The 288,358-nt window shown below is 42.8% G+C and overlaps 2 protein-coding genes across 2 annotated transcripts in view; one reads left to right on the forward strand and one right to left on the reverse strand.

The window, feature by feature from the left end:
• Window positions 1-60,505, forward strand: part of LOC124715651 — a 622,306-nt gene extending 561,801 nt beyond the window's left edge. The window contains exons 12-18 of the mRNA XM_047243112.1: window positions 20,263-20,397; window positions 28,692-28,724; window positions 29,579-29,614; window positions 36,529-36,630; window positions 42,338-42,487; window positions 43,919-43,992; window positions 57,710-60,505. Coding sequence (XP_047099068.1) covers window positions 20,263-20,397; window positions 28,692-28,724; window positions 29,579-29,614; window positions 36,529-36,630; window positions 42,338-42,487; window positions 43,919-43,992; window positions 57,710-57,917 — 738 coding nt within the window. The 3' untranslated portion in view covers window positions 57,918-60,505. The remainder of the gene's footprint in view (window positions 1-20,262; window positions 20,398-28,691; window positions 28,725-29,578; window positions 29,615-36,528; window positions 36,631-42,337; window positions 42,488-43,918; window positions 43,993-57,709) is intronic.
• Window positions 60,506-66,869: 6,364 nt separating this feature from the next.
• Window positions 66,870-218,149, reverse strand: LOC124792889 (cytochrome P450 6k1-like). The gene is made up of 9 exons (XM_047257977.1): window positions 217,999-218,149; window positions 165,712-165,961; window positions 144,783-144,918; window positions 126,970-127,131; window positions 120,712-120,849; window positions 111,314-111,611; window positions 103,633-103,854; window positions 100,044-100,292; window positions 66,870-67,138 (listed from the first exon to the last, which is right to left on the reverse strand). The coding sequence occupies exons 2-9, from the start codon at window positions 165,942-165,944 to the stop codon at window positions 66,948-66,950; spliced, it is 1,629 nt and encodes a 542-aa protein (XP_047113933.1). The 5' UTR covers window positions 165,945-165,961; window positions 217,999-218,149; the 3' UTR covers window positions 66,870-66,947.
• Between the last annotated feature and the right edge of the window lie 70,209 nt (window positions 218,150-288,358).

A 288,358-nucleotide genomic window follows, 5' to 3' on the forward strand; every position in this document is an offset into this window, starting at 1 on the left:
TTTAGTGTTCACTTCTTGTCAACTTTACTGCCTACTGAGCTATTCCTTATTGTTGCATCTATAGCCTTAGATAATTTCAAACATATCTGAACATTACTTAGTACTTCTGTATTCCACTTCTTTGCATATTGATTTTTCCTGACTAATCCCTTAAACTTAAACCTGCTCTTAATCACTACTATATTGTGGTCTTAGTCTATATCTGCTTCTGGGTACACCTTACAATCCAGTATCTGATTTTGGAATATCTGCCCGACCATGATAATCTGAGATCTTCCCGTATCACCTGGCCTTTTCCAAGCATACCACCTCCACTTGTGGATCTTGAACAACATATTCACAATTACTTGCTGAAATTTATTACAGAACTCAGTCTTTCTACTCTCTCATACCTTGTCCAAAGTCCATGTTCTTCTGTAACCCTTTCTTCTACTCCTTCCCCTACAACTGCATTCCAGTCCCCCATGACTATTAGATCTTAATCTTCCTTTACATAGTGTAATCCCCCTACGGGTTTGGGGGTTAGAATAGGTCCACGGTATTCCTGCCTGTTGTAAGGGGCGACTAAAAGGAGTCTCAAACGTTTCGGCTTATAAGTGATGGTCCCCTCTTGAGTTTGACCTCCATATTTCCAAATTCTTCTGAAGAGCGAGCCAATTGGGGAAGGGCGCCTTACATGGTGCGTGGTGTCCATCGTGCATTGAGACCTTTAGCCAACTTTCTCGTCGTCGCATTGCCGTCCCGCTTGTTTTCCATCTCTTGGGCGAGGATACATTCCTGGGTGCGATTTCCAACATGCACTATGCAGTGTTGTTTTTATGGAGACGATGACCATGGACTTCCTTGCACCTAATATCCAGCACAGTAGCCAGTCCGTTGTGGTGGTGCTGCCATGTACCCTGTTGGTTGTAGCCCCTGACAACACAGTGATCGGTCTGCTTGATGCCTGCGCCGTTAAATCCCCACGTATGCCAAGGAGTAGATGCCTATTTCCCTGGGGCATCAGGACTTCCGGCAATGGCCATCCTGCCAGGTGGCCCTAGGTGAAGCTACGTGCTGCCCGTGGGGAGTGTCCTTTGTCGGAGTGGGTGGCATCAGAGCAGATGACACGCAATGAAGCGTGGTGCATCATCTCTTGCTGGTGGCCAGCCGCCAGCAGTCTCTTAAGTGTTCTCGGGCTCAATTCAGCGCTCAGAAATAAGATCCCAAATTGCTCTCATTCCTGGCGACACCGTGGGAGGAGCGTAAGGTTCAGGATGGCAGTGACACTTATTAACCTCGGTTCCTGGTTTATAAGAGAGCTGATGGGGAGTCTTTCATGTCAACAAAGCCTCAATTCTTTGTAGAACATTTAGAGGACAAGTTTGCGGAGGTGGAGGGCTTGTCCAAAATTCGCTCTGGGTCAGTATTGATAAAAACGGCATCCTCTACCCAGCCACGAAGTTACCTGCTTGTGACAAGTTGGGGGTGTTTGTTACCATCACACCCCATAAGAGTTTAAATATGGTCCAGGGTGGTATTTTTCATAGGGACCTTCTTTTGCAGTCCGATTATGAGCTGCGCGCCAATTTAGAGCGTCGAAATGTTCATTTTGTCCGGCACATTCATTGTGGTCCAAAGGATAATCAGATTGATACCAGTGCCGTCATCTTGGCCTTTGAGGGTGATAATTTACTGGAGAAGGTCAAGGTGATGGTCTACTGCTGTGATATTAAGCCCTATATCCCTCCCCTGATGTGGTGCTTTATGTGCTGGAACTTCAGCCGTATGTCTTCCCGCTGTACTTCCAGCCTCACATGTCGAGATTGTGGTTGCCCATCAGATCCCAATACTCCCTGTGCCCTGCCTCCCGTCTGTGTCAACTGCGGAGAGCATCATTCACCTTGCTTGCCAGACTACAGGATATTACAGAAAGAGCAGAAAATCATGGAATATAAGACCCTGGACTGACTGACCTGAGGCTAAGAGGAAATATGAATGACTCCATCCTGTGCGAATGACTTCCTCATATGCCGCCGCTATGACAATTGTGATAGCCCCTTCAGTTCAGTGAATTCCAGTCATCTCACCGAGCCATACAACTCCACATGCTTCCTTGCCCATGGGGGGTACTACCCACCTTGTTGCTCCTGCACCACCTATCTCGGGAGCAACACCCACCCACCCATCAGGGACACCAGTCCCGGCTTCTAAGCCAGAGAAGCATCCAACTTCTTTGGCTCCTCTTGCTCGCAAGGGGTCCGTTAGGTCCCTTCTTTCCCAGGTTTTCACAGGTGGGAAGGATGACGCCTGGCATTGGCATAAGTGCCCACAAGCACCTGGTCGTAGGGTTTCACGATTGTTCTCCGTCCCGGAGACTGAATCGGTGAAGCCCTCCCAGCCAGTGAAACCCAAGGAGCAGTGAGAAAAGTCTGAGAAGAAGACCTCTAAGACGAAGGAACTTGTGGTGGCACCCAAGCTCTGCGTCTGAGGGTGAGGTAGAGATCCTGGCTTCCGCTGAGGACCTAGATCTCGCCGGACTCTTGGACACAATGGATGTCACACATACAGGTACAGCGGTTTTTTCCACCATCTTGCTGAACTCTGACAACTTCTCAGCCTTCACACTTTCCTCTGCACTGCTCTTCAGGAGACTTGGTTTCTGGCGCTGCGAACCCCTGCTCTCCGTGGCTGTCGGGGTTATTATAGGAACTGGGCAGCTTATGGGAGGGTATCTGGTGGCGTCTGCATCTAAGTCCTTCACTCCCTTTACAGCGAGTCTGTCCCTCTACAAACACTTTTAGAGGCTGTCGCTGTTCGGGTGTGGACACCTCAGGCTGTTACTGTCTGCAGTCTCTATCTTCCACTGGATGGTGATGTCCCACAGCATGTCCTGGCCGCGCTGATAGCCCAATTGCCGCTACCTTTTCTGTTACTGGGCGACTTCAACGCCCATAACCTACTGCGGGGTGGCTTGGCGACAACAGGCCGAGTCAGCATTGTTGATGAAGTATTGGCACAGCTCGACTTTTCTCTTTTAAATAATGGTGCCTTCACACATTTCAGTGTGGCGCATGGCACGTACTCAGCCATCGACCTTTCGATCTGCAGCCCTAGCCTATTGCTGTCTGTCCAGTGGAGTGTGCATGACGACTTGTGCGGTAGTGACCACTTTCCAATCTTTTTGTTACTGCCACAGCGTTACTCTTCTGGGCGCCCCTGCAGATGGGCTATGAATAATGCTGACTGGGACTTGTTCACCTCCATTGCCACTATTGAGCCTCTTTTCAATGATTCCATTGATGCAGTGGTTCACTCGGCCACCACCGGCATCGTTACTGCCGCAGAATCTGCCATTCTCTGTTCTTCTGGGTCCCCTCGTCGGAGGACTGTGCCTTGGTGGTCACCTGAGATCGCTGATGTGATTAAAGATCGCAGTCGTGCACTCCAGCATCACAAGTGGCATCCCTCATTGGAACACATCATTGCCTTTAAACGGCTCCGTGTGCGAGCCAGCTGCCTCGTTCACCAATGCAAGCAGGAGTGCTGGGAAAGGTACGTCTCCACCATTGGTCTCCGTACCTCTTCATCGCAGGTTTGGGCCAAAGTTCGGCAACTCTATGGCTACCAGAAACCCCCGTCAGCGTACCTACGCTTTCACCTAATGGAGAAGTCTGTACTGACTCTGAACAAAATGCTCCGCTAAGCAGTTTGCAATTGTCTGAGTTCCATTTCTACGAATTACCCACTGGCCTTCTGCTCCCTGAAAGAGCAGTTGGAACGTTGGAGCCTTTCATTTCATGCTCGCCACCCTGAATCATACAGTGCTCTGTTCAGTGAGTGGGAATTCCAAAGTACCCTAGCCGCTTGCCCTGATATGGCTCCTGGGCCAGATCGCATCCATTGTCAGATGCTCAAATACCTCATCGTGGGCTGCCAGCGACGCTTCCTAGACCTTTTCAACTGTATCTGGGTTGAGGATGAGTTCCTGTTGCCAGGTTTCAACATGGGGATTACGATGCTTTCCTGCCATTGAAAGAACCCACTGGAGGTGGACAGCTACCTTCCCATTAGCCTCACCAATGTTCTTTGCAAGTTGCTCGAACGCATGGTGAGCCGGAGGTTGAGTTGGCTACTTGAGTCTCGGGGCCTTCTGGCTCTGTCTCAGTGTGGGTTCCGTAAGGGCCGCTCTGCCGCCGATAATGTGGTGTGCCTGGAGTCTGCCAACCGTATGGCTTTTCCCACCGTCAGCATCTGGTTGCCGTCTTTTTTGACATGCGGAAGGCATACTAAACGACAATGGCGACATCACATCCTCTCTACGCTTCATGGTTGGGGTCTTTGGGGTCCATTCCCAATTTTCATACAAAATTTTCTGTCTCTTTGTTTCTTCTGCGTGCAAGTTGCAACCTCCCGTAGTTCCTCCCGAGTTCAGGAGAATGGGATACCGCAAGGATCTGTCTTCAGTGTCTGCCTCTTTTTAATTGCAATTAATGGGCTCACTGTAGCGGTGGAAACATCTGTCTCAGCTTCCTCGTATGCTGATGACTTCTGCCTATACTATAGCTCCACTGGCATTGCAGTTGCTGAGCAGCAGCTGCAGGGCGCTGTCCGAAAGGCGCAATCTTGGGTTGCTGCTAATGGTTTCCAGTTTTTGTCTGCCAAGACCTGTGTTATGCATTTCTGCCGGCGATTCACTGTTCACCTTGAGCCACGGCTTTATCTTCACAGCGAACCTCTTGCTGTGGTGGAGACGCATCGGTTTTTGGGATTGGTTTCCGATACCCGGGATGACTTGGCTGCCTCATATTCGGCAGCTGAAACAATTGTACTGGCGGCATCTTAACGCTCTTCATTGCTTGAGTCACACTAGCTGGGGTGCCGATCGGTCTACCCTTCTACGGCTGTACCAGGCATTAATTCAATCCCGTCTAGATTATGGGAGCCTGGCTTATGGTTTGATATCCCCTTCCGCATTGTGGTTGCTGGACCCCGTCCTTCACAGCGGAATCCGACTCGCCACTGGAGCTTTCCGGGCAAGCCCTGTTACCAGCATACTTGTGGAGGCAGCTGTCCCTCCATTGCAGTTCCGGCACCGACGATTACTGGCCGCTTATGCTACACACATTTTTAGCTTGCTTGCTTGCCTGGGCATCCCAATTATCATCTCCTGTTCCCTCAGTCAGTCGTCCATCTTCCGGAACGGCGGTCCCGGTCAGGGTGTACGATCGTGGTTCACGTCAGAGCTCCTTTCAATCTGGGCTTGAGGTTTTCCGTCTTCCAACTCTTTTCCAGGCCCCTCTGCATATACCCAGTGGTGTGTGCCCTGCCCGTGCCTTCGGCTAGATTTGGCACAGGGCCCGAAGGACTCAGTCCCTCCTGAGGCCCTTTGCTGCCGCCTTCTTTCAATCCTCTGACGTTGTCTATACTGATGGGTCAATGGTTGCTGGTCGTGTCAGTTATGCTGTTACTCTCGGGTATCATTATGAGCAACACGCATTGCTAGCTGGCTGCAGTGTTTTCACTGTCAAGCTAGTCGCCATCTTTCGCGCCCTAGAATATATCCGCTTCTGCTCAGATGAGTCCTTCGTTATCTGTAGTGACTCCCTGAGTGGTTTACGAGCTATCGACCAGTGTTTCTCTCGCTCTCATCTGGTGGTGGCTATACAGAAGTCCCTCCATACTCCTGCCCATTGCGGCTGCTCTGTGGTCTTTGTGTGGACCACGGGTCATGTAGGCATCCTGGGAAACGAACGTGTTGACACGCTGGCCAAACAGGCTGTTGGTCTTCCAGCCTTGGAGATAGGCCTTTTGGAGAGTGACCTCGGGTCAGTTTTGTGGCAGAAGCGGGGTGTATAGGACCCGGGACAACAGGGAGATCCGTGAAAAACCCGGGAATCTTTTCATCCGGGAGAAAACCGGGAAAAACCCGGGAATTGTTTAGAATTCCGGGAATTTTTCATTGTTTTAGTTTTCAGTTAAATTTTTGGGATTTTGGTAAGAACCAATACTGTAGCAAGGGATATTACTATATCCCGCTACTGCAGAATAATACTGCAGCAACAAAACATGAACGAGAGAAAAAAGAAAACGAAAATAAATCTTAAGTTGCAAAGGAAATGCACCGTATACAGCAACAAAACAGTGCTCATACGAAGACTATGCAATGCTTTATAACAACAAAATGCCTCTGATGAGGGTGATGTGACAACTGTTTAAATTAGATTCGTTTGAGCTGTTACGGGCAGGCTCCTGAGCATGCGCAGTTGAGTCTTGTATGAGTAGTACCTTCTTCCGCTTCTGGTTACAGAAGTCTGGCTGGGCGCCACTACTTAATATTGCCTCGGTTCGGAAATATAGTAAATCTGGGGCTGATGCACAGAGCAGTCTGAGTTGAGGTGGGGAGTGTCCACGTGACCTGTGTTTACGTTCAGTGATTTTGTTGTTTCCTCTTCATTTATTGCTCTCACATTAAATGATGACAAAATGGATTTTTGTGGCCGGGAGCTATCAAATGAATTAAAATACGTTCGCATAACTACGGAAGGCCAAAAATGTTATTACTTTCAGATTTTATTTCCACTTTTCTGACAGAACAATGAAGTTATTTTTGCCGGTTTGGTAAAGAGATTTGGCTTGAAGTTAATCTTTTCTACTGAGGCAGTCAATTTATTTGAAACAAAGTGTTTAATTTCACACTATTGGCTAGTTTCAACTGTTTGCTGCATTTCAAATGCACGTATGGCATTATGCCATAATAAAGAACCAAACATGAGGTAATACAGTACTGGTACTCTCCAAGAAAATTTACTTACGAATGTGCATTTTAAGCCGAATTATGCGTTTTAGTATGGTTCACGAAATTCCGACACTATTGAAGTATCATCTGATGTCTTGTTTCTTTTATGCCATACATAAGCTCTTTTAATGTTTTACACGTACGAACATATGGGCTTCCTGTGTCATCGTAGCTGCACAAGTGCGGTGACGCCTGTTTTTGGCGTTTTCTTGCAACTGCTGAAACGAACCTATCTCTAACAGGTCGTGGGAAAATATTGCGAATGGTGGTTTGAAAAGCGTTACATTCAAAGCAGATTTCCTTTTACGCAAGATGAATTATGTGCGAGAATGTACGATGAATTTCTTAAATCACAAAGCGTTTGATTCTCATTTAAAAATCAACTCTTTGAGGATGACCATTTAGAAGAATTTCGAGCCCAAAACAGCAGACATTTACATCATTTTACTGGTACATTTGTGTGATGTATCTTAAAGTGTAACACGTGCAAAAAAGATGAACATTGTATGTGGAAGCTTAGCTTCTCTTCCAGCTTATTAATCTTAGAGACCAATATTATATGTGAATGCTGTGTATATTAATTTAAACCATTAACTTTTCTTATTTGCCTGTTCGTGCTACTTAAGAGTGATCTTGCTATTGGCTCACTACATCATGTGTCCTATGCTGCCATCAGCTGGCGAGATCATGTGACAAGGGCTATGACTGTCTTACAAAAGCGCATCGCAATCTTGATTTCAATGTTTCGGAAAGTAACACGCGGTATTTGGTGGAATTCAAATTTATACCTTCATAATACGAAAATATGCAGCATACATGTTGCTGCACATCAAAAGTCTTTCGAAACGTGTCTTCCTCCCTCCTAGTTTCGTTTACTAAAGTGCCGGGAAATTCTACTCCCACATATAAAACCATAGGACTGATGAGTTTTACAGTGCCGAGGAAGAGTGTACTGTCACTAACACGGAAATGTGTATTTTCATCCAGGAGAAAGTGTATTTTTAACTGGAAAATCCGGGAATTTTTTTCCTTGTCCACGTATACACCCTGAGAAGGTACTTCGCACCTGGGCTGAAGAATGGTGCGCCCTGCCTTCACTCAACAAACTTCGGGCCATCAAGGAGGCTACCGGGGCGTGGCACTCCTCCTGGTCTCTCGCAAGGACTGTTGTGTCCTCTTCCAGCTGTGGCATGCGACAGCAATACACAAGTATACAAATGTTGGTAGTATTGAATACACGAGGAGGAGGAGGAGGAGGAGGAGGATTAGTGCTCAATGTCCTGTTGACAATGAAGTCGTTAGAGACGGAGCACAAGCTTTGAATACTGAAGGATGGAGAAGGAAAACAGCTGTGCCCTCTTGAAGGATTTATACCGGCATTTGCTCTAGGCAATTTAGGAAAATCATGGAAAACTTAAATCAGGATGGCTAGATGCAGGTTTGAACTGTAATCCTTCCAAACGGGAATCCAGTGTACTAACCCCTGCACTACCCCACTTAGTCGTACACGTTATAAAAGGGCAGAGTATTGGTGGAGCAGTTGTTCGTACTAATGTGCTACGTGTGAAAATATTTCAGGCACGATTATGTTCACACAGTGCAAATTAACTATGTTTGCACAGTGCAAATTAAGACTTTGAACACAAAATGGTGTTTGTAGCTAGACATGTGGGACATCCCATTTTGGAAATTGTTATGGAATTCAATATTCCAAGATCCATAATATGAAGAATGTGCCGAGAGTTTCACACACAGTTTCATCACTCAGTCGGTCAGCTGGTGTATTTCTTTTTGTTACTGCTTGTTAGTAATGTCCAGAGTTTAGTAATATTTCTTTCCTTATGAGCTACAGTTATGCTGCAAGTAAAATATCGAATATCCCAGGCATAGAAATATTGGAACCCCCTGACCACTGGGGTGGTAATGTGCCAGGATGACTTAGAGATATTGTTTGGGAGAGAGGGTTGAATCACACCACATTGTGCACAGTATCTCTGCTGATCTAGAGGACGGCAGAGTGGCTTGTGTACAAGTCAGCGCAAAGGCCAGCTCCTGTCCTTGCCCGGGCAGTATGGCCAATAGCAGTGACAGCCAAGCCAGCAGCCCCACACCTACCCCTGGAGCACGGCTGGCTATTCCCTCAAGTTCTACTCTTGGTCACCATTTAGAGGGCCAAAGGGTAACAGCCAGCAGCCGTCACTGCATCAACAGCTCCAGTCACCTGCCTAGGATGGCTTGGTCAGTGACTGAGGATAGCCTTTCACTTGGGAGACTGAAAGATCATGCCTCAGTCCTACCCTTGCAGACAGCAGCTTGCAGGCTATCAGATGATTTCGCCCAGAGGGCAGAAGCTGGCCGCCCCGTGCTCTCTGCGCCTGTGCACTTTTGAGTTTTGGACCTGCCTTGTCATGGCTGCAGCACATCTACACAGCGGAGCTTGGCAGTTGATTCAGTGGGACAGCTGGCTGCCGAAATTCATCACCATGTGCTCATTGTGGTTGGCTTGCAGACTTAAACAATCATCATTCTCTCTGGTTCCAGACATGGACAGAATGGCACATAATTGCTTGCCTGCCAATGACATAGTTTATCTGGAGGGATGCATGGAGTGTACCAGAATAACTGTTGGCTTTTGCTAGTCCCTCTTTGATCCCTACGTACAAATTGCTAGATGCCACATCAGTCTTCACACTTGTTGATAATCCCCCCCCCACTCTTTAGTGAGTTAGTGTGTGGCTATCATGGGACCCCAGCCTTTGCAGCACCTTTCATGCTGCATGTCTGTCCTCCTGCTGTTCTTCTTCCCCTCTGTTGCGGAATATGTCTGGGATATTTTTGGGGATGTATTCTGAATTTTCAGTAGCCTGACATCAGAACAGACCCTTCACTGTTTATTTTTCTTTCTTTTTCATTTTACTATCCTTCCTCGGTTTCAACGTTTGAGGTTTCTCTTTGTTTTTTTCTTCCCTATGTGATGCTAAAGGCCAGCCTCTGAATGTGATGTGTAACAGGTGCTGGGTAACGTGTAACGCCCAGCTCTGGGTTGAAAGGTGGTGTTCGCACGTTCCCCCTTCTACAGGCTAAGCCCAGGAGTGGTGATTGCCTGATGTGTTACCTTCCCAACCTGCCAATTGGTCTCTCTATCAGGTATGACCTGAGGTGTGAACAGTCAGCTTAAGGCTGGTGAGCCCCTACCTGAGGTGAGCCCCCCATTAGAAGGAGCAAGCTGTTGCAGATACTGACAACCATAGGATTTTCTCACAATGTGCCAGCCATCATCTCAGTATACGTCTACTAAACATATATGGAATGAGGCTAAAGATTCAAATTTTGTACCAGCTGCACCTCAGTTCCTTGTGGTTTCATGTACTGAAGATGGTCAGACCTTTGCTACGGTTAATCTATTTGTTAATCAGAGAGGTGGTGATGCAGTTATAGGCCCTGTGAAATCCTGCTTTTGTTCACACTATGGCACTTTGCTTTTGGAGACTAATTGTGATTCTCAAGCACAACTGCTTGCAGCTTCGCACCTAGACTGCTGTCATGTTTGTGTCATGGCCCATCGAATTCTGAATTCTTCACATGGTGTTATTTACACTAGACTGCTTGATGGTCTGATCGAGGGAGAAATCCAAACTTACTTCTCGGATCAGGGCGTTACTGCAGTCCTTTGGTGATGAAAAAGGTTGATGCATCCTTAGTGCCTACACGCATTCTTATTCTCACTTTTGATACAGTATTGCTTCCATCAAAGATCAAAGTAAGCTATGAAGTCATCACGGTCTGACCTTACATTCCAAACCTGATGCGCTGCTACCAGTGTTGCGACGATACTCGAATGTCCTATTGAAACACGGCCTGATGTGCTACTTGTGGCAGGGATGCTCACAAGGGCGGTTGCTCCCATCCTCTTTGCAATGTATCAATTCCAGTGGCAACCATGGAGCCTCATCCCAAGAATGTCCCATGTATCTTGATTAGTAGACCGTCCAGGAGATCTGGGTGAAAGAAAAAGTGCTTTACCCAGTCGCTCGCAAGTTGTTGGCTAGTTGAAAGCTCTGTGTTTTGCCTTCTGGCAACTTTAGTACTGTTCTTGCTACACCTCACTCCACAAGGGACTTGACCACACAGACTTGTGACCTCAAGTTCAGCACCACAGTTGAAAAATCACTGAGTGCCATGGGAGCATCCCTGTCTCCTCCTCCTCCAGCTGTGCCACAAGCCACCAAATCTTCGCCTCCAGTGGCAAAATCACCTGCTACACAATCAGCAGCCCAGAAAGGACAGAAGGAATACTCCTGCAAAGACTTTTTACATCCCTCATCCAACAGACATTAGAATCTTCTTCTCTCAACCGCAAAGGCTCCAAGGACTCAAACAAAGGCAAACGGTCCTCTCCTCCACTGACTTAGATCCTCTTCAACAGTGTTTCCACATGCTATCCTCATATAGCTGACCTCCGTTTCACCAGTGCACTCCACCAACTGTTTTTCTGCCCTGGAATCGACAGACTGGCCAAGGGAGAATGCTGATGCCTCTGTAGGTCTCATGGTTCAGGATCCTCCAGCCTATGCACTCTGTAGCAGTGAGCCTTTGAAGGCTGGCACTTGTCAGCCACTGGGGTGACAAACCTTCATTTCTCTCTCCTCCCCTTCCCCCATCATGAATGTTTGTGGCATTAGATGCAACAAGGAGTAGTTACAGCTGTTCATGGAATTGCAGCATCCACATTTTCTCTGCTTCCAAGAAACAAAATTGCATCCTCAAGACTACATTCACCTCTCGCATTTCTTTTGAGGGAAAGTCGTGCTGCTCATTGGGGACGACTTTCATAGTCAGCTCATCGCCCTGACTACCCGGCTTCAAGCTGTTGCAGTTCACATTTTCCTTCCTCGCTTTATTTTCCCTCCATCAGTCGGTGTCACCAGGGCGGACTTTCTCCAGCTTATTGGGCAACTCCCTCGTCCCTTTTTCCTGCTCGGTGACTAATGCGTTCCACACCTTTGGGGCTCTCCTGAAACCTGTCAAACGTAGCCCTCTTGGCTGACATTCTCAATCAATTCAACCTCATCTGCATTAACACTTGAGCATGCACATTCTTTTCAGACTCCATGCATGCCTATTCCCATTTGGACCGCTCGTTCTGCACTCCCAGTTCACTAGTCGTCTCGAGTGGTCCGTTCTCTTCAACATGTACTCAAGCTACCATTTCCCATGTACTACCCATTTGATACTCCTACCCCACCTACGTGTAGACCCAATTGGCAGCTTTCTAAGGCCAACTGGAGGCTTTAATCCTTCCTGGTGACCTTCGATGAACACTATTTCCCCAGTTGTGATGACAAGGTAGAATACCTTGCAAATGTTATCCTTACCACCTTAGAACATTGCGATCCTTGCATTTCGTCTTTACGGTGCCATGTCTCAATCCCTTGGTGGACTGAGGTGTGCCACGACGCGCACAAATCGTGGAGACATGCTCTCCGCTTGTTGAACACTCATACAATGATGAACTGCCTTCATTATAAATGGTTGCATGTGCAGTGTTGCATTCTTTGGGATACCAAAAAGCTAGCTGGATTTCATTTAGTAGTTCTTTTAACACTTCCATTCCCTCTTCTGATGTGTGAGCCAACCTCTAAGAGCTCTCTGGGACCAAGGACCATTACTCAACTTTCCGACCTGACCCTAGCAGATACTGTCATTGTGGACCCTATTGCCATCTCCAACACTGTGGGCCGCTATTTTTTGGAGATTTTGAGATCCTCCCACTATCACTCCACCTTCCCCCATAGGAAATGAAGATACGTGGTTCAGGTGATACCCTTCTCCTCTCAGAATCATGAATGCTACAACGCTGCCTTTACTACGCACGAGCTAGATCATGGCCTTGTGCCCCAGAGCTGGACGATGTTAACATTCAGACATTGCAGCACCTTTCTCTTGCAGGCAAACACTTTCTCCTTCACATGTACAATCGTATCTGGGCAGGTGGCACATTTCCCAGATGCTGGCGCGTCATACCCATACCTAAGCCCGGTAAGGACAAACACCTTCCTTCTGGCTACTGCCACATTTTCCTCACCAGCTATGTTTGCAATGTGATGGAATGTATGATACATGCCTGATGGGTCTGATGGCTTGAGCCTTGTTATTTATAACCACAGCACAGTGTGGATTTATAGCATGCCGTTCTGCAGTTGATCATCTTGTCACTTCGTCAATCCATGTCGTGAACAATTTTCTGTGGAAATACTGGACTGTGACCATGTTGTTTGATTTGGAGAAAGCCTACGACACCTTCTGGAGGACTGGTATCCTCTGTACACTCTTCACATGGGGCAGCCAAGACTGCGTGCCCCATTTCCTTCCAGAATTTTTAAAAGATAGTTTTCAAGGTACGTGTGGGTTCTGCTTCATTGGACACTTTTATCCAGGTAAATGGGTTGCCTCAAGGCTTTGTCCTGAGCATCATTCTCTTCGCAGTAGCCATGAACCCTATTGTGGCCTGTGTCTCACCAGGCATCTCTGGCTCCGTTTTCATTGACAAATCTGTGGTCTGCGATCTACTGGAGTTCTCTATGGACTTGGCTCCTTGCATGGCGTCTTCAGCGATTTCTCGATCATCTTTACACGTGGCGCATTGACCGTGACTTTCACTTTTCCACTGACAAAACAGTTTGTATAAATTTCTGATGGCGTGATGGATTTCTTCCACGATCTTTACATCTTACGCCTGTTGCTCTTCTGTTCACTTGAACAACAAAATTCCTGGGGTTCATGCTTGATAGAAAACTTTCTTGGTCCCACAATGGGTATCACCTGTTTGCCTGCTGTGCCTGGCACGCCAGTGTTCCACATGTCCTCAGCAGTACTTACTGGGGAGCAGATTGGGCCACCCACCTTCGTTTGTACAGATCCCGTCCTTGTTCCAAATCAGAATTTGTGTGTTTTGTTTATGCATCTGCGTGTCCGTCCATCTTGTGCCGTCCAAGTACAATCCATCATTGTGACATCAGTTTGGCCACTGGCACCTTTCGCTAGCCCTGTTTAGTGTCTCTACGCAGAATCTGTGGAACTACAAATGTTATACCAATGTGTGTTATTCTCAGTGGATACGCATGCTGTTCATCTGCCATGTGTTTCGACCCGTCATATTGCCTCCTCCTTCGATAACTTCTTTGACTGCCAGTGTGGGGCACTTCCCTCTATTGTTACCGCCTTGAGTTTGCTTTTGGCTATTGCTCTGGTTGATAAACATCAAGCTATGTACCACTCTCCCAGCGGATGTGAATCCTTCACCACCTTGGCTTCGTGTGGCAGCCTGTATTCACCTCAGACTTCATTTGCTTCCTAAGGACACTACTCCATATTCAATCCGTCACTGTAAGTATCTTGACTCTCACGTGGAAATTAGTGTACACTGATGGCTCTCGGACTGACGATGGTATCAGCTTCTGGAACACTGCCCAGTATTTACAGCATAGCTTTTCGCCATGCATCAGGCTATGCAGTACATTCGGCAACACAGGCTTTTGAATTGTCATCTGCTCAGACTGTGTGCCCTTCAGAGCCTGTGTGTCTTGTACACAGTCTATCCCTTAGCACAACGGGTCCAAGAAAGACTCCACTTGCTCACTCTTGAGGGAGCCAATGTGATATTTATGTGGGTCTCTGGTCATGTTGGTCTGATGGGGAACAAGTATGCTGATGCTGCTGCCAAGGCTGCAGTCCTCCTACATTGGCCCTCTAGTTCTTCCATTCCTTTCAATGATCTCAGTGTTGCTGTCTGTCAGCAGTTGTTGTGGAGGATTGATTGGTTGGTTCAGAACAGGCTGTGAGAGGACGGGTATTGTGCAACAAGCACACTCCTCTTCTTGGCAGTCTGCTTTTGTTTTGAATGCTCTCTCTCTCTCTCTCTCTCTCTCTCCCTCCCTCCCTCCCCCTCCCCCTCCCCCTCCCTCTACCTCTCCTTGCAATATCCTTGTGTGCCGATGATCTCCTCCTTAGGCATAAATTCGGCCAAAATGATACCTTTTTGTTCCCAAGACACTGATGCCGTGATATTTTGCCCAAAATTGTGGTTTTGAATCTTTCTTTCTTTTGGCAGATGGGAAATTGGTGTGATATCACTGATGACTCTCTTTGTCTCAGGTGTGTAATGAACAACCCACATTTCATCTCCGGTCACAATTGAGCTTGGAAAATCATTGTCATCAAAGTCAAGTCACACAAGAAACTTGTGGACACTATTGATTCAATTTTTCTTGTGATACTCTGTCAGCTTTCTTGGGACTCATCTTGCACACAGTTTCTGGTATTCCAGCGTTTCCTTGAATGTCTCATAAGATTATTCTTGAGAACTATAGAAACATGGTAGAAATTTTGTGCTCTGTCAGTTGACTATCTCCATGAACAGTTTCCTTGACCTTTTTTTTTTCCCCACCAATGCAACAGTCATCCACTCCTTTGTTCATCATGAACATTTGTTCGGCCTTCACCAAAGTCCCAAAATCACCAGTTGCAGCAGCTGTCCTGTTAGGTATATGGGGCAGACTGGCAGAGGATGTGGTGTTAGGTTCTGAGAACATTTGAGTCTGAGGAATTTGACGTATACTTCAGTAGCCTCTAATGTGGTACTCGCTATTCCGTACCAGGTGTAGCTAATAATTTAAAAGTCTTACACAGAGAAGTAAAGGGGGCAAGGGGTGGATCCTAAACATTCTGGAAGAGATTGAAATTATGCAGATCTGAGGCTATGGAGTTAAGAAATTCAGATATATTGTCAAACTTTGGTTGCCTTTCAAGGACATAATGTTACAGTTGTTCAACTGCTTCGTTATTGATCCCAGGATTGTTGTTATATGGTCTTGCACCTGGTCTCTTTGGTTTAAACTAAGTATTTTATAGTTTACACGGTTGTGCTGTGTAATTGAGGCCTGAGTCATTCCCATGATATTCAGATATGCGCAAAAATGTTCGTAACTTTCCCTCTATGTGTGTGGTGGCGCTAGTGCCCTCCACGACACTCGAGCTTGATTAGCAGTGTGGTGACCCTGCACAGCAAGGCAGTTGGGGGGGTTGCTGACAGCTGCTTCCTGGTGTGAAGTAAGTTTTTTAACTATGGGCTTTCAATGTTGCTAACTGGGACTTTTTACCTTTTCTTATTTTGCCCTTTTCGTGGTAGCTAAATGCACTTTTAATGACAGTTTTTAAACTGGTCGTTTTGAACTACGTCATGTTTTTGCATTCTATTTTGAGAAGGTTGAGTCTGCTTCCTCCCCGTATCAGGACTTAAATGTTTTACTGATGTGAGAGTATTTCATATTGGTTGCACAGAGCATAGGTTATTAGGTTAAGTACCTGTTGTTTTATCATAATGTCAGTTGTCCCTTTCCTGTCCTGTAAATGTACACCAGAACATGTGATTTGACATGAAACATGTCATGTTCCTGTTAAAATTAATATACAACTGAAAGTGGCTTATTTCAGAAACCACTTACTCACACGATTTTGATTCATGGAAAAAAAATTTCTGGCTGTTGTTCCTTCCACAAGTAGGAAGCGGATCACAGCATGTGGCTCTCACTTGGCAGGATTTCTTTCTGGTATCTTTCATACAACCGGACACTTTGTGAGTTTATATACTACCATCTTGCCAAGTTGCTTGCCCTGGTCAGGGATGCCCCTCTACCACTCAGTGTTGCCAATCCCCAAAAAGCAAGAAACCACAGACCATTATGGCCACAGTACACTTAACTGTCTGATCATGCTTCGTAATGTGTGGTCTAAATCTTAGTCGTGGTTGATAACTTCATAGGAGATGCTTCTAGACAATGTAGTTTGTTAAGGACTAGTACCCTTTAGACTACATGAGTGATAAATTGACATGACTGTATTGACTAAGACTTGAGGATCCTGCTAGTAACTGATCAGTGTGCAAACTGGCCATTTTGAGTTCAGCTTTGCTGAGGTTCATCTCTGTTCGCATCTCTTGCCAAACATTTTTGGATTCTGCCAGGCTAGGGGTGTTGGAGACTGCAATGGCTTTTGCCATCAGCCATGCCATGTTACCTCCTTGCTCATACTTTGCTGTTTGAAGTTTGGGTTGCTAGACAATAACAAGGATCATACAATCATGACTGTTTCTGCTTTCTATTGGGGGGACAATAAATTGCAGAACTTTTGGATATGAAATAGTTGAGTAGAGTTGAAAAAGTAATTAAAGATGAAATGAAATGTCATGTGGCTAGGGCCACCAATCAGGTAGACTGGTCACCTGGTACAAGTCTTTTTAATTGACACCAGTTGATCTGATCAGATATATATAATGGAAGGAAACATTCCACGTGGGAAAAATTATATATAAAACAAAGATGAGGTGACTTACCGAACAAAAGCGCTGGCAGGTCGATAGACACACAAACAAACACAAACATACACACAAAATTCAAGCTTTCGCAACAAACTGTTGCCTCATCAGGAAAGAGGGAAGGAGAGGGGAAGACGAAAGGAAGAGGGTTTTAAGGGAGAGGGTAAGGAGTCATTCCAATCCCGGGAGCGGAAAGACTTACCTTAGGGGGAAAAAAGGACAGGTATACACTCGCACACACGCACATATCCATCCACACATACAGACACAAGCAGACATATTTAAAGGCAAAGAGTTTGGGCAGAGATGTCAGTCGAGGCAGAAGTGTAAAGGCCTACTACACTTCTGCCTCGACTGACATCTCTGCCCAAACTCTTTGCCTTTAAATATGTCTGCTTGTGTCTGTATGTGTGGATGGATATGTGCGTGTGTGCGAGTGTATACCTGTCCTTTTTTCCCCCTAAGGTAAGTCTTTCCGCTCCCGGGATTGGAATGACTCCTTACCCTCTCCCTTAAAACCCTCTTCCTTTCGTCTTCCCCTCTCCTTCCCTCTTTCCTGATGAGGCAACAGTTTGTTGCGAAAGCTTGAATTTTGTGTGTATGTTTGTGTTTGTTTGTGTGTCTATCGACCTGCCAGCGCTTTTGTTCGGTAAGTCACCTCATCTTTGTTTTATATATGATCAGATATATATGTATACGGTTATTGATAGTGTAGCAAAATAAAGAAAACTAAAGTCAGTTAAAATCTGGCCATTGTTTACTGCAGACAAAAAGGGCTGGGAGAAAATTTATATTAAATACAAAAATTAAAAACTGTCTCGGAGATATTGAAGGAATCCACAGAACAAAGGGCCAGACGTCCCTTAAAAACAAAAGAACAGTAGTACATGGAAATCATTGAAGTCTGTGTACGTACTTGCCCATACTCTCAAAAGGGAAAATAAGGCATCTACATCTACACACAGACTCCACAAGCCACTGTAGAGTGTAGGGCGGAGGCTACCCTCTACTACTACTACTACTACTACTACTACTAAGGCTCCAGTAACTGACAAACAGTAATACCACTTCAAGATGATGGGATTTTAATGTGAAAGTTGGTTGAGTGTTAACAAATGATTCTTCAGTGGATAACTTGAGTATGATAACAGCAGTGAAAAAGTTACATGTTAAAGTGAAACAAGATAAACATTGCAAAGAATGAAATTGCATATTGATTTGAAAAAAGTATGTTAAAATTTGCCAAAACAAATGATACATTTATCTTTAATATATACATTCTTTCAGAAGTGAAACAGCATACGGACATTGCTAGTATCATATAGAATTAAAATTGAAGTTAGCTATATTCTTACTAATAAGAAAGGTGTGGTGGATGTTATGGTTCTAAACAACTTTAAAATTATAAGTGATCAGAAACTTGCACAATGTGAAGCAAAAGTAGATATTAAGCTAAAAAGAAACTGTTCCAGACAGGAAGTAAATTATGGAAATTTATTTAAGGACAGGCAGGAGATGAAACAGCATTGTCTTCCATCATGTAGCAGGAAACATGTTTTCCAAGTGGTTTACATGGAAAAGATCACAAGAACATACCTGTGGTCCCATTCTATGTGAGAAGGCAGTTCAGCTTAATGAGATTCTTGGAAGACTGTTAAATTTCCAATCAAGAACAAACTAGTTACAATACTTTGTCATGACAAAGCATTTGTGAGCTTGAAGTGCAAGGAGAAAAACTTGTCTGCTGATTCTTTCAAAATCAAACTAAGGACATATTGTTAGAGGATTACTATGCTCTGGCAAACATTAAAATCTCTCATGAAACTGGGCTCAACTGGAAAGCTTTGCCAAGAAAAATTCTTGCTTCACATTGTAAATTAGCAGTGCTGGATCCTAAAATAAGAAACGAATGTATCACTGTTTTAGCTTCTGCTAATGCTGTTGGTAGCTACAGATATACTTGTTGTTGTTAAAAGAAACAAACAGCAGTCTGTAAAATATGGTAATATGTCTGCGATGCCTGTTGCATAAATCTCACAAAAGAGCACCTGGATAGGTAGTATGATTATCAAGGAATAGTTTGTAGAAGTTTTTGTACCCTCTGTAAAAGCTCATCAGTGAAATAATGGGATAAGGGAGAAAATGTTACTGCTCCTTGACAACACATCATCTCGTCCATCATGTGATGTCTTAAACGAAAAGGAAGAGTTCATAAAAGTGGATGTTTGTTCCACCTAATTAACTACTTCATTACAGTCAGTGAAGTAAGGTGTTTTTAAGTCCTTCGAATGGTATCACAGAGAAGAGGAAGAGAGGTGGTCTGTTAAGAAATCATGAAAATACTGAATTGAAAGATGCCATGCATGGTACTGTAAAGGAACAGAATTTGAAAAAGCCTGGAATAAAATTGTCGATATGGCAGAAAATTTTCGAAGTACAATTGAAAATGACAAGCCAAACGATATGTCTGAAATGCTCAATAATAGAACTAAGTTGCCATGAATGTAATGAAGAAGACATTAAAGAATGGGCAAGTGTTGATGATGCAGATCCAGGGCACCAAAGATGCAAGGTAACGAAATTTTAAACCTAGTCACTGATGAAGTTGATGTTGCCAGTGTTTCACCAACTAATGGTCCAGAAAAGATGATTAAAATGTACCAGCTGCTTCTGAAACATTTGTGTGTATAGGTAATGTCTTGCAATTGTTTGAACCTGTAGATGAAGGCAACCAGCATCAGATATCTGTTCTGAAAAAATGTGTGACTTACCAAAATTAGAATTTCTTAGAGTGTTAATTCTATACTTATATATTCTACAAGCAAAGTGCAAATGTACGAAATGTTTTTCATTGACTAGGCTGTACTACACAACTTCCTATTGGACTTACCTTTGTAATAATAAGAGTCATGTTGTTATAAGTATATGTAGTTTACTAACGTAAATAGAAGTGTGCAGTTAGATTATCCGAATAAACCTGTTTTCTGAACACCCATGTCCCCCAATTAGTTCAGATCATTTCTTTTGCATAATTCAGTATTTACACATGCACTACATAGATAACAATGTTTGATACAATACTGTTACATGTCAAATGAAATATTTGTTGTAGTCTTCTGCTTCGGCATCAGGATCGGACTGTGAAGATGGTGGACTATGGTTGGACAGACATACGTACCATTCAATCTGCCAAGATATTGTCAATCATAAAACAATGCTTTTGAAGTTGCTTCGACACCTGCAAAAGGTAAATTTTTATTAATTCAGTTTGTGGTTAAAAATCTAAAATGAATGAAGTTTTACTTTCTGCGATGGAGAGAGAAGGGCTAGACGTGATGCGAAGAAAGGGTGGTGTTGTTTTCACTGTGACTCTAACATTATAGATATGCATAACTGCAACAGTATGGTTATAAAAGATGGTGTTATTCCGGTTATGGGTGATGAATCTTTATTACAGTTCTATAGTTTTTGTGCTTATTTTAGTGAAGTTAAAAGTTAGTACTTAATTTTTCAAACATACCAGTCAAAAATTGAATAAGTTTGAATTTTAAGAGATTTCGTCTCTGGTGGAGAGAAGCTTCTAGTACACACAGCGTAGGACTCTTGAGTTGGAGAAAAGATATACACAAACTGTAATCATATTCTAAAATATGCAGCCTTTGTGTAGGTATTGTAAAGTATAATATTGAATGGTTCTGTTTCTCGTGCATGTGTGTGTGCGTGCGCATCTCCCTTTATATTTCTCTTTCTGGATGTCACTTCCATGCATGCAGTTTACCTTTTCTGTATATCTGGGTTTTATCCTAGTTATTCTTCCCTAAGTGATTGCCAGCTGCACCCAGCTTATTTAGCAGGCACTCAATTTATTTTCTTGATTATGTTCAGTAATCCTTCACTTTCCTGTTTCTTTCTAGTCAATACCTATGTCTTAACTGATAAATTTAGTCATGGTGCTGCATGGATTTTCACTGCACTACATTAAATTTATATATCACAATAAACAAATTAGTACATTGGTTACTCTCCAAAAATTTGCTTTCATCAGTTTTCATGAGCTACAGTAATAACAAATATCTGAGCTAATACAATCAATGAGAATCCATTTATAATGGTGTAGTATATAATTACAGTGAAATTACAATGACTGAGGATGAACTGGGAGGGAAATACATAAACAACTGTTTGAAAGTAATTATAAAAGCGAGTTAGACTGCTCACTGTGAAATAGTGCCTAATGGATTAGACACACTGGTTTTATGGATTTAGTGTACTCAGCACCCATGGTCATTCATGATAGAGGCATCTCAGATAGTCTGTAAATGTGTAATTAGTCCAGCTGTGTGCAATGCGTTGCTTTATTCCTGGGAATAAATATACAGTGATGTATTCTGTTAAGAGCACAAGTGCATTACAATAAATGACTTGAACAAATGCTTTGTAAAACTTAGTTTTGTGTGTGAAAGATCGAAGCCACATTTAACAATTCAGCATTACATTGGATAGTTGTCTTCATGCCCATTGATGCCCTTGTATCATAGAGTACATAATGTTACCCAATTTACTGGACAGAATCTCAATGTCAGCATCACCCTTGACTATTCACACCAGTAATCAACCCGTGGATGGTTTTCTTGAGCAAGGCAAACATTGAGAACTCTAATTGCCTTGCGGGGACATTAGACTTACATTCCATACAGAATTTATGGGCCAAGGTGAACTTGCTGGTAAAACAGCTGTGATTCGCAAGGGCTGCATATACTCCGGTGCCCTATGCTCCCTGCTCAGAAGGAAAAAATTAACTAAAGCACACAGTACAGTGTTAGAATAATTTATAGACTTATTGTGCAATAAGTTACACTTGTGTGCTGAAGAGATTTTACGTCAGTTGATTTCCACATCAGCCATTATTGTTGCAGTCTTGGCACTCCCTTCAATTCATTACGTATTATATACTCAGGCCTGTAAGGTGGTGAAGTAAGGTATGCATGCCACCTTAAAATACAATTCACATCCACCACATATTACTGTTATTAACAAATGCACTGTATTTCTATCATCAGTATAGCAAATGGGAGGGAAACTAAACCCTTTAGTGTGTAGCCTTCTGCAGCAATAGTACAGGCCATGTAGCTTATTTTTGGCATTGAATTCAATGAAGAAATGAAAGATGGCATACAGATTTTCCTCCTGATGACTTTAATGCTGACACTACTACTCCTCTTTGGTGAACTATGTTGGTTCCTAAACATCCATTCACTACTTTTTGGGGTATATTTATGGCTGTTGTGGACAAGGTTTCTTCCGTCAATGAACTAAAGCATGAGGGGTTATTGCTCCCTTACTTGGGATCTTACAAAACCACGTTCCAATTTTTTTTTCTGTTAATTGTATGTCTGTCAGATGGGGACTGAAATGACCTGATGATCTGTTTCCTTGAATTGCCACATTTGTATTTGTACTGAATCATTTTGTTTGTCTCAAGATGTATTGTCATTTTTCATTTGTGTTTGTTTTAAACGTTTTAAAAAAGTTCTATCAACTGTCTGTAATATTGTGTTAGTATTCTTTTTTAACTTAAATTTTTATTACCTGTCTGTGTAGTAGAAATGTAATACTTACTCACTCTGGAAGTCCAAACTCGGGCCTCATTAAATACTCCAGCAATCACTATCACTGTGATACTATTTTTTGTCTGGTTTAGTGTCACCCCGCTTCCCTCCCAACTTGAACCCCCCCCCCCCCCCCCCCCCCCAAGAAAGAAGGAAAAATCATCTGTAATGTGAAATGTACTTCTCCACTTCTGATTAACTTCTGAGTGTGCCCAAAAATCTGTAATGCACAGCGTTATTGCTAGGTGTAAGCTGCTGTTGCCAATGCAAGGTATCCAACTTTCATACTGTGCACCTCTGAGACACTTCCTGAAATTATTGGTCGGGAGGTAGCCTGGATTCATTTTTGTCATTATGTAATGACTGCAAAAATCACTTGGAACATTGTTTCCAGATTCATAAAGGCCTTAAAGTTACCTGTTACTTCTGAATGTTTGGATGTTGGTCTGAGGAAGTGTAAGTTTCAGTGAGATATTTCTTAGAATGAAGTTTGCTAAGCTGAAAGAATTTGATAGATATGTGAAATGTTCAAATTGCAAATAAGTGTAGCCACAGCGTGTGTGTGTGTTTGTGTGTGTGTGTGTGTGTGTGTGTGTGTGTGTGTGTGTGCTTGCGGGTGGTGTGTGGTTTAAGATTTCCACCATTCATAAAAATAGCCATATATTCAATGCTGCGGAAACCTCTCTCTGTTAACATTGGAGTCAGCTGGCAACAGTAGTGCACTGATGCAACGATTGTGCATTGCGGCGATTCACAAGCTTGATAACATTGTTTCCCTCCTGTCCCGCCATCACAAATCCAGAACATTGATAGCTTATGATCGATCATAGCAGTCTGCAGTCCAGTGAACTTTAATTGAAAGTTATTTGTGTTATCGGTAACAGTAAAACATTTTTGTTAGTAACTAATTTCATTATGACAGAACAGAAAAGGTATTAGTATGATGCAAGCTATAAATTGAAAGTAGTAACACATGCAGAACAACATTGAAACAGATCAGCTGAGTGGCATTTCGGCCCTCCACTAACAGAAAAAACCTTTTGCAATTGGTGGACTAGTAAAGAACAACTGAAAAAAAATCAGGAAGATTAATGGTGCAAATAGAGGACTTACAAGGGGAGGCCGCCAATTGTGGAATTCAGATTCGATTCATACTGCGCATAATAAAAGCTCATGGCCAGAGGTGTAATGTGGCAAAGCACCAAGATGCACTTCTCAGCCGTTGTCGAGAAAATCGACAGTTAAAAGAAACCGTTGCAGTGAAATACTCTCTACGATTAATGATTTTCTACAGCATCATAGCGCAGCGGTAAGCGGTGGGGTCCGTAATCCGAAGGTCGCCGGTTGAATCTCGCGACATGCAATATTTTTTTATTATTAGTTTTTTGCAATTCAAATATATATATATATATATATATATATATATATATATATATATATATAAAAACTATTAATGAATTGCTTATGCATGTTGGTGAAGGCGGATCGCTCTCCAATTGTACCGCCTCCATTTTTCCGTTTGTTTAACAGGGTGTACCAAAGCTGTCCCGTCCGCACTGATTTTCGACGATGTTATAAGTTGCGCTAGGGACCGCATCTACCTTCTTTCAAAGTTAGCAGGCAACTACGCTGTTATGGGGCGGCTCGTTTCGGCCCATTCAACATCTGTCCTTCAAGTGTAATGAGCGAGTAACGGAGTTTATATTTCATACCTGCCACAGCAAATTTGTGTTCGTGGGGTCTCTATTCTAATTCGAACGTTTGACTTACGCTATACGTATTCGTTTCTACGTCTTCCGTTAACTATACGTGGTTAGCATTATGAAGACAATTGATAACATTTGTGAAATACAACTTTGTTTGCGGAAAACATACTGATGTTCGAAGTCGCCTGTTTTCCCACGACAAACGACTTTCAACAACTTATTATATGCATAATTGTTGCAACTGATTGCCGGGAAAAAAAAAAAAATATATATATATATATATATATATATATATATATATATATATATATATATATATATATATATATATATATATATATATATAACAAATACTTAAAAATAAAGTTGCATGGAGCGAGATTCGATCCAGCGACCTTCGGATTACGAACCCCACCGCTTACCGCTGCACCACCACGCTGTAGAAAATTACTAATCGTAGAGAGTATTTCACCGCAATGGTTTCTTTTAACTGTCGATTTTCTCGAGAACGGCTGAGAAGTACCTCTTGGTGCTTTGCCACATTACACCTATGGCCATGAGCTTTTATTATGCGCAGTATGAATAGGATCTGAATTTCACAATTGGCGGCCTCCCCTTGTTAGTGCAAAATGTCCAAAACTAGATTATGTATTGAAATTGTTTCATAGATACCAAGAAAATAGCCTTGGAGTCAATACAAGAGTCAATACAAAAATGATTTAAATATACATTCGTAAGCTAGCACTACTGTGGAATTTAACAGACTTCAATGGTGGAGTTGGTTGGTGCTACAGATTTATGAAGTGTCATAGACTTAGCATGCAAACCAAAGTATCTCAGAAAATGTCCCTTATCTTTCCATCACTTCATTATTCAGCATAAAAAAAGTGTGAAACTAAACCAAACAGTGGGCAAAGCTTCTCTGACAGTGGGCAAAGCTTCTCTGACAGTGGGCAAAGCTTCTCTGACAGTGGGCAAAGCTTCTCTGACAGTGGGCAAAGCTTCTCTGACAGTGGGCAAAGCTTCTCTGACAGTGGGCAAAGCTTCTCTGACAGTGGGCAAAGCTTCTCTGACAGTGGGCAAAGCTTCTCTGACAGTGGGCAAAGCTTCTCTGACAGTGGGCAAAGCTTCTCTGACAGTGGGCAAAGCTTCTCTGACAGTGGGCAAAGCTTCTCTGACAGTGGGCAAAGCTTCTCTGACAGTGGGCAAAGCTTCTCTGACAGTGGGCAAAGCTTCTCTGACAGTGGGCAAAGCTTCTCTGACAGTGGGCAAAGCTTCTCTGACAGTGGGCAAAGCTTCTCTGACAGTGGGCAAAGCTTCTCTGACAGTGGGCAAAGCTTCTCTGACAGTGGACAAAGCTTCTCTGACAGTGGACAAAGCTTCTCTGACAGTGGACAAAGCTTCTCTGACAGTGGACAAAGCTTCTCTGACAGTGGACAAAGCTTCTCTGACAGTGGACAAAGCTTCTCTGACATTTGGTGTGCTGAGAAACAGAACTGTTGCCATGAAAGGTGTTAAAACTAACTGTAAAAAGAAGTAGGCATGAAAAAATGCATTACACTGTTACCCTTCAATGTCCTGCTGACGGTACTAAACTAAAACCAGTGATTATTTTCAAGTGAAAAATAGTGCCAAAACCTTCTGGTGTTCATGTACATGACAAGGGTCGGATGGACAAGACTGGTGCTTTGTTGAAGATTATTTGACTTCTTGTGGTAGATCAGTTTAGTAATAATTTGACAAACTCTGTGAAAGAGCAGCTGAGGCAGGGAAATGGAGAACTTGCTATTATTCAGGGAAGACTTATTTCACTTTTGCAACTTCTTTATATCTCGATAAAAAAACCATTTCAAGTGTATATGAGAAAGGAATGGAACCCAACATTAATTCATGCTGAAGGAAATTTTGAAACAACCTACAATCAAACAAGTGTGTCAGTGGATAAGAGAGCCATGGTCTACAGTAAGAGAAAACATTGCTGTTAAATCTTACAAGGAGTGTGGCAAAAGTACACTCCTGATGGCAATGAAGACCATCTTATATATGAAATGGACAGTGACGAAGAGGAGTAGGAGGAGGAGGAGGAGAAGTAGTAATTTTATGCCTGATCAGTGTATGGACACTGAGTAACTGTTCCTACTGCTCTGACACACACACATGAAACAGAGGTAACAATGAGCTGGAGAAGAAGACTGAGTAAAAGTGGACTTCATCACAATGACCAGAGGATGTTAAAAAACTAATGCATGGTTCATATTTCTACCACATAGTGACAGTGCTTCATGTATAATAAAGATGGAAGCTACACCCCGTTCGGTTTCCACATAAAAATGTAGGCCAAAAGGTTTTCGAAAGTAGTACTAGATAGGTTAGGCAAATTTGTTGAAATCTGTTGTGATGTATAAACATTGACTGCATGTTTACAGTTTCTATTTCTTTTCCAATAATGAACCAGAGGGAGTTGTTGAGGAAGACATAGATTGGAATACATCCAGCAAAAGGATTGCAATTGCTACTTTGAGGTAAAAAGGTTGGCACAGGAGAGGAATTTCTGGCAGCGCATCAAACTAGTCGGAAGACTCATGAAGAAAAAAAAAAAAAAGTCAAACTACAAAGTCTTGTCAACTGGCAGATTTGTTACAGGCATGTTTACCGAAAGCCTAACACCATGTGTTACGAACTCTCCCAAGACCATCACAAGCCCTGATGTGCATGTGTGCAGCTGCATGAGACCGAAAACAAAGGATGAGTCAGGTACAAGTCTGTAAGTAATTGGATGATGGATTTAGGACCCTTTGATAATGAACAATCTGCCGGTTTATTCATTATTTATGTATTTATTTTATTTTGAAGTAATTGAAAATTTTATCACAAACCATTAAACAAATTTGACAGAAGAAAGAAGCTTTATAATAATACGAATTCCTGATGGCGTATTGGGAATGTGAATCTGGAATTGAGTTTGGGTTGCCGAAATTTTAATAGAGGTTAATAATTTACTAAAATTCAAGTTTGAAAGGAACAGCATCATGTTCATGGAATACAGGAAAACCTGCCATTCTGACACTTGAGTCTGTGTCATTGTAGGTAATCCCCGGGGGCAAACAGTCGGCAGTTTCTGTGTCCCAGCAGATGAGCCACAGCTGCTGCTCATCCCATGAGGTTGGCACTGGCACAACTTTTTTTTTAAGTCATTGCCTTACCAGGATGTAGTGCCAGTGGACCTTTAAAAACTCTGGCAACCACCATGCTCGATGCCATTCTGTTGTTTCTTCAAAGACCAACCAGCGGCTATCGCCTTGTAAGAGTCTGAGAGTGCATTTTGTTATAGGCACTCACTAGCAAGCATTAGTACAGTTAACAGTTCATTATTTTGAACACAGCATAGCAATGTTGCTCAGCTTCAATAACCATTTCATTCGCTTGGTGATGGGGAGTATTTCGCAATGCGATGGGGGAGTACTGGCACCAGCACTGTGATAAGATTCATCAAAAGCCTCCCCCTGCCCACTTGCAACGACTTTGATCTGTGTATCATAGTTCAAAGGCCAACATTGTAGTTGAGCCCATAGTTTGGTACAAGTTAGACACCGATAAAGTTCAGTTATACAGTTATAGCTGTTCATGCATCACAGAGAATTTCAACAAAATTTTTATAAACTGATGTGTGTCTAGGGAGCTGATTCACAAGTTATGTAAGGTAAGGAACATTACCTATGTTTGGATTATGGTTGGTGAGGGGCTCAAGTGTTGAAAAGTAAATGGTGACCTCTCCTATAGTTTGTTCCTGAAATATTCTGTGAAAATGGATTGTAAGAGTTCAATAACATCCTTAAACTTAATGCTAAAAATGTTCCTCATGGTGTCATGTCAGAGAAGGTGCATTGTTCAGTGAAATGAATTTCTGATTATATAAATCTATTAATAGATTATAGATTTTCATTTGGGGACTTCAAATTAGACAAGTTAATACAATCTGCTTTTGCTAATACAGCCAACTTCTGTTTTTTGTTGTTGTCGTTGTTTGCAATGTTGCAAGTCAAATCATTCTACTGCATGATTATTGTGTGATGTAATAGCTTACAGTAATATTTTCCTTATTTTCTTGTGTTATAATTGTTGCAGTTGTTTACTTTTGCATGTGACAGCTTGTTTTTGCCACTTGATGTAATGTAGTTTTTGTTCTTTTTATTTTTTAAATTCCTGCTCGTGATGTGATGCGACAGCCAATTCAGAATGAAGAGAACGGTTTGATGAGGGTAAGCATGTGTCTATAAATTTCTTCATTAAACTTCAAAGTTCTATTTGATACTGAAGTACTATGGATAATATACTAAAAAGTAAAACTTGCACATTTACCAATTGTGGAGTTGGTGCTTCCATTTCAGTTCTGCTTTTCTAAATGTCTTCACCAATTAACATAATATGTAACCTTATTATTTCTTGGAACAGTAATTTCCTGTATCCAAATTCATAGCTAAATGTCAAACTGATGGACTGTTAAGCTGTTAAGGTTGGAAATAACAAATTTCATACTCAAACGATGGAAAATTCAGGATGGAATAATGACAGTATTACGAAAATCGTAGAATGCTACTCAAGATGTAGCAGAGATGATATAACCTTTTAGCAATATTGTCCAATTTCATACTTACTGGTCCTGTGTTAAGATTCCTCAGCTGTTTAAAACTGTGCACCAGAAATATGCATCCACCCAAACACTACTCTTTACCTGCAGTCCTTTTACTACTACTACTTATCTGTACACACTCCATGTACAGTCTACCAGCCAATAGGTACTTCTTACTTTCCACACTATTCAGAGGTCTTACTGCAAACAGTGGGGTAACTGGGCTGCTCACTGGAAGAGGGCATTACATGTAAAATGAGAGAGAACATGTTCAACCAAAGAGCTCGGTTCTAATGTCAGGCAATTTTATAACAGCTTATGCTCAGATGCATAGTAAAAGATTAAGGAAGGTAAAGGGTATTACTTGCTGTTTCATTTCCCCCATTTATCAGTGTGTGAGGTTTCCATTTTAATAATTTCTGTTTTAATCTCCTCTGACCCTTTGTTTGCTAATGAGTAACCAGATTTGTTTGGTTATTTCAGGCTGAAACTCTCAACCCATTCGACACTCAATTGAAGGTAACTATATTTTTTACTTGTCAACATTTTTTTTAATGTACTGGAATTGTTAGAATGTGTGCAATCATACGCATATGTTTACAGAAATATGTATAGATCATTAATAACTATTTCTAATACTTTAAAGAGCATATGACTCAAATATTGAATATAATGTTGTATTTGCCTTCCTTCAGTCAGTAGTCCATGGTCATATGATCTTTTATTTATTTATTCCCGATGAAGCACTAAACATTCTTACTGGAATGGTAGGGAAGACATTTTTTTTTTTGTTTGCTTTACATATAAAAGTGTGGCCTTGCAGTTCTAGTAAACTTAAACAATTAATATGTTAAGATTAGGTTTTGAGGTTGCATAGATTTTTTTCGTAACTATTTCAGATATGTAACAAACTTTCAGATTTGTCCGTGAACTTAACATTAATTAGTGTTACAAAAAGATTACTGTTGCAAATTACATGATTGTTGTTGTGGTCATCAGTCCAGAGACTGGATTGATTCAGCTCCCCATGCTAACATATCCTGTGCAAGCTTCTACGTCTCAAAGTACCTACTGCAACCTACATTCTTCCGAATCTGCTTAGTGTATTCATCTCTTGGTCTCCCTCTATGATTTTTACCCTCCACACTGTCCTCCAATACTAATTGGTGATTCCTTGATGCCTCAGAACATGTCCTACCAACGGATCCCTTCTTGTAGTAAAGTTGTGCCACAAATTCCTCTTCTCTCCAATTATGTTCAGTACTGCCCCATTAATTATCTGATCTATCCATCTAATTTTCAACAATCTTCTGTAGCATCACATTTTGAAAGCCTCTATTCTCTTCTTCTGTAAACTATTTGTTGTCGATGTTTCACTTCCATGCATGGCTACACTCCATACAAATACTTTCAGAAGAGACTTCCTGACACTTAAATCTATACTTGACGTTAACAAATTTCTCTTCTTCAGAAATGCTTTCCTTGCCATTGCCTGTCTACATTTTATATCCTCCCTATTTCGACCATCATCAGTTATTTTGCTCCCCAGATTTAATTCATCTACATTCCATTACCTTCGTTTCGCTTTTTTTTATGTTCATCTTGCACCCTCCTTTAAACACTCTGTCCATTCTGTTCAACTGCTCTTCCAGATCCTTTGCTGTCTGACAGAATTACAATGTCATCGGCAAACCTCAAAGTTTTTATTTCTTCTCCATGGATTTTAATTTCTACTCCAAATTTTTCTTTTGTTTCCTTTACTGCTTGCTCAATATATAGATTGAATAACATTGACGATAGGGTACAACCCTGTCTCTCACCCTTACCAACCACTGCTTCCCTTTATGCCCCTTGACTCTTTATAACTGCCATCTGGTTTCTGTACAAATTGTAAATAGCCTTTCGCTCCATGTATTTGACCCCTGCCATCTTCAGAGTTTGAAAGTGTATTCCAGTTAACTTTGTCAAAAGCTTTATCTAAGTCTACAAATGCCAGAAACGTAGGTTTGCCTTTCTTTAATCTATATCCTAAGTTAAGTTGTATGGTCAGTATTGCCTCATGTGTTCCAACACTTCTACGGAATTCAAACTGATCTTACCTGAGGTAGGCTTCTACCAGTTTTTTCCATTTGTCTTCTTCTTCTTCTTCTTCTTCTTCTTCTTCTTCTTCTGCTTTTACGGCCTCATTGGACCACTTCAGTCGATCATTTCTGGTCCTCTTCTTTGGTATTTTCCCCTTCCGAGTGGCCCAGTATCTCTTCATTCGTTCCGATGCTTTTCGTCGTTCCTTATCTGTAAATACCCTTTTCATTGTATGTCATTTGTCAATTTTTGATTTAAATCTTATTTCTGTGTCCCTCAACTTCTTTAAATTTGGCGTTTTGTTCTGCAAATCATCCAGAGTTATTTCCAGTTCTTCCATATCCTCTCTTATTTCCTTAAGCCATCCTCCTTGTTGTTTCAAATTCCAGAGTTTCTCAATAATTTTCCTTGATAATCTGGTTTCTGGTGTCCTCAGAATGTGACCACAAAAAGAGATCCTTTTCTTTCATATAGTATCAGTGATGGGCTCCAGTTCTCTCTATACCATTTCATTTGGAACTATCCGCCATTGCCCAGCTTTTTGGTATTTCTTATTTATGCATGTTCTAGCAATTCTTCTCTCTACTTTTAAAATTTTGTCAATTCTGTTTTTCTGGGTGACTTTAAAGAGTGTTTCACTTCCGTATGTAACCTCTGGTTGAACCACCGTCTTGTAATGTTTTAATTTTGTTTTAATTGATAGAAATTTTTTATTGTACGTAGACCATGTTAGTTTTTGAGCTTTTATCATTTTATTAGTTCTTGCTCGCCATGCAGGTTTCTCGTCCAATTTATGTGTTATAATTTCACCCAGGTATTTAAAGTGTTTCACTATTTTAATTTCCCTATTGTTCACTGTGATGTGATCTATTACAAGTGGATCCGTTACCATTATTTCAGTCTTTTCAAATGATATCTGGAGTCCTAATTTTTGTGCTATATTTTGTAAGCTTGTTATTTGTTTCGTGGCTTCCTGAATATTATTAGCTAGTAATGCTAGGTCATCAGCAAATCCCAAGCAATTTAGGTTTATTTTATCTTTCTTAGTTCCAATTTTAATATTCATAGGATTTTCCTTGTACCATTCTCTCATTACATATCAAAGAGCACAATTGAATAGCAATGGTGATAAACAATCTCCCTGTCTCAACCCTGTTTTAATCATAAATGGTTCAGATATTTCTCCTCTAAATTTTACTTTGGATTTGGTGTTTGTTAAGGTTAACTGTATCATTTTTATTAATTTAGGATGAAGTCCAAAATTCCTTAATATTTTCATCATTGAAGATCTATGGATGCAATCATACGCCTTTTTGAAATCTACAAAGGTTATGACTAGTTGTTTTTGCCTTCTTTTGTAGACATCCATAACTAACTTCAAGGTGATTATCTGTTCTGGGCAGCTTCTCCAGGATCTAAATCCTCCTTGATATTCTCCCAGATCCAGTTCTAGTTGATCTTTACAGCGGTTGTATAGTATTCTTGACATGATCTTATACGTGCAGTCCAAAAGGGAAATTCCTCTATAGTTGTCTGGATTTGATTTTTCTCCTTTCTTATGTAATGGATGTATTATAGCAGTAGTCCAATTTTCTGGTAATTTCTCTTCATTCCAGATTTTTACTATGCATTGGTGTAATGCTATCTTTACTGGTTCTGCTGTATATTTCCAAAGTTCAGCAAACGTTTGATCTTCTCCACTTGCTTTGTAGTTTTTGAGTTCTTTCAAAGCTCTGTAGACCTCATTAATTGTAGGTGGATTTATATTTTCTGCTGGTGTTTTAATTGGGGTTTCTGTGTTTACCTGAAGTTCTGGGGGATCTTCACAATTTAGTAACTTGTTAAATGTTTCTGCTAGAATTTCTGTATTTATTATCTTTATCTTTTAACATTAATGTTGGAGGATCATATCTTTGTAATTGTCTGCCAAATATTTTGTAATAGTCTCTTGAGTTTGTTTTTTCACTATTTGTTTCTATCATTAGAAGTATATCTTTTTGGTACTTACGTTTAACTCTCCTTATTATTTTTTGTGTTGTCTTCCTTTGTTTTGTGAGTTCCAAATATGATTTTTCTGTTTTTTCATTTTGATGCCTTAACCAGGCTTGGTGTCGATCCAACACTGCTTCATCACATTCATCGTTCCACCACTGGTGTTTTTTCCTTGGATTTATAGGGGCAACTTGTTCAGCTATTTGTTTCAATTTGGGAATTATTTCTTCCAGATCATGTTATTTTTATATCCCTGGTTTGTGCTTCATAATCCTCATTTTGTATCAGTTTATGAGGGTCATAGGTTCTCTTCTTCTTCTGGTGGGATTTTTTCTTTGCTAATGGGGTTAATTTAATTTTAATTTTTATCATGTAATGATCTGATCCGGTATCTGTCCCTCTCAGTACTTTCACATTGTAAATTTCCTTGTGGTAATTCTTATCCATGCAGACATGGTCCAGTTGCCATTCTCCTTTTTTCCAGTCTGGATGTTTCCAAGTTTTTAGTTTACTTGGTCTTCTCTTAAAATACGTCGACTTTGAGATCATGTCATGGTTTCTGCAAAATTCCACTAGTCTTGTGCCATTTTTGTTTGTTCTTCTTTGTGCTGTCCATTTCCCTATTATGTCTCTATATCTCTTTTCCCTTCCTAACTGGGCATTGAAGTCTCCAATTAAAATTTTGATGTGATTTTTATTAATGTTATTCGTCGTTTGATCTAAAAGCTCCCAAAATTTTTCTACCTCTTCTCTGTGTTCTTTTTTATTATTTTTATCATTTGTTGGGGCATGGGCATTTATTATTGTGTACATTTTATTTGCAGCTTTTAGAGTTAATGTTGAGAGCCTGGGAGATTGTGCTTTAAATTCTATTATGGACTCTATTATTTTCAGACTCACCACGAATCCTGTTCCAAATTGTGGACACTGTTTCATTACTCTTTTCCCTGGTATTCCCTTATAAATCCTATATCCTTGTGATTCTATCGGCTCCTGATCAGTATTTCTCATTTCTTGAAGTCCGGTTATGAGAATCCCCTTGCGATCCATTTCATCCGTCAGAATTTTGAGTTTGCCTGGTTGTATGAGGGAATTTATATTGTGTGTCGCAATGTAGTTTATTTGTCCTGTCTTGAGTTTTGGTCGTCTGTCCGTTTTGGGTATTTTCAGATGCTCCGATTCATCCAAGTTATCTTTCAGGTGACTGCCCACCGTATCCGAGTGCAGTCTTCCTTGGTTATTGCCAAGCAGTGGATTATTCCTTGAAAGATTTCCTTCCATGTTTGACTTTCAAAGGTAGTCAACCTTGTATGGAGCAAGCTCCGAGTTACAACTACGGTTGTTAGCCATAGAGGTTGTTTAGTGTTTGGTTCGCGAGAGCTATTTTATTTTGCTCAGGTCCGCCGGTAAACCGGTGAGGACCCCCCTATCCGCCACCTGGGACGCGCCACGTCGGAGTATCACCTCTCCGCCTGCTACGACACCGTAGTAGGTCTATAAAGAATTCATGTTAGTATTTTGCAGCCGTGACCTTTTAAACTGATAGTTCAGTAATTTTCACACCTATCAACACTTGGTTTCCATAGGATTGGAATTATTATTATATTCTTCTTGAAGTCTGAGGGTATTTCACCTCTCATACATCTTGCTCACCAGATGGTAGAGTTTTGTCGTGGTTGGCTCTCCCAAGGTTACTGAGTTCTGATGGAATGTTGTCTACTCCCGAGGCCTTGTTTCAACTCGGGTCTTTCAGTGCTCTGTCAAGCTCTTCACGCAGTATCATTTCTCCCATTTCATCTTCATCTACATCCTCTTCCATTTCCATAATGTTGTCCTCAAGTACATCACCCTTGTATAGACCCTCTATATACTTCTTCCACCTTTCTGCTTTCCCTTCATTGCTTAGTACTGGTTTCCCATCTGAGCTCTTGATATTCACACAAGTGGTTCTCTTTTCTCCAAAGGTCTCTTTAATTTTCCTGTAGGCAGTATCTATTTTAATCCTAGAGATATACGTCCCTACATTTATCCTCTAGCCATCCCTGCTTAGCCATTTCCATTATGTGTTTACTATGTGAAAAGTGCATTTTCTAAAAAATCAATTTTGTCAGTGCAATTAGCTGTAATGAGCAGTAAGATATAAAAAATGTTTTTCTTGGGATGTCATTTAGCATTAATAACTTGATTTCTGTGTTGTAATTATAGGGTGACAATTATGAACTGAATAAAATGAAATTGTCACAACTTCTGAATGGTTTGTGTTAGGATGTTCAAACTGCACGGTTGGCCACAGAGCATGATTGGAATCAGTATGCGCAGTATGGTTTGGTTTAGTGATGAAGCACACTTTCATCTGGATGTGTTTGTCAGTAAGCAAAATTTGTGCATAAAGGGGACTGAGAATCTGCATTTCGCGATAGAGAAGTCTCCTTCACTTTCAGTGGGTGGCTGTGTGTTACGCAGTGTCCAGTCAAGGAATAATTATTGTGATATTCCTTGATGGCACGGTGACTACCTTGCAGCACGTGAAGGTTTAGGAAGATGATTTCATCCCCATTATCCAAAGTGACTCTGATTTTGACAAGACGTGGTTCATGCAATAGCTCGATACCATCAAAGCAGGAGTGTTTGATGTCCTGGAGGAGCACTTTGGGGACTGCATTCTGGCTCTGGGTACCTAGAGACCATTGGCATGGGCCTCGATTGGCCGCCAGATTCTCTGGATCTGAACACATGCACCTCCTTTCGTGGAGCTATATTAAAGACAAGGTGTACAGCAGTAACATCAAAACCACTACTGAGCTGAAAACAGCCATTCAGGAGGTCATCGACAGCATCGATATTCCAACACTTTAGCGGGTCATGCAGAATTTCAGTATTCGCCTGTGCCACATCGTCACCAACGATGGCAGACTTATTGAACATGTCATAAACTAAATCCTAATATCTGTAGTGACGTTTACATGTTGATTAAAGTGTGTTTACACCGTAGTTTGTTACTAACAATACCAGAGAAGGAAAGTTGCTACTCACCATATAGCAGAGATGCTGAGTCGCGATAGGCACAAAGATTTATTGTGCCTATCGCGACTCAGCGTCTCCGCTATATGGTGAGTAGCAACTTTCCTTCTCTGGTATTGTTACATTCCATCCTGGATTTTCCATTGTAGTGTGTTACTAATTTATGTTTATCATATAAGTCAATAATTGTCACCCTGTAAATGCATCCAGTAGATAGTTACTTGTTTGTTACATACCAGTAGCCTGTCTAAAGTTCCAAATTGTGCTGCTTGTATATAAATTTTAACAAATAGTTGTTGCTGGTTCAGTGAATTTTATTTCCTTGTTGATTGTTACAGAATGGTCTCTTCTATAATTTGGCAAGCACTGATGGTCCTGTTGGTGAGACTGATGAAACAAATCGATCTCCCCAAGAGGAACTGGCTGATTTGAGGCGGCAGGTCAGTCTGTATGTGCTATGAGGGTGGAGTTGAGATGCAGGGGTGAATGAAATAATTGGTACAATAGTTTAGCATTTGCACCACAGTTCGTATAAATTCAGCATCAGTGTAAAAGCATCATAGTTCAGTGTGAGCAAAAGTGAAGTAAATTAGGAAACTGCCAAGGGAATGGTCTAACCAGACATGTCGAAACCTACCTGGGAATTTTGTACACAGGAAGAATACACAGATAGAAGTACAAAGTCAAAATTTTAGCAGCTAAGACACAGTGCAAGTGCAATTGTTGCTTTTTTTCTTCTCCTTCTTCTTCTCCTTCTTCTTCTTCGTCTTCTTCCTTTTTTTTTAAGAATTGGAAGTTACTCCTTTTTGCCACAAACTAACTGCTGTTAAGAGCAGTTTGTACAGCTCATACTGCCTAATGTGCCACATAACGAAGAGCTGATGCAGTCTTCATAAGAGAGTGGAGTGGAGCGTAGCGTGCAAAATTCCTGCATGCACACTTGCTAATTTTAAATGCACAAACCATACCAAAAATATCACATACCATAAATTTCTTGAACTTCCAGTTTGTATCGATAGTTAGACTGCTTCAGATGCAGTACTTACCAAGGTGACCATCAGAGGAAAAAAAAATCAGGGCTGTGTTTGATGTTGCATTGCAGACAACTTTCAACAGTTGAGCTTTTAATTTGTGGAAATGTGATATTTCTTACGCAAGCCGGGTGGTTGTAATTAAACTTTCTGTAGTTAACACATTATAACATGGAAACTAATTACCATATGAGTACCAAACTTGGTAGCATTAATGTCCAGATTATGGGATGCGTGATTTCCATGCGTCACAGCACCACCGACCAGTTCTGGCTATGCCCAGTAGGTGCTGTGATCAGTCATGGTGATTCATAGTCTGACACACCTAACCAGGCGCAGTGTGTTGATGTGTCAACATGAAATTGGAAAAAAGGAGCACGGCATTATTGGTGAAGCTCTCTTATTGAAACAATGGTAATGCTGCATCTGCACTTCAAGAATATCGCCAGCTGACAGGATCACGGAAGGGTCCTCTTTCTCCACCTGCTGTGGAGAGCATGTAGTAGTAGTTTGAATCAACTAGAGAACTGGGCGTCGCTCCGGGAAGAGGCCGACGGCTTGTTGCACCACAGGTTCTTGAGGAAATCGCTGTTGCTATGGTAGACAACACTGTGCGCAATTCCCGATCATCAGGTAGTGCATGTGCTGTGTCATGACAATTGAATATCCTGTGGTCCACTGTATGGAAGGTGCTTCAAACCATTCTCAAACACTGTCTGCACAAGATATGTATTGTACAGCAGCTTGTGCACCACAGGACCCACAACGACGTGTTGATTTCACTCTACACTTTCTCGCAAGGATTGAAGTTGACGAGGGCTGGCCCTGGACAATCCCATGGACAGGTGAATCTCACTTTCTCTGATGGGTGAGAGGAACATGCAGAATTGCGACCTGCAGTCGCTTTGCATGAAATTTCTCTGTATGGTGAATGTGTCACCATATGATGTGGCTTTATAGCTATGTTCGTCATTGGCACTTTTCTTTTAACAGGTTGGCGCTCAAGTACCAAAGACACAGTGTGACTGATCAGTGTTGCTGTGATACGCTTCGCCAGCATGTCATACCCGCCCTACAGGAGAGAGATGCGTTGAACTAATCAGTTTTCATGCAAGATGGAGCCACACCTGCTTCTCCGAAACACATTTGGAAATGATTAAATTATCAGCCGGTAGTTTCCAATTGCTTGGTCGGCACGAATAATTGATCTCACTCCCTGTTATTTCTGGTTGTGGGGCTATCTGAAGAACAGGGTTTACCGGAGGAACATTCACACACATGCTGATCTGATGAGCAGCACATCAAGAGAGATAGCCAGCATACCTACAGACATGCTTTGATCTTCTTTGCAGAACACAATCCTTCCCTTTCAGACACTTCTGGACACTGATGTGTGTCATATTGAGTCCATTTTGTAGTAGTAATGGTACCAGGATGTAATGGTAATAGCAGCACATTAAAAGTGTTAAAATTGGATTGATTCTGCATTCTCTCTTCCCCACATCCTTGAAATTAATACTACCAAGTTTTGTACTCATACGCTAATTAGTTTCCATGTTATAGTGCTTTAAATAGGGAAAGTTTAATTATAACCACCCAATACATCATTTTATAACAGGTCCTGTGACATGTTACAATAATTTTTAAAAAGTTTCCTATAGTTTCCACAAAGAATTCAGGGTGTCTATTGAATAATTGTTAAAAAATATCCTTATGCCATGCGCATCAGATAAAAGAAAAATTAATGCATTTAGGCACTTCACAGAAATTACTGGTTTTGATTTACATGGATTGGGGATGGATGCCATTGTTCTGTGTATTGCACTGTGTATCAGGCATAGTTGATCAGATTTGTAAAACATAGTGATGTAAACTGATAATGCACAAAGGACTGAAGTTTGAGCATTGTTTTGATGATAAACCTGAAATGACTGAGCTATTTTATGTTATATTGACTGGTATTTATGTGAAAAATGTTTTCCTTTGCCTAAAAAATTATTATAGAGGGGTTGAGATGCATTACCTGTGCCGGATGGAATCTGAATTTTATCAACAATCTCTTTGTTGTCCCCTTCACAGACAGAGGTGTCATCATGTTCAGGCTAAATGTCCGACAAAAGTGATGAATTATTTTGTACAACTGGTAAGGAGACATTTCAAATAAAATGTTCAAAATTATTCTTTCTCATTTTTTCTTGATTTTGATATTTCCTTTACAAGATTTTTTGCATTTAAACACTCGTTCCTTTTTGTTTGTGAGCCTGTTTGCTTTCATGTTCATAACAATAGGTATGAAGCTGCAGAAACAGTGATCCACTCTCACTTATCAGGGGCATTATTGTACACGAATGTGTCGTCCCACCTTGAAATGGTGCAGTGTGATTTGCATCTGGTTCTTTAACGAAATTTGACTATTTGGCTATATATCCAACAAATGCTGGCCTCTTCATGTCACATGTTTCCTACAGTATTGCCTATTAAGGTATCTGCTCTACACATTGGCCCCAAGTAAACTTCGTAATTTTGTGACTTCCTGTTCCATACGATTTCATGATTCTGCTTAATTACGTCAAAGAAGTTTGGAAATGAAAAATTTTCATCTCACTTGCAATTTGGAGGGTAGGGACACCCACATCTCCCTCTGTAATGGTACAGCATCTCTCATCAGCATTTCTAAATCTTTTGAATATTTTTTTCCCACTCTTGCAAATTCCATTTTGGTACATATTTCTTACTACTTCGTGTCAACCTTTTTTCAGATTATGCAGTCCACATTCAGATTTTACCAAATGAAACTGGCTTTCCACAATGCTCCATTTGAAGCACTTTCTCTTTCCTCCATTTAACCAAAAATTCACAGCCTGATTTTCTTTGTCACTGAACGATGTTACTGTACATGTTTCCTTAGGGCTAAGAAAATATTCTTTTTATGGACTGTTACTGGCACAACAATTGCCTTTAAAAACCACAATTCATGAATTGACAGTTATCACCTATTTCTTCTAAAATTTAATATTTTCTTATGTAAGGCTGACAACATTCAAATCAGTCCAAAAAACAGACAGATGCTGTTAGGTTTATATGAAGAAAACATGATGAATATTAATTCAGTTTTATCTCCATTCTCAATACTTACAGAAATTTGCTTTACATTTTGCCTGTTAACTGATATGCTGTCAATCAAGTACATGTGCGTGCTGTGTTGTGCATGCGCAGTATGCCAGAGTTCCGGTAGGAGTGTGCAATTCCTCCAGCAGCCTGGCAGGCTATGAATTTGCCAGTTTCAAAATATTTTTTAAAGAAGTATTTAGTGCGCCTTAGCAACTAAAATTTTGACAGTATATTTCTTCAGCTGTATTCTTCGTGTATAAAAAATTTCGTCATTTCGGCTTGGACCATTCCTTTATGACTGCACAGTGACACCTTGCAGAAGATACCTTGACTCATTTGCAGTGCTGGGAAAAGTTACTTAATTTGAAAATGCCACACATGCTGTGACCATCAGCGAAAGATAAACAGTTCACCATGAAGTTGACAAGTGGTTCTATACACCACCTTCCCCTACCTCTCTGCTCGCTTCCCCCTGTATAGTTTGCACTGCAGTCTTCCCCAAATGATTATGAACAATCAAACTGCACACAACAGTTTCTCTTACTGTCACTGCTGCACATGTACTAACAGGCTAACCATCATCTGTACACCTCAAAACACATTTGGCCATGCTGGGACTCTGTACACTGACTACCGGTTTTGTGTGTTCTCAAATTTGAGATACCATCTCAGCTGTGTATGTACTGGTTTCCTTATGTGATATTAAAGTTGGAGATGACAGAATTTACGAATTATTGCTCATGTTGGCATAACCTGTTACTGTGGGTGTTTGCAGATGCTGTAGCTGTAGCTCTCAAGTTGTTCTTGTGAGTAGGCTTCAGCTGTAGATCTCCATCTTCCCTACCATACAGTGGCAACTTGCAGCTGAACCCCATCACAATCATTGCCCATCCTCCTCTGTGCTTATATGGGCCATGTTATTTTGTGGCCACTCTAGTGATCTTGACCTGTTTTCCATTTATCTATTTTTAAAGATAGAGATTGTGATATAGTGCTGAGAAGTTTTCAGGCTACTGATAAGTTTTTCTGTATGAGAAATGATAAGCAAGAGATCAGATATCGTGCTTAGACAGGTTTTGTACGGACACGCAAATACATTTCCATTTTGTATATTACTCTAAAGCCACTAGGAATTGGATTGAATGTTTTTGTAATGTTTTCTTTGTTTATGTAGAATGATGCTTTACTTTTAACTCTTTTGAAAAACTGACCATAATTATTTGCAGTTTATCAATAAGTCCCTACATTTGTGAATATATGTTTCCTTTTATGCTTACAAATTATCATTTTAATTTTTTCCTTAAATGAGTTGACACAGTTTGAGGACAATCCACTATTTGTGACAAGTGGACTAAAATTCCTGTTTCACTGTCCTGATTGAGATTTTTCATGGTTTTCTTAAATTGGTGCATGTATTCCCTTGAATAGTGCTACAGATTACGTTCATCCATAAGTCAGTACTTAGGACAGATTTCAATGGATCATTAAACTCTGTATACTTCCCAAATTGTGTTTTTAGAAGAAATTGTAGAAATAAGAAATACTTATATAAATTAATTTTTTCTAGCATAATGTGCTTGTTGCTTCTTTTTATGTGTCCAGTAACTGTCTACATTCCTTCTTAATCAGTTCTGGTTAGTGTTTCAGGGGTATATTCATGATGAGTTTCTGAATAATATGATTTATGAAGCTGGTATTGTTAGGTGACTATAAAGTGTGATTAACAGATCAAATACAGAACTGTTTATGATCTAACACAAAATACAAAATCCATGATTCTCCTTTATAAATCTCTGTAGTGCATTTATAAAAACCCAATTGCTACCATGTGGAATCTTAATCCTTCATAAAATTACAGAAGATCATTATGTAAAGTATGTATTTTAAAAAGGAATGACTTTTCTATTAATACACACATTGTTAAATGTGTGTGTATCTTTTTCCCCAGTCATTTTTGTTTGTTGTCATACAGTTTAACATTAAAATTTGGTTATATATCCTACAGGTGGTTTTCCTCCAGCAGCAGCTAGAAGATAAAGAACGAACCATCCAGCTGCTTCAGGTGCAGATGACGAAGTACACGGACAAAGCACGTGAGAACAATGTGCACACAGACCAGGCAGAAACTATCAACGCTGCCACACAGACTGAGAGAGTAAGTTAACATAATAGGGACATGTCAGCCATACTCATTTCTTAAACATGAACATTTTTAAGGGAAAAAATAGAAAATAGTCGAACTGAGGTAGCAGTACCCAGCTACACATACACCCTTTCCACAACACAATGTTTCTTAAAATGCAGTAGCTAAAATGTAGTTTCCAGTATTTTGATCAGAGGGATTACCAAGCCATAGAGTGAAACTCTTTCTTGAATTAATGAGACTGCTAAACACACAGTAGACAGAATTTTGAAAATGGTTTCTGGCTTTTCCTACAGAACGTTTTCCTTCATATTGTACCAAATTTATTTGGGCCATTCTTATGGGCTCCACTCTCATTACACCATTGCAGTGTGGAAGTGCTGATTCAGTCTGAGAGGGCCATCTTCTGGCTTTCTTCCTCATTTATTCATTCCTTAACTTATCCAGCTTAGTCTTCTGGATGGTGGACTAAGGAATTTAATTTCTGTAACTGCAATCCCTATGATTCTTTTTGTGGGGACACATGCTTCAATAGCACACAGGTCATTAATGGTTTGAAGTAGCTGTTGTACATCACTGTTTTTTGCTTTTTCTGGAATAATGTTGTTCCATAAAATGGTCTCATTTGTTGGTACAATTCAAATCCCACTTGGAGTCTGTTGGTGATCTATCTAATCAAATTATTCAAGGGGATGTTATTTCTGAGGTACAGAGTACTCTAGCTCAGGGGTAGTCAACCTCTTTTACCAACCAAACACTTTTGTGGGCCTGTTAGCAGCAAAATTTTCTAACTGTTCACTGTTTCCACAGTACTGATGTATAAAGTAGGGAAGTAACTTTAATTTATAAATTTATAAATTTATAAAGTAGACTTACGTCAAAATTTGTATGAAAACATAATGAAAATGTTTCTAAAACCCCTACTGCCTACCATCCACTATAAAATTTGGAAGGCCCACTCATGGACAATAGGGACCAGGTTGACCACTACTGCTCTGCCTGGTGGTCTTGTAATTTAACACTTGCAGCATGCCTATCTTGGCTAACTGCCTTTGCCACTCTCTTGGTGTCACTGATGTGGAGGCAGTATTGCTGGAACTAGGATTTCCACAAGTTGAGTCTGGTCTGAACTACTACTGTTCCACCCTTTATCATGGAATCCTCTGCAAAATCAGTTGCATTAGTTCACAAAAACCTTTTGTGATTTTGTGTATTATATCTTCTGTAACACTGATGAGCAGTAGTGGGGACAATGCACTGCCTTGCTGAACTCCTCTGTTGGTCTCAGACTATGAATATCACCCTTTTGCACCTTGTACATGCCTTGCACTATCCTAGTACAGCATCTGAATTTCCTTAAAAGTCCTTAAAGTGCATAAACTTATTTATAAATAGCCCTACTCATAAGACATGTATGTGCTTAAGCAAACACATTGTTTACAGTTGAGACCAGTCTCTGCTGGGCCTTCGTTGCTGCAGTCCCTCCCATCAGACTCTGCAAATGGGCCATTGGTCAGGTAAGATTTGAAGGTGTTTAAATTTACTTGGGAGGAAAAAAGCATTTTTCCAAATATATTAATAAAGTCCAAAAACTTTTCTTTAACTTGACAAATTAGCATTTACTTCACTTGTGAGAGAATAGTGACTAATTTTGTGTGTGTGTGTGTGTGTGTGTGTGTGTGTGTGTGTGTGTGTGTGTGTTTGTTTTCATTCACTCATTAGGGAAAGAAATCTGAAACATTTTTAATTTTCTGTTATTGCTGCCACCAGCTTCCGGATTGGAAAGGTAGTGTGTGTGTCCCATGTTGACCTAACTTGTGGTATTATTTTAATGATGGCAGTCAACTTACTGTGCCTGCTGCATTTAATGCATTGTCATTCATTGTGCCTGTCACAAAAGATACTGTAGTATCATATATATTTATAATAGTTAATATTGTGAAAAGTATGACATATAAAACATAGTACTTTCTAAAAGTGCCTCTATTTGCAAGTTATGAGAAAAATGGGGTGTTGCATGCATATCATGGCATTTTGATATTGAGTGAGTATCACACATTGAGGCTTTCCTTGTTAACTACTTGAAAACTTACAGGAAAATTAGTTGTTATACAATAAAAATGCAAGCACACACACATTCAATCAGCATCTTTATGCAAGAAATTAGAATAGTTGATCACAAAATGCAAACCTCTTCTTAACAAACACCAGATATGTAGTTGGTCATAAGGCTGCCACACTGTGTGCACGAAATTTAGAAAGCTGCGTTTAAAGTGCTAGTTTAATCTGTACTCATTGCATGCAGGCAGTAAGTGCCTTAATGCGTGGAAATTTGTTATATAAATCACTCTAATGTACAAAACTAAACTTGAATATGATTAGTGGGGTAAATCATTGAAGTTTACCCATTCTTTGAAGATGTTTAAGGATTGTTAAAACTGTTTCCTATTCTAAAGCTTCACAAACACTGCACTTCGATTGTGGTATTTTAATATTATCTTCTGTTTTATCCATCATCTAGGAATCTTTTCTACTCTGACAGTTCACCATTCTCCCTCACATTTTTATTCATTAATTAATTTCCTGCTCAGAGTCATTCATTCCATTCTAACACTGGTCATTTGCATAGATTGTTGGAAAAATTGTAACTTACGTTCTTCCAGAAAAGCACATCCGTAATTTAGTTGCTAACATTATTCAGAAATTCTAGTATGGGAATTAACTATTTATGTCTGAAGTTTCTTCTACTGCGCATTTTCACTTAGCCTTTTTTTTTTTCAACATTGATAAGTTTATCAGAAGTATCTTTTGACATTAAACAACAAATTTTTAAGAGCAGATTTTTAAAGTTTGAGTGATTTGATTCTCTAATTTAGAGAACTAGCTTAGAATGTTCAGTTGTCCCATTCTAAATAACGTAAATAGGTAAATGGTGTTTAAACCACAGTACCGTCTTTTTTCATGCTGCTGTGGTTAGTCTTATGGAGTAAGTACAGTGTAATGTTAATTTTGTAATTCAGATTTCTTGCTGATTTGAGAGAAACCAATATTTTTTTAACTTTCTTGACCTGTGAAAGTTCTTTCATACCATTTTGGCTCTGTGTGCAGTGTGCTGTCCCTGCTTTGTTTGTGTTTTGTAATCACTCTCACTCATGGCCACTCATAATCTTGTAGCGCACAGTTACCTTATATAGTCCACCTACTTTCACTTAAACTAGAGGCAATTTGTGTTTCTATCACTCAGCACTTAATCTTAAAGGTGAGTGGTGGTATGTTCCCACAAACTACATTTAATTCTGTCTGGGATTTCCAGTAATCATTACTACTTCATGTCTCAGCACAATAAAACTTAGTGCTTTTGTTTAATGAAATGAGAAAGGATGAATGACAGAAATTGGGTTTTTTATTTATATTTGTGTGGCACAAGATCAAACTCTGTAGTAAAATGCAGTAAATGTCTTTCATGAAATGAAAAAGTTTGTTCATTTAAAAACAAGTAGTTTGAACTACCTGAAAGGCAAGTATATCTTGTCATTGTTACATAGAGATTTTTCAGCGGTATAAATTAATTGTTCATAGAAACACTGAATGCTGGTAAGACTTTCTGATCATTGTTTGTTACCATAATGCCTATTGTCATGCAGTACCATATTGCAGACTGTAGTTGTGTGCAGGCAAACAAGTAAAAAATTCGTAGAAAAGAATGCAAGGAGTTGTCAAGGCTTGCTGAATCTCGTATCACATGTACCTCAGTAAATGACAAAATATAGATGGCTAAATATTTGTGGTTTGAGCTGACGTGATAGGAGGAAAAACAGTCAGTTTAAATATTTCACAACAGAAACTAATACGTGATTGAGAATACCAGATTTCATATTAACATTTGTCACTAGTTTGCTCTGAATACATTATAGTTGTCAAAAAAAAATCAGTGCAGTCTGTTTAGTGTAATGTGCTCAATCCTGTTGTGCTGTGACATGAAGAAGCTACAAGTTACAGACATTAAACAGAAGAAAGTCAGGGATTGGATAAAAATATAAACTGTGTAGACTCCGCACATGTGGTGGTGAGTGGCAGAATACATGCACATCGAATGTGTTTGTATACCACTCAACACCTCTATGTGGTGAGTAGATGGCTGCCTGCTTACATGAGTTAAGTTTGTTGTTCTTGAACTGGAAGTTACATGTGCCAGACAAAAGAATTTTTCTGCAGATTTAGACATTGTGTTGCTATCAATTTTTTTGTGTATGATTTCGGTATTGTTGCCAGATAACGTAAGTGTAATGTGGGTTTGATGTATAGAACTTCCTTCTTTATGTGACTTCTGAAAGTAGTTGTGTGTGTGTGCATGTGGTTTCTTTCCCATTCATACGGATTAACCAGAAATTGGTACTGTTGTCAGATGTACTCTGTTGGGATGCTTCATGATAAACTGATTTGTCGAACTTTTAAATCTAAAGAATGCACAATGATAAAAATGCAAATGTTAAGACTAACCATAAAGCATATCAGAAGTAGCAGAGGTACATTTTACAGGTAGAATTGACTATGCTAAAGCATTGTGCAAGATATGTACCACTTTTGTGGAATCCTGACCAAATCAAAATTTAAAAATGAATTTCTAAGTAATGTTAAGATTCATTTCTTGCCCAGAATGCTGAACTTAATGGTGCAGGGTCCACAACTGTTGTAATTATTCAGAATCAATAAACAGCACCAGTAGCACTTCCATTCTCAGTTGCCAAAACTGGTTTCTTCCACCAAGACTATCTTCAGTAGCTATGAACCTAGCATCGTGGTAGTACACGGTCAGTGTATATGCTTCCGAGACACTAGGCTCATAACAGCATGAAAATGGCCTTAGTGTCCAAAACCGGTTGTGGTGACTGAAAATGAGTGCTACTAGTGCTTTTGATTGATTCAGAGTAAATGTTAAAGCTATTCAAATATGGTTTTGTGCTTTTGTTACTGGGGGTGAGACATTGATGCACAATTTCAAGCCAAAAACAATAATCGAAGCCATTCGTGGAAGCAAACAATGAAAACTTTATTTTAAATTTTGATGTGCTAAAGCATGAAATTTTTATTGTGTTCCACTCAAAAACATTTGGAAATGGAAATTCCAGCCTGGATTTTACAAGTAATTAATTTCAACAGCTGAAGGTGACTGTCTTTTAAAAAGAGTAAAATGACTTCAAAATTAATAAGTATGGCTGTACCTGGTAAATTTGAAGTCAGTTTAATCTTTTTGCCTTTAATTGTTAAAATTACTTACTTGTAAAATCCAGGTTGGAATTTCCACTTCCAAATATTTTCGAGTGGAACGCAATAAAAATTTCATGCTTTAGCACATCAAAATTTAAAATCAAATTTTCATTGTCTTTCACTTGGTAATGACTAAAGACTGAAACTGGAATAGTAGATATTACAAATAATTGAGAGATAACATTGTCACCTTTAAAGTTTCCCAACAGTGAAACCCATCCAAAAGAAAATCATCTGCTGGAGAAATTAAGGCAGGTGTTTACTAGGATGCAAAATGTATTATTCTTATTTATTATTGTTCAGAGTTTGACAGAACTATCCCTCATTGGTTATTTCTGTTTGCTCCCTCATAGGTTGTTATTTCTCTGTCTGCAAACACCCATATATACCCAGAGCTCCGTCTGACATGATGTATCTCAACAAGACAGATGACATGGGGTGACTAGTCCAAAATGTTTATTAGTGTGACACACAATTTGTCAACGTGGCTGATAAAGTGATCCATCTGTCAATGTCAAATATTCCTTCATAAATTTAGATTGGAAATTTTGAAAGGATAATGCTTCAGTGGGTAATGAGGAGAAGAAAGCAGCCTCATTGTTGTGTTGATACTATTTTTTATTTATTCAGTTTCCCACAATGCACGTTACACCTAGTTCAAGGAATCTTCAGGTTGGTTGATAAATGTTCATAAGCATGTTGTGGATATCAAAGATAAAACACCCACAAAAATAAATTGCCCTTATTATGTGCAAGAAAAATAGAGGCAAATGCATGCTCCCATGACGTATTTAAGCATTACATGACAGCATTATTCGCCTCGACTATTTTTCTTGTACATGAGGTAAATTCATTTTTGCAGTTGTTTTATCAGTAACATCAACAAGTTGCTTGTTGTAGCTGTGGTCTTCAGTCCTGAGACTGGTTTGATGCAGCTCTCCATGCTACTCTATCCTGCGCAAGCTTCTTCATCTCCCAGTACCTACTGCAACCTACATCCTTCTGAATCTGCTTAGTGTATTCATCTCTTGGTCTCCCTCTACGATTTTTACCCTCCTCGGTGCCCTCCAATGCTAAATTTGTGATCCCTCGATGCCTCAAAACATGTCCTACCAACCGATCCCTTCTTCTAGTCAAGTTGTGCCACAAACTTCTCTTCTCACCAATCCTATTCAATACTTCCTCATTAGTTACATGATCTACCCACCTTATCTTCAGCATTCTTCTGTAGCACCACATTTCGAAAGCTTCTATTATCTTCTTGTCCAAACTAGTTATCGTCCATGTTTCACTACCATACATGGCTACACTCCATACAAATACTTTCAGAAACGACTTCCTGACACTTACATCTATACTCGATGTTAACAAATTTCTCTTCTTCAGAAACGCTTTCCTTGCCATTGCCAGTCTACATTTTATATCCCTCTACTTCGACCATCATCGGTTATTTTACTACTCCCTAAATAGCAAAACTCTTTTACTACTTTAAGTGTTTCATTTCCTAATCTAATTCCCTCAGCATCACCTGACTTAATTTGACTACATTCCATTATCCTCGTTTTGCTTTTGTTGATGTTCATCTTATATCCTCCTTTAAAGACACTGTCCATTCCGTTCAACTGCTCTTTCAAGTCCTTTGCTGTCTCTGACAGAATTACAATGTCATCGGCGAACCTCAAAGTTTTTATTTCTTCTCCATGAATTTTAATACCTACTCCAAATTTTTCTTTTGTTTCCTTTACTGCTTGCTCAATATACAGATTGAATAACATCGGGGAGAGGCTACAACCCTGTCTTACTCCCTTCCCAACCACTGCTTCCCTTTCATGTCCCTCGACTCTTATAACTGCCACCTGGTTTCTGTACAAATTGTAAATAGCCTTTCGCTCCCTGTATTTTACCCCTGCCACCTTTAGAATTTGAAAGAGAGTATTCCAGTCAACATTGTCAAAAGCTTTCTCTAAGTCTACAAATGCTAGAAACGTAGGTTTGCCTTTTCTTAATCTTTCTTCTAAGATAAGTCGTAAGGTCAGTATTGCTTCACGTGTTCCAACATTTCTACGGAATCCAAACTGATCTTCCCCGAGGTCGGCTTCTACCAGTTTTTCCATTCATCTGTAAAGAATTCACGTTAGTATTTTGCAGCTGTGACTTATTAAACTAATAGTTCGGTTATTTTCACATCTGTCAACACCTGCTTTCTTTGGGACTGGAATTATTATATTCTTCTTGAAGTCTGAGGGTATTTCGCCTGTCTCATATATCGTGCTCACCAGATGGTAGAGATTTGTCATGACTAGCTCTCCCGAGGCCATCAGTAGTTCTAATGGAATGTTGTCTACTCCGGGGGCCTTGTTTCGACTCTGGTCTTTCAGTGCTCTGTCAAACTCTTCATGCAGTATCTTATCTCCCATTTCGTCTTCATCTACATCCTCTTCCATTTCCATAATATTGTCCTCAAGTACATCGCCCTTGTATAAACCTTCTATATACTCCTTCCACCTTTCTCCCTTCCCTTCTTTGCTTAGAACTGGGTTGCCATCTGGGCTCTTGATATTCATACAAGTCGTTCTCTTCTCTCCAAAGGTCTCTTTAATTTTCCTGTAGGCAGTATCTATCTTACCCCTAGTGAGACAAGCCTCTACATCCTTACATTTGTCCTCTAGCCATCCCTGCTTAGCCATTTTGCACTTCCTGTCGATATCATTTTTGAGACGTTTGTATTCCTTTTTGCCTGCTTCATTTACTGCATTTTTATATTTTCTCCTTTCATCAATTAAATTCAATATTTCTTCTGTTACCCAAGGATTTCTATTAGCCCTCGTCTTTTTACCTACTTGATCCTCTGCTGCCTTCGCTACTTCATCCCTCAGAGCTACCCATTCTTCTTCTACTGTATTTCTTTCCCCCATTCCTGTCAATTGTTCCCTTATGCTCTCCCTGAAACTCTCTACAACCTCTGGCTCTTTGTTTATCCAGGTCCCATCTCCTTAAATTCCCACCTTTTTGCAGTTTCTTCAGTTTCAATCTGCAGTTCATAACCAATAGATTGTGGTCAGAATCCACATCTGCCCCAGGAAATGTCTTACAATTTAAAATCTGGTTCCTAAATCTCTGTCTTACCATTATATAATCTATTTGATACCTTTTAGTATCTCCAGGATTCTTCCAGGTGTACAATCTTCTTTTATGATTCTTGAACCAAGTGTTAGCTATGATTATGTTGTGCTCTGTGCAAAATTCTACAAGGCGGCTTCCTCTCTCATTCCTTCCCCCCAATCCATATTCACCTACTATGTTTCCTTCTCTCCCTTTTCCTACTGATGAATTCCAGTCACCCATGACTATTAAATTTTCGTCTCCCTTCACTACCTGAATAATTTCTTTTATCTCATCATACATTTCATCTATTTCTTCATCTGCAGAGCTAGTTGGCATATAAACTTGTACCACTGTAGTAGGCATGGGCTTTGTGTCTATCTTGGCCACAATAATGCGTTCACTATGCTGTTTGTAGTAGCTAACCCGCACTCCTATTTTTTTTATTCATTATTAGACCTACTCCTGCATTACCCCTATTTGATTTTGTATTTATAACCCTGTAATCACCTGACCAAAAGTCTTGTTCCTCCTGCCACCGAACTTCACTAATTCCCACTAGATCTAACTTTAACCTATCCATTTCCCTTTTTAAATTTTCTAACCTACCTGCCCGATTAAGGGATCTGACATTCCACGCTCCGATCCGTAGAATGCCAGTTTTCTTTCTCCTGATAACGACGTCCTCTTGAGTAGTCCCCACCCGGAGATCTGAATGGGGGACTATTTTACCTCCGGAATATTTTACCCAAGAGGACGCCATCATCATTTAATCATACAGTAAAGCTGCATGTCCTCGGGAAAAATTACGGCTGTAGTTTCCCCTTGCTTTCAGCCGTTCGCAGTACCAGCACAGCAAGGCCGTTTTGGTTAATGTTACAAGGCCAGATCAGTCAATCATCCAGACTGTTGCCCCTGCAACTACTGAAAAGGCTGCTGCCCCTCTTCAGGAACCACATGTTTGTCTGGCCTCTCAACAGATACCCCTCCGTTGTGGTTGCACCTACGGTACGGCCATCTGTATCGCTGAGGCACGCAAGCCTCCCCACCAACGGCAAGGTCCATGGTTCATGGGGGGGAACAAGTTGCTTATCAACATTTATTGGCCAATCTGAAGATGCTTTAAACTAGGTGTGTCATTGGTGACTAAATAAATGGTAATTTCAGCATCAAAATCAAGACGGTTTCCTCCTCATTCTGCATACTGGTTGCTGTGTCACCACAGCGTGGAGTGGAAAACTTTTGTCACAGGCTACTTGCAACTAATGCATCACAGGATTGATACTGTTAATAGCTGTTCAGCTGCTGTGGTATGTAATCTTGTAACTAAAATAATAACCAGTTGTCAGCTGCACAATTTCTGTAATTTTTTCAGTTTCACTAAAATAAAAAAATACTGTGTGGCTGGCAATTTACTTTTATTTTGGTGAAAATGATATCCCAGAAACCAGACTTTTCTGTGGGTCTTACTTCTCATAGTACCTATAGTAATTTACAAAATTTGAAAAAGGTAACATTCCCCATAATATAATTACAAAATAATGAAAAAATTCGTTTTAATGCTCAGGAATGTAATTTAAATGTCAGTAAAACTGACAGTAAGGAAATGTGTATGAGAACGTAAACACTGTTACATTCTCCATAAACCGATTTGTTGGTTACTGAATTGGTGGCTGAAGCAGGTTTATTTATATCAGCCTCTGAGTGAAAGACACACTTCACTCTTTCAGAATGTGCTATTTTGTGTCAGAAAATGCCAGTATAGTACAGTAAATAACCATAAGGTAAGAAACTCTGTGCAATCCACAAGTGTGAGTGATGGGGTTAAATTTGTCGGACAGAAGTTAATTTTATTCAGGGCTCACTTTTGAAGAAGCTTTGGGACCAAAGTAACTTCAATATTTTATTTATGGATCTAGTATTCAGCAACTGTAGTATTATTTTTTCAGGATAAATTTGTCATCAGTTGCAAATCAGTAATATTATCTTTACCAGCTTTGACAAATTAGTCATCTTCAGAAGCTCACTTTACCTGTCGGTCAGTATCTTCATAGGAAGATAATGCCATGGTATGTTCATGTATATAACATGATTATTTTAAACCCTGTTTACAATAACTGAATCACATCAATGTATCTGTTGTGCTAGCAATAGCTGTCCAAATACATAACTTTCTGAACATAACATAGCAGTATCCTTCTATGAAGATGATGATCACTGTCTTCTAAACTAAACTTGTGAAGATGACTAATTTATTGAAACTGGTAAAGATAAAATTTATTTACAACTGATGACTGAAATTTATCTAGGGAAAAAACATAATTTTAATACTTCATTTGCAGTACTGCTTGTACTTCACACACTATGTGTCTGCATTTGAATTGTTCTGCAGCTATTTGATGTGAAATTATATGGATTCTGTAATCTCAATAGCTTGTGTTTGATATTTCACCTTACTTGCATGTGTTGCTGTGCTTATCTGATTGTAAATATTTTTCGTATTCTCCATGATATCCTTCAAACTAATGACTAGATTGGTCATAAGAGCAAAGTAGCAGGCTGTTGATTTGGTTGTAATTTGGGGTGTCTTGCTGTGTTTTGGGAATGAATAGAAGCATTGGAATCAACACCAGAGGCTGTTAAACAATGTTGAAGAGGGCGCGCACGCGTCTCTCTCTCTCTCTCTCTCTCTCTCTCTATCTCTCTCTCTCTATCTCTCTCTCTATCTCTCTCTCTCTATCTCTCTCTCTCTCTATCTCTCTCTCTCTATCTCTCTCTCTCTCTCTCTATCTCTATCTCTCTCTCTCTCTATCTCTCTCTCTCTCTATCTCTCTCTCTCTCTATCTCTCTATCTCTCTCTCTCTCTCTCTCTCTCTCCCCTATGGTTTCAAGTTTCCCAGGAAATTAAAATGTATTAAATATCCTTATGATAGGTACTAAAAAAATGCTGTGGGCCTACATTTTTCTCTAGTGTTTCCAACATTTCTATAGTTCTTCAAATTTAATTTTGAAAAATGATGCTATATGACCTCACCAAAATACCTCTTATTAACTTTGAAATCTTCGGTACATTTGTGCTCCATCTGAACTGCAATTCCTCGAAACTAATGGAACAGTGTATGGTTACTGTTACTCTGACTTGCTGCAATTGGAATAAATGGTGATAATTACTATATGAGAAATTTATTGATAGAAAATAGTGTTACAAAAAGTTTCTGAAGATATTAACATTATGTTGACAGTAATTAGGAAGTTGCATCATCTCATTTAGCTTTCTTGTATGTAAAATTGCTCTGATTGGTGGCTTTATGGCACAGTATAATATGCACGACTTAATCTGTTGCTTAACCTATTGTCATAAATAATACTTCATTGTGCTTTCTCTGTTGTATAGCAGCTGTACTTCAGCAAACTTAGTTGCCTTAACTGCAAAGAGTAGCAATCGAAGACTGCTGTAAATATTTTCTGTGTGCTATGTGAACTGAAGTAAAATTGCCTGGGAATGGTGCATTAACAATGTGTTGTACAGTAGAGTCATATTTCATGTTAATGTATGCTTAAAACTCGTGTCTTCAGACACTTAGACTTTTTTGAAAGAACACTTTTTTTTAGTATAAGGGATATGAAAGATAATATATACGAAGGTAATGAACCTAGAGTGGGGTAAAAATTGTACTTCCAATCAGACAAAACTATTTTCCAATTACCAATACTAGTGTATCACTGTTACAATAACTACGCTGGCCGGGGTGGCCGAGTGGTTCTAGGCGTTACAGTCTGGAACCGCGCAACCGCTACATCGCAAGTTCGAATCCTGCCTCGGGTGTGGATGTGTGTGATGTCCTTAGGGTAGTAAGGTTTAAGTAGTTCTAAGTTCTAGGGGACTGATGACCTTAGAAGTTAAGTCCCATAGTGCTCAGAGCCACTTGAACAATAACTACACTGTCTAATAAAGTGAAATGGTCTGTTTTTTGAAACCCTGTCATTTTCCCCCATTGTAATGTAGAAGTGTGACATCTGGTGCAAAGACACCTACAAACTTTCTCTATAATGGTGCAAAAGTGTGGCTCCTGCGACATCCTTTAGGCTTGGTGATTTGGACAGCAATGCGTCTGCACATTGGCACCAAATTTCAACCCAATTCTGCTCAATGCACCCATAGACAAGTCAGGCAATGGGAAGTTTTTCACACCTTCCATTAACATCTCTCCCTCCTCCCTCCTTACCCCTTCTCTCTCTCTCTCTCTCTCTCTCTCTCTCTCTCTCTCTCTCTCTCTCCCCCTAGCCACGCTTCCCTAGCCACGCTTCCCTAGCCACGCTTCCCTAGCCACGCTTCCCTAGCCACGCTTCCCTAGCCACGCTTCCCTAGCCACGCTTCCCTAGCCACGCTTCCCTAGCCACGCTTCCCTAGCCACGCTTCCCTAGCCACGCTTCCCTAGCCACGCTTCCCTAGCCACGCTTCCCTAGCCACGCTTCCCTAGCCACGCTTCCCTAGCCACGCTTCCCTAGCCACGCTTCCCTAGCCACGCTTCCCTAGCCACGCTTCCCTAGCCACGCTTCCCTAGCCACGCTTCCCTAGCCACGCTTCCCTAGCCACGCTTCCCTAGCCACGCTTCCCTAGCCACGCTTCCCTAGCCACGCTTCCCTAGCCACGCTTCCCTAGCCACGCTTCCCTAGCCACGCTTCCCTAGCCACGCTTCCCTAGCCACGCTTCCCTAGCCACGCTTCCCTAGCCACGCTTCCCTAGCCACGCTTCCCTAGCCACGCTTCCCTAGCCACGCTTCCCTAGCCACGCTTCCCTAGCCACGCTTCCCTAGCCACGCTTCCCTAGCCACGCTTCCCTAGCCACGCTTCCCTAGCCACGCTTCCCTAGCCACGCTTCCCTAGCCACGCTTCCCTAGCCACGCTTCCCTAGCCACGCTTCCCTAGCCACGCTTCCCTAGCCACGCTTCCCTAGCCACGCTTCCCTAGCCACGCTTCCCTAGCCACGCTTCCCTAGCCACGCTTCCCTAGCCACGCTTCCCTAGCCACGCTTCCCTAGCCACGCTTCCCTAGCCACGCTTCCCTAGCCACGCTTCCCTAGCCACGCTTCCCTAGCCACGCTTCCCTAGCCACGCTTCCCTAGCCACGCTTCCCTAGCCACGCTTCCCTAGCCACGCTTCCCTAGCCACGCTTCCCTAGCCACGCTTCCCTAGCCACGCTTCCCTAGCCACGCTTCCCTAGCCACGCTTCCCTAGCCACGCTTCCCTAGCCACGCTTCCCTAGCCACGCTTCCCTAGCCACGCTTCCCTAGCCACGCTTCCCTAGCCACGCTTCCCTAGCCACGCTTCCCTAGCCACGCTTCCCTAGCCACGCTTCCCTAGCCACGCTTCCCTAGCCACGCTTCCCTAGCCACGCTTCCCTAGCCACGCTTCCCTAGCCACGCTTCCCTAGCCACGCTTCCCTAGCCACGCTTCCCTAGCCACGCTTCCCTAGCCACGCTTCCCTAGCCACGCTTCCCCATTTGAATTCTACATAGTGGGTCCACTCCAAAGAGGCGCAGTCACGTTCCATGTGGTTGCTGGCCCAAGATTTCCTCTTAGAAGGGTTGAAACTTCGAGGGAGTTTCAGCAGTTTCATAGATTACCAAAAGCATTGTCCTGTGGTTCAACGCATTGTAAACTGTTTCCAACAATGAAGTGTGTGGAAATCTGTGTCCTTCATTGGTGCCTTTTTGCACCACATCCTGAGACTTTTCCGTGTTGATTCTAAGCACTGGTGTGTCTGAATATTTTCCTCGGCTACTCATAAAAAACTGTGATTTCAATGCCGGACACTGTGCTTCTGACCTCGTCTGTCAGGAGAAGGGGAGAAGTATCAGTGATAAGGCGGGGAGGGGAGGGGGAGATGAGGAGCTTTGCATCTTGCGACAAATCCACTGTGTTGTGCAGAATTGTGGTGAAATTTAGTGCCAGGGACACTTTTATTTGTAAGTGTCGTCAACAAACTGTTCAAATCCTTGCTGAGCTGGAGGATGATGATGAAGGGTGCCATATTTTGGCGTCATTATTACAGGAGGATGTCTTGGATATTTTTTAGCCAAATTTTAGATATTTTTTAGCCAAATTTCAAACTTCTGCAACACAGTTTTTGTGTGCAGTGTATGAGGTTATTATAAATAATTGAAGTGATTTCACAGATTTCCTTTGCAATATTGTTTGACTTATGGATACAGGGCATTGCACACACGTAGAAAACCTCTCACCTCTTTCGGTATTAGAAGTGCTCCCCGGTGCAACCCCACTTCCCCTACTGATCCTACAGATGTCAATACTATATATATGTCTTCCCACATGCACAGCATATTCAATGGAATTGGCAGTTGGTGGAAATTTTGAAGTGTTTTTGAAGTGTCATTGTAATGCTCCGGCAGACTGATGTAAATTTATTTCAAGCACAACATCGCTTTATTCGTGCCTGTCACCATCTTGTCTAACTCCTCCCTGCTGTGCTCTTGTGGCAGGAATCTGATGTGCAGCTGCAACGGTACAAAACTTTAACAAATTTACTGTTAATTATGTAGGACAAAATTGAAAAATGTACTATTATACTTGATTTAAAAGAGGAATATGCAGATACATTCTTTGAATTTAGTGCAAGACCACTTCATCACAGTGGGTAGTAACACTTTAACAGTAGATAAGTAAAATCTTCTTCATTTTCAGTCAGCAAATGATAGTGAGACATGTAAGATTAGATTTTACCGACTGTATGGAATAGTTGACCTAATAAAATGACCTGTAGGAACTTTTATTGCATAAGTGTATTTGCATGTAATGAAAAATGTTCAGAGGAACCGGTGTTGAAATTTAATTATATTCACAGTTCGAGTGAAGTGTGGCTACGGAGAGCTTCGACTGCGACCCGGCTGCCAGCACCTTCACCTACCGTCGCAAGGTTACCGAAGCGTGGAACAGCTGCCACAGTGCAGTCAAACTCTGCCCAGCTCCCAGTTCATAGCCACACACCGTCCTCTGGCATCCCAACGAGAAGGCCTCAGCAGCTTCCTGTCGTGACTACAAAGACTAGCTGACAAAGAGCACAGTAAAAACCTTCTACAAATGTGCAATATTTTTCAAAGGTGCGCTATTGACCCTCTCCACCTCCTTGAAATGTGACTCCCCCATTCTAGAAATCCCCTGCCCACTGCAGCCCTACTTTGCACTTCAGGAGATAAATCATTTTAATCCAGTTTTCTGTTTAGAACAAGCAGATGTCAAAAAAATTATAGTTTCTCTATTCTCTACCCTACTCAATCCACTAAGAACAAAGAGTACACAGATATTTACCTGATATTATGCAACCAGTATGATCTGTTTTTAATTACCGAAAGACTCTAGTAGGCTTACTGAAAGAGTTTTGTAACTTTTGGGAATACTTCTTAAATATTTGATGACTCTAATGCCACTGACAGTCGTATCGTATGTCTGTTGTTGCCACACAAAAGTAATTTTGTTTGCATATTTGGTTACACTCTTCAGAGTCATACCAGGTTTGTTTCTATCAGGTTGTAATACTTGTGTGAAACGTTTAGGAGACTGAAGCTGTAACGAATAGTGGAATACATATAAGCAGCTAAGTTAGTTGATCTCAGAGTTGTGAAGTCTGTGTAACTGCAGATGTCTTTCATTGTAGCTGTGTTTGGGGTGGGTGAGGTGAGGTGGGTGGGTGAGAGATAGAGAGATAGAGAGATAGAGAGAGAGAGAGAGAGAGAGAGAGAGAATGAATATGGATGTAACACATTTCCTTTCTTTTATCAATAAAATTGATTGAAGAACAAAAAATGTCACCTAGAGAGTCTGTGCAATGTCACCCATTCATCTGAATTACTTACGTAGTACCAGTAGGAACTGTGGGCCTTCTAGGTCTATTCAACCAGTAAAAGTGTAATAGATACACTGTCATTCTGACTGTTTTAATATATTAAAAGAAACTTTGTGTGTTGTTTCTGTGCGTGTAGTATACAGTACAGTCATATTGGTGCTTTCAGTTTTCAGTGCAGTTTGTTTGTGTCCCAACTTTACACAGTGTTCAACTGTACATATTAGAAAAAAACGGTGTTCTTTCCAGCTGCTGAGACATTCTGCACCCAATGTGTGGCCTTCATGTTCTTAAAGACAGTCAAACATTAACTTGATATCTAATGATTCTTGTCTGATGAAAACATTAGGTGTGCAGATTACCTGTATAACAGATCATTTTGAACTGATTAACAAGTAATAAGAAAACTCATACTAAAACACTTGTATCAATAAAACTAGACTTGTTACTCACTTGCGAGAGCATACTGAAAGGAACAGATATTCTAGGATGCTGTTGATAAATCCTCTTATTTCATAGCTTACACAACTACTTTTATAGGAAAGCTCCCACATGTCCATGAGAGACAAATTGCTTTGGTGGTATAACTCTGTTGCTTTAAAAAAGTTGTATAGTCTGGCAGGAAATGGAGGAATGTCAACACTGTGCAACTGAATACCAAATTCTTCCACGACATCCTGTTTTACAAATCAGTTCATCATTGAGAATCAAAATGTAAGTTGATGTTTATTACATTTTCGTTTTCACTCTACTGTTGCCTAAAGAAACTTGCAGTTTCTGAACATTATATGAAAGATTTTAAATATTCAGGCCTTTTATGGATCAGTTTCATATAATGAAGTTCTGTAGATAGTAAAATTGAAACTTGTGTGTTGTGTATAATTATTAAGGGTTAATGGTTCACAAGTAAACAAATACATAAACATGAAATAAGCTGACTGTATCCCACATAACAAAGTACCCATTGTACTCATAGATGAAAATGTGTATTTCATATTTATTCTCTGATGAAACTAGACCTAATAAAGTGTAAACTTATTTGTCAAAAGGCAAGAAAGGTACTGAAACACAGTGAGATGTTTGATTTTTGTTTCCATTGACTGTCAGTAACAACACAGCTGAAATGACTCAGATGTAATATATTTTAATATGTAATAAAATGTGTAAACTCAGTAATCATGTCTGCAGGTAGGGGGATAATTTCTTGTATAACTATCTTTCTAGTTGTGCATCTGTATGCATAAGTACTGTGATTACGGCTTTGCAGTATTGTAAATTTACAATCAGAAACATTCCTTAAATGAAAATCTTTTTTTGTCATTGCTTTGTAATAGTGTGTAAATGATCTCATCATTTAGTTATAATGTACTTAAAAAAGCTTCAACATTTGCCTTCCCGCAAATTGTACTTGGAGCACAAATGTAAAAATTGTGAGAGCACAAGATTTGACTGTGTTTTGTAATGGGTGATACACACCAGTATTCAATGAGGAAAGTGATATTAACATACTTCCTGCTGTTGCTAGTGCCAGCAAAATTAAGTAAACAGTATAATTTAAAAATATAGTCTTAAATATCATGTTAGTATCATCTTTCAGTTCGTTAAGTTCAGTATTTCATATTTAAATTCATTCTGGAAAAGCAGTTGACCATTTCAGTGGTGCAGGTTTCATTCTCAATCATAATTTTATTAAAAAAAAAAAAACTAGAGTGGTACCATCCAGTGCAGAAAAGATATCGAATACAAGTCAATGCGTGTGTAAAATTTGTTTTATTGTAAAATAAAATTTTTTGATTATGGCTTGGTTGTTCTCTCTTTCCATGTTTGCTGCAGAGGAATGGAGTTGCACACATGAATGAGCATTTTTTTCTGTGGTAAGATGATTTGGCACTGATGTAATGATCTTTATGGGGATATGTTATAAAAATTAACAGCCTCTGCAGTTAATCAATGTATAACAGTGTTGGAAATTTGACAGTACTACTTTGATATGAGTACATAGCTGCAGAGTGTCTGTATCCAACAATTCAGAAATGTTTCTATGAGGTGGGACTAGCTTTTAAACACGATGATTTCCATTTTAAGTTACTTTCATTATATACCATATTTACCCGATTATAAGATGAGGTTTTTTGCAAATTCATCATTCAAAAACTGCAGGGTCGTCTTATATTCACAGATTACACTATTGCTGCTGAGATAATCATTTTTACATTGTTTAACCAATTATATAGGGGGTAAGTGTTCATTTACTGACGAGTATTGAGGTCATGGGGAGATTTATTATGAAGAATACGGAATGGTAGGGCTGCCCAAATGATACTCGCATTTGAACAGATTCAAGATTTCCCAGTAGTGCCAAAACACTTCATACAGTACTGACATTGCTCGAACAATCACATGCAATTAGTCTCGTGTGGTGTGCTAGTGTAGGGATACGCAAGAAACTACAAACTAGCCACAACAGTCTTTTGCTCTGCTTAAAATTTGACAATGTTGTGAAACACAGGAGAAAAAACACTAAATTCTCTCACCTTGCAAACTGTTGATGTATTGGAACAGCTTTACAATAAAAATACGTATGTGGATAAATAAAAATACATATGTGGATACAATGCATAAACATTAAGGCCGCTTTTTAAGTAAAGGAAACATTCAAAAGGGGATATATTGTCCTATAAAAAACAGTACTTGATTCTTAATTCAGATCAATATTTTACTTGACTATGAGAAACTGTGATGATTTAGTAAGTGGCTTACAAACAAGAAATTTGGTCACTGTTCGTGTATTAGAATATCAGATGAAAATGTTACCAGCTTTTAATCAGCTTCATAACATGATGGCAACATTTAGATGAAAGGAGGTGGAAAATTAATCCAAACAGAAATGTCTGATAAACAAAATCATTCATATTAAATTGACTGTAATTATTGTGAGAAAAAAGTGGCAAGACCTATTGTGGAGATAGTATCAACAGACGTCAGCAGATTGCACAGGACAAGCAAAAGTTCAAGAATTGGACTGAATTGTGAGTGTGATCTTTTATTTATGTATTACCAGCTAATTTTACACATGACTTGCTCTCTGAGAGATATTGCAGTCCTTATGACAGCTGCTAAAGTGCAGTGCTAGGGAAGGGCTGTATGTGGAACAGTGGTACCAACTTGGCTGGGAACTAGTGGGGTGCTGGGAGGGGAGTAGTGAGTGGGCAGAAATTGTCATGTTGCCAGAAATTGTCATGTTGCCAGCCATAGGAATATGTACCACATACTTTCCCTTGTTAGGAACATCTGCCACATTGTAACTGCAGTTTAGATCCATTTGTAGTTAGAACTGAATTAATTGAATTTAACATTGGATGAATACTGCACAATAGTATTCAGTTCTGCAGGAGATGGTAAAGTCTAGATAGGGGTCAGTGCCATACTTGTGTGTCTAGTGCTATAGTGTTGTCACACTCAGTGTGACGTATAATGGGAACAAAAGAGGGTGCATCACCTGCTGATTCTACACAACCAGAGAGAGAGTGGGGGCAGATGATATGTTTGGAATCAAGTGATACTATAACATTCTCATGTCAGTATTGAAGCAAAATTAGATATGTATTTGGATAAAATCATCTGTCTTCTCAGGTCCCATGGCAACCACAATCTCAGAAATCACAAAATATTCAGAAGAAATAGTCAAATATTTGTTACAACAAAGATACAAATTTCACAGCTGTGCCATTAGACAATGATGATTAAAACTAGTGACACCACAGACAAGGTTACTAATCAAGAACAGTAGAAAGAGGGAATGGTCTGCAAATTGAAGTAAACCATTTCTTTTTGTTTATTTTATTTCTCCTTGTTTTATTGAAATGTAGACAATAAATGACATAAATTTAGAAAAGGTATAATGTTAAGTTTTGAGACACACTTTGTCAATAAAACAGTTTGTATTTGTGATTAGTCAGAATTTGTTAAAAACATCTTTTCAAAAGACACTTAAGGAAACATGCTCATCTCGTCAGAGATGTCTTATACTTGGGTAAATATGGTATTCAGATCATTATATCACATGGTATGTAGTTAGATTTTTATGGCTGTTTATCTTCCTCCTCCCTGTACTGCACGAAGGCTGAGTGCTGAACACTGTAAGTCCTTCTAAGTCATTTAAGAATGTTGCTGCTGTTCTTGAACAGTGATTAATAGTTCAAAATAAACATTGTAAGGTAGAGAATGTTGTATCAGATTTAATTACAGCAGCAGCCACCATACAATGTACTAGGTCAACTTACGTGTGCCATATTGAATATTTCCTAATCAATATAGCACACTTAAGTTCACTCTGTACATTGTATGCTATCTGTCCTCTTAATTGAGTCTGATGATATTTGCGAAACACGTCATTAAAAAGTGTGGTCACAAATACCTGTGGCTGTTTTGCTATTATCGTTGTGTTCATAATAGCTATTCCCATACTCCTATCTGGGGGAGAATGTACTGTGAATCTGTTGTCAGTAGGCCCAACTGATCAAAAGAGCTGTCTGCTAGAGGCTCTAGAATGGACATTGCATATACACTTGGGTGTAACACACTTGCTTCCTTGGTGAGATCCATCACAGGGACATGCTGCCGTTCCACATTTCTTGGATGAAAGTGGGACTTTCGCATCCCCAAAATCTGATATTCTCTGTACTGCAAAACTCTGAGCTTAAATGTTTAAAATTATCTGTAGTGTGCCTGCAGTTCTAATTGAGGTTCTTTTCAGTATAAATTCATAAGAACGTAGAAAAGCTAATGAAGTGATATCAACTATAAAGGCTTACTCAGAACAATGAACCGCATAAGGAAATAAAGTATCGATATACTTTCTGACACCATTAGAGGGAGCTTTTGAAGTGGACTTCAGTGATGTAATACAGGTGGAAGTTGATGAAATGGTTAAGAAATTAGTGCCACGGGGTGGGGGAGGGGAGGGGAGGGGAGGGAGGGGAGGGGAGGGGAGGGGAGGGGAGGGGAGGACACGATACAAAGGCCTGTGGTGTTTGGACCCTCCCAGACTGGTGAACTTTTAGTCTGTGGGTATAGGGTAGTATGCATTTTGGACCGTAATTTTAAGCACACTTGTGGGAGTCACTTGAATTTGTTGATGTGCCATGTCAACTGGTTATGTAAATCAGTACCCTTGAGTTCTTGATGCTATGACGTGGCATGGACAATACTTATGACGATGCAGTATTGTGACAATACACCTACAGACATACCAGAATCTTGTTATAATTTTGAGGTGCTTATCTGTGGGTTGTGGTGTGCTGCCATTAGTACAGCTATTTCATTAGCTTCTTCTGTAACATGTTTGCTTCGTTTCTCTTTGCCGGTCTGTACACTGCCAACAGACACAAAGGTGTTCACAACCATGTAAAATAACAAACGAGAGTGGGCTTTCTCTGGAAAATGCTTGGAATACAAGGCAATAGCAGCCTCAGCAGCTCTCCTAAATTCTCCATAAATCAGGATCATATTATTTTTTCTTCTGTGGTTGCAACATTCATCATCCACTTGCACATCTGTCCTCCAAATGGTAAGTAGATGTACAGGCAATAAACACTGTGCAACTATTGCAATGTTTAGAGCCACTATCTGTTCTATATCTGCATGATACGTGAGCTCATTTCACACTGTACTTCCTGTCATAATATGTCGAAGTTCGTTATACAGCCACCGTAGCACATCGAGTAGTCCGCTCTTCTATATATCAGAGGAATATAGCATTGTGAACGGGCTTTCCAATTAGAAGTTATGAAATACTGGCCTGTCCTACCCTCACAGCATGAAGATGGGGTCCCACATGACATTGGATATCATGGGCCATTGAGTAGAATGTCATAAATTACAACTGTGTACCCATATCTGTTCGTCCAATGACAATGCCATCTTTGACAAAATGAAGAAAATGCTTCATGCAAAATGTGTGTAGATTTTGCTGTAGAATTGTAAACTGCAATAAAAGAATGGGGGTTCCCATCAAATATTTCAAAGCTGCCCCCTGCTACCCAAGCATGGGGGGGTTGACGGGTTGAGTTAGGTGTTTCTGGATGTCCACCTTCAAGGCAAATTGGAATTATAACTTTTTTATCCAGTATGTAGTTTTCAAGATATTTCAATGTCTTCAGTTAAAATGAACATTCTGTACAAAGGGGAAATATAGTTAGCAACAATCTTAAAAAATTCTTGAGCGATTTACTTCAGATTTCTACATGGTACTCTAATAAATGTTGTGACAGAAACAGCGTATATTTGCAATTCATTTTTCTTGTTGCAACAAGTTTTGAGTATGAAAGGAGGGCATTTAAACCATTAGAAAAATATTTATCACATATTTATCACATATTTATTCTTTCTCCTTATATATAAATATAAACAAGTATTGTATATACAACTATCTGTGGTTTTGTTTCTTTTCCTTGCAGTTAGTTTTAACTGAAAAGATGAATATTTTATTTATGGCTCTTTGGCTTATGGTTAGAATACTACTGTGGAATCTGAATCATTTGAAACTACGTCATTGTACCCATTCGCAGATGAAAACTATAGTACATGAAATACTATCACTGAAGCTATTATCCTTGCAGATCCCATAGCTAGAGATGTCTTTCATACTCCTTATCCCAACTGATTTACTCTTTCACTAAAAGCAATTTCAATTTCGAAGGTAATAATTATAAACAAGACTCAATGTCAGAGTGAAGTGGGAAAAATAGATGTATACAGAGGGAGGGGGAGGAAATGGATATGGAGAGGACCAACAACCAGATCGTCAGAGAAAGGGGGAGGAGGAGGTGATGGACAGAGAGAGGGGAAGGAATAGGAGATGGATAGAGGGAGGGCGGGATAACAAGGTTACAACATACATGCAATTCAAATACATATTTATCAATTGTGAAGTGTTGCCAGATTCACTAGTCCCTGTGTCTACTGCAGTCACATGCCAAGTGAGTTTACAGTTTTTTCACCTAGGGCCAGCTTTATGACGCAGAGTGAGATATGGTTGTATGCTCAGTAACAATTTTCCATTAATTTCTATGTGACGTGCTGAATGCTGGTAACCATATAGTGTAATAGCAGAAAAAAATGCATTGCCTATGTATATAAATTTGAACTGAAATGTTCATTTGAAACTTGTTAATAATGTAATTGGTTTCAAACGTTTGAACTGTTTTGCAATATCTGCATCCATAATTAAAATTTGTACAAAGTCAGTCAGTCCAAATTTATTTTATGGATTGACTGTCTCAATGGTCAAGCTAAGTAACACTAACTATTGTGGTGATGCTTGTGGTTCTAATGCTGTTTTCATTACTAGGCAATTGGGAAAACCAGGATGGCATGTAATTTCTAATCACCAGATCATGCAACATTGTCCTGCCTGACATCTCAGTCGTCAGCAGTTTGTCATCGTGTGATAGCATGTGAGATATGGGATGTTGAGTTAAATGGTTTGCATGGCACTATACGTAGGGAGTTAGTAATGTTGGATTTCATTTTCTCTCTGCACCACAACAAACTTAACACTATACAAACAACAGTAGTCTATATGTGCTCAAGAGATATTACAGGAAACAGATGCACACTTAAAGCATAAAAAATCAGATTTGTTATAGTTAGATTGATTTGTTGCAATACTGTGGAAACATGGTTTTAGTTAATAATAAAATCTTTTTGTAGCCTGAGCAACTCGACTGCAAGATTCAGCATAAAGTTTGAAAACTGCAATCAGGAAATATCTCATCTTTACCAGTTTATTCCTATTACAACCAACATGATTGTGTTCCACTCACCAGCTACGGTCTGATGCGGGGTAGAGGGTAAGGGAGATATTCTGTTAACACTGAAAATGATTTTCAGATGTAGAAAAAACAGTCTGAAGTAGGTTATGGTTATGTAGATGAAAGGATTCAGTTATGGGGGGGATAAGCAATGTAACAAGTGAAGAAAAGTGTTAAACAGTCAAGGATTTGCTAGAAGCCCTAGAATTTGGAGGGACTTGATGTCCAGAAAACATTGTGGTAGGTAACGGGATTTTTACTAAGGAAAGCATTTAATTTTTATCTCTTTTTTCACAACTTGACCAGTCAACTATCAGAGTGAGTTAGTAGTTAGTGAGAATACTGTTCAATATCAGTAAATGGTATTTATTGCCAGATAAGTAACAAATTAATACATTTGCAAGTGGCTGATAGCATCTTCGACAATGTCAGACAGAGCGTGCTAGCTCCACCAGTGGATCACTCCGGAACCTGAGTGGCACGCCACCCACGGTCGAGGCGACAATGCCGCGGGTTGCCATTGGGAGTGGCACTGGTGTATCTGCTGCCACAGACACCTCAAACTGTGACAGCACGTGTGCAACACCAGCCTTCGCTGACATCAGCCCGAATCGCATTCCTGTAACACAAACACTCTGTAACTAAAAGTATTTCGACATCAATCTCAAACACAGTCATGGTTGTTTGTGGTTCCATCCTCAGTCTAGGGAATCACCACCCTATACATGTATCATTGTGTCCATTCTCTAGGCCATCCATCACACTATCATTTTGATTCATATTGTAGAAAGCATTTTTCATGGGACAATTAGCTGTGCAGATATGAAATAAAATGATCACATATATTTTTATGGATGTTTCTTAGGAATGGTCTCTACAGTGCACAACTTATGATGTGTGCTGGTAAAGGAGCTACATAAAATGACTGATGAGCTGTCTGTATTAAAATTCTTAAGAGATGTGCACTCCAGGTTGTCTTCTGCATCTGTCTAACATGTTCCAGCTCATCCAGTCCTCTCACCTTTTATTCCCATAGCATCTTTGAACCCCACACATAAGATGGAAAACCCAATCTTGGAACACCATATCCTATCCTCTTACCTCCAATACAGCTACCTTCACAGGATCTCTTATGGCTCACTAAGCACATTGTAGCAATCATCCTTTTTATTGTAAATATGATCATTTTCATAGAACATCGCCAAGTCTATTAATTATTGTACAAATACTCTTTCCATGAAGTTATTAAAAATTCACCATGTGGTCTTATTTTAAATCATAAACAAGTGCTTCATGTATACTTTTAAAAAAATGATTACTTTTTTTTTCAATTTGTTGGGACAGGACCATCACAGCCTTCTTTTCACTGGTGTTTCGTGAAGTGTTTGTAAACAAATATATCACAGTTGCAGTATGTATGTTTCGAAACTAGTTTTGGACCGACTGGTTCATTCTGAAGTCTGACATATTGAGGCTGCACTGGCAGTGACCGATCTTAATAACAAACATTACAGTTTTAATACATACTTTACAAAGTAATCATAGATGACTGTTACGATCAACATGTGCCCACTTACAAGGGAACTATCCAGTATGAAATGTCGAAAGATGCCCTGAAATTGTTTTATGCAGGAAGAGTACACCAAAAGAAACACACCATCAAAATTTTAGCTGCTAAGATACATTGCAAGTAATTTTTTTTTTTTTTTTAATGTTGAAATATGCCAAATGCCTTGCTTACCAGGCAGTTGTAGAAATGCACACCCCTGCCTTAGCTGTAACAAACAGTGCATGCTGCATGCACAACACACCGGTCACATGCCATTGGTTGACAGCACATCAGTAAACAGGTAACAGGACACAACATGATCTTAATTCGTAAAGTGTGTTTCAGTTTCCACTAATAGTTTCAATGGTACATTTGTTCACAGTTACTATTCACTTGAAACTGCAACGGATTTAATATCCATAATAATAATAATAATAATAATAATAATTAGTAGTTGCCTTTGCAGTATCACCAAGTGTTAACACTGGGGATAAAACTGAATTAATTTTCTTTTTAACTTCTTCCTATATGCTTGCTCATAGCATCTGCCTGTGTGCAGAACCCAGAGTTCCATAGTGATGTGGAATGCAATTAATGCTTTCAGCCTTGCAGAGAAGTAACATGAAGAACATGATATGCAATTGAAATAACCTGCTTCTCCAGAAGACCTTCACATGCATTATTTGTTAGTTAATTTCATGGCCCGTCATTCCAATGATGTCAACATTTAATTAGAAATCATGGAAACATTAGAACAAACAGGACATATCTTGGACAATTCCATGATCTGTGGTTCAAATGATGATGGTTGTGCTACTTTAAGTCCATAAGAAAAATAGAATACTATAAATTTTTTGGTTAAACGAAGGAGGTAGGATACACTTAAGTCACGTGCAAAGCTGGTTTCGTGTCATATAATCTGAACATGAATCTTATAAATGGAAGAAAGTGTTACATGAAGTACAAAATATGTGGCAGAATAAAACTCACAAAAGTGTGAAAGAAAAGCTATTTGAAAGGCTTGGAACTGTTTGAAAGAGAAGATCGATGGCACTGGGCACTCTGTATCACATGTGCTATGATGATAACAGATTTCCAGGATTACGAAGTTTACCTCAACTAAACATGTAGAGGAGATTCACTAACAGGTGATACGTTAAAATTCATAGCTGTCATGAAGACGAAGCTTCTTGTTATCCCCTAAAAGCTGTGTATTAAGCCAATCAATCAGGTTTTGTGCAAACCGCCCTTTATAATTTTGAGTGAAACAAAGACTAGAGCAGTAGTTCCCAAAGGGGGGGGCAATACGAAATTTTCTTAGGGGTAAAAACTGAACGACTCAATTCTGTTTGTCACAAAACTGAATTATTTTCTAAAGATCATTACTATTATCACAGTTTCGTAAGACCCTAATACTGATTATTTAAGTCCCCAGTAATTACTTTTCTGAGTAGTTAGCATTAATACGATGGAAGTTACAGGTTCGTCACATAGTCCACCCGCTACACACATATGTTGTGCTTTGTCCTGTAGATTGCTGATCATACATGTGAGATATATACACAAGAAACACTAAATATCTCAAGAAAATGGGGGAGAGGACGAGTCACTCTCTCACAGTTCTCCATATTCAAGGGTGCAATATAATGTTGATTTTATACCCTAGACATTATTTTTGTGAGACAACGGGATGTCATCAGCATGAGCAGGCATTGATGAGTGTGTGTACGTTGTTAATGCATGTGGGATCTTTATGGTGGCTCTCCTTCGAATAGTATCTTCTGGATTTGAGAACAACCAAGCAGTTTGGTTATTTAACAGTACATCTTGCAGTGGATGTATGGGGCTTGAAAGCCATATGCAGCTATTAGGGACAAGAACATCTCAAAAGCACTTACCGGGTATAGAATGATGGGCCCAAGAATATCTTGCACCGGTGTGCACACAATTCATTCAGTCGAAGAGGCAGAAAAACTGCCCACCTGTTTGGTGCCTCTTACCACAGCAGGAGCAGAGATGAGAGGGAAATCTAGGTCGCCTGGCCAATGCATTACAACAATGTTGTAAACACCCTTTGTGAGCAGGGATGGTGGCCATAAAAATTCACTAGTTTCCATGTTCATTGAATCCTCAGGCGTTCAAAACAATTTTAGAAGGAACGCAACTTTGATGGTGGCTCTGAAATGACCTATGTTGGGACACAAATGTACTTCGCTTAGTTTAGCCGGAACCCCTGGTCAAGCACGCAGTAATGCTTGGACCGTCCAGATAATGATCTCCATTAATTTTAAAGCTAAACAGAAATTCAAAACACGCTGCTGTGGGGAAAAAAACAAGACGGGACCAAGACATCCCCTCTCTGCATAGGAATTTGCGAGTCAGGGATTGGCTACTTCTTATGAAAAGAGGATTAGGATTGGGGAGGAGTAGAGCAGACGTGTTAGAGGGGAGACATGGAGCTTGTGGAATCTTGTGACAGGCACAAAACCCTTGAGGGGCAGTTGCAGGAGTGCTTTTGTGGAATTTACTGATGTTTGATGGAAAGTGAGAAGAGGAAGAACAGGGTTTTCTGGCTCGGACTCCAGTCTGCCGAGAATTCTGGTCCTGAGTTTTCATTTGAGTGGGTTGCACTTGAGACACTTCTCCTTGACTGGGGAGCCTGTGGTGAGGACTTAGCTGTACCGACATTTTAGACCTCAGTCATCTCGGACAACTCGCTGTGTCGAGGGCAATCTTATTTGCTGCAGGTCTGCCATCTTAACATTTGATCTCATTGTGTGCACTGCCGTACTGGTCCATGGTATGACCGGCAAACGGAAGTGTCACGTGTTGGAATCTGTCAAGATTTCAGAGTTCAACTAGAGTAATTGCGTTCCGTCTAACAGATCACCAGACGTGATTTTTGCGTGTTTTGCGTCCACAATGGCGATTACCGGCGCCGCAAATCACTGTTCTGCAGACACTTTAATCACGACCGTCACCTGAGACAGCGCCACACATCGAGGAAAGGGGTATTGTATCGCTGCTCCAGCTTGTAGGGCAAACAGGATCACAGTCTTGCCACTTGTTCTCACCTGCACCAACATAGCATATCTTCTGTGTAGAATAGATCCATCAACATTTATTCAGTGTTAGATAATTTCAGATGCATTATCCAAGGTTTGAGCCAGAGTAAATAGTTCAATCAGGAAAACCTAAGTCTTTTCTAACCAGCCGCCACCTAGAGAAGTGTGAGCTGTTTGTCGCATATTCGTACTGCAATCAGTTCATGTTTATTTGTCATCACACTTGACATGTATTTTTCGTCCTATTTGTAATCAACAAACTTGTGCCATAACTTTTATAAAGGATCAATCCTGTGTTTATATATTAATCATCCATCAACAAGTGACTAAAATAAGGACAGGGCCACCATTTCATTAGTATCATTTCAGCACTCAAGTTCATTTAGATTCTGATAAATGTGATAACCTCTAATGCAGGCTACCAACAACAAACCCAGTCAAAGGGCAAAATCAGTCTAGCAGACGCGTGGGCCAGGTAGTCAAGTGGAAGGTTTACTGGTTAAAGCCATTGCTTTCAGGGCGTAAACTCGTAGTCGCCCGTCGCCTTCCAAAACTTGCCGCAAGTCCAGTGCAGTCGTGCAAATGTCTTCTCCAAGTTACAGATAGTAACTGCAATAATCCAGAAATTACTTTGAAACATAAATGAATTACCTGACAGCACAACACAGCAATCACTACATAAGGGCAACTATAATTCTGTAACTATTATTATTATTGTTATTATTATTATTATTATTATTATTATTATTATTATTGCTACTACTACTAATGGTTTTGGTAAGACACAAAGCATTTACAGCCTGTAGTCTTCCATGCAATTTCAGACGTAAGTAGTGCAATCAAGTGATTTACGAACAGTACGTATGGTGTTGCAGTGTGCAGATCAAGCAAATGCCGCAATGGAGAGGAGTAACGGGGGGAAGTATGTTTTGTAACAAGTGCCTACCATCACGGTGGATAGTTATCTTCCTTTTTTGAGGAGGAGTTGTGAGTAGCATTTTCGATGCAGCACAAATTCCTTCACCATTTTACACACACACACACACACACACACACACACACACACACACAAACGTCAATGTCATTCATCTTTCATCATTTAAAAAATAGAAGTATTCCAAGCCAGGTCTTTCATTCTACAGTTTAGTTAGGCGGTGAAGTTGCTGATAGTGTGGGGAATTGCACTTAGGGTAATGGTGTAAGAAAAGTTGGGAACCACTGAAAGAGTCACTTCTGCAGTTTATGAATGCTATGACACATTCGTTCACAACAATACCAGTTTCCACAGCTTTATCTCCGTCTTCAGGAACATCGAGGTAAATTAAGACAATTTTTTTTTTTTAAAGTTACTGTTTATTTGCAGAAGTCTTGTAAGCGATGCAGGAAAACCTGGAATAATGCGAGGGAATAATTTCCGGGGTTACATCCGAAACATCTTACCACTTTCAGAGAATAATTCGTTGGGCTCTTGGTCTGCTCACACCGACACCTATGTTTTTAGAAGGACGACGAGAGGACTGTTAATATAATTCTCATTGTACCCGGAACTAATCTGTGATTTAGCCTCTTGATAAAAAAAAAAACAGTGTAAAGCGATGTTCAGAATAGCCGGACAACACTATTGTTAAACTTCAGTCATTTCTGTATTGTCGGTTTGCATCACCACATTTTACGAATTTGGCAAAGTATGCTTGGTACGCAACACAGTATTCAGAACAATGGCCACGACCATTTCTTACTCTATTCTAGTCCTTTCTAAATAAAACTAGTTATTACTGCGGAGAGTGTGAAAGCATTAATTTTTCTTTTGTGCCAAGTCTAAGGAAAATGCATGTTTTCGTCATCCAATAGACATTTCGCATTTTTGTGACGACTACAGGGAATAAACGGGGAACTGTTTCACGTTTAGAGAAATATATCTGTATATTGTTCAGAAACTATAATAAGAATTCTGTTACAGGAATTATTCTAAAATATTTAATTTCAATAAATTAAAGTCCCGACTGATGGAAGTCTCCTGTATTGTGACATCGTACACCACTTCGATTTTCTTCTCCCTGCTAGTCACGTCTGTCAAACCGATAAAAATAATTTATCTCGGGAAAGAATAGACGTATCAAGTTGGAATTTATGTCACATACTAACGACTACAGCCCCCGTCGGTGTAAAAACTTGAAGCTTCTAAGTCACTGCAATCAAAAGATATAAAGATACGGCCATTTATGTCACATATTTTGACACTCTCAAACTCACTCATAAAAACCTGTACGTTGACCTAGAATCATGAAATTCGGAAGGAAGGAAGATTTCACAGAACAAGCACAGGAACAGATCTGAGAATTGTTAAGCTCTAATTATGTCACACGACAAAAATAATTTTTTAGTCATTCGCGGAAGTCTAGGGAATTCCTGTGTCCGATATCTTGCCAGTATCGGCACCAATAACAGGTAAAAATAGTAGATTCTCGATATAGGGATGGATGAACTATGTATATTCAAAATGTGTGGAACTCTCGGTGCGCTACTCCTACTCACACTTATCCGGAATTTTTTCCTAATATTAAACCGATGCAAAATTTTAAATGTTTTTTTTGTCTCAAGAGTGATTATTTGTTGCTGCCAGCTCGTCCGCACTGCGAACAGTTCAAAAAACAATAATGAAAAAATCTCCAACGTAAAACGCCCTTGAAGATGGCTGCCTGGTTGTCAGCCGAAATATCGCGGCATGACGTCAACGTCACCTGGCAGCAATATTTAAACCTCACGGAACACGAAAAAATTGTATCATTGCTCTCAATTTTGTTAGTGATATTTCGGAAAGCAATAATAGTTGGGTTTTAGGCTCGGTGTAACATTATTTCAGAACAGGAAAAAAGTGTGAAAAATTCAGCTCTGAGGTCGAAGGTAGCTGTCTTGGAAACTGTCCAACTCTACATTCTGTAGATGTTGGATGCGACCATTGACTGTGCAATACGCAAAAGCCGTGTGACACTTTAATTTGAAATGTTCATTGGTCTGCAAGACAAGTGTTTTCCAGTGTTGTGTCTGCAACACTTCAAAGAACCCTGCTCCATATGGGGCTCCGGAACAGATTTATAGTGTCTGTATGGTATCATACTGAAACTACGTGACTGACGAATAGCGACAAGTACCCGTTTTCGAGGACTCACATTTTTCGCTGAGTATCCAGAGAGGAATGTCGCCTTCTACGGAGCTGTTAGCGTATGGAGGCCAAGTAGTGGGCGACCTTTACCGCTAATCTGACAATTTAGAAAGAAATGGAGACATTAGCGGTATCATGTCCACGTAGTGAAGCCATCACTCATGAAGTCGCACGTCGCACTGGCCTTCCACACGCTACTGTTTGGAGAGCACTAAGGCGTAGTCTCCAGTGCTATATCAGTGCAAAATCTAGCATCATCATGAACTGTTACCTACTTATTTTTTGATGCAGAGAGCATTTGCGGTGTGGGCACTTCAAAAAATGGGGAAGATGACGACTGATGGTCTAATGCGTTGTGGACCAATGCAAAGAGCACCCATATGATAGTTTGTAGGGGCGGGGGAGGGGGAGGGGTGGTGGTGGTTCAAATGGCTCTGAGCACTATGGGACAACTTCTGAGGTCATCAGTCCCCTAGAACTTAGAACTACTTAAACCTAACTAACCTAAGGACATCACACACATCCATGCCCGAGGCAGGATTCGAACCTGCGACCGTAGCAGTAGTGCGGCTCCAGACTAGCGCCTAGAACCGCTCGGCCACCCCGCCGGCCGGCGGGGGTGCGGGGCTGGGGGGTGGGTGCATGAAGTGTTTTTAATATTCTGGAAAATGAATGGTGACTTGCAAGTAGCCATAAAGAAGTTGCAGTTCCGACTTTATTAAAAACGTGCGTAATACTACCTTTTAAATCATTTTATTGAAAGGAAAAAAAACGGACCAAACTATATTTTTTCCTTACTCTGAGAGCCAAGGGGAGGGGGGTGGCCGACGAAGCCGATTTCGGGGGCCATGGCCTCCCCTTGCCCCCTGATAGGGTCCCCCTTGGACCGACAAAGCCAGTTTCATGCTTCGAGGGTCTGTCAACATCCACAACTGCATGGCGTGAAAATCATGGTGTGTTGTGGATTTACCACATCTATCGTGATCGGACCCCTTTTCTTTGAGGAAATGTAGGGTGCTGCTTTTCAAACTGTCAGCGTGACTGGTGCGAGGTACGTCGATATGTTACAAAATCGAGTCCTTTCTAACCTGGCAGATAAGCACTTGCTGGAAGGTACAACTTTTATGCAAGATGGTGCTCCACTCCATATTGCTACACGTGTGAAAGATCTCTTGGGCACATCGTTTGGTAAGGATCGCATGATGAGCCGTCAATTCTGTCATGATTGGCCTTCTAGGTCCCCATGAAGTCGCAGCTCTAGGGATGCTGAAAGACAACATCCGACGGCAGTTACTCACCATACCTACTGATATGCTGTACAGTGCTATTCAGAGTATCGTCCCTCGACTACAGGTATTGTTGATAGGTGACGGCCGACATACTGATCGTTGTTATGAAGAACATCGTCTTTGCTAAAAATCAATTGTTATGCTTATTAGTGCTTTTGTATGATATGAAGCACTACCTGCTGGTCATTTTGTGCATCATTTTTGGTTTCAAAAAATCTCGTGTCATTTCAAGGACGTGTGCTAATTTTTACCTCTCTACCTACATTATTCCGTGAAGTATTGAATTTTCAAATGTTGATTAACTTTTGGGTCATTCTGTGTATTCATAACAGATAACTGTATCAACTTCTCTCTTTCAAATGGAGCTGTAGTAATTTCTGCTGCTAGTGTCTTAGGTATTAAAAAAGAATAATTCAGTGGCGTTTCACGCTTCAGAGTCCAATTACTAGTTTCGGAGTGATTAGAATATTTGTAACTTCAGATTTATCTATTTCAAACATGAAATAGATTGTTGTTTTATACAAATATTCGCGACCTCATACCCGAACAAGGAAATAAGTGACGTTGGATAACGAGGAAATAATGTTGCACTGCTGGGATACCTGTATGAAAAAGATAACAAATGAAATACAGATTTCATTGTCTCTGTATCGTTCACGTGTGTCGAGTGCTGGCTATTTTGAAAAAAAAAAAAAAAAAGGCTCTGACAAAACAAGAAAGATTAAATATACGATGGTTGTTCAATTATAAATTCAACACATTTTTTTCTCGGTCAGTTTCGGAATTTGTCACGGGAGGTCGTGCAAAATTTTCGGTTCAGTCCCTATCGTTTCATGAAGTTCCGATGGGTGACGTAGCCTTCAAAATTACATCTGTGACGGAGGTGCGGTCCAAGCAGAGAGCTGTCACTGAGTTTCTTTTGGCAGAGAGCCAGAGCATCGCAGATATTCATAGACATAGGTATGTCTATGGAGACCTGGCAGTGAACAAAAGCTCGGTGAGTCGTTGGGCGAAGCATCTGTCATTATCAGAACAAAGTCGCACAGTTTTGTCCGATCGTACACGTGCCGACCTCCCGCACACAGCTGTGACTCCCGTCATGTTGTAACGTGCGGACACTCTCATTCGAGGTGATTGACGGGTCTCAATCAAACATCTCGCTGCTCAACTAGATGTGTCTACTCGTAGTGTTGACACACCAGTAAGGATACTCAAAGGTGTGTGCCCGCTGGTTTCCTCGCTGCCTAACAGAAGACCGTAAACAGCAACGAAGGAATATCTGTATGGAATTGCTTTCGCGTTAAGAGGCTGATCGTAACAGTTTTTGTCGTGACAGGCGATGAAAAATGGTTCATCACTTCGAACCACAAACAAAACAGCAATTGATGGAGTGGCGACACGCCACGTCTCCTCCGAAGGAAAAAAAAATCAAACCCCATTCTCAGCCAGTAAAGTCCTAGCGACGGTCTTCTGGGACTCTGAAGTGGTAATTCTGTTTGATGTCTTCCCTCACAGTGCAAGGATCGACTCCGAAGCATACTGTGCTACCCTCAGGAAATAGAAAATAAAAAAAGAACCGACTTAAGCGTGTTCGTCACCACAGAAATGTAAAAGAAGTTCTCCTTCTCTGTGACACCGCAAGGCCTCACATAAGTCTGCGCGCCCGACAGGAGTTCACAAAACTTCATTGGACTGTTCTTCCTACAGCCCGGATCTTGCACCTTCCGGCTTCCATCTGTTTGGCCCAATGATGGGTGCACTCCGCGGGAAGCAGTACATGGGGAGGTTATTGATGCAGCAAGACCTTGGCTCCAACGTCGACTAGTAGAGTGGTAATATTTAGGCATAGGAGTCCTCCCAGTAAGGTGGCGTAAGGTCGTCGCATTGAACGGAGATTATGTTGAAAAACTGGGTTTTGTAACCAGAAGAGTGGGGCGTAATAAGATACGAGGGGCATTTGAAAAATCTGTGAAAAAATAAAAACTACTTACGTGTTTGGGGTAAACGTTTTCTATTTTTCGACATAGTCTCCTATTAGACTTATGTACTTTGTCCAACGTTGTTCTAATTTGCTGATCCCTTCCGAATAATAGGAATTGTCCAAGTCTGCAAAATAGCTATTAGTTGCTGCAGTCACCTCCTCGTTTGAATAAAATCTTTGTCCCGCCAGCCATTTCTTCAAATTGGGGAACAAATAGTAGTCCGAGGGAGCCTAGTCTGGAGAATAGAGGGGATGTGAAACGAGTTGGAATCCTATTTCCATTAATTTTGTGACCAAAACTGCTGAGGTGTGTGCTGGTGCACTGTCGTGACGGAAAAGGACTTTTTTGCGCTCTAATCGCCGGTGTTTTTCTTGCAGCTCGTTTTTCAAACGATCCAATAACGATGAATAATATGCACTTGTAATAGTTTTACCCTTTTCCAGATAGTCGAAGAGGATTATCCCTTGCGAATCCCAAAAGACAGTCGCCATAACCTTCCCGGCCGAAGGACTGGTCTTCGCCTTTTTTTGTGCAGATTCTCCCTTGGTAACCCATTGTTTAGATTGTTCTTTGGTCTCAGGAGTATAGTAATGTATCCAGGGTTCATCTACAGTGACGAAACGACGCTTAAAGTCCTGCAGATTCTTCCTGAACAGCTGCAAACCATCCTTGCAACCCACCTTTTGGATCCATCACCGTATCATGGATCTTCTCAATGATTTCTGGAGTCGTAACCTGCACAGGGCGTCCAGAACTTTCAGCATCGCTTGTGCCCATATGGCCACTCCGGAAATTTTGAAACCTCTTATAAAATGTTCTAATCGAAGGTTGAGAATCACCGTAATTTTTATCAAGCTTCTCTTTAGTCTCCTGAGGCGTTTTTCCTTTCATAAAGCAATGTTTTATATAGACACCTTCCCTTGCTGTATGCTTCAATAAGCATGCTTATACTTTTTTTGTTTAATTCCGTTTGTACAGTATGGAGCTATCATTAGATAGCAGACAAATATACAGATTTTCTCAACGGAAGTACAAAAAATATAATTATCACTTGTTTAATTAATGTATCTATACAAAGAAATCATTCACTGAAAATTATGTAGAACATCTCGCACAATAGCCAAAAGGATTCAGAAGCTCACGTATTTCTCTGCGCGGATCCACGGCAGAATATTGTTGTTGTTGTCGTTGTGGTCTTCAGTTGAGAGACTGGTTTGATGCAGCTCTCAAATGGCTCCGAGCACTATGCAACTTAACTTCTGAGGTCATCATTCGCCTAGAACTTAGAACTAATTAAACCTAACTAACCTAGGGACATCACACACATCCATGCTCAAGGCAGGATTCGAACCTGCGACCGGAGCGGTCGCTCGGCTCCAGACTGTAGCACCTAGAACCGCACGGTCACTCCGGCCGGCGATGCAGCTCTCCATGCTAACCTATCCTGTGCAAGCTTCTTCACCTCCAAGTACCTACTGCAACCTACATCCTTCTGAATCTGCTTAGTGTATTCATCTCTCGGTCTCCCTCTACGATTTTTACCCTCCACGCTGCCCTCCAATACTAAATTGGTGATCCCTTGATGCCTCAGAACATTTCCTACCAACAGATCTCTTCTTCTAGTCAAGTTGTGCCACAAATTCCTCTTTTTCCCAATTCTATTCAGTACCTCCTCATTAGTTATCTGATATATCCATCTAATCTTCAGCATTCTTCTGTAGCATCACATTTCGAAAGCCTCTATTCTCTTCTTTTCTAAACCATTTATTGTCCATGTTTCACTTCCATACTTGGCTACACTCCATACAAATACTTTCAGGAGACGTCCCGACACTTAAACCTATACTCGATGTTAACAAACCTCTCTTCTTCAGAAACGCTTTCCTTGCCATTGTAAGTTTTTATTTCTTCTCCATGGATTTTAATTCCTACTCCAAATTTTTCTTTTGTTTCCTTTACTTCTTGCTCAATTTACAGATTGAATAACATCGGGGATAGGCTACAACCATGTCTCACTCCCTTCCCAACCACTGCTTCCCTTTCATGCCCCTCCACCCTTATAACTGCCATCTGGTTTCTGTAGAAATTGTAAATAGCCTTTCGCTCCCCGTATTTTACCCCTGCCACCTTTAGAATTTGAAAGAGAGTATTCCAGTCAACATCGTCAAAAGCTTTCTCTAAAGTCAACAAGTGCTAGAAACGTAGGTTTGCCTTTCCTTAATCTATCTTCTAAGATAAGTCGCAGGGTCAGTATTGCCTCACGTGTTCCAACATGTCTACGGAATCCAAACTGATCTTCCCCAAGGTCGGCTTCTACCAGTTTTTCCATTCGTTTGTAAAGAATCCGCGTTAGTATTTTGCAGCTGTGACTTATTAAACTGATAGTTCGGTAATTTTCACACCTGTCAACACCTGCTTTCTTTGGGTTAGGAATTATTATATTCTTCTTGAAGTCTGAGAGTATTTCGCCTGTCTCATACATCTTACGGGTGTAGTTTCTCCTTGCTTTCAGCCGTTCGCAGTACCATCTCAGCAGGTCGTTAATTTTACAAGGACATATGAGTCAATTATGCAGACTGTTTCCCCTGCAACTACTGAAAAGGCTGCTACCCCTCTTCAGGAACCACACGTTTGTCTGGCCTCTCAACAGATACCCCTCCGTTGTGGTTGCACCTACGGTACGGCTATCTGTATCGCTGAGGCACGCAAGCCTCGCCACCAACGACAAGGTCCATGGTACATGGAGGGAGGCGGCGAATATAACGCTTGCTATTTCTCCCTGGCGGATAAACAGTCTACTAAAATCGCAGCGTCACCCGCTCTGCCGGTAGGTGACAGGCCACACACGACTTCTACGCGTTCGGTGTGTCGTGTAAGACCGGCTTTGCTGCACTGAACATACACATGACTTCTTAAATTAGTGCTGCCAACTACCCTCGAGGTTTTACGATTTGAAATATGCGGATGGGTGTGGTATCAGCGCATTGGGAAACCCGTTCAATACTACACTAATGGCCATTAAGAAATGCAGATGATAAATGGGTTTTCATTGGACAAATATATTATGCTAGAACTGACATGTGATTACATTTTCACGAAATTTGGGTGCATAGATCCTGAGAAATCAGTACCAATGTGCGTTCACCGCCATGTCGCCAAACACGGATGCAACATCATGATGCATCCGAGAAAATGACGTTTTGCCATTCGTGCAACTAGGTTCGTCGTTGAGTACACCATAGCAGGTGCTCGTGTCTCTGATGCAGCGTCAAGGATAACCGTCGAACTGTTCGTGCAGATGGTGGTTGTCTTGCAAACGTCCCCAACTGTTGACTCAGGGATCGAGACGTGGCTCCACGATCCGTTTCAGCCATGCGGATAAGATGCCTGTCATCTCGACTACGAGGCCGTTGGGATCCAGCACGGCGTTCCGTATTTCCCTCCTGAACCCACCGATTCCATATTCTGCTAACAGTCATTGGATCTCGACCAACGCGAGCAGCAATGTAGCGATGCGATAAACCACAATCGCGATAGGCTACAATCCGATCTTTATCAAAGTCGGAAACGTGATGGTACGCATTTCTCTACCTACACGAGGCATCACAACAACGTTTCACCAGGCAACGCCGGTCAACTGCTGTTTGTGTATGAGAAATCGGTTGTAAACTTTCCTCATGTCAGCATATTGTAGGTGTCGCGACCGGCGCCAACCTTGTGTCAATGCTCTGAAAAGCTAATCATTTGCATATCACAGCTTCCTCATCCTGTCGGTTAAATTTCGCGTCTTTAGCGCGTCATCTTCATGGTGTAGCAACGTTAGCAATTTTAATGGCCAGTAGTGTAGCTTGTCGCTAGGAAAGCACTCTACTAGATGTTTCCTCGTTTCTGGATAGGACGTGAAGGCGTTCCCAGCTGGCCTGGACGTTTGTCTGCTTTAACGTTACTGGTGTTTTTTTCTGGGGTAAACTAAAAAATGAAGTCAGTGCACATGTGCTGGCAACCCAAGAGAATTTCAAACATCGCACTGTTGCAGCAAGTGAAATGATGTCAGAGAAACCTTTCTAGTCTGTCCAGAAGTACTTGAAAATGTGTATTGCAGTAGACGGTGGGCATCTCGATAAGTACATGACATAATTGGAACTTGAAGAAAGTGTTTATAACCACATCTTCTGTGATTACCTTTTTGTTGCTGTTCCTAATGTAATTTTGCAATTTAAATGTGTATCTTGACCTTAAACTCATGATGCGAAATTATTATTTAGCTAATTTTATTTCTCAGTTCCCTGTTAATTCATTCAGTTTTTGCACCTTTCCTTTAAAGCTCTGGTAGAAACATGAACAGAAAATTGCCATAGTTAACTGGTGAATCGTACTTAAGAAACCACGCCCTTTGCCTTCCAGTTGGCGTGTCTTCCTTATTCTGCTTTAGTCTGTAGACACTCTGAGCTTTGCTAGACAAGCGGCAGCATCCCATTAGCCTTAAGGGGACAGTTCTGCGAGCTTCCGCATAGGACAGGATTTGGTTTCATATACAAAATAGATTAATCCTATGTTCTACGCATATATATACAATGAAGCGCCAAAGAAATTCGTATAGGCATGCATATTCAAATACAGAGATATGTAAACAGGCAGAATACGGTGCTGCGGTCAGCAAGCCTATATAAGAGAAGTGTCTGGCGCAGTTGCTAAGTCAGTTTGTGGCGTCGCAACTAGTGCGCGATCGCCCATTTGTCTATTAAAAGCTTTACTTCACAATGTATGTAGGCTGCAGTGTAAGCCGGTAGAGTATTATACAGTCAGTAACGGGCGAGTTGTGTCCTGCAGACTGCCTTCACGACCATCTGTTGCAGCTGCGTGTGTGAAAGTAGTGGAGTAGTGCTGGCAGGCCACTTACATTATACGAAACTAAAAATATTAATAACTAATAAAGGAATAACCTGAGGAACGTCATATTTGATGTACAACCTTCTGTTGTGAAAACAAACAATATGTCAAAGTCTGAGATCAAAAATAGTTGTATTTTGGAAGTAAGTAAAATTCCATAAAAAAACGTAATTTTCCGACAGTCAAGAATTTAAATAAATACAGTGATGTAATAGTTCACCTTCAGTGACTATGTACGATGATCTGGTAACACTTTCAGTGTTCATATATAAATTTGGAAAGTTTTTAGTTTCAGAAAACCTCTGTGACTTTTCTATAATAATAATTTCAAGAATTCTAAGTAAATATGTGTATTTGTGGTAGGGTGCGTGTGAATGAGAATGCGTGCTTGAGAGTATGTGGGACGTTCGACATTATTAAAAATCATTCATGTAATTCTCTACAGGAACTGTCAAGTGTTCCAATTCTGTAACGTGGGAACGAATCCACTAGTGGTTCCCCTACTAGTGAATGTCGGATGTCCAAGTATGTATGCTTATGTATAAGACAGCCAGAACATTCGCGACTACATAATAAATTTCCAGATGTAGAGTAAAGCTTATAGTTCATTTTGTTTTGTTTATTTAATTAGAGAGTTTTGTGTTACTTAATTTGATGACGTCAATGAGCCTAGAGAAGTGGTTGGTGCTTGCTAGATTTTGGCGCGAGCCGCGCCCTAGAAGTGAGTTCTCATTGGTCGTAAGTGCTGACAGACAATGAAAAGCGAGACGGTTGGCCGCCTAGCGAGGAGATATAGTTTGAGTGTGGGAGAGTGAAAGGGGAGTCGCGAGCTAGCTTTGATTGGAGGCGGTTATGCTGGATGTGACTTTTCGCATTACGTGTAAGATGAAGTCTTGGGATGTCTTCCGCGTTATGGTCCAGTGTTAATGGTATCTGGTAGTGGCCAGAAACTGTTTATGAACACTTTCGAGTGTTGTGATAATTCGTTCCGACGAAAATCGCGAGTGAACTTTGAATTATAAAGCGTGGCGGTACTGAGTATAATCTTACTGAGTATTTTATGGCGAGCATAAACTTTTACTAAAGACAACACTGAATATCGTGTGCAGAAGAAATTGGCCGATCATTGACTGTGTTACAAGTAATTGGTTTCGGAATTTGGGCCGGCCGGAGTGGCTGAGCGGTTCTACGCGCTACAGTCTGGAGCCGCGCGACCGCTACGATCGCAGGTTCGAATCGTGCCTCGGGTATGGATGTGTGTGATGTCCTTAGGTTAGTTAGTTTTAAGTAGTTCTAAGTTCTAGAGGACTGATGACCTCAGAAGTTAAGTCCCATAGTGCTCAGAGCCATTTGAACCATTTCGGAATTTGGGAAGGTAAAAGTTCCGGCTGTTTTAGGTATGGTGATAACTGTGAGCAGAAACTTTAGTAATTTTCGTAAATGTGGGCTGATGATCTTGCTTAACGGCAATAAAGATCTATTGAAGGTTTAAATTAGAACTTCATGTTTAAAGCACGAGTGACATCCCCTTCCCGAATCATTTCTTTAGGTACATAGAAAATTTTCAGCAAATTTTACTTATAGCGGCCTCCGGCGTGTATCTATGAGGTTACAGTTTCCTCAGCACTGCTTTTCTGTGGTCTCGTAAGTAGCTGCAGTCAGGAGTTTACGGGCGAAGACCTACCGCTGCAAAGAGGTAGGTGAACAAAAATTATAAAAGAAATTGCATTGCAGTAGCAACGTATAATCCATCGCAACTGGTGCAACGCACGCACGCGCGTAAAAAAAAAAAATCCGTCGCAAGTTACTGCTGATACAATGGCAGGTTGTCAAAACTAAGTGCGTTTGAACGTGGTGTTGTACTCGCCGCACGAGCGATGGGACACAGCAACTCCGAGGTAGCGATGAAGTGGGGATTTTCCCGACGACCAGTTCACGAGTCTACCGTGAATATCAGGGATCTGGTAGAACATCAAATCTCCGACATCGCTGCGGCCGGAAAAAGATCCTGCAAAAACGGGACCAACGACGACTGAAGAGATTCGTTCAACGTGACAGAAGTGCAACCGTTCCTAAAATTGCTACATATTTCAATGCTGGGCCATCAACATGTTGGCTGGTCGGACGAGTGTCGTTCCAAATTGTATTGAGCGGATGGATGTGTACGGGTGTGGAGAAAACCTAATTAATCTATGGACGCTGCATGCCAGCAGGGGACTGTTCGAGCTGGTGAAGTTTCTGCAATGGTGTGGGGCCTGTGCAGTTGGAGTGATATTGGACCCGTGATTCATCTAGATACGACTCTGACAAGTGACACATACGTAAGCATCCTGTCTGGTCACCTGCATCCATTCATGTCCTTTGTGCATTCCGACAGACCTGGGCAATTCCAGCAGGACAATGAGACACCCCACACGTCCAGAATTGCAGCAGAGTGGCTCCGGGAACACTCTTAAGAGTTGAAACATTTCTGCTTGTCACCAAACTCCGCAGTCATGAACATTACTGAGCATATCTGGGATGCCTTGCAACGTGCTGTTCAGAAGAGACCGCTTTAGCTCTTAACATGTTAGCACGACCGTGAAAAACGCTTTCCGTAATTCGGCTTTCGTCCTTCGGAAGTTATGTCTCATGTAAGCGTAGCAATTATCTCTGTCATTGTGTACCCTGTCTGCATCCACAGATACATTACTAATCACTCCTTAACAGCTTGCTAAGGGATCGGAAGTTCCAGGTAATCACTGGAAGCAATTTAAGTAAGGGGAGGAAGCTAAACAACGGAGTGCCCCAAGGATCAGTTCTCTAACCATTGCTGTTCAATTTGTATCTATCTGATCTACCTGACACTTCGTCGAGAAAATTCTGCTATACCGATGACCCGGCTCTGACTGTACAACACCAGGAAATGAAGACAACAGAAGAGCTTCTAACTAATGACCTATCTGTATTAAACAATTACTTCAAAGTCTGGAGACTCCAACCCAGTGTGAGTAAAACAGAAGTGTGTTGCTTCCATTTAAATAATCCGTTGGCGAACGTAAAACTGGAAGTAAGTTTCAGAGGCAGAATTCTTCGTCATAATTGGAACCCAAAATATCTTGGTGTCATCTTGGACTGTAGACTATGCTTCAAACAACACCTTCTTAACATGGGTCAGAAGTTGAGGAGTTGAAACAACATTCTCCATAAGCTATGCGGAACTACTTGGGGATCTTCAGCAACTACCCTGCGATCTTCAGCTCTGGGTTGTTGTACTCAAGTGCTGAGTATTGTGCACCTGTTTGGATGAACAGTCATCATACAAGGTTTGTTGACACCCAGCTGGATACGACAATGCGCATAATATCTGGCGCAATCAGATCTACCCCAATTTATTGGCTTCCACTGATAACCCTTGTAATGCCTCCAGATCTACCCAGATGTCCTGCCCTTATGAGGGAATTCCACGAGGTCTCCAGGAATTCTAACCTACCCATGCATACCGACCTACCACTTTTGAATCGTAAGAGACTTCAATCATGCCATCCAACTAAATGCGATGCTGCTGACACGGTTGCTAAGGATTTCAAACCCCTTGAAGAATGGAAATGTCAGTGGGAAGAAGTGACAGATGTGCGCCTGCAAAACATCTCAGGTGCTAAACTTCAAGTGGATTCGACCTACCACGCAAGACCTGGACTACCCTCAACAGAATCCGTAGCAGCCATGGCCAATGCAGGGATGCTCTCTTTAAGTGGAAGAAGCCGCCTAATCCAGCCTGTGACTGCGGGGCTCCATACCAGACTGTTCACCACATTGTCAGTGTGTGCAGGATTCGAGCCTATCACGGTGCTTCCTGCTAGCAACTGCAGATGCAGTGCGCTGGATTGAAGGACTGGATATTCAGTTGTAAAGACAAACTTAAGTTTCTTGTGTGTAAATATGTACATATGTATATCTAATTTAATTTTATGATATGTCTGTATTAGCCATACGCTAAATAAAAAAATCACTCCTGAAGAGCGTAAGCAATATTACATAATACTTTTCGACGGTTTCAAAGCAGAGAAACTTCTTTTGTCTTTATTGTACACTGCCGAAAAAAATCCAACACCATCGAGGACAAGACCATTTTGTTGACAAGTGAGGTGATAGGTAAGTCATCGTAGTAGGAGTATAAGATAAGAAATTCAGACCAAATGAAACACACATGTCACATTAAAGGGTGTCCGAACAGTTGCATCAACACCCAGTGTATCCCTACCCCTCCCCCCCCCCCCCCCTCCCCGCCACTGGCGGAAACACAGGGATGTATTCTTCTCACCTGCAACGACCATAAATATGCCAAATGGCATCCTGTAATAGACTGTCGGAAGCATCTTGCGCCATTTCTTGCAATTCTACAGAAGTTGTTGTAGGCCCTGGAGGACGAGCAAGTTACCGCTTCATGATGTTCAACTGGCGAGAGGTCTGGTGATCTTCCTGGCCAGGGCTGTAGTTTTACATCACAAAGTGCACATTGCGTCGCACAAGCCGTGTATGAACGTGCATTGTCCTACTGGAAAAGTACGTGACCTTGCTGTGGATGAAATAGTAGTAGCACGATGATAACAAGCTGTGAAGTGTAGTGCGCACTGCTTACTTTGTCCTGCAGAAAGACCAGATGTGGCTGCGCGTTGTAAGTGATGGCTCCCAGACCACAAAGCCTGGGACACGACCTGTGTGTCATGGGCGAATGCACTCTGGAATAGGCAGCTCACCTGGAATAGGCCATATGTAGTTGCGTCCATCACTCACAACCAGAACCCACTCTCACCACTGAAGACAACATCGTGCTGCTCCACTCTGCAGTCGACTCTGTCACGACACCGAAGCAGTCGTGCTTGGCGGTGCAGAGGTGTCAATAGTAGCCTGGCCAGACGCGCACGCAGTCTTAGTCCTGCTGCAAGCAGGCTGTTCCCAATGGTCCCGATGGCACAGGATGTGCAACATTTGCCCGTATTTCGTGCCTGGATGATGTTCGGTCAGACGCTGTTGCTCGCACAATGCGTCGGTCTTGACGCGTGTCTGTGCTACGCGGACGTTCAGAACCCGGTCTATAGTTGTAGCAATGTTCCACAAACCACTGTTGAAAGTGGCAACAGACCACCGATACACTGCGTCCAACATGTGCAGCAGTCCGCCGATATTTTCATCGAGCTTGCAACAGGCCCACAATGTAATCCCTTTAAATAGCTGAAGCTATTTAACCGGAGTACGTACTCATCGGTGGGTCATGGCTGTGCCCTAGCATGAATGTTGCAAAAACTCTTCCCTTCTAAATTCACCACAGCTACTGGTTGCAGAGTCAAAACAGAGGGCGCACGCACAGACGTCCTGAGCGCCATCTGATCACTGATGACGATGACAAATAAATCATTTCGGTATGCACGTGTCATACCCTGGTGGCACTCTACAAAGCGTTGCAGTTTTTTCCCCGCAGTGTATTTCAATGCCCCCCGGTAGGACCGGGTGGCAGCAGATAGTCTACAACCCCTCTTCAGCCAAAGTTTACATAAATTGAAGAGAGGTTTTAAAATAGATAAAAACGAATGACAAAAATTAGGTTTAAAACACACACTTGTTGTTGAAAAATATATATGATTTTACTTAAAAGCAGGTGACACTGAGTGATGATTTTAAAAAACACGTTGGAGGATACTATTTAAGATTTTTAATATTTTTTAATTATTTTGCATTACAGTTAGAATATAATCACGGATCATAATGTGAATGATGCTATGATGTAATGGCAATTAAATAAAAAAAGTCGTATGGCACGACTGGCTGGGAGACTCAGAGGGCGACATTCAGCCATCTAATAGAAAAGGTCCTTCCTACCTTTCACGCAGACTGGCTCCTCTCCTTCACGAAGTGTGAGATTTGTGTGTTAAGTGTATCTTGTACGTGTAGGTGACTGTAATGGATGTGGATCAAGTGTGGTGTCATGTTTGCATTGTGTGATGATGAGAGAAGGGACACAGTGATCCCGGCGCCGGTAAATAGCCTACTCCTCTCACTCCTACTGTGGAGAGATTTGGAATGTAATCCAGCACACAGGCGCGAAGTGTGGTGATCAGGAACTTTAGGCCGCCAATCCTCCTCCCCACTGCGGAAAGCAAAGGGTAATTTGCCCATAGTGCTTCACGTATCCGGGCGGTTACCCGCCGAAGTACCTGTCACGCCCGGCGTTGCTTAACGGTGATGATCGGACGGGGAACAGTGTATTCAACGAGTTGAGGCTGTTCGTTGTAATGGTGAAGCTGGTGGTTCATGAAAATGATCACGGTCATGATGGAGGTGGAATGATGAGTGTGACTATGGAGTAGCGATGTGCTCTATAAAAACTGCGGTTCAGTGGTTTCGGTGCACTACATAAATGACGTAGTAAATGGTAGGGTTTCCGGAACTGTTAGTAGAATTGATGAGGAAAGAAACATAAATAAATGTGCAAGAGAGAAAATTGGAATCGACGACCCTTTTTTTTTTTTTTTGCACGTAATTAGGACCACATATCATTCGGTGTTTGTCCGTAGCGTATTTTATGTCCTTACAGAATATGTTACTTTTTATAAGTAATAAAAATTAAAAATTAGTTGATCGCGTAACTCCTGCGCTTTTATGTAACCAAAGCAACTACTTTTGATTTAAGTACAATTTACATACACAAATATATTTTGTACTCAATAGTACGTTCTTCACCAGGATCAAAGACAAGAGGCTCCTGTTATTATTGATAAATGCGAAAGTTGTGAGTGAATAACATACGTTTTGTATAAGTATTGAACCAATGTTTGATATTTTGTTTTGCTTTTTTTTATTGTACATTTTTATTGAGGAAATTGCCTTTTCTGGGGCTATATGATAAATCTGTATTGTTTTATTTTTATTTTTATTTATTTATTTTTTTTTACAACAACATCCCTCTGTTGCATGTTACGCATCACAATTTCCGAATAAAACATGAATTAAACATTGACAATTACAGTTTTTCCATAAATACTGTTCATTCCTAAGTGACAGACTGGAGGGTAACTTTTTCTTTGAGTCATCAGTCTTCTGATTGCTTTGTTGCGGCCCGCCGCAAATTTCTCTCCTGTGCCAACCTTTTCATCTCAGAGTAGCACTTGCATCCTACGTCCTCCATTATTTGCTGGATGTATTCCAATCTTTGCCTTCCTCTACAGTTTTACCCTTCTATAGCTCTCTCTAGTGCCATGTAAATTGTCCCCTGATGCCTTAACCGATGTTCTGTCATCCCGTCTCTTCTTCTTGTCAGTGGTTTCCGTATGTTCATTTCATCGTCGATTCTGCGGAGAACCTCCTCATTCCTTACTTTATCAGCCCACCTAATTTTCGACATTAGTGTGTAGCACAACATCTCAAATGCTTCGATTGTCTTCTGTTCCGGTTTTCCCACAGTCCATGTCTCAGTACCGTATAATGCTATGCTCCAAACGGACATTCTCAGAAATTTATTCCTCAAGTGAAGACCTAGCAGACTTCTCTTGGCCAGGAATGCTTTTTTTGCCAGTGCTAGTCTTTTTTTATGTCCCCCTTGCTATGTTCGTCATGGGTTATTTTGCTGCCTAGGTAGCAGAATTCCTTAACCTCATCTACTTCGTGGTTCCAATTGTTTCTCGCTGTTCTCATTTCTGCTACTTTCCATTACTTTAGTCTTTCTTCGATTTACTTTTAGTTCTCATTCTGTACTCATTAGACTGCTTATTCCATTCAACAATTCTTCTTCACTTCCACCGACGATAGTAATGTCATCAGCAAATCCTATCATTGATATAATTTCCCCCTGAATTTTAATCCGACTCTTGAACCATTCTTTTATTTCCATCATTGCTTCTTTGATGTGTAGATTAAACAGCAGGGACGAAAGACTACATCCCTGTCTTACACCCCATTTAATACGAGCACTTCGTTCTTGGTCTTCCACTTTTATTGTTTCCTCTTGGCTGTTATACCTATTGTATATTATCCGCCTTTCCCTACAGCTTACTCCTATTTTTCTCAGAATTTCAAATATCTTGCACCATTTGACATGTCGAACGCTTTTTCCAGCTCGACAAATCTTATGAACGTGTCTTGACTTTTCTTCAGTTTTGCTTCCATTATCAACCGCAACGTCAGAACTGCTTAGCTGGTGTCTTTATCCTTCCTAAATCCAAACTGATCGTCATCTGTGTGATCCTTAATTTTCTTTTCCATTCTTTCGTATATTATTCTTGACACCAACTTCGATGCATGAACTGTTAAGCCAATTGTGCACTCCTCGGCATTTGCTGTCTTCGGGGTTTCGTGGATGATGACCTTCAGAAAGTCGGATGGTACATCGTATGCCTCATAGCCGGCCGCTGTGGCCGAGCGGTTCTAGGCGCTTCAGTCTGGAACCGCGCTGCTGCTACGGTCTCAGATTCGAATCCTGCCTCGGGCGTGGATGTGTGTGATGTCCTTAGATTAGTTAGGTTTCAGTAGTTCTAAGTTCTAGGCGACTGATGACCTCAGAAGTTAAGTCGCATAGTGCTCAGAGCCACTTGAACCATTTGTTAAGTCCCATAGTGCTTGGAGCCATTTTTGAACCATGTCTCATACATTCCACGTACCAATGTGAATAGATGTTTTATTGCGACTTCCCTCAATGATTTTATAAATTCCAATCGAGTATTATGTATCCCTTCGGCCTGATTTGATCTTAAGTCTTCCAAAACTCTTTTAAATTCTGAATCTGATACTGGATCCCTCATCTCTTCCCTGTCGGCTCCTGTTTCTCCTTCTGTCATGGCATCAGACAAGACTTCCCCCTCATAGAAGCCTTCAATGTATTCTTTCCACCTACCCGCTCTCTCCTCTGGATTTAACGATGGAATTCCCGTTGAACTCTTAATGTTACCGCCCTCGCTCTTAGTTTCACCGAAAGTTGTTTCGACTTTCCTATATGCTAAATCCGTCCTTCCCGCAATAATTTCTTTTTCGATTTCTTTACATTTTTCATGCAGCCATTTTTCCTTAGTTTCCCTGCACTTCTTATTTATTTCGTTCCTAAGAGACTTCAGCTGTACTGGCTACTGGGCTATCCATTATCGCAGTGTCTATAGCCTCAGATAACTTCAAACGTATCTCTTCATTTCTTAGTACTTCCGTGTCCCACTTTTTTGCGCATTGATTCTTCCTGAATAGTCTCTTAAACTTCAGGCTACTCTTCATCATTACTAAATTGTGATCTGAGTCTATATCTGCCCCTGAGTACGCTTCACAATCCAGTATCTGATTTCGAAATCTCTGCCTCAGCATGTTGTAATCTAACTGGAATCTTCCCATATATCCCGGCATTTCCCAAGTGTATCTCCTCCTCTAGCGATTCTTGAACAGAACATTCGCTATTACTAGCTGAAATTTTTTACAGAACTCAATTACTTTTTCTCGCCTCTCATTCCTAGTACCAGGCCCATACTATCCCCTAACACTTTCTTCTACTCCTTTATCTACAACCGCATTCCAACCCCCAATGACTATTAGATTTTCACCTCTCTTTACGTACTGACTTACGCTTTCAGTAGCTTCATATACTTTCTCTGTCTCTTCTTCTTTGGCTTTCGACCTCGACTATCGTTGTTGCTGTTAGTTTGCTGTCGATTCCGATAAGAGCAACCCTATCAATGAACTGTTCACAGTAACACAATATTTACCCTCTCTTCCTATTCATAACGAATCCTACTCCCGTTATACAATTCGCTGCTGCTGTTGGTATTACCCCATTGTCGCCTGACCAGAAATCCCTGTCTTCCTTCCATTTCACTTTACTGACCCCAACTGTATCTAAATTAGTTTTAGCATTTCACTTTTAAAATTTTTTAGCATTCCTACCACGTTCAAATTTCTGACATTCCACACCCAGACTCGAAGAACGCTATCCTTTCGTTGGCAACTAACTGACTAACTAACTTATCCAATATTTTTCTCTTCGTCACCTGCTCCTCGGCAGTCCCCTCGGAATGGGGGGCTATTCCGGAATCTTTTCTCAATGGACAGATCATCACGACACTTTTTCAATTACGGGACAGACGTCTTGCGGATAAACGTTATGTATCTTTAATGCAATGGTTTCCGTTGTCTTCTGCATCTTCATGCCGTCGATCATTGTTGATTCTTCCGCGTTTAGGGGCAGTTTCCCACTCAAAGGACAAGAGAGTGGCTTGGACCTCTGTCCACGCTTCCGCCATCTTTGACAAGGCCGTTGGCTGGCTGAGGGTGGCTTCTTATGCTGGAAGTGTTCAGCCGGCATTGCTGATGATATTGATTCAAAATTTATATGGTGTCGGGATTCGAAACCGGGACCAAGGACGTTTTGATCACTAATCAAAGATGCTAACCCTGGAGCATGGGCGTCAAAGATAACTATGTACAAGACAACTATATAGATCAAAAATGTTCGCGTGGTTACTCAGCCCCTTTATGCAGTATGTTATCAAAAGTATCCGGACCCCCAGAAAAACATACGTTTTTCATATTAGGTGCATTAGCTGCCACCTACTGCCAGGTACTCCATATCAGCGACCCCAGTAGTCATTACACATCGTGAGAGAGCAGAATGGGGTGCTCCGCGGAGCTCATGGACTTTGAACGTGGTCAGGTGATTGGGTGTCACTTGTATCATACGTCTGTACGCGAGATTCCCACACTCCTAAACATCCCTAGGTCCACTGTTTCCGATGTGACAGTGAAGTGGAAACGTGAAGGTACACGTACAGCACAAAAGCGTACAGGCCGACCTCGTCTGTTGACTGACAGAGACCTCCGACACTTGAACTGCATCAGGATCCACTGCAAGTACTATGACAGTTAGGCGGGAGGTGAGGAAACTTGGATTTCATGGTCGAGCGACTGTTCATTTATTTATTTATTTATTGTTCCGTGGGACGACATTAAGGAGAAGTCTCCATGGTCATGGAACGAGTCAATATATGAAATTACAACACGATTGTAGAAACAGATAAAATGAAATATAAGAAACATATTCAGTTGTAGATTGTAGAAACAGATAAAATGAAATATAAGAAACATATTCAGGCGACACGTCTTTAGTTTAAATAAAGAAAATCAAGAATGTAACACTGGAATTTGCTTAATTTTTTAGCTCTTCCAGGAGCTCCTCGACAGAGTAGAAGGAGTGAGCCATGAGGAAACTCTTCAGTTTAGACTTAAAAGCGAAGTAGACCACTTTTCGTGTTGAAATGTCACTTATTTCAGATACTGTTCTAATGGTAAATAAAGCGGCATTTAGTTTCTGAACAAGATCCTGAACATGGGCTTTCCACAACAGCTTACTATCTATCGGTACGCCTAGGAACTTGAACTGTTCCGTCTCACTTATAACATGTCCATTCTGTCTGATTAAAATATCAGTTCTTGTTGAATTGTGAGTTAGAAACTGTAAAAACTGAGTCTTACTGTGATTTAGCATCAAATTATTTTCCACAAGCCACGAACTTATTTCATGAACTACATTATTTGATAATGTTTCAATATTACACACAAGATCCTTCACTACCAAGCTGGTGTCATCAGCAAACAGAAATATTTTTGAATCACCTGTAATACTAGAAGGCATATCATTTATATAAATAAGAAACAGCAGTGGCCACAGCACCGATCCTTGGGGAACGCCCCATTTAACAGTGCCCCATTAGGACTGAACATCATTACCACTCTCAATATTGCGGAGAATTACCTTCTGCTTTCTGTTCTTAAAGTCAGAGGCGAACCAATTGTAAGCTACTCCCCTTACTCCATAATGTTCCAACTTCTGCAGTAATATTTTGTGGTCAACAAAGTCAAAAGCCTTCGTTAAATCAAAGAAAACACCTAACGTTCGCAACCTTTTATTTAATCCGTCCAAAACCTCACAGAGAAAAGAGACTACAGCATTTTCAGTTGTTAAGTCATTTCTAAAACCAAACTGTACATTTGACAGCAAATTATGTGAATTTAAATGCTGCAGTAACCTTGTATATACAACCCTCTCGATAACTTTAGCAAACACCGATGGCATAGAAATAGGTCTATAATTATCAACATTATCCCTGTCTCCCTTTTTATAAAGTGGCTTCACTACCGAGTACTTTAATTGGTCAGGAAACCGACCACTCCTAAAGGAAAAGTTACAGATATGGCTAAGTACTGAGCTAACATACATGGAACAATACTTCAGTATTCTGCTAGATACCCCGTCATATCCATGAGAGTTCTTGGTTTTTAGTGATTTAATTATTAACTCAATCTCCCTCTTGTCAGTATCATGGAGGAGCATTTCAGGTAACAGTCTCGGAACACTTTTTTTTTCTACGAGCGCTATATGATTCCCTGTTGGGACTAGGTTTCTATTTAGTTCACCTGCTATATTCAGAAAGTGATTATTAAATACTGTACATATATGCGACTTATCAGTAACACGGACATTCCCACTACGCACTGATTCTATATCCTCGACCTGTCTCTGCAGACCAGCCACTTCCTTTACGACTGACCATATGGTTTTAATTTTATCCTGAGACTTAGCTATTCTATCTGCATACCACATACTTTTTGCCTTCCTAATAACTTTTTTAAGCACCTTACAATACTGTTTGTAATGGGCTATTGCATTTAGATTGTGGCTGTTTCTAACGTTTTGATATAATTGCCACTTTGTTCTACAAGATATTCTTATACCTTTAGTCAGCCACCCAGGCTGCCTGTTTGTGCTAGTACCCTGTTTTGAAAGTTCTAACGGAAAGCAACTTTCAAAGAGCACGAGAAAAGTCTTGAGGAAAGCATTATATTTATCGTCTACTGTATCAGCACTATAAACATCTTGCCAATCTTGTTCCTTGATAAGGTTTACAAAAGTCTCTACAGCAACTGGATCAGCTTTCCTAAAAAGTTGGTAACTATATTTAACATGTGTTGCAGCACAAAAATCTTTTAGACTTAAAATTTGTACATCATGATCTGAAAGGCCATTCACCATTTTGCTAACAGAATGCCCTTCTAGTAATGACGAATGAACAAAAATATTGTCTATGGTTGTTCTACTGTTCCCTTGCACTCTCGTTGGAAAGAATACGGTTTGCATAAGATTATATGAATTAAGGAGGTCTACCAGCATCCTTTTCCTTGCACAATCACTTATACAATTTATATTGAAGTCACCACATATAACTAACTTTTTGTATTTCCTATAAAGTGAACCAAGAACCTCCTCTAGCTTTAGCAAAAATGTTGTGAAATCGGAGTCTGGGGATCTATAAATAACAACAGTAAGAAATTTAGCTCCACTAAATTTAACCACACCCGCACAACATTCAAACACCTTTTCAGTGCAGTACTTTGAAACATCAATTGACTCAAATGGGATACCGTTTTTCACATACATGGCTACTCCCCCACACCGCAAAGAGCTCCTAGAAAAGCTGCCAGCCAACCTGTATCCTGGTAAAGGAAGCCTCTGAATTATCTCCTTATTTAAGAAGTGTTCAGATATACCAATAATTTCAGAGTCAACATCTATAAGCAGTTCACTAACTTTATCTCTAATGCCTTGTATGTGTTGATGAAATATACTAATTCCCTCATTAATCGGATACGTAAGCTTTGTCGAAAGTGGTTTCTTTGTTAGAGAGACTTCCCTTAAGCAGGAATACCTGTCAGCTGACTTCAATCTAAAAAAGGTACAGCTCTAACACACACAACTACCGGAATTTTCCCATGAGTGATCCCACCACCCCCACCTATGCTGTCACCTATAAGCTTTGCCAACCTCCCCTTTCCATACCTGTTGAGGTGCAGGCCATGTCTAGTGAAACCCGTCCTGCTGATAGACTCCACCGACACCACTGAAATGTGACTCATGCCTTCTGTCATTAGCGCACCCCCAAGTCTCATGTTATTACGCCTGACGGCTGTATTAAGATGAGGCCGATCGTGACGCTGAAACAGTTCCACGGAATGCACATTCGTGTTGCCAGTCTGAGTGGCTATCTTTTCCAGGTCACCATCTATGTCATACTCCCCATCCCTATCAATACTATTACCAGCCCCACCCACAATCACTACCTGATCCTCTTTTGTAAAATCCCTACAATACCCCCCTATGTTAAAAGTCACCTGAGCCAATCCTGCATTAGGGTTCACGATGCTGGTGACCTGGTACTCACTCCCCAAAACTTCCTGCAACTGCTGGCCTACACCTCTACCATGAGAACTACCTAACAGCAGAACCTTCTTCTTTCTCTTAGACTTTGCAACTGTGCTAGCCACCGTAACTGCTGAGGTCTGCTGCATACTTCCTACATCTACAGCTACTAGAGATTCCTCTCCACTAGACTCTGACAGTTGGTAATATCTATTACAAACACCAATAGTAAAACTATCTGAAAATCTCCTTCTCATAGCAGATCTCTTGCCAACAGCCAGCTCCCATTCCCCAACCCCCTTCTCCCTCCTCATCCTATCTAGCTCTTCCTGTGCGTTTTTCAACTGCACCTGAAGGGCACAGATCTTACGCTCCTGCTCCTCTATCAACTTACTCTTGCTACATAACCTGCAGTTCCAGGAGAGGATCTCACCAGAATGCCCACTGGCTTCCTCACTGCATTCCCCCCAGTGAAAATACTTCGAACAAGTCTCACACCGCAATCGACTACTCACGAACCTACGGCAAAGCCCACACTTCTCACTCATGGTAAAATTTTACAGTTATTGAAACAAGAAAACAACTTTATCTAAGTTCCGCTACTACAATAATAAGATGTTAAAAACTGACTACAATAATCACAAACTTGCTCTACAAGGAAAGTAACTACTATTGTTGACAGTATTAATCAACAACAAATGAGAATATAACAAAATACTAACACAGAAAGAAAATCAAACGTCTAATGACTGTAACGAAACTGAAAGCAGTTCATAAGCAACACATCACCCCGGTAAACGCTAAACGACGCCTCGCTTGGCGTAAGGAGCGTAAACATTGAACGATGGAACAGTGGAAAAGCGTTGTGTGGAGTGACGTATCACGGTACTCAGTGTGACGATCCGATGGCAGGGTGTGCGTATGGCGAATACGCGGTGGACGTCATCTGCCAGCGAGTGTAGTGCCGACAGTAAAATTCGGAGGCGGTGGTTTTATGGCGTGGTCGTGTTTTTCACGAAGGGGGCTTGCATCCCTTGTTGTTTCGCGTGGCACTATCACAGCACAGGCCTACATTGATGTTTTAAGCACCTTCTTGCTTCCCACTGCTGAAGTGCAATTGGGGGATGGCGATTGTATCTTTCAGCACGATCGAGCACCTGTTCATAATGCACGGCCTGTGGCGGAGTGGTCACACGACAATAACATCACTGTAATGGACTGGCATGCACAGAGTCCTGACCTGAATCCTACAGAACACCTTTGGGATCTTTTGGGACGCCGACTTCGTGCCAGGCCTCACCGACCGACATCGATACTTCTCCTCAGTGCAGCACTCTGTGAAGAATGGGTTGCCATTCCACAAGAAACCTTCCACCACCTGATGGCTGATGGAACGTAAACCTGCGAGAGTGGAAGCTGTTATCAAGGCTAAGGGTGGACTAACACCATATTGAGTTCCAGCATTACCGATAGAGGGCGCCACGAACTTGTAAGCCAGTTTCATCCAAGTGTCCATCCAAGTGTCCAGATACTTTTGATCACATAGTGTATATCCTCATTCTGTTTCTAGACGGTTCACCAATTCTGGTTTCTAGGGGACTCTAGTAATAAACTGATCGCTATGAGGTAACGCCCTATGTGTATGCAACACACCTAACGTACAGATAACGCGGGTATGACCTTAAGTGACTAATGCTGCCAGGAAAGCTACCATAGTCTACCGTTGCTTGTGGTAGTGTACGACAGCCTACGGTAATTTTACAACTCTACTATGGAGACATGTGCAACCGCAGGTAGCGACTAACAGTGACTGAGGCAGAGGAAGGGGTAGGGAGGGAAATGGAAGGATTGTGCATGGTGGAGAGTTTTGGAAGGAATACCAATGAAACAACTGCACTCATGCTCATAAGTTAAGGACAATGCTGATACATGGTGAAACAACGCTCTGGTGGGCGGTTTGCGGGTTTAAATCACCTCGGGGTATGACCATGCGGTGCACTTGACCTGCGGTCGTCGCACGGTGGCGCTGGCAGCAGTCCACATACACAGAGGTGTGTTGGTGCATGTCAGAGTACGGAGCAGCGAGTAAGTGTGCAGACGTTTTCAGACGTGCTAATGTTGACTGTGTGTTGAAAATGCCTCAAAGAACACACATTGATGACGTTATGAGGGGTAGAATACTAGGGCGACTGGAGGCTGGTCAAATACAGCAGGTCGTAGCACGGGCCCTCTGTGTGCCACAAAGTGTGATCTGAAGATTATGGCAACGATTCCAGCAGACAGGAAACGTGTCCAGGCGCTACAGTACGGGACGTCCACAGTGTACAACACCACAAGAAGACCGATATCTCAACATCAGTGCCCGCAGACAGCAACGGAGTACTGCAAGTAGCCTTGCTCGGGACCTTACCGCAGTTACTCGAACATTTGTCTCCAGACACGCAGTCTACAGACTACTGAGCAGACATGGTTTATTCGCCCGCAGACCTGCAAGGTGCATTCCACTGACCCCTGGTCACAGGAGAGCCCGTAAAGCCTGGTGTCTAGAACACAGTACATGGTCATTGGAACAGTGGTCCCAAGTTATGTTCAGACGAGTCCAGGTATAGTCTGAACAGTGATTCTCGCTAGGTTTTCATCTGGCGTGAACCAGGAACCAGATATCAATCCCTTAATGTCCTGGAAAGGAACCTGTATGGAGGTCGTGGATTGATGGTATGGGGTGGGATTATGATTGGTGCACGTACACCCCTGCATGTCTTTGACAGAGGAACTGTAACAGGTCAGATGGATCGGGACATCATTTTGTACCAGTATGTCCGCCTTTTCAGGGGTGCAGTGGGTCTCACCTTCCTCCTGATGGATGATAACGCACGGCCCCACCGAGCTGCAATCGTGGAGGAGTACTTTGAAACAGAAGATATCAGGCGAACGGAGTGGCCTGCCTGTTCTCCGGACCTAAACCCCATCGAGCGCGTCTGGGATGCTCTCGGTTGACGTATCGCTGCAAGTCTTCAAATGCCTACGACACTTCAGGAGGTCCGACAGGCACTGGTGCAAGAATGGGAGGCTATACCCCAGCAGCTGCTCGACCGTCTGATCCAGAGTATGCCAACCCTTTGTGCGGCCTGTATAAGTGTGCACGGTGATCATATCCCATATTAATGTCGGGCACATGAGCAGGAAACAGTGGCGTGGACTTACAGATCTGTGTCGTGTGTGTTCCCTATGTGCCTATGCTATTAGAGCAGTTTTGTGTAGTGCCACATTGTGTGGCACCTCATTCTGCAGTTATCCTTAATTTATGAGCATGGGTGTATTTATTTCCCCAGCCAAGTTGGGACTTCTCAGCCTCCCCGTAGGTACACGAGCAGTGCGGTACTTACCGATGCAGTTGTGTGGCCCGTTGCCGAAGGGCATGTAGGTGAAGGGGTTGATGGTGGACTTGTCGCTGAAGCGCTCGGGGTCGAAGACGTGCGGCTGCGGGAAGTACTGGGGGTCGGTGTGCAGGCCCAGCAGCGACACGTAGACGGGCGTGCCGCGCTCGATGACGCAGCCCGGCCGGCCGGGAACCGCGTAGTCTCGCAGGCACGTGCGGTCCAGGAACGGCAGCGTCGGGTACTTGCGCAGCGTCTCTGCGGGCAGGGAAGCAGGCGGCGCACCACATCAGCCCTGCTGGCACTCTCGCTAGGGCAGACTCGCATGTTCTCGGCCTACCGTCCCACACTACTAGGCTCTGATCACTGTGGCACCGACATCGGGGAACTCCACCGATTACCGACATCGGACGAAGACGCCTGATCTTTTCAACTCCGACCACCAGTGTGAGCGGTGTCAGTGCAGTCGATCTCATCGCCCGAACGTACAGACTTCGGACGACAACCGGTAAAATTCAAATCAGTTTATTTTCTTCAGACGAATCGGGCGACGTCCCCACAAGCAAGACATGCACTGTGAGAAACTTTTGAGTTTAATGTTAGAAAGTAGTAGTTCGTGGCACACTGAGCATGAGAAACATGACAACAGGGGTATGTTTCGGAATCTATGAATAAATCGCTACTTTATTGGCAAAAATAAGTTTCGACCAACTTAAAAATTTAATAATAAGCAGATTGTTACCTTATATTACATTATACAGGGCTTTTCACAATTCCTGTTACACACATCTAGAGTTTGTAGAAGGGACCGATGTCCGGACGCGTTTCGTTTCCATGTTACAATGAAAAAAAGAGCTACTCAGTCGTGCGCTAGATGTTTCTTACGTAGTTCACCTGTTATGGTAGGCAACACACTTTTCTGAATGGTACGATGACTTGATGTCACGTGATGTCCTCTGTTTCCGTCTACCTTGTTTTCATGCTTCCCGGAGGTGTGTCAATTGACATTACGGTGTCTAGTACTGCAGTAACAGGATGTCTGAGTCCACGTTCGCAGAGTACATCGATATGTTGTTAATTTACGGCGAAGCTCGCTATATTGGAAAAGAAGCTCAACGTCTATACCAGGAGTACTTTCTAAATAGCGTGACTCCATCTCATCCCTCGTTTCCCAGAGTAGAACACTGGCTGCGCGAAAATGGGAAATTCACAAGCGACAGAACAAACTGTGGTGCTCCAAGAAGGCGAATTTCGTTCACTGACGAAGCCCATCTCAAGAGCGAAGGTGTTTTGAACGCTCGAAATAGCCACATTTGGGATCAAGAAAACCCCAAAGCCACGTGTACACAAAGATTTCAGCGCACCTTCGGCATCAATGTCTGGGCAGGTACCTGCGATGATCGTGTGATTGGACCGTAAATCCTTCTTCCACACCTAACGTGTGCCAGGTGCTTTATATTCCTGCAGCAAGTGCTGGCGGAATTTCTGCAAGATGTGCCATTGGATATTCACCGTGAATTATGGTTCCTGTATGATTGCACTGCAGTACATTTTGCAGTTCGCGTCCGAAACCATCTGAACGTAGTCTACAGTTGGATGATCTCAAAACGTTTTACAGCTAAGAGCGTACCCAGAGAGAGGGAGGAGGAAGAGGGCAGGTATAACACCCCCCCCCCCCCAATCCCCCACTATAAAAAATATTTATAATCTTAGCCAGTCGAACTCGCAGGCTGCCACGGCACATAGACGCACCTATCAATTATCAATTTCGTATCAATTTGAAGAAAAGTAGGACGTCTTGGAAACTGACATCTAGTAAGTGTACACTGCGCCAAATTTTGTTTTGTGGATGCTCGTGTGGTTCTCAAGAGTTTGTTTCTGTCAACATGAAGCCTGCCTTACTGTAGTCAAGCCTTGGGTTCCCTCTACAGTTTCACACTCTCCTTCCCCCCCACCGTGCTCCTGCCCCCCCCCCCTTTCCCCACAAGTTCCATCAATTACGAAACTGACAATTCCTTGATGGGGGGGGGGGGGGGGGGAGGGGCGGGAACGCGAAAAACGGTGGTGCAATCGTTGCCGTAATGTGGAAACAGGCGATTTCTCTGACGTCCAAAAGGGTATGATCGTTAGCTTTCGGGTCAAGGTTGGGAGCATTTCGAAAACCCCAAAGTGGTTGAAATATACGGGGCAAGGCAAAACGGCGCTATTCAAAACTGGTGTCGAGGCAACTACGGTTCACCACAAGCCATAGCCGACTAGGTTGAACGACGGCTGCGAAGATGCTTATGGGCGAATGCATGTGAAACCGTTTGGTAACTGACCGCCCAGATCAACCGAGGGGCTGCCAACAGTGTCTCCTCAACTACGGTTCTGCGAACGTCGCAGCATATGGGCCCCACAGCAGGCTCACGGTTCATGCACAGGTGCTGACTGCTGTCCATCAGCACGAAGGCTGGAATTTCCGCACCAGCACTGCAGCTAGACGTCCAGCGAGAGGCGAGAAGTGGCCTTTTCAGATTAATCAGATCTTATACTCCCTCGGACGGAAATCAAACACCCTCCAACAATCGTCGGAAGGGTCGAGGGCAGAGTATGCAGCCTGCAGGGTATGTAGCCTGGGAAACGTATTGTGGCATTACCTGGCTAATCTTGTCATTCTGGAAGGAACAGTGGATCACCGTAAGTATGCAGGATCACCATAAGTATGTATATATATGCTTGTGGAACATGTCTACCCCTACATGTAGTTTGTTCTTCCTCGACACAATGGCGTCTACCAGCAGGACAATGCAATGTGTCACACAGCTCGCAGTGTGCGTGCGTGGTTCCAAGAGCACCAGAATGAGTTTACCGTGCTCTCCTAGTCACGAAATTCCTCGAATTTAGACTCAATCGAGAATCTGTGAGCCCACCTCGATCGGGCTGTTAGCAACATGGATCTTCAACCTAGAAACCTAGCGTAACTGGCCACGGAACTGGACATCCCTATAGATACCTTCAAGAACCTCATTGACTCTCTTCTTTTACGTCTTGCCGCGGTCCGCATTGAAAAAGGTGGTTATTAAGGCCATTGACAAGTGGTCACATTAATGTGGTTGGACAATGTATATTCGGTTTTAGCAAATATCTCTTTTTCATAAACGCTTTTCTTGCTATTGTCAACTTGCATATTATACCCTCTCTATTTAGGCCAACGTCAGTTACTTTGCGAAACAGCAGTACTTGTCACCTACTTTTAGTGTCTCTGTAATTACCATAGCATCTCCTGATTTAATTCGACATAAGTCGATTACCATTTTACTGTTGTTCACACTCATCTTGTAACGTCTTTCGAAGACTGGTTCGTGTTTTCTTGCGTCCACTTTCCTGCATTACTTTAGAAATGACAACATTTTCTGTTTCGATTGTTATTAGGTGCATTTATTTACGATTGCGATTCGGCCTGTTCTGCCATTGTCTAGTGACAGATCACTATGAAGTGCACCAATGCATAATCATTTCTTTTAAGATGTGCTGTGATCCCTAATACTGCTACGTCCAGTTACAATATAGTGCGTCGGGTTTCAAGGTACGAGACTGCGCAGAGTGGGCTACTCACCGGAGATGACCATGTCGAGGTAGCGCATGTCGTGGATCATGTTGTAGGAGAAGCGGCCGCCGGCGCGCTGCAGGTGGTCTCGGATCTCGTTGCGCAGGCGCGTCTGCAGGTCCGGCTGCAGCGCCAGCTCGTACAGGCAGAACGTCATCGTCGACGACGACGTCTCGAAGCCCGCCACGAAGAAGATGGCCGCCTGCGCCAGCAGGTCGTCACCCGAGAAATCTGCACACGCCACGACAACAGAACCTGCTCAAACTGCGCGCAAAACTTAGAGCTAAGAGCACACCTGAGAGTTTTCACTGTCGGAGAGCTTTTGCGAGTAAATACACGTCGCATAAACAGGGCCGAAAATCAGCTCGCCGGCAGTGTCCTAGAATAGGCCAAGATCTCAGATAGTGGCGCTCTGCGAGTTAGACCTCTCGTGTAGATTTCTCAGAGCTGTACACATTCTCCGTCAAGCTTGCCAATTCCTAACTCCGCCGCTATCAGTAAAGTAGCTCAACATGTCGCGACGGCGACACAGGAGTACATTTGCACTGAAGCACAATGGTTAAGGCAGGCCAATTTGGGTTTCCGCAAGCATTCCGAGCTTCACGGGACCCGTTCAGCTTGCTGCATCTTGCGTCTGCCAGGGGTTATGCTATCAATCCAACGTGCAGGCATGTCCGAAGGAACATTGCATCTACTTCTGAACAACACAGGCAGTGCAATATCATACACTACTGGCCATTAAAATTGCTACACCACGAAGATGACGTGCTACAGACGCGAAATTTAACCGACAGGAAGCAGATGCTGTCATATGCGAATGATTAGCTTTTCAGAGCATTCACACAAGGTTGACGCCGGTGGCGACACCTACAACATGCTGACACGAGGGTACTTGCCAACCGATTTCTCATACACAAACAGCAGTTGACCGGCGTTGCCTGGCGAAACGTTGTTGTGATGCCTCGTGTAAATAGGAGAAATACGTACCATCACGTTTCCGACTTTGATAAAGGTCGGATTGTAGCCTATCGCGATTGCGGTTTATCGTATCGCGACATTGCTGCTCGCGTTGGTCGAGTTCCAATGACTGTTGGCAGAATATGGAATCGGTGGGTTCAGGAGGGTAATACGGAACACCGTGCTGGATTTCAACGGCCTCGTATCACTAACAGTCGACATGACAGGCATCTTATCTTCATGGCTGTAATAGATCGTGCAGCCACGTCTCGATTCCTGAGTCAACAGATGGGGACGTTTGCAAGACAACACCATCTGCACGACACAGTTGGACGACGTTTGCAGCAGCATGGACTATCAGCTCGGAGACTATGGCTGCGGTTACCCTCGATGCTGCATCACAGACAGGAAGATAGGAGCGCCTGCGATGGTGTACTCAACGACAAATCTGGCTGCACGAATGGCAAAACGTAATTTTTCTGGATCAATCCAGGTTCTGTTCACAGCATCATGATGGTTACATCCGTATCTGGCGACATCGCGGTGAACGCACATTGGAAGCGTGTATTCGTCATCGCCATACTGGCGTATCACCCGGCGTGATGGTATGGGGTGCCATTCTTTACACGTCTCGGTCACCTCTTGCTCGCATTGACGGCACTTTGAACAGTGGACGTTACGTTTCAGACGTGTTACGACCCGTGGCTCTACCCTTCATTCGATCCCTGCGAAACCCTACATTTGAGCAGGATAATGCACGACCGCATGTTGCAGGTCTTGTACGGGCCTTTCTGGATATAGAAAATGTTCGACTGCTGCCCTGGCCATCACATTCTCCACATCTCTCACCAATTGAAAACGTCTCGTCAATGGTGGCCGAGCAACTGGCTCGTCACAATACGCCAGTCACCACTCCTGGTGAACTGTGGTATCGTGTTGAAGCTGCATGAGCAGCTGTACCTGTACACGCCATCCAAGCTCTGTTTGACTCAATGCCCAGGCGACTCAAGGCCGTTATTACGGTCAGAGGTGGTTGTTCTGGGTACTGATTTCTCAGGATCTATGCACCCAAATTGCGTGAAAATGTAATGACATGTCAGTTCTAGTATAATATATCTGTCCAATGAATACTCGTTTATCATCTGCATTTCTTCTTGGTGTAGCAATTTTAATGGCCAGTAGTGTATTAATCTGTCGACACCGGGCAAGCGGGTTTCACTTAAAATGCCTCCCCTGTACAGGAATGTGGATAATGAATGTACGAATGCACGTTGTCGACACATGATTGATGACATATGGAAATTTGGGTCTGGCCGTGTGTCGTGCTAATGTTATGGCGACCGCTCGTGAAAGCGCGAAATCCGGCTTCCAGTCCCAGTTCAGCACAAATTTTCACTGTCGTAATCCCATTATACAGCTAACAGTTGTCCATGTTCGCAACAGCGAATACATTTCATTTAGCCAGGTATATGTTTGCTTAGGTACTTTCACTCAGCTCATTCATCATAACGGTGAGAGCAGCAAAATTAACAGACCAAATTTACAGGAGATTGATGAGAAATTAAGATTTTGGGAATGTGCACCAGTCACGAAACGGAGCCGAAGTCCAGCAGGGGAAAATTTTTTGTGTGTTTATGAGGCAGCATGGTGTCTCGGAATGCAAGTTGTGTGAAAAGTTACAAAACACTCACTCGGGAACCTCGAGTATGTTATGACAGGTTTGTAAATTTTACCAGCAGTTTCCCAACTCGGTAAATAAAGGGTGTAACAAAAATGTGCGGCACAAATTGGAAGACACATTCCTCATACGTTGAGGAAGAAATTATATCATATGAGCATGGTTCTGGATACGCTCTGTTTCCATGTTACAACTCATCTTCTCCAATTTCTTAATCATGGAAAACCACACGAACAGGACGCACCAGCATACCACATGCAACTCTTTGTCAGAGGAGATGTTCAATACGCCCTCCGTAGCCTTTGATACATGCATCAACCCACCGTCGTAGTGAACCTGGAATGAGCTGTTGTGTCTGTGGAGCATTGCGATTGGTTTCGAAGCCTTCCATAATACGAGCACGGAGAATCTGAACATCTTGTACTGGGGTTCCACACACAAGAGCTTTCAAACACTCCCACAAATAAAAGTCCAGTGGGTTTTGGTCCGGAGAGCGTGGAGTCCTGGCAGCTGGTCCATCTCTAGTTATTCATCTTTCACCGAAACTGTTATTTAGAAGCCGACCGACGTAACACTTTTGAGGAGACGCTCCATCGTGCCTGAAGAACACGTTTTCTCGCACAAATAAAGACACATCTGCTAACAGACCAAATAGAACATTCTCTATGAAATTATGATAACTTTGCCCGTTGAGCCTGTGTGGAAGAAAGTGAGGCCCTACCAAAGTCCCCAACAATGCCGGTCTAAACATTGAAAGAAAATTTTGTTGGTGACTTGCTTCAACAGCTGCGTGAGGATTGACGTCTGCCCATACATGCCGATTGTGAAAATTTACAATCTGATCTCGCTGAAACGACACCTCATCTGTGAACAGCACCGTCGCACTAAAATTAGGGCACCTGCACACGCTGTAAAATGGTAAGGATACAGCTGTTCCTCGTTTAAACACTTGCCAGTCAGTCATGTTGTCAATACTCAGTGTCGCAGCTTCATGCCTTGTACTGACACTAGGATCGTCGTCAACTACATGAAGAATTGCAGCCTGCCGTCGGTGTCCTCGTCCTTCTAGGCCCCTTACGGTCGCGAGTATCAGGCCGAAATGCCCCATGTTCCCTAAGACGACGACTAATGGCTTCAAAAGTTTCGCTGTGCAGCGCTTTCGTCCTGAAAATCTCTCCCGGTAGAAACGTTGAGCGCGAGCGCCATCGCCGTCAGACAATCCAAACACCTCTGCATTTGTGTACACTGCCACTGCACGAGCCAAGTCTGTGATTAACTCTACGTAGTAACCCGTGTGCTTGGAACTGTCGTACTGATCGCTGAAACATTTTATATTACCTGTAAAGAAGCAATGATTTACGTCGCGCGGCAACAGGGACGTATAAAACAAAACACTGTCGGTGCACAACGTAACCCGACGTCACCAAGAGTGCATGTTCCCCATGATTCTAACGTTCTGTTCTTGTATGTTTCCCACGATTAATGAATTGTAGAAAATGAGTTGTAACATAGAAAGAAAATGACGTAAATATGCTGCAAATAATACGTTGATTATAGTTTGATAGTTCTATTCTTACGACTGCAACTGTTTACGAAGATCTTTGTGGTGTTTACAAAGATCTTTGTAAACAGATAACGCCGTAAGTGTAGAATTGTCAAACTACTGTCAAATCATAATTGATGTATTATTTTCAATATACTTACGTCATGTATCACCTACTCACAACATTGACGGTTATAACACAGTTCACTAACGGTGTAATATGGACGTCACATCATTCTAGACGCAATTGACAATGACAATAAATACCGAAAAAGTCTGTCGTTAATAAAGATTACTCATTGTAAGTGGATATTCTGGCGCATCTCTCTAATAATCCTGTCTTCTGCTGGCCCTAAAGAAGAAAATAACCCACTCAGCTTATTTCTATTCCGTTCCACGCTCGAATAGCACTGGGGGAGGGGAACGAACACTTAAATCTCCCCATGGGAACTACGATTTGTCTTATTTTATTACAGCCGGCCGGAGTGGCCGAGCGGTTAAAGGCGCTACAATCTGGAACCGCACGACCGCTACGGTCGCAGGTTCGAATCCTGCCTCGGGCATGGATGTGTGTGCTGTCCTTAGGTTAGTTAGGTTTAAGTAGTTCTAAGTTCTAGGGGACTTATGATCACAGCAGTTGAGTCCCATAGTGCTCAGAGCCATTTGAACCATTATTTTATTACGATGATCATTTTTCCCTATGTAGGTGGGATTCATCAAAATATTTTCGCATTCGTAGGAGGAATTTGGTGATTGAAATTTCGTGGAAAGATATTGGCCGCTACGAGAATCGCCTGTGCTTTAATGATTGCCACCCAAAACCGCGTATCATATCCGTCTTACTCTCCGCCCCTTTTCTTCCTGGCGTGACATCTTTCGTCCGGCGTGCGCGCGCACAGTACCGGCTATTTCACCGCTCCTGTTGCCGAAGCTACAGCCGTCGCACACGGGCCGTGATCCGAACGTTGATTGTCAAGTGTGCCGAGTTTCTGACGTCATACCGTGGAGTAAAAAGTTGGAGAGTCTTTCCGGACGTGCAGAGCAATGTCTAGCATGTCAGATATTTTGAAAGTGCGTCTGAACGTTGACCAATGAGATGGCAGAACGCCACCTACGTCATATGCACGCCATCTCCTTTCAGTCTAGAGTTGTGGGCGCCACATAGGCACTCAGCTGAAGCCTTATGTATATATGGTATTTCTGGGCACCAGCAAATTGAGAATCTCTCGAAAACCCGTCGTTAATTGTACTATTCGTTGCAATAAAATTATGAGAAACATCATATTCGTGGTAAAAGAATTTCTGCAGCTTGAGTATTATGAGAGTATGCCATTTGAAAGCAACGGTATGTTGAGGATCCATCAAAGACGCATTGTTTTTGGTACAGTTTGTTATAATTAAGTTTCACTTAGTAACATAGCTACGATTAAGGCTTTCAGGAGATGGTAACGTGTTTGGATTGGCAATCAAATATTTGTATTCGATTTAGCGTATGCTGGCACGGTAGCCCAGACTACATAGCCGGCACGGCAACTCAGCGTGTTCGGTCAGAAGGTTAGCTGCCCTCTGTAATAAAAAACTTAGTTAATGGATCAACGATGAAGTTGAAGAAGTGTCATGGGATGTCCGCCCCGAACAAATAGAACGAACAATAACGAACAAAATGAGATGAACAAAAAAAGTATGTTCGGTCAGGGGGCTAGCTGCTCTGTGTAATAAAAACTGAGTGCATGGATCAACGATGAAGTTGGACAAGCTTCATGGGTCGTCCGCCCCGATCAAATACAACGACCAATAACGAACAAAATGAGATTAAAAAAAAGTGTACTAAGTAGCATTGCCGATTCTTTACGGGAAGTGTGGTATGGTTTTGGTTCGAGTGATACTACATCCAATTTTTTTTGTAACGTTCTCGATTTTAATAGGTTCTGATTATTTCTTATTAGTTTAATATAAGTAGGTACTATAATATTCGCCGGCCGGAGTAGCCGAGCGGTTCTAGGCGCTACAGTCTGGAACCGCGTGACCGCTACGGTCGCAGGTTCGAATACTGCCTCAGGCATGGATGTGTGTAATGTCCTTAGGTTAGTTAGGTTTAAGTAGTTCTAAGTTCAGGGGACTGATGACCTCAGAAGTTAAGTCCCATAGTGCTCAGAGCCATTTGAACCATTTACTATAATATTCGATGTCATGTAAATATAAGTGCACTCTTTTTAAGGAGCGAGTTTGTTCCATTGGCTTAATCTATGGGACAGCTTGCACTACTTGCAGTAAGATATTTTTGCCCTTTTTCTTTTAAGTTTCGTAATTCACATGTTGTAAAGATTCTGCTACTGAATAGGAATAGTGATCAAGTAAGAATGACCTTGTATTGTATTGCATTGTATGTTAACCGGGGGCCTAGAAACGACGGAGAGGCTCCGTCCCCGCCGCAGCCTTAGTGTTCCACAACCCCACGACGACTGCCGCAGTCCACTTCACCCCTCCGCCGCCCCACACCGAACCGAACACTCTTTCAGGGATATTGTGGGATTCGGCCCCCGGTGACCCCCCCCCCCCCCCCCAGGGAACGTTTGACACCAGACGAGTGTAACTCCTATCTTGGCGTGGTAGAGTAATTGTGGTGTGTACGCGTACGTGGAGAACTTATCTGGTCAGCAATCGCCGACATAGTGTAGCTGAGGCGGAATAAGGGGAACCAGCACGCATTCGCCGAGGCAGATGGAAAACCGCCTAAAAACAATACACAGACTGGCCGGCTGACCGGACCTCGACGCAAGTCCGCCGGACGGATTCGTGCCGGGGACCAGGCGCTCCTTCCCAATCCGGAGAGCCGTGCGTTAGACCGCACGGCTAACCGGGCGGGCTAAGAATGACCTTAATGTTTTAGTGAGATGGGTGAAATAATTTTTATCTTAAGTGAAGAACTATTGTAAATTTGTATCGCCGCATTTGTAATGGAACTTTTATAAGCCGATGTCCTTATTGACTGGACAGGGTACTTTCCTTTTGCCTTAAAACATGTCCAGTTCAAAAAAAATGTTCAAATGTGTGTGAAGTCTTATGAGACTTAACTGCTAAGGTCATCAGTCCCTAAGCTTACACACTACTGAACCTAAATTATCCTAAAGACAAACACACACACCCTTGCCCGAAGGAGGACTCGGACCTCCGGCAGGACCAGCCGCACATGTCCACTTCTCATTTATGATTACTACAGACAGAACAACATGACAAGCGTATGGACAATGGAGGAAATGTGCGTTTTAATATATCTAACGTAGGAAATTTATGCGCGCCTATTTCGTAAACAGTGAGATTTAAGAACTAGAAACATCCCACAACTGCTGCTGGAGCGCGTTGCGATGGCGTATACCACCCTGGAGCACACTTTACGTATGCACAAGTCGCACCGTTTCTGAGCGTGCACCACCACGTTGAAGTCGGCAGGCTCGACGTTCGCAAACAAGGTCCGAGCGCCGACGGCTTAAGACGGTGCGTTCGGTACGTACCGAACTTCCTCCTGAGGACGTCTTCGTCCGCGTCGCTGACAGGCAGCGCCAGTGCACCGTCGCCGTCGTCCGGGCCGTCGGCGGCGTCGTCGTCGTCGCGCTGTATGGAGCCCTGGTTCTTGAGCTGGATCAGGTGGTCGATGAGGTCGTTGCGCAGCGGCGCGCCCGCGGCCGTGCCCTTCTCGCGGGCCGACAGCGTCTCCCAGAAGACGCGCCGCAGGAACTCGTTGGTCTCCTTCTGCAGGTAGACGCAGCGCAGCAGGCGGGACAGGTACGGCGTGAAGAAGAACACCAGCACCTGCCGAGCACAACTCTGTCACTGCTGGGCGACAACACCTTATTTCATCTTATTCGTTGCCAGAGTTATAAAAATTTCAGCACTTTCACTTTCAAAAAGCAGTGACAGGATCTCTAACAGAAGATTTGCAGCGGAAATAAAATTATTTGGGCGCCAACAAACGCCTCGTAGGAAGCCCACGCCTTCCCACATAAAGCCCTACGTCACAATGAGGTGCCAAAAGTCATGGGATAACGATATGCACATAAACAGAACACAAGGTATAAAAGGGCAGTGCATTGGCGGAGCTGTCATTCGTTCTCACGTGATTCATGTGAAAAGGTGCCCGACGTCATTATGGCCACACGACGGTAAGTAAAAGACTTTGAGCGCGGGATGGTAGTTGGAGCTAGACGCATGGGACGTTCCATTTCGGAAATCGTTACGAAGTTCAATATTCCGAGATCCACAGCGTCAAGAGTGTGCCGAAAATACAGAATATCTAGCGTTACCTCACACGACGGACAACGCAGTGGCCGATAGCCTTCACTAAACGACCGAGAGCAGCAGCGTTTGCATACAGTTGTCAGTACTAACAGACAAGCAACACTGTGTGAAATAACCGCAGAAATCAATGTAGAACGTACGACGAGCGTATCCATTACGACAGTGCGGCGAAATTTGGTGTTAATGGGCTACACCATCAGATGACCGACGCGAATGCCTTTGCTCACAGCACGACATTGCCTGCAGGGCCTCTCCTGGACTCGTGACCACGTAAAAATGCTACACTGAGCGTGCAAAGTAAAATAAAATTATTTTCCCAGTCTGAGACATTTCCAATCTGAAACACAAAATTAAGGCTCCACTGCACGATAACCTGACCAAACGGCCTCTATCTGCTGGACTGCTTGAGTATGAGCAAAGTCGGGTAAATGTATGAAATAAACAATAAAATAATCCTTCACATGTTCATAGTTGGCCAAGTCGAAGAATCAATGTGTTAAAGAGGCAACAAGAAATTTACAAGTGCGTGGAGCAAGTTACACAAGGCATGAGAAAAATAAGGATTATGTTCTAAGGGCACTTAATAAGTCCTAGTACTTTACCGGAGCAAATTTTTAATATGATTTATCTAAGATCTAGAACAAAGAAGTAGGTCTGAAAAACGAAAATAAACAAAATATGGGACCAAATAAAAGAAGATCAGTCAGCTCCAGGAATATCCAGAAAGAATAGCACGAAAATGAACTGATCAGAGGAAAAGAGATAGGTTACGAGGCAACAAATAGTCAAAGAAGTCCTGACATAGGGTTACTTTATGTAAAACCAATCCAACCGAAAACTTCTAGGCGCTCAGTCCGGAACCGCACGACTGCTACGGTCGCAGGTTCGAATCCTGCCTCGGGCATGGATGTGTCTGATGTCCTTAGGTTAGTTAGGTTTAAGTTCTTCTAAGTTCTAGGGGACTGATGACCACAGATGTTAAGTCCCATAGTGCTCAGAGCCATTGGAACCATTTTAACCCAAAACGGGCGAAAATTATGTTTCTGTAAGACCTTGGTTTCAAATCATTAGTTAATATCAGGCAATGGCGTACATAAGGTCCATGACATACACCATTTCAGTGTTCGCCTGGAATTATTTGAGTGAAAACCTTTTCAGCGTGATTGTATCAGGAAGCAGTCCTGTACCCTGCGTATTAGAGGCTGTACACATTTTTGCGACGGTGCTCGACCCAAAAGTAGGCGTTTAGAATGCTGGTGGGGTAGGAATTCTTTTCTTGGGTCAACAAAGGGAGTTTCTGATTACCAAATCGCTACGCAGTGTGTCATATAGCCAGCCAGGGGTGTGTCAGTGTTGATGGTGATCCACATGTCAGGTGGATGGCAAACTTGGCAGTTTTCACGGTGGAGATCGTGAGGAGCAGAGTATATGTGGGCACTAGCTTTGACTCCTCGATTCTTCTCTCATAATAAAAACAAAGGAAGGGTGGTACGGCATTGTTGGAGATACCAAAGGGGTTCAGCCGCGTTGTGGGGAAGGACTTTTCTCCAGCACACCCTGGCCCTATCTACATCAGTAATCAATAAACCGCAAATTAAATTATGGTGAATGGCATAGAGTACTTCTGGCACCACTGTCTGTATCTCCTGGCTCCTCTCCCCCCCCCCCCCCCCCCGCCCCCCCCCCCCTACCATACTTTCCCTGTTCTGTTCTTGAATGGCGCTTGGAAAGTATGTCGTAAACCTCTGTGTTAGCTCTAATTCCTCGGATTTTCTCGTTGTGGTCATTTCGCGAGACGTACGTGGGAGGAAGTAACATGTTTTCCGAATATTTTCGGAATGTATTTAATAGAATTTCAATAGCAAGTGTCTCCATAATGCATAACGCTTCTTGTAGCGTCTGCCGATTAAGTTTGTTGAGCGTCTCTGTAACGCTCTCGCGCCGATTTAACATCCTGATCTTCGTTAGATCTTGTCTATCTCTTCTATTAATCAAACATGTTAAGGGTCTCAGAGAGATAAGTAATACTCAAGAGTCCGTTAAACTTTTGTAAGCCAGTTCTTTCATGGATGAATTACAATTCCTTTTCTTCCTACGAATGTCAGCCAGGCATCTGCTTTTCCTACTTTTTGTTTTATGTGATCTTTCCAGTTTAGGTTGCACCGGATGGTTTGTCCTAGATATTTCACAAAAGTTGCTGTTTCCAATGATTCGTCAGTGCAGTTCCACAGATGGATTTCTTTACCTATTTATGCGTAATATGTGAAATTTATTTACGTTCTGGGTTAACTACCAGTCATCTGTCCTCTGTACCTCTACATCTACATGATTACTCTGCAATTCACAATTAAGTGCCTGGCAGAGGTTTCACCGTACCACTTTCAAGCTACTTCTCTCCGTTCCACTCTCGAACAGCGTGCTGTGCGCGCTCTGATTTCTCTTATTTGATTATGATGATCATTCCTCCCTATATAGTTTCAGACTCTGAAGAGAAAGTTGGTAACTGAAATTTCATGACAAGATCCTGCCGCAACGAAAAACGCCTTTGTTTTAATGATTGCAACTTTCGTACCATGTCCGTGGCGCTCTCTTCCGTATTTCGCGATAGTACAAAACGACTTGCTCTTCTTCGAACTTTTTCTATGACTTCTGTCGATCCTATCTGATGCGCATCCAACATCGCACAGTAGCACTCCAAAGGACGTAAAAGCGTAGTGTAGACAGTTTCTTTAGCAAACCTGTTGCATTTTCTCAGTGATGTGCCAATAAATCGTAGTCTTTGGTTTTCTTTGCCCACAACATCATCTATGTTGTTATTCGTTATTACGATTTCCAAGTTTTAGTTGATTTTACAGCCTTTAGATTTGTGTGATTTGTCGTGTAACCGAAATTTACCGGATTCCTTTTGGTAATCATGTGAATGACTTCACACTTTTCATCATTTACAGTCAATTTCCCGTTTACGCACCATACAGATATCTTGTCTAAATCTTTCTGCAATTTGTTTGGATCATCTGATGACTTTATAAGACTTTAAATGACATAATCGTCTGCAAACAATCTAAGAGTCCTACTCAGATTGTCTCCTAAATCGTTTATGAAGATCATGAACAGCACAGGGCCTACAACACTTACTTGGGGAACGCCAGATATTACTTCTTCTTTAATCGATGACTTTCGTCAGTTACTATGAACTGTGACCCTTGTCGCAGGAAATCACGTACCCGGTCCCACAACTGAGACGATAGTCCATAAGCGCGCAATGTAATTAGAAGTCGCTTGTGAGGTACGGTGTCAAAAACCTTCTGTAAATCTAAAAATATGGAATCGGTTTGACATCGCCAGTCAATAGCACTCACTACTTTGTGACAATAAAGAGCTAGTTGTGTTTCAAAAGGTCAATATTTCCTGAATGCATGTCAGCTGTTTGTCAATGAATTGTTTTCCTCGAGGTAACTCATAATGAACGAACGCGGTATATGTTCCAAACTCTTACTGCAAATCGACGTTAGTGACATGGGTATGTAAATTAGCGGACTACTCTTATTTTCTTTCTTGGGTATCGATGTGACTTCCATCTTTCTACTCTAAGTTAGTTATGTGGGCAGTTGTTTTTGGTTCGGATTCTGGAATATTTACTAAGTCTTCTTTGGTAAAGGAATTTCGGAGAACCGTATATGGTAACTCTGCGTTAGTGGCACTGTCAGCACCAACATCACCATTATTATAGAGCAGTGAATGCATTGACTGTGTATTGCCGCTGGGAGAATTTAGAAACGGCTAGAATCTCTTTGGATTTTCTGCCAGATTTCGAGACAGAGTTTCTTTGTGGAAACCGCAAATCGCTACAGTCCTCTGCTGTCGCTAACTTCTTATAGAAAACCGCATCATCTGCAAATACCCACATCGAAATTCCACCGTTATCCACTAGGTCAGTTACATACATTGTAATCAGTAACCATCGTATCACAATTTCTTGGGGTACTTCTGAAATAACTTTATATTCAGATGGTTCAAATGGCTCTGAGCACTATGGGACTTAACATCTGAGGTCATCAGTCCCCTAGACTTAGAACTACTTAAACCTAGCTAACCTAAGGACATCACTCACATCCATGCCCCAGGCAGGATTCGAACCTGCGACCGTAGCAGCAGCGCGGTTCCGGACTGAAGCGCCTAGAACCGCTCGGCCACAGAGGCCATCTTACACCTAAATGTTCAAATATGTGTGAAATCTTATGGGACTTAACTGCTAAGGTCATCAGTCCCTAAGCTTACACACTACTTAACCTAAATTATCCTAAGGACAAACACACACACCCATGCCGAGGGAGGACTTGAGCCTCCGCCGGGACCAGCCGCACAGTCCATGACTGCAGCGCCCCAGACCGCTCGGCTAATCCCGCGCGGCTATTGTTTTTGAAACTAGGGTTGGGCATTTGTGTCTTTTTAACAGAATATACAAGACAGCGAGCTATGAAGTCTTGCATTTAGTAAATAAAAGTTCAGATATCCTAAGATTTCAGGTAATCACAAAATTTCCGCTGCAAATCCCGGATGTATATGCTACATACATAATTCCATAAAATCCTGAACATGGTAAAAAGACGCACAACGAAGAGATTATCCGAAAGGGACGGAAATCTGTAGATGCGATGTACATGTACAGACAAAGAAATTATTATAATGTCAGAAAAATTGGATGACTTATCCAACATAAAGAGCTTCACAAATTGAGCAACTGAAGCGTTTCCAGACACGTCTTCGACCTGGAATCTCATTGACTGGAGTAAAATCATCTGCGGTGATGAGCCCCGTTTCGAACTGAGCCCCGATCACCAGCGAAGACATGTCTCCAGGCGGCTTGGACAGCCGTGGGATAGCAACCTGACGTCGCCCGCCGTAAGGGTGATGGTCCGGGGAGCCATTATTTTCATATCAGGACTCTTTTGGTTGTCATCCGCTGAACGCTTACAGCACAGTGGTAGGCCGACGATAATCTACACCCCATACTGTTACCCTTCATGGCATGGGCTTACATTTCAGCAACGCCCTTCCTCCCCCCTCCCCCCACACCCACCCCTCACCCCACACACGTGACTAGAGCTTCTCTGCTTGTCTTCGTGCTTGCCAAATCCTAGCTTGGCCAACGAGGTCGTCGGATCTCTTCCCCGTTGAGAACGTTTGGAGCATTATGCGCAGGGCCCTCCAACCAGCTCGAGATTTTGACGATCTGAAGCACCAACTGGACAGAATTTGGCACGATATCCCTCGGGAGAACATCCAACAACTCTATAAATCAATGCCAATCCGAATAGGTGCTTCCATAAGACCCAGAAGTTGACAAAAACGTTATTGTCTTGCTCAATGTGTGAAGCTCTACCTCTTGAATAAATCATCGAATTTTTCTGAAATTGTAATCATATGTTTGTCTGTACATGTACATCACATCTATCGATTTTCGTCCCAGTCGGTTAATTCTTTAGTGGTGCGTCCTTTTTTTGTCTTAGATTGTAGATGACATCTTTGGACATGTAAGGATCTACTTCTACAGCTACATGGATACTCTGCAAATCGCACTTAAGTACCTTGCAGAACGATGATACCCATAGGGTACCATGATGCGTGGGGAAGGGCGATTTCTTGCTGGAAAACTTCCGAAGATGAGTAAGTTTCCTGGAAATTTACAACGCCGTCTGTGTAACTTGGGGGATAACTGGAGGAGATTCGAAATCGTAGGAGAGGGCATGCCACCACGTGACCGCAAATGATCTGGGAATGTGCGGCCTGTAATATCTTCATATTTACAGTTACCATGCGTGTCCAGTCGAAATGTGAGCGCGTGTTTGTTACTGAACAATGCTCGACCCGGAAACGCAAGTGCTCATGCCAGTCGTTTTTGGGGTGTTACTGGGATGCGACAGAAAGAATGCAGAGAGAAAATAATTTGTATTGCAACGTCAGAGGATGCTACACTTATTAATGACACGTCATTTCTCTGGATAGGATAGAGAGCGACCCGAGACTCACACTTGCTTGAGATCGGAAGCCAGTTGTATTCCAGACTCTTCCTATCACTCGTACGTCCAATATCCACAATGCTTCCATTGTTACAGCCGTAATGACCCAAACGTCGGTCAGTTCACCGAATGAGCAGCCTGTCATCCTGACGTGTCTTGTCTCAAACTGTCTGTTGGTAAGGTAGCTGTAAAATCTGCCTCCGGACAACTGCACTACTACGAAATGACTCTCCGTCACTCATTTTGGAGTATACACCGAAGATATTGAAACGTCTCTGTGAAGTCGTTTCATAAGACGCTTGTCGAATTCGGTACAACTTATTCACTTTACTACCTGATCTTAGCTCAATTCATGAGCTCTTCCAAAAAGACTGAGCACTCAGGGGTTTCGGTTTTGTTTTGTGGGAAACGCTGAGTTGGTCACCGTCTGCTGGGAGCAGACGATGTTGCTTCTCGTTCGAAAGAGAGCACAGGATGACCAACTTAGTTTCCAATACCTGAACATAGAGGTTTACCCATCTTAGTCGAAGGCAGTTTTTGTGTGTGAGGTTGGTGACGGAGGGCTACCCCTCTGGTAGCTTCCGCTGCACGGGGAGCTAGGTAATCTCGAAAGGGAAAGCGGCACTCTTCGGTGAACACTTGGTGAGTACGGATCGTAGCTCTTAAGGGGTGTCAGGTGACAGGAAGCAGGTTGAGTTAAGACTTCGTTATGTTTAATTGTTGAACTTCAGCTTAACTGAAGCGTGTGAAGCGAGTTATTTTTCCGAATGTGCCATATTATATTGCTTTAAATAGGCGATTTTTGGGTGTTTGAGTTAAGGTGTGGAAGTTACTTTGTTCATTTTGAACAACGATGAAGTAGAATTTCAAACGGTAAGTCTGATTAGGAAAAGCTGGTCAGGATCACTTCAACCGTACGTGAGTGTAATACTGTGTCGAAGCGAGTATGATTTTTTAATTATTTTTAATCTTATATTTGCGGAAGTTTCTTTTGTCTTTGTGTGTCGATTTTGTGCTACGTGTTTGGTAATCAGTGACCCTTCTGGTCCACCACGGCACCGCAATAGGCTTTATTTTAATAGTTTGCTTGTTTAATGAGCTATAGTTTCTGCAAGAATATCTGTTCTTTCGTGCGCTTTCTACAAAGTGGCACAACAATTTGATTCGGAATGCACCACGTGCTTTAGTTCAGCCGTTTGCAAGCAGTAGACGCAGTTATTATGTTGAATAATTATCGCACAACCTCGTGCATTGGTTAAATCTCTGTCCAGAACATTGCGTGCGTAAAATCGTAATGCGAATCTCACTGAGATATTTTTATGGTATGAATGCAAAGGAGATGATAGTATCATTGTCCCCCACCCCCGTTTTCTGTGTTTCTTCTTGCTGTAGTTAAATTGTGCTCTGTTACATTCACACGTAATTCTTACTTAAATATTTCTAGTCAGGCACCAGTTATGTGTAGTTAGGATGTGCAACCAAATACTTAGATACAATAAATAATCTACGTGAAAGATAAATTCTATGGTGTCGATCTTACCCACTTAATCCGATTTCCAATCCTGAATTAATCAAGTTGCTTCATGCACGACATGGAGTGCTATTTACCTGGCTACTTAAAGAAATCTACATACTTGTAATTAAATTATTAAAGTAATTAAACTAATAATTTTCCAGCTCCGTTTATTTCTAAATGATTAGGAAGGGCTTTGGCTGGTGGTGACCCTGAATTTCTGAATTTTTATCATTATTTGTGTGAGAGAAGCAGCTAGAAATGCGAGATAACGTATATGGCTCGATGAGTAACGTCGTAAAGATAGTAATACGTTACAATATTTTAACACAAACAATCATCACCTAACTCTTTCAATGCCTTTTTAATGTTTTCTGTTTGACAGGTTCTGCAAGTTATAAAGACGACGTCCGACCACAGGATACAGAGCTGCAAGGTGAAGTCTTCCGTGTAGAACGGAGACCGACTTGTTTGCTGCCTGACAACCAGGCGTATAGCTAATCAAACGCTTCTGACAGGCCATGGCTAGGCAGTTGTCATGGCGGTGTCATGTTGCAGTGAAGTAACTGACTAGCAGCGAACACTCTCTCATCTGAAGACATCATGTTTACTTTATTTTGTTCCTGGTTTTCTTTGTGCAGTTTGCACTGGGAAGCGTTTTTCCAAGCGGAACGGGCGATAAGAGAAGAGTATTGAAGTCTTCATTCATTGTACTCCAGCAACAGCTGAATAATAGCACATAAAATTAATTATGTCCTCTGAAGTGAATGAAAGGATCGGTGAGAATGAAATAATGAAAGCGCAGTGACATAAACTATTGATTTCAGTGCAAACTATTCATAAATGCTGACACTGCAATGCTATCAACCTATAGTTACAATTGAAAATTTGTACCAGTGCGGAACCCAACCTATGATTTGCCCATCCCGATAAGCGCAAAATACGGGTTTAGAGTCCCGGCCTAGCGCAAGTTTTCAATAATCACTACAAGTTAAAAAAAACAAATTAATTTCAGTTGGAAATCTGTTGTAACTTAAAAAAGAAAACGAAATACAGAGAAACAAAAGCCTTCGAGACATACCTCGAGCGACCTGTGAATGCCGTATTCGAAGGTCTTCTTGCCGAGCTCGCGGAACTCTGCGTCCGGGTTGCCCACCGAGTTGCTGGAGATGCCGAAAGCGCAGCTGTTGATCACGTCCGTAGTGCAGCGGGCTGTCACCTGAGACGATGTTAAGTGCAACACTCAAACAGCACACTTTTAACACAATTTTTGTCTTTAGTGTCACAATGAAATGCATTTGTGAATGAGCCAGTGTTACATGGAAAGTAAAGCCATAAATAGCTAAAATAATAATGCCAGAATGAGATTTTCACTCTGCAGCTGAGTGTGCGCTGATATGAAACTTCCTGGCAGATTAAAACTGTACACCCGACCGAGACTCGAACTCGGGACCTTTGCCTTTCGCGGGCAAGTGCTCTACCAACTGAGCTACCGAAGCACGACTCACGCCCGGTACTCACAGCTTTACTTCTGCCTGGAAGGTAGGAGACGAGGTACTGGCAGAAGTAAAGCTGTGAGTACCGGGTGTGAGTTGTGCTTCGGTAGCTCAGTTGGTAGAGCACTTGCCCGCGAAAGGCAAAGGTCCCGAGTTCGAGTCTCGGTCAGGCACACAGTTTTAATCTGCCAGGAAGTTTCAAAATAATTATGAATCATTACATTCAGCATACCAACGGGCTTGTCGTAGTGGTAACACCGGTTCCTGTCAGATCACCGAAGTTAAGCGCTTCGTATTTGGCTAGCGCTTGGATGGGTGACAGTTTGGGCCTGCCGAGCACTGTTGGCAAGTGGGGTGCACCTGTAACGCCGGAAATGCATATCCTCCTATTTCCATCCATTGTACTATAATTTATTTCCTTATTTTGTTACCTGAAGATATGACATTTCTGTGTCTTTATATATTGTAATTGTGTTACTATTTGTATATATATATATATATATATATATATGGATTTATGTCGATGTATAATTGGTTTGTTTTGTAAATATTGTTTGTATTTTTACGCTGGGTCTGGCCTAGGGAAAACTATGCTATCGAACGATGACATCGATAGGCCGTGTGGAGAACCAAAGTGTTTAGGATCTTTGGTAGTGTTAACTCTGCCGAATGGAGCGCGGGCAGAGCAGAGAGAGGCTGGATGGAGTAGGGCGGTGGAGCAGGTGTGTTGTGAGACGCTCCCGCGAGTTGCCGCGTTTTCGGGGTTTGGCAGCATGTAATTGCGCTCGACTTGCTATGATAGTTTCTGACACGGTGTCGCGGACAGTGTCGAGAAGAAGGCGCGCCAACATCCAGCTTCTGCCACAGCGACGGCCGACAATAAGTGATTGTCGCCACCTCCTCGATCGACGACTTCAAACCTTCCGTCAACCAACAAGGAAGACTGAAAGCACATAAAGTTTTAGAACTGTATGGCAGACCTCAGCTTTTCAAACTGTTCCATTTTCATCACAAAAATACAGCAACTTACCATGAACCTTTGTTGCCCATTGTCCCAATTGCATTACCAAGCAGGGTCCCTTTCTTTTCCGGAATGAACCCGAGTGTCGTTGAAATTCAAACGCCAGCATTAAAGTAATATCATACCATTTCACTGCTTTAATTTCAAAGTTCAGTTAAAATATTCATAGCTGGCTACCATAACCAAACAGAATTATATTTACACAAGCACAAATTAAGAGTGTGAGTTTTGTTACCATATTTTAGCTTACCTGTGACTGCAGCTCAGCTTGGTACGTACTACATTTTACTATTGTTAATTGTTCAGAATCATTTAATTCAAGTTCAAAGTTAAATCTCTTATTTCTAAATTGTGTAGATTCAAGTTGCTTTTGAGATGATTGTTGAGGTAGCCCAAGACTAACCTTATTTTATTTAATTTAGTAGTGCTTCTGAAACAAAGTTCGCTATTAATTTCAGTCACTAAATTAACTTTCAGTTTTCCGGTTTTATTAATTCTTTTGCTAAATTAAGTCAGAGTGTAGCGAAATATATTACTTCTGACTAACATTCAGTTTTCACACAACACGTGTCAACCTTCAGTTGCCACGCTTTTAGTGCTAATTATATGTGCATTAACCTTTCTTTTTCAGTTATTATAGTAGTTGTCCATAGGATTGGCGACCGTAATTTTCCCCAAATCTCAAATATCTAATTAACGCCAGTTAATTGTTAACGTAATGACCGCATATTTACTTTCTTTATTAACTTTCCCCTTCTTCAAAACTAATTTCCATCAATTTCATTTGCATTTTTCCTTTCATTTAGATGTAACCCTTTCTCCCTCTTTACCGACAGATTAACTTCGGTGATGATTGCTTTTCCCAAATTTCCATTAGGTACACACGGTTTAATTTTTCACTGTCACTAAGGTCGATAAGTGAGGGGGAGGTTACACAATCAGCGCTTTCGAGGTCAATTGAGGAGTTACTCGCCTGATAAGTGGCTGCTCCGGTTACGAAAACTGACAACGGTAGGGAGAGCGGTGTGCTGACCAAATGCCCTTCCATATCTGCATCCAGTGACGCCTATCGGGTGAGAATGACACGGTGGTCGGTCGGCACCGTTGGGCCTTCCGAGCCCTGCTTGGCTTAATTACTCGAGCTGTTTAGGTACCAGCGTAGTGTCCCATCACGCGACGGAAGATGTGACAGTGTAAGTAGTCTGTTTGTATGTTGGCAGCGCTATAGACAGCACTCTGCGCCCTTGGCAAGAGATTCTGTGGTTGGACGGACTAGCAGTTAGCGAGTGGGTAGAGAAGTGTGTGAACACGTTTTTCTTAGTGGAGACTCTGAGTTGGTGGGACACGCATTGTAAAGTGAGATGAAATGTCTTATAAGAAAATATGCAGGGAAAGGTATGATAATGGATGTATGTTTCATAATGTTTGGTTAGTGGAATTATTGACAGCTACATAATTTTTGGAACTGGATGTCACATGAATAAGGTAAAATTTTCTAAATACATTGTTTGCTCTACAACAAAATCTTTCTTTCGCTAACCATATGCCTCTTAGCAGTTAGTCTATAGTAATTATAATCTCTTTATTTAGCTGGCTGTTGTTGCTACTCGCTGTAATTGCTGTAGTTCGTGTTATGAAGATTTTCTGCGAGGTAAGTGACTTATAAAAAAGAATGGGGTTTCCACTATACGGTTCGTCATCGAGTTTAGACAATTAACAGAGTTGGAGGTAGTTTCATGTTTCTTTATTTCATATTTTTTGGATTTATATTATTGTTAGGATTTCTTGCAATTCAGGGCTATTCTTTTGTGTTAATTAATGGAAGTCATGTTGTCAATATATAGCAGTCAGATTGCGTTGGGCTTGTATATGGTGAGCAATAAATGAATAGGTTAAGTTTGAGTTGTCTTTGTCAGGGAAAATTCTGTTGGTCAGTGCTTAAAAAAATTAAAGAGTTAGTTTCAACAGATTTATCTAACAACGGATCAGGCACAGAAGGGCGACTATTCAAAAACTGCATCCGATGCTTTGTCCCTCAAAAACGGGTTTAAATGTTAAAGTGCGATTACACAAACCCATCGTGGAACCAATAACATGTTATGGGAATGAGTTTTGGTAATTCATAGAAAGAAGAGCATGTAGAAACAAGAAAATAAGAGAAACGACACAGACCCATTACAGTATTACAGACAGAATAGAAAAAAGTCAGGTAGGATCATTAGGGCATGAATGGTTCAAATCTTATATCTCTAGCAGGGAACAAAGGGTGTTATTAGGAAAGAGACATGTATCAAGCTATCAGGCATCATCCAACTGGGAACTAATTACATGTGGGGTCCCACAAGGTTCCATTTTAGAGCCCTTACTTTTTCTTGTGTATATCAATGACCTTTCATCAATAACATTACCAGATCCCAAGTTCGTTTTGTTTGCTGATGATTCAAACATTGCAATAAATAGCTAATCAAGTGTAGTCTTAGAAAGATCAGCTAATAAAATATTTGTGGACATTAATCACTGATTCCTAGCCAATTCTTTGTCACTAAACTTTGAAAAAACACCTACATGCAGTTCAGAACTTGTAAGGGGCGTCCCTTGAGTTTATGCCTAACATACGATGACAAGCAGATAGAAGAAGTTGACAGTGTTAAATTCTTGGGATTACAGCTTGATAATAAATTGAACTGGGAGGAGCACACCACAGAACTGCTGAAGCGTCTTAACAAATCTCTACTTGCAATGCGAATTGTGTCAGACATAGGGGATATAAAAACGAAAAAGCTGGCATACTATGCTTACTTTCATTCCATAATGTCATATGGGATTATTTTTTGGGGTGCTTCATCAAGCCAAGCTAAAGTCTTCTGGGCACAAAAACGTGTAGTAAGAGTTGCATGTGGTGTGAAGTCAAGAGCATCCTGCAGAAGCCTGTTTAGGGAACTAGGGATACTAACTACTGCTTCCCAATATATTTATTCCTTAATGAAATTTGTCATTAAAAATATATCACTTTTTCAAACCAACAGCTCAATTCATGGAATCAATACTAGAAATAAGAATAATCTTCACAAGGATTTAAAGTCATTTAGTCTTGTACAAAAAGTTGTGCATTATTCAGGAACACACATTTTCAATAACTTGCCAGCAGCCACAAAAAGCTTAACAATCAAAGAAATTCAGTTTAAGAGAAGCCTAAAGGATTTATTGGTGGCCAACTCCTACTCCATTGATGAATTTCTCAGTGAAACCAACTAATATAACTTCTGCACAATTTTAGTGCAGTAATGTGTTCATTGTAAATATGTGTGTGTGTGTGTATGTGTGTGTGTGTGTGTGTGTGTGTAAGTACAATCTAACTTCTGCACTATTTCTGTGCAGTAATGTGTTCATTGTATTATAGTAGTTGTATTACACGTTTATTAGCTAATAAATAAACAAAAAAAACTTTTTTATTTTAAATTCAGTGTATTAGTATTTGTAAAATGACTCTTTCATATAGTGTTCATTAAGAAATGACGATCATTCGACTTGGGACCTGTGGAATGGTACATTAGCTTATTTGTTTTAGTTGTAAATATTTGTCATGTATTGCTGTTTTTCTGACATGTTCTACATCCTGGAGGACCTCATCACTATGGATCAATCGGAATGAAAGTAAATCTAATCTAATCTAATCTGTCAAAAGAATTGAAGAAGACCGGTGGGCAGAGAGAGTACTTTCATGCAATCTCTTAGAAGCAAAGGAAGAGGAATATTACGAAAAGGTTGGCTAAGGGCAATCCAAGAGGCGACAAAGAATAGAGGATTAGCAGAGGATGAGGAAGAATAGCGAGATCGAGGCGTCTGGCGACAGAGATGGGGTTGTGGCGCAAGCTGTAGGATCCCCACGACAAGAAGAAGATATTTTAGCTCTTCTGTCCCCGTATCAGCCGTATTATATGATTTACATGCAAACAGAACCGGCAGTCTGTGATGGATTCCCGGCAGCCTGTGATGGACTTCGATTTTTATTTTGATGCACTGAATCTCCCACAAAATTTAACGCAATTTGTGATTGTACAAAAGCTCATTTGGATTAAAATACATCTTTTAGTACGATCAATAGGTTGACTGACGCCATAACAACGACATCACAAGCAGCCATTGCTAAAGGACGAGGCAGGGTATCAGCATGGTGAATCCTAGAGGTTTGTCAGACAGCTACAGATGTGTGTCATTTGAGACGGCAATTTATTTTCATTACGAATACTGGGGTTGTGGCAACACAATGGCAGCCATACTGAAGCGGTTCTGATATATGTTTCATTTGAAGTGGGAGCTGAAAGCAAACAAACATTCGGCAAGGATTTTGTTTGTTATTCAGAACCCAATATCACCTCAGATATCAAATGAAACTTTTGGATTTCTAACCCTGGATAAAACTACAACTATGATAAATATATGCAAGGGAGTTTTGGATCTGGGTATATTACTAGCATGTGCTCGTTTAAATTCCGAACAGTAGAGTATGCAGTTACTGTTTTCACGGTAGAAAAGTATGATGACGCTTTGCAAAGATGCATTACAATCTGAAAACCAATGGTCAGCGATGATTTGGAGGATCTAAGCAGAGAGGGAAAGTTATCATTGACAGAAATATAAATATTGGTGGCCTATGCTGATACGCCACAAAAGATCGAAATCTTCGAGATACGAAGAAGCGATTCTTGCTGTTTGGACAACGCTAGAGTGAAGAGGAATATGTAATTTCTGCAGTCCCTCCGGGTAGAGCCTGCCAGAAGCGCTCCGGAGCTCTTGAGTTGTGGTGCTGTTCGCGGCTCACCTCCTTAATGTCCAGCTCGACGGTGCCCTGGGCGGACAGCTTTGAGCGCAGGTAGTGGAGCATCTGCTGGTCGCAGCTCACCACCAGCGGGAACATGGCGCGCATCTTGCCCGACGTGAATGTCGGCGACAACTTCGCCCGCAGGAACTTCCACTCGGGCCCCTGGAACGCAAGCACACGTGTCTAGTCTGGTCTGCATCTCTTGTTACGAACAAAACCGTAGGATTCACAACGTGCGCAGCTTCTCCAACTCAGTTTTTTCAAGAGACTCATATCTCTCTATTAAAAACCATATACTGTTTTGAGTCATTACTTAACAAACCTATACTGTTGTCACCTCGAAAGACAACATCAAAATACCTTAAATTAATACGAAACATCAAAATACTTTATACACTACTGGCCATTAAAATTACTACACTACGAAGATGACGCGCTACAGACGCGAAATTTAGCCGACAAGAAGAAGATGCTGTGATATGCAAATGATTAGCTTTTCAGAGCATTCACACAAGGTTGGAGCCGGTGGCGACACCTACAACGTGCTGACTTGAGGAAAGTTTCCAACCGCTCTCTCATACACAAACTGCAGTTGACCGGCGTTGCCTGGTGAAACGTTGTTATGATGCCTCGTGTAAGGAGGAGAAACGCGTACCATCACGTTTCCGACTTTGATAAAGGTCGGATTGTAGCCTATCGCGATTGCGGTTTATCGTATCGCGACATTGCTGCTCGCGTAGCTCGAGATCAAATGACTGTTAGCAGAATATGGAATCGGTGCGTTCAGGAGGGTAATACGGAACGCCGTGCTGGATCCCAATGGTCTCGTATCACTAACATCTTATCCGCATGGCTGTAACGGATCGTGCAGCCACGCCTCGATCCCTGAGTTAACAGATGGGGACGTTTGCAAGACAACAACCATCTGCACGAACAGTTCGACGACTTTGCAGCAGCATGGACTATCAGCATGGCGACCATGGCTACGGGTACCTTTGACGCTGCATAACAGACAGGAGCGCCTGCGATGGTGTACTCAACGACGAACGTGGGTGCACGAATGGCAGAACATCATTTTTTCGGATGAATCCAGGTTCTGTTTACAGCATCATGATGGTCGCATCCGTGTTTGGCGACATAGCGGTGAACGCACATTGGAAGCGTGTATTCGTCATCGCCATACTGGCGTATCACCCGGCGTGATGGTATGGGGTGGCATTGGTTACACGTCTTGGTCACCTCTTGTTCGCATTGACTGCACTTGGAACAGCGGACGTTACATTTCAGATGTGTTACGACCCGTGGCTCTACCTTTCATTCGATCCCTGCGAAATCCTACATTTCAGCAGGATAATGCACGGCCGCATGTTTTAGGTCCTGTACGGGCCTTTCTGGATACAGAAAATGTTCGACTTCTGCCCTTGCCTGCACATTCTCCAGATCTCTCATCAATTGAAAACGTCTGGTCAATGGTGGCCGAGCAACTGGCTCGTCACAATACGCCAGTCACTAATGAACTGTGGTATCGCGTCGAAGCTGCATGGACAGCTGTACCTGTACACGCCATCCAAGCTCTCTTTGAATCAATGCCCAGGCGTATCAAGGCCGTTATTACGGCCAGAGGTGGTTGTTGTGGGTCCTGATTTCTCAGGATCTATGCACCCAAATTACGTGAAAATGTAATCACATGTCAGTTCTAGTATAATGAATACCTGTTTATCATCTGCATTTCTTCTTGGTGTAGCAATTTTAATGGCCAGTAGTGTATTAATAAGATTAACTGTTTCTGTTAGAAAAAGAAAAGAGAAAGAGTCGTGCTGAGCAGGACTGAATAAGGGAGAGTTAGTGCTAAGATGCATATATGAAGCGAATTTTGAAGAAGCAGGGTAAACTATGTGAATCAGGAGAAGAAATTACATTCGGCGACTAAATAGTGCACCATCTGAATTGGGAACGTCCTAGATGCCCCCTGAGCTAGTTACATAAAATGAAGGATACTTCGTTGCAAAGTTTGTTTACTGTTACTCTTAATGACTAATTCACCTTTTTATGAAAATTCTTCTTCTTCTTCTGCCACCGCAGGGTTAGGCCTAGCGCCTGTTCCGGTCTCGCCACACCTTCCTCGATCTTCCCACACTTATCTTATTCTGTGGTTTATAATCAGTTGATAGTTTAGGAAGTCTTTGTGTTCTCTCCATTTTTCTTTGTATTGGATTGCCTTTTGCGTTATTGGTTGGATTCCTAATTCGTCCCTTATTACTTCGTTTCTAATTTTGTCTTCCTAGTACACCTTTTACAGACCTTAGAGCTTTCAATTCAGATGCTTCTGGTTGCCGTAAATCTTTTTTTCTCAGCGTCCAACTTTCTGCCTCATATAATAAAACAGGAATTGCCATGGCTCTATACACTTTTGTTTGCGTACCTTTATTTATTCTGTTAAGATCAGAGCTGTCAGACTGTTTCTTGAAACTAACCAGGGTTCTAAACATATTACTTTTGTTCACACTTGCGATACAACACGCAAAGAAGACACACTTAAATGGAAAATAGTCTTCACTGTGGACTATGTCTTCTTACTCCCGTCACCAAAGAACAGATTTATTGCCGAGTTTGACAACAATTTCTTTTTCTCGCATGCTCGTTTGGATCTTTTTCCATATTGATCTTTTGAGCAGCGTTGAGTTACTTTTATCTAGTACGTTATTTTTGAGCCAGTTGTGACGATGTACCTGATACTTGGTGATGGGACATCAGACTGCTTTCAACAACCGAGTGGCCAGTCGACCGTTTTTGTTGATCAGTCAGTTTTTTCAGTCGAATGAAACAACCAGATGTTTTCTCCGGCCCACGCCAGCACTATGAACGTTTTAGCTCGCTCTCCGGGTTTAGGTGATTTTACTTACGTAGTTCTTCACGTCTTTCGGTTGGAGACAAATATTGTATCTTATTTCAACGAGAGCTGTATAAAAAGTACGCTCTTAAAAATGAAGTACTTTCAAAATTAATGTTTTTATTCACTTAAAGACGAAATTTTTATACTTGTGGCATTAAATATGGAATTTTGATTGGTTTTAAAAGATTTATAACTGGTACTGCATTATAAATTTATATTTAAATAAGTGAACAATTACCTTTTGATTTAAATTTGCTTAAGCTCTGTCTCTTTTTCTTCCCGCTAGCTTGCTCCCATCACCGATGATTCTATTTCGGTAAATATTGAGGTGACGTGAACAGAAAGCACAAGAGATACAATTTCTTAATTATTTGGTCACTTAATCATTGTCACTTGTCGGAAGTATTTTTCCGCGAAAAAAATTGCCATCATTCGTTTATTTTTGTTGAATTTTTTTTAAAAGTAATGTAGTTTCATAATATGACTCATCGTTGCAGATATTGTACATCGCACTGAATTTATCTTCAGGTTCACTTTTTAGCCAGTCATGTGATTTCCTCCATTCCCACTTCACTGAGCGTTTCGGCATTCTGATCCAGACACAAAGTACACCATCAATAAAACGTCTGTTTAAAATATGGACGAAAAACTGAACTGAAAGCTACATATTGGCATTCTACAAAAAGCAAATATCGGAGCGGCAATAACAGTGGCTACAGGAGATAACAGAGTTTAGTCAACGATAGTGTGTAGTCTGCTGGAAGAAATGGTCAGATTTTCTGCATGAATAACTCTTCTATATAAAAAGGCATACAGTAAATATGAGGGTTATTCGGAAAGTCAGGAACGATCGGTCGCGAAATGGAAACCACAATGAAAATCCGATGAAGTTTTGCACAGATGTGTTGGGCCGTGTCTCTAGTATACCCGCCGATCGCGTTACGTCGTTCTTTTTAGTTCTGAGCACACAGGGAACACACGAAGATACCTAGCACAATAGTGTCTCCCGCCAAGTACGAGGGCCTGGTGAGAAATTTCGCCTGAAGCTATGCAGCCAACATTACATAACTGTCGTGCGTCTTCTTCTTCAAGAAAATTATCAGCCGCATTCTGCATGGGCAATGAAGATGCTCCTGTATCGTTTTCAATTGAAAATGTTTGATTACCCACAATACAGCCCGTAATTGTCTCCCTCTGAGTTTCATTTTTGCTCAGATGATCCGCTGGCTAAGAAGACAACATTTTGGCACAGACAATGAGATATAGGCCAGCGTAGAGAATTGGCGGAATTCACTGGCGGCTGCCTTCTATAACGAGGGTATTGGAAAGTTGGTACAACGCTGCGACAAACGTCTAAGGCGGATCGGTGACTATGGAGATAAGTAGCTGGAAGTTGTAGCTAATTGTTGCAAATAAAACAGTTTTGATTTTCACTGTGGTTTCCATTTCGCGACCTATCGTTCCTACTTGCCGAATAGCCCTCGTAGAAGGTGATTTAACAATGGCAAATGATCGAATGTTTTCGTTCATCATTCGGTTGCTCCCAAGGACTGGTTTCATGCAACAGAATGAATGAATGAATAATTCAACCAAAAGGAAAAACCACAACCGAATGTATCGACCGTTTTCTAACAATCGACTGAATGGATAGATTCCATTCCTTTGTCCCTATCACTACTTGGTTCAAATGGCTCTGAGCACTATGGGACTCAACTGCTGAGGTCATTAGTCCCCTATAACTTAGAACTAGTTAAACCTAACTAACCTAAGGACATCACAAACATCCATGCCCGAGGCAGGATTCGAACCTGCGACCGTAGCGGTCTTGCGGTTCCAGACTGCAGCGCCTTTAACCGCACGGCCACTTCGGCCGGCTATCACTACTTATACGTCACTATGCGCACATAACCGAAACCGGCTCCAGCATAAAATATATACTGTGTACTGAATTAAAGTCGTTATACAACAACTCGTATAAGCCCTCACTGCTGTGGATTGCTTAGTAGGGCTCAAATAACGAGACGGACCTTCGAGTTTCCAGTGCATAAGGCACAGAAAATTGGATTCTGGTGAAATGTAGGAACATGCGAGGCAATACTGACGCTACGACTTCTCATAGAAGATGGCTAAGGAAAGGCAAACCTACGTTTATAACATTTGGAGACTCAACAGTGTTGACTGGAATACTCTCTTTGAAATTCTGAGGGTAGCAGGAGTGAAATACAGGGAAAGCAAGGCTATTTACAACTTGACCGGAAACCGGACGGCAGTTATAAGAATCGAGAGGCATGAAAGGCGAGCAGTGGTTGAGAAGGGAGTCAGACAGGGTTGTAGCCTATCGCCGATGCTATTCAATCTGTACACTGAGCGATCAGAAAAGGAAACAAAAGAAAAATTTGGAGTAGGAACAGGGAGAAGAAATAAAAACTTTGAGGTATCTCGATGACATTGTAATTCCCTCAGAGACAGCAAAGGACTTCGATGAGCAGTTGAACGGAATGGACAAGGACTTGAAATGAGGGTATAAGATGAACATCAAAAAAGCAAAACGAGGATAATGGAATGTAGTGTAATTAAATCAGGTGATGGTGAGGGAATTGGATTAGGAAACGAGACACTTAAAGTAGTAGATGAGTTTTGGTATTTGAGGAGCAAACTAACTGGTGTTGACGGAAGTAGAGGATATAACATGTGGACCGGCAATGGCAAGAAAAGCGTTTCTGAATAAGAGAAATTTGTTAACATCGAGTATAGATTTAAGTGTCAGGAAGCCTTTTCTGAAAGTGTTTGTATGGAGTATAGCCATGTATGGAAGTGAAACGTGGACGATAAATGGTTTAGACAAGATGAGAATAGAGGCTTTCGAAATGTGGCGCTACAGAAGAATGTTGAATATTAGATGGATAGATGAGATAACTAATGAAGACCTACTGAATAGAATTGATGAGAAGAGAAATTTGTGGTACATCCTGATTAGATGAAGTGGTCGTTTGGTAAGACATATTCTGAGACATCAAGGGATCACCAGTTTAGTACTGGAGAGAATGTGGATGGTAAAAATTGTAGAGGGAGACCAAGCGATAAATAGAGTAAGCAGATTCAGAAAGACGTAGGCTGCAGTAGTTACTCGGAGATGAAGAGGCTTGCACAGGACAGAGAAGCATGGAGAGGTGCACCAAACCAGTCTTCGGACCGAAGATCACATCAACAATAACAGCAATATCTAAAACCCGTGTCTGGCTATAGTCGATAGTTGTCAAATTTCATTCTCGAGGAAGGATTTAAGAGGAAACAAACTTGATACTAAACTGCTCTGCTGGAAGAAATGGTCAGTTTTTCTGCACGATTAACTTTTCTGTATAAAAAGGAACACTGTAAATAGAACATGACGAATATCTGCGATGTAAGATACGGTGGTTCTCGCACGGCCGGTCGCCTTATTGAAGTGTTTTTATCAAGTAGCTGGTTCGCACAGATAATGACCGAAGCACAGCCAGGGCCAGCAACTGTTTTCTGTGGCTAGTGCTCCTGCACACTGCCAAAACTCACTCTATTACTACTGCTAGCATAGTGGCTGTTGTAGTAATGGTAGTAGCAAGTATCGACTGATTGTAATTGAAGCGCAGCTATTCACAGAGCTCCAGTGTAGATGTAATCATCGTATGCCAGCCAAAATTGGTAGATATTCTAATGCAATAAAGCGGAACCGATAGACGCTAGAAAAGTCTTAGTTCCAATTTTGGGCACCAGGTGCAAGTCTATCGCTGCTGATGCAAGAAAGATGAATAGAAATCTTTTCATATGTAAGGGATTAGAACATGCGCATGCAGAAAATGTCAAACAAATCAGAGAGGCATAATTTTGAACTTGTTATAAATTTGTTGAATATGGTCACCGGAGACCTCGACGAGGGACTGCATCCGTAAAACGACGTGATCAACAGTTTCTCGCAGTTGTCCCGATGGAATCTGAGTAGCGTGTTTCTGTATACTGGCCTTCAGATCGGTTAGAGACTGTACGTGTCCATGGTAAACGTGTTCTTTTAGACACCCCCAGAGTCAAAAGTCATATGTAATCACATTAGATGATTTTGCATCTGGAAAACCTATGGAAATAATACTTTAGTGGAAGGTCGCGTTTAACATTCTTTCACTGCGCTAGCGACGTGAGGTGTTGCCCCATTTTGCATGGAAACAGCCGTTTCCACACTGTTGCGCTCTTCCAAAGCGGGAATCACATGCTGTACAAGAAGACATTGATAACGTGCAGACGTCACGTTACACCTGACGGGCCCTCAAGTGTGTTCCCTACAAAGAAGAACGAGCCGAGAAAAAAGGTGCTTGTGAATCCACGGCATACAGTCAAATACGGCGAGTGCAAAGGATGGATCTTCGTGCACAACACCCAATTTAACAATACCCCAAATTTGGCAGTTGTGGATATTCACTGAACCCTCTAGTGTAAAATGTGCCTCGTCACTCCACACAATATTGCCCGGCCACACGTCATCAATTGAGAGATTTATACCAATTAAATTAACAAACGACGGAGCTGATCCTCCTTGGCACACAAAACGGGTTAGAACACTGTTGCAGAAACAACGAAACAGCCGGCCGGTGTGGCCGAGCAGTTCTAGGCGCGTCAGTCTGGAACCGCGCGACCGCTACGGTCGCAGGTTCGAACCCTGCCTCGGGCATGGATGTGTGTGATGTCCTTAGGTTAGTTAGATTTAAGTAGTTCTTAGTTCTAGGAGATTGATGACCTCAAATGTTAAGTCCCATAATGCTCAGAGCCATTTGAACCATTTTTGAACAACGAAACAAACATGCTAACTTTAAACAGACGTAAAATTCCCAAGATTGGCGATCTTTTACAGACGCTCGAAATTTAGCGCGGACTTCAATGCGAGATGCTTATAACAGTTTCCACAGCGAAACTTTGTCTCGAAACCTGGCAGGAAATCCAAAGAGCTTCTGGTCGTATGTGAAGTATGTTAGCGGCAAGAAACAATCAATGCCTTCTCTGCGCGATAGTAATGGAGATACTATCGAAGGCAGTGCTACCAAAGCAGAGTTACTAAACATAGCCTTTCGAAATGCCTTCACAAAAGAAGACAAAATATATATTCCAAAATTCGAATCGAGAACAACCGCCAACATGTGTAACGTAGAAGTAAATATCCTCGGAGTAGTGAAGCAACTTAAATCACTTAATAAAAGCAAGTCTTCTGGTCCAGACTGTAAACCAATTAGGTTCCTTTCGGAGTACGCTGATGCATTAGCTCCATACTTAACAACCATATACAACCGTTCGCTCGACGAAAGATCCGTACCAAAAGACGGGAAAGTAGCACAGGTCACACCTATATCCAAGAAAGGTGGTAGGAATAATCCACTAAATTAGAGGCCCACATCCTTAACATTGATATAGAGCAGGATTTTGCAACATATATTGTGTTCAAACTTTACGAATTACCTCGAAGAAAACTGTCTATTGACACACAGTCAACATGGGTTTAGAAAACATCGTTCCTGTGAAACACAACTAGCTCTTTATTCACATGAATTGTTGAGTGCTATTGACAAGGGATTTCAAATCGAGTCCGTATTTCTGGATTTCCGGAAGGCTTTTGACACTGTACCACACTAGAGGTTTTTAGTGAAATTGTGTGCTTATGGAATATCGTCTGAGTTATGTGACTGGATTTGTGATTTCCTGTCAGAGAGGTCACAGTTCGTAGTAACATGTGCGACATAAAAGTTATTTCAAATTTATTAAGTGATTTTTATAGTGTTTTCAACGCTGATTTCGGGAAAAATAGTTAAAAAATTTCATCACATGCAGTTATTTCACAAACTACTTGTCTAGTTTTAGCTTTTTTCGATATTTCAGCACTGTAGATATACGTAAAATAAAGAATAATTAGAAGAAACCAGCAGTATTTTCATGTCAGAGCCTGTCTGTCGCGCTGCCCCTTCCCCCGCCATCACCAAGCAGTGAGTTTCTGCTACTGTATTTCTGCTCATAGTACTTCTTCACTCTGTTCACGTGTTGTTGTTACTAGTGCTTTAAAGTACTGACTGTTTCCTTGTATTGGGAAGTTGTTTTATGGACAGTGGACAATGGCTACCAGAGGATGTATAAACTCGCCAGATTGCTTCTGCTACATTTGTGGTAACTATACCGTTAAAAAGCAACAAAGAAACATTTTCGATTTTGTTGAAAAAGTATATTTCGCCTATTTTGGTATACAAGGCTTCGAGAGTAGACAGCATTCCATTGGAACTACTGACGGCCTTGGGAGAGCCGGTCCTGACAAAACTCTACCGTCTGGTGTGGAAGATGTATGAGACAGGCGAAATACCCTCAGACTTCAAGAAGAATATAATAATTCCAATCCCAAAGAAAGCAGGTGTTGACATATGTGAAAATTTCCGAACTATCAGTTTAATAAGTCACAGCTGCAAAATACTAACACGAATTCTTTACAGACGAATGGAAAAACTGGTAGAAGCCGACCTCGGGGAAGATCAGTTTGGATTCCGTAGAAATGTTGGAACATGTGAGGCAATACTGACCCTACGACTTATCTTAGAAAATAGATTAAGGAAAGGCAAACCTACGTTTCTAGCATTTGCAGACTTGGAGAAAGTTTTTGACAATGTTGACTGGAATACCCTCTTTCAAATTCTGAAGGTGGCAGGGGTAAAATACAGGGAGCGAAAGGCTATTTACAATTTGTACAGAAAGCAGATGGCAGTTATAAGAGTCGAGGGACATGAAAGGGAAGCAGTGGTTGGGAAGGGTGTGAGACAGGGTTGTAGCCTCTCCCCGATGTTATTCAATCTGTATATTGAGCAAGCAGTAAAGGAAACAAAAGAAAAGTTCGGAGTAGGTATTAAAATCCATGGAGAAGAAATAAAAAGTTTGAGTTTCGCCGATGACATTGTAATTCTATCAGAGACAGCAAAGGACTTTGAAGAGCAGTTGAACGGAATGGAAAGTGTCTTGAAAGGAGGATATAAGATGAACATCAACAAAAGCAGAACGAGGATAGTGGAATGTGGTCGAATTAAGTCGGGTGATGCTGAGGGAATTAGATTAGGGAATGAGACACTTAAAGTAGTAAATCAGTTTTGCTATTTGGGGAGCAAAATAACTGATGATGGTCGAAGTTGAGAAGATATAAAATGTAGACTGGCAATGGCAAGGAAAGCGTTTCTGAAGAAGAGAAATTTGTTAGCATCGAGTATAGATTTAAGTGTCAGGAAGTCGTTTCTGAAAGTATTTGTATGGAGTGTAGCCATGTATGGAAGTGAAACATGGACGATAACTAGTTTGGACAAGAAGAGAATAGAAGCTTTTCACATGTGGTGCTACAGAAGAATGCTGAAGATTAGATGGGTAGATCACATAACTAATGAGGAGGTATTGAATAGAATTGGGGAGAAGTGGAGTTTGTGGCACAACTTGACAAGAAGAAGGGAGCGGTTGGTAGGACATGTTCTGAGGCATCAAAGGATCACAAATTTAGCATTGGAGGGCAGCGTGGAGGGTAAAAATCGTAGATGGAGGCCAAGAGATGAATATACTAAACAGATACAGAAGGATGTAGGTTGCAGTAGGTACTGGGAGATGAAGAAGCTTGCACAGGATAAAGTAGCATGGAGAGCTGCATCAAACCAGTCTCTGGACTGAAGACCACAACAACAACAACATTTTGGTATAAAATTAGGCGATAAAGATAAGCCTTAGGCCCCACACAAAGTTTGTTCAGTGTGTGTTGAAGAACTGAGGCAATGGTATCAACGTAGAAAGCAGTCATTACGTTTTGGAATACCAATGTTTGGAGGGAGCCCAAAAATCATAGTGATGACTGCTATTTTTGTTCTTACAACGGACGAGGTTTCAATCTGAAAGACAAAAAGGATATTTCTTACCCTAACATTCAATCAGCCATTCGCCCTGTCCCTCATGCACCTGAAGTACCAATACCCTCTCCCCCAGATTCTTTGTATGATATAGATGATCATGTCATTGGCTCAGCAAGGTGATAGTGAAGAGGACAGAGATTGCTACGATCCTGGCACGACCGATCCTAGTCCATTCTCACAATCTGAACTGAACGGTTTAGTTAGAGACCTATACCTTTCTAAAGAATCGGCACAGGTTTTAGGATCTAGATTGAAAGATAAACATATGTTGCCGCTCCGGGTACATCCTTTTCTGGGTATCGATCAAGGGAAAAGGAGTTCGTATCTTTCTTCTCTCAAGAAGGTGACCTGATGTTTTGTAGTGATATTCCTGGAATAATGGTACGTTTCAAAATAGAATATGCTCCTGATGAGTGGAGACTTTACTGTTTCTTCAAAAAGAAGTCTTAAAGCAGTACTTCTACAAAATGGCAAAAAGTATGCTTCTATATCAGTTGGACACTTGGTTCACTTAAAAGAATGTTACGAAAACCTTGAACTGGTTTTAATCAAACTCTGCTATTCAGACCACAAATGGACACTATGTGGTGATTTAATCGTGATTTCAATGCTGCTTGGTCAACAAAGTGGCTATACAAAGTTCCCTTGCTTTCATGTGAATGAGACAGTAGAGACACAAAGCAACACTACATAAAAAAAACTTGGCCCTTGAGAAAAACCTTACAGGTAGGGGTTAAAAATGTTGAGAGGAAAAGCCTTTTGGATCCCAAAAAGGTGTTACTTGCACCACTTCACATTAAATTGGGGCTGATGAAACAATTTGTTAAGGCATTACCAAAATAAGGGGAGTGTTTCAGATATCTTTGTGGACAGTTTCTTTGTTTATCTGAGGCAAAGCTAAAGGAAGGAATCTTTGTCGGACCAGACATTAGGAAACTAATGACAGATCCCAAATTTGTGGGTAAAATGGAAAGAAAAAAAAGGCAGCATGGACATCTTTTAAATTAGTTGTTACCGTTTTCCTAGGAAACAAAAGAGATCCAAACTACGAGACAATCGTCGCAGACATACTCGACAACTTTAAAAAGCTGGGCTGTAACATGAGAATTAAAGTTCATTTTCTCGACTCACATTTTGACCACTTCCCTGCAAACCTTGCTGATGTAAGTGAAGAGCAGGGCGAAAGATTCCACCAAGACATCAAAGAAATGGTAAGAAGATATTAAGAAAGATGGAACGTCATCTTTATAGCGGAATATTGCTGGATGATAAAAAGAGATGATCCTCAACGAGTCCACAGCCAGAAAAGCAATAAAAGATAACACATAACAGATTACGAACAAGAAGGTTATTGAAATATGCAGAAATTTACATACAGATATGGTCTTATAAGTAGTTGCCTGTGGCCTTAAAATCGGAGCTATCTTTGCATTTGCCTGTAGTAATTTAGTGAAACCACGAGACACTGAAATCGGCATGGCCACATATAGATTAGAGCCTCTATCCTCCCGAATACAGTGCCAGTTTGTTAAAAACAGTGAAATCTCTTTCTGTCTACAGTATATAATACTGTTTTCTGCACACACGTTGGCAGAGAAGTTATATCATAAGGTGAAATTCTAGTGCACCACTGTTCATTCGTTTTCCACATCAGTCACGCTACCTACTCTAAGCTGACATCAGGAATGCGACCATGACGTTTGGTTTCCATCTTGTGTACCAGAACTTCCCCTACAGGAAGATTACGATTTATGATACAGTTGATGGCGAAGTCATTAGAGATGGAGCACAAGCTTAGATTGGCAACCGAATTCGGCCAAGGCCTTTCTAAGGCATTTCCCAGCATTTTCCTTAAGCAGTTTAAGGAAATCACGGTAAGTCTAAATCTGGACATCCGTCCTCCCAAATACGAGTCCAGTGTCCTACCATTTTGCGGCCACAGCTGTCATAAAATGTCAAAAGGAGTAGAGTTAAGATTAGGAGTTTTTCTTCTCTTCGTAATCCCAGCTCACACCCTTGATGAATGGTCGAATGCCACGGCGGCCCCTATGGTGCCAGGATGGGAGGCTACTGATGCCAAAGACAGCGAATCAGCAAAGATGCGAGCAGCAAGCTGTAGTTGGTAAGAGGCAATCTAAAGCACAACACAAGGAAATCCATTTTCTTTGTTGTGCAGCGTTATTAAAAAATGAAAAAAATAAAAAAGAACACACAATTTAACATTCATTTGATAAAAAGAAGAGGATGCAATATTTCGGTTACCACTATCAGAGCGCTGACAGTTGCGTCAACAACCACTAAAGTGCTCTTTCTCTAAGGAGTGCTAGTACGTGTGGGTTCAATTAGTAATGCAACACATGTTTTTCTCAAAGCTGATTTGTTTTAATCAGGACTCCAGAATACCATATTATTGCCTACTCTTTTGGCTACAAACTCCTATTCTTCAACATAATCTTCGTTCAATGCGACGGTCTTACAATACCTTGCAGGGAGGGCCTATATTCCCACATGGTAGTACTGTACTAGTTGATGTCAGAGCCAACGTCTTGCTGCATTAATAACCTCACCATTAACAACTTAATGCTTCCCGTGGAGTGCAACCTTCATTGGGCCAAGCAGATGGAAGTCGGAAGGTGCTACACCCGGACTGCAGGGTGGATGAGGCAGAACAGCACGTCGAAGTTTTGTGAGTTTCTCCCAAGTGTGCAGAATTGTGTGAGGCCTCTCGTTGTCATGAAAAGGAGAAGTTCGTTTGCATTTTTGTGGCGATGAACACGATGAAGTCATTTCTTCGATTTCCTGGGGGTAGCACAGAACACTTCACAGTTGACCATTGGACCATGAGGCAGGACATCAAATAGAATAACTCCTTCAGACTTCCAGACACGTTTGATCGCCTGTGACGATATTAGAAAAAATTATGAAGATCAGACTCGTAACGCGCAAGGAGTTCCCCCACAGATGGCTTTGTTGCTTTTTATGTTAGGCGGCGAGGAAACCAGCGGGCACACGCCTTTGAGTACCGCAACTGGTGGACGAGTGTGTCAACAGCGAGGTGTGTGATTGTGATCCGTCGGTCACCTCGAATGAGTGTCCGTACCTTACAACATTGTGTCACATCTGTGCCTGGCTGGCCGTCACGCGGGAGATCGGACATGTTTGCTCAGCCTTATTGCGACGACGACAGACGTCACGCCTAACGACTCACCGTTCTTTTGTTCACTGCCAGGTCTTACTAGATATTCTGCAGGCGCCCACGAATATCTGCGATGCCTATCTTTCCGCCAAAAGAAACTCAATGACAGCTCTCTGCTTGGAACACACCTCCGTTACGGACACCATTTTGACGGTCACGCATAGCACCGCCACGTGTTGAAACTTCGTGGAACTACAGGGGCTGAAGCGGGACTATTCCATGATGATCCACAACAAATTGCGCATTTTTTCAACCGAGGTTGGGTGAGAAAAAATTAGTTTCACTAGTTATTGAACGCTCTTCTTATTCGTGATGTTATGACGTTACGCTGTCGTACTCCTTACTCATCGCTGGCTTCTGGAACTTTCGAAGTTGAGTGCGCCTTTCTCTGGCGGGGGATTGTCTTCCTGCTCGTCAACAGTGCCCAAGCGCTATTGGTCACCCGCTGAGGGAGTGTGCAGAGAGTCTTTGCTGCGGATAAATTGACTGAAAAATTTGTTAGAAAGGCGATTTGGGGTAAAAGTATTTTAGTGGTTCAGTTTATTCACGGAAACGCGCGCGGAAATATTTATAAAATTTTTGAAGGAGACAGCATGGTGTTATTACGCTGTAACTTCCACGGCGGGACAGATTGCTGTTAGTACATAATTGAAAAAGGCTACCGTGATCAATGATTACCTGTTAAATTAATGTGGAAGTGCAACGTACCCATGGTTGTTTCAGTATGAATGGGAGATGACCTTAACTGTTAGTAGAAGAGTGGATGCACGTAAACATTGTTAATGAGTGCGTTACTTGCCAAAGGGATAATAAATGGAAGTATATACAGATTTTTAGCGTTATTATTTCAGTGAGGCATTTTCCATTTCATAACTAAAGAACTCAACATTTGAAAAGTACAAGAGACACATATTGGTGTTAGGCAGATGGTCAGGATTATTTAGTAACTAAGGGCATTCTCTCTGTAAAGCTTCCATACTCGTGTCCGATAGCTGCAAAGTTAACTGAATAACATTAAAGGAGCTTTATATTTGTTGCGGTGACAGGTACAGACATTTTACTACTCTAGCAGACCCAGTGAACGTCAGTTATAGTACGGCAGCGTAAGGTTTTCTGCGTCATTGAGTTCGAAAGAAGTGAGTGGAGGACATTTCGGCCCCGATTCAGCTTTGAACCACCAACTAGGGTAAGCATAAGTCTTTGGTTTCAGCAGTTTCAGCGTACTGGATGTATCTGCAAAGCACGAAGAACGAGTCGACTGCGTGTGTCGGATGAGGACGTGAGACAGATTGAAGGAAGCTTTGTGTGTAGTCCAACTAAGTTGACCAATAAAACTATTAGAGAACTAGGAGTGCCTGAACCAACTGTAAGGCGCGTTGTGAGACCCCGTTTACAGTGTAAGTCCTACTACTTATTATTGGTGCAGTTCATGATGAAAAGGACAAAGAAAACCGTATCGAATTTTGTGATGACATGGTAAGAAAGATGGACAATGGAACGTTTCTCCGCACTTAATTTCTAACGACGAAGTGGCGTTTCATCTTTTGGAAAAGTCAGTAGACAAAGTTCGCATCTGGGACCTACAAAATCCCCATACAACATTGCAACCTGTTTTTTTCCTTATCACAAAAATATTTTATGCGAGATTCTTATTTGCAGAGGGAATCTCGTTAGTGGAACAGCGCGCCTGAGCGTTGTAACAATACCTTTTTCCTGAACTCGCCAGGACTCACGAGACTTCATTTTTCAACAGGATGCAGTTCCACCCTATTGGCACCTTTATGTCGGAGCATTTTTGTGTAAATCTTTTCTTTTAGATGGACAGGTTGCGTGGGAGAAGAAGCCCTTGATCTTACGTTCTGGCTGCTGAGATGTAATCTGACTGCATGTGAGTTCTTCTTGTGGGGATTTATAAAAAGAAGCAGATTACGCCCCACCTCTACCGACGACTGTGAGCGATCTGGAGAATCCGGTCACAGCTGCAGTGAATTCAGTAACACACGTGTGGAATGAATTCGGCTGCCGCTTTCACTTTTGTCAGATAACAGTGTAATATTTTTGTTAGTAGCTAGTTTCGTAATGGAAAAAGATAAAAGGTATTCGTATGATGAAGGCTATAAACTGAAAGTAATAGCATATGTTGTAGAACATAGAAACAGAGTAGCTGAGCGGCATTTCGGCCCTCCACCAACAAAAAAATCCATTCGCGATTGGCGGGCAAGTGAAGAAGACCTGAAAAAAATGAGGAAGACAAAACCTGCAAATATAAGACCGAATGCAAAATGGCCAAAACTGGAAGACGACGTATTGAAGTGGATTCAAGGACATCGTCAAAACGGCATTGGTAATAATACAAAAATGATTCAGACACACGCTCATAAGCTAGCGCCACAGTGGAACTTAACAGACTTTAAGGTTTGAGTTGCTTGATGCTACAGTTCAACGAAGCGTCATGGATTTAGCATGCGAACTAAAACGATAATATATAAAAAATGCCACGACAGTATGAAGAGAAAATAGTAATTTTCCATCGCTTTGTTATTCAACATCGGCAGAAAACCAATGTGGAACTAAACCAAACAGCGTAATGGACGAAACTCCTCTGACATTTGATGTGCCGAGTAACAGAACCATTGCCATGAAAGGTGCTAAAAAATTCAGTAAACTGTTGTCCTTTCATGTCGTATGTCGTGCTGACGGTACTAAACTTAACACAATTATCATTTTCGAGAGCAAAATAATGCCAAAACTTTCTGAAATATCACCCGGTACGTACATGACAAGGGGTGGATGGACGAGGCTGGTATGGAGTTATGGATTAACAGAGCGTGGGAGAGACAAAAAGGTGCTTTATTGAAGAAGATTTCTTTTCTTCTAATAGAGCAGTTCAGTAGTCATTTGAAAAATTCTGTGAAAGAGCAACTGAGACAGAGAAATACAAAGTTTGCTTTTATTTCGAAAAGACTTACTTCCCAATTGCAAGCTCTTGCTTTCTCGATAAATAAACCATTTCACATGGATATGAGAGAGGAATGGGACAAATGGATGCTGGATGATATCCAACATGAATTCACGTCCAAGGGATCTTTAAAAGACTTACAATCAAACACGTTTGTCAGTGAATAAAACAGTGGCAGTCTAGAATGAGAGAAAAAATTATTGTTAAATCTTCCAAGAAGTAACGCTGTCGATGACAGAGAAGCCCATCTTATAAATGAAGAAGACAACAATGACGACGAAGACGAAGAAGAAAGTTCAGATGACGATTTACAGGGATTTTAAAGGTCAAAAAATGGTTCAAATGGTTCTGAGCACTGTGGGACTTAACTTCTGAGGTCATCAGTCCCCTAGAACTTAGAACTACTTAAACCTAACTAACCTAAGGACATCACACACATCCATGCCCGAGGCAGGATTCGAACCTGCGACCGTAGCGGCCACGCGGTTCCAAACGGAAGCGCTTAGAACCGCACGGCCACACCGGCCGCCTTTTAAAGGTCAGTTCGGTTTGATAAACTAAGGATTTCTTTTAGTCTGGTTTTGCAATCTAATGATAAAAATTGTAAAAATGTTATTTTTTAAAAAATTGCTTAAAAGTTAAGGTGCATTTTGTAGTCCGTAGCGTCTTAGAGCTATAAAATATGGTATGTGGATGACTCATATGCAATGTGTATTTCATGAAATAAAAATTAATTCAGTTGGATCCATCATTTTCAGTAACGCTGTGTGCTTCGCGCACGCGTGCAGATACTATAGCTGAGAGCGCAGGCTGGTGCCGCCGCTCGCCTACCTTGATGACGAAGAGGTTCCTGGTGCCCAGGGGGTCGGACTGCTCATCGCTGGTGTTGTAGCGGTCGGCAAAGGTGGCGAAGTCCTTCACCAGCACAGAGCGCAGCAGCTCCGGCGACCGGATCAGCACGGCGGGCCTGCGGGCAGCGTGTCTCTCAGGGGCTGTCCACAGCTAAATACACTACGTCACGGAAAATTTCCCACTTCTTCAGAAACTAAGCGTTGATTCTGCCTATGTTACAGACGTCTCCGAAGAGTAAGTTACACATCATTGTGGTAGGTGAAGTAACTTGCACCACACTTCAAAGCGACACAGATACTGTAGTGGGACGCGAAATTGAAGCGTCACCCATCCACCAGTGTCAGCCCAGTTTGCAGGTGAATATAAGTTTAATTTAGTGTTTTGTTTATGTATTTTGTAATATTTGTAATGTTTGTGAATTATCTAAAGTTTTGTATTTATTTTCATGTTTCATTTACGGAGAGGGCGGCGCAACGAACGGAGACAGCATCTTCACTGCCGGGACCAGAGGGAAAATTGCTGGCCACTATACGTCGCGGGTCGACAGCCAAAGAGCAACAGAAGATCCTGAAACCGAGTTGTTGCGTCGTGCTTCTAAAAACTGAAAAAATAAGAATTTGTAATGTTTCTACAACAATGACGTCACAGAAAGTTTAATCATGTTGTAAATGTTCAGTCCTATCTTGTCAAGGCTCATGTTCACGCCTATATGTAGTATATATGAAGATAATAAACTAGTGTATACTACAGAAGTTTAAATACGTGTTCCGAGAATTTATTTATGAAGAATTATATTAAGGAAGAAGCATTACTGATTTATTTGACAAGATTATTAATTTTTGACAACGTTCATCGTGAGTTTGAGTCTTAAAAGTTTATTCAATGTGGTTTTAATATTTATTAAAGCAACTTGCATTAATATAATTTGTAAGAAGAAGCAAACGACATCTAAATTGAAAAGAGTTTGCGCAAACCAATTGGACTGAATGACGTAATTCGGCGCATACGACTCAAATGATGATGTTTTAATTACAGTTTCGTTCAAGAACCACTCAGAGACAACTTTAAAAAGAATTTAAATAATTTTGAAGTGTTTTGTAACTCACGTAGGTGACGAAGTCTGCACATGGTCATATGTCAAAAGAAAATCATTTATACAAAACTTACCTCGTTACACTACAATACGTGACACTACTTTTCAACGTATCGTATCTATTTAAATAAGGATCGCGAAGTTCTACCGAACGCTCAGTTTCTGAACGGTAGAAATCCACTCCTTGCTCACGGAACTATTCGAAGACTGCTGTTCGAACGTCCTCATCGGCGGCAAATCAGTTGTCGCTAATCAGTTCCTCAATTGCTTGGACGTTCTCACCTGTAGTCGATGTCGGTGGCCTTCCTTCCCAATCAGCATCACCCACGTTTTGTGACCTTGGCCATATTGTTGCAGCACTTCACTACGGCAGGATGCTACAGTGTGTTTGGTCCATATACCGCCAGAATTTTACGGCGAATCTATGTACATTTTAGACGTTTCTCACACAAGAACTGTACTGTCCCTCGTATTTCGGCTTTGGAGTACGTTTCCAGTTGCTGCGCCATTTCATTTCCCTACTGTAAAGCATTTGCTAATCACACCGCAGCAGAATTCGCTCTATAGGAAACCCGGAACACGTTCTCTCTTGTTCACACTTGTTGCGCAATGCTCTTAGTGTACGACGACATGAGTAACATACTTTTTTGAGTCCCTCGTAGTATATCGGAGAATAAGTTATACAGTATAGGGCAAGGAATTATCCCGAACTATAGAAGTTAATAAAGGAAAACTTAAAAATGCTAGAAAACACTTTATTATTACCTAAATAAAATGCACCTGGAAGTTCCATTTTATTAAGTTCTGAACATCAAATCCTGCAAGTGACGTCCCTCGTTGTGAATACACAGCTGCAGCTGGTTTCTATAAGTTCTGCATCACTCTATGGAGCATCTGTTGTGGAATGCGGCCTCTTTTAAGTCATATAGCATCCTTCAAGGCTCCCAGCGTGCTTGAGCGGTGTTTCAAAACTTCATCTTTGAGATAATACCAAAGAAAGAACTTGCGCTATTTTAAATCAGGCAAACGTGCAGGCCATGGGATGTCGCCGTACCGTGAGATCAAACCATCAGCAAAGATTTTACTCAAAACATTCATCGAATGTCAAGCAGTGTGGGCCGTGGCACCATCCTGGAAACTAAACGAGCCTAATATGCATTTGTTGAAGTTTTGGTTAAAAAAAGTTTTTGGGTCATGTTAACATGTTGTCCGCTATTGACGGCAACAGTATGGTTTTTTTCTCCTCAAAGAAAATAAGGTCCAATGATTTCCTCAGCACTGATTGCACACCAGACTGTGACCTTACCATGTGGAAAGGACTCTCATGAATTTCCTCAGGTCTCACATAATTCCAATAATGCATATTCTGTTTATTAAGACATCCATAAAGGTAAAAATGTGCTTTAGCATCGGAGAAAATGTGCGCGTCTTGAGAAACGTTTCCAATCAAGTTTTCACAGGATTGTCGTTGATTTTGCCGGTCCTATACAGTTCTTTAGCATTCTCCATTTTATTCGGATGAAACTGAATGCCTTTCGTGGAGAACCCGACGCACAGTACGGATAGGCTGTGCAAGCGACGACGTGTGCTTGCGAACGGAACGTTTAGAGGACTGCAAAACTGACCTTCTGACACCCTTAATGTTTTATGGAGTTCTAACGGTCCCCTGTGCACCAACTCTCGTTTTCATAACACGGCCACATCGACAAAAGTTCTTTGGCCTAACAGAATCGATTTACGGTCGGGAGAACTGTTTCGATGGGGGATTTGATATCGAGTACACATATAACGCTGTACTGCAATTATATACCGATTTTCGGAAAAACAGGTTTCGACAACAAAAGCAGGATGTTCGTTTGACCACGCCACTAAAATCGGTACCAAAGTAAACGTCCACTTTTACTGTGACCTTGGAGCCCATCCCCACTCTTCCACCGCCCCTTCTTTCTATGCAATACCACTTTCAAGTTAGGGACAATTCCCAGCCCCACACTATACATCAATGCTACAGCCTCCATTAGCGTTCATCAAAACAGTGAGAAATTCAAAACTAAATGAGGAGATTTCATATCGCCAAAAGTATTCTCAGCAGCCGCACAAGAATTTTTCAGATTTTTAAACTGGATAAATGCGCAAGTTTCTAGCGGTAGCTTCAGACTGAGTCAAATGTGATATCGCTGAGCTTCGCAGCAGTTATGCTGACTCTCGATAGTCGATACTCTGTCCATAGTCGCCACATATTTACTACAACTGAAGACAACGATTGGGTGGACAAGAAAATAAATAAAGGAAGAATTGGCCGAGCGGTTCTAGGCACATCAGTCCAGAACTGTTCTGCTGCTACGGTCGCAGGTTCGAATCCTGTCTCGGGCATGGATATGTGTGATGTCCTTAGGTTGATTAGGTTTAAGTAGTTCTAAGTCTGGGGGACTGATGACCTCAGATGTTCAGTCCCATAATGCTTAGAGCCATTTGAACCATTTTGAAAAGAAGAATAAAAATGGTCTCTAATGCTTTTGGGAAACGAAATAGGATTTTCAAAATTAAGTTTCCCAAGTGTCTGAAAAGAAAAGTTTACAACGCTTATATTTCATCAGTTTTGACTTACATTTAAGTGTGTGAAGATATTACTAATTATGTGATCGAATTTTTTATATGTGTATGTGATATCTGTTCTTTCGGACATGTGGACAACAAGCTCGAACTCTTACAGAAATCGGCGAAATACCGCGAGTAATGAGAATAATGGTCAGGGGCACTACATTAGGAATACATTGATAAGTTTGGGTCTGACAGGAGGCATGCTAGGGTAGTTCGTGCAGTTGCGGCAGTCAATCTGTCCGGATGGCTCAGCGGTCACAGCATTTGACTAGCAGGCTGGTCCAGCACAAATTTTCAACTTTCTCCATTGATTTCAATTAATGCCCACTCACAACCCATGTCTGTAATTCTTTTGTGTATATTTTTTCTTTTTCTTATTTCTTTTAGTCATTCCTTTTACTCTGAACACATATCTTTGATGGTTTAGAATACTTGTTTTGTTCTATAATTTGAAATGTAACTATTGTTTCCTCTATTAATATTGCTACATGAATTTCTTTTAAATGAGAATGTGTGTAGATGTGCGTTTGATCTTCTATGTAATGCTTTTGTGAAATGTGCTGTGTGGAACCACAAGTACAGGTCGCGCAGGATCCGGTGCCCGATGCTCAGTGACAGTTTTCATCCAAAGCGATGGGAGAGTTCATTCGTTCGTTCAAAAGGGGACACTAACAAGCGTTTGCCACCTTTCGGCCGATCGGCGATGACAGAAGCAACGCGCACGCCCTGCAATCTTTCTCAAACGATGTTACAGAAACTATTCAGTAAAAAATTCATTTTTGCTGTACTTGTAGCTTTATATGTCAAGTTCATTATGATGTGCCCATCATTTCGTTAATGTTCGTTGTTATTGTGATATTTACGTGGAAGTAAGACATTGCGCAAAATTCGAAAAAGTTTGCAATGAAAAATAGGGGCCGCTTTGATTTTGCGTTCGGTGCGTATTACATAATATGTTTCTGTGTATGCAATTTAGCTAACATATTGAATTTTTCTTTAGACTTGGTTAGAGATCTCTATTTGTTACCAGTCTCTAGAAAATTGATCTGAAGTAGCGCACTGATTTGCGATCGTACCGCGCCAGCGATAAAGCCAAAGTGAAATATCCACGACAGCCCTACTATTTCATAAACTGTTTGAGATACCGAAATTTTAACATGTCAACAAGAGAAATGCGTAGGTTTTACTCAAAATTCTCCACTCGTGACACTTCCCTGAAAGTTACGAATGGTTAACAAACCAGGCGAAAATAAATCGCTGCATTTTCGGCGGAATTCTTTTTAGATATTAACCAAAGAAGAGGTGACAGATCTTTTTGAATGGTCACCGATCAAGTTTGGGCGTGAAGGAGCCTCGCTTAATATTTACAAAAAAAAAGTGAGTGTAGGCTTCAGTTTAGAAAATCACTTCTCTTCCAGTGTTCGGCGTATCCCTTACAGCACCTGTCGTAAGAACTGTGACGCGAGAGCGATAGCGACCGTTGGCAGTCGAACAGTGACACTGCGTGGGTGTGCAGCGTTATGGCGTATGCGCGTGTGTTGTGCAATCGTGCTACACAGAAGCACGTGAAAATTTATGGCAGCGTTCTTATTTTTCGGTCCCAGTACAAAGTGGACGTTATGAAGCAAGAAGTTTGACTGTGAATACTGTGAGCTTCAATGAGTACTAAAAGAGCAGTGGCCATGCTTCCGTGAAAGGTCTGTGATTGTTGTGGCTAGAACGGAACTGTTTTGCACGTAACTGAGTAGCTCAAACTAATGTACTCTGAATTTATTATCTCGCGTGCAACTTAATGAGCTGCCTTGCGCATCAAGACATAACTGTCGCCGAGGAGATTTTTCAAATGCTTAAGACGTGCGTTACTGTTTTCACCAGGACTATGAATCTGCAATCATTGATGGCTAAAAGCGGCCGACTATAACTATGCGGCGGGGAGTAAAAGTACTACGCATATTTTTTTTAAAACTGTGAACTGGACGTTAAAAACAGAAGAGTGTCTGCAGTGGCAGCAGTTGTGTAAGAGCACAACAGGATGTGAGCACCCTAACTTTTGACTCCTTGCGGATTTATTGGTTATTTTTCTTTGAACGCTGTTAATCGTAATGTAGATGCGGAAATCTGAAGTACATAGCACTAAATCTACCGCTCTATGGTACGCTGCTACTCCTCTAGACTCTGTGAAACTCGGCTTCAGGGTCGCGAGCACATCTTCAGTTGTTCATCATTTAAGGAGCTTTTGCCCATGCGCTACAGGCGTGACGTAATGGTCTTAAGGGCCACATACATACAGATTTGATAAACAAAGTTCATAGCTAGCCCTTACTAATCAGCTACAAGTTTATGTCAGTGCCATCAGATGGCAGCACACTGCAGCAGACTTTTATCCCGTTCGCTTGGCATAAATCCCGCTAGACGCTAGCACACTCCCCAGATATGCCAATTCGTTCACTATATAGTAAAATTAGATCGGCCATCAATATATGTTATACTGATAGTAAAACCTATTTGTGGGTTTCTGAATGAGATTTAGTACATTAAGTTTTGGCTTTCGTCATACTGTAATCCGTTTGAGGCGCTGAGAACGATAAAGCACATCGTTGTCGATTGTGCGCCTACCTTCTCCAGTACGCCGATGACACCGCCTTCCTTGCCCTCGCCCCCACTCTGCAACGCTCCCAACACCTTCTCCAATCCTATCTTGACCGGTTCACCACTTGGTTTAACCAGTGGCTGCTCAAGGTCAATCCTTCTAAGACCCAGGCGACCATTGCAGGCAAAACCACCCCTTACTTTTGTCTCCTCGATTTCTATATCACCATATATGGCCGTCATATCGCCCTCACCCCCACCTTTAAGTACCTTGGCGTCACCCTTGACCGTCGTCTCTCCTGGACCCCCCATCTCTGGACAATCCAAGCAAGGCACGCTCCCAACGCCATCTCCTCAATCTCCTTTCTGGCCGCACATGGGGTCTGGACCCCTCCACCATCCTTCACACCTATAAAACCCTCATCTGCCCTATCTTCCACTACGCCCACCCTGCCTGGATCTCCGCCCCTTCTACCTTTTACAAATCCGTTCAAATCCTAGAACACCATGCTCTCCGCCTCACCTATCACATCCGTCTCCTCTCCCCCACACGGATCCTGTATGACCTTATTCCGTTCCCGCACCTCCTCCTTTTCCTCGAATGGATACGGATCCTCTACACTTCCCATAAACTTGATCCCCCTCACCCTCTTGTCTCTTCCATCCTCTCCCACCCCTGTCCGGTGCCGCACCTGTATTCCCACGTCCCACCTGCTCTCCATCTCTCCACTCTCCATACCTTCTCCCAAGGTGGCTTCCACCAATTCCTCCTCCCCGATGGTGCCCTCATCCCCTCCATCTACCCCTCCTATCAACTTCGATCCTCTCTCTCCCCTCCCTGTGGTTCCTTAGGACACCATCTCTCCCTTCTCTCCCTCCTTCCTTCCTCCCTCCTCCCTACCGGGCTTCCCCTACCCCTGTACCTTCTTTCCTTCCCCTTCCATCTCCACTGCCACTGGCATCTACACTCTCCCCTCTCCCTCCTCCCCCACGTTTTCTCTTTTTGGCAGGTCCCCAGACTCGCATACGTCAAGTGAACATTTGCGCCGGAGATCATCGCCGTCGGTTCTGTGTATGTGCCATCGGGTTAGTGCTTCAGTGTTTTCACCGAACCACACTCCATCGTTCACATTTGTTCTCTCAGTCATCAGTGTTCGTGTACAGTGCTGACCGTTTTTTGTCTTTTACTCCATCTGTGAATGGCTCCGTGTTTTTTACTCATGTGTTTGTTTTTTGTCCACCACTATGTTATATTTTTCTATGTCTTCATTGTTTCTATTTGTACTGACTGTGGCTGAAGAGCGGCGTAATATTGCCGCTACCTAGTCCACCTTTTGTATAAGGTGTCAAAATAACAATAAAGAAAAAAAAATTGTGAGGCTGCTCCCTCAACCTCGAAAAGGTCTATGACCATGTTTGGCATCCCAGTCTCCTGTTTAAACTCCAAACCTATGCCCTTCCTGTCAACTACATCCGTCTACTCCTTCCTCTCCCGCCGCCCCTCCTACGTTACCATCCATAATGCCGATTCCCACACCTTCTACCCCTCTGCAGGTGTGCCCCAGGGCTCTGTCCTCTCCCCTTTCCTCTACCTCCTGTACACGGCAGATATGCCCCAACCCCCCCTCCCCCTCCAGTACACCTCCTTCAGTATGCCAATTACACCACATTCCTTGCCCTCGTTCCTACCCTCCAATGGTCCCAACGCCTTCTCCAGAATCACCTTGGCCTTTTTGCCACATGGTTTAACCAGTGGCTCCTGAAAATCAATCCTTCCAAGACACAGGCAATCATCGTAGGTCATACCACTCGCTCCTTCCAGCTCCTGGATTTCTCCCTTACCATCTGTGCCTGTCCTGTCCACCTCTCCCCCCTACCTTGGCCTCACCCTTGACCATCACCTCACGTGGATCCCTCATCTCCACTCCATCCAATCCAAAGCCCACAACTGCCTCCGACCCCTCAAACTCCTCTCTGGCCGGACATGGGGGTTAAACCCCTCTACCATCCTCCACACCTACAAATCCTTAATCCATCCCATCCTCTGTTATGCCAGTCCTGCCTGGATATCCGCCCCCCCCCCAAGTTCTATAAGTCCCTCCATGTTCTCGAGCGCCATTCACTCCACCTTGCCTTCTGTATATGCCTCCCATCCCTCATGCGGATCCTCTACGACCTGATTCCTTTCCCCCATCTGTTCCTATTCCTCAAACATATCCGCATACTCTACACCTCCCACTGCCTTGATCCCCCTCATTCCCTCATTGCTCCTCCCATCTCCAACCCCTGTCCTCTCCCCCGCCTTCACTGTTGTGTCCCCCCTACCCTCCATCACTACACCATTCATCTCCTTTACCAAAGTGGCTTCCATCAACTCCCTCTCCCGGATGATGCCCTCTCTCCCTCCATCTATCCCTCCTATCAACTCTGATCCTCATCTCCCCCTCCTTTCCTCTGTCCTTTCCCCAGGCTCCCACTTCCCCCCTTCCATCCTGTTTTTCTCCCCACCTAACCTCTCTCTGCCTCCCTTCTTCCCCCCCCCCCCCCCCCCCGCCTCGAGGCCTTTTGCATTCTCCTCCACTGCCTTTCCCCACTCCCTGTCGTGTCTGCCCAGCCCCCCCCCCCTCTCCCGTCTGATGGGTCCTCGTGCCCCATCGGTTCCTTCCCCCCTCCCCCCACTTCGTTTTTTCCTCTCCTTCCCCATTTTCTTTCCCATCATCTGTCCAGGTTCCCCCCGTCTGCCCTCGGCTGAGGTATGTCATGTTTGTGTCACCTTTTTAGTGCAGTGTTCAAATGAGTGTTCAGTATTGTGCATCTCTCCAAAGTGTTGCGAACAGAAATCATGCTGTCGCTGGGTGTGAATTTTATATCTCTTGTGAACAGAAACCAGACTGTCACCGTGTTTTTTAATTGTCTATTATTTTTCTGCTTCCTGTGTATTTTGTTACCATCATCAACCCTTTGTTTTATGTTTTAAGTTCCACAATTTTCCGCCATTTTACCATTAAGTCACCGATTATATCGCCAGCTTTTATTATTTATTATCTTCATCTTTTTAAAACAAAGTCTGTAGGCTGAAGAGCGGCGTACTAAGCTGTTGCCAGCCCGCCCCCTTCGTGGGGGGGGGGGGAATCGAAACTCTATAAAGAAAACAAAAATCGTGAGGCTGCAGCTTTTATTGATTCTTCTGACATCTGTTGATTTTATGGTGGGTCGAGTTTATCTGTACTATACGCCCACACTGAATATATGAGCATTCACGAAAAGCTACCTCACTGGTTCCTCTCATACTCACTTAAATGTGGGATCTAAGATGGTGTTCTTATGGCCCTTAGGGTTCTCAGAGCCTCATATGCATTCTAGTCAAACACCCTTGTAGGTAGACAGTATTGTTTGAATTTAATAATTTCTGCTAACGGCAGTTTGTTTTTGGAATTTGTTGTTTACTGTGCAGGAATCGGCTTTCGTCTGCAATGTCAACGTGAACTGTGTTCAATCTGTTTTAAGCCCTAACAGAAAAGAAAATTACGAGGAAAAGTTAGCTGCAAAGGAACTAGGGCCTCCCAGACCAGATCCATTGACAGAGAAAGTGTTGAAATAAAAAAAGCGTGATTACAAGCGAACATTTAACAAAGAAGAGTAAAATAAGCATAAGCTGTTGTGTGGGTGCAACGTAAGAATGTTTGCTTTTAGCCTGGAATTAAATTCGTTAGCTAATATATGTGTTAGGGATCTTGTACATTTGTCCGAAAAAATAAAAAAAGAGCACGGAAATTACCACTAACACAAAAAAGTGAAACAGGGAGTAGCGAAAGCTTAAACGTTGTTTCGCTCTTGCCCTAGACTGTACTTAATTATGCACAAAACAACAAAATTCTACAAAAACAATTCTTTCTTTTTTCAGATAGCTATGCATAGTATTATTATAATTTCTGTTATTATCACTATTGGCAGTGGCGATAGTTGTATAAATATGTTGATAAGCGTAAGTGTTATACAGCAGATGCTATTAATTTCACACTCTCATATTTATCTGAATCTAAAAATTTCTGAAAACTCAAAATGTATACTCAAAAGCCGCTACTGAGTGTGCATAAAGAACGTTGTAATTGTACACATAAGAACATGGATATAAAACAGCAACAACTACGGCTAACCGGCCCGTGGCCAAAGAAACGATACGGAGGATGATATTAACGTCTGGTGAATCATACACTGAGGAGTATCCGTTATAATTTCATGGCTGATGGAGCTGTAATAATTACACGCCAGCATCACCAAGTCGCCGCTTACGTCACAGCACATCGTCTACTAAAAAGATAAGCTGCAACGTCGAGTGCTCTCCTCCTCTAAGACTCAAAGAATTTCATGTAGTTTCAAATGTAAGTTCTGTCCCTTTTGTGACAAACTTTTCTCAATATTTGCTTTCCTTAGAAATAAATGTAATTTCTATGTTGATATTATTGAGCCTCAATAAATAGTAGTTATTGCTATTTACTACTAGTATGTTATTCATTTATTTTATTGTTGTTGTTATTACACATGTTTTACGCATTGTTTTAGAGGCTTGCGTTTTTTTGCCTTTGTGTAGTGTTTTTGTCGGGTGCATTTACATATTTTGTTGTGATGTGTGGTATACCGCTTAAGTTATACTGCTCGTCCACTGGTGGTGCAGGACAAGCTATAGGTGGGAATTTTCAATCTGACAGCCGTCAGCCACTTAACCTGTATTTACACTCAATAAGACGTCATATTACGACATATTCATGACCAAGTGCAAGTTTATTTGTCCGTTGCAATTGTAACTCAACAAAATTCTAGCCATTTCCTTAATTGTTCGGAAATTATTAACAGAAATTTTCGTGTTTTATGCTCTTTTGGTGTTTGTTGCCGAACTCTAACGTCGTTACTTTCGTTAAGTTTGGAAGTAAAACGGGTCCTTATGAGTTTAAACAATCGAAATTCACGGTCAAAATTACGCAAAGTAGACGTCTAAGAATTATTTTCTTCACATATAGCTCAGTTCGCGACAAGATTAGATAACACAGCATATTATGACTTAATTTCGTTACACTGCTGAGTCATTTTCTTCACAAGTGAGACATGGAGAAATGCATGCTGGTAACTTAGGAAAAGAAGCAACTGGAGCAGGAAACAGTCTGAGGTGCGGGACGTAATTATCAGTGTAGTGAAAATTAAATGAAAACGGGTAAGTCTTTGGTATATGAATCAAGATGTAAGGATAAGTCTGTGATACTACTTAATGGAAGCAGGTTGCAAACGGAAAACATGCAATTATAGCAATTTTGATTCGGAGTACTGAATATGCTTCATTATTGGCATGTGTTCTTTCTCTTAACAATTTGGGCTGAGTGGCTAATTTTCGCGTTCGCGACTTTCTCGATACCTACAGTATGTGTTGATGTCCTCGTGAATTCACTTACACTGTACGATTGTACGATTGCTTGGGCAAGGATTAATGCACGTGTTTGTTATAGCGACGAACTGTTCGAAACTTGCCTATCATTTCTTACTTGGAGTCTGCATATAGCAACGATGTTGCTATAGCGATCGCAATATGGTTTTATCTCATTAGAGGACCTAGATTACCTTTGTGTTCACCAGAATTACACTAGGCACTTATAAATAATGACAGACGTATTGGAAGAAACGTCTTTACAACTCGTCTTAATCTGACTGTGGTAGCAGCAGGAGCTAACAGTGGGAGCAGCCGAGAGTGGGAGCCAGTCAAAACTGTCTGTATGTACTGCAGGGCTGGGCACAACATACTAAGAAACTTATCACAGTATTACAGTTTAATGTAGAAGTTAAAACTGTGTGTAGCGTTGTATTAGTGTCGCCTCGTAACATAGGATAGAAGAAAGATAGGGGGTTAGAGGTAGTCTGTAATTTCCGAGCAGTTAGGAGCTAACGCAGAATAACAAACTCCTAGTGAAGGTAGGTTGATTGCAGGAGAGGACTGTGGGACTTGATAGGATGCTCGCAGTAGAAGACTCAAGGATACTCAGGGGTCTGGTTATTTATTTGCAGTCAGACTAACTACTACACTGAAGGCTAACGATAAATGTTAGAAAAAACGAAGGAGGCAACTGGTTGCACAACAGAAGTCTGTGTTCGTGTCCGTGGAGTGAGGGCTAACAGAAGTGGCAAACACAAGCAGCAATGTAAGTACACTATTTTATCGAAAGTATTCAGACACTTCCATAAATATACGTTTTTCGTATTAGGTGCATTGTGCTGCCACCTACTGCCAGGTACTCAATATCAGCGACCTCAGTAGTCAATAGACATCGTGACACAGCGGAATGGAATGCTTCGCAGAACTCACGGACAATTTCCACACTCCTAAACATCCGTAGGTCCACTGTTTCCAGTGTGATAGCGAAGTGGAAACGTGAAGGGACACGTATAGCACCAAAGAGTACAGGCCGACCTCGTCTGTTGACTCACAGAGACTACCAACAGTTGAAGAGGGTAGTAATGTGTAATAGGCAGACATCTATCCAGACCATCACACAGGAATTTCAAACTGCATCAGGATCCACTGCAAGTACTATAACAGTTAGTTGGGAGGTGAGAAAACTGGGATTTTATGGTCGAACGACTGCTCATAAGCCACACATCACACCGTAAATGCCAAACGATGCCTCGCTTGGTGCAAGGAGCGCAAACTATGGACAACTGAACAGTGGAAAAACGTTGTGTGGAGTGACGAATCACGGTACACAATGTGGCGATCCGGTGGCAGGGTGTGGGTATGGCGAATGCCCGGTGAACGTCGTCTGCCAGCGTGAAGATGCCAACAGTAAAATTCGGAGGCGGTGGTGTTATTGTTACATGACAATAACATCCCTGTAATGGACTGGCCCGCACAGAGACCTGACCTGAATCCTAAAGAACACATTTGGGATATTTTGGAACGCCGATTTCGTGCCAGGCCTCACCAACCGACTCCGTGAAGAATGGGCTGCCATTCCCCAAGAAAGCTTCCAGCACCTGACTGAACGTATGCCTGCGAGAGTGGAAGGTGTCATCTAGGCTAAGGATAGGCCCACACCATACTGAATTCCAACATTACGGACAGAGGGCGCCACGAACGTGTAAGTCATTTTCAGCTATGTGTCCGGATACTTTTGATAGTGTATAAAACTGCGAGAGCAGCACTGCAAGTGAGTGTAACTTGCTGCTGCTAACCAGATTCTAGTGTCGAGCGACACGGAACTGTCATCCCAACAGTCTGACTGAGAACTCCCTTCAGTGCAGAAAACCTGGGTTTTGATAGAATTGTGGCGGCGCACTACTTCTCGCTTACTAAGCTGGTACTTCACAGACATCGGCCAGTCTGACGTGCAGCACACCCCCTAATGCCTCTGGCCAACCACATTGAGGTCCTTTCCCTCCTTCTACGCTATAGGTGGGGATGTTTCTGACCTTTACATTAACAAACTCCAAGTTTTATAGCAACAGCTTTCAGCTGAAAGCTAAACGTCACTGCCATTCCTATTATGTCTAGCAGCAATTGCCTTACGTCATTTGGGCCCACCATGAGGTCTCTGGCGAATAGGGACAGCTCTTCTAGCAGTTTTATCCATTTGCCATCTGACTATAAACGCACTGTGTAAAAGCACTGACGTTGCTATTCCCAGAAACAAATATCAAGCTTGCGGCATATGCTAAGACAGGCCTGTCTGTGACTACCTTCTCTACGTCGCCTCACAAGAGCGTCTGGGCGATTGATGGCGTTGGCAGTTAATCTCTGAAGTGAAACCTCTCCCGTGGGACAGCTGCCCAGAGTGTACGCAGGGCTCTAGCGGTACTGTTTACCTCCGGTAACCTAAAGGCTAACACTTTATCTGCGGTCTGTGATTCCGAATCATAGAATGCCCTCCTTGACTTCCAACAGCCTTAAGATCAACAATGTACAACCTATCAGTATATGACATTAGGATCTGGCGACTCACAAATCTGCTATATGTTGGTTGATAATTCATCGGAAATCAATAATGTTTTGAAATTGAATGCGCCTGCATTACCACCTCTTTTTCTGATCGAGCTGTACTATCATCAAGAAGCAACTCCAACCTCACTGCCAAGAAGTAACGGCGAACCAGATGATCGGCAACTTATGGAATGAGTAACGGGTACTTTGTAAGTGGAGGGTGGTTCGTCAGTACTGAAAAGATAGGGTTTCTAATTTAGTTGTTATCTTTACAGGTATACAATGTACGAGTTCATAACAATGCGAACAACACATCCATTCAGACTGCTGACGAATCAGTTGTTTGCAGACGTGTTTTGTTATTGAGTAACTATGAAGTTAGATTTACACTGATGAGCCAGAATGTTAGGACCACCTACCTAACAGCCGGTATATCCATGTTTGGCACAGATAACACCGGCGACGCGTCGTGACACGGAAACAATGAGGCCTTGTTAGGTCTGCACACGCCACCTAATTCCTGTAAATTCCGGGGAGGAGGGCGATGTGCTCTGACGCCACATTCAATCACATCCCAAATGTGTTCAATTGGATTCAGCTCTGGCGAGTTGGGGGGCAAGCACGTCAACCGGAACTCGCCACTGTATTCCTCAAACCACACCAGCACACTTTGTGACATGGAGCACTATCATGTTGAAAAACGTCACTGCCTCCGGGAAACATGATCGTCATGAAGGGGTGTACGCGGTATGTAACCAGTGTGCCATGCTCTTTGGCCGTCCTGATGCCTTGCACGAGGTCCGCTGGACCCCTGGATGTCCACATCAGTGTTCCCGACGGCATGATGGAACCGCCACCACCTTTTCTCCATCCTACAGTGCAGGTGTCAAGGAGTTATTCCCCTGCAGGACTACGGATTCACGCCCTCCCATTGGCATGATGAAGAAGGTATCAGGATTCATCAGGCCATGCAATGATCTGTCACTGCGCCAATGTCCAGTGTTGATGGTCACAAGCCCACTTCATTCGTAGTTGCCAGTATCGGGATGTTAACATTGACACATGCATGGGTCATTGGCTGCAGAGACCTATCTTTAGGAGTGTTCGGTGCACTGTGTACTAAGACACACTTGTACTCTGCCCTGCATTAAAGTCTGATGTTAGTTCCGCCACAGTTCACCGCCTGTCCTGCTTTACCAGTCTGCCCTGCCTATGACGTCCGACATCTGTATTGAGGGGTGGCCACCCAACCCCCCGACACCTGGACGTGGTCTCACCTTGGTGTCGTCACGTGTTGGAGTCATTTACCACAAAGTTCCTCGAACACCTGATAAGTCGTGCAGTTTCCGAAATGCTCGTGCCGAGCCTCCAGGCCATCACAATCTGCCCTCGGTCAAACTGAGATAGATCACGCGCCTTCCCCAAATGCACACGGACAACGCACTCACGAATACTACGTGCACCGTGCATGTCTCTCATTAACAGTCATTCCTCGCCAGGTGGCGCTGCTATCGCCTGGACGTGATAATATGGATAGTACGTCGGTGGTCCCTGTCGTTCTGGGACATCACCTTAATTACTCAGGAATCTTTGACTACATTAATATTACAGCCCTTCCCACCCGCCCTAACCACATAATCAAGAATCTTAGCTTCGTGTGACTTCTCGTCTTTCCCAAAATGAAAATCATATTGAAGCGGCAAATATTTGATACAGTGGAAAAGATCCAAGTGAAATTGCAGTGGGAACTAACCACCCTAACAAAGAAAGAATTTCTCGATGCATTTCAAAAGTGGCAGGAATATTGCGATTGTGTATTTGCTCCCAAGGGGACTTCCCGTATGATGTTGGTGTGGAATAGCTCTAAGTATGATTAATAGCTTTAATTAAAGTACTTCAGCGTTTGTGAAGTACCGGTTCCCTCGTGCACACCAACTACATATCTAAATGTAGCAATATGAAACGATATGAAAGGGTCCAACAACTGAAATTACTGGTCAAATCGCAGAACACACTGAATGAAAGAAAGGCTTCGGGTACATACTGATCAAGTTCTAACAGCCTGGTTCCTACGGTACGAGGAATATTATATGAGAGTATCTGGTAGAAAAAGGCACTCTTTTCACAGAACTCTAATTGGAAAGTTTACAGAATTAATTCTAGAGGAACAGTGTTAGATGATTCTACCGGCTCCATTGCACGAGGGGCGTTCAACAAGTAATGCAACACAATCTTTCCCTCGGCTAGTTTTGACTGAAAAAGTGTGGAAATTGTTTTGGGGCATCGTGGAATATTCCAGCTTCAGCCCCATTAGTTTCATTAAGTCCCGATGGATGGTACCGCTATACACTATGTGATCAAAAGTATCTGGACACATGGCTGTAAACGACTTACAAGTTCGTGGCACCCTCCATCCGTAATGCTGCAATTCAGTATTGTTTTGGCCCACCCTTAGGCTTGATGACAGCTTCCACTCTCGCAGGCATACTTTCCATCAGGTGCTGGAGGGTTTCTTGGGGAATGGCAGCCCATTCTTCACGGAGTGCTGCACTGAGGAGAGGTATCGATGTCAGACGGAGAGGTCTGGCACGAAGTCGGCGTTCTTTAGGATTCAGGTCTTGTCTCTGCGCAGGCCAGTCCATTGCAGGGATGTTCCTGTCGTGTGACCACTCTGTCACAGGTCGTGCATTATAAACAGGTGCTCGATCGTATTGAAAGATGCAGTCGCCATCCCCGAATAGCTCTTGAAGAGTGGGAAGCAAGAAGGTTGCTTAAAACATTAATGTAGACCTGGGCTGCGATAGTGCCACGCAAAACAACATGGGGTGCAAACCCCCCTCCATGAAAAACACAACTATACCATAACACCACCGTCTCCGAATTTTACTGTTGGCGCTACACACGCTGGCAGATGACATTCACCGGGCATTCGCCATACCCACACCCTGCCATCAGATCGCCGCATTGTTTACCATGATTCGTCACTCCACACAACGTTTTTTCGCCGTTCAATCGTCCAATGTTTACGCTTCTTACAACAAGAGAGGCGTCGTTTGACATTTACCGGTGTGATGTGTGACTTATGAGCAGCCGCTCGGCTATGAAATCCAAGTTTTCTCACCTTCCGTCCAACTGTCATAGCACTTGCAGTGGATCCTGATGCAGTACGGAATTCCTGTGTGACGGTCTGGATAGGTGTCTGCCTATTACACATCACGACCTTCTTCAACTGTCAGCGGTCTCTGTCAGTCAACAGACGAGGTCGGCCTGTAAGCTTTCGTGCTGTATGTGTCCCTTCACGTCTCCACTTCACTATCATATCGGATCCAGTACAGCTAGGGATGTTTAGGAGTGTGGAAATCTCGCGTACAGACGTATGACACAAGTGATACCCAATCACCTGACCACGTCCAAAGCCCGTGAGTTCCGCGGAGCGCCCCATTGCGCTCTCTCTCGATGTCTAATGACTACTGAGGTCGCTGATATGGAGTACCTGGCAGTAGGTGGCAGCACAATGCACCTAATATGAAAAACATATATTTTTGGGGGTGTCTGGATATTTTTATCGCATAGCGTATGTAGCCTTCAAAATAGCGTCTGTAACGGATTGCGTTCCAAGCAGACAATTGTCACTGAGTTTCTTTTGGCGTTAAATCAGGGTATCACAGACATTCATAGGCGCTTACAGAATGTCTACGAAGACCTGGCAGTAAGCAAAAGCATGGTGAGTCGTTGGGCGAAAAACTTGTCCAGTGTCCCACGTGCTGGCCGTCCGCACACGACTGTTACTCCTGCAATGTTAGAACTTCGTCACAAAAATGCAAACAAATTTTTCCTTCTCGATGACAACGTAATGTGTCGCAAACGTCTGCGCACCCGAGAGAATCATAACTTCTTCGTCATCCGCTCTACAGCCCAGATCTTGCAACTTCCGACATCCATCTGTTTGGTCCAATGAAGAATGCACTCCGCAGGAAGCAGTATGGAATGATGTGGAGACCATTGATTCAGCAAGACATTGCTTGGACGTCGACTAGTAGAATGGTACCACGCGGGCAATCAGACCCTCCCAGTAAAGTGACGTAAGGTCGTCGCACTGAACGGAGATTACGTTGAAAAATAGGGTTTTCTCACCCAAAAGAGAGGGGAATGAATGATGTATTGGAATCCTGAAGAAAACTCATCTGTTTTCAAAAACGAAATGTGTTGCATTACTTATAGAGTGCTCCTCGTATATCTGTCGTACTGATAATGAGAATAAGCTAAGAGTGTCTTTCTGGTAGATTAAAGGTTTGTGAAGTGCAGGCTCTTTGAATCTGAACTCTTACCTTCCACTCATAATTACATAATGAAGGCAGCAGAGTTTGCTAACTCAAAATAACTTAGAGATGCTTTCATAGAGGAACTTCGTGTGTTTGTGTCTTTTAGCATGGGAAAGGAAGGCGTTATTGAACAGGTACGAAAGCTGTTCCGTACATCGATTGGCGAGACGAAGGATCTGAGCTGGTCAATCAGCTGAATGGCCAAACCCACAGAATTTTTTTTTCAGACTGCTAGGAGGAAGATACTAACAGCATAGGCGGCTCTGTTTCTGCCCTTTGTGAGTGACACGTCCTTGCTAGCCCTGGCGTGAGAAACTTGGAAGTCTGTCGAGAGGGTGCAACTGTACGCATGTGTGCGGTTCACGGAATGTACCGCATCTGCATAGTGAATGTCTTTGGTTATGGGGACAAATGAAAACGTCCAGTGAGTGTCACTGATGCTAACGCTGGACATCAGGTCCCACTCTACGCTGCAGCCAAAGGCACCTCTGCCCACCACCCTCATCCATTCGACTGGCAATATGGTGACCTCGTAGTGAACCTGTAAATGACTCTTTACTGCCAGCATACTGTATGCCGTGTCTGTTAATAGAATGCCGTAAAGCACTCATTTAAAAGTCTCCTGACAGTGCTCTGTCTCAAATCAGTAGCTAAAAGCTTGGAAAGAATTACCATGAAATTTTCCTTGCTGTAATGGACAGCTTATTGTTTTCTCTTAATTGTTCTTATGGAAAGATATTTGCTCTGTAACTGTTTCGCAAAGGGTAACTGAAATTAATTAGCCATGAGCCCAAAACAGGATAGTGTCCAGAAGTCGAACGACTGTAATAGACTTATTTACATTCCTAAAGCTGGCAAAGTCACATTAAAATGTAATCATTTTGTAATTAATAACTGTGTTTAGCAAAATTATCATGAAAGGGTGGGACTTACCTAAAATCAATGCTATACCTTCTTGCAAAACGTTTGCGTATAGGCTCCCCATATCCTGCTAGAACAAGTTCATTAGGAAACAGGGTACCATGGAAAATGGCTTGGCCACTGTCTATAGACTGAAGAAGAGAAGGGAAGTACCGTCTCCACAAGCTGTATGGCAGCTGCTGAGTATTTATGAACGGGTTTCAATAAACAACGAAACGCATTTTTTCTGAAAGCAGGTTGGTTTTATTCATGATTCCAGTACACTATATTATTCCCCACTATTTTGGCTACGAAACCCTGTTTTACTCCATAATATCCATTCAATGCATCGACCTTAGGCCACGTTACTTGGAAGGCCTGCATACCAACATGGTGCCTCTCTACTGGTCGAAGCCGGAGCTAACGTCTTGCTGCATCAAAATGTTCAAATGTGTGTGAAATCTTATGGGACTTAACTGCTAAGGTCATCAGTCCCTAAGCTTACACACTACTTAACCTGAATTATCCTAAGGACAAACACACACACGTATGCCCGAGGGAGGACTCGAACCTCCGCCAGGATCAGTCGCACAGTCCATGACTGCAGAGCCTAGACCGCTCGGCTAATCCCGCGTGGCTTTGCTGCATCAATAATTTCCCCAACATCCACGTACTGCTCCCTGCACAGTGTGTCCTTTATTGGGCTAAAGCGATGGAAGTCAGAAGGTGCGAGATACGGGATGTAGAGAGGATGAGGAAGAACAGTCCAATGAAACTTTATGAGCTTCTCCCAGGTGTGCATACTTGTGTGAGGCCATGCACTGTCATGGAGACAGAGGAGGTCGTTTGCATTTTTGTGGCGACGAAAACTGCAGGAGTGATAGCTGTTTTCGGCCGGCCAGCACGTGGGAGATTGGACAGGTTTGCGCGACCGTGCTGCTCGTCCAACGACTCATTGTGCTTTTGTTCATTGCGAGGTCTCCGCAAGGGCCTATGAATATCTGCGATGCTGTGGTTTTCGTCCAAATGAAACTTAGTGATAGCTCTCTGCTTGGAATGCGCCTTCGTACAAAATTCATTTTGAAAACCATGTATAGTGCTGCCACCTATCGGGACTTCGTGAAACTATAGGGGCTGAAGCGGGAATATTCCACAGTGTCCCACAACAATTTCCACGTTTTTTCAGATGAAAAAATGTGTTGCTTTACTTACTGAAAGCCCTTCGTATTTGCAAGTTGATGTTGACTGATTTTGGCTCAGCCCAATACATAGCCAGAAACGTGTGGAGAGGAATCAGTGACAAGATGAAGCTTTCAGTTGGTCCGGATAACTCAATCGACAGAGCACAGGCTCGATATTCAGGCGTCCTGATACCACCCCGACACACAGGCCTGCCTCAAATGTTCATCGTTGCGCAGAACTCGAAGCCTGCCGGCGACTCACCTGCCGAAGATGTAGAAGCCAACGAGGGGCTCGCCGGGCGCGGCGCAGTAGAGGTCGCGCAGGAACTGTCCCGGCGAGCGGCGCAGCAGCAGCAGGTTGGCCACGTGGCCCAGCAGCGGCCAGCCCGGCGGGCACGCCACTCCGCGGTCGCGCCAGTACGACTGGCGCCAGCCGTACAGCAGCAGCAGCGCCACCACAGCGCAGCACGCCAGCACCAACGTCACGCCCAGCATCGCGGCCGCCTTCTAGTCTGCGGCACCAATTAACACACACAAAACATTTGTAAATAGCAGTAAGGAGCTCAGTGTACAATCCTAGTAACATTATTATTCTGAGGAATAGATAAGGAGGAACTTCAGGATCTGATAAAACTGCAGAAACGTACAGGGTGAACATAAACCGAGAAACTGCACGGACGACTTCCTGACTGGAAATGGAGGAAAAAAAAGTCCTATGAACGTGTATCCAGAAATGCATCGTTGCCACCCATGCATGTGATAATGTTAACACCACGGCCTCGGCAACTACGACTGAAATGGGCACGTGACCATCGGCACTGGACGTTGGCGCTGTGGCAGAGGTTGCATGGTCTGATGAATCCCGATACCTTCTTCATCATGCCGATGGGAGGGCGCGAATCCGTCGTCCTCAAGGGGAACAGCTCTTGATAACTGTTGTGTACATAGTTCCGCATAGTCAGCTCATACACAACTTTACCACTAGAGCGCGCCCCGCCAAGCACAACAGTGCAGGCGCAGCGCTCGTCCGTCTCCGCACTACGAGATGGCGCTGCCATAGAGACGGACCAAATTCTGCCTCCGCCGATCCGCGTATTAATATGTAACGCAGCCAATGGCATTGCTGCTAACGTAGAACCTTTTCTCCTCGGGGACCACACTTGCGCAGTGAATACATGAACCGGAGAGGTATTATAACAAGTGTACAGACCTCCGATTAGTCAGTCTGCATTTGTCCGCAACAGTCTCTACGAGTTCTACATTTGTCTGTACCAGTCTATAGTCAAGTTTCAGTCTGCGTCCAATAAGATTACCATATTACTGTACATAGCCATGAAGATAAATGTATAGACACTTTTGTCAAGTATCAGAGATATATGTGAGAATAAGATTAACGTACCAATACCAAAGGAACTTCAGAATGTCAATTGTAAATAGCATCCAGAACCAAGTTAAGTAATTTTTATGCTTGTTATTATTTTATTAAATGTGTGTGAAAATTAATCAAGTTCTGTTTAAAGTTGGTCACCGTCAATCTGCTACACTAAGCGTGCAAGTGGTATTTCTATCATCTGACCTAATGGAAGAAGATAAACACGCCACGATAAGACCACGAGACATATTGGTGACACTCACCTACTTCGTTAGAGCGACAAGTCAAATAATCTGATGGTGCGTGTACTGAAGGTCATACAGTACGCACACCACACCAACTATGCTGCAGAAGGTGGCTCCATTGTGCTGTGGGGACATACACTTGGGCATCCATGGGTCTGTCGGAGATCGCGCAAGACACTATGATGACCAAGAAGTATCGTACATTGGTTGCAGGCCACTTGCACACCTTCATGACCATCACGTTTCCCGATGTCAACAAGATAACGTGTCATGTCACAAGGTCAGGAGAGTGATGGGGTGGTTCGAGGAAGACAGTGGCCAGTTCAAGTTGACGTGCTGGACACCCAACTCACCAGATCTGAACCCTATAGAATAAATCTGGGATGTGATTCAACATCACGTCAGAGCTCATCGTCCCCTCGCCGAAATTTACGGGAATTGTGTGAAGATGGGGTGCCAACTTCCTTCAGCGACCTACCAAGGCCTAATTTCTTCCATGACACGACGTGTCGCCAGTGTTATCCGTGCCAAAGGTGGACAAACCTGCTATTAGGTAGATGGTCATAATGTTCTGGCTGATCAGTGTACGTAGATGGCATTGACGAATGAAAGTTCCTCTGACCACGTGTCATGTCTGTAGCTTATAGATGAAGTTTATGCAGACTGATGATGCCAGTTCTGGTATAGGTTGCTTCGCTGGTAAAGAGGACTGATGACAGATATCCCATAATTGTGATGGCCTGGTGCAAACACCATCGACAAAATAATTCCGGTAGTTGAATATCCCCTGATGACAATCCTTGCACTAATTGCAGGTGACATTGATAGTAGCGGTTGTCGTGCAGAATACACATAATCGTACTTTGGCTTACACCGTGTTGGCGGGCCACTTGCGTGAAGCTTGTACTAGGGTTCGTCTCAATATCCCGGAGAACCCCATCCTCCAATCTTGGTGTTCGCACACTCTGCCGCCTCCCTGCACATTCGTCTGTCTGAATCGACCCATGATCACACAAACGACCAAAACAGGCCTGAAATATTGTATGATGTGGTTGGCGCTGCCCCTCGACCGTTTTCATCTGTTTAGCCATACACAGAACACCATCTCGTCTTGTTCCCGACACGAATACTGGACCGTTCTGATGCTTATAGTACGCTGCGTCAGTCACACGGCCCTCCAGATCCTCGAACTCCATGCACTCTGCCTCGCTTTCTGTATATGCCTCCCGCCCCCCACACGGATCCTCTATGACTTCATTCCTTTCCCCCATCTGCTCCTATTCCTCGAACATATCGGCATACTCTACACCTCCCGCCGCCTTGATCCCCCTCACCCCCTGGTTGCTCCTCTCCTCTCCCATCCCCGCCCTCTGCCACGCCTTCACTGTTGTGTCCCCTCCTACCCTCCATCTCTACACCCTTCATCTCCTTTCCCAAGGTGGCTTCCATCAATTCCCTCTCCCGGATGATGCCCTCTCTCCCTCCATTTATCCCTCCTATCAGTTCTGATCCTCACCCCCCTCCTTTCCTCTGTCCTTTCCCTGGGCTCCCTCTTCCTCCCCCCCTTCCATCCTGTTTTCTGCCAGCCTAACCTCTCCCTGCCTCCCTTCTCCCCCCCCCCCCAAGTCCTTTTGTATTTCCCTCCTCTGCCTTTCCCCACTCCCTGTCACGTCTGCCTAGCACCCCCCCCCTCTCTTATGGGTTCTTGTCCTCCATCGGCTCCTTTCCCCTCTCCCCCCCCCTTCGTTTTTCCTCTCCTTCCCCCCTTTTTCTTTCCCATCATCTTTCTAGGTCCCCCCTGTCTGCCCTCGACTATGGTATGTCATATTTGCCAACTTTTTAGTGCAGTGTTCAAGTGACTGTTCAGTGTTCGTCTTTCCAAAGTGTTGCGAACAGAAATCATGCTGTCGCTGTGTGTGAATTTTATGTCTCTTGCGAACAGAAACCAGACTGTCACTGTGGTTTTTAATTGTCTGTCTATTATTTTCCCTGTCTGCTTCATATGTATTTTATTAGCATCATCCCCCCTTTGTTCTATTTTTTAAGTTCCACTATTTTCCGCCAGGTTACCATTTAAGTCTCCGATTTTATCGCCTGTTTTTATAAGTTATTATCTCCATCATTTTAAAACAAATTCTGTAGGCTGAAGAGTGGCATACTAAGCTGCTGCCAGTCCGCCCCCTTCGGGGGGAATCGAAACTCAATAAAGGAAAAAAAAAGTCACACAGCCTGCACACACAAGGAACATGCGGCACTTGGTGAGAAGAACTATCATTCGTCAGCGCCATCTGCCGTGGCAACGACGCATTTCCGGACACATGTCCATAGGACCGTACTTCCTCCTGCAGCGTGTCGGTTTTATTAGTGTTCACCCTGCATACTAACGTACATAAGCAAAAGTGGAAAGCATCACACCATGACGCACCAGTCTGATATTTTTCTTTACACTACGGATGTTAAAAAATTAAACTTTAATTTCATTTCGAACCGATGTCCATCTTCACATCTGAGTTTGCGAGCTTGGCTTGCTCCTGGCGTGGCCTGGGACTCTAACAGATTGCCGAAGTGAATTTTCGAAAGCTCAACAGGAACAGGGCACTGAGTACAGAGTCGGTCTACCGGAGGTACTGGCCGGAATAGACAGCCATAGGCGACAGCCAAGGTGCCACTGTCCAACTACGAAATGTTAGCCCCCAATATTACACGGAAAAATATTGAAACTGAATCTAGTAGACCTACATAATACGTAAAACTATACTATTGGGCATCTCGATGTCACGAGTTCAGTTCACGAAGCTGAGTGTTTTTAATTGAGATCGATTTTTGTAAACAATGATTGCAAAAACACTTAAAATTATGCTACTGATAAACCAAAGCTGCCACTGTCGTATCACAGGAGCTTCACTGTACAGTGAATACATCCATACATCAAATGAAACTATGTGGTTTCAGAGACCTTTGCGATGTCGCGAAAGGCCAATGATGTTTACGGCATTCGACGCCCCACATGTTATCTACCATGCAGCCGCAATATTGGCTTCTAATGGCGACAGGGGGCGGGACTGGAGGCATCCAATGGTGGACACAGCATGAGGCTGCGGGGCGATTGCTTTCTTTATGTGCCGCCCGGTTCTAGGCGCTTCAGTCTGGAACCGCGCTGCTGCTGTGGTCGCAGGTTCGAATTCTGCCTCGAGCATGGATGTGTGTGATATTCTTAGGTTAGTTACGTTTAAGTAGTTCTAACAAGGGGAGGCCGCCAATTGTGAAATTCAGATTCGATTCATACTGCGCATAATAAAAGCTCATGGCCAGAGGTGTAATGTGGCAAAGCACCAAGATGCACTTCTCAGCCGTTGTCAAGAAAATCGACAGTTAAAAGAAACCGTTGCGGTGAAATACTCTCTACGATTAATAATTTTCTACAGCGTCGTGGCGCAGCGGTAAGCGCTCGGGTTCGTAATCCGAAGGTCACCGGATCGAATCTCGCGCCATGCAACCTTTTTTTTTTTTTGTTTTTGTTTTTTGTAATTCAAATGTACACACACACACACATATATATATATATATATATATATATATATATATATATATATATATATATACGTGGTAAACATTATGAAGACAATTAATAACATTTGTGAAATACAACTTTGTTTGCGGAAAACATAATGATGTTCGAAGTCGCCTATTTTTCCACGACAAACGACTATCAACAACTTATTATATTATTATTGCCGGGATATATATATATATATATATATATATATATATATATATCCCGGCAATCAGTTGCAACAATTATGCATATAATAAGTTGTTGATAGTCGTTTGTCGTGGAAAAACAGGCGACTTCGAACATCATTATGTTTTCCGCAAACAAAGTTGTATTTCGCAAATGTTATTAATTGCCTTCATAATGTTTACCACGTATAGTTAACGGAAGACGGAAAGTCAAACGTTCGAATTAGAATAGAGACCCCACGAACACAAATTTGCTGTGGCAGGTATGAAATATAAACTCCGTTACTCGCTCGTTACTCTTGAAGGACAGATGTTGAATGGGCCGAAACGAGCCGAAGCATAACAGCGTAGTTGCCTGCTAACTTCGAAAGAAGGCAGATGCGGTCCCTAGCGCAACTTATAACATCGTCGAAAATCAGTGCGTGCGTGAGAGCTTTGGTACACCCTGTTAAACAAATGGAAAAATGGAGGCGGTACAATTGGAGAGCGATCCGGGCCCTTCGCATGAAAGTGATGTGATCGAAGAAGATTCTATACACAGTGAAGTGGCGAAACAACAATTGAAAGATGCGTTGGTGTATTTTGAAAGCCTCCTTCGTAACAGTAATCGCATCGCAGCAGAACCGTCATCATCAATCAACGAAGAAGCCATGGTAATTGGGGAAGAAATGTTCCAGAATACGCTGCAAATGCTCGCCGAGAATACCCTTGTTCATGATGAGGAACTGATAGACATTAATGAAATCGACGATAGTAATGCCTACGAAGACACTGAAACGAGTCCCATTGCCAACGAATCATCAGACGAATACGAGCCGGGCGAGAAGAAAAAAAAAGGGTATGACTATATTTCTCTGGATTACAAAATTAGAGCTGTCAATCTGGCCAAAGAACATCCAGGCTGGAGTCTCAAGACTCTACAAGAAAAGGGGTGCTCTCGTTTGGCAAATATGGGCTATTTATCCAGGTGGGAAGAGCAAATCAAACGTGGCGGTAGCAAATTTGATGAACATTGTACCATCGATTCATGGGTGCATGATCGCTTCGTAGAAGCTCGACAAAACTTCCAGCAAGTTACTACCAGAAACCTGCAGCAGCGGGCCTTGGGCGCAGCAAGTCAGTTCCCAGATTTCAACTTCAAAGCTACAAAAACATGGGTCACCGAATTTAAAAAGAAGCATGGGATTCGGCAACGGAAAAATCACAAAATTTGTTTCCCGGAAAGACACGGCTACCCAAGACGGAATTTTGGCCGCAGCGACACATTTCGGATCCAGACGCGAACGTTGATAACTAACTTCGACAAAGATTTCATAGTTAATACTGATCAAACAGGTACGTAAAGAGCTGTTCACAAATGTCATATGACATGATGATAGAATATGATAATCTGATATATGATAGACAACACAGATTTCGTATGTTTCTTATATAAACGATATTTTTATATTTTGTTTGTCAGAGTGCCAGTACCAGTCCACGTTCAACAGAACTCTCGCCGAAAAAGGGTCAAAGGCTGTCCTGGTAACCCGACACGACATGAACAAGGTTACCCATTCGTATACGGCACAATATTCAATCACGATGTCTGGACGAGTCTTGCCTCTTGTTTTCGTATGCCTCCAAGAGTCCACAGGTACGTTTGGACCCAGAGTACAGAAGACAATCGACGAGTACGCCAAGAAGTATACCAACGTTGATATTACATCCTCCAAATCCGGTAAACTAACAACGGGTTTGTTCATGGACTTCTTGCGTAATGCTTTGCAACCATACGTACAAAACAAAGAATTTCTCCTTCTGGTCGACTCTTGGGGTGGGCAAACGAACCCGGCGTTATACGATGAGATGTTCCAGGACGATAAGAAGTTACCAACGTGCACTATAAAAGTCATTCCTCCAAAGAGCACTCCTCTCGTCCGTGTGACGTGTATTTTTACCAGCAGGTAAAAAATTTGATCAAGCGCCTTCAAAATTGTGCTTTTTTAATCGAGCGAAACCGTGACATCAACTCCAGAGACGATTGTATAAAAATCCAATCCATCGTCCACCACCAATTGTCTTCTCCGATTTTTGCCGATATGATACGATACGCGTGGTATGCATCAAACCTGACGAACGATAGAACAATTTTTCAGAATGTCAATCAGGTGCGTTTCGCAACAGATAATTTAAAAAAACAATTGTTCTTGTAAAACCGCATCGTTTATCAGATGTGCTCGATGTCGTGCTGTTTTCTGCTTTCCATGTTTCTATGATAACTATCGAGTGGTTCGTGTGATACTCCAGCTACTTCTGGTCGCTAATTGTTAATTACGTGCGAGTGTATACCGAACTTTTCAATAAATTCTATCCACTTGAATATTATTTGTGATATTGTGTTTTATTTCAAGTATTATTTTTCCACGACAAACGACTTTCAACAACTTATTTTATGCATAAAATCTGCAACAATTTTATGCATATAATAAGTTGTTGAAAGTCGTTTGTCGTGGAAAAACAATATATATATATATATATATATATATATATATATATATATATATATATATATGTGTGTGTGTGTGTGTGTGTGTGTGTGTGTGTGTGTGTGTGTGTGTGTGTACATTTGAATTACAAAAAACAAATAATAAAAAAAAGTTGCCTGGCGCGAGATTCAATCCTGCGACCTTCGGATTACGAACCCGAGGGCTTACCGCTGCGCCACGACGCTGTAGAAAACTATCAACCGTAGAGAGTATTTCACCGCAACGGTTTCTTTAACTGTCGATTTTCTCGATAACGGCTGAGAAGTGCATCTTGGTGCTTTGCCACATTAAACCTCTGGCCATGAGCTTTTATTATGCGCAGTATGAATCGAATCTGAATTTCAGAATTGGCGGCCTCCCCTTGTAAGTCTAGGGGACTGATGACCTCAAATGTTAAGTCCCATAGTGCTTAGAGCCATTTGAACCATTTTTCTTTATGTACGTGATCAGTGGCTCAATAGATGCCCCTAAAAACCGAAAGGTGTCAACCGTCTAGAAACTGAGAGAGGGTAAACCTACGGAACATTTTTGTTTACATAATTATCCTTCTGTCTGTTACTCAAAAAAAAAAAATACTTTTCATATAGCAAAACTGAAACTATCAATAAATAATTCAGATTTTGTTCGAAAATTATTGATTTGTAACGTGAAACACAGTGATGTTGTAATAATAAAAGTTCTCAGCATTATAACAAAGCACTAGAAAATGCAATTTCCTCAACAGTAAGGAAAACTAAAAAAAAAAGAAGATAGGCAAAACAAAAGTATATCAAACATTGCTTCAATACTTCGTCGAACTTAGGCCATATACAATATTTTTCTGTTATTCATAAACAACTGTCGCGTTTATCAACAATAAAAGCAAACTCTTGTTTGATCATGATGAAGAACATTCTACTGAATACAAAATAACATTTATGTTTGTGCGTGTTAAGTGTACTTGTATCATGCATTGCTCTGGTTACTTAAAAGTGCAGAAGTTGTGCGACCAGCTAAGTTTTATTACTTACAAAATGCAATTTATATTCTATGAGGATTAAAATACGCAATAGACTAAGATCGAATGGTGTGCTGTTCTAATTATGTGTAGAACAAACAGTCAAACAAACAAAAAACAAAGAGAATTCATCGACACTCAGTTTCTCTCGTAGACATTGAGTTATGATTCTTTCCATCCCAGTGTTACCAACATTATCGAACCGCAGTTCTGACAGAGCGCAACTAACAACACTACTGGCCATTAAAATTGCTACACCACGAAGATGACGAGCTACAGATGCGAAATTTAACCGACAGGAATAAGATGCTATGATATGCAAATGATTAGCTTTTCAGAGCATTCACAAAACGTTGGTGCCGGTGGCGACACCTACAACGTGCTGACATGAGGAAAGTTTCCAACCGCTCTCTCATACACAAATAGAAGTTGACCGGCGTTGCCTGGTGAAACGTTGTTGTGATGCCTCGTGTAAGGAGGAGAAATGCGTACCATTACGTTTCCGACTTTGATAAAGGTCGGCTTGTAGCCTATCGCGATTGCGGTTTATCGTATCGCGACATTGCTGCTCGCGTTGGTCGAGATCCAATGACTGTTAGCATGATATAGAATCTGTGGGTTCCGGAGGGTAATACAAAACGCCGTGCTGGATCCCAATGGCCTCGTATCACTATCAGTAAAAATAACAGGCATCTTATCAGCATGGCTGTAACGGATCGTGCAGCCACGTCTCGATCCCTGAGTCAGCAGATTGGGACGTTTGCAAGACAACAACCCTCTGCACGAACAGTTCGACGACGTATGCAGCAGCACAGACTATCACCTCGGAGACCATGGCTGCGGTTACCCATGACGCTGCATTACAGACAGGAGCGCCTGCGATGGTGTACTCAACGACGAACCTGGGTGCACGAATGGCAAAACGTCATTTTTTCGGATGAATCCAGGTTCTGTTTACAGCATCATGATGGTCGCATCCGTGTTTGGCGACATCGCGGTGAACGCACATTGGAAGCGGATATTCGTCATCGCCATACTGGCGTATCACCCGGCGTGATGGTATGGAGTGCCATTGGTTACACGTCTAGGTCACCTCTTGTTCGCATTGACGGCACTTTGAACAGTGGACGTGACATTTCAGATGTGTTACGACCCGTGGCTCTACCCTTTATTCGATCCCTGCGAAACCCTACATTTCAGCTGGATAATGCACGACTGCATGTTGCAGGTTCTGCACGGGCCTTTCTGGATACAGAAAATGTTCGGCTGGTGCCCTGGCCAGCACATTCTCCAGATCTCTCACCAATTGAAAACGTCTGGTTCAAACGGCTCTGAGCACTATGCAACTTCTGAGGTCATCAGTCGCCTAGAACTTAGAACTACTTAAACCTAACTAACCTAAGGACATCACACACATCCATGCCCGAGGCAGGATTCGAACCTGCGACCGTAGTCGTCGCTCGGTTCCAGACTGTAGCGCCTAGAACCGCACAGCCACTCCGGCCGGCCCGAACTGGCTCGTCACAATACCCCAGTCACTACTCTTGATGAACTGTGGTATCGCGTTGAAGCTGCATGGGCAGCTGTACCTGTACACGCCATCCAAGCTCTGTTTGGCTCAATGCCCAGGCGTATCAAGGCCGTTATTACGGCCACAGATGGTTGTTCTGGGTACTGATTTCTCAAGATCTATGCACCCACATTGCGTGAAAATGTAATTACATGTCAGTTCTAGTATAATATATTTGTCCGTTTATTATCTGCATTTTTTCTTGGTGTAGCAATTTTAATGGCCAGTAGTGTATCTACCTATCATGGTTCAGCATATATGGTGTCGTCATAAACACTGTGAAACGTGAAAAAATGCTGCATCATGCATGAAGTTTTAATACAGTTATTCTTTACTACTAAGACACTGAAGCAGACACTTGAAAGCTAGCAGCGCTTTTGACTGCTTTCAACTGCAAAGCACAAATGGCAAAAACAACAGCCGTCTATAGTATGATGAAGAGGTGTTGCCATAGAGGCGTTTACAAAATCGCTTAGTAAACACGTGAAGCAGCTGCGCCAAGCGTACAGAAACTGTTTTTCGATATTACACTACAAACATAGTTCATTTTTTTCCTTTTTAATAGAAAATTGACGAAATGAATACCCGGGCAATGCCAGGTTTATCATCTTGTGCTAACATAGCCTAACATAATTTGTCTAGAACTCAAATGGATCCAGAGTATCGACGATTTGATTTAAAGAACTCAGTTAAATTGACCAGAACTAAATTTACTTCGTCGTCACACATATCGTGACGTCAGTGTGTGTAACCCTATACCTTTACCCTCTTCCTAACGTATTTATGTTTGAACATGTAAGATAGCTCGGGCCACTTCCAGCGTCCGTTTCCACTCGTCGGCTTTGAGCAATGACGTCACACTAAGGCAGAGACGCTACATAGAGGCACTCTTTGAAAGCAGCTGATCATAGTCGTAAACAAAGAATTTAGCATACGATAAAATTACAACCACAGTTCACGTGATTAATTACTTAGCTACAAATTTTGTCTAAAAGATCAGAAGGTAACGAAAATAAATAAGAACAGAAAAAGAGAAGTATACATGTCTGAAGTAAATTATTATCTAGAGAAGCACAGAGAATCTTGAAATCCGTTTCAGCATAGCGCATGATGAAGTCATAATATTGTTAACTAAAGTTAATTTTTAGTAATAATTACTAAATCTAACGGCACTATACTCCTTTCACCATAAGAATAAACGTGATGTAAACAAACGCATTCGCGATGATTGGTCAGTAGCCGTAACTTTCGTCCACTGGTGTTGTTCCGCTCTTGGATGTTGGTGCAACTTATGTATTAGATATCATATTACTATCTCACTGTGAATGAAACTTTAGAACATTCTGATGTATTAACAGCCATCAACGTTTTTCTTAATCATACTTTAGCTACGTAATTTTTATTTCAAAAATCGTGTACAGTCACAGACTATGTAAGCGCTACTTGGGCTCAGATCGTCCCGCTGTTCATACGTAACGTGAAAAAGGATGACACTGCTTCCTGCTTCGTAGTGAAACGCGCACTCGGAACGGCGTTAATGACTAGAAACAAGATGTTCTTAATATTTTTCACAACACTACAGAGAAAAATCAGCCTTGAAGTTTTTCGAGAAGATGATGTACTAAATACGACGCGATATTTGAATAACATTAGCAGTGTAATCGCTAGCGTCGTGGGTTGATGGCCGAGCGGACTGGTGAGTAGCTGTTCATCACAATTTCTTTTTGTTCGGTTTGAGTATCTAAATCATTTAAATATGAAAATCAAATATGTGGTAACTCACACTTAACCATCATTTTTTCAAGAAAAATGCATGTCTTCTAGTTTCTAATTGTCCGCCCCGATAGCTGAGTGGTCAGCGTTACGGATTGCCTTCCTACGGGCTCGTGTTTGATTCCCCGCTGGGTCGGAGATTTTCTCCGCTCAGGGACTGTGTGTTGTGTTGTCTTCATCATCATTTCATCCCCATCGGGCGCGCAGGTCGCCCAATGTGGCGGCGAATGTAATAAGACCTGCACCAAGGCGGCCGGACCTGCCCCATAAGGGACCTCCCGGCCAGTGTCGCCAAACGCTCATTTCTATTTCCAGTTTATAATTACATATCACACACATAATTCTGGTTTTCATTTCAAATGCACATCCTTAATTATCGATATATTATGAAAGATTGTTAAAGGTTCTTAAGTTAAGAAAACATAACACAATTAAATATTTTGGAGAAAAATGAAAAATCAAATACTCTTTGTCTGAATACCCCAATTGTTTTATAGGGCAGATATGGTCTCACATAAGCGTCGTAGAAACGTGGAAAACAATAATTCTCAGGAAGTCGAGCACACAGCACAACTGCTGCATTTTTATAGCTGTCACCTTAACTCTGCAGTCTGAACCCAGTAAAATCGATCTGGAGCCAAGTTAAGGGACATATCACGAGAAATAACGAGTCATTTAAGCTGCCTAACTTACTGGAACTAACGCTCGAAGCGATGGCGAAATGCAGAACAGCACGTCACTCGAGAGGAGGAAGAAATGTGGAATTTTTGTGGCTTGAGAGTCTATTTCTGATCGCCTCGTTATCAACGTAGCAGCACTGAAATGTACCGCATTCCTCGGAGTCTGATATGGAAGAAGTTCGGAGGTTACCAGACGACTGACTATAATATCTACAGTGTGTGGTTGGTTGGTTTAAGGGGGCGGGGGAGAAGGACTAGACTGCATGGTCATTGGTCCCTTGTTCCTACAAATACACACGGGCAACAAACACTACAACGGACAAAATAAGACAAGAAAACCACAGAGAGACGCAAGGAACAGGTAGAAACTATTCAAACAAGAGAGAAGATGACTGTGGCTGGCTGATCACGAGAATAATTGGCTTCAATATTTAACTACATGGTAAAATCCCGGCAGTGCGCTTTTATGCCGCACATAGCTCATGCAGAAAAATTACCCTTGTTAAACTCAGGAATTTTCATCACTCTCGTTTTTACTTATTACAGTACAATGTTACCTAAGATAAAAAAAATGGCTCTGAGCACTATGGGACTTAACATCTATGGTCATCAGTCCCCTAGAACTTAGAACTACTTAAACCTAACTAACCTAAGAACATCACACAACACCCAGCCATCACGAGGCAGAGAAAATCCCTGACCCCACCGGGAATCGAACCCGGGAACCCGGGCGCGGGAAGCGAGAACGCTACCTAAGATCGACAGGATGTTATGTTTTCCGGCAGATCACCTGATAAGCGTATCGCCTGAGTCTTACGACTATTTTCTTCTCTTAAAAAATTAAATGACATTCAAGGCTTCATTGTTCTCTGCTTGTATCTTTTTGCATCTTTATTACAGCTGTTCACATCACTGCAGATTAGTTGGACCAGGTGGCCGGCCATTGCTTTCAGAGTCAAGATGCGCCGGTAAAGCTGTTGTCCCGTATTATCGCTGAGTCGATGTACGCGTAACGCACAGCATAAAACGTATCCTCATTATCGTACTTGACTGTACCCCGGACAGCTTGGCTTCTGCTCCACGTGAAACGAAATCCCTTAAGCTTGCAGCAAACGCGGAAGAATACTTAGTGTAATGTTTACATGAGGTTTAGTCTTATGATGGATAGAGTATAGTATACAAGTAACTAAAATTGACAAAACGGAGTGTCTAAGCGATATTGGAATCGGTAAATAGAATTAAGCTATATAGGTCAATTCTAGTTACCGATTCCAACCATTCGATGGTTCATTAATTAGATCGTTTTTTTCAGCGGATATATGCACCAAAATGTAGGCCAATAGGATTTATTAACTTCTAAGTGCTCTCTGAACTAGTGCAAAAAACATACTAATACTCTAATCGATTACTAGACTTGACCTATATAGAAGGTCATTCTAGTTATCGATTTCAATTGTTGTAATTTCACTGCAGCAGTTTTAGAGAGCATTTACGAACGTAGAAATGCTATTACGTTTCAGTGCATACAACTCTTGCAAAAATAATTTCCAAATGAATCATCGAAAGGTTGGAATCGGTGACTGGAATTTACCTATATAGGTTAATTCTAGTTATCTATTCCAATATTATTTTGAGAATAAGCTGTTGGGACAATGGTCACTACCATTTCATTTGTTCCTTGTGGCCTTGCCAAATGAACCTTGCTCTGGGCTAAGTTTGTTCGGATGTTCGTAATTGGCGGTTCCTTTCACTCTGTATTTAATTAATCTCATTAATGTGTAATTATTCAATTCTTGTTATGTATGTGCTCACAACTGTATGTGCTCACGATTGTAACAAACTGGGGTCAGATTGGGCCAAGATTTTTAAGCCAGTGGTTAGACGAACCCCCTTCTGATTATTAAACTTTTAATGATTTTTTTAACAACCAACACTAGGGACTCGTTTACACATGTCGTCATTCTATTTATACTGTAGAGCCCGTTGAATGACACATTCATTTCTATTCTGAGATTATGGGAAGCGATCTGTTTCTCGGGCGGTGTAACTAGTAAAACTCATTAAAGCAGTCGAAAGGCTTGTTTGTGTCTTACACATTCACCAGTTCAATGATGGACAATGACTGGTGAGCAATCATACTATCTAAAATCACATCCTTGCTAATGGGCATGAAAGCCACTGTCCCACATCTGTGTGGCGTCACTGTTCGCCACACGTCACGGGGCACAGAAGAGCAGGGCAGAGGAACACTGCCGTTGGACGTCGGAACACGAAAGAACAACATATAGACTGATAGATCATGATATGCTTTGGTTCAAATGGTTCATGTGGATCTGAGCTCTATGGGGCTTAACATCTGAGGTCATCAGTGCCCTAGAACTTAGAAGTACTTAAACCTAACCAACCTAAGGACATCACACACATCCATGCCCGAGGCAGGATTCGAACCTGCGACCGTAGAGGTCGCGCGGTTCCAGACGGAAGCGCCTAGAACCTCTCGGCCACCCCGGCCGGCGATATGCTTTGGTACATACACCGGTGTTTACGCACTGACGCCGTAAGGACGTGCGAATGATGTGGATTATTTCGAGGTGAATGGCTGGCGGATACCTTCACCAGCAGCAATTCACGCGTCTAAGTTCGCACCATTACAGTCTCTCTCTACGATTACCAGTGTAACAGTCTAAATTAATTGATGTATTATCTCTCCTTTGAACACAATGACATTTGCTTCTTCTTTCTGGAAGAAAACGATATACCGTGCAGCACCGTGATAAAGAATGCAGTATAATACAATCATAAATAATGTCGCCGTTTATATCCGAAGATCGGAGGCTACGGTGCATCCAGGAGTCATTCTCAGGATGAGCAGTTTAGAAACGAAAGAAATTGCCTCCCTTTCTGTACAAACTTTACACTACATACAGGATGTTTCAAAAATGACCGGTATATTTGAAACGGCAATAAAAACTAAACGAGCAGCGATAGAAATACACCGTTTGTTGCAATATGCTTGGGACAACAGTACATTTTCAGGCAGACAAACTTTCGAAATTACAGTAGTTACAATTTTCAACAACAGATGGCGCTGCGGTCTGGGAAACTCTATAGCACGATATTTTCCACATATCCACCATGCGTAGCAATAATATGGCGTAGTCTCTGAATGAAATTACCCGAAACCTTTGACAAAGTGTCTGGCGGAATGGCTTCACATGCAGATGAGATGTACTGCTTCAGCTGTTCAATTGTTTCTGGATTCTGGCGGTACACCTGGTCTTTCAAGTGTCCCCACAGAAAGAAGTCACAGGGGTTCATGTCTGGCGAATAGGGAGGCCAATCCACGCCGCCTCCTGTATGTTTCGGATAGCCCAAAGCAATCACACGATCATCGAAATATTCATTCAGGAAATTAAAGACGTCGGCCGTGCGATGTGGCCTGGCACCATCTTGCATAAACCACGAGGTGTTCGCAGTGTCGTCTAAAGCAGTTTGTACCGCCACAAATTCACGAAGAATGTCCAGATAGCGTGATGCAGTAATCGTTTCGGATCTGAAAAATGGACCAATGATTCCTTTGGAAGAAATGGCGGCCCAGACCAGTACGTTTAGAGGATGCAGGGACGATGGGACTGCAACATGGGGCTTTTCGGTTCCCCATATGCGCCAGTTCTGTTTATTGACGAAGCCGTCCAGGTAAAAATAAGCCTCGTCAGTAAATGAAATGCTGCCCACATGCATATCGCCGTCATCAATTCTGTGCACTATATCGTTAGCGAATGTCTCTCGTGCAGCCATGGTAGCGGCGCTGAGGGGTTGCCGCGTTTGAATTTTGTATGGATAGAGGTGTAAACTCTGGCGCATGAGACGATACGTGGACGTTGGCGTCATTTGGACCGCAGCTGCAACACGACGAACGGAAACCCGAGGCCGCTGTTGGATCACCTGCTGCACTAGCTGCGCGTTGCCCTCTGTGGTTGCCGTACGCGGTCGCCCTACCTTTCCAGCACGTTCATCCGTCACGTTCCCAGTCCGTTGAAATTTTTCAAACAGATCCTTTATTGTATCGCTTTTCGGTCCTTTGGTTACATTAAACCTCCGTTGAAAACTTCGTCTTGTTGCAACAACACTGTGTTCTAGGCAGTGGAATTCCAACACCAGAAAAATCCTCTGTTCTAAGGAATAAACCATGTTGTCTACAGCACACTTGCACGTTGTGAACAGCACACGCTTACAGCAGAAAGACGACGTACAGAATGGCGCACCCACAGGCTGCGTTGTCTTCTATATCTTTCACATCACTTGCAGCGCCATCTGTTGTTGAAAATTGTAACTACTGTAATTTCGAAAGTTTGTCCGCCTGAAAATGTACTGTTGTCCCAAGCATATTGCAACAAACGGTGTATTTCTATCGCTGCTCGTTTAGTTTTTATTGCCGTTTCAAATATACCGGTCATTTTTGAAACACCCTGTAGTTATCTAACGTACAAGTCATACGCCCTGCCAGTTTCACGAACGGGAAGAGACAGATAGTTGAAGAATGAAAAACTTGATACCGGTTTAAGGAAATATTAGAACACAGATATATTTTCATCTTATCACACATCTCTCTTTTTGGCGCGTCCGTGTTTATATTGCGTCTTTGTCTCGCTAAGTGACCCGATACTTATTAAATAACTTATATTTTATGGCTAAATCAAAATAAGATCTATCACATACAAGCCAATAAAAGGGTGCAAATACGCAAAAAACCTCAGGTGATTTGTCTCGCTTGCCGTCAGGTCACCATTAAGGCAAGTATTCTCACTTGAGAGATGTTTACATGGGACGCAAGGGTTCTCGCTGTATGTCTGCCATGTGTCCTACTGGCGAACGATATACATTTCCACTCTCTTACCATTTGCATCTTTTTCTGCACCTGAGGCATCCAGTTGGTAGCGTGTACGTCTTGCAAGACAATTCACCACCCCATCGCCTCGAGTTGTGTTAAAGTTGTTTTGAGGAACACTCCACAGACGTAAAGGGGCGTGTGAGGTCCCCAGGTTACCTGAGCTCACACTTTTTGAGCACATATTGAATGCAATATTGCGGGCTGTGCCCAGCGACCGATATCCGTCATTGGTTGGCGGCGACAGAGCATCTTGGATCAAGTCAGAGCCTGGCACTTCCAGTGTGTCGTGGAGTTCACGCGACGACGCATTGCCGCCGTCACCAGACCGAAACGGAGTGCTACGTGTTGTTATGTAGCTTCGAATCGATATGTGCAGTGCCCACGTGGGTAGCAGAGGTCTCTGACTAGTGAAAGATTTGTAGTATTTCCCAGGCGCTCGCTGAACTAGTGGGTATCAGATAGACAGTTTTAATGTGTCTGGAAAAACTTACCTCTTGTATCTTTCGTTACGACTCGCTAGCTCTGTGGTAAAGTGCCAAATTACAGTTTCAAAGGTCTGGGTTTCGAACAATGGGTGGTCCTAGTATTTTTCTGCCACTTATCACTGCTTTTTTGTTAATATGAAAGATATCGGATAGCACCGTGGTTCGGAATTCACGTTAAACTGTAGGTCCTCCTGTAACTAGCTGTATCAGTTAGCTCAGAGAGCGGAGTAAGGCAAGGGCGTACTACCTCCACCAGGTCCACGCCTAGTGAAGCAGTGCACGCCAGGCCATTCTCAGGATGGGCTGCGTTGCTCACTCGCTGTCGTTGTCGTATGGTAATCGGGTAATCGATGCATCACTGATTCGAATATCGCTCTGCTTTTCTTTGTTTTACTGTTTTTGTTCAGTTAAAATATCTACATCATTTAAATATAAAATTCATCAAATATATGTTAATTAACATATGTATAATCATAATTTCGTGAAAAATGCGTGTGATCTTGTTTCTTATTACATATCGCACGCATTGCAGATATAAATTCTTAGTTGTCAGCATTTCGCAAAAGACTGTTAGTAAAAATTATTTAAATTTTAAAAAGTCGCAGATTTATAAACAATATTTTATAAAATGTGGATAATTAAGAATTTATATTTGCAATGAAAACTCGAATTTTGTGTCTGATATATAATTAGAAACAAGATTATGTGCATATTAAAAATGGTGATTAGATATGTGTTAATTAGCATGTATTTGATGAAGCCTCTGCCCCGCATGTAAATTAAAGATCCTCGGATTTTCTCGAGAATTTTTGAAAACTGCATCGAACTGCTGTGGAAGATTGGTATTAGCGTTCTGAACGTCACGTAGCGTAAGTATAAAAATTACAAAAATCCGATTGCCGTGCGGTGCCCTTGTTGGAGGATGAGCTGGGCATGGACGTTGCTGTGTATACGAGGGCGCCCCGCTGCGACAGCTGCCGTCCGCCGCCAATTCCTCTGCGGACAGCTCTTTTCTGCGCACCTTCCTCGCATAACTGGAGGCCACTAGAAAAAGACCTTGGACAAAGTTCCTTAAATCCGCAGGTTTCGCTGTTGTCTCCACACAGTCAGCTGAAACATTTCTCTGTCTCAGCAACACGCGTTACATAAGTCAGTGCGGCACCACGTGCTCTCCACGTGACCTAGGCGAGGACTCATTTGCTCACAAAATGGAGTTCTCAGAACATTCTAGGCGATAGGCGTAAGATCGCCACTCCCGTTTCAGAAAGCTACGGAGGGCTGTTTACGAAAACACTTCCGCCGCTCTCGTGTTTTATGTGCGGTCGCGCAGTCGGCCGACCTCGCTGATAAGAGCCCGCCGGTGGTCGTTGCCACCGTACGGTGTGCGCTACCTCGCCTTTGTTTAGTTGACACGTCGTAAGGACCGTACGAGAAGGCCTCAAGCGTTATCTCGCGCAAGACGCACGCCTTACGCACTGACCCACTTGCGCTCCAATTTCCACTCGACAATCTACGTCTGTCTGATACGGTTCCGTTGCCCGCATAACTCTGATGAGATCTGTTGTCAAGTAATAAGGAAAAGTAAAGGGACAGACTAGTTTCTTGGCGATTAGCGCTCGGTACAAAACCGTGAATTCCGTTGCAACAAATTATATCGACACACAGCTGGTACGGAGTCTTCTATGAGTGCGAGAAATAGTAACGGGATTTGTTTTTGCGAACCTGTCCACACAATATAAAATATTTTTGTCTTTTATGGGTTCCCTTTGAAATCATTCAAAAAGAAAGGCGTAACGCTCTATATTCTCAGCACCTTTTAAGAATGCAGCTTTTCAGGCTGAACACAAGTAAGGACAAGCTCTTTACCGGAAGAAGTTGTTTGAAACGATCTGTTTGTTCGTTAAGGGGGGACGTTGATGAAATACACACACTATTTCAAAAATGCACCAAATCCACAGTTTTGGAGATATGGCAATGAAATTTTGTACCACGCTTTACATGAAAGTAACACATTTACATATAAAATCCTTTGATATATATATTCAATTTCTTTTTAATTAAATTTGAAGTTTTATTTTCAAAAAATAATCTATGTTCCTTTTTCTCAGAAAGTATTCAAGAGATTTCTACAAAAATTTCTCTATTTCATCTCTTTATATGTTGTAAGCTTCTCTCATGAGGTTTTTGGAATAGGTCAAATAGAAGAATTTTCATAATTTTTTAATTATAATTTAACAAGTACAATTTTTAACTTCATGCAAAATTCCGAGCACTTTGCCCCATATCTTAGCTTGCAATCAGAATTTCAAAATTTGCTCTTGAGACAACGTTTATTAGGTTTACAGAAATATGTGTACAAAATTTCATAATTCTAGCATTCATAGAATCTGAGGAAAAGATACATAAACTTTAAAAAACAAACTTTTCAGGAAACGTAATTTAAAGTTCAACCTAACTTTTTTCTTATGTCTCTTCTTCAGAAAGGCAACACATTTGTACTCTGGGTCGTCTTTCCCTTCAAGGCTTCTCTTCTGGTTTCTTGTTGTCTGTCTTCTTTCCTTTACCAGGTCTTCAACTGACTTTTCAGCTGCAGAGACACTCTGTAAATCTATTTTGCTCGGGATGTCTTAAGTAAAATTTCCTATCTTGAAGCCCATTCTTTCTAATACCTCCATCTTGCCGACGTTCCCATAATTAAATACAATAACTGCATCATAAGTTGCAATTCTGACAACTGTAGCAGATGCAAATGTGTTTTTAGGGCATCGTTTCCATATGAGTGAATTTAGAGACTCATTTGGATTTTGGGTTTTGCCATAAATACACTTTTTGAGAAGTGCAGGATCGGCCAGAAACCTGTAAGTGGGCGTGACAAGATCCAGGATACAATTTGGAAGCCTCTCCTTGTGAATGTAGGGGCTGTTATCCCTATGGGCTTCGGGTGGCAGGGGGGCCGCATCATATTTTTAATTAATTTTCAGGCACTTTGGATGCGATTTCAACATTGAAAGTTTGGGAACTTACTGTCCATGAGTTGTACTAACAAATAAAAAACAAATCGAAAATTGACATTTTTCGTCAATTTCTTTTAAAGCACTCCGTCGTCAGGCCACAAGTGGCCTACTGGGACCATCTGACCGCCGTGTCATCCTCAGTTGAGGATGCAAATAGGAGGGGCGTGTAGTCAGCACACCGCTCTCTCGGTCGTTACGATGGTTTTCTGTGACCGGAGCCGCTACTATTCGGTCGAGTAGCTCCTCAGTTGGCATCAAGAGCCTGAGTGCACCCCGAAAAACGGCAACAGCGCATGTCGGTCCGAATGGTCACCAATGCAAGTGCGGGCCACACCCAACAGCGCTTAACTTCGGTGATCTGACGGGAACCTGTGTATCCACTGCGGCAAGCCGTTGGCGTCCCCGCTTAAGGGTTGGGATAGTATACAGACTACAGCACTTAAGAATTTCTGGGCTACGCAACATGTACTGAACTGTATGCGAGGGCGTTCAATGGGTAATGCAACTATTTTTATCAGGTAAGTTTTATTCGGGATTCCAGTACATCATATTTTTCCCCACTCTTTTGGCTACAAAATCCTATTTTTCAACATAGTCGCCGTTCAATGCGACACACCACCTTACTGTGAGGGCATGTGTGCCCGTATGGTACTACTCCACTGGTCGACGTCGGAGCCAACGTCTTGCTGCATCAGTATCCTGCCTAATATCCGCGTACTGCTTCCCGCGGAGTGCATCCTTCATTGAGCCAAACAGATGGAAGTCGGACGGTGCGACATCCGGACTGTAGGGTCGATGAGCAAGAACGGTACAATGAAATTTTGTGAGCTTGTATTGGTTGCACAGACTTGTGTGACGCCTTGCGTTGACATAGAGAAGGTTCGCTTGCATTTTTGATACGACGAACACGCTGAAGTCGTTCCTCCATTTTCCTGAGGGTAGCACAATACACTTCAGAGATTATCGTTGCACCATGACGTGTGACACCAAACAGAATAACCCGTTCAGAGTCCCACAAGACTGTCACCTTGACCTTATCTGCTGAGGTTACGGCTTTGAACTTTTGTTTCGGAAGAGAGGTGGAGTGCCGCTTTGTTTCCATTTGAATTGATGAACTCACGTTTCGTCGCCTGTGATGATGTTCATCAAAATATATCACGGTCAGCCTCGCAATGCGCAAGCATCTCCGCAGATTGTCTTTCGTTACTCCTTAAGGTTTCTGTTTGGCGGCGAGGGACCCAGCGCGCACACACCTTTTGAAAATGGTTCAAATGGCTCTGAGCACTATGGGACTTAACAGCTATGGTCATCTGTCCCCTAGAACTTAGAACTACTTAAACCTAACTAACCTAAGGACAACACACAACACCCAGTCATCACGAGGCAGAGAAAATCCCTGACCCCGCCGGGAATCGAACCCGGGACCCCGTGCTCGGGAAGCGAGAACGCTACCGCGAGACCACGAGCTGCGGACACACACACACCCACACACACACACACACACACACACACACACACACACCTTTTGAGTAACCCAGTTGGTGGACAAGCATGTCAGCACTACCATCAGAGACGTGCAGTTGAGCAGCGAGTTGTTTGATTGTGATCCGTCGATCACCTCGAACGAGAGTGTCCGCACGTTCCAACATTGCACGAGTCACAGCTGTGTGCAACCAGTGGGGACGCGGGAGATCGGACATGTTTTCGCGACCTTGTTGCGATGATGAAAGATGCCTCGCCCAACGACTCACCGTGCTTTTGTTCACTCCAAGTCTCCCCAGACATTCTGGAAGCGCTTATGAATATCTGCGACTCTCTCTTTTCCGCCCTAAGAACTCAATGACAGCTCTCTGCTTGGAACGCACCTCCGTTACCGACCCCATTTTGAAGGCTACGTATACGACCGCCACCAACCGGAACTTTATAAAACTCCAGAGGGTGAAGTGGGAATATTCCACGATGTTCCATAACAAATTCCGAATTTTTTAACCAAAATTGGTCGAGAAAAAGATGCGTTGTATTACTTATTCAACGCCCCTCGTAAAAGATAGAAAAATATCAGTAGTGCGGGAAAACATTAAGTTAATTAAATTAAAAGTCAATAGGTTGTTACCTATGCAGTACTCGGAAAAGATCTTCAGTTGGTGCTGTTATAGTGAGAGAAGACAGCTAGGTTAACCATCTTGGCCGAATGGTCTCGACATATCGTTTGTCGGGGCAAATACAATGGAAAACCATTGACAAAGTTGTTAGATGATTAAAAGTTCTTTTGTTTTGCAATTCAGTGGCAGTTAATGAGAACATGTTCGGCATCCCGCATTCCTGAAGTTTAGTCAAGAGCTGATAACGGCTACGACACGTCACGTAGATTGATATTTACTGTTACACATTCGAAGACGAAGTATCACTTACGACCCATAACTGTTACAGCCACGAGAAGAGTGGTATCTGGAGTGCTGAGCACAATACTCATGAAGTGATTTATACATCAGACACGTATGTATTGCTCACCACTCGTCACAGGAAGGATCGTTTGCAATGAAGAAATGCTGAACTTCAGGGTCTTGTCCACATCCAGGTCACTAGAGACAGGACGATAGCTTGAATGGGACGAGGAGAGCTGAAGACATTGGCCATGATCTATTCTACCGGACTATCGTGGCATACGCATTATTTGATATATGAGCACCATGGAGAATCTAAAATTCGGATGGTCGAGACCTAAAAATTGGAATATTAGGGCCTAATATTCGGATGGTCAGATCCTAAAAGTCTGATAGTCATAACCTAAAACTGTAGAGCTCAGAGGAGAATCTGAGCTCCGGTTCTCCTGTGTGCTAATCCAATGTTTAACCTAGTGATGGGAGGGGCCGCATCAATATGTATACTGGGTTGCAGGTGAGAGCACGATTGTTCTCTTCACTAGTGAATTCTTGGTTGACTTGTTGTAGGATATCAGATGCTAGTCTTTTACATATGCGCTCCACATGCCACCTAATGGTGTGTGGCAGAGGATACCTTGTGTACCATTGTTCATGTCTCTATTGGTGCTCAGGAAGAATGATTGTTGGTAAGCCCAGAGTGAGCTTGAACCTTTACCTATGTTTTTCAGCCAAATATAAAACGAGGACCGGGAATGAGTCACCTGTACCCCTTAGGAGGCCTGACACTCTTCTTGACTGGTTATGGGCCCTATTCCGCCTGCTGTCATCTAATTGGTAGAAAACAGGCCTCCGCCTGTGGTGAAGAAGATACGCCAGAACATACTGTCTGAAGATGTCCGCTGTATGCCGACGCTGCAGATACTGATCGGCAGCAAAATCGGCCGATGCTGCAGATATTGATCGGCAGCAAAATCGGCACGTAAGACTCGATGTCAAGGAGATACTGCGTTGCGAGACACAAAGACAGATCTTGGACAACATCGTTGACGCTTTTCCAAGAAAGGGTTGGGCAGCGCGTTCTGTTATGAAAACGCCCGTCTACTGTACCACGAGAGGTTGTGACACGGGGTCGAGGAGCAACCGTGTTGACAGAAGACATTCCAATACCTCACGCTCACCCGTCTTAACAACGCCACAGAGACTCAGCCGTAAGCTGTGTCTCGTCATCCTAGGAACCAGAACCAGGGTGACGTGGAGCAACGTGTGGTTGCTTCCCTACCAGCAACAACGATGCTCACTTGGAACAGGGGAATTCTTCCCTGCAACCAGGAAACCAACAAACAATGGAAGAGGCAGATGCAACCACACCGTCCTCCAAGTGCCCAAGGAACCGGCAGGGCGTGCCTGTGCACTGAGGGAGGGACGGGGGGCACGGGAGGAGGCGATGGATTATTTGATAGTAGGTGCAGTTTTTTCATGGTAGAAATAGTATTTTTTTTTAATTATCATTGTTATTAATAATACTAGAAATGGTTTTAGTGATGAGAGATAATAATGGCATCCGTCCATCCTTGACGGATGATGGTGTAACACACTTGGTTCAGAGTCTGCACCGTCTGCTGTGGCTAAAAGGTCCCACTCAAGAGTGGCCGTCCCTACTGCAGTCTGGACATGTGAAATTTGAGGGACTTCGAACAGAAGCCGCTGTGTCTCTTCGCTTTGTCCTCTTCCTGATTTGTTCCTGTGTGCGTTCGTCCTCTGAGAGCTTGACGCCGTTGCGCACAGTTACTCGCCACTTGACACGGTCATCTGCAGTGCTTTCCCAGCGACTTGGATTGATTCTGGTCTTGGTCAGGTCTCTCTTGCAGACATCCTTGAAACGAAATTGCGGTCGTCCCACTGGCCTCACACCCTTCTCAAGTTCTCCGTACAGCAGTTGTTTCGGTATCCGTTCAGGATCCATGCGCCTGACATGTGATGAGAGATAGTATTGTAAAAATAAGTGTTAATGTATATTGTATAATTTGTGTAAGAATCAATACAGCCTGTGTTTAAATTGTAGACAGCAGGTTACAACTGAATGGAATAAATAAATAGGTGTACGTAGAAGGAAGCAATGTATTTGTTGAATCTTCTAGGAATTTTACGGTAAGCCACAGCTGGATGCACCACGTCGCTCAAGTGGCGCCTGCCAGTAGAGCTGAATGAGCAGCCATGTGACGGTTTCGCACTTACGTAACGACCCTGTGATGAAAAGCGCTGTTCTTTCTCTGGTCTCTGATCTCGAGGACGAGCAGAGCGATTTCGGTTTTATACGATCGTTGCTTGCAGAATCTATGTTGATTGCCACAGAGTAGACCTTCGGCTTCCACAAAGGTCATTACACGCAAGCATAAAAACTACTCCGATGTTCTACGACATGCTGGCGTCAACAATATAGGTCTTAGTTGCGTTGTTCTGTCCGACGATTCTTCTTGACAAAGGGGGCTAACTGCTCAATTTTCCAGGCTTGCAATGCTCGTAACAGAAATCGCTAAACATCATGAAGACCTAGCTCTGGAGATGTCCGAAGTCTGACAGAAAACGAACAAAGACACTCTTTGCGTTACTTCTACGTAGCAAGGTGGCACAGGGTTAGCGGCACTGGAATCGCATTCAGAAGGGCTTTGCGTGGTTTCCCAAAATCACTTAAGGCAAAAGGAAGAATATTTTTTTCGAATAATGCACTGTCGTTTCTGTCCCCCATGTTTCTTCAATGCGTGCTTCTGCTCTGTCTCTTTTAGGTCGTCGTGGAATAGACGTTAAATCCTAATCTTCCTCTTTTTCATATAGAGGTAAAGTCTCCTAAAATGACGTATTGCGGTAAAATGACATACCTCGTGTTTCTCGTTACTGCCACAAGAGCCAGCACTTTTTCGCACAAACTTACGTTCTTGTGTTTGGCGGCTCTGTTACAATACAAATGGGGAGGCCGATTGCCTAGAAGCATACGTGTTACCTGAAGAATCCGTGCACATCGGGATTCAGAAATTGTGACAATTGTTCTTCTGTGGCATACTACACCTGGATCATTTGATTTATAATATTGTTTACATATATGGTGAGCAAACACATCCTTTGCAAACATCTTAAGCACGTTTCTGGGTATGTAGGTCCACGTGTTTGTGGGTACTGTTCTTGTACAAGGAATGCTGTAACTGTGGGTAAATTGACACACCATCAATGGGATAAAAACATAGGTATATCATTTCACGTAGGTATGTCATTTTAGCCACAAGTACAATTTACGCTTCCTCTCTTTCCAATCGCTTCTCTTTATCGTAATACGACATGTAGGTCATTACTTTATTATTATTATTATTCAGTAATAATGGTTGGAAATTATTAGATAATCAGAAAACGTCGGTCACAAGATTCGTAGAGCATGCAGAAGGCTACTGATGCTCTTAATAACAAGCAAGTGGGCTGGCAGCGTGCGGCAGAAATGTTCGTTGTTCTTCAAGTTACTTTAAGAATAACAGTACAAGGCAAAAACAAGCAAGTTGTAGGGGTTGATAAAGAGTTTGGTAGGTTCCAGCAAACGCTTCCAACGTTATCTAGAAATGGAGCTGTTCGAGCACATTAAAGACTTTGAATCCAAACTATTCCGACTTAAATTACATGATACAAGGAAGATAAATACCTATTTAATCCAACCAAACAAACAATGAACATTTGGTAACCTACCTATAATTTGCTAAACGGCACTTTTGTGATGTTAACATGTAACTTCTGCAAAGAAAAATAAACGTCTATAGAGGGCAAGAGATTGTCATTTTGCCCAGCGGGTTTCATGACATGACATCGTGTAAGCTTTCTAATAATACAATGTAATGATCTTTTAAGGTGTAACATAGTTTTCTTTCATGAACCACTGTGCAGTTGATAGTTTTTAAAGTTAACGTGTTTCAGACAAACTTTATAAATGAAAAATTATAAGCACAACGCAATTTTCCCTTAGGATATATCATTTTAGGACACCTTCCTCTACTAACAAGGAAGCTCCCCATCACCCCCCCCCCACCGCCCCTCAGATTTAGTGGTAACATGCTCCAGTGGATAGGCAGTCAAAAACTGAACGCAGGTGAAGCATAAAAATAGGAAGAAGATGTACTGAACTGTGAAAAAAGAAGCAAAATAAAAAAGCGAACGGTCCAAGTTCTGGATGTGCAACATTGAGCGAATCTGAATAACAACGGCGTCGTGGTTATATGGTTACGGTGTTGGACTGCGAAGGTGGAGATCAGTGTGTGTGTGCTCTGTTTTTTTTTTCACAAAATGATGAACCGTCCGTCCGGTCTGTTCGCTGAATACAAATTTGTGTTGTGGTGTAACATCCGTTTGCATCAGCGAGGTGTCACGAAAGGACCCTCAGACGTACGTACCTCCTATTTGTTCTATACAAGTACCACATGTTATGACTCTTTTGTTCCGTTTTGGAAGTTTTGACTCTTGATTTCTTTGTTGTATCATAGTTCACACCGTTTATTTGTTATTTTTGTGAGAGATATATGCGATATGTCGCCTGCTCTCACTATTCCTCACATTTACTTGAGACGATAATGTATTCTTACCACATGACTCATGTTGGATGGCCAACGTATAGCATGACAACTGCCAAGACTACAGTAGGAGAACAGACACGTCAATGACCGGACGGACAGTTCATAAATTTGTGAAAAGTGGAGCACGATGGATATTTGGACACGGATCTCTAGCTTTGCAGTCCAACACTGTGACCACACAACCACGATAGCATGGTACTTGCAACTCGCTCGATGTTACGCATCGTAAGCTTAGACCGTTCACTGTTTATGTTATGCTTCTTTTTTCACAGTTCAGTTCACCTTCTTCCTGTTTTCATGCTTGATCAGTGTTCATTTTTTGAAGAGCTACCTACTCGGCCATTTACCACTAAATTTGAGGTGAGTACGATGGGGAGTTTCCCTTGTAAGCAACGGTTTGTCATGTTATATTATTCCTGGACTGTTTTGCGACCCCGAACTGTGTCCTCACGATGTAATAAGCTCCACTCTATTAACTCGGCGGAAGAAGTACAGATGTATCTCGCGTTCCGCCAACAAGTGTGCTGTACCTCATCTGTCACAACAGGATCGAGAATGACGTTGTACGTCTGAGTGCTTAGGGAGAGTGGTTGGAATTCAGGGTGAAAGGGTGTCAGTGATAAGATTAGCCAATGACATTGCGATCCTCAGTGAAAACGAGGAAGAGGTAGAGGGCCTGTTAAATGGAATGAACAGTCTCATGAGCACACTCTACAGATGAGAGCAAACCGAAGAAATACTAAACGGAAAAAAGTAATGAAGAGTAGCACAAATGAGATTAGCGGTAAATAAAAATTCATGATCACGAAGTAGACGAAGTGAATGAATCCTGCTGCCTTGGAAGCAAAATTACACATGATAGAGCAAATAGAGAAGCTCAAAATGTGAGCAGAGCGTTTCGTTACGGGTTTATTTAGCAAGCGCGGAAGCCTCATGGAGACGCTGAGCCATTTCCAGTGGCAGATGCTGTAGGAGAGGTGTTCTGCGTCATGGTGCAGTTTACTATCAAAGTTCCGAGAGCGTACGTTTTAGAAGAGTCAACCAATGCGTTGCTTTCTTCTACGTATATCTCGCGAAAAGACCATGGAGGTGAAATTGGAGAGATTCGAGCCCACGCGAAGATTTACCAGCAATCGCTCTTCCCGCGAATCATTCGCAACTGGAGCAGCAAAAGGTTCACAGTGGTACACAGAGTCACAGTGGCACACAAACTACACTCTGCCACACAACGTAAACTGCAGGTGTAGAAGGCATTCGAATGGAGTGGGATTCGAATACTCGCGTGGTCACCGTTGTTTAGTTCGTCAGTGGATTCCATAAACTGACTGGATCGTTCCTGAAATGGACCACGGCCGCATCATTCTGCCATTCTCCAATCATTTTTCAACTGAAATACTGCGTCGTCTCTAACATCTTCTATCAGTACTGTACACTAATGCTGGCTTTCTTTACTTGGTCATGAAAAGATTGTTGTCTGCAGGGAGTCCAATAAAGTGATTCAGAATAATGACTGTTTCAATCACATTTCAACCAGTGTACGGGGCTGATGACTTAACAGCGGCCATTACTCATCATCAGTAGTGGCTCCCTACGTGAGGTCAGCTGACTTGCCTCCTTGACGTTCGTGGCTGGCGACGTGCCAGGTGATTCAGCAGGGGCACGTCTTCCTATTGGCGTGTCTTTCGCATAATGCGTTTTATTGCTGCAGATTATGACATTTATGGAATTTTTTGCTTACTCATATGACTCATTTGATGTCACTTATCCGTTTCATATTATATGTGGAGGTTATAGTTAACGTCTTGAGACGGGGAACCTATGTCAGTACGGTGTTAGTAATGTGAGTGGCTATAGCTCATTTGGACTAACTGTTCGAGTGAATGCGTTGATGTATTCGTTGCACTCACTAAAATTTCACCTGGTTTGACATACTGGGTGATTACGAAGATATGCAAATATTTTAATATGTTATTCTACAAGTAAAACTAAAGAAAAAAGTTCATATAAACATAGGTCCGTAAATGTTTAGTTACGGGTTACAGCTAATAAAAGATTTTGCCTGAAATTTAGCAACTTCGCTAATATGAAGCCATCGCAAAACTGTACTAGGTTAAAGTAAAGCACGATTTCCATTTATTTTGTTGTTATTGGTCTGATGAACCTAATAAAACATGTCCCAGACGTGTATCTGCAGTAGTTTTCCAGAACATCCAGAGAAGCAAAGATTATTGTACAAGTAAACTTGTTTACTTTCCATTAAGAATAGAAACTGGTCACTGTGTTCCTCAAACCATTACATCACATCCCTGGGCTTCTGACATAGCGCATTATCTTGTTGAAAAATGCCACTGTCATCGGGAAAGATGGCTGTCATGAAGGGATGTACGTGGTCTGCAAAGTCCTTGGCTGTTATGGTGCCCTGCACGAGTTTTACAGCATTCATGGATGCCCACATAAATGTTCCTCAGAGCGTGATGGAGCCGCCGCCATTCTGTCTCTGTCTCTCAGTACGGGTGTCAAGGAGCTGTTCCCCTTTAAGACTACGGATTTGTGCCTTCCCACGGGTATGATGAAGAAGGTTTTGGGATTCGCCAGACCACGTAACGTTCTGCCACTGTGCCAACATCCCTTGCCCATGGTGACGTGCCAAATTCAGTCGTAGTTGCCGATGTGGTATTAACACTGGCATATGTATGGGTCGCCAACTGCAGAGGCACATCATTGGGAGTGCTCGGTGCACTGTGTGTCCAGACACACTTGCACTCTACCCAGCGTTAAACTGTGTTGTTAGTTCCACCACAACTCGCCATCCGTCCTGTTTATCCAGTCTGTTCACCCTACAACGTCTGACATCTGTAATGAGGGGTGGTCGCCCAACCCACGACATCTGGACGTGCAGTCACCTTGGTTTCGCCATGTATTGAAGACACTCACCACAGCACTTCTGGAACAGATGGCAGGTCGTGCAGTTAATGAAAACCTCGTGCCGAGCTTCTGGGCCATCACAACCTGCCCTCCGTCAGACTCAGACAGATCGTGCGCCTTCCCCATTCTATACAAGGACAGGACGCTCACTGATACTACATGCATTGCGCGTGTGTTTGACTAGCTGTCATTCCTCGCCAGGTGACACTGCTATCGCCTGGCCGGGTTTATGTCGATAGTGGGTCGGTGATCATAATGTTCTGGTTGATCAGTGTGTGTGTGTGTGTGTGTGTGTGTGTGTGTGTGTAGAGAGAGAGAGAGAGAGAGAGAGTGAGAGAGAGAGAGAGAGAGAGAGAGAAGAGGGGGGGGGGGGGAGGGGCACAACTTCAACGCGCACTCGTACAGTTGACTCCTGAAGGTCAGTAATCCGTTTGTCACTTGACGATGGATACCGTGCCAGATGTTTGACCATGTCAGGTAGGGGCCCAGAAAGAAGTTCTAAGGTTCGTTGTAGAGCGAGTACGTGAATCACGAGGATGCTTAATTTTTTGAGTTCAACTACAGCAACAGAATGGTCCCTAACAGTGTGAGGTGGTTTTAGATTTAATTCATGACATTTACGCAAAGTCTAGTAATGTAGAACTGTACACCACAGTCTTACGTCATCTTGCTGATCGAACACGCGTTAAGAAAGTTTCTTTCACCAAGAGGGTCAAAACCAGCTTCCTTTGGGTCACTCAGCACTGCAATTTCGTGCGCCACTGACATCGACCATGGTGGCGGGCAGGGCATCACAGTACTTCCAGACATACCTTTACCATGGGTATACGGTTAGAGGCGCCAAGTTATCACGCTGCAACACCACTGCGCGTCTCAGAGACGCCCGTGGATGAAGGTTTCTGGTGAGCCTCTGGATATTCAACTTTTAAGGTGTGCTTATTCGATTCAGGTTCATCGATGCTCCTGACCTTTAAGATAAGTAACTGCTGGCGCGCTGTTGCCAGGAATGACGACTCTAATAACTAGCTGCGCATTTGTCAGCGAACAACATCCGTCTGAAACGTGAGCGTTTGCGGCAGGTGGGAGGGAGCTTCCCTGATACCGCGCGTGAAACTGCTGGCTCTGTAACCTGCAGAACATCTTTCTAAAACTGTCAGATCTGGAGGTTAATGCGCCGATAAACTGACAAAATAATGGCCATCGGGCCATCTTATACATCTTGTAAGTAGGCTGTTTAGGTTTTTATGTTGGTAACGCCACGTAGCACTCTGTATGAAAATCACTGACTCTGCTGTGTGCAGTCTGTGGCTGCTTGGCATTGTTGGAATATTCGCCTGTGTAGTGTTGGGCAGTTGGATGTGAACAGCGCGTAACGTTGCGCAGTTGGAGGTGAGCCGCCAACAGAGGTGGATGTGGGGAGAGAGATGGCAGAATTTTGAGAGCGGACGATCTGGACGTGTGTCCGTCAGAAAAAGGAAATTTGTAAGACTGGATGTCATGATATATATATAATGACTTTTGGACACTATTAAGGTAAATACAATGTTTGTTCTCTATCAAAATCTTTAATTTGCTAACTATGCCTACCAGTAGTTCGTATATTCAGTAGTTAGAACCTTTTATTTAGTTGGCAGTGTTGGCGCTCGCTGTTTTGCAATAGTTCGAGAAACGAATATTTTTGTGAGGTAAGTGATTCATGAAAGGTATAGGTTATTGTTAGTCAGGGCCATTCTTTTGTAGGGATTATTGAAAGTCAGACTGCGTTGCGCTAAAAATATTGTGTGTCAGTTTAGTGTTGATCAGAATAAGTAAAGAGAGAAATGTCTGAGTACGTTCAGTTTTGCTCAGCTGTTTAAAAATCAAATAACGTAGAGGTTTCCCAGCACTGATCTTTACAAATTTTGCTAAGGGGATGTTTCAATCTAACCATGCGTTCTACACATTTTACAATTACATACAGGGGGATTCAGCTGTACCTACCGTCGTCTTTATATGCAAAACGCAATGTTATAGCTGGCCTTCATCAATCATGCGCGAGATTTTCATATTATTTCGCTCGCTACATGCAAACTATTAGTCCTACAGAAAAAGTGAAATGGACCTTTTTGTAGGAAATTTTATGGAATTAAATTTTGTATTGGGATACGTTTTCACTAGAGGTCGTATTCAAGAAAAGCGATCTTCAAAGGCACCCTCACTAGCACCCTCAGCCCCCACCTGTCAGGATTTCTAGTATGTTGTTCATGGCACTCCCTCCTACCACTGTCAAAATATTTGCGACTGAGCGAATTATTTCCCATATACGACCTTTTTTGTCTTCACTCACTGGTCCTATTACGCCACCGGCTTAGTCGAGAACTTACAAACTGTAAAGTTGACGTTGGTGTACATTTTACCTGAAAAGTTTGTGAACATTAACAGCATAAAATAAATAATTACGTCGTTGTATTCGTCAGGGCTTGAGACGAATCAACTGTGCTCGTTAGGGTTAAGTCTGGATCGAATTGTCAACGTAATTCGTTTTAGCGTCACGTTTACGAAAGTAGTATTTCGTTTCTTACCGTCATGGGCACGTTTAAATTAGTAATGTTAACGAAATAGTCGACTATGGTGGCGGTGTAACAGCTCAGTCAATAGAGACCAAAGAACGTCGAATATCGGGAATAGTTCGTGTAGTCGGAAAATTCTGTGCGATGGTAGGAGATAGTGCCACGAATAAAATGCTAGAAATCCTGGCTGGTGAGGGATGTGTGTTGTTTGTGCATGCGTTTTAATGCAATTTTTGTACATTTTTCTCGAATAACTGGAAACCCGTAGCCTCTAGTGAAAACGTACAACAGTACAAAACTTCACAACATTAAATTTGCTACAAAAAGGTCCTGCTCATTTGCTCTGTAGGACGACCAATTCACGAGCAGCGAGATAGCCTGTTAGAATCTCTTCGGTGTCAGAAATTTAAACCGCAAAGGTTTACCCGTCATGGACGGAAAGGTGCTGACGTACAACCCCTGAACACCACTGAACTGCTTCATTAATTCACGGGCGTTGTGTCGGATAATGTTGTGGAAGCTGCACAATATTTCGACAAGACAGCAGCTCGTCATCTCCAGGTGCTTACTGACATGTTGCTGCCATGGGTCGCCAATATACACCCTGACTCGCTAGTAAAGTACAGGCGCCAAGTTTACTCATTACATAGACTCTGCGGCCACCAAGAGGATCAGGATGACGTTATAGCCTCTACCCTCGGCGCCTGCGCTTTTCTGGCGAATCAGCATATATATTGACGAACCATTGCAGCAACAAGTTAGTAAGCGCCTGAAGATGACGAGCAGCTGTCTCGTCGAAACATTGTGCAGCCTCCACAAAATTATCCGACGCAACGCCTGTAAACCAATGAAGCAGTTACTATATCGGGAAAGTCTTAAATAGCACACGATTGAACTGGTTTACATTCCAAACGTTTCTGTACTTTTGCAGTGATTGAGAACATGTACCACTCTACATCCGTCCGTCTGAAATGCACCCGATTAACTTCAGTCGATTACTAATAACCCAATGGCAGGCTAACTTTAATGTGACCGTGATCTAATAGATAAATGCTAATCGGGTGTAGTTGTTAGTCGTTTCTAATCAGCATGCTACTGCTCAATAATGTTAAACACAATGAAAAGGGTTTTCGTTTCTTGCAGTTCCCAATGTTAAGGTATTTTACAATATTTGAGGGATACATTCCGGTTAGACACAATTTGAGGCACACACTACTTTCGTCTTACAGTTTGTTAATCTCACCTCTGGTCAATACTTTGGTAAATCGGTACACATTGCGACAATGGTTAACACACATTATCCTCACTACAATCCAATCTGAGGCTGGCGTGGTTGACGTGAACACGAAGATTCAGCATAATGTAAATCGTGGAGCCCTTGTCAATAATACCACTTGTCACGATTCGGTATAATGTTTTACTGAGGATCAACCCGCGGCGGTGAAGGCACTCACAAGCTGTACATCACTCGTTGCTCACTGGCTGGCTGCTGCGCCCAGACAGCAATCACATTCACCCACTTTGCTTTCCGGCGCTTAACAATCGATTATAGCTATCGTGTGAGGCAAAATGTCTTTATCACTGAGTAAGGGATCGTGGACCCCATACACGTCGAATGGGGACATTACGCACTGCGGCCTTCTTGGTGCCATTTGAGAGGGGTGGACTTCGTGCCAGCACCATCGTTCACCACCTGTCTACAGCAGCATCTGCACAAATACAACACTTTACATACCATAGAGCATACATACTGTGGCGTATGCATACCGCCTAACGTCAAAATACTTAGAATCAGTGGTAGAAATTAGCTGTAAACAATTTTGACTGTTTTTCTCTCAGAGAAAGTGAATCATTTGCAGTTGTTAATACGCTATGCTGCTTCGTGAGTATGACGCTTGGTACACTACGAAAATATGATTTCTCATGCACTAAATTCATTGTAATGCAATGGAAATACACGTAAGAAGCAAACAGTGGCGATTTTTTTATATTTTCTGTTACTTTAAAGAAACTTTTTAGCTGACACACGTGTTGTTATTGTTGTTGTTGTGGCCTTCAGTCCTGAGACTGGTTTGATGCAACTTTCCATGCTACTCTATCCTGTGCAAGCTTCTTCATCTCCCAGTACTTACTGCAACCTACATCCTTCTGAATGTGCTTAGTGTATTCATCTCTTGGTATTTTTACCCTCCACGCTGCCCTCCAATGCTAAATTTGTGATCCCTTAATGCCTCAGAACATGTCCTACTAACCGGTCCCTTCTTGTCAAGTTGTGCCACAAACTCCTCTTCTCCCCAATTCTATTCAGTACCTCCTCATTAGTTATGTGATCTACCCATCTAATCTTCAGCATTCTTCTGTAGCACCACAGCTCGAAAGCTTCTGTTCTCTTCTTGTGCAAACTATTTATCGTCCATGTTTCACTTCCATACATGGCTACACTCCATACAAATACTTTCAGAAACGACTTCCTGACACTTAAATCTATACTCGATGTTAACAAATTTCTCTTCTTCAGAAACGCTTTCCTTGCCATTGCCAGTCTACATGTTATATCCTCTCTACTTCGACCATCATCAGTTATTTTGCTCCCCAAATAGCAAAACTCCTTTACTACTTTAAGTGTCTCATTTCCTAATCTAATTCCCTCAGCATCACCCGACTTAATTCGACTACATTCCATTATCCTCGTTTTGATTTTGTTGATGTTAATCTTATATCCTCCTTTCAAGACTGTCCATTCCGTTCAACTGCTCTTCCAAGTCCTTTGCTGTCTCTGACAGAATTACAATGTCATCGGCGAACCTCAAAGTTTTTATTTCTTCTCCATGGACTTTAATACCTACTCCGAATTTTTCTGTTGTTTCCTTTACTGATTGCTCAATACACAGATTGAATAACACAGGGGAGAGGCTACAACCCTGTCTCACTCCCTTCCCAACCACTGCTTCCGTTTCATGCCCCTCTTATAACTGCCATCTGGTTTCTGTACAAATTGTAAATAGCCTTTCGCTCCCTGTATTTTGCACCTGCCACCTTCAGAATTTGAAACAGAGTATTCCAGTCAACATTGTCAAAAGATTTCTCTAAGTCTACAAATGCTAGAAACGTAGGTTTGCCTTCCCTGAATCTTTCTTCTAAGATAAGTCGTAGGGCCAGTATTGCCTCACGTGTTCCAACATTTCTACGGAATCCAAACTGATCTTCCCCGAGGTCGGCTTCTACCAGTTTTTCCATTAGTCTGTAAAGAATTCGTGTTAGTATTTTGCATCTGTGACTTATTAAACTGGTAGTTCGGCAATTTTCACATCTGTCAACACATGCTTTGTTTGGGATTGGAATTATTATATTCTTCTTGAAGTCTGAGGGTATTTCGCCTATCTCATACATCTTGCTCACCAGATGGTCGAGTTTTGTCAGGACTGGTTCTCCCAGGTCTGTCAGTAGTTATAATGGAATGTTGACTACTCCAGGGGCCTTGTTTCGACTCAGGTCTTTCAGTGAATACCCTAAATGCTTTTCAGTCAGATAATTTGAACAGTTCCTAATAGACGAACGTTAACTGTGATGAGACCGCTGCAAGCAACGTGTGTCCAGCTGGTAGCGTAGTCTGATGTATGATGGCCGCGATCGGGAGGAGTTGCACTGCAGTCGCCGCAATAGGCAGCAGCTATCTGGGCCACTAGCACGTCTGTTCTGTCGCAGCCGGCCGTGGTAGCCTAGTACGTATACCGTTCAAAACGATGCAGCGGCTTCACATTTGTTGAATAAGATTACGCTGTAGGTATCACGTAGTTCTGCTGTGTTTGCAAATGGATTAAGGAAAAATACATTGTAGGATATGCCGGGTCCTCGAGCAAAAAAAAGAGTACATAGTACTGTGCGCAACGCACAACGAAAGTGACAAGTGACTGTACAGTGTGTCCCTCCTAAGTGTCGTCAGGCGCATTTTCTCTGCTGTTTCGGCTGATATTTGCAGTTTTGTTGTGTAGCTGGAGTGAGCCCAGACAATTAATACTGCTCATCACGTGTTTCATGCTACGCCGAGGGTCAACGGAAGGTGTCAGTTTGTTTCCCGTTACGAACCGCATTATTTTGAAAGCGAGATTTTAAGTGCCCACTCAATAGAGCGGCTCCAAATTAGTCAAGTGTGATATTCGTTTTATTCGATGGAAGTAATTAAACTTCTAGTTATGAAACGCCCTAGAAAGAAGATCGCAGCTCATATTGCTGATGTAGGGGTAAACGCGATGGGAAAAGAAAGTCAGCGAAAATTTTCCAATAGATGACGCTGTAAGTGTCTTAACGTAAATGGAGTCGGCTGAAAATGACAGATGAATCGCAATATAACCTCTACAGTGTGACGTGCATGATTGCACAAGAATAAGATTTTCACTCTGCAGTGGAGTGCGCACTGATATGAAACTTCCTGACAGATTAAAACTGTGTGCCGGACCGAGACTCGAACTCGGGACCTTTGCCTTTCGCGGGCAAGTGCGCTACCAACTGAGCTACCCAGGCACAACTCACGCCCCGTCCTCACACCTGTACTTCCGCCAGTATCTCGTCTCCTACTTTCCAAAACTTCACAGAAGGTCTCCTGCCCGATAAAGGCAAAGATCCCGAGTTCGAGTCTCGGTCCAGCACACAGTTTTAATCTGCCAGGAAGTTTCATGATTGCACAAGTTCGGCAGTTAGCAGTTGTGGCACTGTTACTTAGTGAAGTTCATCCACCACGGCAAAGTCGTACTACATCACATGGGAAAAATCGGTTTTTGATTATCCTGAAGCCAAAACCATAAAAAGCAAAATTACGTCGGTTTTTAACTGTCCTGAGGGTGAATACAGCATAAAAAGGAAAATGCCATCGGCTTCTAACTGTCGTGAGAGTGGCGCAAGACAAGTTCGAGCCGCGCGGAGTGGCCACGCGGTCTCAAGCGCCATGTCACGGACTGCGCGGCCCCTCTCGCCGGAGGCTCGAGTCCTCGCACGGGCATGGGTTTTTGTGTTGTCCTTAGCATAAGTTAGTTTAAGTATTGTGGAAGTCTAGGGACCGATGACCTCAGCAGTTTGGTCCCTTAGGAATTGACACATTGGAACATTTTTTGACAAATTCGATATGCTGTCCAACGACCGCGCGGGGTAGCCGAGCGGTCTCAGGCGCCTTGTCGCGGTTCGCGCGACTCTCCCCGCCGGAGGTTCGAGTCCACCCTCGGGCATGGGTGTCTGTGTTGTCCTTAATGTAAGTTAGTTTAAGTTAGATTAACTAGTGTGTAAGCTTAGAGACCGAAGAACTCAGCAGTTTGGTCCCATAAGACCTTACCACAAATTTCCCAAAAAATGTCCCAATTTTTCGGCCACAAGTTAAAATCGAGAAACTGCACGTTCCACAACGAATCGGAGTGTCTCTGGGGTCTTGTTCAGAATGTGTTGCTCTATGCGCACCCTCTGTTCACCTACGTTCGTAACTGGAGCGCAGAACACAACATCTTTCAGATAACCCCCCGCCAGGAGTCATAGGGATTAAGGCCAGGTGATATAGAAGGCTAAGCTGTAGGGAAATTACCACTGATAATTCTAGCATTTCCAAAATGACTGTGCAGCAACCGCTTCACTGTGTGTGAAATGTGCGGAGGAGTGCCACCTTACATAAAAATGATTATACCCACTAATCAACGCTGTTGGAGGATTGGAATGACGTCGGTACGAAAAGGACACTCAAAGTGTTTACCAGTGACGGTACAGATAACAGGACCCGCAGGACCCATCTCCTCGAAAAAATACGGCCACTCGATAAACGATACCGTCAACCTGCACCACACAGCCATCTTTACAGAATAAAGTAGTACCGGTTGATGTGAGTGCCGATTTTCCGCTGCCCATATTCTCCAATTCTGTGTTTTGTCAAGTCCTTGGAAATGGGCTTCGTCTGTCAACAGAATGTCCCATTCATTGTACACTCCCATGTGAGCAAGAAATTCAAGAGCGAACATTTTTCTTGCTGGCAGGTCAGCAGAAACTGACAGGAGTGATTTTGTGTGAATATGCAGAATATTTTGTAAGATTTTATGCACAGTGTTCACAGTCATGTCCGACGTTCGGGCAATTCCTCGTGCCTGCAAGTTTGCCTACCATTACTTCCTGTAATGCTGGGGCTACATCTTTGACTGATGTCGGATCAATTGCTTCCCTCCCTAAGCCACATTGACTTCAAAAGAACGTATCTTCTCGAATTTCGTAATTATTCTCTTCAGACTGTTAGCAGATGTCGGACCAAGGCTTTTTTCATACCCTTGAGTGTACGGAACTTCTGCAAGACTACTGACGCACAGTCACCGTTCTTGTAAACGAGCCGTACCGGCAATGATGGACAGGGTCATGTTGGGCGTCTCGGACGCAAAGTAAGCCGCGCTGCGTCGGTGTGCACATTCTGATGCTTACAGCGCCATCTATTTGTCAAATTTTCGTTAAGTTTTTGTTTGTCCCATGCGTCTATAATATGCTGTATAAATATCACTCTGGGCTAATCTGGGAGAGCTCTATCGAGTGGGTACGCAAAATTCCTCTTTAAAAATAATTTTGTTTGTAACGGGAAAGAGAGCGATATTTTCCTTCGACCCTGGACGTCGCGTGAAATTCCTGATGACCAAAATTTATTTGGGCTGACTTCAGCTTCACATTAGTTATTTCATGTGGCTCAGTGACCTGCTCGTACAAATGTTTCTATTCGACGCCGTTTCGACGACTTGCGTGTCCCTGATGTCCTAAAAAGAAGACTGAAAAATCCGTGGTTCCATCGAGATTCGACCCCGCAACATCTCGGTTTCCAAGCGCACTCTTTACCACTTTACCACTGGGGCCGAAACTTGGAATATAAGACACTTTGCAAAAACGAAATTGAAAATATATGCTGAAACACAAGAGAAAATCTAACTGATGACTCTTAGGAGGAACACCCTCTATCCAGTGCTGAACCATAAAATTGCAACACCATGAAGACAGCGTGCAACATACATCAAACTGCAATGAAAGTCAAAATCGTCCAGTGTTCTAATTACAGATCACGTTACTAAATACCACCGACCACGTATCGGCCTCCTTTGATCTCGCGGCCCCCAAATAAAGCATCAAGTGGCGGCATTATGTTCAAAAAATGGTTCAAATGGCTCTGAGTACTATGGGCTTAACACCTGAGGTGATCAGTCCCCTAGAACTTAGAGCTACTTAAACCTAACTAACCTAAGGACAGCACACAAATCCATGCCCGAGGTAGGATTCGAACCTGCGACCGTAGCGGTCGCGCGGTTCCACACTGAAGCGCCTAGAACCGCTCGGCCACAGCGGCCGGCGGAATTATGTTGAGTCGGCCGCGGTGGTCTAGCGGTTCTAGGCGCTCAGTCCGGAGCCGCGTGACTGCTACGGTCGCAGGTTCGAATCCTGCCTCGGGCATGGATGTGTGTGATGTCCTTAGGTTAGTTAGGTTTAAGTAGTTCTAAGTTCTAGGGGACTGATGACCACAGATGTTAAGTCCCATAGTGCTCAGAGCCATTGAATTATGTTGATCGGGAAATTCCAGATTCGCTTCCTGTCTCTGTCTTTCTCAAGAGGCCACTTCCTGGTTGTCTGTGTGAACCAACGTCCCGAAACATGCAGACGAAGGTTTGCATCTCTCCTCAGAATACAGTATTTCTATTGGCTAACACTGGAGATAAAGGGAGGATAAAGGGAGAGCGGATACAATTCAGTGTCAAAAATAGACTGAAATAAGCCATTTGCACTACCCTTTCAAATTAATTGTTTAACAATTTATAGCAGTCAAATAGATCGCCTAAAACACTCAGCTCAACCTTACGGTGATCCTTCTTCGTAGTAAAACATATTTTCAACGTTTGGGTATCACACACAAACACCACGCAAATTAAGTACTACGTGCTTGGATATGTGTTCTTTCCGGAAATCACTAAATGAATCATTCTATCTTTCTGTGGCAGAGGGAGACGTCATTCACGGGGAGCTATGATTCTTCATATTATTTACGGCTCTATGACTGTTGACCATCATCCTCTTATTACGAAACATGTAATCTTAAAACATGTGAAATGTCATTCCTATTGGATGCAAGGCAGATGGCGCCCGAACTGAGATGTAAATAAATGAGGCGATGAAAAAGTTTCTGTTCGGAGGCCGCACTAACCCCTTGTCTACATGTTGGCTATGGTGGCGGGTTCGAATCCTGTCTCGGAGCCGGCCTCTGTGGCCGAGCGGTTCTAGGTGCTTCAGTCCGGAACCGCGCTGCTGCTATGGTCGCAGGTTCGAATCCTGTCTCGGGAATGGATGTGTGTGATGTCCTTATGTTAGGTTTAAATAGTTCTAAGTCTAGGGGACTGATGACCTCAGATGTTAAGTCCCATAGAGCTCAGAGCCATTTGAACCATTTGAACCTACATGTTGGTACTTATATACCCGCGTCAGAGTCGCGCTGGGTTGCATATACACTGCAGCAACGCCTTCAATCAGATTACCCGTTACAGCTTACGCACGTATACGAGCTCTTGTGCAATCGACCAAGCGCCGAGATCATGACCGTGGAAAAAAAAACAACTTAGCATGTTTCTACATTAAGAGCTAGTTGCCAAGTTTACCACCTCGCTGATTGCCAGTAATCTGACGCGACTTCATTACAGTTTTTAGCATGATTGCCTCACAGATACATACATCATTATTTAAAGCGAGGCTCCAGCCAAATTTATTCGCCAAATAACTAATGTAGGTCGTTTCAGGAAAGGTGGTAAATTTTTCAGGAAACAGCATCATGAACTAATTCCATTTACAAAAGTAATACAGACCTCAGCCCGCATTTTGGCATTATAGTGATTTACTCGCTTAATGCGTACGATTACATGTCCGACTACTTGTAAGCCAAGCTCGTCAACGACCGCTATTTGAAGGATTAATTCCGTGGTGCAAGAGTATAAAATTTTTGCCCTTTCTTGATCAGTCCAACTTTAATTAAATTAGCGAACTCACCGATAACTTTACATAATAACAGCCACTTACTATTACATCCTTTGCTAATAAACCGCGATGAAATTCTGTGAGTACCGACGTTACCGCGGAAATCAAAGCGCAGACTTTGACTCTGATGTTATCAGCTGGCGAGACAGCAGTTTTTGATATTTAGCTTGGACACTACAAGTTCGTAAAACAATACAGTACTTTTTTACAAATGCTACTGTGACATTTGGTTACAGGTTTCGTTTCCGAAAATCATTTCATTCCGGTGTACAATGTCATAGGTTGTTTCCTAGCCGCAGCATACCGAAACTGCTGTTCAGTCACATTTGTAATGAAATTCCTTTGGCTAGTCACTAAGGCACACTAAGGCTAAACGCGCAACTGAGCAAAACTTCGATGAAGCAGAAGTCGATAAAGCGAGTTCGTCTGACATATTTCAGTACGTATGGGTGTAGAACGTACAGAAATATGGCAAAAATTACATCGACGTGGCTTGTAGCCTTTTTGTTATCAATGGGTGCAACACTTTCACTCAGGAGACGAAGCTCAACACTTGCAATTTTATCTGTGGGTAATGGCCAATCACAGACTAATTTCACGCATATTGTTCACAGATAAAGCTACTGAGCCGGCCGCAGTGGCCGAGCGGTTCTGGGCGCTTCAGTCCGGAACCACGCGGCTGCTACGGTCGCAGCTTCGAATCCTGTCTCGGGCATGGATGTGTGTGATGTCCTTAGGTTAGTTAGGTTTAAGTAGTTCTAAGTCTCTGGGACTGATGACCTCAGATGTTAAGTTCCATAGTGCTTAGAGCCATTTGAACCATAAAAAAAAAATTTAAAAAAATTGAGCCATGCTGTCTCTATAGCCGTCCGGATTGCGGAAGTGTTGCCGGACCAGGATTTTGTGCTGAACTGACCACGATGTTTGGTGATCGTCATGTCGGGCGATCTGGGTGGCCAAATCATACGCTCGGCTTGTGCAGAATGTTTTTCAAAGCGATCGCGAACAACTGTTGTCCGGTAACATGGCGCATTGTCTTCCATAAAAATTGCATCCTTTTTTGGGAAAAAGAAGTCCATGAATGGCTGCAAATTGTCTCCAAGTAATCTAATATAACCTACCATTTCCATCCAATGTTCGGTTCAATTGGATAGAAGGACCCAGTTCATTCCGCGTAAACACGGACCACACCATTACGGAGCCATGACCAGCTTACACAGTGCGTTGTTCAGACCTTGGGTTTATGGCTTCGAGGGGTCTGCGCCACATTCGAACCTTACCATCAGCTCTGACCAACTGCATTCGGGACTCAACTGATCAGGCCATGGTTTTCCAGTCGTTTAGGGTCCAACCGATATGGCAACAAGCCCAGGAGAGGCGGTGCATGCGATGACGTGCTGTTACCAAAGCCACTCGTGTCGGTTGCGTGCTGCCGTAGCCCATTCAAGCTAAATTTCGCCGCATTGTCCTAATGGATAAGGTCGTCGTACGTCCCACACTGGTATTCTCGGCCCACTTTTGACACTGTGGATCTCGCAATATTGAATTCCCTAACGATTTTGGAAATTAAGTGCCCCCATGCGTCTAACCCCAACTACCATTCCGCCTTCAAAATCTGCTGATTCTCGTCGTGCGCTCACAATCACGTCAGAAACCTTTTCTCACGAATGAGCAGAGTACAAATGACAGCTCCGTCACTGCACTGCCATTTTATACCTTGTGTACGCTATAGCACCACCATCTGTAATGTGCACATCGCTATCCCACGACTTTTGTCACCTCAGTGTGTGATTGCCTGTCTCATAGGCGACCACTCATCTACTTTCCGGCTAACGTACACAGACCGACCAAGATATGATAGCCTCTGCCCACCACGAACTTGAACGCAGCCTGGTTGCGTTGCGGGCTACTGATCCGCTAAGGAAAGTATCCCGTCAGTCCAAAAACGTTTTGAGACTGTATTAACAAAAAAGAGAGAAAAAAGATCTGTAACTATGTTATAGGCCATTTTAATTATTATAATTCTGACGAAGGCACTCTTCCAAGTGTTGAAACCTGGTCAATAAGGCTTAAACATTTTGTGACCGAGGGCTCATTTGTTTCAATTTTAATTTAGAAACGGCCATTGAACCAAGGAGCCATGTTTAAAACTTTGCGAAAAAAGAGAGAGAAGGTAAGATGTTGGTTTCAGCGCACCAGGTGTTCTACATAGCTACCCCTCACTTGAGTACAACGTTCATAACCATGCGAAACTGTCAGGAATGTCCCTGTTTGTAATGTTGTTAATCTTGCGCGTCACATTCGTTGAATGTTGGTTGCGTCGTCTAAGCGTTTACCCATTATGTGAATTTCTGCAGTCATCCGTTATGATTTTTTCCAAAAAAAAAAAAGAACTGTTCACGTTTTACATTTCAGTTAAGTAGCGACAGGTATCCTCGCGTTGTTTGTTGTTTTCGTTCGGGAGCCGAGATATGCGTTACAAACTTTGTACACACTTTTCTCTTCTTCGAAGCATTCTGTAGAAGGCATCGAAAACTTGCTTTAGAGATGTCGCTTCATTGCGATTTGTGACACAACAACGTTCACACACTGCTACTCCAAGGCCACAAACAACGGTCCGTAATTAAGGAGAATTGCGTGACAGGGGCCGCATAACTCAGGAAACGTAGCAAGGACATGTCGATAACATGAGACGTAGAATTGCTGTTGTTTCGAGATCCAAAGACGGACCAACACATTCAGCAGGTCGTCATTATGTTTCGGCTCATCACTGTATGAGTAATCTAGTTACAAGTATGGCCAACTCCATACTTTTTAAGAACTGGAAGTTTATGCCTGCCTTGTAAAGATTATAGACAGTCAAAATCTGAGCTTATAGTCCGATTTCAAGTAGTCGGCATTTGACCGCTAGCGACCTGCTCTCGTCAGTAGTACACCAATGGCGGGGAGCCAAGGGTGGCTATACGATAGTTTGTGGGGTAGGGGCGGGGAGGCAAGACCTGGGGGAGTATTTTTAATACTCTGGAAGAAAAATGGCGACTTGTAAGTAGCCACAAAAAAGTTCCAGTTACGGCCCCGTTAAAAACCTGCATAATACCGACTTTTAAATCATTTTCTTGAAAGAAAAACACAACTAAACTACATTTTTTTGCCTGGTAACAGAGACCTTTAATCGCCACAGCCATATAGTTTCGTTTGATTAAAGCATCTGTACCTTGGTTTCAGGTGAAATTCATCGTTTCGTTTGATTCTGAGGTGCTATTCCAAAACAGTTGGAGAGCCTCTGCAATGATCTTCGAATTTAGGGGGAATACCAACGGGCTGAGACATGAATAGGAATTTCGACTGAGGAGGGAGCCTGCAGTGATAGTCCGTGCGGCTGTGAAAACCATTGTGCCAGTCTGGCCAGTCCCGACACGTAGTACAAATTTTCATTCATCGCTTCAGTCTGCATAGATATGTCATATATTTTTACCTTTTCCAAAGAGATAGCGGGAGCTGGGAGGGGAGGGGGATGGGGGGGACGTCCCTCGTTGTCCTCGTGTATGAGCTCTCTTACGGGGAGCCTCACATAGTCGCCTCCCACAATGTTGTCACTTCTGCTGTGCAGAACATCGTGCCTGCTAGCTCTCAGGTAGGAAAGTTTTTCGGACGCAGCAGTTTCCGCTATATCTAGAAAATATGTAACTCCGACCCAAATGAAAATTAAGAAAAAATTTTTGACTTAGGTAATGTACGATAAGTGAAGTGTGTTGTTGTCCGTGACCACGAACGGAACCTGTGCAATGTCATCAATATGTTGCGAGAGTGAGTCGTGTTCAGAACAGTGTTCTGGGAGTACAGTATGTCGGAGCTCAGTGACTTCCGACGTGGGCAAATCGTTGGTGCTCGTATGTTGGATGCTTACGTTGCTGTGTAGAGAGGCACCGCGTTGAAGATTTACATGGGAAAGTGGAAAAGAATCGTCGGCTAAGTCATTAAAGCGGCCGAAAGTGTGTGTTGAGCGATTGTCACGGTCCGTCATTGAAGAGCATTGTGACGAACAATAAGAGGACGACTAGTGCAAAAGTCACTGCAGAACTGAATGTCGCACTCGCGAACCCTATCAGCACCGGAACAACACGAAGAGTGCTCCAGGAGCAGGATACTGCAGGACGAGCTGGAATTTAAGAACCACCCGTCACTGATGGAAATGTCCATAACAGGAAAACGCGGTACCGAAGCCATAAAATATGGACTGTGCAACAATGGAAGGGAGTAATTTGGTCGGATGAGTCTTGTTTCACAGTGTTTCCAACTTCCAGGCGAATCTACGTCCCAAGAGCTAAATATGACGAAGGTTGGGTGATGATTTGGGGCAGCCGTATCGTCCTGTTCCATAGCCCCCAAGGTTACCCTGCAAGGCCGCATTTCTGCCAAGGATTATGTGACCACTTTCACTGATCAGGTCCATCTCATGGTAAAATGTTTACTCCCCGATGGTGATACTGTGTTCTCAGAGGACGGGGCCCCTGTGGACACAGCTCGCATCGCCTAAGATTGGTTTTGTGAGCACGAGGAATTGGCGCATCTCGCCTGATCATCACAGTCACCAGATCTCAATATATAATGAACATTTCTGGTCTACTTTGGAGAGAAAGGTGAGTGGTCGCCGTCCACCTCCATCATTGTTATCTGAACTTGTCACTAATGAGCAGGAAGAACGCTATAAATTCCGTTTGAAAACCATACAGGACCTATTTTCATTCATTTATAACTGAAACCTGTTGTGAATGCCAACGGCTTTCCAACATCGTTTTATACTGTTAATGGGTTGTGTTTGTGGTATTTCGACTTTTGTCCACTCCCTGTATGTACTATAGGAAGACACGTACGATATTTTCTGCCTCTACTCTCTAATAATTTCCGAGAAACTAATTTCGTCATATTTGTAATTGGACTGATCATACTAATCTCGCAAAAACAGTAGGGATCAGTAGGTACTATCAATACGACATATGTTAGTTTTTCTTCCACGCTAATTACTAAAATTTCTAGTCAGAGTTCTACTCGTGCAAAGTTTTAAACGAAGCAGTCAGTATGGGTCCTTGTTTAACGTATGAACGACGTAAAATCGTTTAGTGTGGCAACTTAACTAGCAAACGCCTACTTGCTTGCTATTTTTTATTGGTCAGTCAACTGTGATATCTACTGCGATACTGTTTGCGTATTTCATATCGCGACGTTGTATCAAGTCCATCACCTTTAGAATAAGCTGGTTTCCGCGCAGAAAGAAGCTTTACAGACCAGATAATGTCACTGACGACCTGCATAGGAGCATCCTTTCAAAATAATTTTAAAAAATCAACTGCATTTGTATATATTTCAGCATATTATGATACAAAGACGTTCAAATAATACCATGCAGAAAAACAGTCCAACTTATTAATAGAATTCTTGCTGGCAGGTCATACCTGGTCATACTGAGCAACGGAGTAAGCTTTTCAACTGCACTAAATGATGAACTACCTCAGGGATCTATCCTCGCTCCACTACTGTTTAGTCTCCAATACACCTGAAACTAGGTCTCGTAGGTTTGAATGAACCGATGGCTGGGTGATGGGAGTGGGACATCGGAATTTTGTAGAAACAGAAGGTATCTTAACATCTGATCTGAAGAAAATGGGAACATACCTCTAGAGATGGAAACTGAAACCAAACTGCAACAAGACAGAGACGGCTTGCTTTCATTTGTGCAAAAGAGCGGCAAATACGCAGCTTTAGGTATATTTTGCTGACAGACTACTTCACCAGAGTCAGACCCAAAATGTCTAGGGGTTACATAGATGGGGCACTGTCCCCCAAAAATTATCTGAAAAGCTCTGCGCACTTCAGCACTTGATGTAGTCTACTAATGCAGAATCTGGTGCTAATGTATAGCTTAGTAGTGCACGGGCACAAACGCTCGATGTTCACCTGAATAGCACAACGAGAATTATCAGTTGTACACTAAGATCAAACCCCAACGAATGGCTGCCCATACTGGGTCACACTCCGCTCCCAGGACTTCGACGAATTATCTCTTCTGCGTGAGTTTCAACGCCTACAAGGCAACCCGCAACTCCATATACATCAAGTCGCGGTAATCCTAGAAATAAACCGACTTCGATCAAGAGAACCATGAGAGGCTTGCACTTCACATCGTCAGAAGTTGCCCTACATCCGAAAAAAACCCTCTACCTTCGTTCAATCGCGCAAAAAGTTGGCAAGTATCAACAGAATACGCACCAATAACGGCAGAAGTATCGGCTCTCTTCATAGATGGGGTAAGGCTACATCTCGAAAAGGCGATTGTGGAGCAGCCAGGCAAACCGTTTGTCGCATTGTTACAGGATGTCCCAACAGGGCATATCGTGAAACTTTCGACTGTTTCCTGATGACAACGAACGACGCAATAGATTATATTGAAAACTAGCAAACCTGGCAATGCTTTGGAGTTGCTAAATTTGTGTGGGAATTGGATATACATCCTAAACTCCTTCTCCCCTCTCTCTGCCCATCTCGTCCATCCCCCTCTCTTAGTTCCTCTCCTCCTCCCCCCTCCCTCTCTCTGTACATGTCTTCCTTCCCCTTCCACTCTCTGTGTATCGACGCCTCACCCCACTCTCTGTCCATCTCTTTAACCCCCCCTCCCTTTCTTTGTACATACCCTCCTGCCCCCTTCCACGTCCATCCTCTCTCCCATGCTCTGTCAATCACCTCCTCTCCCCTCTCCGACCTTGAACCTTGTTTACCGTTATTGTGAACATAACCTCGATTGGAAATGGAAGGCACTTAAAATGAATGGGAAAATCGACTGGGATCATTGGTATGGGGTGCAAGGCATACCTTCAACTGCTGGATCTGTGAGGATAGTAGCTTCAATGACAGTGTTTCACGTGGTTCCAATCTGTGAATCGGTAGGGTCACAGAGCTTCGAACGATCAGATTGCGACGTAGTACGAGTATTATAACCATGAGCCGATAAGCCATAAATACACATGTACTCTTTTCTGTAATACCAACAGCAGGGATGAAAACAAAACAACATTATTGTGTATACAATTTTTGTTTGAAACTAAGTAGAAAGAATATACATGTGAGAAGTAATTTCTTTAATGGTTTAAGTGCCTACCCATCGTAGTTGAAACTGACTGAAAGAAAGAAAAGTAATCCGCACATTCTCGCAGCAGACACCACACCACGGCATTTTCTTTCTCACAATCAGTTTCAACAGAAAATTCGTACATCAGCATTTGAAAAATATGTAGCCTATGTCCATCTGAATGAATAACAGTGTATCGTGTAAAAATTTGAAGTAAATAGGTCAAGAACTTTTCGAGATTTTTGGTAACAATGTTTCCCTGTGTATATTATATATACATTTATATGTTATATATAGTATACGTTTATTAGAGTATCGGGTAAAAATCTGAAGTAAATTAGTCAACTACTTTTGGACATTTTTGGTAACAACGTTAAACAACGACATGCCTTGACATAGTAGTATAGATTTAAATGTTTGTCTGTAAATTGCATGTGTTACTGTTTGTGTTACATTTGATGCTATGCTTGAAAAACCATACGATAAATAAATCACTTCAACCACGTGCCTTACAGTTGTTTCACTGTTTATTTGTTGCAAGGATTCCACTCAAGTCGAGACAGCGTATGCTTCAGTGATCGTCAAACCTATTTTGCTAAAGAGCCATTATGGACATTGTAGACGACACATCGGTCGCATAGGAAGGATGGGCGGGGTATAGGAGCGAGTAACGGGAGTGGGGGGGGGGGGGGGGGTGTTAAGGTAGCCACTCAAAGAGAAACTAAATTTTCACAAAACATGGTTATTGATGGAAGCTTACCACTTCCTCATTTTGAATCTACATATTACAAGGAATCACATTAACTATTTTAAAGTGAAAAAATAATAATATATAGGGACTACATAAATTTTTCTGAAGGCTTACACAGTGATCAGTTTTTCGTACCTAGCTGGGTACTGTGGCCAGTGACATCGCAACATGTTTGTTTTTCTTATTTCTGCGCACATTTCTAGGCATCATCACGCCCCAGTATGTGAAATAATACCGACTGGCTGCACCAGACCGTTTTCAATTGGACTTGGACCAAGTACATCAGAACGGAGACGGTTTAAAATAATATACCTGTATTAATTCAGGACTGTCATAAATGGATAGAATGGCGGATGATATTAAAGGGTTTGTTTCTTGGGGTGTAGGCCAAAAGATGTTGTTTAACCACTGGTGTTGTAGTAAGTTATTACTCCCCATTCCGATGAGGTAACAAGAATAATATAAATGACTTATGTTAAATCAACCACCTTAATAAACAAAAACGATTTTACTCGAAAATAACGGAGCAACCCTCTTCTGTCAATATCACTGACAACAATGTTAGAACTAGTCTGACAGTTTCTCGACGCTCTTCGGGTCAAAAAATATGGAATGACCACTTCTCCCGTTCTGGCCACTTTACCACGCCTTCCCGTGCCGATCTCACTGTCAACTGGTAACCTGCATGAATTAGTATCTTATATAAATTAATAGCGGTAACTGCAATACGAGACACGATCACAAATTTGTACTGATTGTTTTGAATGCCATTTTTCTTTTACTCATTGGATTGTCTTATGAGGGGCGACAAAAAAGTTTCCTTTTGAGGGTATTGCTGCAGCGTATACGCTCCCAGCGGGAATTCGATGCTGGTATACAAGCACCGACATGTAGACAAGGGTTTGCTGTGACCTGAACTCGCATTCGGGAGGACGTCGCTTCAAATCCGCGTACGGCATCCACATTTAGGTTTTCTGTGATTTCCCTAAATCGCTCGAGGCAAATGCCGGGATAGTTCCTTCGAAAGGGCACTGCCGATTGCCTTTCCCATGCCAGCTTGAGCTCCGACTTTAATGACTTCGATGTCAACAGGACGTTAAACCAAAATCTTACTGATATAAGAACGTAGGCTTCCGCGGCCGGTGTCATAGTGATTAAAATTCTTCTGGGTATTATGCCGCATCATTGCTATAAACTAACAACAATAATAAACTAAAACCGACGTTTCGGCCGAATTGCAACGGCCTTCCTCAGGGCACAACCAAAATCTTACTTCCTTCTTCTTCTACAACAGACATAATTTGATTTCATATTAGTTGCTACAGATATGCACCACATTAGAATATGACCGTCTCTATAATACGCAATCGCGAATCCATGTTACTTCCGTCTCATATTTTACCGTAGCTGGTAATCGACGCTAGTTGCGCACGTTCGTGAGTTGTCAACATTGGAAAACAATCAATAAGATATTCTGCCCCTCTCTTCTGTTTAACCTGCAGTGGCCGCGGTACACACCACTTTGTTCCTGACGTAAGCGGCGAACTTTACTCAAGGCCGAATTCACCAACGTCAATTTAAACCATAAGAACCTAAAATATGACTCTCTCTGTAAGTATTTTTGTTTGCTACTGGCCAAGATAAGTACTCTTAAGAAGCTATCAATGTTAGTTGACTTTTTAGATTCTGCTGTTAGTTGCAATAGCATATTATTACGCACGAACACTTGATTCGGGCCTCATGTGGTCCGCGGGCCGCAGTGTGACGACCACTGGCGTTTATTTATTAATGGCCAACTCTGCATGACATGAACAGTAGTGGCCCTTTCTAGAGCGTGTCAGATATCTGAAGTCGCGAACTCAAGTGCTGGGCGCAGGAGAGCCGCTACGGGCGGCTGCCTACCTGAAACACGGAGAGCAGGCGCTGTCGGCGTGGAGTGGAGTGCAGAGGTGCGGTGTGGCCGGGCCGCCGTCGCGACGCGCTCTGAGCCGCCGGGCTGCCGGCTGCGCGCAGTTCCCTGCTGAATCACCGCGGCCGTGCGCGGCGCCTGCGATCCGCGAACCTCTGCCCAATCTGCAGCCGCCTGCGCAGCACACTGCCACTCGGCTCTGGAGCTAACATCGCAATTCACGTCTTTCAAGCCAGTCGGCAGCTGACTCTTAGAGACACTTACATCCACTTGCGACGGCATGACTTGGTCATCGACTCTACAAGGCACCGAAACTGTCGGATGGCCGTACTGATCCACAACTGCTAAATCGACGTCCACATCTGACGGTTCTTAGCCGCAGGGTCCAAAGCGCACACATCTGACTCGCATCTCTTAACTGCTCAGTCGATTTGACACCATGTAATCTCCCCAGCCACAGAAGTACTACACTACTGGTCATTAAAATTGTTACACCAATAAGAAATGCAGATGACAAACGGGTATTCATTGGACAAATATATTATACCAGAACTGACATGTGATTACGTTTTCACGCAATTTGGGTGCATAGATCCTGAGAAATCAGTACCCAGAACAACCACCTCTGGCCGTAATAACGGCCTTCATACGCCTGGGCATTGAGTCAAACAGAGCTTGGATGCCGTGTACAGGTACAGCTGCCCATGCAGCTTCAACACGATACCACAGTTCATCAAGAGTAGTGACTGGCGTATTGTGACGAGCTAGTTGCTCGACCAACATTGACCAGACGTTTTCGATTGGTGAGAGATCTGGAGAATGTGCTGGCCAGGGCAGCAGTCGAACATTTTCTGTATCCAGAAAGGCCCGTACAGGACCTGCAACATGCGGTCGTGCATTGTCGTGCTGAAATGTAGGGTTTCGCAGGGATCGAATGAAGGTTAGAGCCACAGGTCGTAACACATCTGAAATGTAACGTCCACTGTTCAAAGTGCCGTCAATGCGAACAAGAGGTGACCGAGACGTGTAACCAATGGCACCCCATACCATCACGCCGGGTGATACGCCAGTATGGCGATGAATACACGCTTCCAATGTGCGTTCACCGCGATGTCGCCAAACACGGATGCGACCATCAGAACCTGGATTCATCCGAAAAAATGACGTTTTCCCACTCGTGCACCCAGGTTCGTCGTTGAGTACACCATCGCAGGCGCTCCTGTCTGTGATGCAGCGTCAAGGGTAACCGCAGCCATGGTCTCCGAGCTGATAGTCCGTGCTGCTGCAAACGTCGTCGAACTGTTCGTGCAGATGGTTGTTGTCTTGCAAACGTCCCAATCTGTTGACTCAGGGATCCGTTACAGCCACGCGGATAAGATGCCTGTCATCTCGACTGCTAGTGATACGAGGCCGTTGGGATCCAGCACGGCGTTCCGTATCACCCTCCTGAACCCACCGATTCCATATTCTGCTAACAGTCACTGAATCTCGACCAACGCGAGCAGCAATGTCGCGATACGATAAACCGCAATCGCGATAGGCTACAATCCGACCTTTGTCATAGTCGGAAACGTGATGCTACGCATTTCTCCTCCTTACATGAGGCATCACAACAACGTTTCACCAGGCAACGCCGGTCAACTGCTATTTGTGTATGACAAATCGGTTGGAAACTTTCCTCATGTCAGCACGTTGTAGGTGTCTCCACCGGCGCCAACCTTGTGTCAATGCTCTGAAAAGCTAATCATTTGCATATCACAGCATCTTCTTCCTGTCGGTTAAATTTCGCGTCTGTATCACGTCATCTTCGTGGTGTAGCAGTTTTAATGGCCAGTAGTGTATGATGTCCGTGGAGTGATCCTCTGCGTATTCTCACACAATTCGTGACGGACGAGGTCGTGCGTTCTCTTGCTGAAATATGCTGATAGATGTACAACGTACAGCTGTAGGCAAACAAACGGATGCACTTTGATCGGACAGTAGGCTCCAGTATCGCCCTTCTGTATGTGACGATGTTAGAAGCGTCAGTGGTCCGTGTAACTATCTCCGGCATCAAGACACCTCTACCGTGATTCGTCAGTGCAGACGACCAAATGCCGGGTTTCGAGCGTCCAATAACTGCATTCCTGCGGCCATGCCAGTCGTGTAATTTTTGCAAAGTGAAGGTGGAGAGTGCGGAGAAAGGAAAGGAACGGAAAGGAATTCATGATGCCAGCTGCACCGAGACTTTATGCGAAGCCAGCGGCAGCGAGTGTAAATGTGTGCCGGTCTAGGATCCGAACCCGTGATCTCCTGCTTACTAGGTAGTCGTGTAAACCACTGTGCCACCCGAACACAATGTTTACCGCAAGTGCGCGGACTATCTCGGTACGCTCCCCAGCTGACCCACATTCCCACCCAGCGCCATCTATCTGCAGTCCCCTTCCATGTCCACCTCACTCGCTACTGTGAGATTTTGAGAAGACGTCAAACGTTGATTGTGCATTTGCACTGAAGGTGGTGGTTTCGTAGCCCGTCTAGGCTAATCAGTTATATGAACAAGTTGTTGTTGTCTTCAGTCCATAGAATGGTTTGATGCAGCTCTCCATGCTACTCTATCCTGTGCAAGCTTCTTCATCTCCCAGTACCTACTGCAACCTACATCCTTCTGAATCTGCTTAGTGTATTCATCTCTTGGTCTCCACGCTGCCCCCCAAAACTAAAATGGTGATCTCTTGATGCCTCAGAACATGTCCTACCAACCGATCCCTTTTTCTAGTCGTGCCACAAATTTCTCTTCTCTCCTATTCAATACCTCCTCATTACTTATGTGATCGGCCGGCCGCGGTGGTCTAGAGGTTCTAGGCGCTCAGTCCGGAACCGCGCGACTGCTACGGTCGCAGGTTCGAATCCTGCCTCGGGCATGGATGTGTGTGATGTCCTTAGGTTAGTTAGGTTTAAGTAGTTCTAAGTTCTAGGGGACTGATGACCTTAGAAGTTAAGTCCCATAGTGCTCAGAGCCATTTGATCCATTTGAACTTATGTGATCTACTCATCTAATCTTCAGCATTCTTCTGTAGCACCACATTTCGAAACCTTTCTGCAAAGTGAGGTTAAATACACGTATGGGCAGTATCTTCTGTATCCTACAGCGAGAAGGCCGTTTCCCCATTTACTGTCCGGGATTGAAATGGCGAGAGATCTACTATACCGTAACCCACCTACCTCCTCTTACTATACGTACATACTACGGCCAAATCGTCTACACAGATGGATTCAAACAAAAGAATGTCGATAACTCACGATGCGCACATCTCTGTTCACATTTATGGACAAATCGATTATTCTGACTGTCAGCAAAAGTGACTGCTTGCATTACGGAAAATATTATTTTCCTGGGGGGCAAAAACTGTCTTCCAGGCTTTTCGAGTCTGGAAGCGCTTTGTTTTTAACGCTGAATGGAAAGACAGGGCAACTAAAAATACACCTTAAAGCTCCATGAAATCTACTAGGAGACGTCAGAACGTCGAGTTCATTTGGATAAACGTACACTCTGATGTTGAAGGGAATCAACGAGCTTATGAACTCTGTAAGGAGAGCCCGCATCTCGTGGTCGTGCGGTAGCGTTCTCGCTTCCCACGCCCGGGTTCACGGGTTCGATTCCCGGCGGGGTCAGGGATTTTCTCTGCCTCGTGATGGCTGGGTGTTGTGTGATGTCCTTAGGTTAGTTAGGTTTAAGTAGTTCTAAGTTCTAGGGACTGATGACCTAAGATGTTAAGTCCCATAGTGCTCAGAGCCATTTGAACCATCTGTAAGGAGATCGCCGCGAAGAATTATTATTCAGTAATAAACTCCACAGGACGACTAAGAGAATACCTTTTATACAGTTTTGTTATTTGGGATATTTTGTCGCACTATGAGCATAAGCTTTCTCAGCTTCCAGGACAGAATCACCATGTATTTAACTAGAGTGAAGATGTACATAGTTCGTATCAGCCTTCTCATCTCTATGGACCATAGCAGTCACTGTTCCACATGGAGGTATCGTGAATAAGTATGTTTTAACAGCAACCAGTTTAATGCAAGGAGCGACGGGCCTTCTGTAGGCTTTCTGACAGCATGTTGCCGCTCGTCTTCCCCGATGCATTGGCGAGTTGAGGGCAGCTGTACTGCAGCAGCGGCATTCATTCCCTACACAGCTTACACGCATATCATTTAATAATGTTCAAATGTGTGTGAATTCCTAAGGGACCAAACTGCCGAGGTCATCGATCGGTCCCTAGACTTACACTCTATTAAAACTAACTTATGCTAAGAACACTACACACACGCATGCTCGAGGGAGGACTCGAACCTCCGGCGGGAGGGGCCGCGCAATCCATGCATGGCCCCCCAAACCGCGCGACCACTCCGCGCGGCTACGCGCATCATTAATGCCGTCACACATTACTACGTGTACTGTATTGGTATTCGGAGTAAACAGAATGCATACTGACTAAACTGTACCTTCGACCTGGATATGTGGGGTAAACTAATCTGTGCGTCAGATTTAATTATCTTTCAGCGCTCCATAATCAAAACAGCTATGCTGTCTCAAATCTTAGACTAGCTTCTTACGCGAAGTTATTTTATTTGAATGTTCTTCCTAATCGAGAATTCCATGGAATATTGGCACAAAATATCCTGTCTGCCCTCAGTATTATACTTCCGTTAATGATTTGCAAATTGTTAGCGCAGTTGATAGTGTTTGACCATGAGGACCAGGGATAGTATACCACTACCGAACTGCAACTAGTGCTACTCTCTGCATACGAATCAATTATTCTCAAACATATTCAGATCGTAATTTATAATCAGGTTCTCTCTCTTTGCAAAATAATAGGTTTTGTACATTTCAGTATCAGAACAACGTATACTGAGAGATATTATTGGATTTCATTTTCCATAATATTCAATATTCCTCTTTCCGTCAATTTTCAAAGTAACTTTTCACTTAAATAATCGGGAAACCAGATGGCGGAAAGGAAAATAAATGTTCTGGACGTCATCTACTTCCAGACACAAAAAACGGTAAATACTTTTCCCATCACACAACTTCACCTTAGATTTACGTATTTTCATCACAGGGTAGGTACAGCATATGCCACGTATTTAAAACTTGAAGTTATTACATATACGCTAACTGAAGCATGGCTCGAACAAAGTACTAAACACTTTTCATTAGATTCTGGAGTTTGTTTATATCTTTACATTATTGTAATAGTGCGCAAAGGAGTGGAGTGCAGCGTCTAGCTTCTTCTCGAACACGCGGCCGGCGACCGGGTGAAAATTTTATCCGGTGACGAAAAATCCTCGTGCAGCGCGAAGAACTGCTGTCGGCTCCCTTTCGATGCCACAAAGAAGCATAAACAAAACATTCCGTGGTCATTTTCACATTACATTGCCACTACCATAAAAATCATTATCATTGAACGAAGAAATTATAAACAAATCTCAAAATATGTCGTGGAGGCGGCAAGCTACCGAGTGGTACATCATCACACGACGTATCACCACACGTCTATACCGCACTACCACGTCCATATTGTAAGTTCGGAGAGTTGCGCCTGTACTTTTACTTTCGTCTTATTTATATCGTGTCATTTGTTCCACACTGTGACTGAGTTTGGTCGGGGTGAACATGTAATACTCGAATTACTATTATTTTTATGATATTTTCTCATTGAATTACGGAAATGAGTACATGTACGTATTGAACACTCATTATAATTTAATTGTAATTACCCATCGTGTCACTTAACAACACAAAGTTAATCCAGCTGTTGGCTGATTCTGGCAAGATTGGCAGTTTCTGGTTTCCTTCTTCAGCAACTGACATAAGCTGACATGAGATGCACGTAGAAACAGGCCGACTAGAAAAACTTTTTGCTGTTTGACGCTGGTTTGCTGTGTTAATTTGTACTGTTGACCACTTCTGTATTTATGGGGAAGAAAGCTTCACTGGGGTAGAGAGCACAAGAGTCAGACTTTCCTTCATCGGATTCTTTTTGGCGGAATTGACAAGCAGACTACGAAACACATACACGTTGCGTAACTGATGGCATAAAAGTCAGACAGACTGTGAGAGGAAATGGTTAATTTGCCGAGTTTGCTTTCGTTGCAAGAGGGATAGAACGAATTCTCTACGTTAGTTTGGATGATAACATTGTCCTTGATCTCTCTCTACTCACTGCCTTAAGATTCCCTTAATTATTAACAGGAAAGATTCTCACACAGATGTTTACAGCTAGTACGACGCATAATCTACATCGTTCCTGCCGCGCGGGGTAGCCGCGTAGTCTCAGGCGCCTTGCCACAGTTCGCTCGGCTCCCCCCGTCGGAAGTTCGAGTCCGCCCTCGGGCGTGGGTGTGTGTGCTATCCTTAGCGTAAGTTCGTTTATGTTAGATTAAGTAGTGTGTAAGACTAGGGACCAATGATCTCAGCAGTTTCGTCCCATAGGAACTTATCACAAATTTCCAAATTTTCACATTGTTCCACGGGGAATGCTCGGGGTGCGATGAGTCCTTATACGTTTAAAGCTATGTTCTCATTGTTACCGACAAAACAGGAAGTGCGTTTGCTAAATCGCTTAACGTGAATACCACGACAATTTCACTCGAGTTTGTGCATTTATCTCTAATAAACTCATCGTGTGTGAGGTGTTAAACCCTAACCTGCCTTCCTTTTAAACCGGAAGAGAATAGAAGGCAGCTGGCTCATCAGGAAAATGTCGAGGGCAATCGCCTACCTTGACATCCCAAACAGAAGCGACCTCGTCCACGCTATCCACGCTATAAGAGGCACTTTTGTGAGTTATGGTCATTTGCGTAGGCTCTGATGACGCAATGGTTTCCTGCCCTTGTAGGTCAAATGATGATGAAAATTCTTATTTCTTCCCGCCTGAGTAGCACCATACCGACAACTTAAATGACTTGATCACATAGACGTCACATAATAATAACCTAATTACAACACTTAGTTGAGAGAATGTCAGAACCCTGCAACAAAAAAATATATGAGATACCCGGAAAACCACCGCTGTTGAGGCTATCGATAGAGGTGTTACGTAACGCGAGCCTCTGCTCTGTCTTCCGCCGTAGGGCAGGCGCCTCTCTCAGAACTGGTTCACCTTGGGAGAGATAGCAGCCAACACACACGGCTTTGACCTGCATTTTACTGCAGATAAAGTCTTTCATAGCAACGGAAGACACAGGAACCTTCAGCCTCATAATAATCGGCCATTTGAGATCTGCTCCTCTCGACACTTCCGTGCGTTACAACCGTGCACATACATGCTGCTCCTGCATTTTCACCCGCACGTCCCCCATTAGGTTCATCGTCTCAGTTTTGTCTTATCTCTTCGAATCCAGGACTTCCATGGTCCATATATCATCGACACATCTTGCTACTTGTCCTCTTCAAGTCCGTTTTATTTTAAGTACAGTCACAATTACTCATACTAATCAGTTCTGTCCCCTTAATCATTTGTTTATTTTATAGTTCTTTCCAGTAAATCGTAAACAGTTATTGTCTTACTAGTGAACGTATCATCTCCATATGTCAGAACTGATAATACACACTCACGTTAACTTTCATTTTGCAGACACATCGGAAACTTATATTTGAAGAACTTGTTTAGCTTACCAAAAGTATGCAAGGCAATTTTTACTTTTCTGTTAATTTCTTTTGCTGTCCACCCGATCGTTTTTTGCGACGGCCTTAAATATAAAAACTTTACAACTCGTTCTTTGTCATCATTGTCTTTTCGATATGGACCATATATACTTTATCCTCCTCAGTCCTGAGGGTAGCTTTTATGAATGAGTAGTTTGTATTGGTGGTGAATGCGTTGTTAGGCGACAAAATGTGACTAAAATACCAACTTAAAAAAATTGGCGCGATTCATCAAAATATCATGGCATGTAGGTTATATGCTACATCAGGATTCAAACACGTTTCTATTCTAGTAATACAAGGTATTCATAAATGTTTACTCTGATAACAAAACATTGTAACTGTTTATCGGGTACAGTAAATGAAACATGCGCTATACCACATATGCCTCTACTCACTAATATTTGAACCTTACATAAACTTTTGGTGCAGGTAGTACTCTTCAACATTTACATCACTTCAACTTGGGAACCCCTGGTAATACCTAATGTATCAAACCGGTATTCAGTGTCTTGCCACATCCTGCAACATATCTGGTGTGATTTTGCCAAAGGCACCTCTGATGCGTTGTTGCAATGTCACAATAACAGGTAAAGCCCCTTTGTACACAGTATTTTCACAAAGAAAGAAATATAAAGGGTGACGTCAGATGACCTCGGGAGCCATGGAATTGGGCCGCCTCTGGCAATGCACCTGTTAGGGAAGCTTTCATTAAGAAAATCGCGGCGTTATAGAGTCCTTTGAGGGTGAACACCATCTTGCTGAAAGATGATAGTGTCTTGCATATCCTGTAGCTGGGGAACGGCACAGTTCACCGTCATGTATAGGTGAACATAGCCACTTACATTGTTTTCAAAGAAGAAAAATTAGCCAGTCACTCATTACTCAATTAACCCACACCACACAGTAACGTTTGGAGCGTGCCGAATTTGTTCTCGTTCGACTTCGGGATTTTCGGATCCTCAGATTCGGATATTATGGCGGTTAGTTGAGCCACAAACATGAAACGTAGCCTCATCGGAAAAACAAACACGCGTCAAGAAATCATTGTTCAGCATGTCCACTGCAAATTGTTAAATTTTTGGGCAATCATCTAGTTGTAGTGCCTGAGCAATTTGGACATTGTATGCATACAGTTTAAGACGTTTGCGAACCATTTTATGCACTGTACTCTTTGGCTCCGGCGTAGCTTGGCCGATCGATTTCTGTGGCGACGTCGTGAATGCCTGCACAGTCTTCTCTGAAACAGATGGTCTGCAAACTTCCGCTGCACAGTCATCTCTGATTTGGTTTCTGCTAGCCACACAACACAATGAGCTTTCTCCTGGAGGGAAGCAATTTTTACGATACAGCACACACAGCGCTCCTTGTGACGGAAGTGTTGAACGAGACACAGTTGTACAAAACTCCATGGGTTCCCTAGTAGATGAGCAACAAAAAAAACATTACCATGATAAATATAATTAGTATTTGATCTCAAAATCAGGGTAAACATTTATGGACACCTCGAAAAATGTTTTACGTGACTGCTTTGATGGACGACTGTAATACCCTAAATACGTTATGCAAGTGCCACGGAATGTTATTTTATTACTATATGTGAAAATACAATCGGATAATTTTTCAAAATTGTAAAAATTTTTTTGTGGATTTGTAAAAAAAGTTTCTTTTTTATGTGAAACGAAAATATATTTTGCACAACTGTGAAACCCTTACATCCAGGCAGCTAACATCTCAAACAACCTTTCTGAGTGCTGTTCATCGTTTCAGGTAGGTGCATGGCGAGGAACTTCTTTGGTGTCGGTAATGGCACAGGCTTTGGTGTCTTCTGGCACTTCCTCGTTGGAACTTTCACATCACGTTCCTCTTCTTCTTCTTTCTCCCGAATTCTGTTTTCTGAATGACAGAGTATAAGTCTTTGCCGAATGTAGACACAGACCCAGTGGTACGTAGAAAAAAAATGTGCCGCCTTTTTGTTTTGATGAAACAAGCAATCACTTATTCCATAGGGTAGCGTAAATTAGTATACTTTATAATACTCTAAACACATTCTAGTTCAAAATTACCTTCATATCTCGATGCCATGCTGACGCTGCGATAGCCATCTTTCTTCAAGCCGATTCTACGACTTACTGGGAGCTTGCAGAAATCAAAAGAAGTGACGCGCAAAAAGCACGAGGTGCGAAGTACTCGCTACAATCTGTTACAGCAGGCTTAGCTTATTTCCGAACAAGAAAAAAAAAAGAAGTTGTATGTAGTACATACACTACATGAGGACTGAGAAGATTATTGTTGTTATAATAGATTTTTGAGGACTACCTTCAAAGTACTTCCAATCGTTGTTGTTGTCTATCTGCACCAGGGGCAATCACTACCGTGGCATCAGAAAACCGAACATGACTTAGAAATATTCTTCATTTCCCAAGTTTAATGGTCTGAAAATTTCCTCTAGAGTTACAAAGAACTGTTTCTAAGATGTGTGTTTTCTTGCTTGATTCTTCTTTCAAATCCAGATTTCTCACTATACTGGCTAAGTCTAATGCAAATTTAAACTTTGATGTATATAGTTTTCAGTTTTATACTACAAATACAAGCAATATTTCTCAATGGTACCGTCTTTGCTCAAACAGAATCAAAGCGTTCTCAAACGGTGTGAATCGTATAAAAAGCGGCATTCGATACTCTTTGCTATCTATCTTTCCTTGCAAACATTCTGTAAATAAATTAGCAAGTTCCTTTCCAATTACTTTACTTCTGCCTTTGACCATTTCCACTGAAAAAGCACATCTGCAGTTGCCATCGCTGTTTTCAAACACTAAATCACTTTATATGCCTAATGTGACATTACTTCCGGTATCTCTCTAATTACTTTATTGCTATACTAGCGATCGTGCCTTCTCTGGGTGTCTACGGCCGGACGACTTGCTTGGCGTAGCGATGATAACTTATATACGTAAACTTCCTCGTGAACCAGTCTGTCTGTTAGTGAAAACCGTGTCAAAGTAGCAACAGGACTCCCTGAGATTAGCCTTCTCGCACCGACAGAAACACGCGGCGGGACTTAAAATTAGTGATAGGTATAGACGCGTTTGTGATTAATCTCGTGGGGTGTACATATAAACAAAACTTTTAATATTCCTTTAATTTTCTTCTTTTGGCAATTACTGTGTATTACACCATCTGCCATCTGAACTGATGTGAAATATGAAGTCTAACCAGTTTCTTTATTCTCTTGATATTACTGTTTCCACTAGAGATCATTTGAAATCACAAAATGATTTAAGATTGGTTGGTTGATTTTGCAAGAGGGGACCAAACAGCGAGGTCATCGGTCCCAACGGGTTAGGGAAGGAGGGTGGAAGGAAGTCGGCCATGACCTTTCAAAGGAACCATACCGCCATTTGCCTGATGTGATTTATGAAAATCATGGAAAATCCAAATCAGGATGGCCGGACGCGGGTTTGAACTGTCGTCCTCCCGAATGCGAGTTCAGTGTGCTAACCACTGCGCCACCTCGCTCGGTATGATTTAAGACCATCACACCCTGTGTAATTACTATATTTCTGAACTGTTCCTGAAGGAACCTTCAATCAGAGCTGTGTAAGCAATGTTCATAACCAGTATTCGACCATTGAGAGGAGGAGAAGCGATGGAGAGTAGCTGATAATCATCAGACCGTGCGGCAGGGTCATGGATTAGTTCATAAAATTTCTCCAGAATATTTCATGAAGTGAGGGAATGAACGCCGTTGACTGTGATCGGTCAGTCACAGCTGAAGCTGAAAGGTACAATTAACGTCATTTCAATGGTACAGGATGTGTGCTAGTCCTGGATTGCACCTTCTTCCCAGTTTTCATTTTCATTTTCAGGATGTCCAGTGAAGAAGAAGTCTGGAGCAGAACAACAAATTGATAGACAGGTGTTTGTTCAAAGGAGAACGTATTAGCAACCCACAGCAACAACCAATCAGAGAATTAGGTTGCTAACGCCTACTGTTCTGTTCGAGATTATCATTCCGCTCTCTAACCTCAAGTATTAGTTAGGCCTACCACAGTCAGTTGCAGATGACACTTTAGGCCAGTAAGATAACAATGTGATTCGTGCTCGTCTTTTTTATTGTTTCTCTTTGAGGCGTGTTTATTTTATGCGATAAAATGTCTGAAACTAGCTGCGTAAAGAGCATAGGAAACTGATAAGGCTATACCATAGCGCTAAGCAAACCCAATACTGCACGTTGATGGGGAGTGTGTGATCCTATCTAGACTGAAAATCCACAGCTGCTACTGCCGCAGACATACTGTGTGCGCAGGCAAACGTGAATCGACAACATCGCCTCCTCTCATGCTCCACTGCCGCCGGCCGCGGTGGTCTAGCGGTTCTAGGCGCTCAGTCCGGAGCCGCGCGACTGCTACGGTCGCAGGTTCGAATCCTGCCTCGGGCATGGATGTGTGTGATGTCCTTAGGTTAGTTAGGTTTAAGTAGTTCTAAGTTCTAGGGGACTGATGACCACAGATGTTAAGTCCCATAGTGCTCAGAGCCATTTGAACCATTATTTTCCACTGCCAATCACTTTGATACCTTGGTCGAGGTACAGACACAAGTGGCAATACCTTCCCTCGGTTTAATGTCTTGTCTACAGTTAGGTCAATACAGGTCACCAACTTAAACCCCCCGTATACGATCAAATAAAACTTCACGCGTTTATCAAATTATATGGCAGTATGCTGCTACGTTTGACGTGTTTGTTAACAATAGAATGTGTCTTATGTGTTTAAGAGAAATTTCGAGTGATGGCCGATTTGGCTAACAAGTCTGACCGTTTACGCATGCGCTTGCCAAATAATAGGCATTTGCTTACGGGACAATTATCTGTAATCTTGAAATATTTTGCATCTGGAGCAGAATTCGAAGATTTAGTGTTTTTATCCTGCACTGATCGTCGTACATTGCACACTAGTGTCAAAATACAGGTAATTCGCGACACGATACGCGCAGCGTGATAGCTGCTTCAAAAGGTTAACTATGACAAACTTGTTTGTTGTCTCTGCGCGCTTGTTTGATGAACTAGTCGATAGCAAACAGCAAATTTGACAAACAAGTCTGATCGTTTACAAGGACCTTTAGAGATAATTTGTATGAGCACACACTTGTGAGTGGAAGTAAATGCTCATGCAGTATCTGAACAGTGCGGTGTATGCAAGAGTTAAATGTTTTGCTTATCAGACTCATATTGGCTGGTACTTTAAAACTAAAAACACCTCTTCAATTCATTGTAACAAGTTCTTTCCCTAACGACGATTGTCATAGGAGAATTATTCATCTGAACTTGTCCACTGCGCTCAGAAACGGGTACAAGGATGAGACGAACAGCACAATGTTGTAATACTGTCGCTTAACAAGGATTTGATTAACAGTGTAGCTCTAAATAGATTTGGTTTCATGTCACAAACATATATGGCCATCGTTGAGTGAGAACTATAAATCATTTTTTTGAATAATGAACTCAGTGTTGAGGCATCTGCGCTATTAAGTATTTGTATCTCATATTACCATGGTCTTAGGCAGGCAAGTCAGTTTGAATGCCCTAAATGCTACCAGACTAGTACATCAATACAGTGCTTACCTCAGTAGTTTCGCAGTTTCATTGATGCCTGTTTCTTCTTGCTTTTCTCTTCTGGTAGGTGTGACGTACGAGCACCACTGATAGGATTTTGTCGAAGGAGAAATAGTCCAATTTTATTAATAAGTGAGCTGGCAGTAGTCACTGTGGAAAGGCCATAAGATGATTCTCCCAGAGCTATCGCAAAACAAAAACTTCTGAGTGCGTCCTCATATTCAGAAATGTTGAATGCACAGTTGAGAGCAATTTGATATGAGGTCCATCGTTAATAGATCAAGTTTAAAATCTCTTGTGCATAGCACTGTAGACATATTTCGTCAACACTGGTGGAATGATCACCATCACTTAATGCATGCACATGAATTTTTCATCTGTCGCTATCAATACTGTCTCATTCGTTCCAACATGCTAATATCTACGAGGGTTATTCGGAAAGTAAGGAACTATTGGTCGCGGAATGGAAAATATAGTGAAAAATCTGATGAAGCTTTGCACAGATGCGTTGGGTACTGTGTCTAGTACGCCCGTCGATCGCTTCATGTCGCTCATTTCAGTTCTGTGCTCACAGTGAGAACGCAAAGATGGCTAGAAATTAGCGTCTCCCGCCAGTATGAGGGCCTGACGAAAGATTTCGCCTGAATCTATGCAATCCACGTAACACAACTGCCATGCGGTCCGTTCTGCACGACAATTCTCGGCCGCACGCTGGAGGGGCAATGAAGATGCACCTGCAGTGTTTTCGATGGGAAGTGTTTGATCACCCACAATACAGCCCGTAATTGGCTACCCCTGAGGTTCATCTCTGCTCAAATGAACCGCTAGCTATGAAGACAATATTTCGACACAGACAACTAGCTGCAGTCCAGAGTAGAAATTTTTCGAAAAGTACTGGCAGCTGTCTTCTATATCGAAGGAATTGAAAAGTTGGTACAACGCTACGACACATGTCTAAGTCTGAGCGGCGACTGTGTAGAGAAGTAGCTGGAAGGTGTAGCTAACTGTTGCAAATAAAATAGTTTTGATTTTCACTGTGGTTTCCATTTTGCGACCTATTGTTCCTCACTTTGCGAATAGCCCTCGTATACAACATCGTCTAACGAAGTGAAGGAGCTCCGCTACTCTGGAAGTAAAATTAAGTCCGTCGGATGAAGTAAGGAGCATATAAGAAGCAGAGTAGAAGAGGCAAAGAGAGACTTCCTCACAAAACGAAGTGTACTAGTATGAAAAACAGGACTTCATTTGAAGAAGAAATTTCTGAGACAGGCGTTCGGAGCACAGCATTATGGACAGTGAAGAAACCTTAGGCAGTCGACGCGTTTGAGATGTGGCGTTATACAAAGATGCAGAAAATTAGATGGTGAGGGAGCTGCACAGAGTAGAAACTATAGTGAAAAACAGAGATTTGAATATATCAAAAAAATTACTGTAGGTGATGTGTATAAATGCTACTCTGAGATGAAAAGGTTTACACAAGAGGGTAATTCGTGGTGGTCCACACAAAACAGTCAGAAGACTGACGGCTCAAAGAGAAACCTACTGTTACTAAAATAGAGAACGCTTGAGCACTAGTATAGAGGAAGTTACTCACAAAGGCTGACATTTTCTTAAGTATTCAAATGAATTTCAAAAAATAATATGACATGCAGCCCCATGGCTCATGTCAAATCATATATGAACTAGAACATGGTGAATGTGATATGCAACTCCTCAGCTAAGATGTCAGAGCGAGTGTATACATTCTATGGCTCAGATGATGAAGATTTGTAGACCTGAGAACACATTCAGTGTCATGCGACAGTACATTCAAACGGACATGAAATTCTTTCCATATACACTGAAGAGCCCAAGAAAATGGTATAGGCATGCGTATTCAAATACAGAAATATGTAAACAGGCAGAACACGGCGCTGCGTTCGGCAACGCCTATATAAGACAAGTGTCTGGGGCAGTCGTTAGGTCGGTTTCTACCGCTGCAATGTCAGGTTATCAAGATTTAAGTTAGTTTGAACGTGACGTTATAGTCGGCGTACGAGCGATGGGACACAGCATCTCCGAGGTAGCGATGAAGTGGGGATTTTTCCGTACGACCATTTCACGAGTGTACCGTGAATATCAGGAATCTGGTAAAACATCAAATCTCCGACATCGCTGCTGCCGGAAAAATATCCTGCAAGAACGGGACCAATGACGACTTAAGAGAATCGTTCAACGTGACAGAAGTGCAACCCTTCCGCAGATTGCTGCAGATTTCAATGCTGGTCCATCAACAATTGTCAGCGTGCGAACAATTCAACGAAACTTAATCGATATGGACTTTCGAAGCCGAAGGCCCACACGTTTACCCTTGATGACTGCATGACACAAAACTTTACGCCTCGCCTGGGCCCGTCAGCAATGACAATTGACTATTGATGGCTGAAAATATGTTGTCTGGTCGGACGAGTCTCGTTTCAGATTGAATCGAGCGGATGGACGTGTACGGGTATGGAGACAACCTCGAGCATCCATGGACCCCGCATGTCAGCAGGGGACTGTTCAAGCTTGTGGAGGCTCTGTAATGGAGTGGGGCTTGTGCAGTATGAGTGATATGGGGCACCTGATACGTCCAGTCACCAGACTGCCCCACTGCCATGTCACATGGCCGCAGCTCACCTCGGGATGAGCAGATATGCACAAGAGCTGTGTTGGTACTGCCAGCTAGGCAAGGAGGGAACTGAACTGCTGCGTGAACTGGTCGTTATTATTATTATTATTATTATTTACTTTTCATGTAGTCTGCACATTGGCACATTGTAATGTTGACTGAATAGTGATTTAGATGTCAGAGAGAGCTTATGACAGGTAACAAGTACGTAAACATCCTGTCTGTTCACCTGCATCCATTCATGTCCATTGCGTATTTCGACCGACTGGGGCAATTCCAGCAGGACAATGCGACACCCCACACGTCCAGAACTGCTACAGAGTGGCTCCAGGACAACTCTTCTGAGAATTAACACTTCCGCTGGCCATCAAACTCCCCAGAGTTGATCATATATGCGATGCCTTGCAATGTGCTGTTCAGAAGAGGTCTCCACCCCCTCGTACTCTTACGGATTCATGGAGAGCCCTGCGGAATTGATGGTGTCAGTTCCCTCAAGCACTACTTTAGACATTCGCCGAGTCCATGCCACGTCGTGTTGCGGCACTTCTGAGTACACGCGGTGGCCCTACACGATATTAGGCAGGATTACAAGTTTCTTTGGATCTTCTTTGTATTTAAGCTCTCTCTTACATCTAACCAGAAATTAATATTCAGTCAACATTACAATGTGCCAATGTGTGGACTACACGAAAAGTAAATAATAATAATAATGACCAGTTCACGGCACAGTTCAATTCCCTCCTTGCCCAGCTGGCGGTGCCAACACAGCTCTTGTGCTCCTGCCGCTACTGGAACACCCATATCTGCTCAACCCGAGGTGAGGTGCGGCCATGTGGCACGGCAGTGGAGCAGTCTGGTGACCACAACTGTAGTGGCAGCGATATCCTGGAGCCAGCACGTGGGGACCGTGAACAGCGGCGAGCAAGTCATCGGATGCAGCGCCAGTGCCACGAATGGTGGCTCAAATGGCTCTGAGCACTATGGGACTTAACTGTTGTGGTCATCAGTCCCCTAGAACTTAGAACTACTTAAACCTAACTAACCTACGGACATCACACACATCCATGCCCGAGGCAGGATTCGAAGCTGCGACCGTAGCGGTCGCACGGTTCCAGACTGAAGCGCCTAGAACCGCACGTCCACGCCGGCCGGCGCCACGAATGGTGCGCCGCCTGAGCTTGTCAGTGTTATCAGCGTGGCTGACCCACGGAGTTCCCGTGTTGTCAGTGCGGCACCGTGTGTACCAGGGGAGGTCAACCTATTTTACCTACCCACTTTTTTATCTTTGTCAGTAGTAAAATTTTCTTACCACCCACTGGTTCCACAGTAATGGTGGTTTATAAAGTAGGGAAGTAACTTTACTTAATAAAATTTATAAAGTAGAGTTTCAGAAAATTAAAGCATATAATAAGAATTACTTACCAAATACTTTACGTAAAAATTGTACGAAAACCTAATGAAAATGTTTTTTGAAACCCTTACCGCCTACCATATTCGGAAGAGCCAGTGAAGAAGGACACTACTGACAACTTTGAAAGCGAGAGCAACCACTGGGCAGGTGAAACGGGAAGTGTGGAACAGAGCTTGGTGGACTGATGGTCGAGGCTTGCAGTTGATTGCTGTCAAGACGGGGCATCGTTCCGTCTGGAGCAGCAGATCCAAGGAACACAGCACAGCTGGGAATCAAGAGTGGCTTGCTGTAGAGTGTTTCCAGCCACGACAGTAAGAGCCGTGTGTGTCTGGTGTCACCAGCACTATCATTAGTGCAGGTGGCTGTGTCAGGGCTGGTAATCTTAAGTCACCAAGTGCTTATGTTTGTGAAATACTACAAGGCCGTCGATTGTCCTGGACTATTCAGTTGGAAAGGCTCCATTTGACTGAGTTGTTCAAAAAATGGTTCAAATGGCTCTGAGCACTATGGGACTTAACATCTGAGGTAATCAGTCCCCTAGGACTTAGAACTACTTAAACCTAACTAACCTAAGGACATCACGCACATCCACGCCCGAGGCAGGATTCGAACCTGTGACCGTAGCGGTCGCGCGGTTCCAGACTCAAGCGCCTAGAACCGCTCGGTCGCGCCGGCCGGCGACTGAGTTGTGTTGAGTGAGAATTTTTATTAGCCATTGTTTTTGATTTTCACTATTTGACTGTTCCTATTTACTGTGTCCAGAGTGATCATACGGTTGGTGTCTTACTGTTGATTCTGTCTCTATCGTATTGTCTAGTGTTTTAAGAAAGCCGGCCGTAGTGGCCGTGCGGTTCTAGGCGCTACCGTCTGGAGCCGGGCGACCGCTACGGTCGCAGGTTCGAATCCTGCCTCGGGCATGGATGTGTGTGATGTCCTTAGGTTAGTTAGGTTTAATTAGTTCTAAGTTCTAGGCGACTGATGACCTCAGAAGTTGAGTCGCATAGTGAACAGAGCCATTTGAACCATTTTTAAGAAAGGTGTTGGCTTTGGTGCAGTGCAGGCCTATTTTAGGGTTGGGTATTTTCGTATTCTCCTTTTATTGTGTACTGCTGTTTGTGGTATATTAATTCATACCCCATTTTTTGTATGGTGTGATAAATTCAGAGGGGCTGGTTAATTGATTCTTTGCTCCATCGTATTAGATATTAAAAAAGTTGTTAGTTTTTAATGCTGATTAGTGAATTAATTGACATTTTGTTAAGTGTTTCCATCTGCGCAACCCTCAACCACTTCCACTCCGACCATTTGGTGCATTAAAAGTAATAGTGCACATTGTTAAGATTTCAATAAACATAGTAAATTAGTAGTTCATACTACTACTACTACTAATAATAATAATAATAATAACGGTAATGGTGGAAGTTGTCTTGATGATGGTAGTGGTGGTGATAATGACAATACATGTAGTACGGAATATATCGTATTTCAGAAATGCGAGTCTAACTAAGACTGCGGTTAGAAATATGTCATTATGTCCTGATAGAATGTAAGTAATGATATCTGACAAAAAAAATAGGACAGCAGTACAGCAGGAATCAAGTGTGATGAAGTACTAGACTGGCCCTTCGAAGAGTGAGAAATGATTGCCTAAGATGAAAGAAAGAAAACAGAAATGGATAATAAAGTAAGAGTAGCGTTGACGAGGTGACACAAATACTCGTTCGCTGTTGGGTAGGTAAGCTGAGAAGGAAGCTACGCCGCTGATATGAAGTGAAGCTCTAATCTCTTGAATGCAGTGCGCTTTTGGATAAGGTGCAGGTTCCTAGATAGTTTATTACAGAACAATATGGCTGAAATGTAGAAGGACAGGGAGAAAGATTCAGTGTAATAAATGGGTACAGTCAAAATGCTGGTTGTATCAGATTTTTTTATCGCAGCTATGAAATGATAGGTATTAGATATAAGAGGAGAGATTTTGAGGACGTCAGTAGCTAAGAAACCGATGAAGAAAATAGAGCATGTGAAAATGGCTGCGCCTGTCCACCCTAAAGGTCCACAGGAAAGACTTATTTCACCAAACAACCGAATGTTGCACACAAATCTTACACGTGGCTAGCTCGAGTCGAGTGGAGTTTTCACTTTTTGTGCCGTGTTGAAGTACTTCACAGTAGTACAGAACCGGCACCACTGAAGACGGAACTAGCTCTGATTTTATTCCTAGGCTATCGATGTCAAACAAACAAAATTTATAGAAATATAAAGTACGAGCTTGGATTCATAGTATGATTAAAAACGTACTAAATAATATTTCTGAACAGACAAAATTTTATTTCTCCACATAATCTCCATCGAGCCAATGAATTTGATCCCGCAAGATTTCAATTTTTGAAGCTCTCTGAAAAGGATATTGTTTCCAATTCTATTTGTTTATTGCACTGACAATTCTTCCACTCAAATAATATTTCTTGTGTCCATCTCTGTTTCTGTGAGAACAAGGATATAGGTCAGTAGCATCATACCTGGGGAGCAGTGTGAATGAGGAACCTCTTCTCACTCCAGCTCTTGCGACTACAGATGTTTGAGAAAGACAATTGTCCTAATGCAAAGGTTTGTTTTTCTTTTTCATGCACTACCTTAATCGGTTCAGTTCACTAGGAGAGCTATCCAACAACTTTGCAATTTAGAGCCGCTAACTGTTAAACTGCTTTTTCTTTTCTTTTTTTAAAAAAAAATGGTTCAAATGGCTCTGAGCACTATGGGACTCAACTGCTGTGGTCATAAGTCCCCTAGAACTTAGAACTACTTAAACCTAACTAACCTAAGGACAGCACACAACACCCAGCCATCACGAGGCAGAGAAAATCCCTGACCCCGCCGGGAATCGAACCCGGGAACCCGGGCGTGGGAAGCGAGAACGCTACCGCACGACCACGAGATGCGGGCTTTTCTTTTTTTAACTGCCGTTGCAATGATATCTTGTGAGTACCAAAAAGCAGCCGCAGTCACTTCTTGTGCAGCGTACTGGTCCTCTTAAGATTCGATTACGTTTCACCTTTGTCAGCTACCCACTGCGACTGCAGTTTTGTCTCCATGTTCTAAGTGTGGTTCCATGTTTCGTCTGCAGTCTCATAACTATGTCAGATTTTCTGTGAATTACGTTTGAACCCATCCAAACATTAACTAGAAGTTCCCTGCTGTCAAAAAACGTAGCACTTAGTTTCTTCATGTTTGTACCTTTACTCAGATTATTATTTTCTTGATCGTATGGGATGCCGTCATCTCGAAAACCTCATGAATGTTAAAGTCAAGCTCTTGTTTTGCAGAAGAAACCTCTATTGGGTCTTCGGAAATGTGCCCCGCAGAGCTAGTACGCCCACGTATAAATTGATTCATCCAGTAGGAAACGGTACTGAGTGCCGATGCAGAGGCTGCTCCAACTCACTAGACCGCAGCGTTCTACCGCTGTATGATATTCGCCTTTACGTGTCTCTACACGACGTGTGACCCAGATAATTTACGATTGCTGCCTGCCAACGGACAGCGACTCGTTGTGACTTGTAGAAGGCCGGGACGTAATCTGTACAAAAACGGCACCTGCTCATGTTCTTACTACCTGGTGAAATTTCTCACACATTTATATGTGTAGTAGTGAGCTTGTCCGGCTTCTTACAGGTAGCATTCTACATCTACATCCATACTCCGCAAGCCACCTGAAGGTGTGTGGCGGATTGTACCTTGAGTACCTCTATCGGTTCTCCCTTCTATTCCAGTCTCGTACTGTTCGTGGAAAGAAAGATTGTCGGTATGCCTCTGCGTGGGCTCTAATCTCTCCGATTTTATCCTCATGGTCTCTTCGCGAGATAAACGTAGGAGGGAGCAATGTGCTGCTTGACTCCTCGGTGAAGGTGTGTTCTCGAAACTTCAACAAAAGCCCGTACCGAGCTACTGAGCGCCTCTTTTGCAGAGTCTTGCACTGGAGTTTGTCTACCACCTCCGTAACGCTTTCGCGATTACTAAATGATGCTGTAACGAAGCGCGCTGGTCTCCGTTGGATCTTCTCTATTTCTTCTATCAACCCTATCTGGTACGGATCCCACACCGGTGTGCAGTATTCAAGCAGTGGGCGAACAAGTGTATTGTAACCTACTTCCTTTGTTTTCAGACTGCATTTCCTTAGGATTCTTCCAATGAATCTCAGTCTGGCATCTGCTTTACCGACGATTAATTTTATATGGTCATTCCATTTTAAATCACTCCTAATGCCTACTCTCAGATAATTTATGGAATTAACTGCTTCCAGTTGCTGACCTGCAATATTGTAGCTAAATGATAAAGGATCTTTCTTTCTATGAATTCGCAGCACATTACACTTGTCTACATTGAGATTCAATTGCCATTCCCTGCACCATGCGCCAATTCGTTGCCGATCCTCCTGCATTTCAGTACAATTTTCCATTGTTACAACCTCTCGATGTACTACTGCATCATCCGCAAAAAGTCTCAGTGAACTTCTGATGTTATCCACAAGGTCATTTATATATATTGTGAATAGCAACGGTCCTACGACACTCCCCTGTGGCACACTTAAAATCACTCTTACTTCGGAAGACTTCTCTCCATTGAGAATGACATGCTGCGTTCTGTTATCTAGGAACTCTTCAATCCAATCACACAATTGGTCTGATAGTCCATATGCTCTTACTTTGTTCATTAAACGACTGTGGGGAACTGTATCAAACGCCTTGCGGAAGTCAAGAAACACGGCATCTACCTGGGAACCCATGTCTGAGTCTCGTGGATGAATAGCCCGAGCTGGGTTTCACGCGATCGTCTTTTTCGAAACCCATGCTGATTCCTAGTACCTAGGGGCAAACGACTTGTCTGGCGTAGCATATTTTTTTTGCGGGCCACTGCGCAGACTTTAGCAACTGAATATCAGCACTTGCATATAACACGCGATGTAAGCAGCGCACGGCAAGATAGTTGTCCGGAGGCATGAATGTTATGTTTTCCATACTAAACTGGCATTTGCAGTGACATCTCATGGCTATGATGGGAGCACATCGTGATGTAAGTAATATGTTTGCAACCAGTGTGAATATTATTTGCAAATCGGGGGTGCATGTGAGTGCGAGTGATTCAGTATGTAGAAGCTGACTGATGAGGCAAAAATTAAAGAAAAATAAGAAAAACATGTATGATGTGCAGTCTTAACTCGTGTTACAGCACTCCTCTTGTGAAGCTTACTACGCACTGTGACGCATTGCTGAGACTCACTGCCTCAGTTATTTGTCGTGAACTCTTTTATAACAGACTTCTTCGCCATGCCACGCAAAGAATCGTGTCCACATCTATATCTGGTTCAATAAAGGCAGAAAACTGAGAGCTGAGTCATCTGCTGCGGTGCTAAAAGAACGTACTATACGTAAACGAAGCAAAATAACTGAAGTAGTTTTTCGGAAAACGTTTTATTTCTAGCATCAAAAATAGAACAACACACATTTCGGATTCGTATGTTTTTCCCATGCAGTTGTTCTCAAATGATTTCAGGGCAACTATTGCTTAAAAATATTTGATTATTCAAATTGTAAGTCTCACATCACAGCTTGATGATGAGGTGGTTATCTTTTCGTTATTTGTCATATTTATTACGATACTACAAAGATGAGTAACTCACTGCCTATTGTGATTCTTGAAGTTTACCCGGCGTACTGAATGTTCGATGAGGTTTCTGGATTTGCAGCCGGCTCATGTTGACTTCTTGCCACGGTGACGGACACTCACCTGAAGATGGCTGGACGATTGCCAACCGAAATATTGTGGCAAGAAGTCAACATGATCCGGCTGCAAATCCAGAAACCTCATCGAACTCACTGCCTATTTTTCGAGGGATTTGCAGTGAATTAAGAGTGCAAATTGTAATTGCTAATCTGAGCGGAATCAGAAATCAGCAGTCTGAAACTGTCATCATATTTCGAAATGTGTATGTCCACATCAGTGAGAAGTGAATGTTAGATTAAAAGACAGAGTGAAAGAAACTGAACCAGCCGGGTTTCAATTCCACTGTCTTTCGATTTCCAACCACATGCGCTACAGCTATCCACCACACCACATGCGAATTAGGGCCCGCTTACTGCTTTCTTTAGGTACTGATATTCTCTCGAGTTATGGTGGTTGTTCGCTAGGTGGCAACGGAATTGTTTTCACAACTTCAGTTAATTATAACACACACAATTTGCACGAAATATTTGTAAATTATATACAAAAACCTTCCTCGAGAAACAGTGCAACTATTAATTAAAAACGGATCAAAATCTCTGCAGCAGTTCCTGGGATGAGCCTGCATATACAGGCGGACACGAGCAAGCGAATTCAAGAGAAGAGATTTTCAAACCGATGGTCAGCGTCTTAAATCTGAAACTCGTGCCATCCTACGTTTGTCACGTGTATCCGTCGTGTATCTACAGAAAACTGTACATCACCATGACGGACGTTTATACATATTAGGATTTTTGACCTTGAAAGAATTTGCAAACAGGGACAAATAAAAAGTTTTTGCATAGTTGAACATACGGTGCAGGGCTGAGTATGTTACACATTTCAGTGATACCTAACGTCTAAAGAAAAGTATCACATACAGATTTTAGGAAAGACATATTTATGTATCTACACCACCATCAGCTGCTGTCCGAAACTCTGTTAAGTCGCTACAACTTTTGACCCATATGTGTAGCATGTTTTGGTACTGATCAAAAACTTCGCTGTAGAATTTTGCTTTCTGATAGTTTACACATATTTCCCTTAATGTTACATTCAATAGACTAGCATCAGTGTTGTTATTACATGTCGCTAATATACACTCCTGGAAATGGAAAAAAGAACACATTGACACCGATGTGTCAGACCCACCATACTTGCTCCGGACACTGCGAGAGGGCTGTACAAGCAATGATCACACGCACGGCACAGCGGACACACCAGGAACCGCGGTGTTGGCCGTCGAATGGCGCTAGCTGCGCAGCATTTGTGCACCGCCGCCGTCAGTGTCAGCCAGTTTGCCGTGGCATACGGAGCTCCATCGCAGTCTTTAACACTGGTAGCATGCCGCGACAGCGTGGACGTGAACCGTATGTGCAGTTGACGGACTTTGAGCGAGGGCGTATAGTGGGCATGCGGGAGGCCGGGTGGACGTACCGCCGAATTGCTCAACACGTGGGGCGTGAGGTCTCCACAGTATATCGATGTTGTCGCCAGTGGTCGGCGGAAGGTGCACGTGCCCGTCGACCTGAGACCGGACCGCAGCGATGCACGGATGCACGCCAAGACCGTAGGATCCTACGCAGTGCCGTAGGGGACCGCACCGCCACTTCCCAGCAAATTAGGGACACTGTTGCTCCTGGGGTATCGGCGAGGACCATTCGCAACCGTCTCCATGAAGCTGGGCTACGGTCCCGCACACCGTTAGGCCGTCTTCCGCTCACGCCCCAACATCGTGCAGCCCGCCTCCAGTGGTGTCGCGACAGGCGTGAATGGAGGGACGAATGGAGACGTGTCGTCTTCAGCGATGAGAGTCGCTTCTGCCTTGGTGCCAATGATGGTCGTATGCGTGTTTGGCGCCGTGCAGGTGAGCGCCACAATCAGGACTGCATACGACCGAGGCACACAGGGCCAACACCCGGCATCATGGTGTGGGGAGCGATCTGCTACACTGGCCGTACACCACTGTGATCGTCGAGGGGACACTGAATAGTGCACGGTACATCCAAACCGTCATCGAACCCATCGTTCTACCATTCCTAGACCGGCAAGAGAACTTGCTGTTCCAACAGGACAATGCACGTCCGCATGTATCCCGTGCCACCCAACGTGCTCTAGAAGGTGTAAGTCAACTACCCTGGCCAGCAAGATCTCCGGATCTGTCCCCCATTGAGCATGTTTGGGACTGGATGAAGCGTCGTCTCACGCGGTCTGCACGTCCAGCACGAACGCTGGTCCAACTGAGGCGCCAGGTGGAAATGGCATGGCAAGCCGTTCCACAGGACTACATCCAGCATCTCTACGATCGTCTCCATGGGAGAATAGCAGCCTGCATTGCTGCGAAAGGTGGATATACACTGTACTAGTGCCGACATTGTGCATGCTCTGTTGCCTGTGTCTATGTGCCTGTGGTTCTGTCAGTGTGATCATGTGATGTATCTGACCCCAGGAATGTGTCAATAAAGTTTCCCCTTCCTGGGACAATGAATTCACGGTGTTCTTATTTCAATTTCCAGGAGTGTAGTTTTGCTATCTACACACTTGTGACCTTTCGCTTCAGAAGCTGGCAAATACATACAAGGCCATTCAGAAAGAAGGAACAGATTTCTGACACTTATTGCTTCCATACTGCAAACGACAGAAAAACAATTCCAACCTTCCTGGAAAGAGAAAAGTTCGAATCTGTATGCACTCAATGTGAGCACCAATGTTTTACACGACAGATCTCTAAAGGGTGACTCATTTTCTGCCACACGAAGCAACTGGTCTCTCGTTATCCAATTCACAACCTCAACAATGCGATGTCGAAGACTTTCAGGAGTACCAGGTCAACGCGGTCTTTTACGTAACCCCACAGATACAAGTCTCCTGGGAGGCCATCCGGCGATGAAGTTCATCTTCTGCTCGTGCTCCTCCAATCCAACGTCCTGGATTGGTGACATTCATGTAAAGTCTGACGTGATTAGAGAATTTCTCTAAGCGCGTTCGACGTTACCGCGTTTTTAACCCCCCTATGCCTGACACTCTTGAAATCTGCAACATCATATTGTTGAAGCTGTGAATTCTATAATGAGACCAGCTGCTTCGTGTATGGCAGGAAACGAGCCACTGTTGTGATATTTTTTGTATAACACATGAAGCTCGCATTGAATGCATAAAGGTTTGAACTTTTCTCTTTCCAACAACCTTGGAATTGTGTTTCTATCTTTTGTAGTTTGGAAGCAATAAACGCTCGAAATTTGTCCCTTCTTTTTGAATAGTCCTGTAGTTTCGTCATTGTGGTTTCGTGTTAGTCGACGCCAGTACGTAAAATTGAATTACGTCTTCTATTCTCCATCAGTTTCCTACGCAGATTTGTTTAATCGTACGTAAAATGTTTATAGGTTTTTATTGTCAATGTTTATTTAATGTGTCTCAGTTTAAAGGTGTCGAAAAGTTGCCTGTTATTCATAATCAAATGTCAGAATCCACAACGATCTCTTGTAGTAAGCTTAGGGTCTTTACAGAGAGTGTCGGCTCACTCAGAAGATGGCCGAAAGATATACTACTAAAAGGTCTTTGTAAGATTATTTGCCATAGAACCATGACAAAATTAACCATTCTACGTACATAATGTAAGCCGAGTGCGATTTGAAGCATTACTTGACAAAAGTCATCTCTTTTAAACATAAAAAGTATTTCAAAGTGTAGTGCGATCTTTTCTTAAGGAAATATTTCTTGAAGTCTATGAAAAATGTAACAAAACGTGTATGAACTGTAAATTCAGATAAAATAAATCACAGAAATCAACCTATGGCTGAAACGAGTCAGAGGAATTGTATTTTCAAATGTTTTATAACAAAATGTAAGCGAGGAGCTAACCTAAGCGCCTCTCAGCAAACTGTACTCTTTTCTCGTGTCTTCATCGAACTGAGCAGATGTATTTTATGTAAGTCTCTCTGTAGTAGAAATAGTTTTGATCTGTTACTAAATATGTTAAAAATGGGTTATATTTATGTCTCATTTGAAAGGAAATTTTCTTCCCGCAAATATTAAGTGGTACATGACTTGCGATTTTTTGTAACATTTGTTTCTGAAAAGCTAGAAAAGTTAGATGGAACTACGAGTTCAGCAGGTCACGATAAAGCGGAGCAATGTGCCGATTGCGATTCGCCTTCAGCCAGCGCGTCCCTGAGATTATTTGAGGATCATTTAACAGTGACTTGCAGTTGTTTCCAGCGAGCACAAATTACATATGATCTGGCTATTGTCTCCGAACTGTGAATTTGCTTCTATCTCGCTTCTGTCAAATACGGGCCCCGCAGAACTGACGGTGGTGTTAAATTACTTTGGATCGTAAATGGTAAAATTACAAGAACAAAATATGTTTTAAAAACAATGCAATCTTTTTAGATGCAAATCAGACGCAATAGGAAAAATACCCATTGCTCAATGACAAACAAACTATAGCCGTTTGCTAATTTGATTTTCACGAATTCCGTCATTTTATTCAACTGTTGGAACCAACACGCGTTAGATTGTAAGTGGAAAAATATGTAATTTTAATCACGTGATGTGCACCCATATAAACGGTGCTCGTGATACTGGTTATATGACTACGACTACATTTTCTCTCATAAGCACGATGAGAGCGGACGCTATTCAATTATAACATGTGCAGAGACTTCTGTGACAAGTTCTCCGAATCACGGAACACATCAGCAAGAGTTTTAACTCCACCATGTCAACGGAAGCGCTTTTTATCGACCTCCAAACCTCCTGCATCAAGAAAGGTCACAGTTGGTAGTAACTGACGGAAAGTCGTCGAGTAAAACAGGAATGATATCTGGCGTTCTCCAGGGAAGTGTTAAATGTCCTCTGCTGTGCCTGATCTGTGTAAATGATTTAGGAGACAATCTGGGCAGTCTTCTAAGACTGTTTGTGGATGATGCTGTCATTTACCATCTCGTTAAGTCATCAGATTGTCAAAACCAATTGCAAAATAATTTAGTCAAGATATCCAAATGGTGCGAAAAATGGCGCTGACGCTGAAAAGACGAGCCTATCCTTGGCTCGAGGTGGTGCAGTTTGGACAAAATCTGTCATTGCTGCGGTTCCTGTAAAAGAGAGAAAGATATATTACCACTCTTGTTGATTGGTCCTAGCTGGTGTAAACTGAAAAAGAGAAAGACACACTCTGGTGGGGGATCAGTAAAACTTAATCCCTCAGCAGGTCAGGCCAACGCGTGGTTGGCCTGTGATGAGGTTGTTGGCCCAGTCCACGGATGAGTCGGTTGCGGGTGTGTCCCGCGAAAAATGGCAGTTGGCTCTAAATAATGAAAACTGTGAAGTCATCCACACGAGTACTAAAACGAATCCGCTATATTTCGGTTGCAGGGTACATCACACAAATCTAAAGACTGTGAATTCAAATAAATAATTAGGATTTACAATTATGAATAACTTAATTTCGAATGGTCACACAGATAATGCTGCGGGGAAAGCGAACTCAAGACTGCGATCTATTGGCACAACACTTAGAACGTGCAACAGGCCTAATAAAGAGACTGCTTAGACTACGATTGTCTGTCCTCTTCTGGAGTATTGCTGCACTGTGAGGGATTCACCTCAGATAGGATTGACGGAGGACATAGGAAAAGTTCAAAGAAGGGCAGCTCCTTTTGTACTACGCGAAACAGAGCAGGGAGTGCCATGATATGACACGCGAATTGGGGTGACAGTCATTGAAACAAAGGCGTTTTTCTTTGCGGCAGTATTGTCTCATGAAATTTCGATCACAACCTTTTTCCTAAGAATCGAAAATATTTTGTTGGCGCCCACATACATAGGGAGCAATGATCACTGTAATAAAATAAGAGAAATCGGAGTTCGCACGGAATGACTGAAATGCTAGTTTTTCCCATGCGCTGTTCGTGAGTGGAACGGTAGAGAAGTAGCTTGAAGATGGTTCGATGCACCCTCTGCCAGGAAATTAGTTATGCATGGCAGAGCAGTCATGTAGATGTCGATGTAGATGTGACATTACAATTTAGTCTACAAAGTGTTGACGCAGGCGACCATTTCGGTCATATATATCAAAACCGTTGACGATTTCCTGCGGATTAGAACATTTCTGCCGCGCGGAGTAGCCGCGCAGCTTTGGGCGCCTTGTCACGGTCCGTGCGGCTGCCGCGGTTGGAGGTTCGAGTCCTCCCTCGGGCATGGGTGTGTGTGTTGTCCTTAGCATAAGTTAGTTTAAGTTAGATTAAGTAGTGTTTAAGCTTAGGGCCCGATGATCTCAGCAGTTTGGTCCCATAAGACTTACCACTAATTTTAAAAGAACATTTCTCGTGGCACAGAGAGGCAAACGCTACGGCTTAAGCCGCATTTGGCGGGTACCATCGAAGCTTCATGCTATCATCTATTCTTTTCAACATATAGCAGGTTGGTGCATAGGTTCGTAGCTTTTTTGCTTTGCACGTTGGTATTCGGGTTGCTAAGAGTTTATTTATTTCACTGTTGCCATGAGTTTACATATTATCATTTTGTCATTTGGAGGTAGTGAGCGGGGCTGTGGACACTATAAAATGGAGTGACAAGTGGAGAAATCGGAACATTTCTGACATATTCTTCTGTTTGAGTTCCATAGAGAGCAACGGAGGCAGCCAGGAACATTTGCGCCGTGTATGGGGATAATGCCATCGGACAGAGAACGGCAAGGAAGTTGTTTTCTTGTTTTAAGAAGGTTCGTTTTGACATTAGTGATCCGTGTTCAGGAAGACCTTCAGGGTTTGATGAAGACCGTTTAAACGCATTAATCCACAATGATTCACCTCAGTGTACACGGGTACCGGCAAATGTGATGAACGATGATCGAGCAGGATTTACATGTAATGGAGAACGCTCAGATGTCGGGTGTATGAGTTCCGCATGCTCAAAGCCAAAATCACGAAAACAGCGGTTGGGTATTTGTGCCTCTCTGCTTGCTCGTCATCAATTGGCTCCTGAACAACACCGACCATTCCTATCCTGTGTTGTTACTAGCGACGATGAGTGATGTCTTTTGCTAACACAAGGAAGATAAAGTAATGGTTGAGCCCAAACAAAGCAACAACTTTCCCTACAAAGATCTGCACGCACCCACAGAAGATAACGTTCTGCATCTGATGGAACAGCGGCGGTGTAGCGTACTGCGAGCTGCTTTCCCGAGGTGTAAACATCTTGCAGACGCAGTCCAAGAAGAACGACCAGGAAGACTGCGTGAAGTGGTGCTGCTCTTCGATAACGCTCGTCCGCATTCTGATAGACTGACAGTAAACACTACACTGGAGTTAGGTTGAGAAGTTATTCCTCACGCACCTTTTCACCTGATCTTGCGCTCTCAGATTTTCACCTTTTCCGCTCTCTATCGAACAACTTTCAAGGAACTTCCCTCCCGGACGAAAATACGCTTCGAACATGGCTCGATGAGTTCTTCGTCTCAAAACTAGATGATTTCTACAGTCGCGGAATCGAAAAGTTGCCCCAGCGTTGACAGACTGTCGTAAAAGGTGAAGGAGAATATGTTATTGATGACTAAAGCCTCTGTTGTACGAGAGTTGACTGAAAAGTAATGCCTCCAGCTTCGTAACTATTCAACAGTTGGCAGCATTGGTATGCGGCAGGTACTGGCTTGTTCCGTAGCCTCTATAGCTCCAGTTGGCTGGAAGCCTTAGCAATGAACGGTTGTGTTGTTACAGCGTAAAGTATGGAACCCTGCGCAGATGGCTGGTCAATGCGATTTAAGCAACATGCAGTCATTGAATTCGTGACAGCAGAAGGTGTCTCACTCCCCCCTCACCCCCCCCCCCCCCAAAAAGGAGAGTATGAAAGAAGTTTATGATGGTGATTGTGTTGAGGTGAGTACTGTGCGTCGTTGGATGAGTAAGTTTAAAGATGCTGAGGCAGGAACATCTGACCTGCGTGGCAAACAAAGAGTTGGACGTCCTGTGGTAGCAACCACCGAGTTTCAAATGGCTCTGAGCACTATGGGACTTAACATCTATGGTCATCAGTCCCCTACAACTTAGAACTACTTAAACCGAACTAACCTAAGGACATCGCACAACATTCAGTCATCACGAGGCAGAGAAAATTCCTGACCCCGCCGGGAATCTAACCCGGGAACCCGGGCGTGGGAAGTGAGAACGCTGCCGCACGACCACGAGCTGCGGACCCCGAGTTTCACAAGCAAAATGTTGAGAGATTGACTCAGCACGATCGTCGTATCACTCAAAGAGAAACTGCAAGCACAATCGGCATTTCACATGAACGTGTGGGTCACATTATTGCTTTGCTTGGATATTGGGCACTTCACGTGCCACTACAGCAGAGACTGAATCTCACGACCGTATGGCATCCTCCACACAGTCTTGATTTAGCACCGTCTTACTTCCATTTGTTGCCGATAATGAAAGACGATCTGCGGGGACATCATTATGCTTCTGATGAAGACGTTGAGAGAACTGTGTGACTGTGGTTGCGGAAACTAGTGTCGACTTCTTCCTTGACGGCTTCAGAAAACTTGTTCATCAAAATGGTTCAAATGACTCTGAGCACTATGGGACTTAACTTCTGAGGTCATCAGTCCCATAGAACTTAGAACTACTTAAACTTAACTAACCTAAGGACATCACACACATCCATACTCCAGGCAAGAGTCGAACCTGCGACCGTAGCGGTCGCGCGGTTCCAGACACTTGTTCACCTCTGGCAGAAATTTATCCATTTGGTTAGTGATTATGTGGAAAAGTGAATATTGGTAATTAAAGATCACATTCTAAGGATTATTTCTACGTTTGATTTATTAGAATATTCCCATAGAACCCCAATTAACGAAGGTGGAGGCATTACTTTTCATTCAACCCTCGTATGTATCTGTTGTGTTTATTAAACTTGTGGAAGACTGCTACGAAATTATGCACCAACCTAATACGTTAACGACATGCCGTTAGCCCCCCCCCCCCCCCCTCTGTCACTTAGCCCAGTACGCCTACGGTACGGCGCTCTTTCTGTCCGGCCACAACAATGAGCACCTCATCAACCGTCTTCAAATGCAGGCAAATAAAACGATACAGTGGTGCCTTTGGTACAAAGTAGCGCTCAACGCAACCAAAACCACGACGAATTACTTCACTAAGAAACGACCTGTCCTTCGCAACATCACCACGGTGGCGCCAGCAATCCATCGTCCACTGACACCAAGTATTTAGGGGTGAAACTGGACAGTAAACCCCTCTTCCACCTCCACACTGAGTATATACTCGAAAAGGGCTCAAGCTGATGAAGGCTTTTTACCCTTTCTTCATTAGCAGAGGCGTGGCCTTCGATACGGAGCTCCGTCTGTATCGCGCAGTCGATTTACATATCCCATCTATGGTTTCTCCGCTTGGACCACGACCAGTGGAACGAGGATGCTGACTCTACGCCCCCAGAATAAGACACTGGGGTGGAGCCGCTTGCCCATCCTCTCACGAGGATTACTGCACGCCTCTAAGAAAGAGAGATGTTGCCAGTCAAATCTATCACGAGGGACGAGGCGTGAAGGCATCTCTCATCCAGTGAATGCCCTACGCGAACAAAATGGCTCTGAGCACTATGGGACTCAACTGCTGTGGTCATCAGTCCCCTAGAACTTAGAACTACTCAAACCCAACCAACCTAAGGACATCACATACACCCATGCCCGAGGCAGGATTCGAACCTGCGACCGTAGCAACAGCGCGGCTCCGGACTGGAGCGCCTAGAACCGCACGGCCACCGTGGCCGGCCCCTACGCGAACCCTCAGTAGACTGCAACACGTTGGCACCACTCACGCATGTACTTGGCGCCGTTATCCAGTTCCTCTAACCCCCTTCGAGGAATGGGACTCCAGTCATGGATGACATTAACGAAACTTAAAGCCACTAGCGTTGAGGAAGAATACACATTGGCATCGCAGAGACAGTACTCTCCGTGGGAGAGTGATGGAGTACGTCAACTGACACACCTTCAAAGTGTAATTAAGTCAATTAACACACCTCCCAATCAAAACAGACAGATCCATACCAGCGGAACTGTGCCTACACCGATGTCAAGAGAAAAAAGGCTATTATGATATAATGTGCTGTCGCTGAACTTACGTATAAATACTTGAAAATGATCTCGGAACGGAACTGTACAATGGTACACAAATGAAGAAAAAAAAAAAGGTGACATGTGCAGGCGTATCAAGTCATTCCAACAAAATATCAGTTGGATAAATGGCGATTCTTTGGTTGAACGAGATCTTTTGCTGTTTTCTCTCTTAGCTGTATTCCCGAGGCTCGGCGGACACCTTCCAGACTCTCCAAAAGGGGGAATCCGTAGCCGTCCAGCGAACAGAATGCGCTTCCTCCGTGTCGCTAACAGCACAGTTAGTACACAGACTGCGTAAAATACGAACATCAACTTTAAAAGCTTATTTTACGCAGCAGCTCATTTTCACTGGAACCAACGGATAAGTTGACAAATTTGAAGGTCCCACCCCAGTCGTTAACAAGACAGCATCAATGGAGGCAGTCCACAGCACCTACATCCTAAAATGTATTTCGTTTTCTTCCGTATACTTCTTAACATTTGAAACCAGTTGCCAATCTCTGTACCACTTTGAATTCTTATCCAAGTCTGACTGAATATTTGTTCAGCTTTTATCAGACAGTACTTCGTTATTGATAACTGCATCATATGCGATAAGTCCGAGGTTACTATTAATACTATCTGTAAGGTCACCAACATCCAGACATGAACAACAAGGGTTCCCATACACTTCCCTGGGGCACAACTGAAGAACTGATGTTACTTCTACATCTGTCGATGGCTCACCATTCACGGTAACATGCTGCATCCTCCCTACCAAAAATTCTCACTCCAGTCACAAATTTCACCGATACCCCATACGGCCGTACTTTTAATAATAAGCTTTGATGTGGCACCGAGGATACTGCATCTATCTGCCTGTGTTGATCCGTGGCTTTCGGGATGTCATGTAAGAAATGTGGGAATTCAGTTTCACGTGATCTATATTCTCAGAATCCATTCTAATTGGCATGGAGGAGATCATTGTGGTCGGAATACCTCATCACGTTTGAGCTCAGAATATGGTCTAAGATTCTACAACGAATGATGTCTAGGATACTGGACGGTTGTTTTGTGGGTCACTCCTGGCACACTTCTTGTAGACAGACGAGTGTGATCTATGCTGTCTTGTAGATATTGGGCACGGTTTTCTTGTCCGAAAGATCTTTGAGAGATAATAGTTAAAAAAGGGCATAACTAAGCAGCAAATTTGGCATATAATCTGATAGAGATTCCATCGAGCCCTTGAGTTTTGTTCACTTTTGAAATTTCATTTGTCTCGCAACAACACTCATACTAACATCAATATTACTCATCTTTGTAGTGGTGTAACAGTTCAACTAAGGACATAATTTGGGAAGGAATATTTGAAAACAGAGTTCAGCGCTTCTGTTTTTGCTTTGCTACCCTCGGTTCCAGTCCTTGTCTCGTCCGCGACTGACTGGACACTAACTTCGGTACCACTAACAGCCTTTATAATATATGGTCAAAATTTCTTTGGGTTTTGTAAGAAATCCTGCAACAACATTCTGCTACGGTAATCGTTGAAGGCTTCATACATTCGACAGCCAAAAATCTTTCATTCAGCAACTACTTATCTCTAGCCCTATGCTTTGTTTTATACCTATCATGCAGTAGTATCAGTTCCTAAAGAAGTTGCTTTACAAAGCCTGTATACCATGGAGAGCCCTTCCTAGCACGAACTGTCCTGCTAGGTACATACGAGTATGTATTAACTGCATGTAAATTTTTCTTACAAATCTGGGGCATAGTTCTTCTACATGCTCCTCTCCATAGGTAAAAGTTTCGATTTCACTATTGTCTCTCTAGCTATTCTCTCTACTATCTCTCTATCTAGTTTGCTGAACATATAAATTCTTCTACATGTTTTAGATGCTCTTTGTACTTGGTAATCACTTTTGCTACAATTGCATCACAGTTACTGATGCCAGTTCCTACTTGGACGTCCTCAAAGATGCATTAGAACCAGTATGTTTCCATCATGAGTGGGCTTACGAACAATTTGTTCAAGGTACTTCTCAGAGGGTGCGTTTATTAATGTTACGCAAGACATATTGTCATTTCCCCCCACCTCACTTACAAAATTGTAATTTTCCCTCTTGATTGTCGGATGATTAAAATCTTCTCCGTAATGGCTTCATGGCTGAGGAACTTACGTACCAGTGAACTTGGGGTTTCTCTAAACTTTTCGGCTGTATCTGGACTTGAGTGTGGTGGTCGATAGAAGGATCCAATTAAAAGTTTATACCCACTCTTATTCCTCTGTGATGCAGAGTTCGAATACAAGTAATCGAGAATATTTTTATCGGCGTGTATTTGTTTTGTTTCGCAACAGATTAGATGCAAAACTGACTTGTCAGCTCGTTACCTCTCAGAGTTATCAGTACTGTTATAGACAGGTACCTTGAACAATTCCTCGTCGGCACCTGACATGCAGATATTGTAGTTGCGTGGGAACGAGAATTATGTTATCTTTCATTTGCTGAGTCACAACTACCTGATGCAATATTAACAGTGCGTTACATCATTGTACAAGATAAACGCTTGTAACATTTAAGGATGGTTGTGAAATCCAACTCCTCTTCTTGAAGAGAAAAACATTCACCTTGAAGCTATATCAGTACTACCTGTCACCATTACGAGCTCATTCTGAAGATTGTTTTAGTTATGTTAGGACAGGAATACGAGACCTAAACGAAGTTTAGCACCGAGTAATCAGTACGGTTTCTCGTCAATATGGCTTCTCGCCTGAAGGCTGGCTAGTGGAGTAACATGTCGACCTTCAAAAATCTATTTCAGGTTATACAATAAAAGTGAAGTGGTCTGTGTTGATTACGGAAACTATTAACATTCATAGTGATTATAATTTATGATACGGGTGCATGACGCCGTAAATCACCAAAATTTCACGCAAATACGCGAACTTATCAGCGTTTTAAAGATGGAAATTTCCACCCACACTAAATGCAAACGATGCTGTCCCATCATGAAATACGGCACATGTTCAGGCTATCAAAAACAGGGGGATCCGCGAGTCGGGTGGCCATGTGCAGAAACTGGATTCGCGGAAGATTCGACCGCGACCTGGTAAGTCTTGATGCAGGCGCACAGACACATTTGAACGTGCTATTCTCATATGGTGTATTGCGAAATTCTCGTAAAATGTTACTCTGAAGTAATTAGAACATCGCCTAATATCACAATATGTCTGCGTACACGTTTAGACGCGACAATTTATTTTTTTTTATTTTTTTTTTTTTACTCACTTGTTCGAAATAAACAGCGAAGAGCGAGCTGTTGGATCCTTCTGCCCGGACATTATGCCTGTTGATTTTTCCAGAAAAATGAAAATTTTAGTCATCACCAATGATGACTGATTCGCTCCAATAAACCCTTATACTATTTGGTGACGGCCATAAAACCTTCTCAACTCAGCTGCTTCTTTACGCTATGTTTAGATTGATGTTTACATATTAGCTGCATTTCGTACAGGACTCCCGACAGTCGTATCCGTAGAATTTTCTTGTTGTTTCGTTCTCTCCACAAATCTTTCTGGACTCCGCAGAAAACTTTCACGCAAACTGTCGATAATATCTTCGTATTTGCTTGTTCTTTCCGCAGATCGTCTTGATGAATTAATTTTTCGTTGTCATATTCTCTTACACTGATAAATGAATGTATTCGTTTACGACGATCGCATTTTGTCATTTATTTTTCATGACAAACACCTTTCCACTCCTATGCAACGCACATGAAAATGGGTTCACTTCGCCTGAATTCTCGTTGTGCTAGAGAAAACAATATTTTTGACTTTCTTATACAACACTAACTATAGAATGCAACAACGCGTTTTCTTTTGTCATATAATGTTTATATATGATAACATAGTTACATGCAATTGTGTTCATGTCATACTTTCAATATTACACAAGCTGTATAGCTATCTATTTCCTCTTACAGCTCGTCACTACAAACATTATTCATAAGATGTCCACCACTGAACTGATCTGGATTATATTTAGTGAACCCACGGAGAACGATTATATGTACTCTGCGGCTTCAGCATAGCTTCAAGGAAAACCAGTTAAGTTGGTTGTGCAGTGCACTTTGTTTCCAGCAGACTGAAACTCCTGGTGCGCACAGTGCATCCCGGTAGGAAAAGGGAGCCCTCTGCCGGTGGGGATAGCGAGCCTAGCTACAACGTCGCTCCAACGATAATCTGGGGCTTCCAGAGCCGGCCGCTGTAGCCGAGCGGTTCTAGGCGCTTCAGTCCGGAACCGCTCTGCTACTACGGTCGCAGTTTCGAATCCTGCCTTGGGCATGGATGTGTGCGATGTCCTTAGGTTAGTCAGCTTTAAGTAGTTCTAAGTCTAGGGGACTGATGACCTCAGAAGTTAAGTCTCATAGTGCTCAGAGCCATTTGAACCATTTTACCGCATGTTGAGTTTTGTTTCTGATTATGGCCGTTTCGTTATCACAAGGAGCTTTCTGAGCAGATGAGTATAGTGCACTTTTCATTGATATTTTCACGGAAGTTTTTAAATCTTTGTAAATTTCATAAATACTGAATGATACGCTAATGTTAAATCATGTTTGGCACTGTTATGATAGAAGCGGTACGCTGCGTTTATGTTTATCATTTAAATACACTGCGACTAGATCTTGTACGAGTTTGTAGATCGGGCCTAGTATGCTTGGAGCGCTTAAGTAGACTATAATCTTCCTTTCGTTCATGGCGTGAAAGGTACTTAAATGTGATGCGAAGACGAAATGTTGTTCTCGAGATAGGGATGGCGTAGAGACATCTACTCCACAGTTTTTCTTTGCGAATTAGAAACATAATTCTGAACGAAAGGAACTAGTGTACATCTGAAAATGACTGCAGTGCAGCAACGATTAGATCGATAAGCAGCTCTGTGCTTCATGTCGGAATGTGGTGCAACATACTGGAGGATATCCACTAAACCGTTCGAGAAACTGAAAAACAATAGCACTAGGCTCAACCTAGATATTCTGTGTCAACATACATCTGGTTTTGCAATACATGCAGGACATCTAGACCGTGAGGTCACGGGTCTGAGTCGTTTGAAGCTATTTTACAGCGCAATTGCAACCTGTTCTGGCCGGCATTCATGGCAAGGGTGAGATCGCAGAAACGTTGCAAGCACTCGATGGAAGCGCCGTGCAGAGCACTTCAGCATCAAGGAATATAAAGCGATAGTATAACTTTTTAAACGTTAAGTATGAATCGTGATTTATTTATAAGATTTAAACGCTTCCCTGTTTTCGATCAACAGCCATGTGCATAATCAGAAGAAAAGATCCAAAGTATTTGGACAGGAATCTGCACTTTTGACAAAACACATAAAGTGTTTACATATTATTAATAAAATCCAGACTGAAATATTGTTATTCATGCGAAAAGGTTTCCGACGTGATTATGGCCGCTCGACGGGAATTAATACACTCTAAATGCGGAACGGTAGTTGGAGCTAGACGCATGGGACATTCCCTTTCGGAAATAACTAGAGAATTCAATATTCCGAGCTCCACAGCCTGCCGAGAACGCCAAATTTCAGGCATTACCTATCACCACGGGCAACGCAGTGGCCGACGGCCTTCACTTAACGACCGAGAGCAGCGAAATTTTCCGTAGAATTGTCATTGCTAACAGACAAGCAACACTGCGTGAAATAAACGCAGAAAACAATGCAGAACATGTGGAAAGCACGCATTACGACAGTGTGGCGAAATCTGGCGTTAACGAACTACGGCAGCAGACGACCGACGCGAGTGTCTTTGCTGACAGCACGACATCCCCTGCAGCGCCTCTCCTGGATTCGTGACCATATCGGTTGGAACCTGGACGACTGGAAAACTGTGGCCTGGTCAGATGAGTCCAGATGTCAGTTGGTGAGAGCTTATGGTAGGGCTCGAGTTTGGCGTAGACCCCACGAAGCCATGGATCAAAGTTGTCAACAAGGCTCTGTCAAGCTGGTGGTAGCTCCGTAATGGTGTGGCCTGTGTTTACACGGAATGGACTGGATCGTCTGAATGTTCGGATACTCGGAGACCATTTGCAGATATTCATGGACGCCATATTCCCGAACAACAATGGAATTTTTATGGATGACGATCCATATTACTGGGCCACAATTTGTTCGTAGTTGGTTTGAACATTCTTCTGGGCAGTGCAGGTGAACGATTGGTCACTCTGATTGCACAACATGAATCCCATAGAACATTTATGGGACATAATCAAGAGGTCAGTTCGTGCACAAAATTCTGCACCAGAAACACTATCGCGATTATGGACGGCTACAGACGCAGCATTGCTCACAGGGAACTTCCAACGATTTGTTGAGTCCATTCCACATCGAGTTGCTTTATTGATTTCCAGAGGGGGGGGGGGGGTTGACGGGAGCTTAATACGCTGCTCTACAGTCGAGAGAAGAGTTAAACAAACAATGGTTAGATAACAAACAATATAAAAAAGCCGATAAAACGGTGACTTTGTTAATAACAGTAAAATGGCGGAAAGTTGCGAAATTTAAAAGATAAAAACGCGGCGTTCACGATGCGGTTCAAAAGTGGCTCTGAACACTATGGGACTTAAATGCTGAGGTCATCAGTCCCCTAGAACTTCTACTTAAACCTAACTAACCCAAGCACATCACACACATCCATGCCCGAGGCTGGATTCGAACCTGCGACCGTAGCGGTTGCGCGGTTCCAGACCCTAGCACCTAGAACCGCTCGGCCACTCCGGCCGGCTCACGATGCGGAAGAAGACACACAGTAAGGAGACAGGCACAAGTAAAAAACACGGCGACAGTCTGGTGTCTGTCCGCACGAGATAAAAGACACAACTAGCAACAGTATGATGGCTGTTCGCAACACTGACAGGGGACGCACAGCACTGAACATTCACTGAAAACAGCACTATAGGCGACACGGCGGTAGATGGGGGCGGGGGGAAGACCCTGACCTATGAAGGGGAAAAAGAGGGGAGGAGTGGAAAAGAAAAAGGGGGGAACCAATGGAGGAAGAGGACATAGAAAATGGGGGGGGCCGAGTGGACGTGAGAAGGAGTGGGGAAGGTAGTGGAGGGGAAAGCAAAAGGACTCAGTGACAAGAAGGGAGTCAAAGACAGGAGAGGTGGGGAAGAACAGGATGGAAGGGGGGGAGGGAGCCCACGAAAAGCACAGAGGGGAGTGGATGGGAGGATCAGAGTTGATAGGAGGGATAAGTGGAGGGAGAGAGGGCAGCGTCTTGGAGAGGAGTTGGTGGAAGCCACCTCGGGAAAGGAGATGAAGGGTGTAAAGGTGGAGGGTACGGGGGACATAATGGTGAAGGCGCGGCAGCGGGCGAGGGTTGGAGAGGAGGGAGCAACCACAGGATGAGGGGGATCAAGGCGCCAGGAGGTGTAGATAACGTGGATACGTTCTAGGAAAAGGAGCAGATGGGGGAAAAGAATCAGGTCATAGAGGATCTGCATAGGGGACAGGTGGTGTATACGGAAGGTGAGGTGAAGTGCATGGCGCTCCATGATCAGGAGGGACTTATAGAATTTGGGGGTGGAGGGCGGATATCCAAGTGGGATAGGCATAACAAAGAATGGGATGGATTAAGGATTTGTAGGTGTGGAGGATGGTAGAGGAGATCAACCCCCATGTCCGGCCAAAGAGGAGTTTAAGGAGGCAGAGGTGGTTGTGGGCTTCGGATTGGATAGAGTGGAGATGAGGGATACAGGTGAGGTGACGGTCAATGGTGAGGCCAAGGTAGGTGAGGGTGGAGGAAAGGTGTACAGGACGGGCGCAGATGGTAAGGGACATGACTTTCATCACCTCAGGGTATGTATGAAACGACCTATGGGCCAATATACAGAGAACACGTTTTATGTGGAGGGGGGAGAAAGGAAAATAAAGGGGAAGGGATTACTGATGTCAGCTGCATCAGGACATTACGCGGAATCACCGGCGACGAGTGAAAGTGTGTACCAGACTGGGGTTCGAACTGGGGATCTCCTGCTTACGAGGCAGGTGTGTTAACCACAGAGCCATCTGGGACGCAGTGTTGTGGTAACAGCTCATACTACCTCGGCACGCCTGACGGCCGATCCACATTCCTACCGAGCACCAGTTATCCGCAGTCCCTGTTCATTTCCTCTGTGTTTGCTCTCTGAGATTCCCACAGGAATTTGGAAGTATTAGTGCATCCGAACTGAACAAGGCGGACCCATTGCCCATCCAGACGAATCAATTATACGAATTCACAGTTGCGGATTCCGCGTTCTGTCCGAAAGAACAGACACCACTCACTCATATAACAGATTTATCGCTGAAACTTCCTGACAGATTAAAACTGTGTGCCCGACCGAGACTCGAACTCGGGATCTTTGCCTTTCGCGGGCAAGTGCTCTACCATCTGAGCTACTGAAGCACGACTCACGCCCGGTCCTCACAGCTTTACTTCTGCCAGTATCTCGTCTCCTGCCTTCCAAACTTTACAGAAGCCCTTCTGCGAACCTTGCAGAACTAGCACTCCTGAAAGAAAGGATACTGCGGAGACATGGCTTAGCCACAGTGTGGGGGCGTGAGTCGTGCTTCGGTAGCTCAGTTGGTAGAGCACTTGCCCGCGAAAGGCAAAGGTCCCGAGTTCGAGTCTCGGTTGGGCACACAGTTTTAATCTGCCAGGAAGTTTCATATCAGCGCACACTCCGCTGCAGAGTGAAAATCTCACTCTAGATTTATCGCTTGTTGTAACCTGCAGCAAGACGTGTGTCGTGCATCAGTCCCACAAACGGTGTAGCTGAACTTACTAGTCTACTATGGTGTTCTAACTTCCTCTGCAGAACAAAATTCTGCGTACTATTGCGAGGAAGTACTAGCACTTGTGATCTGAGAGGTGACGTTGATAGCCATTTTCTTTATTATTGTTAGCGGACCATTGTGGTATTTCGCGCCAATGCAATATGGGTGAGGCGCAAGATTTGCATGTCTTTACTATCAGGTACACAAGATTCGATAGCAGAATTATCGTGTCTTGAGCACAGAACGGCGGTCACGGTTGCAGAATTTCCGTGAATAAAGCTGCTGTCTTCGGAGGGCACCGATCTCCCAAGAAGAAATATAAGGAGAACAATGAAAGCAAGTTCGTGAAATAAAGTGCATTTCAGTTTGAATGCTCTGCAGCTTCCTATGGAATTTGCGACGCAACAGTATAAATTTTTAATGCAACCATTGAATAAAATTTTTGGCACGTCTGCTTGGTGTGTATTTACGAAATCCAAGCCAAAAGTATGGCTTTCTGAAGTGCATACAGCACTTAGTCTTGCTACACCTGTTAGTAGGTCACAGTCAAATCAAACCTTCTGGACAACAGACGTTTCTCAGCAAATTACTCGATATAACTACGCTGTAAACTTTTTAAAATTGACTGCAACGTTTTTTTTGTTATTGTATAATATTGTTTTTTATCTTCATAACAAAATTCGCTATGTAACTTATTTATTTTGTTTCTCTTGTTCCTATATATCTTGAAGTAGGTGGTTTAACTACGATGGTTTATTCAGTTTTTTTTAATTGAAAGTGTTACTCGCACAGACACGATATGCACTACGCATTACCTCTTAGATGTAATATTGTTAATTTATATGTAGTCCACGCTTATCTGACGGCCATTTCTGATGCAGAGTTTCCAATGCAATGTACGCTGATATACATTTTACCTTGACTGGTACGTCATTACTTTTATTTCTTTCCTCACTTTCGAACTTTTATAAATTCGAGGTTTGGTACACAACATTTAACTTAGACAGTTTTCTGTTCTCCGATCTGAAGATGGTTGCTTAGTCAACTGAAACTCGTCAGCACATTTTAACGTGTAAGTGATTCAGGTAATTACAGAAAATTCAAAGAAATAAAAGTGTAAGAAATTTATATTTGATCGATTTCTCTTTTTCTGACATGTCATATACAGGGTGTCCCAGCTATCTTGTCCACCCAAAATATCTCTGGAACAATAACAGCTATTGGAAAACGACTTTCACCGGTATCAATGTAGGGCTGGGGCCCATGAATGTACATATTTGGAAACATTCTAAAACGAAAGCATATGTGTTTCTTAACACAAACTTATGTTTTTTTAAATGGACCTCCTATATTTTTTCTTCAGAAATCCATAGCATTACAAAGCACATACACAATGGTGTTGATTGCATCGCAATATTGCCATTACATCCCGAGATATTGAGACGCGAAGTTGACGCTTGAAACACCCGACATGCGCTGTTAGCGCACGTCCTGAGGCTCAGGCGTGAACCCCATACTGCCCGTAATCGCGATGTGATTGACAAGTAAGTGTCCCTCTTGATAAGTATGGAGGTGTGATTACACATGTCAACCACGTCACGATTACGGGCAGCATGGGGTTCACGCCTGAGCCTCAGGACGTGCGCTAGCAGCGCATGTCGGGTGTTTCAAGCGTCAACTTCGCGTCTCAATATCTCGGGATGTAATGGGAATATTGCGATGCAATCAACGCCATTGTGTATGTGCTTTGTCATGCTATGGATTGCTCAAGAAAAAATATAGGAGGTCCATTTAAAAAAACATAAGTTTGTGTTAAAAACACATATGCTTTCGTTTTAGAATGTTTCCAAATATGTACATTCATGGGCCCCAGCCCTACATTGATACCGGTGAAAGTCGTTTTCCAATAGCTGTTATTGTTCCAGAGATATTTTGGGTGGACAAGATAGCTGGGACACCCTGTATAACTAGTAGAGTACTGAGTTACTCGTACTTTACACGTTTCTCGTACTGAGCTTCAAAATGAACAAAATGACGTAGCTGTGCGGATGCTGGGCTCGGACAGGAGAAGTGTGTGAGAGCTGTGTGCACATATGCATCTTGATTTTGCTATTTCTGTGTATGTCCTAAGGTATTATCATCCAGATATTTTCTGATTCAGAAGCGCTATTGGAGTTAGAGTTGGAGTTGAAACTCAGTGCAGTGTTGATAATAGTGTCTTTGTCGCATTAAAAACATTCTTGACTAACATCAGCTCACCACGACCAATCTCAAAGGTAACTAACGCTGACGACCGTTAAGCGTGTATTTACAGCAAACCTGATCTGCACCCTCATAGCGGCGCTACGAGCGCCACTCTTACGCGACTGGTGCGAAACCTGAGTACACATCATCTGTCAGATGCAGAAACACGCCTACCAACTTGCGTTTACGTCGCACAACTCCTTCTAGGTGTTGCGACTTTTTCGCATCAGTGAATATAACACATTATGTATTTGTAAAGTAATCAGACATAGGAAGCTACTTTTTTAATCTGGTTCAATTATTTTAAGAAACAGGAGGTGACTCGTTACTACTTAACAGTCCCAGTCTCTAAATTCGCAGGGTTTTGTCAAAAACAAGTCACATTTCTTTTAAAGATTCCTATTGAAGATTCCAGAGTATCTGCGTCATTAACAGCGCATCTCTAAATTCCTTAGACACTTGCTGTTGTGCCTACTTGATAAGAACTTCAAGCTATGGAGCCATATTCTAAAATTTGCTGCAGAGACGTGTTGTAAATGGTTTCCTTTACTCAAGCAGTACAACTTACGGAATCTTTCCAACAAATTTAACTCGTCCATTCACCTTGCTTTCTAGTTTCACATGTTCCTTCCATGTCATGTCGCTTCTCGACATCAGCTCTAAATATTTAAACGCTGTAACCGGCTCCATAAGTTTCGCCCTAATCTAGAAATCTGATACCACATTATCCTTTTTGCTATCGGGGTTATCTTGCACTTAACCAATTTTAAGAACACTGAGGTTTTTATTCCATCAAATGAAAATTCATCCAAGTTTCTCTGCATTTCCTTCGATCATCCAACGACTGTACTTGAGAAGAGAATATTTTGAACACCAGTGGTCGTCTTACGCTTCCTTGAGGCACAGCGCGTGTTACTTTCGATTTTGTTAAACATTAACCGTTTGGTCAAAACTAAAAATCAATCAAACACCATAGTATGGTTCCAACCATCCAACTGTAGCTACAAGGCAATACGAGGAACGATCTAAGATCGTGGAACATGTGATCAGTACATCGTCAATCCCTCCGGCCGTTACTGCCAGCAGATGAATTCTGGTGATTCTGCTGCTTCCTTGCTCAAGTAGCTCCTTTTGTGGCCTCACAAAGCCTGAGTGAACCCCGTACCACACCCACTACCGGAGAAAAAATCCCAGACATGGTATGGGAATCGAATCCGGGTCCTTCCTCACCGAAGGCGGCGATGCTAACAATTTTCTAAGGGATGCTTTAAAAACAGCAATAAATTTAAAAATAGTTGTCATCACCGGTTGAAGTTTCAACAGGATGTAATATTATTTACACACAGTACCTACCAGATATCAAAACTGTACACATCTGTTGTCAATGAAGAAAAACTTCTGTAGCACTCTAGTTATCAACTACGCAACTTAAACCGTCCTAAGCTTGGAAATGATGTGTTTTGCGTAAATGAGGACCTAAATAAATATATCTTTGCATTACAGCTTCACAACTAGAGGTTTCGTTTATTATAGCAATAAATGTAAAGCAATATCCAGGTTAAAGATAAAAGCTAAAGTCATGTGTGTAGAAACAAACAGCAGCACTAACACAGTTGTAGTGATTTTCTAAAACAGTGCTGCTATTTACAATACCACATACGAAGTCAGTTTATGTGACTGCACAGACAGTTACATTATAAGCTATCCTGTAAGGTATACAATCGGTTGTCATCCCTTATTGGTACAATATTTGTCCAAAAATGTCCGCAGCTCGTGGTCGTGTGGTAGCGTTCTCGCTTCCCACGCCCGGGTTCCCGGGTCCGATTCCCGGCGGGGTTAGGGATTTTCTCTGCCTCGTGATGACTGGGTGTTGTGTGATGTCCTTAGGTTAGTTAGGTTTAAGTAGTTCCAAGTTCTAGGGAACTGATGACCATAGATGGTAAGTCCCATAGTGCTCAGAGCGATTTGAACCATTTTGTCCAAAAATCATGTCAAGAAGACACGAGAAACCAGCGGCGTATCAGAGAGGCCATCAGCGCCGGCAAAATGGCAGCATAACCATGTTGCCCAGCTGTATTATTAACAACGGTAGGTCAGACATACAGCAGGATATAGGAATGAATGACAGGTTATAAGTTAGAGGTGCATTTTTCAGCACGTTTTTTACGAGAGCAGAGTACTGGTTTAACTGTCTTAGATGCCAGTCATGTATCTGTCAACACTGAAGTAGCATACTGCATGTTACTGTGCAGCTAGTGAACAGAAAAGTAATCCTTATAAATAACACATGCGCACACTTCTCCAACAAATAACGTTTCGGTGGACTGAAGTGCCAAAGAAACTGGTATAGGCATGCGTATTCAAATGCAGAGATATGCAAACAGGCAGAGGACGGCGCTGGGGTCGGCAACGCAGTATAAGGCAACAACTGTCTGGCCCAGTTGATATATCGGTTACTGCTGCTACAATGGCAGGTTATCAAGATTTAAGTGAGTTCAACGTGGTGATATAGTCGGTGCACGAGCGATGTGACACAGCATCTCCGAGGTAGCGATGAAGTGGGAATTCTCCCTTAGGACCATTTCACGACTGTACAGTGAATATCAGGAAACCGGTAAAATATAAAATCACTAACATCGCTGCGGTCGGAAAAATATCCCGCAAGAACGGGACCAGCGACGATCGAAGAGAATCGTTCAACGTGGCAGAAGTGCAACGGTTTCCCAAATTGCTGCGGATTTCAATGCTTTTCCATCAACAAGTGTCAGCGTGCGAACCATTCAACGGAACGTCAGCGATATGGGCTTTCGGGGCCGAAAGTTCACTCGTGTACCTTTGATGACTGCACGACACTAAGCATTATGCCTTGTCTGGGCCCTGCAACACCGACATTGGAGTGTTAATGAATGGAAACATGTTGTTTGGTCGCACGAGTCTCGTTTCAAATTCTGTCGAGTGGGTGGATGTGTACAGGTATGGAGACAACCTCATGAATCCATGGACACTGCATGTCAGCAGGGGACTGTTCAAGTTGGTGGAGGCTCTGTAATGGTGTGGGACGTGGGGAGTTGGAGTGACAAGGGAGCGCTGATACGTCTAGATACGACTTTGACTTAATCCTGTCTGATCACCTGCCTCCATTCATGTCCATTGTGCATTCCGACGGACTTGGTCAATTCCAGTAGGACAATGCGACACACCACACGTTCAGAATTGCTACAGACTGGCTTCAGGAGTATTCTTCTGAGTTTAAACATTTGCGCTAGCCACCAGACCCTCCAGACATGAACATTATTGAGCATATCTGGGATGCGTTGCTGTTCAGAAGAGATCTCTATCCCCTCTTACTCTTACGGATTTATGGGCAGCCTAGGATTCGTGATGTCAGTTCGCTCCAGCACTACTTCATATTAGTCGATTAGTCGAGTTCATGCCACATCGTGTTGTGGCACTTCAGCGTGCTGACGGGGGCCCCACAGGATATTAGGTAGTTTCTTTGGCTCTTCAATGTATTTCTCTGCAGACTATACTCGTTTATGACCACATGTGGGATACAAGTACCCAGAAGAGGTGTAAATTTCTCAAATACGTTGGGTCCATAACTTATCGTTTTAAAAGGCAACAGCTTACTTGTAACCTTTTCTTCCGCGAAATCTAGAGCGATTATCAAGCAAAATCTTTTGCATTAAAAAATGTTGTTCGATAAGCGAAGTATTCACTGGGTACCGTTCCATCGTAGGTTGTCAGCCATTCGCGTGGAGTTTTCTTGTGTATTCTCACACTGTACTCTTCAGGAGGCACATTTTAAGATCTGCATGTGTTCCAGCACAACGAGACTTGTCTGCCAACCTCCCTTTTTGTCGGCGTATTCAATCATTATGAAATTTTTCTGCATTTGATGAAACCAAACACTACCATAGCCTTACCATTCGGCTACGGCGGTCACTTGTCGAGAGTACTGAAGATTGTTACTCAAAACGTGTTCGAGCAGATCACGTATCTTGAAGAAACTCACACCCACTGATTCATCAGAAAAGGGGACAGTTCTGGCTTTTAAAAACGTAACTGAGGGTTGAGGTGAAGTGGTAAGACAATGGCATCGCATTCGGGAGGTCAGCGTTCAGAACCGGCTTCCACCTATCCAGATTTAGTTTTTCCGTGGTTGCTTTAAAAAAGTTAGGGCAAACGCCGGGATGGACTGGTGGATTCTTTGAAAAGGATGCGGTCTATTTCCTGTCGATCCCTCCTACAATGAGCTGCGAAGGAAATCGACAACGAAGAAACAAGTCGAGCTTGTGCGTCGCCTCTAAAGACCTGGACGTCGACGTGCCGTTAAATCAGACATTTTCTTACTTTTTTTCCTTTTTCGATCTAAAACTGGTTCTGCTTAGTGTCGCGTTCCCAATTCAGGCAAAGAAGCATATGTTCAAACTTCCTTACAAATTTCAAGTACACAGTGGACCTAGACTCGAACGCGGAACTTTCCTGTGATCAGCTGCGCTATCCAGGCCCAACCAACTTCCCGAACCAGATCTTCTATGAGACAGTACCTGACTGCTTCTTCTTAAAGCCGACAGTGGATTTTTCTGCAAATGTTGCAGTACTATCACACGTGGCGGCTGCCTTGCATACGGTTTTCACGGGTCAGGAATTTCAGTTCAGGACAGAGAGAGAGTCATTCTGAACCAACACCCCAGTTACGGCGACTGTAACTCACGAATGTGACCTCCAAAAACAACTGCTGCTAAAGCAGCAAAGTTCAAGGTCTGCCAGACTCTTTCCTCACACGCACCTAGTCTCACCATTTCCGTTTCTCGTCGCCTAGTGCAGACCTTACTCACTAAATAAGGAGACAAATATCAACTGCTAAAAAATACGTCTTGGAGGCCTGTGAGCCAACACACTCCAAAGGCTCCTCTGTAGAACTGAGGCTGTGCTGTAGTCACATAATAAACTGCAGGTAATGTTGTGTCGTACCAATTTGTGTTTTATGTAATTAGGAATCAGAAATCTGCTAGTAGGAGGTTAACGGGCGGAGGTCGTTGCGGTACGGCGAGCGGGAATTTGAGAATTTGCATCTGACGGAAAGCGTGCCCAGCTGGCCGAGGCGCTTAAGGCAACAGTTCCAGAGAAGCAGGGCATCTGGGTTCGGACCCCAGTCCGGGACAAATTTTCCGCTTTCGCCGTTGCATTGCCACAACGCCCTGTGCGGTTGGAAGTCGTTATTTCTTCCCTATTTCTTTCCCATCCCGTTTCATTTCCATTCCCTTCACCCAAAAATATTCAAGTATGTGTGTTACGTCGTTCCTTAGGCGGGAACTGTACCTGTCCTTTATTATTCGCCATTGTTCTCTCAGATAGCAACAGACAGAAACAACAAAGCAAGCGGCAGCTTTGTAAACGAGAAGGCAGAACTTCCACTCGACGAAACCGACCCGGCGTTGCGTAAGTCATACAAGGAACACGTGTCCCTGCCGTGCGCCACGTGAGGAGTTGAACCATCCATACATCTCCACTGCACACACTGTTCTCCGACGTCTTAGAGGTCAGAATCATCAGAGGCAGATCACAAGCTCAGCTGGACAAGGATAGTGAAACAATTGGTCTTCGAATTAACCACTGTGGTATCTGACTGCAGAGGTGAAGTCTAAGTTGTGATAGTCAAACAAATATTTGAAATCTATTCTTTCTGAATATTAGTCCATTGCTTTAATCGTTGCGCCACCTCGCTCAACACCTTCATCGCGTACTGATGCGAAGAAGTGTCACTGCAGACAAATCTGCCCCTTTCACACTCGGCCATCTGCCGTGATTCCTTGAACGTTTCTTATAAATCACTCCTGCGGGGAAATATGGGGGACGGGGCTTCAGAGCCATTTGGGTTGTATCACAGAAACAGTTAATACCAGCCGAGGCATAGATATTGCAAGAATTGCTCTGATAGACAGCTTTAGCTTTAGACTCTTCCCTCTGCCTGCAGTAAGCCGTCACGTAAAAAAGTTAAGCGACGTCAGTTTGTTTAATTGACTTAGCTACCACGATATTTGGACTAGTACTGAATAAGACAGAGTAAGTGGTGTAATGGTTCAAACATGTGTGGAATATTACGGAGGAGAAAGTTTCAGATTCTCAGCAGGATTCCTGATGGTTCTGTTTCACGCCCTATTCGCCTTGTTACAGACTATATCTATCAGTTCACGAGTCTGTTTATGATTTATCGATTTGATGAGGCAACATTTTACAGTCGGGTCTCTTGTCTCAGTGCAGATAGCGCTGGCAAAAACGCAGTACACGTGACATAAACAACCGGATCACGACCATTACGAAGCACTGTTATTCTTAGATTACTTGACACTGACTGCGTGCGTTCCGTTGCTAGTCACGACCGGGGCGTTGCTTTCTAAAATCCCAAAACGTTACCTGAAGAGTTCACCAAGCATAATCTGCAATCTAATGTTTGGTGTGGTTTCTCTGAAGAGTTATCACTTCTTAATATTTTTGCAGTTAGTTGTACACTTTAAATTTACACGCTTTTAATGAAAGTATCACCTGAAATGAAGAGACGCTAGAGAAACGTTTCCCATACGCCTCTGAGGTCTGATATACTTAACGTTGTGCTCCATAACCATCACATCGTAGCCTGTGCCGTGTTGAACAGAGGTTCCGGAAACTCATGTCCATAGCAGGCTATTCGCAGAGGAGCGTATGATGCATTTAGTTACGCTGAGGACCAGAAAGTTTTCGTACACAAAACGCAAACTCTAATACTGTCAACTGAATCTTTTAATTTTGTTCCAGGTAGCATCGATTACGAGGGACTATAACGACTTTACAATCTGCAAATGAAGTGGGGAAACGTTGGTTGTGAGACAATATCTTCACTGACAAATGCTATTAAGTGGCCTGTCAGATTTAATTGACTTTTTTGTTACGTAAATTGGTCACTTTCATTTCAGGCGGGTCAAAAATGAAGAATAACAACTAATTCGTTATTAACTCACACACATTATATAGGTTAAACGACGATAAACACAAAGAAACAAACTTTGTCAAAATCGAAAGTTACCAGCATTTGTAATTTGTTGATGCTGACTGCTCACTTTCATTACAGGCGTCTAGAGTTGTAAAACTACCGTAGGCTACCGTAGACTATCACAAGTAAGCGAAGACTACGGTAGTTTCACTAGTAGCTTTGGTCAGTTAAAGTCGCACACGAGTTGTTGGTTGGTTGTTTTTGCGGAAGGAGACCAGACAGCGTGGTCATCGGTCTCATCGGATTAGGGAAGGATGGGGAAGGAAGTCGGCCGTGGCCTTTCAGAGGAACCATCCCGGCATTTGCCTGGATGGCCGGACGCGGGATTGAACCGTCGTCCTCCCGAATGGGAGTCCAGTGTCTAACCACTGCGCCACCTCGCTCGGTGCACACGAGTTACCTGTCCATTAGGTGCGGTGCATATCTATCGGGCGTTGCCTCGTAACGATCATTTTCTTTACGTATGCTGTCACTGTCTTCCTAGACTGCCTTAAAAATCGGAAGCAGTGAACCGCCTAGAAACTCGTGATATATAAATGGTCGGGTAACCTTCGGAACGTTTTTGTTCTATACAGTTATCCTCCCGTCTATTGCTTAAAAGTAAACAGCATTTCAAGCAAAATTGGAAATGTCAATGTTTCAGTGTTACAGCCGATTATCTTCGTCATCCTTGTCGATCCGGAGATTGTGCTGACGGTCTTTCCGTCGACGGAGCTTTGAATTGTAATGTCCCTTCTTTTAAAATGATTTAAGTATTTGGAAGTTGGTTATGAGCCACCTTATGGTCATTCTAGTATATAAAGCAGCTAACGGAGCAGCAGTTGACCACCACGCCGAGTTTGGAGGTACGATCACATTCAGACTTTGCAGGCAGAGCAACTTTTAGTGAGGCTAGTACTTCAGGTTTTGTACTTTATCCGAGGATTTTGAAATACATGTATGGAGTGGACAGTCAGAACTGAACGCATTCAAAAGCGGTGAACGTTGAAAAGCAAAGAGGTAGATAAGTACGAAATGAAGAAGTACTGCAGAGAACAGGATGAGAAAAAGTCTAGTGGAGTTCTCAATGGCAGAAAGGAGGTCCCAGCACGGTATATGCTCAAGATTTTACAAATTGTTTACATTATTGTGGAAGGAAAAAGAGCAGGAAAACATTATAGGAGAGGACAATTTTTGAATACATAAAACATACTGACGAGGACACTTTGCATCATATATATGAAAGGCTGAAAGATCAGTGCAAAATGTTTAACGTCCCAACAACGACTCCGTCATTGGAGACGGACAAAAAGCTCAATTTAGGGGAAGGGTGGGTAGGAAGTTGACCATCTTTCTGTCAAAGGAGTTGTCCCGTTATTTACGGTAAGTGATTTAAGGACATCTCAGAAAAACCTACATCCGTATGAGCACGCGAGAGAACATAGTATTCCCGAAAACAAAAGAAGGCGGGCGGTACTGTGTAGTCAGTAGAGAAGCACTGGCAGCAGAATGGGTCGCTCAGGAGAGGTCAGCGACTTTGAACGTCGACTAATCAGTCACTGCATGTCACTTGAGTAAGAAATCCATCAGAGACATTTCAAACCTTTTAAAGCTGCCCAATTCGACTGTAGGTAATGTGACTGTGAAGTTGTTCCAACAACAGCTGAATCAAGAGCCGGCAGGCACCTTGTACTGACTGACATGGGCCATCGAAAATTGCGGAGGATCCTTGTAAGAAATCGTTTGAAATCGGTGGGAGAAATCATTCGCGAGCTCCAGTGTGCTACCAGCAGTTCAGCTTGTACAATGACCGTGCGCAGGGAGTTGAAAAGAATGCATTGGTCGAGCAGCTCCTCATTTTTCTGTAACCACTCCTCATTTTTCTGTAGCCACTCCTTATTATTCTGTAGCCATTCCTCATTTATCTCTAGCCACTCCTCATTTTTCTGTAGTCAGTGCCAAGCGACACTTGAGGCGACGTAAAGAGCGACACCATTGGACAATGGAAACGAGTGATTTGGAGTGATGAATCACGCTACGCTACACCATGTAGCAATCAGATGGAAGGGTCTGGATTAGTCGAATGCCATCAAATGTAGTGCCAATAGTGAAGTATGGAGAAGGTCGTGTTATGGTATGGGAGCGTTTCCCGTCGTTAGGATGTGGTTCCCCTATTCCACTTAAGAAAACGCTAAATGTAGAACCATATGAGCACTTTTTACAACATTGTATACTGCGTACGGTAGAGGAACAATTCGAGGACTATGTTTGTTTGTACCAGCGTGACAGTGCACCATGTCATAAAGCGGAATCTGTGAGGCAATGGTTTGCAGACAACAACAGTCATGTAATGGACTGGCCTGACCAGAGGCCAGATCTGAACCCCAGTGGAATACTTTTGAGGTGAGTCAGAACGTCGACTTCGCTCCAAATTGCAGTGTCCATCATCACTACCTTGCCTGGTTCGGGCTGTTGAAGAAGAATGGGCTACCACTCCTCCACAGGCGTTCAGGCATCTCGTTGAAAGTGCCCCCAGCAGCGTTCAAGCCGTCATAAAAGCGAAAGGTAGACACACCCGATATTAATGTCCACTTGTAGCTGTCCGGATGCTTTTGGTGAGTCACTGTGTAACGCATTTATATCTGATACATAGTGACCTCTGGTTTTTCATCGGGATTCAGTAAAAACAGTCTGTTGTAATTAAGAAGATAACCAGATTATCGAAACCGGTAGTTAATAAACATTTATTTCATGGGCAGGTTTTGGTGGTTATGAAGTATGACTTTTTTTCTAGTCGGAAAGGTTTTCTTCAGCTCCACATACAACGCCCAGTGTATGTGAGTTGCGCCATATGTGTTTCTTTTTTGCGTTCGTGACTGTAACGGTGGATAAAGGGTACTTTGGTGTCATGTTTGTCTTTTACGGTACCAGCACACAGTCTTCTCCTCTCAAATAGCACCAAGGAGTTCTACGAGCTTACTGCCCCCATCCGAGTGTCACATGCTCTCACTCCATGAGACACTGCAGAGTCGTAACCAGGAACTTTTACACCATCACCTCTCCTCGCCTCGCCAGCCAAACACGGGCAGTGAAAAACTCTTCCATCGTCAGGATTCGAAGCAGACTAAACAAATATTTTGCTTGGAATTCCCTTTAGGTTCATGCCATTCGCAAATTTCCTTGATATGTTGTGATTTCAACGTGATGTGACGCAGAATGTACGAGGGCTGTTCAATAAATGATACAACACATTTTTTCTCGGCCAATTTCAGTTGAAAAAATACGTAGGCCCTAATTTATTATGGGACCTATAGTGGAAATGCGTTCCAAGCAGAGAGCTGTCATTGAGAACATCACAGATATTCATAGGCTCTTGCAGGATGTTTACGAAGACTTATCAGTGAACAAAAGCACGATGAATCGTTGGGCGAGGCACCTGTCATCATCGCAACAAGGTCGCGCAAACCAGTCCTATATCCCACGTGCGGACCGGCCGCACACATCTGTGAACCCTGCAATGTTGGAAATTGAAGAAACGACTTCAGCGTGTTAGTCGCCACAAAAATGCCAACGAACGTCTCCTTCTCCGTGACAATGAAGGCCTCAAACATGTCTGCGCACCCGAGACGAGCTCACAAAACTTCATTGGACTGATGTTCCTCATCCATCCTGCACCTCAGATCTCGCACCTTCCGATTTTAATCTGTCTGACCTAGTGAAGGGTGCACTCCGCGGGAAACAATACGTGGATGATGGGGAGGGTTACTGATGCAGCAAGTCGTTGCTCCGACGTCGACCAGTAGAGTGATACCATGCGAATGTACAGGCCCTCCCAGTAAGGTGGAGTAAGGCCGTCGCATTGAGTGGAGATTATGTCGAAAAATAATGTTCTGTAGCCAGAAGAGCAGGGTGTCTACGGTAAAAATGTGCTGCATTCCTTATTGAACGACCCTCGTACGTACTACATACGATTTGATTATCACAAGCAGGTGAGTTATATCCAAAGACAAGATAATTATAGAGAGTAAGAACAATACTACGTTGGATCACTGTGGTATTCGATAAATAAGAGCTGCACAGATCGTAGAGCCAATTTAGTGTTGCGCGTAAAACCAATGAGAACGGCATAGACAATGACAACAGAATGAAATGTAGATTTAGGAACCATTTTTAATATTTCCTCTGTAAATGAAACCATCTGATGTGCACTTGTCGCCCTGCACTTGTTGTCAGAAGTTAGTTACTACCTTCCGAGCTATGAAGTGCCAATGAACATTGTTTCCACCATGAATTTGACGCGGCCGTTGTGGCTTCGTGACCTCGTCTACAGAGTCGCGTTCGTTCCAAGGAGCCGGTTGGTTTTTCTTAACTGTGTGTCCAGCAACATGCTCGTGCAGGCTGGGTATTACGTAAGGAGGGATGACGCAGCGAAGTTCGGTGGCAAACGTTCAGAGGAAGGTCGAAGGAGCGTCCTCCGTCTGGAAGGAGTCAGCCTGCCACCACTGCGAGAGCGCCGAGATGGCTTCTCTCGATGTTACTCCTGCCGTCGAATGGCAGTCCGAGTTTTAGAGCGCCTGCATTCGAATCTACAACATTACCAACATTACACGTTCAGCAACGGGACTCTTTTTTTTTTTTTACTTTTTTACTCGATAATCAGAGATTCGTAAACTACATTAAGGGAGCGCAGGGTTGCTGGACCCGATACGTCGTTCAAGAGAAATTTTTTTTTTTTTTGAGCCATCAGTCTTCTGACTGGTTTGATGCGGCCCGCCACGAATTCCTCTCCTCTGCCAATGTCTTCATCTCAGAGTGGCACTTGTAACCTACGTCCTCAATTATTTGCTGGATGTATTCCTCTCTCTGTCTTTCTCTATAGTTTTTGCCCTCTACAGCCCCTTCTAATACCACAGAAGTCATTCCCAGATGTTTTAACAGATGTTCTCTCATCCTGTCCTTTCTCCTTTTCAGCGTTTTCCATATATTCTTTTCCTCTCCGATTCTGCGGAGAACCTCCTCATTCCTTAGTTTATCAGCCCACCTAATTTTCAACTTTCGTCTGTGTAGCAGCACATCTCTTCGATTCTCTTCTGTCCCAGTTTTCCCGCAGTCCAAGTTTCACTACCTTACAATGCTGTGCTCCAAACGTACATTCTCAGAAATTTCTTGCTCAAATTAAGACACATGTTTGATACTAGCATACTTCTATTGGCCAGCAATCCCCTTTTTGCCAGTACTAGACTGCTTTTGATGTCCTCCTTGCTCCGTCCGTCATTGGTTATTTTGCTTCCTATGTAGTAGAATTCCTTAACTTCATCTACTTCGTTTCTCACTGTTCTCATTTCTGCATTCCTTTCGTCTTTCTTCGATTTACTCTTAGTCCATATTCTGTACTCATTAGACTGTTCATTCCATTCAGCAGATCAAGAAACTCTTCTTCACTTTCACTCAGGATAGCAATATCATCAGCGAATCGTATCATCGATATCCTTTCACATTTCTTTTATTTCCATCATTGCTCTTCGCTATGCAGATTGAACAGTAGGGGCGAAAGACTACATCCCTGTCTTACACCCTTTCTAATCCGAACACTTCGTTCGTGGTCTTCCTCTCTTATTATTCTCTCTTGGTTCTTCTACATCTTGCACCATTTTACACTGTCGAACGCTATTTCAAGGCCGACAGATCCTACGAAGTGTTTTGATTTTTCTTCAGTCTTGCCTCAATTATCAACCGCAACGTCAGACGTGCTTCTCTGGTACCTTTACCTTTCCTAAAGCCAAACTGATCGTCATCTAACACAGCTTCAATTTTCTTTTGAATCCCTCTCTATATTATTATTGTCAGCAACTTGAATGCAGGAGCTGTTAAGCTGATTGTGCTATAATTCTCGCACTAGTCAACTCTTGCAGTCTTCGGAATTGTGTGGATGATTCTTTCGCGGAAGTCAGATGGTATGTCGCCAGTCTCATACACTCTACTTACCAACGTGAATGGTCGTTTTGTTGCCACTTCCCCCAATGATTTTAAAAATTCTGATGGAATGTTATCTATCCCTTCTGCCTTGTTTGATTTTAAGTCTTCCAAAGTTCTCTTAAATTTCGATTCTAATATTGGATCCCCTATCTCCTCTAAACCGTCTCCTGGTTCTTCATTGGATCCCCTATCTCCTCTAAACCGTCTCCTGTTTCTTCTTCTATCACATCAAACCTCCCCCCCCCCTTCCCCTTCCCGCTCATAGAGGCCTTCAATGTTCTCTTTCCACCTATCCGCTCTCTCCTCTGCATTTAACAGTGGAATTCCCGTTCTACTTTTAATGTTACCACCCTTGCTTTTAATTTCACCGAATATTGTTTTAACTTTCTTATATAGTAAGTCGGTCCTTCCACAGTCTTTTTAGATTTCTTCACGTTTTACAAGCAGCCATTTCGTCTTAGCTTCTCTGCACTTCCTATTTATTTCATTCTTCAGCGACTTGTATTTCTGTATTCCTGAATTCCTTCTTTCATCGATCAGCTGAAGTATTTCTTCTGTTATCCATGGTTTCTTCCCCTTTACCTTCTTTGTACCTATGTTTTTCTTTCCAGCTTCTGTAACTGCCATTTTTTAAGATGTCCATTCCTCTTCAACTGTACTGCCTACTGAGCTATTCCTTATTTCTGTATCTCTAGCCTCAGAGAACTTCAAGCATATCTCGTCATTCCTTAGTACTTCTGTATCCCAATTCTTTGCGTAGTGATTCTTCCTGACTAGTCTCTTAAGCTTCAGCCTACTCTTCATCATTACAGCATTGTGATCTGAGTCTATATCTGCTCCTCGGTAGGCCTTACAACTCAGTATCCCATTTAGGAATCTCTGTCTGACCATGATGTAATCTAATTGAAATCTTCCCGTATCACCTGGCCTGTTCCAAGTATACCTCCTCCTCTTCTGATTCTTGAACAGAGTATTCGCTATTACTAGCTGAAATTTATTACAGAATTCAAGTAGTTTTTCTCCTCTCTCATTCCTTGTCCCAAGCCCATACTCTCCTGTAACCTTGTCTTCTACCCCTTTCCCTAAAACTGCATTCAGCCCCCATCACTATTAGATTTTCATCTCCCTTTACATGCTGTATTACCCTTTCTATATCCTCAAATACTTTCTCTAGCTCTTCATCTTGTGCTTGCGACATCGGTGTGTACACCTCAGCTATCGTTGTCGATGTTGGTTTGCTGTCGATTGTGGGAAGAACAACCCTATCACTGAAGTATTCACAGTAACACACTCTCTGCCCTACCTTCTTACTCGTAACGAATCTTACTCCCGTTATACCATTTTCTGTTGCTGCTGATGTTACCCTGTACTCATCTGACCAGAAATCCTTGCCTTCTTTCCATTTCACCTCACTGATCACTACTATATGTAGGCTGAGCCTTTGCATTTCCCATTTCAGATTTTCTAGCTTCCCTAACACGTTCAAACTTCTGACACTCCGCGCCCCGACTCAAAGAACGTTATCCTTTCGTTGGTTATTCAATCTCTTTCCCATGGTTACCTCCCCTTTGGCAGTTCCCTCCCGGAGACCCGAATGGGGGACTATTGCGGATTCTTTTGCCAATGGAGAGATAATCATGACACTTCTTCAATTACAGGCCACATGTCCTGTGGATACACGTTAGTGGCACTTTCCCACGCCAAGGACAAGAGAGTGCCCTGAACCTCTGTCCGCTCCTCCGCCCTCTTTGACATGGCCGTTGGCAGAATGAGGCTGACTTCTTATGCCGGAAGTCTTCGGCCACCAGTGCTGATTATTAATCAAAATTTAAGCGGTGGCGGGTTTCGAACCTGGGACCGAGGACGTTTTGATTACGAGTCAAAGTTCAAGAGAATACCATTTGGAAAACTGAAATTTGAACTTTGATTCATCTGCGATTTCAGCAAGTATCGAGAAAGTGAAAAATTATTTTCAAACTGTTCTGGGAAATGGATAGAGATGCCGCTAGAAACTGTTCTGAAAAAAAAAAGGGGGTTAACGACGCCAGCGAAGAGTTCGCAGTTTTTTCGCACCCTAGTACTGAGTAATAGGAGCATAAGGTTAAACTTAAATAGTAGCTACAGCTGTTTTGTAATCCAACGTCGTTTATTCAAAACTTGCTACCAGTTTCGACCTCGAAAACCATTATCTTCAGGCCCCAAGTGTAATCTGCCATCCACGCAAAAACCACAGTGACTAAGACCAACAAGAGTCTTTAAATGGAAACTATACCACCTAGTAAACATGTCGTCTGCCCACTGGTGGGCTTGTTACTGATACCGAATTCGGTTGATTTTGACACCTCTGCACTCGACTTTGTTGGTTGCACATGCTGGCGTAACTTTCTTAACAAGTGGTACAGTTTTCATTTGAAGACACCGTTGGTCTTTATCATGGTCTTTCGTACGTCGATGGCAATTAACGCTTGGAGCCTGAAGACGATGTTTTTGACGTCGAAACTGGTAGCAAGTTTTGAATAAACGACGCTGGATTACAATACAGCTGTTGGTTTCAGTTATCACTATTAAACTACTTCATGTCCGCACTCCACAGCGCTCTATGGATTACCAGAGACTTAAATATTCCGTTCACTCAGAGATTACGCTCGGTTGCAAAAGATGACGCAATACCGCTATTTAACGAACTGAGGGTTCTTCCAATTGTATCGTTGTTGTTAACGACGTACGGGCGAAGAACTGCTGTTCTTCCTGCAGATGAGCCAAGCGAGTCCGACCGACCGCCGTGTCACCCATGAGACAATGACTTCATGCGGAATCAGTATGGAGGATTGGGGTAAGCACATCGCTTTCTTGGCCATTGTCACTTTTTGTGACCTGCAGCAGCTACTACGCGGTCAAGCAGCTCCTCAGCAGAGAGTGAAGCCAACGAGTTATTTGTTGTCTCGAGCTGGCGACGGAATGTCTCGAGATTCTGAGCGTTAATAAATATTCAAATTATGAATAAACAAAGGTAAGGTGTGCGCGCAGGGAAGATGAATAAAAAGGATGCATGCCGCTAACTGTAATGTGCTAGTCACTCTCACTAGTGGTGTGCCGCTTTGGGTGATTTCCCACAAACAGGATTTACATTTGGAGAATGAGTTCATAATATTCCACATGTATTTTCTACGTAAGAAGTGCATTGCAGATAAATGCATCTAATGGCACAAGTGACGTAACTTGTCAGTTTGCTTGATTCCCCTTTACATTATAAGTACGAGGGACGTTCAAGTAGTAATGCAACACTTTTTTCTCGACCAGATTCGGTCGCAAAATTGTGGAAATTGTTGTGGGACATGGGGAATATTTCCGCTTCAGCCCCTATAGCTTCATGAAGTTCCGATAGGTGACGGCGCTATACGTAGCCTTCAAAATGGCCTCTTCAACGGACTTGCGTTCCAAGCAGAGAGCTGTCATTGAGTTTCTTCTCGCGGAAAACCAGATTATCACAGACATTCATAGGCTCTTGCAGAATACCCGCGGAAAACTGGCAGTGAGCCAAAACACCCTGAGTCGTTGGACGAGGCATCTGTCACCATCGCGCAAGGTTGCGCGAACCAGTCCGAGCTCCCACGTGCCGGCCGGCCTCTCACAGCTGTGACTCCTTTAGAACTGGAACACGCGGACATTCTCATTCAAGGTGATCGACGGATAACAAACACCTCGCTGCTCAACTGGATGTCCCTGTTGGTGGTGTTGACACACAATTTGTGTGTATACATAATACTGAGAGAGGCCTACTTGAATAATGCTCGTGTATGGGAGCCACACCAGGTCTGGCTAACAAAGAACATGGGGCATGTGCGAAGAAGGGCCACCAGTTTGTGTACCCGAAGGTGTGTGCCCACTAGGTTCCTCGCCGCATAACAAAGACCGTGAAGAGCAGCGAAGGACTACCTGTGCAGAATTGGTTGCGCGTTATGATACTGATCGTGAATTTTTTTGTCATCATCCTAGGCTGTGAAACATCGATTCATCACCTCTAACCAGAAACAAAATAGCAATTTTTGGTGTGGCGTCATACCAATTCTCCTCCGAAGAAAAAGTGCAAAGCCGCACCCTCAGCCGTTAGAAACATGGCGACGGTCTTCCGGGACTCTGACGGGATTATTCTGTTTGACGACCTCCCTCACGATGCAACAATCAACTCTGAAGTATTGTGCTACCCTCAGGAAACAACTTCAGCGTGTTTGTCGCTACGAATATGCAAACGAAGCTCTCCTTCTCCGTGACAACCCAAAGCCTAACACAAGTCTGCGCACCTGAGAGGAGCTCGCAAAACTTCATTGGGCTGTTCTTCTTCACCCACCCTGCTGCCTGGTATCGCGTAACTTTTTGAAAAGAGAAAAATGTCCCGTTAAAGAAAATCTCTTTAACACCCAGCTAAATTTTTATTTCTCAGGACGTTATCGCCAGAAACATCATACGAATTCCATCGTGAAGACATCCGTCTTACGATGCATAAAAAAATATCTTTCTTTAGTGTTGCGCGATAAGCAAATTAAATATAATACTCAAACAATTATTTTGCTCTGTTAGGCTTGATGCTCCAGTATAGCTGCCTACGTGCAGTGGCAGCGTACACAATTAAAATAATTGTTTTCAATAAGACTGTACCTCTGGCCTAAAATGAAATGGAAATTATTATGAGACGACGCTTTACATTTAGTAAGATTAAATCCTTTCAATAGTTTCAGAATTAAACAACTATTAAGAAATATTTGTCAATTTTAACAGCAATGGCGTCGCTTCAACAATGCAATTACAAATGGCCAGGGCAACATTCAATTGTTACATAATAAATTAAATAAATGAAACAGGAAAAGTACTTTCTTGCTACTAACAAAAACTCATACTGCATTAGATACTGGCATATACATTTAGCAGAAATTCTAAGTACACTACATATGAGTACATTAATTAATTACAGACTGTGATTTATGTGCGACATTCAGCTAGGGCGTCAGAACCAAGAAGACAAAAGAACAACAGAGAGAACAAGAAACAAAGTTTCTTTCTTTTATACTACTTGACAAAGATCATGCTTATTATAATTCTTAGAGCGCATATATCGCTTTCATTTTCGTTTAATATCGATTATTATATTTTATATTCCATTTTTCAAGAAACAATACTATACCGGATCTCGAATCTTCCGACTTTCGTTTGTTGGGCCCTATGAGGGGATGCACTCCACAGGAAGCAATACGTGGATGATGGGGAGGTTAGTGATACAGCAGAACATTGCCTCCGACGTCGAACAGTAAAGCAGTACCATGGGGCATGTCACCGCCTCCCAGTGACATGGCTAAAGGCCGTTACAACGAGCGGAAATTATGCTGAAAAACAGGGTTTACTAGCCAAAAGATAATATAGTGTATTGGAATCCTGGATGAAACGAACCTGATTTCAGAAAAAAATGTGTTGCATTAGGTACTGAACGCGCCCCATATTTACATTTTTATGAAATAGATGAAAATTTGTGCCAGAGCTAGATTCGAAATCTCATCTTCGGCTGATAGCGAGCAGTCGCCTTAACTAAGCATGCCATCCGAGCATGCCTGCAAACACAAATGTGCATCCATTCACGTATGGGCAACACCGGCAGTTTGTATGCCTTTGTGTGAACTGTTTCTCACCTAAATGTACCTCCACCATATCTACGGGACAGATAAAGTGCGCGTCATATATCTTGGCGGCCGAGTTTAGGTTCGTTCTGCGCATCTGACGTCACAAAACACAGTCAGCCAATGAACAGAGAACGACGTTGCCAGATTTCGACTGCAGTGCAGAGCACGGACGAGTGTCTTCAGTTTTAGAAACGTTCAGTCATGAAGAAAGTAATAGAACAAAAGCAATGTCTTGATAGCAGAATTTCTTTTATAGAAAGTTTGGAAAAAGCATTCTTTATACCAATTGCTTCATATTCTATTAATTAATTAAACCAAACAAGCAATAAGACTCCTAATTCAGGCGATAGCAAGGAAAGGCGTTTGTTTCAATCTCACGAACTGCTTTTTCGCAATAAAGAACAGCGGTAATCGTTTATTTCCTATTGTACTTCGACAAAGCGTGAGTAATTCATAGTCATACCAACAGTGTTTATAAGTAGTTGCGTGAGATGTTAGAGTCCTTATGGAGTCACACTGATCGATGAGCTGAGGTAGTGGAACGGTTAAGCTGTTGGGTTGCCCAGTGAAAGGTTATGAGTTCAAACCTTGTGTGGTGCTTCATATTTTCTTTATTTAAAAACAATATTGGAGTGCCTTACTTCACGAATTTTATTCGTTTGAATGAAATTTCTAGTGCTTTGCCTCTTCATTAACTTTTTCGCTGCTGCAGACACGTGCTCCCCGCATTCCGCGCTGTGCGCGATTTTGTCATCACTGCACTTCTCGCCTGTGCAGACACATGGTGTCCCCACTGCTTTGACACACTTATCATTCGATTTCACAAAAACTATTTGGCCAAAAAATTTGATTTTTACACGTCTTCCTGACTGATACCTTCCCCCCATAAATGACTTAATTTTGTTTTGATGTGCAGCATTAAATGTAGTAAACCATTGCACGAAATTTTGAAGAGTTTGCAGAGGTAAAAGTCCATAGCGTATACTTTCCGTATGGTCGATTTTAGTTGCCACAATGTTGAGAATGAAATGTGGACAAGATACCTAAATTTCATATAATATTTACTGTGTAACAATATCTCATTTAAGTACCACATAGGTGTCGTATGTAATATTGAGAAATATTCCGTCTTTCGCGACTGTAATAAAAGTTTTATTTACACAGGGCGCTTTTGGCTTTATTTTAAAGCACTTCCATCGGTGAAAGGTATGGCACATACACAATGGTATTCATGTTCTATTTCTTGTTTATGTTCCACAGTCGCAGTTTTACCAATGGTATTGAAATGTATCCCTCTTCTGCAACTGTAATAAGCGACTTATTTAGACCAGACGCGTTTCTCTCTTTTGAAGCATCATAAGAGGACTGTATTTTGTGTCCTCCATTGCCAAGTCACCTTTCGTAGTTTTGTGCTGCGGTAGCACAATATTCAACGTTTGTGTTGGCTCGTCAGTGTTTTAGCAAATAAATGCTGTTTGTATGTGCCACACACAAAATTATATTTGACATAGCTCTGAGCACTTCACTGATAGACGGCATATTCAAGTCCTAATGTTTTTGTAAGTCCACAGTTTTGTTTAATGTATTTTGTCTACTTCCTTTTGATTGATTGAAGTGCTTTAAAATAAAGCCAAAAGTGCCCAGTGTAAGTAAAACTTTTGTTACAGTCGCAAAAGGTGGAATATTTCTCAATATTACATACCACACTTATGTGGTACTTAAATTAAATGAAATATATAGGTATCTTGTTCACATTTCATTCTCAACATTGTGGCAACTAAAATCGACCATCCGGAAAGTATACTCTATGGACTTTACCTCTGCAAACTCTTCAAAATTTCGTGCAATGGTTTACTATATTTAATGCTGCATAATAACTGCGTTGAACATAGAAACAAAATTAAGTCATTTATGGGGGGGAAGGTATCAGTCAAGAAGATAGGTAAAAATCTAATTTTTGAGCCAAATGGTTTTTGTGGGATCGAATGATAAAGAGTGTCAAAGCAGTCGGAACACAATGTGTCTGCACAGGCGAGCAGTGCAGTGACAAAATCGCCCACAGCGCGGAATGCAGGGAGCACGTCTTTGTAGCAGCGAAAGGATTAATACAGCCGTGGTGGCTTTACTTCATGAACTGCGCGCTCCCCCCCTAAACGTAAGCTTGCGAACTATGCTATACCATGGCGCTGCTTCTCTTGGCGCGTGCGTCGTGTGCAACTGGCAACGCAGCAATCTCCCGCGTCTAGACGGGCATGCGCGAGCCGCCAAGATAAAAGAATTGAACTATAAGAAAGGGTGAAACAATACTTGTGGTTTCTGCACTAAGAGGCGATCTTGAAGTTTTTCAAACAGGTTCTCACGGGATGTACGGCGCCTTCCTTCAGGTCGCTGCTAATTAAGTTTCTTCCACTTATCTATTAAACTGTCTCAGCAGTCAAACAATCCTGTGATCACACTCTTCGCCCTTCTTCGTACATGCTCCATGTTTTTTGTTAGCCAGATCTGGTGTGGCTCCCATACACGAGCATTATTCAAGTAAGCCTGTGTAAGTATTATGTATACACACAAACTGTATTTTCTCAGGGCCGTACCACTGAGTCACAGCCTCACAAACTGTATTTTCTCAGGGCCGTACCACTGAGTCGCAGCCTACCTTTTACTCTACCTACAACCACAGACTAATACATACAGTCAGCACAATCTCTGGTGTGAAATCTGTTATATGGTTCAAATGGCTCTGAGCACTATGGGACTTAACTTCTGAGGTCATCAGTCCCCTAGAACTTAGAACTATTTAAACCTAACTAACCTAAGGACATCACACACATCCACACCCGAGGCAGGATTCGAACCTCGGACTGTAGCAAACGTGCGGTTCCAGACTGTAGCGCCTAGAACCGCTCGGCCACCACGGACGGCAAAACTGTTATACCCAGAGCGACACTAGCGCTCCAAACGGTGAGAAAGCAGACGTTCACCTGCATCGTAAGAATAATGTTTGTTTTTAAATATTTACTACTTAATTAACGAAATAGTTGTTACATTTGTTTGTTTCGAAAATGTATAATTGCAGCTTACGCCGCTGAAAGTAAGAGACTGTAAAGATATATTGTATGCATGGGAAGCACATATTTCTGTTGTTATTATCATAGGCACTTTCTATGACACCTAAAAGAAATTGTGGAATCTAATGATTCGCCGTTTCTGACACTTCACACGACTGTCTAATACAGAGGTTCTGAAACTTTTGTTTGTCACGCCCCCCTTCTGCCGAAAAGAAAACTTCCGTGCCCCCTAAAAATATATAGAGATTTTTATTAATTATCAAGAAACTATTGAAAAATTTGTGATGGTGACGTCATGTAACATGGTGGGCTGTTAATGTATCGAGTCGCAGTTATCACGTCATCACTCCAGTCTAGTGATTATAAGCCACTCCTAAAGTAAAGAAAGTCCTTGGTAAACAAGGAAAAATATTTGCGACCTTTGCAGATTAGTGGATGCGGGCCATTATTTTAAGTTGAGTGTAGCTTATTACTTTCACTCATTATCAAAAATAGTCACTCAGTCACGGTGTTAACGAACATCACCGATTTGTACGCCTATAGTGCTCCCCATTGTCATTGCGCATAGGCTGGCATTTATGTCAACGACGACGGTTGCCGAACGGCGACAAACGCCCAGTTCTCAGAACCAGACAAAATATAAAAAATAAGTTTTACGAAATAATTTTGCAGACTACACAGAACTTTAAAAAATATGAATAAAACAACTTCCCTACCTTCATTACATTCCCTTGCTGCACGCCATTTCTTCACCAGTATACGATTTTAGGACTAATCTTCGCTTGCCATATCTAGGATAAACTTTCACTATGTCTTCATCTAGAAGAAATACTATTATTAGTTGAAATAACATACCACACGTAACATCAGAATCCTTTAGGATCAGACGCAGTATTTATATTTAAATCAGATTGACTACGTTTATTTTATATTGTTTCTTCGAAATAGTTTTTTTATAATTTTACAGTATTACCTACATGTAAGGATAGTTAGCAGAAAAATAAGAAGTTCTCTTGTAATGTGACGTATTTATTATCAAAATATTATTTCGACACACATATTGCAAGAAACAAACAAATAAATCAATGTGAAGGATGAGCTTGCATACTTCTTACAAGATTTTAAATTCTTGGCTGAATAGTAGAAACTGCACAACGTAAATCATTGGCAATACCGAGTTTGCTTCTAAGCTTATTTTTTATCGCCACTACCGCTGAAAATGCTCTTTCGCACAAATAAGTGCTTGAAAATGGTAAATACAGTTTCAGTGCTTGCTCTGCTGTGCTGGGATACACCGAGAGATATTTCACCCAAAATAAAGGCTTGTCCATCTTCTCAAAGTCATACTTCACTGCAGAATCATTTTTAATTTCTAAGACTTCCTCTTGTAGTCTGTCTGTCAACACATCAACGTCAACGTGAAATGGAGCGTCGCTAACCTATAATAAATTTTATCATCACAACTGTTAGGGAAGCATCGTTTGAATTCATCAGTGAGGTGCTGCAAATGGTTCGATATTTTACTTTTAGTATCAGTATCCTTAAAATCGTTGTGAAATCGGACTTCTTCCAGGATTCCAAACAATCTGGGAAAGCAGGAATAATTGCAGGCTGAAATTTTACGTTTCCATAGTTGCAACTTATCAGTAAACGCTTTGATGGCATCCCGATGAAAAATTATGTTTGACTCTCCACCTTGTCATTTCAAATTCAATGTGTTTAAAGATTCGAAAATATCTGGCAGATAAGCCAATGCAACATGAATACCGGGCTTTTTAAATTCCACATACAATTCAGTTTGTTTGTTATTTTCCAAAAACTGCATCACTTCATCTCGAAGTTCAAATAATCTTCCTAGCGTATTTCCTTTTGAAGCCAGCGTACTTTGGTATGAAATAAAAGTGTTTTATACTCTGCTCCCAAGTCTTCACAAAGAGCCGTAAATAACCTGGAATTTAACGCACTCTTTCTAATATGATTCACGATTATGATGCACAATTTCGAGACATCATTGAGTTCGTTTGGAAGTGTCTTAGCTGCCAATGCTTGACGGTGTATTACACAGTGGATAGCAGTAACACTAGGGTTTTTTCCTCTGACCATCTGCACGAATCCTGAGCGACATCCAAGCACTGATGGGGCGCCGTCTGTGCACACGCCTATCAGTTTCTACCATGATAACTCATTTTTACAGAGGAATTCAGAGACGGCTGCCATTATATGAATTGCTTTTGAAGTTGTCTTTAACTCTGTAGAAAACAGAAACTCTTCTTTAATTGCTTCGTTTTCTACATAGCGAACGAAAGCTAGCTGTTGGCAACAATTCGCAACGTCTGTACTCTCGTCTAACTGCATTGCGAAAAACTGCGATTGTTTGACAGCCGTAACTAATTGATTTTGTATGTCTTCGGCCATATCATCAATCCAACGTTTCACAGTATTGTCAGAAAGTGGTATTTGTTTACTTTCTGGCCCAAGAACAATATCAGCAGCTTTCAACAAACATGATATGACTAGTGTCTCTCCGATAATATGACTTTTCTTGGTCCTTGAAATAAGTAGCTATAACTCATATGAGGCTTCCAGTACCTTTTCTGATGTCTGAGCGAAGGATCCAGCAGTGTCCAACTTCATCCGTTTCAAATTATCACATTTTAAAGCAAAAAATTCCTTCGGCTTCTCTTTCAATGCACCATGCTTTGCCCACAAATGGTGTTCCAGGTGAGGTCTCATGGAATCATTGCTCAAAACCTCATAGCAAATAACACATTGCAGCATTTTTTTGTATAGAAGCAAAACCGTATTTGATATAATCATCATTATATTTACGTTTTTTCACGACACTCATGGTGAAGTAAAAAGAAAACAAGAAGTTAACAGTACAATTTCGCACTAACACTGATTTTACTGAGGCACAACTGTGAAAGAGTCAACGCGATTTCAGCAAAATCCAATACACCAGATGTGTCAACAACTGCAAGCAACCAACTGAAATAAAGGAAAGCTACTGTCATCTGTCGGCACCTCAGATGACTGCCTGTGAGGAGTGGGGCGAAGAACGGGGAAGCCCAGCCGCAGCGCAGGTAGTCAGTGCACTATCTGCGACCTGGTGGCCGAGCAGGGCTCTTGTTGGGAGAAACTGGCTTTTCCCGGATTAGGGCGGAAGCAGCCCACAGGCACCCTAAGAATTTGCTACCGGTTCTGCGGTGCTGTTCTGAGCAGTGCAGCCTGGGGTTTTAAGCGAAAATCGTTTTCGTGCCCCTATCTTTCGTTACTTATAATCGAAACGTTGTAAGTTCTGAGATAACATCAATGAATTGGTTGTCAAATTTCACAGTAATTAAGTAAGGTCATGGAAACACCTCACACATCGCTGGAAACTGTGCACAGTGCCAAGCAGTTGGCTCTGTACTCGTATCAAAAGAAGCCATTGTCGCAGCAAAGAACGTACACTAATTTCAAACGAAATTATGCCGTATTTCAAAAAGGCAGAAGAAAAATAACTGTTTTGTCAGATAAGTAATCCGAATGAAAGAGCTGTAGTACTGACCGTTCGAAAAAAAAAAAATAGTCTCACTAATGGACTTCATTGTCTACTTGGCTGGGTTATGTTTCATTGTTAGCACTCACGACAATGTTTCCAGAACGGCGTGAAGTACTCTGCTCAGAACGAACACTTGTACTAGTTTCGCATTCACGTCGTGCACCTTTTTCTGGTGACAAAGGGCATAACCCTGGCGTCCAAATTACGAACCCGCCACTTCATTTGAAGCGTATACACTCTGTCAAAGTCACTGTAATCGCATCACATGGGGATCAGCGCGTTGACAGGGTAATAAAACGGCATTTTTGCAGTTACGCAGTATAAGTGATTATTACTCTGATGAACGGCTAAAAGTTATAACATGATTACGTTCAGTTCATGTGTACAAGTGTACGGAATAGTTAATACCTGACTTTTCTGTTTTCCAGTTGTCATAAGTAAGTTGTTTACAAATCTTATATATTAGAATTAACGCATATCGCCTACGCAATTTTGAGAGTTTCTGTGTGTGAGATTCTAAACGTGACATTCTAAACGTGATCTTCAAAAGGTATATGTTCTAAGATAGGTTATTGAGATAGGATTGCGGGAAGTGGGACGCCAAATGATTGCATTTAGCACCGTAATCTATCATTAATACCTGCACATTCATTTTTATTAAAACATAGATATTAAAAAGAAATATTAGGTTTATACCGCCAACTCCAACCGCGCCCCCCCTGCAACATCATCACGCCCCTCCAGGGGGGCGCACCCACCAGTTTTCCCAA

The sequence above is a fragment of the Schistocerca piceifrons genome, chromosome 1, assembly GCF_021461385.2.
Source record: "Schistocerca piceifrons isolate TAMUIC-IGC-003096 chromosome 1, iqSchPice1.1, whole genome shotgun sequence".
In the NCBI taxonomy this organism is placed as follows: Eukaryota; Metazoa; Arthropoda; class Insecta; order Orthoptera; family Acrididae; genus Schistocerca; species Schistocerca piceifrons.

Bases quoted from the DNA above. Each gene is read 5' to 3' on its own strand.
- LOC124792889 (XM_047257977.1), bottom strand. From the start codon at position 165,944: ATGCTGGGCGTGACGTTGGTGCTGGCGTGCTGCGCTGTGGTGGCGCTG. The intron at 144,919-165,711 runs GTGAGTCGCCGG...CGCTGCCCGCAG, and splicing joins GGCTTCTACATCTTCGGCAG to GCCCGCCGTGCTGATCCGGT. The intron at 103,855-111,313 runs GTACGTACCGAA...TGGCGTGTGCAG, and splicing joins CGTCCTCAGGAGGAAGTTCG to ATTTCTCGGGTGACGACCTG.